The sequence below is a fragment of the Pinus tabuliformis genome, chromosome 9 (assembly GCF_031772625.1).
Source record: "Pinus tabuliformis cultivar Carrire ecotype Pingquan chromosome 9, CPIR1, whole genome shotgun sequence".
NCBI lineage: Eukaryota > Viridiplantae > Streptophyta > Pinopsida > Pinales > Pinaceae > Pinus > Pinus tabuliformis.
Genome location: NC_142307.1, coordinates 1,401,897,538 through 1,402,185,895, shown reverse-complemented (window position 1 = coordinate 1,402,185,895; position 288,358 = coordinate 1,401,897,538). Strand labels below are relative to the sequence as shown.

At 38.1% G+C, this 288,358-nt stretch overlaps 5 protein-coding genes, 1 long non-coding RNA gene and 4 pseudogenes across 6 annotated transcripts; 8 read left to right on the top strand and 2 right to left on the bottom strand.

The window, feature by feature from the left end:
* Positions 1 to 8,874: 8,874 nt before the first annotated feature.
* Positions 8,875 to 9,597, bottom strand: LOC149153796 (uncharacterized). The gene has a single exon (XM_089443927.1). The coding sequence runs from the start codon at positions 9,595 to 9,597 to the stop codon at positions 8,875 to 8,877; it is 723 nt and encodes a 240-aa protein (XP_089300053.1).
* A 77,953-nt stretch (positions 9,598 to 87,550) lies between these two features.
* Positions 87,551 to 173,594, bottom strand: LOC149153795 (NADP-dependent malic enzyme 2-like). The gene is made up of 6 exons (XM_089443926.1): positions 173,325 to 173,594; positions 173,151 to 173,222; positions 172,594 to 172,677; positions 170,994 to 171,065; positions 120,817 to 120,867; positions 87,551 to 87,634 (listed from the first exon to the last, which is right to left on the bottom strand). Exons 1-6 carry the CDS (start codon positions 173,532 to 173,534, stop codon positions 87,551 to 87,553), a joined length of 573 nt encoding a protein of 190 aa, XP_089300052.1. The 5' UTR covers positions 173,535 to 173,594.
* A 24,561-nt stretch (positions 173,595 to 198,155) lies between these two features.
* On the top strand, positions 198,156 to 199,845 carry LOC149153794 (putative pentatricopeptide repeat-containing protein At3g13770, mitochondrial). The gene is made up of 3 exons (XM_089443925.1): positions 198,156 to 198,299; positions 198,408 to 198,527; positions 199,048 to 199,845. The coding sequence occupies exons 1-3, from the start codon at positions 198,156 to 198,158 to the stop codon at positions 199,843 to 199,845; spliced, it is 1,062 nt and encodes a 353-aa protein (XP_089300051.1).
* Positions 199,846 to 199,849: 4 nt separating this feature from the next.
* Positions 199,850 to 200,329, top strand: LOC149153793 (pentatricopeptide repeat-containing protein At4g02750 pseudogene; annotated as a pseudogene).
* Positions 200,330 to 201,213: 884 nt separating this feature from the next.
* On the top strand, positions 201,214 to 201,756 carry LOC149153792 (protein trichome birefringence-like 5 pseudogene; annotated as a pseudogene).
* A 24,158-nt stretch (positions 201,757 to 225,914) lies between these two features.
* Positions 225,915 to 226,509, top strand: LOC149153791 (putative nucleoredoxin 1 pseudogene; annotated as a pseudogene).
* Positions 226,510 to 227,233: 724 nt separating this feature from the next.
* Positions 227,234 to 234,122, top strand: LOC149153790 (NADP-dependent malic enzyme 2-like). Its single transcript, XM_089443923.1, has 6 exons — positions 227,234 to 227,331; positions 227,608 to 227,703; positions 227,806 to 227,877; positions 228,351 to 228,434; positions 229,962 to 230,033; positions 234,003 to 234,122. Exons 1-6 carry the CDS (start codon positions 227,269 to 227,271, stop codon positions 234,120 to 234,122), a joined length of 507 nt encoding a protein of 168 aa, XP_089300049.1. The 5' UTR covers positions 227,234 to 227,268.
* A 29,185-nt stretch (positions 234,123 to 263,307) lies between these two features.
* LOC149153789 (uncharacterized) lies at positions 263,308 to 264,032 on the top strand (annotated as a pseudogene).
* A 12,189-nt stretch (positions 264,033 to 276,221) lies between these two features.
* On the top strand, positions 276,222 to 276,559 carry LOC149153788 (uncharacterized). Its single transcript, XR_016263631.1, has 2 exons — positions 276,222 to 276,294; positions 276,469 to 276,559. It is a non-coding gene; the product is annotated as an uncharacterized LOC149153788 (long non-coding RNA).
* Positions 276,560 to 277,845: 1,286 nt separating this feature from the next.
* LOC149153787 (oligopeptide transporter 4-like) lies at positions 277,846 to 280,332 on the top strand. Its single transcript, XM_089443922.1, has 6 exons — positions 277,846 to 277,864; positions 277,954 to 278,100; positions 278,657 to 278,747; positions 278,981 to 279,547; positions 279,650 to 279,905; positions 280,114 to 280,332. The coding sequence occupies exons 1-6, from the start codon at positions 277,846 to 277,848 to the stop codon at positions 280,258 to 280,260; spliced, it is 1,227 nt and encodes a 408-aa protein (XP_089300048.1). The 3' UTR covers positions 280,261 to 280,332.
* Positions 280,333 to 288,358: the final 8,026 nt, after the last annotated feature.

The following is a 288,358-nucleotide window of genomic DNA, read 5'->3' as shown; positions in this document are numbered from 1 at the left end:
CTGGATTATTTTTTGTTTTTTCTGAAGTTTACAGGGAACTGCACTTTCTGTTTACAGACAGTGCGGACCTCTCCGCACTTTTCCTTTAGTACACAGAGCAGTACTGCATTTAGTTCTTCTGGAAGCCTGTGGACCCTGTCAAAATTTTTGAAAAACTTAAAATTTTTTCTTCCAATTAAGTTTAGGTTTTATTTATGGCTTTTAGTGTCTACCTAGATCTGCATGTGTTCTGTCAAAAATCTCTTGCAAGTAAGTTCCATTGGTATTTTTGTTTTAGATGATTTTCTAGAAGTTTTGCATGCCTGGATTGGTTTTCACTTGGTCTTTGTAGTGACTCAGAGATTAGAAGCCTAAGAAACCTTAGATTACCCTGGTCTTTTTTGTCTTCTTGATGAGTCTGACTGGTTTGTGAAATCTGCCCTTGGTGAGAAATAGATTTCGTTTTCTCTTTGCAAAGCTTTGAACGAACTTGCTTATAAGTTTTGAATTTCATTTTTATAAAAGAAAACACATTTGGATGTTTTTTGATTGATTTGTTTTTCTGAATGAATTAATCCTTATTTTACTAAATAGCTAAGTAAAACATCCTCAAAAATATTTGAAGCTTTTATACATTAGGTTTTTCAAGTTTTTAGATCTCAAAATTAGTTTTTTAGTTTTGAGTGTTTTCTAGAAATTGTAGAATCTCTTTTGAAAGAAAATTGTTTTTGTAGTTTTTGAGTGTTGAAAAAGAAAAGGAATTTTTTGTGAGCTTTAATTAGTAGTCTCATTTTGAGTTTATTGAAAAAGACAAAAGATTTTCTTTTATTTCTATGTTGAAAGAAGGATTTGTTTCTTAAAAGAATTGCATTCTCAACTCTTTCTTTTAGCTAGAAATTCATTGAAGGAAAAACGGATTGTTTATCATCTTAGGTGCATTTTTTAGTGTTTTTGGAGTCGAGTCTTCACACCATCAAAGTTTCATTTCCATACCTATTGACTTAAGAAACAACCCATAAAAATAATGCTTAATTAAAATTGATCTAGCAATCTTTTTATTTCTAGGGCTCTTATCACCAATATAGCTTAGGCTAGTATCTTGGAGTAGGGAGTAATTAACTCTCCAAGATAGTTAAAACAAACAAGTAGCTATATCTTGCGGTAGGAAATAAATCCATTTGTAATTGATATAATCTGGGAAGCTCCTCTTAAAGGAGTCAATCATGAGATCATGTCCGAACCTTTGAGACAATCAAGTCTGTCTCATTGGGAAAGATAGAAGATTTGCGCGTATTAAAAATGGTAAACCTCGGATTAACCATTGTCGAGGAGCCTGGGGTCACTTGTTGGTAAACCTCGGATTGATCATGTCGAGGAGCCTTCAAGGGGATTGAGCTTTGTTACTCTGCCCTTGCACGTAGATCGGATCGTAGATTGTTGCCCCAGTTGTATTTGTTACTGTTGGTAACCTTAGTGACCATAATCTTAAGATTCTTTCCTAAGGTGACGGTGAAGGATGGGTCTCACTGTACCTGGAGCAGACGTCGACTAGACTCACTTGGACTTTTTGGGGGGTTCTCTTCACTCGAGATGGTTATGTGAAGAAACTTGTGCCAGTCTGTTTCATTAAGCAGTTTGTTGGGGTAACTGTTCCAATCGCCCTTTCTGTATTAAACTCTACGACGTTGGATTTCATCACCAACTAGTGTTTTAGTACGGGAAGTTACTGTTTGTGTGTGGTTTGAGCTCTTAGATTTTTTAGGCGTGTGATTCACTTGTTTGTCTCTTTAGAGACTTTAGGTGCTTCTATTGAAATTTTCTTTGTTTGTGTGTGATTATTTTCATCCTACACCTAGAGATTATTATCCTTGATCAATCATGTCAAGAAAGTCATCCATGTTTTCCCAATCACCGAAAACATTTTTATATGGCGGTTCTACTGTTCCTTTGGGATACCAGTCACTTTCTGGTACTTTTTCAGGAGCAACTCCTCGACCGACTGAACATCAGTTATCACCTGGTAATAATGGAACTAAAATTTTGAACGTAGAACAGATTTTTATGATGTCTAGTAGTATTCCAAACCCTCAACCTCAAGGTAGTCAGTTACCACCTAGGGGGCAAGGTAGTCAGTTACCGCCTGGGGGGCAAGGTAGTCAGTTACCGCCTAGGGGGCAACCTCAAGGTAGTCAGTTATTGCCTGGGGGGCAACCCCAAGGTAGTCAGTTTCCACTTGGAGGGCTACCTCAAGGTTTTCAACCTTCAGGACAGTACATACCCCAAGGTCAACCCCATATTCCTCAGGATGCTTATCAACCCCAGAATCAGTATGTGCCTCAGGGTTATCAACCTCAAGGTCAGTACCCAACTCAAGGTTTCCAACTGCCTTCTGGTCAGTCATTTTTACAAGGAGCTGGAAATGTAACTCCTAATTATCAACCTTGCGTTCAACTTGGTTATGGTCCTCCATATGTACAACCTTTTATGGGTCCCAGAATGAATATGGTGTGGGATCCATCTCAAACTCAACAGACTTTGCAACCTAATGTGCAGTTACCTTATCAAGCTGGACAACCTTTGGTTTCTGGTCCAATCCAACAACCTATCCAACCTACGGTTCAAACCTCTGCACCTGGTTTAGTTCAGTCGCCTGGGCCTAGCTCACCTCAGACTCCGCCTCGAACTACTACTGCATTTTCTGTTCAATCTACCACACCTATTTCTGGAGTATCTGTAGCTCTGATTTCTACTATCCCTACATCAGTGTCAACTCCTCAAGTCTCTGTGCCCCAGTCAGGACCTACAGTTCAGACTTCGGTCCAGATGCCTGCAGGACAAGCTGGTCCAAGTACAATTGCCACGAGTCAACCGTACCAGGGACAGTATCAATCCGGTCCTACTATACAAAATCTAGTTTATCAGTATCAACCGTACCCTAGCTATACTTATCAACAACCTCAACAACCCCAGTTTGGTCCGGTTAATCCTGGTTTCCCGAGAGGTTATAACATTCCTAATGCAAATCCGATTCCAGGTTATCCTGGATATCCTCCTCCTGGAGCTGGTCTCATTACACAAGGTTTTCGTGAACCTAACCATCAGTTACCATTTATTGCAACTTTGGATTTACCTGATTTTTTGCACCTTACGTACGATCAAATTTATTATCTTCCGTACTGGCTGCCAATGCCTAATAAGTTGCCTAGTGATATCCCGAAATTCGAGGGTAATCTAGGAGAGGATCCGTCAAATCATGTGATGAATTATCACCTCTGGTGTGCATCTAATTCCATTATTGATGATTCAATTCGATTGCGTCTTTTTCAAAGAACTCTTATTGGTCTTGCCGCCAAATGGTACATTGACTTACCACGAGGCTCTTTTTATAATTTCAGTTAGTTAGCCACTTCTTTCTTAACTCATTTTCAATTGCCTGTCAAATACGACAATGGCACGGAATTGTTAACTTCACTAAAACAATCTACTTCCACATATATTTATGATCATATTCATGAATGGCGACGTAGAAGGCATTTAGTGAAAGTTTTTATTCCGGATCAAATTTTAGTAGAATGGTTCGTTAAATCATTGTTACCTAAAATCATTGAGGATGTAGCTAAGGCAGGAGTTGTCACTGAAGAGCAAGTCATTGCTCAGGCTCAGTACCTTGACCTCGTTTATACGCAGTCAGGTACTTTACATGAAAAAATCCCTAATCTTCTGAAAACTACAGCTCCTTCAGGGTCTCATGCCACTGATGGTATCATTGGTTCAGTTAGTACTAAGAGCAAGAAGAAATCTTCAAATAATTCTTCTCCTACAATAACTTTACCTGATTCCCTAAAAGGAGATTCTTCCACTGAAGTTTCGGCCGACGTCCATGTCATAGATTCATCTACGACCGAATTTGGTAGTAAAGAGAAGGGCAAGAATAAAAACAATCAAAATTCAAAAGACAAAACAAATAAAAATGAATCTATTGACGAAAAACGAAAACCTCGCTATCCTTGTTTCATCTGCGACGAGGATCATTTTACTAAAGAATGCCCCTATCGAGCAGAGTTTTCAAAATTTGTTAAAGATTCTCAAATACCTGCTGTCTTGAAGGATCCTTCTCCTACTCAAGATAGTAAAGCAGTTGCTTCTTCCTCGAATACCTTGGAAGAACCCATTATGATGATGTCTCATGTCAAGATTGCGACATGATCGCAAGATTATGGTAGTAAAAATCTTGTTGATGGTAAAGAAGCGGAATCTTCTAATTCAAACCCATCAACTACACCTCCACTTGGGTTTGCTCCACTACAGATTGAGAAACCCAAGCCAGACTTAGTAACCAAACCACCTAATAAAGGTATATTTCGGAAATCAGCTTTCAATCCATATGCGAAAGCTGCTCAGAATTATAACATTGTTGAAGACTTAGATGTTGCCCCTTCAGCAATGTCGGCTTTGGATGTGCTGCAGTCATGTCCAGCACAACGTAAATTAATATTGTCGGCTATAGGAGCTGTTGATCTTCATGATTCGAACCTAATAATCTTCGATTTAGAGAATAGTACACCCTGCCTACCTCATCAAATGGCTTTCCAGATTCCAGTGTTAGTCAAAAACAAACCTTGCTTTCGGACTGTAATTGATGAGGGAGCTTCTACGTGTATTATGTCGATCCAGTGTTGGAGATCTCTTGGTTCTCCTACACTCAATCAGTCTCTGACAATTCTAAAGGCTTTTGATGGCCGAGGGTTCCATCCTTTTGGTATTTTAGAAGATTTACCTATAGGGGTAGAAGGAAAAACTGTAAATCTAGATGTGGAAGTGGTTGATGCCCCTCTAGATTACAACCTTCTTCTGGGTCGCAGTTGGTCTTATGCTATGACTGTTATTGTTTCATCGGTCTTTCGGCTTGTTAAGTTTCCTCATAACGGAAAGATCGTTACGATAGACCAACTGAGTTATTTCTCATCTGACCCAGCCTCTACTGATAGTGTTCAGCATGTTGGTAAAACAACTATCCCTTACAAGGATGTTGGGGTAGGTTTGATTAAAGATTATAGTTTACTAGGAACTTTTTCCGTCCCTCCTCCTAATGTATCACCTTCTATTCAATCTATTCATATGATTTCATCAAACACTATTGCTTTTGATGATCCTTGGATCGTACCTTCCGATTCTGAGGTGGATTCATTTGATGGCACGATGCCTTTGAATCCCTTTGAAATTGCATATCAGGTGGTACAGTCATTTTCTGATTCCTGACCTATCGCGAGGATAGTTTGTTCCTGTCTCAACCTCGTTAAAAAATGAAACCAGGAGTCATGAGCATAGTTCCCGGTCTTGTGTCAAGCTCATTAAAAAATGAAACTAGAAGTCTCGAGCATAATTCCTGGTCTTGTGTCAAGCTCGTTTAAAAAATGAAACAAGGAGTCATGAGCATAGTTCCTTGTCTTGTGTCAAGCTCCTTGAAAAATGAAACAAGGGTTTTGAGGATAGTTGTTTTCCTATGTCAACCTCATTAAAAAATGAAACAACTCCCTTTCTAACTCGAGTCTCTCCAAGATCTCGAAAGTGAACCTTCATTCCATCCACCTCGTTGAATGCAATGAAGCTTGGGGGGCATGTACCTCGTTTTGTGTCATTATGCTGGGGGCATGCGAACTTATAACAAGCATAGTTTTTCATTTCAATCTTGCGTAAACATGAAATCGAATTCAAGCGGAGTTCTCTATGGTTCAAGCTTGTGTAAAAATTAACCTATACCCGATTTACATCACGTGATTGTCGTTTTTATCTGCTAAATTCTGTTAGATGAGCCTTGGTTGTTTTCATTCCATCGCCCCCATCTCTTTGGCTGATCACATGCTTTCACTTGGTTTGTTTACCCTTCCTGAGGGACCGCATCTATGAGTGGTTTTATTAGCCAGCCTCTTAACCATTACATGTTTTGAGCGGTTCCTCCATTTTCGGAACTAGTTGCTACCCTTTATACCACTCGTTCCTCTAGGACAAGTCCTCTTCAAGCTCTTTTCTGACTCATAAAATATGAAAAGATTGCTGAGTTTTTCCTTTTTAAACTCGTTAAAATGGAATTAAAAGGACGGTCCACTTACAGCTCTTTTCTAACCGTATAAACATGAAAAGATTGTCGGGATTTTGTCATTTCAAGTTCGATATTGGTTATAAAACGACGTGTCGTTGATCGCTTTTTTACTTTTTCGGATCAGGGCCACTAATTATGAAAAGTACTCCTTGATTGTAATGGTCAAGCAGTTCTCTCAAGTATTATTTTATACTTTTTTGGGCTTGGGAGACACAAATTTACGAAAAAGGACATCCATGGAGTTTTCTTAAGTTTTTCTTCTGACTCCCTAAAATTGAAAAACACCGAGTTTTTCCTATACTGGACTCGTTAAAATTAAACAATAAAGGACCTGTTCAATTTTAAACAGGAACGAACCACTCCTTCTTAGGGTTCAAATTTTAAACTAAGTTGGACTCATCTGAAGGATGAGCTTATAACCAAGCAAATGTTATCCTCCTCAAGCTTGTCAAAAATAAAGAGGTACTTGCCAGAAATGGTGGGGGAAAAGAGAGAAAAATGAACCTGTTTGTTATACTTTGTGTTTTAGAAAAGCATATAACCACTCTTGAACACGACACCTTTTTTTCACCTGGGTTGGGAAATCCTTTGCGTAACAGTTAATCAAACCATATTTAAAGTCTTCAACTAGTTTCTAGGTATTAGCTTTGGGTCAATTGTCACCAAACCATCTGCAGTGTCGTTATGTGTTCAAGAGGTTAGTTCAAATAAACCATTCATCTGCAAAATATCTGTCATTCATCTTGACCATCCCTGAGTTAGTCCTTGCCAAATATATTTCTTCAAACTTGATCTATGATTTCGAGTCGTGGGCTTGCTTACAACAGATTGCTTTCTATCGACTTCAGCTCATTATCTAGAAAGATGATCTAGAAATCATCAGTACCTTGGAATTTGCATGCCCTAATGGCAGTTTTCTCGCCTTCGACGACAGGTTGCATCATTGAGCTTCGATCAAAGGATTCTATGACAGGTTCGACATCAGCTCATCTATTCACATTTCATGGATTGTACTGAGTACTTTGAGAGCCATTGACATTACTAGTGGTTTCTCTCACACTTGTTAACAGTTCACATCATTGACTGGTAATCAAGTGGTTTCTACCATGTTCGACTTCGACACATTCATTCACATGGATAGAATTGTACTATTTCGGGAAGTAGAAATCAAGACCCTGGATCTCGTTTCCACCATCCAGGCTGCGAGGAATTTTGTTATTCATTATACAGTGGACTATTCATAAATGGATGGCTGCGCCCATACTGTGTCTACATATGTCTATGCTTGTGATGTATTACAAAATCATTCTTGTATCAAAGCAGTTTAGTTAGTTTTCTAATCAGTTTTGATTTGAGCATGGGAATGCCTACCTCAGCAATGATATGTTCACATATATATATTTTGTATTGAATGTTTTTTCAGGTTCCGACTGGGGTGTCCGCAGGTTGATCCTTGAAATGATAAAGTACTTCACTCTTCATACATGAGAGACTTCAATTTTCATCTATTACAGACTTCGCACTTTAGGGGGAAATCTGTTGCACTAAAAATTGTCACCTTAACATTCTACAATTTGTGTGAGTCTATCACTACTCATACTTTCCTCCTTTGCAAGTCTTAAGCCTCAGTTCTTCATGTCAAGCCTTGAAAATAAGAGAAAGCCCTTAAAAGTCTCTAAAACTCTAGTTCCACACTTTCTCTTAGCATTACCTGCGGTCCTGCACCTTAAGGCCATGTCTCCTGTGTACCTAACCGCTATGTCTCTGTGTAATGGGTGCGGACCACTGCAAAAGTCAAAAAGGCACAAGTACATTATTAAAAACTCACTTTGAGTCATTTCTGGAAGCTTCTGGAAGGAATCTTGAGGTGGCAAGTTCGCTCCTTTAAGGTTCATGCATCCCATACCTTAAGGAGCTAACCCCTTGATGTGAGGAGCTTATCCCTTTGAAGGAGGACTCTATCCCTTCATAGGTGGACCTGTAACCTCCTTCCTTTGCACTATAAAATGAAGCATTGGGCTACTTACAGGGGGGGTTGAAAGCTGAAGATTTTTGAGGTGAAATGTTGTTGGAACTTAGTCTTCCTAATTGAGCTTTTGTGAGGAAAGATTACATACCTTTTTGATCTCATTTGGAAGAGTGTGAGGCTTGTCAAAGTAGAGGAGATTCCTATTTCGAACCCTGGGAGGAGCTTGTACAACATCAAGGTACCAAAGGTTGTAAATTTCTTCTATATTCAAAGTTAATACAATCAAGTTTATTTTTCTCAATAAGCTATGTTTTATGGTTTATTTCATGGATTCCTTAATCACCATGATGAATATGATTTATTATATTAGCTATGTAGGTGTTATTTGATGTGTGCTTGTTTGTGATTTTAGGTTCTCAAAGGGAAACTCTTTCAGACGGTTGAAGGATGGCTGCTACAAACTAGGGTTGGACTTAAGGTAGGGTCTAAAACACCTCTTTAGTTTTTATTAATGAATCTCAATATGTTTAGAGAAAGGTAGATTTGCTTGTCTTGTTTTTTGGTATATATCTTTTGATACTAGGGAGATCAGCCTTGTCTGCAAGAACGATTTATCCGGCCAAGAGGGGGGTTCGACAAGGAGGGTGGTGTATTTGAGAAAATAGGGGAGGGTTGAATTAAAGGCTGGTCAAGGAGGGGGGCTTGGTATAAATGCAAAGTTACAATGTGTAGATGAGGATAAACACAGAGATGCATAAATAGAAATAGAATTGACAATGGAGCAAAGGTGAGGATTACCCAAAGAGAGCGCAACAGGAGCAACAGCCTAATCCCTGGTGAGGGGAGGTGAGGGAGGCTTCTCGCGAGCCTTTGCTGTTGTCAAGGGAACAGAGATAGTAGGAGTGAATTGATCATGAGAGCATGGAGCATTCACCTGTGCCTCTATCTGATCCTCAAGAATAGTAGAGTTCTTAACTAAGGGACAGTCCTCATATAAATGCCCTACCTTGTGATAGCGCCGGCACCTAAAGGGTACCCCTTCATAATCCAGTATTTGAATATGAGTGAAGTGTTTCCAGTATAGGGTTATCTGCTCCTCCAACCCTTCCCTAGTATCCAAGTGAACCAGGATTCGAGCCAGAGACATGTTGCCAGAGGTAATGTAGGATTTTTCATGATCAAGGTAGGTACCCAACGCATTACCAATATGCTTGAAGATGTCATCAAACCAGAAATGTAGTGGTAGACCGGGGAGTCTCACCCAAAGAGGTTTGGCCCCCAATTTCTCCTGCTCTAGATCAAACATAGGTCTCCATCTGTTGAGTAGGATAGTGGTGAGTTCAATATGCCAATACTTAGAGAGAACCCACGATGTGTCATCAGCACGATGGAAATGAAGAACGAACCAACCTTGCGTAACAGATGGAAGCTCAGAAATAGTTTTCCCCCAAATATCAATGATCCATTCTCGAAGTCTCGCTGTCGCATAGGTACGGCCACGGACCCGCCCTACCAGAACTTGGTCCACAGTATCAACTACTTGCCCCATATAAATTCCTTCCCCAAAGCAGACTGAAACGTCCTTGTTCTTTGCCTTTACACTCTTATCTTTCTTCACTTACTTCAGCTTCTTGGTGGCTCAAGGGCCCGAGGAGGGTTCAAGAGGAAGTTCCTGCTCATCGACCCACTGATCTGTATCTCCTTCCACCGAGAAGTTCGACATTCTTTCAAAAAACCCAGATGTGGGTGGATCGAATACCAAGTGGTTATTCGTTCAATCAGTGGATGGCCTAAAGAATATTACCAGGGGTAGGGTTACCAACACATAGGAAGAGGGCAGAGGAGGTCACTAGTAGAGGGAGAGAGGGAATAGCCCAATGGGTAAAAAGGAGAGGAAGATTAAATACAAGTAGCTAGAAAATGTAGGGATGTTGGGAAGGGAGGAGGGATATCTGAATCCAGCTAGGGGAGGGAGACATTAGGCAGGGGATCCATCGAACACAAGGAGTTAGGGTCTGTATGAATCAGCATGGTAACTGCCAAAGAGTAACCGTCAAGGGTTGCAAGGGGCATAGACAACGACTCTTCCAAAATCGGTGGAGGTGTGGTCGTCCAGATGGGGACCGAGGCAAACAAGTCTTCTATATAATCCACCAAATCTATTTCCATTACGCCGTCTTTGCCGAAAAACCATGAAAAGTTATCAGAAACTGCATTACCTTCCGGGTCAGAGAATAAACAGAGAGAAGCGATTAACCCCAAAGTGTCCACGGGAAGGGCACCAGTGTAGTCGGTATGCAAGGTATGTAGGGAGAAATCCTAACCCTTCTCGATGTAGGTTCGAGTTGCATGCAACACCTGTATATATATATGTTTTATTTTGACTAAGATGTTATAAAAAGAGACAAATAAAAATATTATAACAAGTTATAAAGGCAACAACACATAGACACTATAAATTATTTTGAAACATTTGTAAAAAAGAAGCTCCTAATAATAAATTTATTATTATTTGGCCCAAAAGTGCCTCACAATGGAGTCACCACGCCCCTAGATAAGTTATATTAGGTGAAAATACTGTGAGGAAAAATAAGGGTTACTAAAACATCAACCTTGTAAACTGCTAATGAAAAACATGTTAATGATGATATCAAATTGACTCTACGGCCAAGCCAGCTTTAACTTAGTTGCCCTAACTATTCCACCCTTAAACTTGACTTGGTAAGATTAACTTGATCCTAATATCTTTGTGCTACCCTAACTATTCCACCCTTAAACTTGACTTGGTAAGATTAACTTGATCCTAATATCTTTGTGCTACCCTAACTATTCCACCCTTAAACTTGACTTGGTAATATTAACTTGATCCTAATATCTTTGTTGAAGTTCACATAAAAAGTTTCCATACATTGGAATACATGGTATGTAATTGTTGTATCCTCCAGTGTTTTAGAGCACATTTTCTAGCATGTCCTTCATTAACCATCTCACATTTTGAGATCTTACATTTCCCCCTCAAGCTAACATAGGAGTACACCTACCACCCTCATAAGTATTCAAGTGTTCCATTCCATAACTTGAATATACATAACTCCATGTCCCAGAGAAATACAAGATGTATATTTCACTACTAACCCAAGTTACACCCTTTTATTCAAGTGGTTCATTCGACAAGTTGATTCTCTATTTTCTCTATGTGCTACCACCTTATAACATGTATGTCTGAATAATAGGTTTGATGACAACCTTGGGGAATACATCCTTTTTAACACTAAGATTTACAACCTGGAACAAATGCTCTATGGTATTCGTGCACTATGGCTCTGCATAATGACTTGGATCCTTCAAGAGACCTCCACATCATTAACTCCATTTACATTCTCTGTTGCAAGTAAATAAGTAAGCATTCTCTAACTATATATCCACCTAAACCTTAAAAACATATGAAATAGAAAAAAATAAAATAAAATTATATAATGAAATATGACATCTAGACTTTACACCCAACATTATACCAATGTAAAATCTTTCTTAATGAATATTATTAATTCCATTCTTCCCATGTGTTTTATGAGAATCCACGGAAATATTTCTTTCTTCCCATGTGTTTTATGAGAATCCTCGGAAAGATTTCTTATGACACTTAGGGTGATTAGAAGGGATAAGATTGTTTCCACGTGTCAAATCAGGTGGGTGATTAAGGAGATATGATTTCCTTGTGTTGTCTATTTGTCTCTCAATGTGAACACAAGACAGAGGGAAATTAAAGTTGATGGAATTGATAAGTAAAGGAATAATAGGGATGAGTCTCAAATATTTCTTGGTTTAAGATCATTATGAGCTAGTTAATATCTGGAGTTGGCTTTTTCATTCATTCACTAGGTAATGAGCAAGATGGAATCTATGTTTTGGAGACCACTAATAGATGATTATAAAAATTATTTTTAAAATATATATAGAAATAAAATATGTAGATATATCTCATTCATAATAATTTTTAATGTAATTGTGTGTATAAAATTTTAAATAAAATTTTTCAAATAATAAAGTTAAATAATTATAAACAAATTAGTAAGTCATCCCCATAGGGTGATTAGGATGGATAATATCGGTCCCATGTGTTAGATAAAGTAGGTGATTAGGGGGATATGATTTCTATGTATGGTGTCTATGTGCCCCTCTATCTGACCACACAAGATAGAAGGAAATTAAGGGTTATGGAATTGATAGGTAGGGGAATAATAGGGATGAGTCTAAAATTGTTCATGCTCAAAAATCATTCTGTATTAGTTAATTTTTGGATTTGACTCCTTTATTCATTCACTACGGGATAAGCAATATGGAATCTATATTTAGATAAACTATTTTAAAAATTATATTTTTAATTCTTTAATATTTAAAATAATAAATTAAATTAATCTATATATTTTAATATTTGTTATATATATATGATACAATATATTTCTGATCAATTTAACGATTCAAATCATTAAATACCTTATTAATTACATTTATTTTATAACTTTTTAAATATTTAAACATTTATATTTTCATTTTCATTTTCTTTAATCTTTCAAAATATTTCTCACATCTATAAATATATATATATATATATATCTTATAAATTTAAAATTTTAAGATTCTAAAAAATTGAAGTCTCTAATAGACATCGAACCTAAACTGAGCCTCACACAATCCCCCCGATTGATATTTTCCATGGGAATTATGTTGAAGCACAAAACTTGAGATTTGAGGTTTGGTTTAGATTATCAATGGAACGAATGGGAAGGATGCTGAGCCATAAAACTTAAGATTTGAGATGTGGCTTAGATTGTCAATGGGAAGGATGTTGAGCCGTAAAATTTCAGATTTGAGATTTGGTTTCCATTTTTTTATTTTTCCAAACAATGGTGTATATCAATTTGTTTAGTTTTTATAAACTGAGCCTCAGCCTCACAGAATAGATGGCTAAACTACTCCTCAGACAATCCTCCCAACTGAGATTGCCAATGGGAATGATGTTGAAGGCCGACACTCGTCAATTGACAGTGACTCTCCAAATTCTTGTTAGACAATCATCTGGCAATCATCTTATCCTGCAGGAAGACTCTCCCACATCGCCAACTCATGTTCTTGTTGATGGTGACCATCAGTCAACGACACTGTTTCTTGAATTGGAGTCGATCATGACTGTTTCACTATAATCCCATTAAATTAGGAGTGATTTTCTTCAAGATTTTCGTCTGATCGAGCATTGGCATGTTCCTCTAGGAAATTATCTCCATAGTATGGTTGAAAACACTGATTCAAACATATTCCCTTTTTTCTTACAAAAACCCTAGAGCATATGGCCTGATCGGTACAGAAATCAAAGAAGCCATTGGAAAACTTGTCCCACCATTGCCTCATTAAACTTTTGATGGTTAGTGGATTACAAATGGAAGGGAGAACTTGGGATGAACTAGTTGGAAGGCCATTGCATGCTGATGTTGCTACCCCGCAAGAGTATGCCGTAGCAGCTGCAAATCCACCCCATGACACCCCATATGCTACTTTACCCCATGACCTCCTAGCTAAAACTCTACCCCATGACCTCCCAGCTAAAACTCTACCCCCTGACCTCCAAGTTGTAGAAATTCCAACAAAACCTTTCCATATGGAAAATGAGCCGCCTAGTGTTCAAACTATGAGGGTTTCTAAGTATTCTAATGTTAATTCCCCACATAAAGGAGATGAACAAGATGATGATGAAGTATAAATGTTGGGGATTAAACTTAACACAAAAGATTGAGATAATACAAGAAGCACCTAACATTGGTGCCAAAATCCAAGAAGAACAAGACAAAGTGAGGTTGTCTTGCTACACCTCTTGAAACCCTCCCCGTTGTCAAGAAAGAAACAATGGAAAAGGTTTACCTTGATGGTACACAAGACCATCTAATGATGTATTGATGAAAGAGGGAGTCATGGAGCAAGGATGCATGCAGCAAGGATTCATGGAAAAAGGATTCAACCACCTTGTTGACAATAGAAGAACAAGTTCAGAAGGTTCTCTTTGTTCTTTCTAACGATGATTACATACAAGGAGTAGTTGAATGCTACAAATCATAGGGTCTTGCCTCAATTTAAATTTTGTATGGGGATGATGAGCAGGACCAAGAAACTACCAAGCAACTAGAATTGACAAAGAAGCACGTTAAAATAGTAAGTAGCCCTTCGTATCTTCCTTTGTATATTTCGTTGTTAAGGAAGAATATGGTTCTCCAAATGAAAAATAGACAACTTCAAAACAATGTTAAAACCTTAACATATGAGCTCAGATAAAAAAAATGTTTTGAACATTAAATTGCTTGGTTCAATTTGCAGACTCCCTACCCATTTGTGTCATAGATATACCTTCTCGAGGGGTCTAAGAAAATATACCCCTCAGAAAAAACAGATCGATGAAATTGTTGTGAAAACAGAGGATTGAGAACCAAAGATGAAATATGACGAAATGCACAACTGTGTAAACAGAGGAACAAGATCCAAAGATGAAAGTGACAAAATACATGGCTATGCAAATGAAGGATCAAGAACTCGAAATGAAATTGAATAAATGCGCAAATGTGAAAAAAGAGGAACATGTTTTCTTAAAATTTCGTTGAATTTCCGTTGCAATTTTTTTTTACATTTCCATCGCTTTTCTTCCAATTTAGATATCAAATTCATGATTAGACACCAATGTATGCAGGCATAATGCAAGTATCGAATAGCCCCGTTAAAGCTATCTTACATAACATACAAAATAATCGATGTATTGAAAGAAAGTGTAAATGCATGGAGTTATTTACTAACCTTAATTAACAATTGGGACAAATTTCCCAAATCACCAAACATAGCCTCATCACCTATCAAACATGCATGAACATATTCATTAAAACAATAATATATTAAATACATGTAATGTATTAATAAATATTAAAATCAAATTGAAAACAAATATATCACAACAAGCCTAGAAAACCATGCATTGTTGGAGTGAGGGTGACCTTGCTTGTTCATTTTTTTAAACTCAAATGGTTCATATTCATTTGTAGTGATATTCAAGTCAATTTCCAATCTTTCATTTTGTTTTCTTGTTTTTATTCTCTTTTTGGGACAAAGGAAACTCTTCTTCCTCTTCAAAGATGACTCAAAAGCACCCAAGCCACACATGAATTCATAATCCATAATATGAAGATTGTGGGCGCCACCCAACATTTTGTTAACCAAAACAATGAATTGTTCAGTCTTGGTCAAAGTAGCAGGAGGACTATTTCTAAGCAAGTATATGTATCCAAATAACTCCTCTTTGGCCAACTCAAGTCCTTCAGGATTTAAATTAACATTGTGACTATCCATGGAAAACGTGTTTGCATCTTCGCCAAGATCTAATATTTCCTCTGTATTTATCTAATGATGGTTATTGTATGAATCAGTTGTGCTTTGATGATTTAGTAATTGGTTTGAAGCCATTGGATGGGAACACAACCAACCAACCTTTATGGCATGCTTGCAAATGTTGCCACGGATAGACCACGGGAAATCACAAGTTATGAAATATGTGTGATAACAAATGACAATATATTTATTATTAGGTTTAGATTGACTCCTCACCCAAAAATCATGAGACATTTGTTCATGAGGGCTACAATCACTATCTAGAATTTCTTTTTCTTTTTCCAATGATGATTCAAATGTTTTCTCTTTCCTGTAATTATTAAAAAATCCTTCCTTTTTTAGGATTTCCTTAAACCGATAACAGGGTTCAACATTTTTTAGAAGAACATATATCAACCAATCTATCCTATGAATACATTTCTTACTTCTATCAGATAGAAAGTTTTTTTTTTAGGTAACACTGACATGACTCCACAACATTATTTGTCTCCTGATTTGCGTGGTGGAAATCCCGATAGCCTTTCACCCACATCCCTAATTGAATAAAATTTGTGTTAATGAAGATATTTCATCCATACGAAAACCAAAAAGATAAACGTAAAAAAGAGTATTTCAACTTACAAATCTTGTCACTAGAAACCCAATTCTTAGGCAAATAGTGTAGAAATTTCTCCTCATTAGCAAATTTTTTGAAGAAATCCTTAATTGCATTTCTTACTTCAGCACTGGAGCAATAATTCACAATCAAACCAAAATCACTAAAAATATCTTTTGATATTTCTAGACTACTAGCCAATTGATTCACATTTTTTGTCCATGCTTGATGTACGTGTCAAAAACACAAGATAGCATTGCACCTTGTGATTCTCCTGCCTCATTCAATTCATTTCAAGTGCGTTCTTTTTAGAATAAATACATGTTGTAATGTAAAATAAGAAGATTGAATTTACCCTAAAGCACTTATTTCAGCCAATGCATCATCAACCATGAAGGCAATAACTTTCCAATTATGACCAACTTGGTGACATCTATGCATCAAGTGCTCCAACCATAGTGAAATTTCTTGTGATGTATTACGTGATTCCACAACCCATGCAACTGGGACCCCACGTTTTTGCTCATCAAACACCACGAGTGTGTATAAATGATACTATCGCATTCAAAAAACATATGAAGTAAACTTCGGCTCATTAATCATTATCAATCATTACAAATAAAATTATTGTACTAGATCAATCATTCTTAATACACTCACCCCATATTTATTTGTGTTGAATGTTGAATCCATGGCTATTAAACTATTATTCGATTGCTTCACCATGATCTCCAACATCCACTTCATCTGAATTCCAACTATAAAAGGGATCTCTCCACCATTGGGATTTTGATAAAAGAAAAAATCATCTTGGTGTTTTTTATACCAAAGGTTCACACTCATTTCATCCTTCTTATGCAACTGATACTCTGATTTCATTAGATGATTATAGATGTTAACAAAATCTTTCTTACACAAAAATAAATCCCTATCTCAAGTTGTGGCATCCATGTCAACATATTTTTTAACATGCATTTTGCAAACCAGGTTAATCGACACTTCCAATATTAAACAACTCTCTACATAGGAAACCATGTCGCTTGATAACTTTGGTTGATGCAGGGAGCTAACATCACTCGAAGTGTCATATTGGCCATGATAAGGCCATCCTTGGATATCTTCATGCTCATACATGTTATATGTTATTATTATTATCTCGACGATTTGAACCATAACTTTTACAATGAAATAGCATTGGCAACCCTTCTTTCTCACAAATGAGCATTTTCGCATCATTTCATTTTGTCCTCTTCTATCCTCGAGGCCAGATGAACAAACATAGCCGCATAGATTTTTTTAAAGAATCAATACATATGAAAAATGATCGATCACTATTAATACCAACATCTAAACAATTCATCTCTAAAAAACTTACACTTCATATCATAAGGAAGTAGTAGACCTTGAGCCTCGATGTTTATTTTGTACCAGGGTGAAAGAACATGGAGCATATGGGTTCATTTCCTCTCCTCTAATAAAACCTCCAATTCTATTTGACGGGATTTTTGAAATCTGATCAATCTCCATGTGTTTTCCATGTACTTCAGACCAATCTAAATCCTTTCTAGAAAAGGTGATCTTTTCTTTAGGGTCTTGCACCGGAAGGGAAGTGATTGTTTCACATTTGAATTGCTTTACCATTTTGTGACCGAACGAGTTTTTGCAATGGCAACCCAGAGAGATGTTGCAATGGTGATCCAATGAGTTGCCACAATGGTGACCTAGCGAGTTGCTACAAATTTGAACCAGAGAGTTGTCACAATGGTCAACCAGTGATCGTAGCAACGGTAAACCAACAATCTATGAGAACGGTTAACCAGTGAGTTGATGCACTAGTCAACCACCGAGTCACTGCAACAGAAAGCCAGCGAGTTTTCACAGCATGAAAAATTTGGTTTCTGCTATAGTGAACCAATGGATTTTTCACAATCCATTTTGGTGCTCTCCTTACCCTTGACAAGCAACAACCAGTTGTGCGCTCTCCTATTTCTGGTAGGGAACTGGTCAAAGAGTACAGTATTGTCTGCATAAATTAAAAAAAGCAACCCACAATGACATTTCATTTATATAATAGTCTGCATAAATAATAGTATAAGCAAAGAGATATATAATAAGATTTATTTGTAGAATCTAAATTAGTAATATGGAGGATGAAGGTAAATAGTTGATATTAATAATAAGGTGAATAAGGTAAATAGTTGATATTAATGACAATCTTACAATGAATAGTGGGAATTGACATGTAGAAAAACATCATTATGCTTATAACCAGAGCTAGAATCACCCTAGGTAGGATAGGCAAATATGTTGACTACAGGTTAACTATATGTTTATGACCCTACTTCCATGTTAAGTCTGCTAAAGAAATTTAAATATAAAACTGAATTTCCTATTTTGAATGGATTTTAAATTTACAATCTGAGTGACGACAAACTTCACTGCTCTGGTTATAGGCATGTGCAAACGAAAGACAACAAACCCATCGATTAATGAAAACACAACTTTGAATCTGAACGATTCCGTTTGAGGGTCCATGGGTTTCAAAATTATTAGGGGGCAAATGGAATTCAGAAATTAGAATCTGCGAAAGGGAGACTCGCTAGACGATTACTAAATCCCCGATTAATTTGTTTCACCATTTCGCTGCATGAGTTAGGGAAGTCGTCATGTCGAGGAGCTGGCACCCTATGGTGGCAAATGAAACTGTGGGTGTTATGGTGATGGAAATGGTGACGAGGACGGAAACGTCGACGAAGAAAATTTTGTTTAACTGCCAAGAAAATTTTGTTTGGTTCACAAGGCCCACTCCTATTAATGTCACAAAGGAGCTCGCCAAAGCCAAGCGAGTGTGAAACACAAAGGGTGTTTCGTCGACCCATTAACCTACTTTGTCCCAATCATGAGGCAACCTTTATGTGAAGTCAGCAGATGAGATACACGAGGAAAGAATGGAGTCAATGATATGTTTTGCACGCCACTTCCATGATAAGTAATGCATTCAACCCTCTTGAGGAAACAACCGGTGTTTAAAGTCAAGCATTCAACCCTCTTTAATCATTCAAATAACATTCATTCATTGATTTATTATTAGATATAGTCGTAGTCTAATGAGGTCAAAATTTTTCTTGGGAAACAATGGAAATTTCGGTTAGATTTTAAGAAAAGTTGGGTTGAATTTTTGGATATCGAGGTTATCACTTTCAAGCTTTAGGATTTTGGGCGCTCTAGGGGTTCTTCATGGTGCTGAAATTTTTATTACTGAATTCCCATGAGAATTTCACTAGCTGACCAAAATTGTGACCTCGTTAGATAACGCCCTAAACTAAATATATGTGAAGTCTAATGAGGCTTCAAATTTATCCAAATATCAATAGAATTCCAACACGATTTTGATAAAATACTGCAGAATGTTTTAGAAATTCAGATTGCATTGTAGCTGTCAAGTTTCAAAATTTTAAGTGCCCAAATTTTTTTGATAGTATTGAATCCATTTCCACCATAAAAAACAAGATACACTCCTACTGTGACATAACGATATTTCTGCGAACTTTTGCCTTCCGGGCAACTTTTCCGCCCACGGATAGACCACGCCCTCAATATATATCGTTTACTTTTAAAAACACACAAACAACGTTAACATACTATGACCAGTAATGCCCCATTCATTAAGTAACGTTGTGTGAAGTCAGCCGACGAGATGCGTGTGGAAAGAATGGAGGTAAGCACTCAAACAATGGCATGAAGGTATGCACTCAAACAATGGTGCGTGCAACTAATGTCAAGCATTCATCCTTCTTTGTTACCAGATGCAGTTCCCTTTCTCGCCCCACGATAAATGCCCCAGATTCAGGCCCTTCTGTCTCAATCAACCTAGATGCAGGCCCCTCTTCCCCCTGGCATTTTCATATTTTGTTACAAATAATTTCGTTTCTTTGAATTGCCCAAGCAAACTGCGTTCTCGTCATGTTTTGAATATGGATGGTCATCGCTTTGAATATCGGTCCACCGGCCAAGAATCAGCAAAAATCATCCGACCTACGCGCCTTGGGCATTTTTACCCTCCGCGCCATCTGTACATTCACTTCCATACATTTAATGCCCTATGGCAGGCTGGTTATCTCTTGCCCACTTCCATACCTCAATTCTGGAACTTTGAGCGATAATGGTGAAGATTGTGGAGTGTCAACGCTCCAGCTCACTTTGAGTATTTACAAGATCACTTTTTATATTAAATCAACATCAATTCATCATTATCTCATATATAGATTTTAGAATTTTGGATGGGTGAAAAATTGGGAAACTTGAAAAAAAACACGAAAATTCAGACAAATTTGAAAGTTTAAAGAGTTTTGTAGATGTACGAAATATTTTTAATGCAGACTAATGATTTTGAAGTTTAAATTTGTGGATATATATATTAAAAAAAAAATATCAAGAAAAGATTGATATTGATGGTATGTTTATCAAAAAATTATTCTCGGATTTCTAACCATATATCATTTCAGCATTAAGATTTTTTACATTTTTGGTGTTATATATTAGATTGACTTATGGTGTTATATATTAGACATACGGAATGTGGAGTTGTTTCCACGATATTTTGAGAAAGCTCAAAAGTTGATGAATTTTCTCTATCCATTGTCTCTTTCTTATTGTGATCAGATTTTTGGGTACAATTTTTCTCACTAATTTTGGTATTGTTATCATTGAATTTTTATCATTAATCTTTATTGTCAGGGACCCCTCTGTCGAGGGGTGAGATGATGCCACTTGGTGCTGCACCAGATCCAGAGATGTTGTGTTGTCAGGGGGTGACTTCTGTTGTTGATCGTCGCTCTTTTTATGATCAACAACATTCATGGGGTCGTAAGCAGCTTTTGGGTCCATCCATCTTCGACCATATTTCTTTTACTCTTTGGTACAAAATGTCCCTATTGCCAACGGAAACAAACTCTGAAGGTGCCCAGATTGTTGGCACGTTCTATAATTGAAAGCAGTGTTTTCGTAATCCAATGGTTGGTGAAATTCTTTAGCCTCACACATGAAAATAATTTTATTTGGCAGACCTTCACTAAGATCACTAAGAAATTCAAACAAAAGTGATGATACCTTGAGCCAATCTCTTGTTGTCCATGTTGAAGAAGCGACCTATTAAGTCTTCGATATCTTCTAGGATTTTTGACCGAATCCAATGAAGAGGTAAGTTTCGTATCCTTACTCAAACTGGAGTGGCCAGAGATCTCATAGTATTTGGGTTAAATTCTATAAGCCATGGTTGAACTGAAAGGCCAGCTCAGCCCCAAAACCAGGGTCTGTGGTCAAAATCCTTCTAGTGACCTTCCATATCCTTGAAGACAACGATGAAGAAACCTTTTGAACAAAAAAGCAAATCCACATTATGGGACCAGTTTTGGTGAACCCAATCTCGAATGGTCGATGACGAGGGACAAAACCGAGTAAAGAGATATATAATTGCCTTGCATTTGTAATTTTCTACCCTTATCCTTGAAAGAATAACATTCATTGAGAGATTTGGAGTGACCTCAGATTACTCCACCTCAGAAGCTAAACCTGAGAGTGATTTTGAAGTTTCAGAGTTGGAACGAGGGTTAGTGGCATCCCAGAAGGATTTGGGCTTCAAATCTAAGGCTTCCCCCTGCGCTTGGCACCTCCATTTAGACATACAACAAGGGAGATGGAGGCATCTCTCTTGATGCAATAATCTCTGAGGAAGTTCACCATTTTGAGTTGCCTCCCTTCAAAAAGGAGCCTCATCGCCCCCTCAAGAATTCATGTGCACTTCTAGATGCTAGAAGCAAGAAAAAATACCGAACCCTCTTCAACCATTATGCAAAGGGATTCCCTGGACAAAGATATGACAAAATTTGGGACAATTTGGAAACCAAGTTTCCTAAACCTCTACGTATTGACATTAGACATTGATTGTCCTCCGCAGGGAAAAGAGTATCCTCCTTAGATGAAAGGATTTGTCAAACATTTTATAAGAAACCACATAACCTAAGATAACTTCCCGATCAAGAATATGGAATATATTCCACCCCTCCTTCGAGATCATGCCTAGTAGAAATGTTTTTTTTTCCATATTGCGATTTATTTCTTACATCATTCGCTGAAAAAATATTCATGCACCTATCATTATCTTGCATCCACTGTGCAAAATCATGCAAGGAGTTCCATTTCTTAAAGACCTGTGTGGTGTTCCATAACTGAAACGACTAGGCGACTGCATAATTTAGAAAGGTTACGAGTCCTCAATTAATCTCTTGACAAGCGGCAACACAATTCCATAAGTTCTTAATGCTTAATACTCTAAGTCAGTGCGCAGTCTACATTTTCTAGAACCCTAAGTAGAGGTCGTCCTTATTTCGGATATGGAAAATTTTTTTTTAAAAATGTTGTAATGAATGTATTGTAGTTAATTAGATATAATTTGAATAATTGGGTTAATTAGATTTGTTATTATTTGAATGTAATATGTTTATTAGATATATAATTATAAATTATTTTATTATTTTTAATATTATGTTTTTAACTTTTATAGTTTAGTTTGATTTATGAAGATGTGAATTCTAAATTTCTGGTTTACATAACATAATAGCTGACGATTCCCAACTGATATCATGGGTTATATTTTTTTGGTTACCTTAATTCATAGAGAATTTGAATCAAATTTACATAATAATCTAAAACAATGATAATAATTAAATTATCTCAATAAATATTTTTAATACTAAATAATTTTAAAATATTTTTTTTATTATAAAACGTTATTATTTTTTCTTTATAGGTATATTTTCTTTATTCTAAACATTTTATCCCCTTATCCCGGTAACAAAGGATTTATGTATTTATTAAGATTCATTTTCTCTCTAAAATTTATGGACTTTTTTTCTCTCATATATAATTTCATTTAAAAAAATAGCTCAGTTAACTTAATCACTTGATGTTATATTTTTTTTATTTAATTCTCATGAAATTAAATATATTAAAATGATTCTAGATTAGATGGATGAAGGTTGTAATGTTTTAAGAATTTAGAAATAATGTACACTCTCTAAGATTTAAATTCATTATCACAATTAATTATATTAATAGATTTAATTAAAAATAGCAATAATAATTCATAATTGTTTTGTGTAAAAGTAGATGACATGTTATGTAACAAATTTTATATTAAAATAATGATTTCTAAAAGATTAAAGAATATAGGTCAGTGTGAGAAAGAAAATATATAGAGAGAAAGAGCACTCAGAGCGCATAGAATAGATGGTGACATGGTGTTACGTAAAGGTATTCCTTGGTGAAAAGGTCATCAGTTCAAAATTCCATGGACAAAACCTAGTCATGCTAAGGGTTGGTGTGGCCCGGGTTGGGTACGATCCTTAGGTGATTTTGACAACCTAGATATCCCTAGGTCATAGCTAAGTTCCTAGCTTTCACTTGGTTCAAAGCATTAACATTGTTTCGGCTTCTCCCAAAACATAATATCTATGTACACACAATTAACTAAGATGAGGATGTAACATTTTTTAAATTTGTTTATTCATTATACATATATATATATATATATATATATATTTCGTCTATGGAGTATGGGGTACAAAAAAAAGCCCCGTAGGGTGTGCTGATATTATGCATAATTACATGTCAAAATATAATATAGACAGTATAGTGTTCAGTGTGAATATGTGCAAGTGTGGATCAAGATATATAAAGTAAAATAGGCCCTAACGGCCCCTATCCTGATGTCAATATATGGTCGGCGATACTATTGATAGTGTTCCATATCATGGTACTCCTCAATCAACCATGTACCCCGAGGCCAGACCACAGCCTCCTTGGAAAGCTGGTTGGAAATCTGGTTGTGCTCCCTGTAGATATGATGACATACAATGGTGTCAAATTGGGCCCTTAAGCAAAGTGCATCATCCAATATATGTCTTAGAGTATATGCATGACAATTAGATATATTGTTGAACCAATTTATAATGATCTTGGATTCACCATAAACTTGTAGATGCCTACACAATTTTTCTAAAGCAAATTGCAGGAGATGTTTGAGGGTGATCAATTTAGCAAAGTTATTAGTCCCATTACCCAACCCCATCTGTATTCTGAAGAAGTGGGTCTCAGATAAGTGTAGTAAGGCACCCCCGAACAACCCATAATTTGTGCAGACCCATCAAAATAGGCACAGGGGATACTCTTATCAATGAATTCAGTGGTGATGGTGTGCTGGTGGGCAGGTCTATCCTAATCAGGAATAAAGGAGAAAATGGACAAGACACAAGCAGATGCATGGTGCCATAGGGCTAATGTATTGCTAAAAATGAGATTGCTCCGAGCTAGCCAATGGCCCAACAGACTAATAATGGGAGATTCCTAGCTTTAAGTGGCCTATCCAATGACCACCATGATTGCCAAGCCTCAAGAATGGTACTACCTTGCCAGCTGATGGGTAATGGGAGAGAGGTGTGAATCAGGGCCCACAAATCCTTAGTAATAGAGCAGTGCAGAAAGAGATGCTCAATAGATTCAGAGGCTTCTCGACAAAAACAACACGATGTAGGTCCATAAAAGGATCGCTTCATAAGGCTATCCCCAGTGGGTGCTTTATGATGATGGACTGTTCACATGAAAATTCTTATGCGAGAGGGCACTTTAAACTTCCATAATATATTCCACCACCGGTCAATTATTAGTGGCATGTGTGTAGAGAAAACAATAGGATATCCATCCTTGGGAGTGTATAGCCCATGCTTCCCCTGTACCCATATCAATTCATCGTCCCTCTCAATGATCTTGACGTGTGATTCAGTAAGGGAATTTGTATATCTAAGCCAGTCTTGATGCCATATGTTAGGAATGCCAAGTTGATTAGATGTTTTTGAAGCTTGAGAAAATAAATTTCTATTCCCAGGGTCTGCAATGTGATCATGATTGTGTTGCCAGCATTTGATAAAAAGATGATCAAATCAAGTGGAAGTTTATAGGCATTACCACTGCCATTCCAGGGGTCCAATCCCACCCACACTGAGGAGCTCGACCTAATTCTCTAGGTCAATCTATCAGGAATATACGAAATAGAGTTGAGTACCACTTTCCAAATCGTGGATATGTCTGTCCTATTCCAAGAGGGGATCCATATCCAATCTAGCGTTCGAAGGGGCCAAATGTATTTATGAAATACAACCTCAGTCCACGGGCTATGTGCAGAGAGGACCTACCAGCCCATTTTGGACGCCAGAGTAGTGGAAAGAAAAGAAAGATTTTTTAATCCCCAACCGCCCCATTTCTTCAGGAGGGCTATCATCTCCCATCGAACCCATGCATAGATACAACCATCATGCCTTTCCTTCCATAAAAATCTACAACACAACCATTTAATTCTCACAAGGATGCCCTTTGGGATCTAGGCCATGCATCTCCAGTAAACTAGAGTGCCTCCAAAACAGATTTAATAAGTACCAGTATTTCAGCCTTTGAGAGGTATTTGTGATGCCAAATATTGTGTACGCTTTCAATCTTTGCAACCAACCAGGTCCAATCTGTGATCCTGTAATGGAGGGGCTTAAGCCTGAAACCAAGGTACTTAAAACCATCATCCAAGGTTTGGAGAGTAAAGGGAAACCTATGGAGAGCATATTGAATCTCATTGGGTGAACATCCAGAAGTTGTGATGGTGGACTTTCAAGCATTGCACTCCATTCTAGTTGTTGTGCTAAAAATAAGCATAACAGAGTGTAAATATGTCAAATCCCCAATACCTCCATTAAGAAAAATTAGGACGTCATATACAAATAATAAATGAGTTAAGATGCAATTATTGGTAACCTTGATGCCCTGTAGTCGTCTTAATTTGCGCTCTTCAGAGATGAGGTGACTAAGGCCTTCCATAATAAGAAAAATAATAAAGGGGAAAGAGGATAGTTGTGTCGGAGTCCCCTTTCGGCATGAAAAAAGGGGGATGTTGATGCATTGATGAGTACGCTAAAGTACAACTTTGTGATGGAGCACATGATCCAATTGATAAGCTCCATAGGAAATCCCAAATGTGTTAATAGAATCCACAGATAAAGGCAACTAGTACAGTCAAATGCCTTTGAAAGAACAATCTTGAGGATCATACCTTTTAGTTTCTTTGTTTTGATGGAGTGAAGTAATTCTTGGGCCGTGCCAATAGCATCATGAATCTGGCAATTATTGAGAAAGGCAAATTGTGCAAGTGAAATGTGAGCAGAGAGAATGGGTCTAAGCCAATTGGAAATGATCTTGGTAGTGATTTTATAGATGTAGTTGTAGAGGGAAATAGGTCGAAAATTATTGGTGGATCTAGGATTATCAGACTTCGGTACGAGAGCAATGAAAGTGGAGTTGAAAGCCTCATATATGCGCCCAGAGGTACGACATTCCTTAATCAAATGAAGTATATCCTCCCCCAATGAGTCAAAGAAAGCAAGATATAACTCAATCAACCAGTCGTCTAGATCAGGACTTTTGTCCTTAAACCACTTAAGAGTCTTCGCCAACTCCCCCATCAAGACTGGCTTAAGAGGATCCTCAAAATACTCCTATTCCATACAGTGAGGAAATAAGCCTGCCACTCCTATAATTTTTGCCAGTGATGCTTCGTGAGGAGCTCTATAAAGATTCCTTAAGTGAAATGAGCCAAGAGAGGCCAATTGATGAAAGGTGTGAACTCTTTGTCCTTGATCATTAGTCATATGCCAAATGGTGTTAATTGTGTGATGCCCATTGGAAAATTTTTGATAGAATTTAGTGTTATTATCACCCTCTTTCAACTAAATCGCCATGTTCTGAAGTCTCCAAGATTCCTCTCTATCCCTCAAAATTTTCTCTCGATCAGTTTCTAAGGTGATGAGATGAGACTTTGAATCATCAGTCTGGTACCCCTAGCCATATTCATCCTCAAGGCTAGCTATCTCAGTCTCAATAGAAAGCAGGGCATTATCATCCTGTGGTTGTTTGTTATGCGCCCATCTCATAGATATTCGCTAGATATTTGTAAGATTGTTAGAGAACCACAGGGGCTTCACTTTGGGAGCAATACCATAGCACGTGGGTTCATATTGGGGGATATTTATTGAGGAAAAAATGACATAATATATTGGGGGATATATAGGGGAAGAGGGTTTTTATATTAGTAGATATAAAAATGGAGTCCAACGTTAATGAAAAAATATAAAGGGGTATAAAAAATGTTAATGAAAAAATGGATACCTACAATATCTAGTGAGAGTAGGGGTTTTTAAATTGTGAAGGTGTATTGGGTTTGTATTGGTAGGGGGTTAAATAATGTGTTTTTTAGAGGTATTTTCCAATATGTAGTCAAATTAAGGGTATTCTTTAATATGCCATGAACGCATGTGATATGTCAGAGGTTCACTGAGTGAAGCCCCTGTGTAGAGAACCCCTCTGAGATAGATCAGCCCAAGACGAGAGGATGTGCCTTCCAATAGTTGGAGACAAGATGAAGATAGTCAGGATCCTTTAGCCATGTAGTATTGAATTCGAAAGGTGCTTTTTATTTTCTTTCAAGTCCACTGATCTCAAGATAAATGGGTGAGTGATCTGAAAATCCCCCCACGCCAACCCACTATCTGTAGTTGTGGATGTTTCCAATAAGTCTCTCCTTAATGAGGAAAAAATCCAATCTATGAGCCAACATTGCCTCCCTAGTCCTTCAGTTCCTCCAAGTAGGCTGAAGTCGAGCCATGGGTATGTCAACGAACGTGTGTTGCTCAAGGAGTGATTCAAAAGAATTAGATAGGGCATCGATCTAAGCATTTTTTCCCCATGATTGAGTGTGTCCAATGGAGAAATTAAGATCGCCACCCAAGATTATATTATCAACTTGTACAGTGCATGATTTGAGGAGGTGTTCCCAAAAGGTATCCCTATTATGGCAGGGGCCATAGACATTAATCAGTCGGATCTCTAAACCCAGGTCAGAAGAGAATATATCTGCCCCTATGTATCCATAACCTCCCCAAAAATTTGATAGTTTAACCAATTTAGGGTTATATCCAAAAGCAATACCTCCTGATCTCCCTTGCACATCAAAAGCATGAAAAATCCATCTAAGTACTAGAGGTTCCAAGGTAGGTATAATCGGATCAATAAGCCCAAGAGTTTCCTATAGAAAAAGAACATCCACGTGCTAGGTTTCCATGAGTATTCTAAACGCTAATTTTTTAGCGGGACTAGCTAACCCTCGGCAGTTAAGGGAAATCCACTTCATGAGGGGGAGGACTCAAGGGTATTATGCTCTCTGAGAACCCGATCAATAGCTAATTATCGACTTGCTACAACACCTATACTAGCTTGATGAATAGCTCTAGATATGGAAGATGGGTGTCCCTGAGATGGCTAAGGGGGAAGATGGGGAGAAATGATACCGATTCCATAGGAGTCCTTAACCGAAGGTCGATTCAAGGATCGAAGGTTTTAGTAATGGGAGGGGTTGGAGGAATCCAAAGTCTCTGAAAGAGAAGTGGGCAGGGGGGGTTCGACAAGGAGGGTGGTGTATTTGAGAAAATAGGGGAGGCTTGAATTAAAGGCTGGTCAAATGGGGGGGGTTGGTATAAATGCAAAGTTACAATGTGTAGATGAGGATAAACACAGAGATGCATAAATAGAAATAGAATTGACAATGGAGCAAAGGTGAGGATTACCCAAAGAGAGCGCAATAGCAGCAACAGCCTAAGCCCTTGTGAGGGGAGGTGAGGGAGGCTTCTCGCGAGCCTTTGCTATTGTCAAGGGAACAGAGCTAGTAGGAGTGAATTGATCGTGAGAGCATGGAGCATTCACCTGTGCCTCTGTTTGATCCTCAAGAGCAGTAGAGTGCTTAACTAAGGGACAATGACTATATAAATGCCCTACCTTGTGATAGCACCAGCACCTAAAGGGCACCCCTTCATAATCCAGTATTTTAACATGTGTGAAGTGTTTCTAGTATAGGGTTATCTTCTCCTCCAACCCTTCCCTAGTATTCAAGTGAACCAGGATTCGAGCTAGAGACATGTTGCCAAAGCTAATGCAAGATTTTTCATGATCAAGGTAAGTACCCAACACATTACCAATACACTTGAAGATGTCATCAGACTAGAAATGTAGAGATAGACTGAGGAGTCTCACCCAAAGAGGTTTGGCCCCTAATTTCTCCTGCTTTAGATCAAACATAGGTCTCCATCTGTTGAGTAGGACAATGGTGAGTTCAATATGCCAATACTTTGAGAGAACCCACGATGTGTCATTAGCACGATGGAAACGAAGAACGAACTAGCCTTGCATAACATATGGAAGCTCAGAAATAGTTTTCCCCCAAATATCAATGATCCATTATCAAATTCTGGCTGTCGCATAGGTGTGGCCATGGACCCGCGCTACCAAAACTTGGTCTGCAGTATCGACTACTTCCCCCATCTAAATTCCTTCTCCAAAGCAGACTGAAACATCCTTGTTCTTTGCCTTTACACTCTTATATTTCTTCACTTACTTCGGCTTCTTGGCGGCTCAAGGGCCCGAGGAGGGTTCAAGAGGAAGTTCCTGCTCATCCGTCCACTGATCTGTATCTCCTTCCATCGAGAAGTTCAACGTTCTTTCAAAAAACCCAGATGTGGGTGGATTGATACCAAGTGGCTATTCGTTTGATCAGTGGATGGCCCAGAGAATATTACCAGGGGTAGGGTTACCAACACATAGGAAGAGGGCAGAGGGGGGTCACAAGTAGAGGGAGAGAGAGAATAGCCCGACGGGTAAAAAGGAGAGGCAGATTAAATACAAGTAGCTAGAAAATGTAGGGATGTTGGAGAGGGAGGAGGGATATCTGAATACGGCCAAGGGAGGGAGACATCAGGCAGGGGATCCATCGAACAAAAGGAGCTAGGGTCTGTATGAATCAGCATGGTAACTACCAAAGAGTAACAGTCAAGGGTGGGCATAGACAACGACTCTTCCAAAATCGGTGGAGGTGTGGTCATCCAGATGGGGGCTGAGGCAAAAAGGTCTTCTCTATAATCCACCAAATCTATTAATCTCTTGACTAGCGGCAACCCAATTCCATAAGTTGTTAATGTTTAATACCCTAAGTCAGTGCGCGGTCTACATTTTCTAGAACCCTAAGTAGAGGTCGTCATTATTTCTGATATGGGAAAAAAATATTTAAAAATTTTGTAATGAATGTATTGTAGTTAATTAGATATAATTTGAATAATTGGGTTAGTTAGATTTGTTATTATTTCAATGTACTATGTTTATTAGATATATAATTATAAATTATTTTATTATTTTTAATATTATGTTTTTAGCTTTTATGGTTTAGTTTGATTTATGAAGATGTGAATTCTAAATTTCCGGTTTACATAATAGCCGACGATTCCCAACTGATATCATGGGTTACATTTTTTTGGTTACCTTAATTGATAGAGAATTTGAATCAAATTTACATAATAATTTAAAACAATGCTAATAATTAAATTATCTCAATAAATATTTTTAATACTAAATAATTTTAAAATAATTTTTTTTTTATTATTATAAAAAGTTATTATTATTTTTTTATAAGTTTATTTTCTTAATTCTAAACACTTTATCCCCTTATCCCCGTAACAAAGGACTTATTTATTTATTAAGATTCATTTTCTCTCTAAAATTTATGGACTTTTTTACTGTCATATATAATTTCATTTAAAAAATAGCTAAGTTAACTTAATCACTTGATGTTATACTTTTTTTATTTAATTCTCATGAAATTAAATATATTAAAATGATTGTAGATTAGATTGATGAAGGTTGTAATGTTTTAAGAATTTAGAAATAATGTACACTCTCTGAAATTTAAATTCATTATCACAATTAATTATATTAATAAATTTAATTAAAAATAGCAATAATAATTCATTATTGTTTTTTTAAAAGTATATGACATGTTATGTAATAAATTTTACATTAAAATAATGATTTCTAAAAGATTAAAGAGTATAGGTCAGTGTGAGAAAGAAAATATATAGACAGAAAGAGCACTCAGAGCGCATAGAATAGATGGTGACATGGTGTTCTGTAAAGGTATTCCTTGGTGAAAAGGTCATTAGTTTGAAACTCCATGGACAAAACCTAGTCATGCTAAGGGTTGGTGTGGCCCGGGTTGGGTACAACCCTTAGGTGATTTTGACAACCTAGATATCCCTAGGTCATAGCTAAGTTCCTAGCTTTCACTTGGTTCAAAGCATTAACATTATTTCGGCTTCTCCCAAATCATAATATCTGTGTACACACAATTAACTAAGATGAGGATGTAACATTTTTTGAATTTGCTTATTCATTATAATTATAATTATCTATATATATATATATATATATATATATATATATTTCCCCTATGGAGTACGGGGTACAAAAAGAAGCCCAGTAGGGAGTGCTGATATTATGCATAATTACATGTCCAAATATAATATAGACAGTATAGTGTTCAGTGTGAATATGTGCAAGTGTAGATCAAGATATATCAAGTAAAATAGGCCCTAACGGACCCTATCCTGATGTCAATATATAGTCAACGATAGTATCGATAGTGTTCCATATCATGGTACTCCTCAATCAACCATGTACCCCAAGGCCAGACCGCAGCCTCCTTGGAAAGCTGGTCGGAAATCTGGTTGTGCTCCCTATAGATATGATGACATACAATGGTGTCAAATTGGGCCCTTAAACAAAGTGCATCATCCAATATATGTCTCAGAGTATATGCATGACAATTAGATATATTGTTGAACCAATTTATAATGATCTTGGAGTCACCATAAACTTGTAGATGCCTACACTGTTTTTCTAAAGCAAATTGCAGGAGATGTTTGAGGGTGATCAATTTAGCAAAGTTATTAGTCCCATTACCCAACCCCATCTGTATTTTGAAGAAGTGGGTCTCAGATAAGTGTAGTAAGGCACCCCCCCCACAACCCATAGCTTGTGCAGACCCATCAAAATAGGCCCAGGGGATACTCTTGTCAATGACTTCAGTGGTGATGGTGCGCTGGGGGGCAGGTCTATCCTCATCAGGAATAAAGGAGTAAATGGACAAGACACGAGCAGATGCATGGTGCCAGAGGGGTAATGTATTGCTAAAAATGAGCTTGTTCCGAGCTAGCCAATGGCCCAACAGACTAATAATGGGAGATTCCTAGCTTTAAGTGGCCTAACCAATGACCACCATGATTGCCAAGCCTCAAGAATGGTACTACCTTGCCAGCTGATGGGTAATGGGAAAGAAATGTGAATCAGGGCCCACAAATGCTTAGTAATAGGGCAGTGGAGAAAGAGATGCTCAATAGATTCAGAGGCTTCTCGACAAAAACAACATGATCTGGGTCCATAAAAGGATCGCTTCATAAGGTTATCCCCAGTGGGTGCTTTATGAAGAAGGATTGTCCACATGAAAATTCTTGTGCAAGAGGGTGCTTTCAACTTCCATAGTATATTCCACCACTGTTCAATTATTAGTGGCATGTGTGTAGAGAAAATAATAGGATATCCATCCTTGGGAGTGTATAGCCCATGCTTTCCCTGTATCCATATCAGTTCATCGTCCCCGTCAATGATCTTTACGTGTGATTCAGTAAGGGAATTTTTATATCTAAGCCAGTCTTGATGCCATATGTCAGGAATGCCAAGTTGATTAGATGTTTTCGAAGACTGAGAAAATAAATTTGTATTCCTAGGGTCTGCATTGTGATCATGATTTGTGATGCCAGAATTTGATAAAAAGATGATCAAATCAAGTGGAAGTTTATAGGCATTACCACTACCAGTCCAAGGGTCCAATCCCACCCACACTGAGGAGCTCGACCTAATTCTCTAGGTCAATCCGTCATGAATATACCAAAAAGAGTTGAGTACCACTTTCCAAATTGTGGATATGCCTGTCCTATTCCAAGAGGGGATCCATATCCAATCTAGCATTTGAAGGGGCCAAATGTATTTATGAAATACAACCTCAGTCCACGGGCTATGTGCAGAGAGGACCTGCCAGCCCATTTTGGATGCCAGAGCAGTGGAAAGAAGACCAAGATTTTTTAATCCCCAACCGCCCCATTTCTTCAGGAGGGCTATCAGCTCCCATCGAACCCATGCATAGATATAACCATCATGTCTTCCCTTCCATAAAAATCTGCAACACAACCATTGAATTCTCACAAGGATGCCCTTTGGGATCTAGGCCATGCATCTCCAATGAACTGGAGTGCCTCCAAAATAGATTTAATAAGTACCAGTATTCTGGCCTTTGAGAGGTATCTGTGATGCCAAATATTGTGTACGCTTTCAATCTTTGTAACCAACCAGGTCCAATGTGCTATCCTGTAATGGAGGGGCTTAAGCCTGAAACCAAGGTACTTAAAATCGTCATCCAAGGTTTGGAGAGTAAAAGGAAACCTATGGAGAGCATATTGAATCTCATTGGGTGAACATCTAGAAGTTGTGATGGTGTACATTCAAGCATTGCACTCCATTCCAGTTGTTGTGCTAAAAATAAGCATAACAGAGTGTAAATATGTCAAATCCCCAATACCTCCATTAAGAAAAATTAGGACGTCATATACAAATAATAAATGAGTTAAGATGCAATTATTGGTAACCTTGATGCCCTGTAGTTGTCTTAATCTATGCTCTTTAGAGATGAGGCAACTAAGGCCTTCCATAATAAGAAAAAATAATAAAGGGGAAAGAGGATAGCTGTGTCGAAGTCCCCTTTCGGCATGAAAAAATGGGGATGTTGATCCATTGATGAGTATGCTAAAGTACAACTTTGCGATGGAGCACATGATCCAATTAATAAGCTCCAGAGGAAATCCCAAATGTGTTAATAGAATCCACAGATAAAGCCATCTAGTAAGGTCAAATGCCTTTGAAAGAACAATCTTCAGGATCATACCTTTTAGTTTCTTTATTTTGATGGAGTGAAGTAATTCTTGGGCCGTGCCAATAGCATCATGAATCTGGAAATTAATGAGAAGGGCGAATTGTTCAAGTGAAACGTGAGCAGAGAGAATGGGTTTGAGTCATTTGGCAATGATCTTGGTAGTGATTTTATAGATGCAGTTGCAGAGGGAAATAGGTCGAAAATCATTAAAGGATCCAGGATTGTCAGACTTCGGTACGAGAGCAATGAAAGTGGAGTTGAAAGCCTCATATATGCGCCCAGAGGTATGACATTCCTCAATTAAATGAAGTATATCCTCCCCCAACAAGTCAAAGAAAGCAAGATAGAACACAATCAACCAGTCATATAGACCAGGACTTTTGTCCTTCTTAAACCACTTAAGAGTCTTCTCCAGCTCCCCCATCAAGACTGGCTTAAGAAGATCTTCAACATCCTCCTATTCCATATAGTGAGGAAATAAGCCTGCCACTCTTATAATTTCTGCCAGTGATGCTTCGCGAGGAGCTCTATAAAGATTCCTTAAGTTAAATGAGCCAAGAGAGGCCAATTGATGAAAGGTGTGAACTCTCTGTCCTTGTTCATTAGTCATCTACCAAAAGGTGTTCATTGTGTGATGCCCATTGGAAAATTTCTGATAGAATTTAGTGTTATTATCACCCTCTTTGAACCAAATCGCCATGTTCTGAAGTCTCCAAGATTCCTCTCTATCCCTCAAAATTTTCTCCCGGTCAGTTTCTAAGGTGATGAGATGTGACTTTGAATCATCAGTCTGGTACTCCTGACCATATTCATCCTGAAGGCTAGCTATCTCAGTCTCAATAGAAAGCAGGGCATTATCATCCTCTAGTTGCTTGTTATGCACCCATCTCATAGATATTCGCTAGATATTTGTAAGATTGTTAGAGAACCACAGGGACTTCACTTTGGGAGAAATACCATAGCATGTGGGTTCATATTGGGGGATATTTATTGAGGAAAAAATGACATATTATATTGGGCGATATATAGGGGGGAGAGGGTTTTTATATTAGTAGGTATAAAAAATGGAGTCCAACGTTAATGAAAAAATATAAAGGGGTATAAAAAATGTTAATGAAAAAATGGATACCTACAATATCTAGTGAGAGTAGGGGTTTTTAAACTGTGAATGTGTATTGGGTTTGTATTGTTAGGGGGTTAAAAAATGTGATTTTTAGAGGTATTTTCCAATATGTATTCAAATTAAGGGTATTGTTTAATATGCCATGAATGCACGTGATATTTCAGAGGTTCATTGAGTGAAGCGCCTTTGTAGAGAACCCCTCCGAGATAGATCCGTCCAAGATGGGAGGATGAGCCTTCCAATAGTTGGAGACAAGACGAAGATAGTTAGGATCCTTTAGCCAAGTAGCATTGAATTTGAAAGATGCTTTTGATTTTTGTTCAAGTCCACTGATCTCAAGATAAATGGGTGAGTGATTTGAAAATCCCCCCACACCAACCCATTGTCTGTGGTGTTGGATTTTTCCGATCAGTCTCTCCTTAATGAGGAAACAATCCAATCTGCGAGCCAACATTGCCTCCCTAGTCCTTCAGTTCCTCCAAGTAGGTTGAAATCGAGCCATGGGTATGTCAATGAACCTGTGTTGCTCAAGGAGTGATTCAAAATAATTAGATAGGGGATCGATCTGAGCATTTTTCCCCATGATTGAGTGTGTTCAATGGAGAAATTAAGATCGCCACCCAATATTATATTATCAACTTGTACAGGGCATGATTTGAGGAGGTGTTCCTAAAAGGTATCCCTATTATGGCAGGGGCCATAGACATTAATCAGCCAGATCTCTAAACCCAGCTTAGAAGAGAATATATCTGCCCCTATGTATCCATAACCTCCCCAAAAATTTGATAGTTTAACCAATTTAGGGTTATATCCAAAAGCAATACCTCCTGATCTCCCTCGCACATCAAGAGCATGAAAAATCCATCCAGGTACTAGAGGTTCCAAGGTAGGTATAATCTAATCAATAAGCCCAAGGGTCTCCTATAGAAAAAGAACATCCATGTGCTTAGTTTCCATGAGTATTCTAAACGCTAATTTTTTAGCGGGACTAGCTAACCCTCGGCAGTTAAGGGAAATCCATTTCATGAGGGGGAGGACTCAAGGGTATTATGCTATCTAAGAACCCGATCAATTGCTAGTTGTCAACCTGCTACAACATCTATACTAGCTTGATGAATAGCTCTAGATATGGAATATGGGTGTCCCTGAGATGGCTAAGGGGGAAGATGGGGAGAAATGATACCGATTCCATAGGAGTCCTTAACCGAAGGTCAATTCAAGGATTGAAGGTTTTAGGAATGGGAGGGGTTGGAGGAATTCGAAGTCTCTGAAAGAGAAGCGGACAGGGGGGGGGGTCTGACGAGGAGGGTGGTGTATTTGAGAAAATAGGGGAGGGTTGAATTAAAGGCTGGTTAAGGAGGGGGGTTTGGTATAAATGAAAAGTTACAATGTGTAGGTGAGGATAAACACAGAGATGCATAAATAGAAATAGAATTGACAATGGAGCAAATGTGAGGATTACCCAAAGAGAGCGCAACAGCAACAGCAACCTAAGCCCTAGTGAGGGGAGGCAAGGGAGGCTTCTCGCGATCCTTTGCTGTTGTCAAGGGAACAGAGCTAGTAGGAGTGAATTGATCGTGAGAGCATGGAGCATTCACCTGTGCCTCTGTCTGATCCTCAAGAGGAGTAGAGTGCTTAACTAAGGGACAGTCCTTAAATAAATGCCCTACCTTGTGATATCGCCGTCACCTAAAGGGAACCCCTTCATAATCTAGTATTTGAACATGTGTGAAGTGTTTCCAGTATATGGTTATCTTCTCCTCCAACCCTTCCCTATTATTCAAGTGAACCAGGATTCGAGCCAGAGACATATTGCAAGAGCTAATGCAGGATTTGTCATGATCAAGGTAAGTACCCAACGCATTACCAATATACTTGAAGATGTCATCAAACCAGAAATGTAATGGTAGACCAGGGATTCTCACCTAAAAAGGTTTGGCCCCCAATTTCTCTTGAGTAGGACAGTGGTGAGTTCAATATGCCAATACTTTGAGAGAACCCACGATGTGTCGTCAGCATGATGGAAACGAAGAACAAACTAGCCTTTCGTAACAGATGGAAGCTCAGAAATATTTTTCCCCCAAATATCAATGATCCATTTTCGAAGTCTGGCTGTTGCATAGGTATGGCCACGGACCCGCCCTACCAGAACTTGGTCCGCAGTATCGACTACTTCCCCCTTCTAGATTCCTTCCCCAAAGGAGACTGAAACATCCTTGTTCTTTGCCTTTACACACTTATCTTTCTTCACTTACTTCGGCTTCTTAGCAGCTCAAGGGCCCGAGGAGGGTTCAAGAGGAATTTCCTGCTCATCCGGCCACTGATCTGTATCTCCTTCCACAGAGAAGTTTGGCGTTCTTTCAAAAAACCTAGATGTGGATGGATTGGATGCCAAGTGGCTATTCGTTTGATTAGTGGATGGCCCAGAGAATATTACCAGGGGTAGGGTTACCAACACATAGGAAGATGGTAGAGGGGGGTCACTAGTAGAGGGAGAGAGGGAATAGCCCGATCGGTAAAAAGGAGAGGCTGATTAAATACAAGTAGCTAGAAAATGTAGGGATGTTGGAGAGGGAGGAGGGATATCTGAATCTGGCCAGGGGAGGGATACATCAGGTAGGGGATCCATCAAACACAAGGAGCTAGGGTCTGTATGAATCAACATGGTAACTGCGAAAGAGTAACCTTCATGGGTGGGCGTAGAGAATGACTCTTCCAAAATCGGTGGAGGTGTGGTTGTCCAGATGGGGATCAAGGCAAACAGTTCTTCCGTATAATCCACCAAATCTATCTCCATTATGCCGTCTTTGCCAACAAACCATGAAAAGTCATCAGAAACTGCGTTACCTTCCAAGTCGAAGAATAAACAGAGAGAAGTGATTAACCCCAAAGTGTCCATTGGAAGGGCACCGGTGTAGTCGGTATGCAAGGTATGCAGGGAGAAATCCTAACCCTTCTCGATGTAGGTTCGAGTCGCATGCAACACCTATATATATCTATATATCTATATATATATATATATATATATATATATGTATGTATGTATGTATGTATGTATGTATGTATGTATGTATGTATGTATGTATGTATGTATGTATGTATGTATGTTTTATTTTGACTAAGATGTTATAAAAAGAGACAAATAAAAATATTATAACAAGTTATAAAGGAAACAACACATAGACACTATAAATTATTTTGAAACATTTGTAAAAAAGAAGCTCCTAATAATAAATTTATTATTCTTTGGCCCAAAAGTGTCTCAAAATGGAGTCACCGGGCCCCTAAATAAGTTATATTAGGTGAAAATACTGTGAGGAAAAATAAGGGTTACTAAAACATCAACCTTGTAAACTGCTAATGAAAAAACATGTTAATGATGATATCAAATTGACTCTATGGCTGGAAGCCAGCTTTAACTTAGTTACCCTAACTATTCCACCCTTAAACTTGACTTGGTAAGATTAACTTGATCCTAATATCTTTGTCCTACCCTAACTATTCCACCCTTAAACTTGACTTGGTAGGATTAACTTGATCCTAATATCTTTGTGCTACCCTAACTATTCCACCCTTAAACTTGACTTGGTAATATTAACTTGATCCTAATATCTTTGTTTCAGTTCACATAAAAAGTTTCCATCCATTGGAATACATGGTATGTAATTGTTGTATCCTCCAGTGTTTTAGAGCACATTTTCTAGCACATCCTTCATTAACCATCTCACATTTTGAGATCTCACATTCCCCCCTCAAGCTAACATAGGAGTACACCTACCACCCTCATAAGTATTCAAGTGGTCCATTCTATAACTTGAACATGCATAACTCCATGTCCCAGAGCACTACAACATGTATATTTCACTACTAACTCAAGTTACACCCTTTTGATTCCCCATTTTCTCTATGTGCTACCACTTTACAACATGTATATTTGAATAATAGGTTTGAAGACAACCTTCGGGAATACATCCTTTTTAACACTAAGATTTACAACCTGGAACAAATGCTCTATGGTGTTCGTGCACTATGGCTCTCCATAATGACCTAGATCCTTCAAGAGGCCTCCACATCGTTGACTCCATTTAGATTCTCTGTTGCAAGTAAATAAGTAAGCACTCTCTAATTATATATCCACCTAAACCTTAAAAACATATAAAATGGAAAAAAATAAAATAAAATTATATAATGAAATATGACATCTAGACTTTACACCCAACATTATACCAATGCAAAGTCAATTTCTTAATGAATATTATCTATTTCATTCTTCCCATGTGTTTTATGAGAATCCTTGGAAAGATTCCTTTCTTCCCATGTGTTTTATGAGAATCCTCGGAAAGATTTCTTATAACACTTAGGGTGATTAGAAGGGATAAGATTGCTCCCACGTGTCAGATCAAGTGGGTGATTAAGGAGATATAATTTCCTTGTGTTGTCTATCTGTCTCTCAATGTGAACATAAGACAGAGGGAAATTAAAGTTGATGGAATTGATAAGTAAAGGAATAATAGGGATGAGTCTCAAATATTTCTTGTTTTAAGATCATTATGAGCTAGTTAATATCAGGAGTTGGCTTTTTCATTCATTCACTAGGTAATGAGCAAGATGGAATCTATGTTTTGGAGACCTATAAAAATGTTTTTTAAAATATATATAAAAATAAAATATGTAGATATATCTCATTCATAATAATTTTTAATGTAATTGTGTGTATAAAATTTTAAATAATATTTTTAAAATAATAAAAGTTAAATAATTATAAACAAATTAGTAATTCATCCCCATAGGGTGATTAGGAGGGATAATATCGGTCCCGTGTGTTAGATAAAGTAGGTGATTAGGGGGATATGATTTCTATGTATGGTGTCTATGTGCCTCTCTATTTTTTTTTTTTAATCTAGGATAATCAGTAACTGGTGAGAGTTATCCTGAATAGGCCCAGGATCAAATCCAACTGGCTGCCACTATAAACCTAGGCTAGGTGCAACAGCCTGCAAGCCGCACACAACAACAATTAACTTATGCCTCAACAAGAGCCGAGACGTCCACTCTGGGGTCGCCTACTCTTCTAGCCTATGGTGTCTATGTGCCTCTCTATTTGACCACACAAGATAGAAGGAAATTAAGGGTTATGGAATTGATAGGTAGGGGAATAATAGGGATGAGTCTAAAATCGTTCATACTCAAAAATCATTCTGTATTAGTTAATTTTTGGATTTGACTTTTTTATTCATTCACTGCGGAATGAGTAATATGGAATCTATATTTAGATAAACTATTTTAAAAATTATATTTTTAATTCTTTAATATTTAAAATAATAAATTAAATTAATATATATATTTTAATATTTGTTATTTATATATATATATATATATATATATATATATATATATATATATATATATATATATATAGATAGATAGATATATGATACAATATATTTCTGATCAATTTAACGATTCAAATCATTAAATACCTTATTAATTGCATTTTTTTAATAACTTTTTAAATATTTAAACATTTATATTTTCATTTTCATTTTCTTTAATCTTTCAAAATATTTCTCACATCTATAAATTTATATATATATCTTATAAATTTAAAAATTTAAGATTCTAAAAAATTAAACTCCCTAGTAGACATCAAACCTAAACTGAGCCTCACACAATCCTCCCGACTGATATTGTCCATGGCAATTATGTTGAGGCACAAAACTTGAGATTTGAGGTTTGGTTTAGATTATCAATGGAACGAATGGGAAGGATGCTGAGCCATAAAACTTAAGATTTGAGATGTGGTTTAGATTTTCAATGGGAAGGATGTTGAGCGGTAAAATTTCAGATTTGAGATTTGGTTTCCATTTTTTCATTTTCCGAACAATGGTGTATATCAATTTGTTTAGTTTTTATAAACTGAGCCTCAACCTCACAGAATAGATGGCTAAACTGCTCCTCAGACAATCCTCCCAACTGAGATTGCTAATGGGAATGATGTTGAAGGCCGACACTCATCAGTTGACAGTGACTCTCCAAATTCTTGTTAGAGAATCATCTGGCAATCATCTTTTCCCACAGGAAGACTCCACCACATCGCCAACTCATGTTCTTGCTGATGGTGATCATCAGTCAATGGCACTGTTTCTTGAATTGGAGCCGATCGTGACTCTTTCGCTATAATCCCATTAAATTAGGAGCGCTTTTCTCCAAGATTTTTGTCTAATCGAGCATTCACATGTTCCTGTAGGAAATTATCTCCATAGTATGGTTGAAAACACTGATTCAAACATATGCCCTTTTTTCTTGCAAAAACCCTAGAGCATATGGCCTGATCGGTACAAAAATCAAAGAAACCATTAGAAAACTTGTCCCAACATTGCCTCATTAAACTTTTCATGGTCAGTGGATTGCAAATGGAAGGGAGAGTTTGGGATGAACTAGTTGGAAGGCCATTGCTTGCTGATGTTGCTACCCCGCAAGAGTATGCCGTAGCAGCTGAAAATCCACCCCATGACACCCCATATGTTACTTTGCCCCATGACCTCCCAGCTAAAACTCTGCCCCATGACCTCCCAGTTGAAACTCTACCCCCTAACCTCCAAGTTCTAGAAATTCCAATAGAACCTTTCCATATGGAAAATGAGCTGCCCAGTGTTCAAACTATGAGGGTTTCTAAGGATTCTAATGTTAATTCCCCACATAAAAGAGACGAACAAGAGGATGATGAATTATAAATATTGGTGATTCAACCTAACACAAAAGATTGAGATAATACAAGAAGCACCTGACAATGGTGCCAAAATCCAAGAAGAACAGGACAAAGCGAGGTTGTGTTGCTAAACCTCCTGAAACCCTCCCTGTTGTCACAAAAGAAACAGTGGAATAGGTTTACCCTGATGGTACACAAGACCATCCAGTGATGTATTGATGAAAGAGGGAGTCATGGAGTAAGGATGCATGCAACAAGGATTCAACCACGTTGCTGACAATAGAAGAACAAGTTCAAAAGGTTCTCTCTGTTCTTTCTAACGATGCTTACATACAAGGAGTAGTTGAATGCTACAGATCATAGGGTCTTGCCTCAATTTAAATTTTGTATGGGGATGATGAGGAGGACCAAGAAACTAACAAGCAACTAGAATTGACAAAGAAGCACGTTAAAACAGTAAGTACCCCTTCATATCTTCCTCTGTATATTTCGTTGTTAAGGAAGAATATGGTTCTCCAAATGAAAAATAGACAACTTCAAAAAAATGTTAAAACCTTAACATATGAGCTCAGATAAAAAAAATGTTTTGAAACATTAAATTGCTTGGCTCAATTTGTAGACTCCCTACCCATTTGTGTCATACACATACCTTCTCGAGGGGTCCAAGAAAATATACCCTTAGAAAAAACAGATCGATGAAATTGTTGTGAAAACAATCGAGAACCAGAGATGAAATTTGACGAAATGCACAACTGTGTAAACAGAGGAACAAGATCCAAAGATGAAAGTGACAAAATACATGGCTATTCAAATGAAGGATCAAGAACTCGAAATGAAATTGAATAAATGCACAAATGTGAAAAAAGAGGAACATGAACCAAAGATGAGACTAACCAAACACACTGTTGTGCAAACAAAGGATTAGGAACTAGAGATCAAACAAACCAAAGACACTACTATGCAAATAGAGGATGAGGAACCAAAGGATAAATTATCCCTATGTATACACACATATAAGGGAAAACTAATACGTTTCCATTTTCATGAAAACTTAATTTGTGAACCTTGCAAGACATGGGAAGAATATATAAACAAAGTTGAAGGAAAACATAAAAAAATAGTGGTTGAGTTGCAAAGGAAGGCAACCATGATGGAGTCTGAGAAGAAACAACTCGGACAATTAATGGATGGTGTACTTAGTTGTAGGGCTCCTTCAAAAAATTACAGCTTGTACTTGGGGGAAATATTTCTGATGTTTAAAAAGAATCTTTTTATCATCAATAAGCCTTTCTGAGTTGAATACATAAATGGTTTCCCAGAAGCATATTGGGCCTATATGAATCTAGATAAAGACTTGCTCTGTGAATTGTACCTACACAATTTTTTGTTTCCCGTTAACACAAGCTGGAATCCCAACCCTTATATAGGGGATGTCCAATTGAGAGCCTTCGTATCTTATTTGAGAAATTAGGTTAGTTGAGTGGAAGCTCTTATCATTTTTATAAAAAAAATTCCGAGAGCATTCAGTGGGTTAGAGGAGAATATCAAAATCCTACAGAGGTGATATAAAAACAACAAATGTTGGCCAGTTTTTCAGAGGAAGGAAAGTATATCGCCAGGAATAGGAAGAAAACCATTACATATTGCACAGACCAGATTGAAATATTAGAGACTGCCGCACAAGAAGGATGTAAAACAAGGTGGGATGCCTCAGGAAAGCAAACACGAAATGAAGATCCATTTAACTACATAAACTTAAAGATAGCCTTAACAAGGTTTTACTAAATATATTTATTGCATGCAAGATTGTGGGAAAAAATGGATTGGTCTTATATTTTGCTATCCAATTATCTAGCTACCAACAAGGATATATAAAAGGTCCAATAACCTTAAAGAAAAAAAGATGGAATGTTGGTATGAAATTTTGGAAACAACATGGTATATTCATCTTGGTGAATCAAGACATAGTTATTATGATATCAAAAATCTTCATGATCATCCCCCTTCATCCTCGGATTCAGAGTGGCCACTGTGTCCTTGCTAACATTCACTCCCTCACAATTGCTGACACACTAGCTCACCATTGCTGACACTCATTACCACTGGTGCGGAAACTCATAATCAGAAAATGAATAATATTTATGTTGTAATATATATTAATCTCGAATAATATATCAGAGTTAGCATTGAAAAATTATCAAAAACTGGTACAATTGTGTTTTACATGTTTTGTTACAATTTCATTGCATTTCTGTTGCAAATTTTTTTACATTTCCATTGCTTTTCTTCCAATTTAGATATCAAATTCATGATTAGACACCAATGTATGCAGGCATAAGGCAAGTATGGAAGAACCTCGCTAAATCTGTCTTACATAACATATTAAATAATCGATGTATTGAAAGACAATGTAAATGCTTGGAGTTATTTAATAACCTTAATTAACAATTGGGATAAATTTCCCAAATCACCAAACATAGCCTCACCACCTATCAAGCATGCATGAACATATTCATTAAATGATCCAAAATGGATCCTAATACCCTCTAAGTCTTTATATACTTAAACACTATCGCAAAGGAAAAACCTTCACAAATGGCGAAAAACACTATTGCACAGGAAAAACATGGAGAAATGGCAAAAACAGAGTTAATCGGAGGCTTAAGCAACATTGCACAGGGGCTGTCGGATTTGGCCGATCAACGGTCCAGATCTAATCGGCATATCACAATCAGATGTGGCAAGCGGAGTCAATCGGAGGCGGCGTTATGGAAATCGCGATAGCGATTAGTGCGATTAAACGAGGGCTGTTGATCAAGCGCGCAGATCAACAGCCTAGATCTACTCGCAATATCGCATCACTAATGCACACATAGAAGGACTTAACCTGCAGTTTGAAGGATTGGCGATATGCCACTGCGATATATCGCATCACAGCTATGTAAGGGGTGATGCCAAAGGCTAGCGACCATGTGATACACCGATGCACCGATAGCCGATAAGGCTGATCGGTGCAATTGGTGATCGGGGGTAAAGAAGGATATGTGACATGCAATATAGCCAGACTGGATGGGGTTTATAAATGCAAATACATATATTTTGAGTTCCTATATGCAGCTACTTGTCGGGTTTTCCTGTGTATTTGGGGTTTTTAGTTATAAACTTAAATACAAAGGAAACCGTGACTTGCGACTTGCGATAGCAATCTAAAAGTGGACCCGATGGAGTTTTAGGGCAGATTCAATAATATTTGAAGTCCGATAAGAGGTGTTTTGGCGGATTTTTCACCATTTTCTGTGTATTTCTCTGTGTAAACAGAGAAATGACTTTTTGAGGATTTCAACGTGCCAGTGGTCCTTTTCGTTTAAAAAGAGGTGGCCACCATACCTGAAGACATTTCACCATGATTGTTTAACACTCATAAGGGATTTGAATGGACAGAGGCCAGGGGCTAGAGAGCCCGAAAGGGAAAACGAATAGACAAGCGTCAATAGGCTTAAAAGCCACTCAGTGTCAAAGACAGGGCAGGTAGTGTTGAGATAGAGAGAAAACAGAAGACAGAGAAGGAGAGGGAGAGTTTGTGTACTCAGAAAGACTTGAGGGATTCAAGTAAAACCCTGTTGTTTATTCCTATTGTGTTGAGATTCGATTTGATCTCACACTTGTAAAAACTTTGCTCTTGAAGACATAATAGAGAGGTCACCACTGAAGGCTGGAACAGGAGACGTAGCCCAAGAGTTTTGGGTGAACTCCTTGATTATTTGTTGTGTTGATGTGTGTGTGTCTATTATGTTTCTCTAACTGCTCATTGTCTATATTGTTCACAATCTTTTCGATTTGTTGCACTAAGTAATATAGGCATTCCTACACATGAGTCTGTAATACCTTAATATTAATCTAAGATCTCATTTTCAGATTATGTGGTTTCGGAGCTTTTGGTTTTGGTTTTGTTAAGGTTAGACAAGCTTGCAATGGATTTTTGAATCCTAACTAGGTTAAAGCTCAAACTAGGAGAAGGAGAACTTTTTGAGGCTAATCCAGAGATTGGAGGAGTCTATCCTCGGAGGACAATGGCAGAAGAAACTCCATTGGAATTAGAATCTCAGTTCATGGAGAATTTTATAGCCATGCGAGCCATGGTGGAAGAGATGTATCGGGAATTTAAGAAGGGTCGAGGTGAAAGCACTTCAACACCCAAACAAGACAAAGGAGCAGAGGAACCTTCTCTAGTTGCCCCTCCAAAGGGCAAAGGGAAAGGGGAAATGCCTCCTCCATCATCTCCTCCACCATCACCTTCATCATCCTCATCTCCTAGCCCTAATAATAAAAATAAGAAAACTTCTTTGATTAAATTAGATGTAAAATTTGATTTCCCAATTTATGATGGAGAACTAAATGCAGAAAAGCTAGATAACTAGATAAGACAGATTGATGTATATTGCAGGGTGCAAAACATTGATTTAGAAAGGAGAAAGATTCAGCTGGCTAGCCTTCGACTTGGAGGAACTGCACTAGTGTGGTGGGAAGGCAAGACACAAGCTGATCTAAAAAGACATGGTAAAATCCTTTCTACCTGGAATGAATTTGTTTCTGCCATCAAAAAACAATTCTATCCTCTAGCTTATATGCAACAAGCAATGATGAGTTGGAAAACTCTTCGCCAATTAAAGGGTCAAAGTGTACAAAGTTATACCCAGGAATTTAGAAAAAGAGCTTTAACTCTAGGCATATCTCTAAACTCACCTGAAACGTTGTTGAAGTATATACGTGGTCTACATAGCTATTTGAAGCACACCATTCTCATGTTTAATCCCACTAGCCTAGATGATGTATTAGTTCAGGCTACACATCTAGAAGCTAGAGGAAAGAATGTGAACCCAGAGGTTGGGGGATCATCTAAACACTCTACAAGCAAGAACAAGGAAAAGAAGAAGTTGAAATGGAAGGAGAGGAAGAAAATTGATGTACAAAAGGACAAACCTTCATGCACTCATTGCAAGAAGGATGGACATGATGATGCACACTGCTGGTCTTTGCATTTGGAGCTGAAACCTAAGAAGTTCTTTGATAAGAAGAAGAAGACTGCTATTGCTATTCAAAAATACTTGGGGTCAGACTCAGGTGATGAAACAACAATCACAACCACATGTATAAAAGGTAAAAATTCTGAAGCATCCATATGTAATACTACACAATCTATTGATAATGATGATAATGAGAGGAAAAGACATGAGATTTTTCATATTAGAGTCATTTCCAAGCACCAAAAGATTGATACTTTATTTGATAGTGGATCACAAGTAAACTTGATTTATGAAACAATTGTAAAGAAGTTGGGATTACTAACAACACCTCACAAGAAGCCATATCCATTAGGTTGGGTATGTGATAAAGCAAAGATACAAGTAACAAGACAATGTAAACTTAGGTTTGCTACTGGGTCAACATTTGTAGATGAGGTTGAGTTAGATATAGTTCGCTTGGATATATGTGGTATTGTTTTGGGAAGTCCTTACTTGTATCATAGGAAAGCCATTTTCCATAGAGCTGAAAATAAGTATCAACTCACTAAAGATGGAATAGAATATATTGTAAGAGCGCATAAACTCAAAAATACCTATTCTCTCATAAACTCAGGGCAGATGAAAAGAATTGTGAATTCGTGTAAGCAATTTTTACTAATGGTTGTAAAGGAAAAGAACCATGATAAAACCAATGTATTTGAAGGCTGTGATGCCAAACAGAAAGTTGATTTAGTTAAATTTGTTTCAGAATATGATATCCTATTTCAAGAACCTAAAGATCTGCCACCCAAAAGGGAAATAGTACATGATATTCATTTGCAGCAAGATGCTTCATTACCTAACATCCGAATGTACAGGTTATCCGCTTTAGAGAATGCAGAGATAAAGAAGCAGGTACAAGAGCTACTCAATAAAAGGTTCATAAGACCAAGCACATCACCATGTGGATATCCAATTGTACTGGTGAGAAAGAAAGATGGTTCGTGGAGAATGTGCATTGATTATAGAGCATTGAATAAAATAACGATCAAGAATCATTATCCTCTTCCCCATATTGATGATCTATTGGATCAGTTAAAAGAAGTAGTTTACTTTTCCAAGTTAGAATTGCATAGTGGCTATCATCAGGTCAGAGTTGCAGAACAAGATGCATGGAAGACTACTTTCAAGACAAAGCAAGGGCTATATGAATGGTTGGTTATTCCTTTTGGCTTAACTAATGCTCCTGCCACTTTCATGAGAGTTATGAATGATGTACTCAGACCTTTTATTGATGATTTTGTAATTGTATATTTAGATAACATTCTTGTTTATAGTAAGACATGGGAAGACCATGTAAATCATGTAAAGCGGACTTTATATGTTTTGAAAAGAGAAAATCTCTATTTAAAACTGTCAAAATGTGAATTTGGCAAAACATCTTTAAATTATTTGGGTCATATTGTAGGGGCTGGTGAATTGAAGATAAATCCCTCTAAGGTTGAAGTCATTATGAACTGGCCTAAACCCAAATCTGCTACAGAGGTTAGGAGTTTCCTAGGAGCAGCACAATATTGGAGAAATTTTATTGCTAACTTTTCTTTGACTGCAGCTCCATTACATGCTTTAACAAGATTGAAAAAGGTGTTTCAGTGGGGAGGCAAACAGCAGAAAGCCTTTGACACCTTAAAAGAAAAAAATAGTACAACACCAGTACTAGCACTGCCAGATCTTCAATGTCCATTTGAGATTGAAATAGATGCCAGTGACTATGCCATGGGAGCAGTGTTGATGCAACACGGTAAACCCATATGCTATCATTATGAGACATTTAATTCTGCAGTAGTTAATTATCCCACATATGATAAAGAATTGTATGCATTAGTACAGAGTGTGAAAATGTGGAAACATTACCTAATGGGCAAAGAAACAATCATACATACCAATCATCAACCACTTCAATATTTGCACTCATAAACTAAATTGCTGCAATCAAGACATTACAGGTGGATGGGTTTCCTACAACAATTTCATCTTGTCATCAGATATAAGAAGGGCATACAGAATAAGGTTACAAACATGCTATCAAGACCAATCATAAATGCATCTACTATACTTAAGCATAACTCAGTAATGCATGAAAGTTACATTGAACAATATGCTCAAGATGTAGATTTTAAAGATGTATATGCAACTTTAAGTCATGGCAAGCAAGTAGAAGAATTGGATTATTATGTTAAGGACCAACTCTTATATCATTTGGGAAAGTTATGCATTCCACAAACTGAAAGAGTTAACATAATCCGAGAAGCACATACTTCTCTCATATCAGGTCATTTTGGTGTAAGTAAAATAGTTGCACAGTTGCAAAGGTTTTGTTATTGGCCAAGAATGCATGAAACAATTTCTAGATATATTAAAGGGTGTACTATGTGTGCTAAAAGCAAGCCCAGTAATAGAAAAATAGGCTTGTACACTCCACTTCTAGTTCCTTCTCGTCCTTGGGAAAGTGTTTCCATGGACTTTGTTGGGGGATTGCCAAAATCTAGAAAAGGTCATGATTATTTGTATGTTGTTGTGGATAGGTTCAACAAAATGTGTATTTTGATACCTTGTAACAAGTAGGTTACAGCTGAACAAACAGCAAAGTTGTTCTTTCAACATGTATGGGTTCATTTTGGGTTACCCACTTCTATTATATCTGATCAAGATTCCCGATTTGTTGGGAAGTTTTGGTCAAGTCTATGGGAGTTGATGGACACCAGATTGAAGAAGAGCACAACATTTCATCCACAAACAGATGGTCAAATAGAGGTGGTCAACATGACAGTGATCCAGTTGCTCAGAGGCTATTGTAGCAAGCATCCCAAGCTTTGGGATGAGCATTTGTGTTATGTGAAACATGCTTACAACCGTGCCAAGCACTCTTCTATTCAGAGATCTCACTTTAAGACTTGTTTTGGTTTTATACCAAAGTCTCCTTTGGATTTTGTCTTTAGTAAAGACATAGCAGTTGATGGACACAGTGATGTGGACAAAGCAACCAAGTTCATTGAACAGATCTAAGAAATTCACCAAGTAGTGCAGGAAAAACTGGAAAGAATCCAGGCCAAGTACAAGGCAATGCAAGCATCAAATTGAGCATAGTTTCCAAGTTGGTGATCAAGTCTGGTTGTACATAAACAAAGATAGAATGCAAGGTGAAGGTAAGAAGCTAAAAACAATAAGGTATGGGCCTTTCAAGATACTTGAGAAAATTGGTGAAAACGCTTTTCGCCTTGATTTGCTAGCTTATATGCATATCTATTCAGTCGTTAATGCAGAAAACTTAAGACTATATGAACCTTCATTGATTGAAGATCCCAAAGAGCAAAGTTAGTTGCCTTCTATTGATGATCTGTTCACTGAATATCTCAATGAGTCGCAGGAAGACACAGTTCTGGACAGGAATCAGACTCAAAGGTTAAAAACCAAGCAGTGCACGATGGATAGAAATTGGGCAAGTGAGGAAGTTGTATCCTCACTTGATCGATGCCTAAAAACCAACTTTTGGTGGTCCAAAAGCTTTTCAATGGGAAGGCGTGATCCAAAATGGATCCTAAAACCCTGTAAGTCTTTGTATACTTAAACACTATTGCAAAGGAAAAACCTTCACAAATGGCGGAAAACACTATCGTACGGGGAAAACATGGAGAAATGGCAAAAATAGAGTTAATCAGAGGCTTAAGCAACATTGCACAGGAGCCGTCGAATCCGGCCGATCAACGGGCCAGATCTAATCAGCATATCACAATCGGAGGTGGCAAGCGGAGTCAATCAGAGGCTGTCTTATGGAAATCGCTATAGCGATCAGCGCCATTAAACAAGGGCCGTTTATTAAGTGCACAGATCAATGGTCTAGATCTACTCGAAATATCACATCGCTAATGCACACATAGAAGGACTTAACCCGCAGTTTGAAGGATTGGCAATATGCGGCTGTGATATATCACATCGCAGCTATGTAAGGGGTGATGCCAAAGGCTAGCGACCATGCGATATGCCAATGCGTCGATAGCCGATAAGGCCGATCGGCGCAATCGGAGATCGGGGGTCAAGAAGGATATGTGACATGTGATATAGCTCGACCCAATGGGGTTTATAAATGCAAATACATATATTTTGAGTTCCGATATGTAGCCATTTGTCGGGTTTTCCTGTGTATTTGGGGTTTTTCATTATAAACCCAAATACAAAGGAAACCGTGACTTCCGACTTGCGATAGCAATCTAAAAGTGGACCCGATGGAGTTTTAGGGTGGATTCGATAATATTTGAAGTCCGATAAGAGGCGTTTTGGCAGAATTTTCAGCGTTTTCTATGTATTTCTCTATGTAAATAGAGAAATGACTTTTTGAGGATTTCAACACACCAGTGGTCCTTTTCGTTTAAAACCAGGTGGCCACCATACCTGAAGGCGTTTCACCATGATTGTTTAACGCTTAGAGGGGATTTGAACGGACAGAGGCCGGGAGCCAGGGAGCCCGAAAGGGAAAACGAACAGACAAGCGCCGATAGGCTTAAAAGCCACTCAGTGTTAGAGACAAGGCAAGTAGTGTTGAGACAAAGAGAAAACAAAAGATAGAGAAGGAGAGGGAGAGTTTGTGTACTCAGAAAGACTTGAGGGATTCAAGTAAAACCCTGTTGTTTATTCCTGTTGTGTTAAGACTCGAATTGAGCTCACACTTGTAAAAACTCTGCTCTTGAAGACATAATAGAGAGGTCACCACTGAAAGCTGGACCAGGAGACGTAGCCTAAGAGTTTTGGGTGAACTCCTTGATTATTTTTTGTGTTGACGTGTGTGTGTCTATTATGTTTCTCTAACTGTTCATTGTTTATATTATTCGTAATCTTTTAAATCCGTTGCACTAAGTAATATAGGCATTCTTGCACATGAGTCTGTAATACCTTAATATTAATCTAAGATCTCATTTTCAGATCATTAAAACAATAATATATTAAATACATGTAATGTATTAATAAATATTAAAAACAAATTGGAAACAAATATATCACAACAAACCTAGAAAACCATGCATTGTTGGAGTGAGGGCGACCTTGCTTATTTAGTTGTTTAAACTCAAATGGTTCATATTCATTTGCAGTGATATTCAAGTCAATTTCCAATATTTCAATTTGTTTTCTTGTTTTTCTTCTCTTTTTGGGACAAAGGAAACTCTTCTTCCTCTTCAAAGATGAATCAAAAGCACCCAAGCCACACATGAATTCATAATCCATAATATGAAGATTGTTGGCGCCAGCCAACATTTTTTAAACCAAAGCAATCAATTGTTCAGTCCTGGTCAAAGTAGCAGGAGGACTATTTCTAAGCAAGTCTATGTATCCCAATAACTCTTCTTTGGCCAACTCAAGTCCTTCAGGATTTACGTTAACATTGTGACTATACATGGAAAATGTGTTTGCATCTTCGCTAAGATCTAATATTTCCTCTATATTTATCTAATGATGGTCATTATATGAATCAGTTGTGCTTTGATGATTTAGTAATTGGTTTGAAGCCATTGGATGGGAACAAAACCAACCAACCTTTATGGCATGCTTGCAAATTTTGCCACGGATAGACCACAGGAAATCACAAGTTATGAAATATGTGTGATAACAAATGGCAATATATTTATTATTAGGTTTAGATTGACTCCTCACCTAAAAAGCATAAGACATTTGTTCATGAGGGTTGGAATCACTATCTAGAATTGCTTTTTCTTTTTCCAATGATGATTCAAATGTTTTCTCTTTCCTATAATTATTCAAAAATCCTTCCTTTTTTAGGATTTCCTTAAACCAATAACAAGGTTCAACATTTTTTAGAAGAACATATATCAACCAATTCATCCTATGAACACATTTCTTACTTCTATCAGATAGAAAGTTTTTTTTTTAGGTAACACTGACATGACTCCACAACATTATTTGTCTCCTGATTTGCATTGGGGAAATCCCGATAGCCTTTTACCCACATCCCTAATTGAATAAAATTTGTGTTAATAAAGATATTTCATCCATACGAAAACCAAAAAGATAAATGTAAAAAAGATATTTTCAACTTACAAATCTTGTTACCAACAACCCAATTCTTAGGGAAATAGTCTAGGAATTTCTCCTCATTAGCAAATTTGTTGAAGAAAGCCTTAATTGCATTTCTCACTTCAACACTGGAGCAATAATTCATAATAATGTTGGGTTGTGTTATATTCTTTCCACGACTAGCCCACGTAGTTAACCGGGGGGTTAGAGGGGACCGGATCCCCCCCTTCATTGCGCTGATTGCATAGCGGGGGGTTTACAGGGGGTTTGAGGGGTGTAGGTAACCCCACTCTATGGGGGTCACAGGGGGCTAGTTTTGGAACCTATGTTAGGTTGGGTGGACCCACCTATGGTTTTGTGCATGGTTTTCGCACATGCTTTTGGACGCGATGGTTTTCGCTCCATGGTTTTGGACGCGATGGTTTTTCAGTCCATGTTATTGGATGCTTCAGCATGCATGAATATGTATTATAACATTGAAAGGAACATAATGAAAAATCAAGCTGGTAGTCTCAATTTTGGGATCTAGGGGAAAATCTTTGTGTATATGTGTTTTATGTGTTATGCTCTCGCATTGTTTATTTTATGTGTTTTAGAATTCGTATGCAGGTAATTTCTGTACAGGGTTAAAACCTACAAATAAAACTGAAATCACTAAAAATATCTTTTGATATTCCTAGACTACTAGCCAATCGATTCACATTTTTTATCCATGCTCGACGTAGGTGCCAAACACACAAGATAACATTGCACCTTGTGATTCTCCTGCCTCATTCAATTCATTTCAGGTGTGTTCTTTTTAGAATAAATATATGTTGTAATGTAAAATAAGAAGATTGAAGTTAACCTAAAGCACTTATTTCAGCCAATGCATCATCAACCATGAAGGCAATAACTTTCCAATTATGACCAACTTGGTGACATCTATGCATCAAGTGCTCCAACCATAGTGAAATGTCTTGTGATGTATTACGTGATTCCACAACCCATGCAACTGGGACCCCACATTTTTTCTCATCAAATACTGTGCATAAATGATACTATCGCATTCAAAAAACATATAAAGTAAATTTCAGCTCATTAATCATTATCAATCATTACAAATAAAATTATTGTACTAGATCAATCATTCTTAATACACTTACCCCATATTTTTTGTGTTGAATGTTGAATCCATGGCTATTAAGATATTATTCGATAGCTTCACCATGGTCTCCAACATCCACTTCATCTGAATTCCAACTATAAAAGGGATCTCTCCACCATTGGGATTTTGATAAAAGAAAAAATCATCTTGGTGTTTTTTATACCAAAGGTTCACACTCATTTCATCCTTCTTATGCAACTGATACTTTCCTTTCATTAGATGATTATAGATGTTAACAAAATCTTTCCTACACAAAAATAAATCCCTATCTTGAGCTGTGGCATCCATGTCAACATATTTTTTAACATGCATTTTGCAAACCAGGTCAATTGACACTTTCAAGATTAAACAACTCTCTACATAGGAAACCATGTCCCTTGATAACTTTGGTTGATGCAGGGACCTAACATCACTCGAAGTGTCATATTGGCCATGATAATGCCATCCTTGGCTATCTTCATGCTCATACATGTTATATGTTATTATTATTATCTCGATGATTTGAACCATAAATTTTACAATGAAATAGCATTGGCAACCCTTCTTTTTCACAAATGAGGATTTTCACATCATTTCATTTTGTCCTCTTCTATCCTTGAGGCCATCTGAACAAACATAGTTGCATAAATATTTTTAAAGAATCAATACATATGAAAAATGATCAAGCACTATTAATACCAATATCTAAACAATGCATCTCTAAAAAACTTACACTTCATATCATAAGGAAGCAGTAGGCCTTGAGCCTCGTCATTTATTTTGTACCAGGGTGAGAGAACATGGAGCATATGGGTTCATTTCCTCTCCTCTAATAAAGCCTCCAATTCTATTTGAAGTGATCTTTTCAATTTGATCAATCTCCATGTGTTTTCCATATACTTCAGACCAATCTAAATCCTTTCTAGAAAATATGATCTTTTCCTTAGGGTCTTGCACTGGAAGGGAAATGATTCTTTCACATTTGAATTGCTTTACCATTTTGTGACCGAATGAGTTTCTGCAATGGTAACCTAGAGAGGTGTTACAATGGTGATCCAACGAGTTGCCACAATGGTGACCCAGCAAGTTGCTACAAAGTTGAACCAGTGAGTTGCCACAATGGTCAACCAGTGATCGCAGCAACGGTAAACAAACGATCTATTAGAACGGTTAACCAACAAGTTGATGCACAAGTCAACCACCGAGTCACTGCAACAAAAAGCTAGCGAGTTTCTGCACCGGTGAAAAAGTTTGTTGCTGCTACAGTGAACCAATGGATTTTTCACAATATATTTTGGTGCTCTCCTAACACTTGACAAGCAACAACCAGTTGTGTGCTCTCCTATTTCTAGTAGGGAACTGGTCAAAGAGTACAGTATTGTCTGCATAAATTAAAAAAAGCAACCCAGAACGACATTTCCTTTATATAATAGTCTGCATAAATAATAGTATAAGCACAGAGATATATACTAAGATTTATTTGCAGAATCTAAATTAGTCATATGGAGGATGAAGGTACATAGTTGATATTAATAATAAGCTGAATAAGGTAAATAGTTGATATTAATGACATTCTTACAATGAATAGTGGGAATTGACATGTCAAAAACATCATTATGCTTATAACGAGAGCTAGAATTTGCCTGGGTAGGATAGGAAAATATGTTAACTACAGGTTAACTATAGGTTTATGACCCTGCTTCCATGTTAATTCTGCTAAAGAAATTTAAATATAAAACTGAATTTCCTATTTTGAATGGATTTTAAACTTACAATGTGAGCAACGACAAACTTCACTGCTCTGGTTATAGGCGTGTGCAAACGGAAGACAACAAACCCAGTGATCGGTGCAATCCGATTAATGAAAACACAACTTTGAATCTGAACGAATCCGTTTGAGGGTATATGGGTTTCAAAATGATTAGGGGGGCGAATGGAATTCAGAAATTAGAATCCGTGAGACTTGCCAAACGATTACAAAATCCCCCATTAATTTGTTTCACCATTTCGTTGCATGAGTTAGGCAAGTCGTCATGTTGAGGAGCTGGCACCCTATGGTGGCAAATGAAACTGTGGGTGTTATGGTGACAGAAATGGTGACGACGACGGAGACGTCGACGAAGAAAATTTTGTTTGACTGTGGAGAAGAGTTTGTTTGGTTCACAGGGCCCACTCCTATTGACGTCACGAAGCAGGTCACCAAAGACGAGCGAGCATGAAACACAAAGGATGTTTTGTTGACCCGTTAACCTACTTCGTCCCCAATCATGAGGCAACCTTTATGTGAAGTCAACAGATGACATACACGAGGAAAGAATGGAGTCAATGATATATTTTGCACGCCACTTCCATGATAAGTAATGCTTTCAACCCTCTTGAGTCCAGCATTCAACCCTCTTAACGAAACAACATGTGTTTAAAGTCAAGCGTTCAACCCTCTTTAGTCATTCATATAACATTCATTCATTGATTTATTATTAAATATAGCTGTAGTCTAATGAGGCCACAATTTTTCTTGGGAAACAATGGAAATTTCGATTAGATTTTAAGAAAAGTTGGGTTCAAGTTTTGGAAATCCACGTTACCACTTTCAAGCTTTAGGATTTTGGCTGCTCTAGGGTTCCTTCAGGATTTTGGGTGCTCGAGGGGTTCTTCAAGATTTTGGGTGCTCCAGGGGTTCTTCATGGTGGTGAAATTTTTATTACTAATTTCCGACGAGAATTTCACTAGTTGACCAAAATTGTGACCTCGTTAGATAACGCCCTAAACTAAATATATGTGAAGTCTAACGAGGCTCCAAATTTATCCAAATATCAATAGAATTTATGGCTGAGATCATACACAACTGCGGAGCATGCCACCCTCGCTTATGATACCACAGGGTATTGTCTTGGAGAACCCAGCGGCATATTGAACTTCTTCGATTCTGCTCCCTTCATGCCCTTTGCGTCTTCTTTGTCTCCTCACCAGATTCAGCTTGCTGCCACCAGATATGTCCCCTCTGATCACAATGAGAATGACATTAATAATAAGACCGAAGGAAGGCTCTGCATTGTGGTCATGATCGGCTTCGGTTCAAGAAGGGGTATGTTGATCAGCGATCAGCATCAACAAGAATATGAGTTGGCGTTGCGGGAAAGTCTGCCTGCGGGATCAGATGATTGCCTCGCCCAGAATTTGGGCCTTAAACCTCATTCCCATTTGCAGTCCCAGTTGGGAGGAGCAACACCATGAACAACATCAGGAGGAGAAGAATAAGTTCGTTCACCTAACAGACTTCTGGAGCATTGAGCGATAAAGGTGAATATTGTGGAGTGTCAACGCTCCAGCTCACTTGGAGTATTCACAAGCTCACTTTTTATATTAAATCATTATCTCATCTATAGATTTTAGAATTTTGGATGGGTGAAAAATTGGAAAACGTGAAAAAAAGCAAAAATTAGGACAAATTTGAAAGTTTAAAGAGTTTTGTAGATGTACGAAATATTTTTAATGCAGACTAAAGATTTTGAAGTTTAAATTTGTGGATATATATAGATATATATATATCTATCTATATATATATAATTATTAAAAAAAATTGATATTGATAGTATGTTTATCAAAAAATTAATCTTGGAGTTCTAACCATATATCATGTATCATTTCAGCACTAAGATTTTTTACATTTTTGGTGTTATATATTAGATTGACTTATGGGGTTATATATTAGACATATTGAATGTGGAGCTGTTTTCATGATATTTTGAGAAAGCTCAAAAGTTGATGAATTTTCTTTATCTATTATCTCTTTCTTATTGTGATCAGATTTTTGGTTACGATTTTTCTCACTAATTTGGTATTGTTATCATTGAATTTTTATCATTAATCTTTATTGTCAAGGACCCCTCTGCAAAGGGGTGAGATGATACCACTGGGTGCTACACCAGATCCAGAGATGTTGTATTGTTTAGGGGTGACTTTTGTTGTTGATCATCGCTCTTCTTATGATCTGCAACATTCTTGGGGTCGTAAGCAACTTTTGGGTCCATCCATCCTCGACCATATTTCTTTTACTCTTTGGTGAAAAATGTCCCTATTGCTAAAGGAAACAAACTCTGAAGGTGCCCAGATTGTTGACAGGTTCTACAGTTGAAAGCGGTGTTTTTGTAATCCAATGACTGGTGAAATTCTTTACCCTCACACATGAAAATAATTTTATCTGGTAGACCTTCACTAAGATCCACTTCTAAGTAAATTCAGACAAAAGTGATGATCCCTTGAGCCAATCTATCGTTGTCCATCTTGATGAAGTGACCTATTGAGTCTCTGATATCTGCTAGGATCTTTGACTGAATCCAATGAAGAGGTAAGTTTGGGAGCCTTACCCAAACTGGAGTGGCCAAAGATTTCATAGTATTTGGGTTAAATTCTATAAACCATGGTTGAAATAAAAGGCCAGCTCAACCACAAAACCAGGGTCCGTGGTCAAAAACCTTCTAGTGATCTTCCATATCCTTGAAGACAACCACGAAAAAACCTTTCGAACAAAAAAACAAATCCACATTTTGGGACCAGTTTTGGTGAACCCAATCCCGAAGGGTCGATGACGAGGGACAAAACCCATTAAAGAGATATATACTTGCCCTACATTTGTAATTTTCTACCCTTATCCTTGAGAGAATAACATTCATTGAGAGATTTGGAGTGTCCTCAGATTACTCCACCTCAGAAGCTAAACCTGAGAGTGATTTTGAAGTTTCAGAGTTGGAACGAGGGTTAATGGCATCGTAGAAGGATTTGGGCTTCAAATCTAAGGCTTCCCCCCTGCGCTTGTCACCGCCATTTAGACATATAACAAGGGAGATGGAGGCATCTCTCTGGATGCGATAATCTCTGAGGAAGTTCACCATTTTGAGTTACGTCCCTTCAAAAAGGAGCCTCATCGCCCCCACAAGAATTCATGTGCACTTCTAGATGCTAGAAGCAAGAAAAAATACCGAACCTCTTCAACCATTATGCAAAGGGATTCTCCGAACAAAGATCTGACAAAATTTAGGACAATTTGGAAACCAAGTTTCCAAAACCTCTACCTGTTAACATTAGACCTTGATCGTCCTCCACAGAGAAAAGAGTATCCTCCATTAGATGAAAAGATTTGTCAACATTTTGCAAGAAACCACATCACCCAAGATAACTTCCCAATCAAGAATATGGAATATCTTCAAAGGATTCCACATATTCCACCCCTCCTTGCGGATCAGGCCAAGTAGAAATGTTTTTTTTTTCCATGTTGCGATTTATTTCTTACATCATTTGCTGGAAAAATATCCATGCACCTATCATTATCTTGCATCCACTGTGCAAAATCATGCAAGGAGTTCCATTTCTTAAGGACCTGCGTGGTGTTCCATAACTGAAATGACTAGGCGACTACATAATTTAGAAAGGGTGGCAGTGCTCAATTAATCTCTTGGCCAATGGCAACACAATTCCATAAGTTGTTAATGCTTAATACAGGCAATGCGCGGTCTACATTTTCTAGAACCCTAAGTAGAGGTGTTTCTGATATGGAAAAAAAAAATATTTAAAAATGTTGTAATGAATGTATTGTAGTTAATTAGATATAATTTGAATAATTGGGTTAATTAAGATTTGTTATTATTTGAATGTAATATGTTAATCAGATATATCATTATAAATTATTTAATTATTTTCAATATTATGTTTTTAGCTTTTATAGTTTAGTTTGATTTATGAAGATGTGAATTCTAAATGTCTGGTTTACATAACAGCTGACGATTCCCAACTGATATCATGGGTTATATTTTTTTTTGTTACCTTAATTCATAGACCATTTGAATCAAATTTACATAATAATTTAAAACAATGGTAATAATTAAATTATCTCAATAAATATTCTTAATACTAAATAATTTTAAAATATATCTATATATATATATATATATATAATCATAAAACGTTATTAGTTTTTATTTGTAAGTATTTTTTCTTTATTCTAAACACTTTATCCCCGTAACAAAGGATTTACGTATTTATTAAGATTCATTTTCTCTCTAAAATTTATGGACTTTTTTTCTCTCATATATAATTTCATTTAAAAAAATAGCTTAGTTAACCTAATCACTTGATGTTATATTGTTTTCATTTAATTCTCATGAAATCAAATATATTAAAATGATTCTAGATTGACGAAGGTTGATGAAGGTTGTAATGTTTTAAGAATTTAGAAATAATGTACACTCTTTAAAATTTAAATTCATTCATTACAATTAATTATATTAATAATTTTAATTAAAAATAGCAATAATAATTCATAATTGTTTTGTGTAGAATTATATGACATGTTATATAACAAATTTTACATTAAAATAATGATTTCTAAAAGATTAAAGAATATAGGTTAGTGTGAAAAAGAAAATATATAGAGAGAGAAAGAGCACTCAGAGCGCATAGAATAGATGGTGACATGGTGTTCTATAACGGTATTCCTTGGTGAAAAGGTCATCGGTTCGAAACTCCATGGACAAAAGCTAGTCATGCTAATGGTTGGTGTGGCTAGTGTTGGGTACTATCCTTAGGTGATTTTAACAACCTAGATATCCCTAGGACATAGGTAAGTTCCTAGCTTTCACTTGGTTCAAATCATTAACATTGTTTTGGCTCCTCCCAAATCATAATATTTGTGTACACAAAATTAAATAAGATGAGGACGTAACATTTTTTAAATTTGTTTATATATATATATATATATATATATATATATATATATATATATATATATATATATATATATATATATATATATATCTATATATCTATATATCCCCTGTGGAGTACGAGGTACAAAAAAAAAACCCCGTAGGGAGTGCTGATAGTAAGTGCATAATTACATGTCAAAATATAATATAGACAATATAGTGTTCAGTGAGAATATGTACAAGTGTAGATCAAGATATATCAAGTAAAACAGGCCCTAACGGCCCCTATGCTATGATGTCAATATATGGTTGATGATAGTATTAATAGTGTTCCATATCATGCTACTCCTGAATCAACCATGTACCCCGAGGCCAGACCGCAGCCTCCTTGGAAAGCTGGTTGAAAATCTGGTTGTGCTCCCTGTAGATATGATGACATACAATGGTGTCAAATTGGGCCCTTAAACAAAGTGCATCATCCAATATATGTCTCATAGTATATGCATGACAATTAGATATATTTTTGAACCAATTTATAATGATCTTGGAGTCACCATAAACTTGTAGATGCCTACACTGTTTTTCTAAAGAAAATTGCAGGAGACGTTTGAAGGTGATCAATTCAGTAAAGTTATTAGTCCCATTACCCAACCCCATCTGTATTCTGAAGAAGTGGGTCTCGGATAAGTGTAGTAAGGCACCCCCCCCCCCACCACAACCCATAGTTTGTGCAGACCCATCAAAATAGACCCAGGGGATACTCTTATGAATGAATTCAGTGGTGATGGTGCGCTGGGGGGTAGGTCTATCCTAATCAGGAATAAAGGAGAAAATGGACAAGACACGAGCAGATTCATGGTGCCATAGGGCTAATGTATTGCTAAAAATGAGCTTGTTCCAAGTTAGCCAATGGCCCAACATACTAATAATGGGAGATTCCTAGCTTTAAGTGGCCTAAACAATGACCACCATGATTGCCAAGCCTCAAGAATGGTACTACCTTGCCAGCTGATGGGTAATGGGAGAGATGTGTGAATCAGGGCCAGAAAATCCTTAGTAATGGGGTAGGAGAAAGATATACTCAATAGATTCAGAGGCTTCTCGACAAAAACAACACGATGTGGGTCCATAAAAGGATCGCTTCATATGGTTATCCCTAGTGGGTGCTTTTTGACGAAGGACTATCCACATGAAAAGTCTTGTTCGAGAGGGTGATTTCAACTTCCATAGCATATTCCACCACCGGGCAATTATTAGTGGCATGTGTGCAGAGAAAATAATAGGATATCGATCCTTTGGAGTGTATAGCCCATGCTTCTCTTGTACCCATATCAATTCATCATCACCGTCAATGATCTTGACGTGTGATTCAGTAAGGGAATTTGTATATCTGAACCAGTCTTGATGCCATATGTTAGGAATTCCAAGTTGATTAGTTGTTTTCGAAGCGTGAGAAAATAAATTTGTATTCCTAGCATTCGATAAAAAGATGATCAAATCAGGTGGAAGTTTACAGGCATTACCAATGCTAGTCCAAGGGTCTAATCCCACCCACACTGAGGAGCTCGACCTGATTCTCTAGGTCAATCTGTCATGAATATATGAAATAGAGTTGAGTACCACTTTCCAAATCGTGGATATGCCTGTCCTATTCCAAGAGGGGAGTTGTATCCAATCTAACATTCAAAGGGGCCAAATGTATTTATGAAATACAACCTCAGTCCACAGGCTATGTGCAGAGAGGATTTGCCAGCCCATTTTGGACACCAGAGCAGTGGAAAGAAAACCAAGATTTTTTAATCCCCAACTGCCCCATTTCTTTAGGAGGGCTATCTGCTCCAATCGAACCCATGCATAGATATAACCATCATGCGTTCCCTTCCATAAAAATCTGCAACACAACAGTTTAATTCTCACAAGGATGCCCTTTGGGATCTAGACCATGCAACTCCAATAAACTAGAGTGCCTCCAAAACAGATTTAATAAGTACCAGTATTCCAGCCTTGGAGAGGTATTTGTGATGCCAAATATTGTGTACGCTTTCAATCTTTGCAACCAACCAGGTCCAATCTGCGATCCTATAATGGAGGGGCTTAAGCCTAAAACCAAGGTACTTAAAACTATCATCCAAGGTTTGGAGAGTAAAGGGAAACCTATGGAGAGCATATTGGATCTCATTGGGTGAACATCCAGAAGTTATGATGGTGGAATTTCAAGCATTGCACTCCATTCCAGTTGTTGTGCTAAAAATAAGCATAACAGAGTGTAAACATGTCAAATCCCCAATACCTCCATTAAGAAAAATTAGGATGTCATCTACAAATAATAAATGAGTTAAGATGCAATTATTGGTAACCTTGATGCCCTGTAGTCGTCTTAATTTGCACTCTTAAGAGATGAGGCGACTAAGGCCTTCCATAATAAGAAAAAATAATAAAGGGGAAAGAGGATAGCCATGTCGGAGTCCCCTTTCGACATGAAAAAAGGGGGATGCTGATCCATTGATGAGTACGCTAAAGTAGAACTTTGTGATGCAACACATGATCTAATTGATAAGCTCCAGAGGAAATCCCAAATGTGTTAATAGAATCCATAGATAAAGCCAACTAGTACGGTCAGATGCCTTTGAAAGAACAATCTTGAGGATCATACCTTTCAGTTTCTTTGTTTTGATGGAGTGAAGTAATTCTTGGGCCGTGCTAATAGCATCATGAATCTGGAGATTATTGAGAAAGGAAAATTTTTCAAGTGAAATGTGAGCAGAGAGAATGGGTCTGAGCTGATTGGCAATGATCTTGGCAATGATTTTATAGATGCAACTACAAAGGGAAATAGGTCGAAAATCATTGAAGTATCCAGGATTGTCAAACTTTGGTATGAGAGCAATGAAAGTGGAGTTGAAGGCCTCATATATGTGCCTAGAGGTATGACATTCCTCAATGATGTGAAGTAAATCCTCCCCCAACAAGTCAAAGAAAACAAGATAGAACTCAATCGACTAGTCATCTAGACCAGGATTTTTGTCCTTCTTAAACCACTTAAGAGTGTTCTCTATCTCCCCCATCGAGACTAGCTTAAGAAGATCCTCAACATCCTCCTATTCCACATTGTGAGGAAATAAGCGTGCCACTCTTATAATTTCCACTAGTGATGCTTCACGAGGAGCTCTATAAAGATTCCTTAAGTGAAATGAGCCAAGAGAGGCCAATTGATAAAAGGTGTGAACTCTCTATCCTTGTTCATTAGTCATATACCAAATGGTGTTTATTGCGCAATGCCCATTGGAAAATTTGTGATAGAATTTAGTGTTATTATCACCCTCTTTCAACCAAATCGCCATGCTCTGAAGTCTCCAAGATTCCTCTCCATCCCTCAAAATTCTGGCCCGATCAGTTTCTAAAGTGATGAGATGTGACTTTGAATCATCAGTCTGGTACCCATGACTATATTCATCCTCAAGGCTAGCTATCTCAGTCTCAATAGAAAGCAGGGCATTATCATCTTGTAGTCACTTGTTATGCACCCATCTCATAGATATTTGCTTGATATTTGGAAGATTTTTAGATAACCCCTCCGAGATAGATCGACCCAAGATGAGGGGATGCGCCTTCCAATAGTTGGAGACAAGATGAAGATACTAAGGATCCTTTAGCCAAGTAGCATTGAATTTGAAAGGTGCTTTTGATTTTTTTTCAAGTCCATTGATCTCAAGATAAATGGGTGAGTGATCTGAAAATCCCCCCCACGCCAACCCACTGTCTGTAGTTGTGGATGTTTCTGATCAGTCTCTCCTTAATGAGGAAATGATCCAATTTGCGAGCCAACATTGCCTCCCTAGTCCTTTAGTTCCTCCAAGTAGGATGAAGTTGAGCCATGGGTATGTCAATGAACCTGCGCTGCTCAAGGAGTGATGCAAAAGAATCAGATAGGGGATCGATCTGAGAATTTTGTCCCCATGATTGAGATCACCACCCAAGATTATATTATCAACTTGTAGAGGGCATGATTTGAGGAGGTGTTCCTAGAAGGTATCCCTATTATGGTAGGGTCCATAGACATTAATCAATCGGATCTCTAAACCCAGGTCAGAAGAGAATATAACTGCCCCTATGTATCCATAACCTCTCCAAATATTTGATAGTTTAACCAATTTAGGGTTATATCCAAAAGCAATACCCCCTAATCTCCCTCGCACATCAAGAGCATGAAAACTCCATCCAGGTACAAGAGGTTCCAAGGTAGGTACAATCTAATCAATAAGCCCAAGGGTCTCCTGTAGAAAAAGAACATCCATGTGCTCGTGTTTATGAGATTTTCAGGTGCTATTTAATCGTTTGATTGTTAGTGAATGCAAGTTTCGAAGAGAAGGAGGAGCTCATCCGGATCGACGAGGCTGGACTACTACAACAGCGTTGGGTTACAGGTAGGATCTAAACACTTGATTTCTTATATTGTAAATGCATATTTAGAGAAGGATTGCTCTTAATTGTCTTGTTTTTCACTAGAAAGTCTTAGGCTTCTAGGGAGGTTGGCTTTGTCCGCAAAGTTGACTCTGTCATACTATCCTCCTTGGCAAGTCTCATGCCTCTGCTCTTCATGTCAAACTCCAAGAAAGAGAGAAAAGTCATTTAAAGTCAATTATCTCTGGTACACAGTTTCTCTTAGCCTTACCTGCGTGTACGCAACCCAAGTTCACAATACCTGCATACTTGTACGCTTTGTATGTAAAGGGGTGGGTGCGTACCCCTGTAAAGGTCAAAAGGCGCGAGTTTCATCTTAAAAAAGTTACTTGTGGTCAAATCTAGAGAATTCTAGAAGATGGTTTGACGTGTATTGAGCGCCTCCAGATGGTTCATGCACCCAAAGAAAGAGGAACTTATCCCATGAAGAGGGGAGCTATCCCATTGAAAGAGGGGCTTATCCCATTCATGGTGGAACTAATTAACTTCCTCTAAAGCACTATAAATACAGGCATTGGGCCAGAGGGAGGGGAGGTTGAAAGCTGAATATTCCTAAGGGTAGATGCTGCTGGAATTAGGACTTCCTTGTAGAAGCTTGTGAGGAGAGATTCCCATCCTTTCTTGTTTCATTTGGAAGTGGGTGAGCTGATCAGAGTAAAGGAGAACTCTTGTTGGACCCTGGGAGGGACCTGCACAACACCAAGGCTCAGGTTGTAATGGTTTCTTTTGTTTCCTATTAATACAAATAAGTCCATTCTTCTCAACAATTTGTTATTTATGAGTTGTTTCATATACTCCTTGGTCTATATGTTAAAGAGGAGTTTCCCATCCTTTCTTGTTTCATATTGCTACAATCAAACGATTAAATAGCACCTGAAAATCTCATAAAATAAAACATATTTAACATATAGACCAAGGAGTATATGAAACAACTCATAAATAACAAATTGTTGAGAAGAATGGACTTATTTGTATTAATAGGAAACAAAAGAAACCATTACAACCTGAGCCTTGGTGTTGTGCAGGTCCCTCCCAGGGTCCAACAAGATTTCTCCTTTACTCTGATCAGCTCACCCACTTCCAAATGAAACAAGAAAGGATGGGAATCTCTCCTCACAAGCTTCTACAAGGAAGTCCTAATTCCAGCAGCATCTACCCTTAGGAATATTCAGCTTTCAACCTCCCCTCCCTCTGGCCCAATGCCTGTATTTATAGTGCTTTAGAGGAAGTTAATTAGTTCCACCATGAATGGGATAAGCCCCTGTTTCAATGGGATAGCTCCCCTCTTCATGGGATAAGTTCCTCTTTCTTTGGGTGCATGAACCATCTGGAGGCGCTCAATACACGTCAAACCATCTTCTAGAATGCTCTAGATTTGACCACAAGTAACTTTTTTAAGATGAAACTCGCGCCTTTTGACCTTTACAGGGGTACGCACCCACCCCTTTACATACAGAGCGTACAAGTACGCAAGTATTGTGAACTTGGGTTGCGTACACGCAGGTAAGGCTAAGAGAAACTGCGTACCAGAGATAATTGACTTTAAATGACTTTTCTCTCTTTCTTGGAGTTTGACATGAAGAGCAGAGGCATGAGACTTGCCAAGGAGGATAGTATGACAGTAGATGGAGCCATACTAACTGCAAATAGTCATGGTGACATTTTTTAGTGTAACAGCTCGATTTCCATGAGTATTATAAATGCTAATTTTTAGCGGGACTAGCTAATGCTTGGAAGTTAAGGGAAATCTGCTTCATGAGGGGGAGCACTCAAGGGTATTATGATCTCTAAGAACTCGATCAATTGCTAGTTGTTGACCTGCTACAACATCTATACCAGCTTGATGAATAGCTCTAGAGATTGAAGATGGGCATCCCTGAGATGGTTTAAGGGGAAGATGGCGAGAAATGATACCGATTCCATAGGAGTCTTGAACTGATGGTCGATTCAAGGATCAAAGGTTTTAGGAATGGGAGGGGTTGGAGGAATCTGAAGTCTTTGAAAGAGAAGCAGACAGGGGGGGATCTGACAAGGAGGGGGGTGTATCTGAGAAAATAGAGGAGGGTTGAATTAAAGGTTGATCAAGTAGGGGGGGTTTGTATAAATGCAAAGTTACAATGTGTAGATGAGGATAAACACAGAGATGCATAAATAGAAATAGAATTGACAATAAAGAAAAGGTGAGGATTACCCAAAGAGAGCGCAGTAGTAGCAGCAGCCTGAGCCCTCGTGAGGGGAGGTGAGGGAGGCGAGATCGGAGTAGTGCCATGCTTATTCTCGCAAGCCTTTGCTATTGTCAAGGGAACAGAGCTAGTAGGAGTGAATTGATCATGAGAGCCTGGAGCATTCACCTGTGCCTCTGTCTGATCCTCGAGAGGAGTAGAGTTCTTAACTAAGGGACAATATTTATATAAATGCCCTACCTTGTGATAGCGCCCGCACCTAAAGGGCACCCCTTCATAATCCAGTATTTGAATATGTGTGCAGTGTTTCTAGTATCGGGTTATCTTCTCCTCCAACCCTTCTCTAGTATTTAAGTGAACTAGGATTCGAGCCAGAGACATATTGCCAGAGCTAATGTAGGATTTGTCATGATCAAGGTAAGTACCCAATGCATTACCAATACACTTGAAGATGTCATCAGACCAGAAATGTAATGGTAGACCGGGGAGTCTCACCCAAAGAGGTCTGGCCCCCAATTTCTCTCGTTCTAGATCAAACATAGGTCTCCATCTCTTGAGTAGGATAGTGTTGAGTTCAATATGCCAATACTTTGAGAGAACCTACGATGTGTAGTCAGCACGATGGAAACAAAGAACGAACCAGCCTTGCGCAAGGGTAGTAACAAACGAAAGCTCAAAAATAATTTTCCCCCAAATATCAATGATCCATTGTTGAAGTCTGGTTGTCGAATAGGTATGGCCACAGACCTGCCCTACTAGAACATGGTCTGCAGTATCGACTACTTCCCCCATCTAAATTACTTCCCCAAAGCAGAGTGAAACGTCTTTGTTCTTTTCCTTTACACACTTGGATTTCTTCACTTACGTCGGTTTCTTGGCAGCTCAAGGGCTCGAGGAGGGTTCAGGAGGAATTTCCTGCTCATCTGCCCACTGATCTGTATCTCCTTCCACTAAGAAGTTCAACATTCCTTCAAAAAACCCAGATGTGGGTGGACCGGATACCAAGTGACTATTCGTTCAATCAGTGGATGGCCTGGAGAATATTACTAGGGGTAGGGTTACCAGCACATAGGAAGAGGGGAGAGGGAGGTCACTAGTAAAGGGAGAGAGGGAATAGCCTGACGGGTAAAAAGGAAAGGCAGATTCAATACAAGTAGCTAGAAAATGTAGGGATGTTGGAGAGGGAGGAGGGATATCTGAATCTGACCAGGGGAGGGAGACATCAGGCAGGGGATCCATCGAACACAAGGAGCTAGGGTCTGTATGAATCAGCATGGTAACTGCCAAAGAGTAACCGTCAAGGGGGGCGTAGACAATGAATCTTCCAAAATCGGTGGAGGTGTGGTCATCCAGATGGGGACTGAGGCAAACAGGTCTTCCGTATAATCCACCAAATCCATCTCCATTCTGCCATCTTGCCGACAAACCATGAAAAGTTAGCAGGAACCGCGCCAGCTTCTAGGTCGGAGAATAAAGAGAGAGAAGCGATTAAGCCCAAAGTGTCCACGGGAAGGGCGCTGGTGTAGTCAGTATGCAGGGAGAAATCCTAACCCTTCTAGATGTAGGTTCAAGTCGCATGCACCACCTATATATCTCTATATCTATCTATCTATCTATCTATATATATATATATATATATATATATATATATATATATATGTTTGATTTTTACTAAGATGTTACAAAAAGAGACAAATAAAAATGTTATAACAAGTTATAAAGGCAACAACACATAGACCCTATAAATTATTTTGAAACATTTGTAAAAAATAAGCTCCTAATAATAAATTTATTATTCTTTGGCCCAAAAGTGTCTCACAATGGAGTCACCATGCCCCTAAATAAGTTATATTAGGTGAAAATATTGTGAGGAAAAATAAGGGTTACTAAAACATCAACCTTGTAAACTCCTAATGAAAAACATGTTAATGATGATATCAAATTAACTCTATGGCCAAGCTAACTTTAACTTAGTTACCCTAGCTATTCCACCCTTAAACTTGACTTGGTAAGATTAACTTGATGCTAATATCTTTGTGCTACCCTAATTATTCCACCCTTAAACTTGACTTGGTAAGATTAACTTGATCCTAATATCTTTGTTGAAGTTCACATAAAAAGTTTCTATCCATTGGAATACATGGTATGTAATTGTTGTATCCTCAAGTGTTTTAGAGCACATTTTCTAGCACATCCTTCGTCAACCATCTCACATTTTGAGATCTCACATTCCCCCCTCAAGCTAGCATAGGAGTACACCTACAACCCTCATAAGTATTCAAGTGGTCCATTCCATAACTTGAACGTACATAACTCCATGTCCCATAGCACTACAACATGTATATTTCACTACTAACTCAAGTTACACCCTTTTATTCAAGTAGTTCATTCGACAAGTTGATTCTCCATTTTCTCTATGTGCTACCACTTTACAACATGTATGTTTGAGTAATAGGTTTGACGACAACCTTGGGGAATAAATCCTCTTTACCACTGAGATTTACAACCTGGAACAAATGCTCTATGGTATTCGTTCCTTAGGGCTCTCCATAATGACCTAGATCCTTCAAGAGGCCTCCACATCATTGACTCTATTTACATTCTCTGTTGCGAGTAAATAAGTAAGCATTGTCTAACTATATCTCCACCTAAACCTTAAAAACATATGAAATAGAAAAAAATAAAATAAAATTATATAATGAAATATGACATCTAGACTTTACACCCAACATTATACCAATGCAAAATCAATTTCTTAATGAATATTATTTATTCAATAATTCCCATTTGTTTTATGAGAATCCTAGGAAAGATTTCTTATGACACTTAGCGTGATTAGAAGGGATAAGATCGCTCCCACGTGTCGGGTGATTAAGGAGATATGATTTACTTGTGCTGTCTATCTGCCTCTCCATGTGAACACAAGACAGAGGGAAATTAAGGTTGATGGAATTGATAAATAAAAGAATAATAAGGATGTCTCAAATATTTCTTGGTTTAAGATCATTATGAGCTAGTTAATACCTGGAGTTGGCTTTTTCATTCATTCACTAGGTAATGAGCAAGATGGAATCAATGTTTTGGAGACCACTAATAGATGATTTTTAATGTAATTGTGTGTATAAAATTTTAAATAATATTTTTAAAATAATAAAAGTTAAATAATTATAAACAAATTAGTAATTCATTCCCATAGCGTGATTAGGAGGGATAATATCGGTCCCATGTGTCAGATAAAGTAGGTGATTAGGGGGATATGATTTCTTTGTATGTTGTCTATGTGCCTCTCCATCTGACCACGCAAGATAGAAGGAAATTAAGGGTTATGGAATTGATAGGTAGGGGAATAATAGGGATGAGTCTAAAATCGTTCATGCTCAAAAATCATTCTGTATTAGTTAATTTTTGGATTTGACTTTTTTATTCATTCACTGCGGAATAAGCAATATGGAATCTATATTTAGATAAATTATTTTAAAAATTATATTTTTAATTTTTTAATATTTAAAATAATAAATTAAATTAATTTATATATTTTAATATTTATTATATATATGATACAATATATTTCTCATCAATTTAACGATTCAAATCATTAAAGATCTTATTAATTATAATTTTTTTATAACTTTTTAAATATTTAAACATTTATATTTTCATTTTCTTTAATATATATATATATATATATATATATATATATATATATATATATATATATATATTTAAATTTAAGATTCTATAAAATTAAACTCCCTAATACACATCGAACCTAAACTGAGCATCACACAATCCTCTCCACTGATATTGTCCATGGGAATGATGTTGAGGCACAAAACATGAGATTTGAGGTTTGCTTTAGACTGTCAATGGAACGAATGGGAAGGATGCAAAGCATGGAGATAATGGAGTGTGCTTTTCTTCTCGTTTTTTTCCGGAGGGTCACTTTTGAAAAAAGGACACGCCTTATAACAAAAGACGAATATGCGATCTGGAGACAGTGCGGCGTGCATCTGGGTCGATTGAGACAGACGGGCCTGCATCGGAGTCGATTGTCATGGGGCGAAGAAGTGGCCTACATCGGGTTTGAGTGTCGATCGTCATTTTCAGTGTAGTTTTCAAGAATATTTTGAAATTTGAGAAATAGAATGGAGTAAAACAATCTAGTTGTCAAGTTAGATAAATTTTAGTCTTAGCATGATTTGGATTGGAGTGAGGATATTTGAGAATCCATTCGATTTATTATCAAAATATTGCTATAAAGAACCTTACTTTCCAATGAGAGTGCCAAGAAACTAGTGTTCGCCTTGCCTTGATATAATGCCAACTCACAAGAAAGGGAGTTGAGACTCTCACTATATACGGCACATTACATGTGCTCCTATGACTTCATCAATCATGGCAGGGAGTCACAACAAGGTTAAACACCATTTGAGTATTGTAGGTGTCATAGAGAGGTATAGGAGAACTCATCAAGGTAATCCTATTAGATTGGAAAAGACGGAGGAAAAAATGCACAGTATGAGGGTAATGACTAGCAAGTGTAGATGCTTAGAGATTCTACCTAATAATTATTTTGACTAACTAGTCCTTTTATCTTTTTATCTCAGATGTATGTCCAAATATGACACAACCAACCAATACTCTAAATTTATGTTAGTTATACGGTTTCCCTTTAAATATACATCTAAAAAAAATAAAAATCTCATCTATACAATCTTCATTTTATATAATTTCATATAATATAAAATACATAACTTCAATACATAAAATAAAATATCATCAAAATAAAAATCTATATACCTTTACATATATCCTTATTCATAACATACAAAAAAAAATCTTGATCTTTATTCAGAACATACAAAAATCATATATATATGATTTTTAAAATATATCATTTTTTGAAAAAATAAATAGCAAAACTATAAATAGTTATGTGCCCAACTATAAGTAAGATCAACTATTTCATTGTTTTATATAATTATTTCAATAAATTTTATTTTTAAATCCCTAAAATATTAATACATTAATACAAACACTAAATTTTATATAAAAATTAGTTTTTTAATATTATAGAAAATTTAATTCAATTTTTATAAATATGATGAAAATTAATAATTATAATTTTTTAATATGTATTTATAGTAAAAAAAATTTCAATTTTTTAATAAATGTAAAGTTTTTGGAAAAATTGGAATTTTTTTTATATAATTTTGAGAATTAAATATAAAAGTTTAAGTGAATTGAATTTAACTTGAGTGGTTAGACGAAATAATTGTTCTAGTTCTTAAGGAAGTCCAAGCCTTATGGAAAATAGTAACTATGTTGTGCCTTTAAGTAACAAACACAAGTTCAAGTCTTGTAAGTTGATATGTTTATGTTTTGGAATAGAGTACCTATGTTGTGCTCTAGCCTAGGCTATCCTCGTACGAAAAAAGTGGGTGTATACTATGGGATAACCTAGTACTAGCAACCTCTCTCTTACTTTCGAGATGAGAGGCCTTTGAGCTAAAACGAAGGCTAACATAGCACCAACCAAGTGAGTCTATATTGTGGGCTAGCCTAGTACTAGCATTTTGGGAAATCTATATTCAAGTTTCAAAATTTTGTGTCCTAATGGTTCTTAATGGTGTTAAATCTATTTCTATCATCAAAAACAAGATTCAAGCACTCCTATTATCCACTAATATATATATATATATATATATATATATATATATATAGATATTGCAGGTAGTTCTGCCATCCGAACAATTTTGTCGCCCCGGTGGGCCTTCAATATAAGGGAGGGAGGCTAGTAGTTGCGTGGCCTCCCTATGTGGCCAAATTTGGACAGTTGGCAGTCTAAGGTGGCGGTACGACACATGTCCATCGGCTGCAGCCACGTGTTCCCCACCCAAACGTGGACCCCACTTGTGTTTTGGCGCGAAAGTTGTATTGTTATCCGACGATTAGGGTTAGTCTGTTTAGGGTTAGTTCATTTCTGTCTAGGGTCGATTACTGCACGTTTTTCTCCGCTGGTAGTTGCTTGCGCACGTCGTAGCTCCTCTTTTAGCTCTGCTGGTAGTTGTCTGCACGCGTCGTTGTAGTTGTGAGGTGAGGGAGGGTTTATCGGTTTTCATGGTTGGTTCTTCGGCTAATGCGTTATGTTGTTCAACTGGTGGGGTGTGGCCACAGTAAAGGGTTTCGGCCCTTGGGTGCTTTCGGTTTGCTGCAGGGTTGTATGTCGTCAAATGTTGCATGGTTTCAAACGAACGTTTCTTCAACTTTTCTCGCTCGCTCGGCTTTGTTTGACCTGAACTCGTCACTTAACACCATGGTTGGCTCGCTGCAAGCTTGGTGTCAGCGTTAGCATTCCTTGGTAGGATCCTTCATCCTGCCAGCCATACCTGCAATTTTGTTTGTCAACACATCTCTTTGCTTGGTATTTAGACCATTCGTCTTCTTTGTGTTAATCTCTAGCTTTTTGTGCCTTCTGTGGAGTATCTGTGGCTTTTGTGGCTTAATTGGGAATTTTTATGGCTTAGTTTGAAAAAGAATTGCATTCCAGTCTGTACCTATGGCTTATGTGGCTTAGTTTGAAAGAAATTTTCCGTATGTGGAGTAGTTGGGGCTTCTATGGCTTATTTGGGAATTTTTGTGGCTTAGTTTGAAAAAGCATTGTGTTCTATGGAGTATTTGTGGCTTCTGGGAGTTAATTGGGAATTATTTTGGCTTAGTTGTGGAATATCGGTGGGTTCTGTGGCTTAATTGAAAATTTTTGTGGCTTAGTTTGAAAAAATATTACCTTCCAACAACGTATCTGTGGCTTCTGTGGCTTAATTGGGAATTTATGTGGCTTAGTTTGAAATAAATTTTCCTTATGTGGAGTAGCTGTGGCTTATCTGGCTTATTTTGGAATTTATGTGGCTTAGTTTGAAAAAAAAATTTCCTTCTGTGGAGCATTTGTAGCTTATGTGGCTTAATTGGGAATTTTTGTGGCTTAGTTTGAAAAAAAATTGCCTCTGTGAAGTATCTATGGCTTTTGTGGCTTAATTGGCAAATTTCTGTGACTTAGTTTGAAAAAAATTGTCGTCCAACCTGTATCTATGGCTTATGTGGCTTAGTAGGGAATTTATGTGGTTTAGTTTGAAGCAAATTTACCTTCTTTAGAGTAGTTCTGGCTTCTGTGGCTTATTTGGCAATTTATGTGGCTTAGTTTGAAAAAAAATTGCCTTCTACGGTGTATTTGTGGCTTATGTGGCTTAATTGGGAATTTTTGTGGTTGAAAAAAAATTGCCTTTGTGGAGTATCTGTGGCTTGATTGGGAATTTATGTGGCTTAGTTTGAAAAAAATTGCCTTTGGTGGAGTAGTTGTGGCTTGTGGCTTATTTGGGAATTTATGTGGCTTAGTTTGAAAAACATTTGCCTTCGGTGGAGTATCTGTGTCTTATGTGGCTTAACTGAGAATTTTTGTGGCTTAGTTTAAAAAAAAAATTGCTTTTTGTGGAGTATCTTTGGCTTAATTGGGAATTTATGTGGCTTAATTTGAAACAAAATTTCCTTCTGTTGAGTATTTGTGGCTTCTATGGCTTAATTGGGAATCTTTGTGGCCTAATTTGAAAAAATATTGGCTTTTGTGGAGTATATATGGCGTTTGTGGCTTAATTGGGAATTTTTGTGGCTTAGTTTGAAAAAAATATCCTTTTGTGGAGTATTTGTGGCTTCTGTGGCTTAATGGGAATTTATTTGGTGTAGTTTGAAATTGTTTCTCCTTCTGTGGAGCATTTGTGGCTTAATTGGGAATTTTTGTGGCTTTGTTTGAAAACAAAATTCCTTCTATGGAGTATATGTTGCTTTTGTGGCTTAATTGGGAATTTATGTGGCTTAGTTTAAAAAAAAAAAAATGTTCTATGGAGTATCTATGGCTTCTGTGGCTTAATTGGCAATTTTTGTGGCTTAGTTTGAAAAAAAAAATGCCTTCGAGTATTTAAAGCTATCTCAATTTCTCATAAAGGATTGGATATGAAGTACTTTGTTAAACCACATTGAATTTTTACATCTTATTTCATATATTCATGTTGACCTAGATATTGCCCCTAGGATCATTGAGATAAGAATTCTAGAGACAAATGAGATCTCAGAATTGACTTGGAGTACTTGAAGCCATCTCATGTTCTCATAAAGTATTGGATATGAAGTCCTTTGTTAAACTACATTCCATTTTTACAGTTTATTCAATATATTCATGTTCAGTTAGATATTGCCCCTAGGATCATTAAGATTAGAATTCAAGTGACAAAAGAGATCTTGGAATTGATTTGGAGTACTTAAAGCCATCTCAAGTTTTGAGAAATGATTGGATATGAAGTCCTTTGTTAAATCACATTGAATTTTTACATTTGATTCAATATATTCATGTTAAGTTGGATAGTTCAGAGGTTTGATTTACATCACATTTTATCTATGATATGATACATTGACATAAGGATCACAACATTTTGGGTGTTATGTGTTGCCTTCGATTAGAGTGTTGCCTTCGATTAGTATTAGTTTTATATGGAAGTTATTTTGGAGACTAAGGCTAGAGGAATGAGTTCAGGTACTTTTGTCCACTTGTAAGACGTTCATAACTATACTGAAAGATGCAACATATGGTGATCTGTTTATCTTGAACAAAGTTTTTATCTTTTGCATGTTTTCTATTTTTATGAATGGTTATGCTTCATATAAGATCGTTGTTTTATACTTGAATTTTTATTTGCCATGTTTCCCTTAGGATAATGGAGATTAGAATTTGATCGATAAAAGAGATCTCTGAATTGATTTCGGTACATTAGGAAATCTCAACGTTTGTAAAAAAGATTCGATTTTAGTTCTTTTGTTAAGCCACTTTGAATATTTACAGTTTTTTTAGTATTTTCATGTTAAGTTTATGTTTCAAAAATTTGATATCATATCACATTTAATGTATGATATGATATATTGGCACAAATATCAAGGTATCTTAGGACTCATATGCTGCTTCTAATTAGTCTTAATTCATAAGAAGAATGACTTTGTGCACTTTATTAACTCTTCAAACATTCTCAAATATACCCTAAATTTGATATGGCGATTTCTAATCTCTTGAACAAAGTTTTGATTTCAGATTATTTTGGGTTTCAATGAATTTCATAGTTATCCAAATACACATTGGAACTTACATTGCAATAGACCAAAAAGGGATGGTAACTTCATCCACATTGCAATTTAGTTACAAACAAAAACGTTCATGACATCCATATACCTGATGGCCTCCATTTTTTTAATTGCCCAAACTTGTTGAAGTGTCTGCCTAAGACAAGTTTCTACCATATGCTTGAGTCCAGTTTACTCCTTGTAACCATGGAGGGATTGAATAGCTGAATTGTCCACTTGTGCTACTAACCCCAACACTAACTGGAGGTGGCCTATAATACATAGGATTTACCCCTGCACTGGTAGGTGTATAGGGGGTGGGTATAACCCCTGGCTAATAGTGGGGGACTTGGATGTTAATCAGGTCTTGGTACGATGGTGTATGATCTACAATGTGGTCCAAAGTGTTGGACATCATCCTGTTTGCCTCCAACTGTCTTGCGACATACTCTTCCCTATTTGTGACCCCTTCCTTTTCAAGCACTTATTGAGCCTTTCTTTCCTCCCTCTCTTATCTTTCCAACTATTTTTGATGTTCCTTCTCTTCCCTTGTTTTTTGTCTTTCAAGCCTTTCCTTTGCCTAAGTTGTTGCTGTTGCAACCCTTGAATCTCTCTTTTCCTTGGCCAACTCCTTCTTTCTCTATTTAGATTCCTGAATTTCAGTTTTTCTATGCTCAGACTTGAACATTAGGTTCATATATTCTTCAGAGGTGAGTAATTGTGAACTCCTCTCTAGTCGAAGATAGTCTGTTGTTGAATGCGTGGATGAGGCCTTCACTCTCTCTACTGTTATCTTTAGGAACCTATCAAGTATTGTTTGGTTCATTGTCACATGCTCCTGATGGCTTGACACTTGCCTTTCAACCTCGGGGAACTTGATTGAACCCCATTGTTGTCCTCATTTGGTACTTCATTTTGAATAGACTCTTCTTCTAGTGATCCATTGTCCACAAAATAATGAACAATTTCAGTGATCAACTTTTCAGGTTGAGAAGGCATTTCCATGCTTTCATCATTGGCGGATGGCAGATTATGTTTGTTGTTATTCATCATGGCCTCCGCCAACCATGATGGTGGGGTTACTTGGGTTGGCATGCTCAATTGGTCATTGTTGATTCTTGTTACATTCTCACTTGAAACGACATTTTCATTCTCATTTTCATGATCAAATGCCTCATTTGGAATATCACATGAAAAATTAATAGGTGCTTCATTGGGTGTGGCATCCTCCATGTTATTGACAATTGGTTCATGATTGGATTCTGTCTCACATACATGTTCATAATCATAGAGGTTCCCTTGAGAAAGGGATATCATACCTTTAGCAACAATAGCTTCTTCCTGCCAATCCACATCTTCTTGGCCATTGAACTAGTCATGTAAGTCCTCTACTTCCTGGCCTTCCACAACAAATGCTTGGCTACAACTAGTATCACTAATAAGAGCATCAACATTCAACGACCAAATTTTAGTCCTCCTAAATCCAGTCTTGATATTAGAAGGTGTTAGAGCCCTTTTAAATGCTTTACTTGCAAGCTTAGCTAGCTCAAATCTTTTTACTTCTACCCCTGGATTATTTGTCATCCATGAAGCTCGCTCTACCCTAAAATAGTTCTTGAAAGGCCCAAACACACTGACTGATGAGACTCATCAATAGGTAAATTATAAGGACCTTAATGCCACTGTCCAACTTATTAAAATCAACTTTTCTCACATTTATTTACATATTTTATTATAGTTTTCTTAGTGAGAAGGGTAAAGGTGAGATGTTATGTCATGTGGCCTCATGTGCATTAATTGCGGGATTTGGAGCAGGTTTTGGCTAATTTAAGTGAAGGAAATCGAAGTAGAAAAGAAAAGGGGATTTTAGGACATTGGATCAACCTCCTTAACTACTCAATCACTTGAATATTCCTCCACAAGATCTCATCAGCTCAGAGTTACAAGAAGTCAAGCCCACCGAGGTAATTGGCAACCAAGCCAGTGATAGTTGAAGACAAGTTAATCTCGAGTTTGGGGGACAAGCCTCCCTAATTTTAGGGAAGCTTTTGGTATCTTTAGTTGTATAAATAAGAAGGCCTAGGGCCTCATTGGGACAAATTTTTATTATATCCAAGAGGCAATTTTGAGCATAAGAAATTGTGACTATTATTCTCATGTTATTTTTGAAATTTTGGTGATAATGGAAAGGGTTTCTTTGATCCATCACTGAGTTGACTCATAGGGCTTAAGCTCTTGGGTTACATCCAAACCCTAACAGCAGAGATTCCTCTTCTTTTTGTATAGGTATGCTTAGATTACATTCATAGTTAGCTGCTGAAGTTATTTATGTTTTATCCCATTCGCAAGTACTTGAATGATTGTTTATTTTTTCTCCCATTAGTTAAAAAGGTAGATCAATGGTACAATAGTGAAAGTGAATACTTCGCAAAAGCTTTTGATAGTGGCTTCTTCCTCATCTCCCTCATGGGATCATGGTTTGAGGGCCCCACTCTCATAGCCCCAAAAACAGATTTGTCTCTTTAGATAATTGCATGGCTAGGGTTCTTGATTAAGTATATTATTGTTTATAATTCCTTAGAGGCACCTGCAATTGTCATTTTGGTTTTGAAGTTGTTGTAGTTTAAAGATCATTGCATTTCACAGATTTTGCGATTAGCCATCGATAATTCTATTTTTCCTAAATTCAACTCATCTTTTCCATATGTAAATGAAGTTATACATATATGAAGGAAAGAATGTGTGTTGTTGCAGGAGTTTCTATTCTGCAAGGAGAACTCATTTAAACAGCCTCATCTAAGTTATCTTCACCCATACTACCCAAGCTTACCAACCCCTAATCCGAATTTCCGGTTTGTAGCAAAGTGGCCATCTTCATTAAGCAAAGCCAACCATATTGAAGAGTTGGGTTGAGCCTTGGGTAGTATACACCTCCTCTAGGCATTATCCCACCATCGGACACCTTTCTCGCACTTTATTCCACTTATCTTACCCTCTTATAGCTTTTAGCCTGTTTCTTGTAGTAAACGAGCACATCCTATAATAAAAACCATGACATCTTGTTGTACTACAAGAAACCATGTAACAACCTGTTTTAAGCTATAATTAAGTAGAAATGATCATTTGAGCTTAGGTTAGGCCTCCACTTGCATTCCACACCCTCAACACCATTCTGAACCTGTTTCCCCATGCCTTTCTTCCCCGCAAAAGATCAGATTGGTTCACTTAGCATTTACATTTATAAAATTGAAAATAAAAAAAGACTCTTGTTTGCAATTTCTAGTTAGTACATGCATACATCAGTCAAAATAGATTGACGTTAATTTCCATGCTTACTTAGTCTAACTAACTAGATGTTAGAATGCACAGTTAAATTAGGTATCTTTTGCAAGTAATGTGTAAATACTCGGCTAGACAATTTCATGTCACTTCATGGAACTTTCCCATTTAGCGTTTTCATTTGGTAAGATAGGTAGAATTTCCTTTCTGCATTACAGATAGTTTTCCATTTGTTGTTAGTAGTCAAATTACTTCTAGTCAATAGAAGACTGGTTTGAAAAACCCTATTGGTCTATCCCCCCAGTTGAAAAGTGACAAGAATAGACCATTGCATCTATTGTGTATACAACACTGCCACCTCCAAGTTTGTATGAACCCCAAGTTGATGAAGTAAAGTTGGTAGCCCTAGGAGTTGCAGCATCCTTGCTGCAATACCAGAGCTCTTCAATTTTTAGCACTGTTGCTGGGGAGGTGTCTAAGTAGATGTGATTTCTTCATCCTTTCCATTTAACATTCAGTAAATAGATGCAATCCTTGCTTTCCTTTTTGTTTTTCATTCAACAGATAGTTGCAATCTTTGCTTTCTTTCCATTTTGCAAGTAGTTCTGAAAAACCCTAAAAAAAGAAAAAACAAATTCGTTTCATGCCTCGTAGGAGTAGAGACAACTTAAGAAATTTTTTGCCAAATACCCCCACTGCATATAACAGAAAGATGACCCATTAGGCGAACAACCAGAGATGTATGAGCTAGAGGATCCATGAGGCGAACAACCAGAGATATATGAGCTAGATGACTCGTTAGGCAAACAACCAGAGATATATGAGCTAGAGGACCCATTAGGCGAATAACCAGAGATATTTGAAGAGCCTATTGGGGAAGAAGAAGAATAAACCATTCCACCAATCTACACCATGGTTGAAAATAGAAATGGGATTGAAAACATAAATGGAGCTGAAAATAGAACTGACGGTGCTTTTCCCATTAGAGAAACTAATGGAGATGCTAGGATGAAAAACATAAGACCCTCTTCCCTTCCTCACTTCCATGGCTTTACCTCAGAGGACCCAGATACCTTTTTGTTTAAGTTTGTTGTCATATGCAAAACTTATGATTATACCTCTAACGAACAGAAGTTGAAATTGTTCCCATCTACCCTCAAAGGTGCAACCTTGCACTGGTTCATGGGTTTACTTGGGGACATCATCACTACCTGAGCTCAAATGAAACAACCCTTCAACAATAAGTACAGGGATTATTGCAGGTCCAAAGATACCAAAGAGGAAATATTTAGAATGACCTTGGGACATGATGATTCTTTGGAAGATTATGAGGAAAGGTTCCAACTCAGCTACAAAAGGTCCAGATGCACCCTCGATCCTAAATCACTCAAGCTAGTCCTTCTTAGAGGGATCAGGGAAGATCTCCTAGAAACCCTAAACATGATGTCAAGAGGGGACATCTACCAATTATCCTATGATGATATCAAGACAGTTTTCAAAAATCATTCTAGAGTAGCTAGATTGAAGGGTAGGGATAATCAAGATTTGGCGAGTTCATCCTCCTCCAACACATCCACCAAAAGTGAAATCGGGAACATGTTGGAGGACTTCAAGAGTGAAATGTTGCATACCCTTTCTCTGCAAATGGACACCATGCAGATCAAGAGGAAGCAGGAGGAAGCAGAAAGAGCCTTAGTTGTCTTTTTCCCTAGATGCACTAGAAGGTACCCTAGAAATGAATGTCCATTGAATCTTATAGAGATATGCTCAGTCTGTGAGGAGAACCACTCCACAGACAAGTGCCCTTCTCTGCGTGGATTGAAAGTTGTGTATCAAGCAACGGAAGGTGTGACTGAATAACTTTTCTATATCAACCAAAGAAGGCCTCAAGGACCTCGACCATAGCAACAAGGCATGCAAGGGTCGTCCTATTCATATTACAACCCTAACCATAATGCATCGATTCCCCTTTGGTGTCCTCTTGCTCATCCTTCATGGTCCACACCTTCTCCTTGGTATTTTGCACCTCAATACCATTCCCAACATGCCAATCAATCATTTCAATCATATGCTCTCCCACAACATCAGTGGAATACACCATCCCAGGGGTGGAGGCCCCCATACAACCAATCCCCATCCTTACTGGATCCACCTCCATCTCAACCAAAGATCCTTCAACCTACTCCACCTAAACAACGTCAAATGCTTGCTCAACCAAATCTAAACCCGAACAACAAATAGGCACAATAGGTCTATAGTGGGGAAACATCTTACCCTACTTATCGATGCAACCATATGGCTGCCACACCCTAACACCTTACCGGGACTATTCCATCCTTATAAACCTTTAAAGCTTCATATGCATATCAGAAGCGTAATTAGGTGCCTTTCCTTTAAAATGGGACCACTTAAGCTATCAGGGCCATTACACTATCGGGAGTATTTAAATATGTGTTTCGCCTTTAAAACCCCACTTTTACCATCCTTTACCTCGATATTATGCCCTTTCCTTTTGGAGCCGAAATGCCTTCGGAAATGCTTAAAACAATGCTTTTTGCCTTTTAAAACCAAGTATATGTGATATTACCGAAGATCGGGATCTAACCTTTCGAACGGTCCAGATTTAGTCGCCTTATCGGTAATCAGCAGTCATAAGGTATTTTATATCAGCACTTCCCTTTGGCAGAATCCCGATGTGGTTATAGCGAATCACTATCGACGATCGCTATTGTTCCCGCATAAATATTTACCACTCCACTCAAAAGTGCCAATGCGATGTGTTGGCAATCGCATGTCGCAAGGGGTTGGGGACAGGCCTTTGACATATGTCGCTCCAATTGTGCAATGGGATATGTATTATTACATGGACCTGACAAGTCTCAAAACACCTGTGTATAATATTTCAAATCTGCTTTCTGAATCCGCTAAGTGTTTCTGCACGATTTCCAAGTGTAATTGGGATTTCTACTTATGGGACCAAATGACACCAATTTTTCCTTTATCTCTGTGTTTTCTACTATAATGTATGGAAACAGAACATTATTCGATTTACTCCTGCATACAAATAAAACACATGCAAGCATAATACGATTTTTGCATGTTTGATAAGGAAATTACACAGACAACATCATTTATTCACAATTTAATAGGATTACAGAGTCTCAGCCTTGGCCTATTTTTCATATGCTATCCACACACATATCTGCTCTCGCTCTACTCAGCCATCTCCTAATTCTTTCTTCTCTGGCCCGATTCTACAAATCAATGGCCTCTCTTCCTAATCTGCCCATAGGCTTACAATTCCCTTGTGAATCCTCTCTCCCTCTGTCTCTCTATCTCGAACCCCGCTTTCAGAAAACAAAGGAAATTACATATATGTCATATCTAACAGTTTCCTTCCACAAATGGAGGAGTTCACTATATTTTAAGAAATCAAATCCTACTCTAACTAATCAATATAGCTAATTGGCTTGATCTCCATGCAGGGAGGATCATTTGCCATTTATTCCCAATTATGTTCAGAATTAGGCAACAAATTAACCACTTACATAATTTGAAATTAATACAATTTAAACAACCAAGTCTTCCTCCAAACTTTCATTAGCCACAACATGTGACCACACCATCACATTTCTGGCTAGGCCTAGATGCTCCTGCATCAGACTCCCAAGGTTAAAATAATCATGATCTCCTAATCATGTGCTTATGATTTGTGTCCTCCTAGATCCCATACTTTGTTTAATAGTTTGTCCTTGGTTACCGCTATTGTTTGTTGTTTTCCAGGTCTCCATACTTTACGTTGCACTGCCCCATTAGCTATTCTCTCATTTTCTGCTGCTACCTTTTCCATATATCTTACTGCTTTTTGCTCATCATCACAATTTATGTCAAATTTCCACACTTTAATTTGCAGGCTACCACTTCCTTCACCTGTATCATTCTTTCCAGCCAATATTCCTTCCTTATTTTGTCCTCTATTTAGTTTATTGGAAGGTTGTGTTATGAGTTCCCACAACTCATCAATTTCTTTGTCCACTTCTCTTCTTAGATGATGAATACTATCCTCCTATAACTGGATGTGTTCTTGCATAAGAACATCATAATCCCTGTGCCAATATTTTTCCATATCCATTTCTAAAATGTACAAATTCCTTCTCTATTGATCCCCTGCAACAATTTCAGTTCCTTCTTCTGGTTTCTCATTCATGGCTTCACCACATTTTACTTCAACTTCCTGTATCCCTGCAATTCCACAATTTTTCTAAAAAATAAGAATTCTTCCTGCTTGCTTAAGTGCTAGGAATACCTCTTCTTCTAGTAACTTAATTTCTGCACCCTTAATGATTATGGCATTATGTTTTCCTACTCCTGAAATTTCATCTTCAGCCTCTTCTTCATCAATAACTCCATGTAGCACAATAGTAATCATGTTACTCTCATCTCTTGAACTTATCTCCAGTTCAACAATTCCATACTATAAATTCAACATCATTCCATCTTCCTGAGACATTCTGATCTCATCCTTACTTACTCTGATATGATCTTCAGAATCAATTTCTTGTTTCAAATTGACTTCACATTTCCTTGTTCCTTCATACAAATATTCACCAGAATCAATCAATTCATCAAACACAAATGCTTTACCCTGTTTCCTCATTATGCCAACATTTCTGACATCTTCTTTCCCATATTTGTCTTCCATGACAACTTCTTCATTATCATTCAGTTCTGGTTGTACAGTCTGATAACTTATTCTTTGGTTTTCTTGCCTCTTCTTCAAAATACTAGACTCATGCCATAAATTTGTTATCACATTTGGAATTTCTCCCAAGCACTCTGCATGATCTTCACTAACTTCATTGTCTGCAACATCTATCTTTAGTCCTTCTTTACTTTGCCTTTCTTCAAGGTCAATAATCTTCAATAACTATTTAATACCTACCAAGTCTTCTATATCAATCTTTAGTAGTTGTTCTCCTTTGGCTTGAGTCTTCAATAGTTGTCTAATATCTGCATAATTCACTACAACTATGTTTAACAACTGCCCTTTCCTCTGCATCACAAGATTATGTGAATTTCCCTCTTCTAAATTCTGAAAAATCATATCTTTGCTTTTTCTTTCCCTTATGACAACCCTAAATAATTGCCTTACTTCAGTGTATCCTACATTCACACACAAAATATTAGTTTCAAAACTATGAGACACCAAGGTCTTCATAAGATTCTTCATTTGGTTTGCAATAGCTTCTTCAGCGTCCTAAGAAAACTCTTTGTTCTATGTTCATATGAATGGATCTCTTCCTTTCCAAACACTCCTTTGATATCAATAATTCCTTTGCCATCCTCCTTTCGACTTATCCTTTGAATGCCATCTGACTGGACATCTTCCTTCACTTGACTGTAACTTTTCTCCTTATTCTACATATGACTATGAGTATTCATCTCTTCACCTGTTAATATGATAGTTTCCAACAACTGCTTATCTTCCCTCAAGTTTACATAACCTGCAAACACACAACAACTTTCAGTTTTCAAAATACAATACCTTTCATCTTCTTTTGATGATTCAAGCACCATTCTTCCATCATAGATATTTTGGATTTCAGCAGATCCTCTTTGTTGTGACTCCATTCCTTTGAGTCTCTCTTCTCTAACAAATCAATATGAATTTGTTAAAGTTCCCTAAACTCGCTTATTAGCTTGTCATTCCACCTTTGTTGTAATAGCTTCCACTTGAATCTTTTTTTCATTCTCCATCTATATCTTCAGTCTTCACTTGTCTTCCTTTGTACTGCCAAACTAATCTCTGGTTCTTCATTCTATTGCGAGTTGCTATACTTCTACAATCTAATGCCTTCCTCAAATTCATTCTCATGTTGTTGATCATCTCTTTTAAATTGCTGGTTTCTTCCATATTTATCCTACTGAATTAATACTTTTGTCTCCTTCATGTCTCTAAGGACATAACTTCCTTGTTGTTCCTGATCTTTCATCTCACCTTCAAATAACCTCTGCTCAATTTCTCTGATTTCAACATCATATTTATTAATGTTGTCTTCCATACCTGAAATCACATCATTAACTGAAGAATCTAAACATTTACTTAAGTCTAGAAATGTTAAAGACATTTCATCCCTATCATGCATGGTAACCGCAATCTCTTCTTTATCAGGTTCTGAAAGCTTCATTTCTTCTTCAGGTTCCTTCAGCAATCTCTCCAAGAATTCTAATTCCATATGAAATCTCTCCAGTAGTTCATCACAACTTCCATTCTCAGCTTCATTCTTTTTCTGGCAATTCTCCTGAGTTATCCTGTTTTCTGCACTATCATATTTCAAAGTTCTTTCATCAATTCCATTAGACAAATTCATTTTCTTACCTTCTTGGAATACCACTATGGCATTTTCAGTAGATTTCTAGTCCATATCAACTTCATCTGACTGTTTTACACCAAACAGAAATTCATCTATGAACTATTTCTCCTGCAATAAATCAGCACCTTCTTCTTCTAAAAGGCATTCTCCATCATACTTCACTTCAAGAGCTTCAATCCTGTTTGTGACAGTTTCACCAGACTGTCCATCATTCACTGCATATCTTGCAAATATACACAAACTATGAGAATAAAAATCACAAGGCTTCATTGCCTCATCTGCTTCCCTTGTTATCATATCTCCTAATTGTTCTGAACTATGCCAATAGTCCATGAGATCTTCAGTTGATCTCCCATTATCCTCTTCACCCAACATTTCACCTTGTTCTGGTCTACAAATGGAAACTTCCATTTCTGCCTCTGCTTCTCTGAGGTTTTTCATCAACCACTTTACCTGTTCTTGTTGCAACATTCACTGCAACTTATGCCACTTCACTGGCTTCCTCTTCAAGAGCCAACTGTTGGGTTGTGTTATATTCTTTCCATGACTAACCTACATAGTGAACCGGGGGGTTAGAGGGGGGGCGAAGCACCCCCTTTGTTGCACCGATTGCGTAGCGGGGGGGGGGGGGGGGTCACAGGGGGTTTGAGGGGTGTAGGTAACCCCACTCTATGGGGTTCGGGGCAGCACCTCGGAAAATTTTTGTTTTGGAACCTATGTTAGGTTGGGAGGACCCACCTATGGTTTTGTGCATGATTTTTGCACATGTTTTTGGACGTGATGGTTTTCGGTCCATGGTATTGGATGCTTCGACATGTATAAATATGTATTATAACATTGAAAGGAACATAATGAAAAATCAAGCTGGTAGTCCCGGTTTTGGGATCCAGGGGAAAATCTCTGTGTATATGTGTTTTATGTGTTATGCTTTCGCATTGTTTATTTTATGCATTTTAGAATTTGTATGCAGGTAATTTTTGTACAGGGTTAAAAACTACACCAACCTTGTCTTTGGTTCTCCTCTAGTAGCATTACTAACACATCGAGTTCTTCTCTTATCTCAGCTATTTCCTTGTTAATCTCTGCTTGACTCATCCATTCCCTATGGATTGTTTGAGCACCCTTCTCCTCCATCTTGTATCCTTCTTCTGAATCTTCCATATGAATTTCTATAGCCATCTTCTCTTCTATGTGAGCTCTATACCTGCAACCAATCAACTTCCTTCCAAGTTGAGCTTCTCACCAAGCTTCTCCTATGCCTAGTTTCCAAGTCCTCTTTCCTTAGAACTTGCACTGAGCAATCTTGCTCTCTCTCTCTCTGGTTGCTTCACTCACTTCTCTTAAGGACTCCTCTGTCCCTATCTACTCCAAGCCTCAGCTGGAGTTCTTCTACAGTCTTACTACTGTAGTCCTATACCCAACATTGTCATTCATTAAACTACTGCAACTTTCATACCTTTGTAATCATAATCTTCATAAGCAAAACATCCTTCTCGCAGGAAATTTTTCTTCCCTTTTCCTACTCCTATACCAAAAATGATGCAACCATATGACTGCCACACCCTAACACCTTACCGGGACTATTCCATCCTTATAATCCTTTAAAGCTTCATGCCCACATATGCATGTTGGAAGCGTAATTAGATGCTTTTCCTTTACTTAGCTATCGGGGCCATTACACTATCAGGAGTATTTAAATAGGTGTTTAGCCTTTAAAACCCTGCTTTTACCATCCTTTACCTCGATATTATGTCTTTTCTTTTTGGAGCCGAAATGCCTTCGGAAATGCTTAAAACAATGCTTTTTGCCTTTTAAAACCAAATATATGTGATATTACCGAAGATCGGGGTTTGGCCGATCGGATGGTCTAGATTTAGTCGCCTTATCGGCAATCGGCAGTCACAAGGTCTTTTATATCGGTGCTTCCCTTTGGCAGAGTCCCAATGTGATTATCGCTAATCACTATCAGTGATTGCTATCATTCCCGCATAAAGCTTTACCACTCCACTCAAAAGTGTCGATGCGATGTGTCGGCAATCACATGTCGCAAGGGTTTGGGGACAGGCCTTTAACATATGCCACTCCAATTGTGCGATGCGATATGTATTATTACATGGACCCGACAAGTCTTAAAATGCCTGTGTATAATATTTCAAATCCACTTTCCGGATCCGCTAAGTGTTTCTGCGCGATTTCCTAGTGTAATTGGGATTTCCACTTACGGGACCAAATGACACCAATTTTGCCTTTATCTCTGTGTTTTCTACTGTAAAGTATGGAAACAGAACATTATTCGATTCACTCCCGCATACAAATAAAACACATGCAAGCATAATATGATTTCTGCAAGTTTTATAAGGAAATTACACAGAGAACAACATTTATTCACAATTTAATAGGACTACAAAGTCTTGGCCTTAGCCTGATTACAACAAAGAAAGACCTCTATTTCATATGCTATCCACACACAAATTTTCTCTCGCTCTACTTAGCCCTCTCCTGATTCTTTTCTCTCTCGCTTGATTCTACAAATTAGTGGCCTCTCTTCCTAATCTGCTTGTAGGCTTACAATTCCCTTGTGAATCCTCTCTCCCTCTGTCTCTTTGTCTCGAATCCCCCTTTCAGAAAACAAAGGAAATTACATATATGTCATATATAACAGTTTCCTTCCATAAATGAAGGAATTCACTATATTTTAAGAAATCAAATCCTACTCTAACTAATCAATATAGCTAATTGGCTTGATCTCCACGTAGGGAGGATCATTTGCCATTTATTCCCAATTCTATTCAGAATTAGGCAACAAATTAACCACTTACATAATTTGAAATTAATACAATTTAAACAACCAAGTCTTCCTCCAAACTTTCATTAGCCACAACATGTGACCACACCATCACATTGCTCGCTAGGCCTAGGTGCTCCTGCATCACTTATGATCTGGAAATTCAAGAAATCAACCTCAATTCTGAAAGAGTGCTTCCAGATAATAAACCTCCATCTCCACCTGAGGATATTGAAGAGGAAAAGGAGGAGATTGTTCCTCAAGCCAATCCACCTCCTTTTCCTAAGAGGTTAATCCATCCTATCTAGCACACCTGAGAAGAGACTGAACTTTTGGGTGAGTTGAAAAACTTGTGTGTTAAAATCCCACTCCTCTAAGATATCAAGGATGTCCCCATCTATAACAAGTAAATCAAGGAGAAATGCTTCAAACATCCTGGGAGGTGAAAGAAAGACACCCCTACCATTAATTTCATTGGACAACTATCTGACTTAATGTTGGGGAAAGTCATTTTCCCGAAGTATCTAGATCGTAGAAGTCCTATGGTAGATGTGAACATCGATGGTATCACTGTCCCCCATACCTTGATTTATCTTAGGGCTGCCATAAATGTGATGGCTAAGGAGACTATGCTTAAACTAAATCTCTGAGGATCATTAAGGAAGACCACAACAATCTTACAACTTGCAGACAGATCCACAGGTGCTCCGAGGGATTTGTTAAGGATGTGGTGGTCTCCGTTGATTCCTGGTAATACCCTGTTGAATTCTTATTTCTCCAACCTAAGACCAAGTTTAATGGCTATCCTCTCATCCTTGGAAGGCCATGGTTAGCCACTACCAATGCTTACATAAGTTGCAGGGATGGGAATATGACCATTAAAAATGGGCATTTGTCCAAACAATTGGTCTTGTACCCTCCTTCTCAACCATCTCTAGAGAATGACTTACCTTTATGGTTAGAAAAGGAGGAGGAAGATGACGTCTACTCTTCCCCAACCTATACCCTAGATGCTACTATAGGAGGGGGGCAACCTGATGAAGACAACTTGATTGAGATAATCCTCCAAGATTAGGCCCCCAACACCATGTATCTTGAGGATTTAGTAAAGAAAGTTGAAGATAACCCTTGGACTGATTTGTGCCTAGCTGACTCAAGTCCTACTCATGTCAAGATGATAGAATTTGGTCCAGAAAGAACATCGAAAATCAACCCCTCTATCTCTTTTCATCAGGAAAAGGATTTATGTGACATGCTAAGAGAGCATCTAGATGCATTTTCCTAGAGTTATAAGGAAATTAAGGGAGTGAACCCTTCAGTGTGTACTCAACACATTTACATCAAGGAAGGCTGCAAGCTAGTGTGCCAACCTTAGAGGAGAATCAAAGATATAGTTAACAAAGAATGGTAGAAGTTGTTTGATGCATGGTTCATTTACCGCATATCAGATAGTGAGTGGGTGTCTCCTTTGGTTCTGGTCCCAAATAAGAATGGGAAATGGAGGATCTGTGTGGACTATAGAGAGCTAAACAAAACCACAAAAAGGAACATTTCCCTCTACCTTTCATTGACCAAGTCTTAGATGGTATTGCAAGAAAGAATTTCTTCTCTTTCCTGGATGGATTCAGTAGTTACAATAAGATCCAGATCAGCCAACAGGACCAAGATAAAACCACCTTCACTTGTCCTTGGGGTACCTTTGCTTATAGCATCCTTTCGTTTGGATTATGCAATGCCCTTGCCACTTTTCAGAGGGCAGTCCTGAGCATCTTTGTAGAGTTGGTCCATGACTCTGTAGAAATTTATATGGATGATTTCACCCCCTATGGGTTTGATTTCCTAGAGGATCACTCTAACTTGGGGAAAGTATTAGAAAAATGCATTGAAATGAACTTATCCCTTAGTCCTGAGAAGTGTGATTTTTTTATGAATGTAGGGATTCTTCTAGGTCACTCAATAGCCCAGGAAGGACTACAAGTGGACCTAAATAAAATTTCTATCATAAAGAGGGTCCCTACTCCTCAGAAGTATATGGATGTCAAATGTTTCTTGGGCTTATCTGGATACTATAGGAGATTCATAAAGGATTTCAACAAAGTAGCCTCACCTTTGTTTGGACTATTGGCCAAGGACTCCAAATTTTTATGGTCAGAAAGCTGCCAAGAGGCCCTAGAAACCCTAAAGGATAGGTTGACTATGACACCTATACTCTGAGGCCCAAATTGGGATCTTCCTTTCGACTTCCATGTTGATGCCTCTGAAAAATCTATAGGAGTAGCTCTAGGTCATTTAGATGACAAGTTACATTATGTCATTTACTTCATCAACAAAAATCTGTCCAAGGTTGAATTGAACTATATTGTGACTGAAAAAGAGCTGCTAGTTATTGTCTATTCCTTGAATAAATTTAGACATTACATCATTGGTTACCAGACCTTTGTACATACTAACCATGCTGCTATTAAATATTTGATGAACAAGCCTGATGTGAATGCCAGAATTATTAGATGATTTCTTTTGTTAGAACAAATTGATCTAACTATCATTGATAAGCCTGGTAGAGAAAATATAGTTGCAGATTTTTTGTGTAGACTTGCTTTGCCTGCATGTGAGGAAGGAATGGGTGATGGTCAGCTTCCATATGAGAATTTATTCACTATTTCATTTCTCTCTCCATGGTTTGTTGACATAGCCAACTACTTAGTGGTTGCACAGTTCCCTCCAAATCTGTCCTCCAAGGAAAAGAGTAGAATTATAAGAAAAAGAGCACCATTCACTTGGATTGGGGGAAATATCTTCAAGCTATGCCCAGATCAAATTTTGAGGATTTGTGTTAGGGAGGAGGAATTTTTTGACATCCTTCTGGCTTGTCATAACAGGCCTTGTGGAGGTCACTTTACAGCTGAGAGGACAACCTTCAAGGTACTACAAGATGGCTACTACTGGCCCACTCTCCACTAAGATGAAAGTAGATATACCAGTCGATGTGACCAGTGCCAAAGAATGGGGAAACCTACTCCCAGGGATGAAATGTCTTTGCAACCTCAGGTGACTCTTGAGCCATTTGACAAGTGGGGCATGGATTTAATTGGGGCTATTGATCCACCATCGGGTCAAGAAGTACATAATTGTGTGCACTGATTACTTGACAAAGTGGGATGAAACCAAGGTTGTCAAGGTAGAAACATAAGAGAAACTGGCTGACTTCTTAAGGGAGAATGTGTTTTACAACTTTGGGTACCCTAGAGAGCTAGTCATTGATTAGGGCGCTCAATTCACCTCAAACCTGATTGAGAATTTGTTGAATGAATGTAAGATCAAGCACAAGAAGTCAACTTCTTACCATCCTAAGGCCATTGGACAAGTAGATGTTACCAACAGAGCGTTGGAAAGCATTATCACAAAGGTTGTGAGCAACAATAGGAAATATTGGGTTGAACAACTAGTGGAGGCCACTTGGGCCTATAATACAACTTGGAAGACAACCACTGGCTTCACCCCTTATGATTTGGTCTATGGGAAGAAGGCTCTTCTCTCCATTGAGTTTGAGTACAACACTTTGAGAATGGAAACACAATTGGATTTGGATGTTACAAGGGCACAACAAGAGATGCTACTCCAACTCAATGGGTTAGATGAATTCAGGATGCAGGCCGTCCTACACACATAGGTGACTCAGGTACAAATAAAGGTTTGGCATGACAAAAAAATCAAAGACAAAGTTTTTCAAGAGGATGATTGGGCTTTGCTATATGACTCTAGTTTCAATGATTGCAAAGGAAAATTGATGACCAGATGGATGGGCCCATATGTGATAGAAAAATGCCATGACAATGGGGCTGTTCAAATCAGAACCATTGATGAAGAAGGTATCCCCTTGCTTGTTAATGGATACATGTTGAAAGCCTACAAAAGACCTCTGTTAAAGGAAGTGTTTATCAGTACTATCAGTAAGTAAGTGAATTTGATTGGAAATATCTCAACTTCCAACTCACCAAATTTTTGAAGACTGTTTTTTTTGGAAGAAAAAAAATAGAAAAAGAACCAATAAGGGACCTAGGTGAAAACCTCCATGAAGCACCTGAGGCCAACTTTTGGGTTGAAAACTTCCTTGAGGCAGGTGAAGAGTGAAAAAAGGAAAATAAAAGATTGGCAGTTGAAAACCTCCCTTGAGGTGCATAGGGCAGGTAAACAAGTTGAAAACCTCCTTTGAGGTGACCTATGTGTTGAAAAGTGTGCAACAAGAAATGCTTGCTGAGAATGCAACAAGATGATGGAGCTTAGCGGAAAGGAGTCGCCTTCACTAAGTGGGCCCGCAGGCAAATTATGGCGCAAAGTATATTTTTGGATCACAGCAGGAGTGATCACAGTGGGAGTGATCACAGTAGGAGTGATCACAGCAGGAGTGATTAGAGTCTATTTTTAGACTGCTAGTCAAAAATAGAAAAGTCAAATATTATTGTCTCATAATAATATTTGGACTATAAACTTTATCTTATCCTCTTGGAGCACTTCAATTTGAGCTACAGATCTGGCACATGCAGCTGACAGAAGGAAATACGCTTTTCTTATGTTTTAGTTGAGTTGTTGCATGCATGACATCAGTTAGAACTCATGTGGTTGAGTTCTGTGGAGTTGGATGAGCAGTTAATGGAGTTGTGTTCAGTTTGACTTAGTTGAACTAGTTGTATTTAGTCTAACTGATCAATAGACTAAGTGATGAGTTGTGTGAATTAGTTATTAATAATTCACTAATTATTAACTCATAATGCAACTGAAGAATACATCAGTTAACTCAATGCATGTACAGTTCAGTGGAGACAGGTGTTAGAGGTTGAGATTGCAATCAGTTGTGAATGAGATTGTGCACATGCATGGGATTGAGTTATGCCAATGATCTCTGCGTAGTGTGGGCCAATACCAAGTGAAATATAGCTTGTGCTCACGTGATTTACAGTGTGGGTGATTTTCACAAGGTAAATAGGAGTTTCGATCAGCCATTCTCATTCATTCTCTTGCAGGATTGTGCAGTGGAGGTACGCAAAGCAGCGGAGGAGATTTGGAGATCAGATCTGAGCTGTGTTGTGTGTAACAGGTGGAGGTAGTGTTGGATACTTGTGAGGAGTATTGTACTATGTATTGTTACATGTTCTCAATCAATATAATATACAGATAGTTTGGGTTTTTAGCGAGATGCTTTCCCCGGGAAAATACTGTGTTGATATGTGATTGATGCTTCTATGTGCGCATGTTATTGTTTCTGCTTCTGTAAATTGATGATCAACGTAGAGGAGGTTATGTATTATGCATGTATTCCACAATAGTGTATAATCGGGATAATCTCTGTGAATAAGTGTTTATTATTTAAAATTTCTACATGGTATCGGAGCAAGCTGATTTGTAGAAGAAGTTCTACATGATATCAGTGCTGTATTGATCATCAGATCTATTATTCAGAAAGTGTTTACATTTTATTTCTTCAGGCAGAGTCTGTAATTGGGCCAGGTAGCTTTTGGATTCATCCTTCTTTTGGAAGGTGATATATCCGGTGAATGCCCATACAGTCGATCTCTGTACAAGAAATACTTTGTTCTCACGAATTTTAGATCAGAAACGGTTGAGTTAATGGCACTCAAGGATAAACTCAGAAACATTAAGTGTGAGAATGGAGACAGTATGCCCCAGTATCTCACAAAGTTCACCCAGTGCCGGGATGAGCTGGGAAGTGTGGGGGTAACTGTTGAGGATGAGGATATGGCGAGTCTGGCACTCCTTGGCCTTCCTAAGAGTTGGCATAGCTACCAGGATTCGGTGGATGGAAGGGAGAAATTGCCAGGATGGGAGAGACTTTGGTCGGATCTTGTGCAAGAGGAGATTAGACGGTGCACCAAAGACAGTTCTTCATCTATGCATGATGAGGAGAACTGTGCCTTAGCGAGTAAGGAAAAGAAGGGGAAGGGGAAGGTTTCTCTTTCCGAATCCAGTTCTTCCAATGATGGGAAGAAGGTTGACAAGTCGAAGGTGAGATGCTTTCGTTGTCATGAGTTGGGCCATTATGCTACTAATTGCCCAAAGAAGAAGTCCAAGAAGGGATCCGGGTAAGGATCTGAAGGTGAGGCAGCCTCACTTGCTTCACAGTTTGAGTTGGACTTCACACTCTTCGCATGTATGGTTTCATCGATGGTGGGAAGTGGTTGGTTTCTTGACAGTGGAGCTTCTTTCCACATGACCGGTGACAAAAGTTTGTTCAGTACTTTGGAGGAGAAAGATCTCTAGATACTCATAGGGATGGGTAACAATGAGAAGTATAGTGTCTCAGGTGTAGGCATGGTTATTTTTCCGAGGGAGCATGGAGCTCACCTTACCTTGACTGATGGCAAGTATGTACCAAGACTGAAGAGAAACTTGGTGTCGATCACGATGCTGGAAGACAGAGGCTGTGATGTAGTCTTCAGTAAGGGAAAGGTTTTCCTTAGACACATCATCACTAGACAACTGAAGCAGATTGATTCACGGGTCAAGAACCTGTATGCTCTTGAGGTTCAAGATGCATGCAAAGCCTTGAGCAGCGAGGCAACTGATGGAGACTTGGTGGTTGAGAGGAAGCGTATATTACCTCTTAACATGCAGAGCCAGAAGAAGTCTCAGACGATTGTGGAGGAGCCATGATTGGTGCAGCAACTTCGGGAGGTTGTGGAGCAGCCACAATAAGGAAAGCTGAGAGGAGATCGAGTAGAGACATCTACTCATGTAGAGACCTCCAGTGGGGGGAAACTTCGAGCCAGGTGGGCTGAAGGATCACATGCGGCCATACTTCCAGGTAGGAGGTGGGGTGATGTGGATTGATCGTCCCAAGGAGGAGGGGTAGGATCCTTGAGGTACCTAACCTCTTGGATGAGACCTTGCTACAAGAGCCCCGATGTGGAGTAGTAGGAACTGATTGATTGGGTAGAGACAAATGCGGATGGAGCGGCAGAGAGAGCAACAGTGCAGGGAATCCCACGACAGTGCATAGCATGCACGCTGCAGCAATGCGAGAGGCACAAGTGTTTTGCACAGTGCTAGGTGGCACAGAGAGGTGTGAAATGGTGCGAGATGCATGGAGATGTTGCAGTAGCACAGATGTCAGAGAGGGAGCACTTGTCAGCAACAGGTAGAGCTTCAGCATCAGAGTATGTTCCTAGCCCAACAGAGTGGTCAGTTGGGAGTGTTTTTGTTCCAAGTGTTGTTGGAGCAAAGTGGACCGGGCAAATGTGTTGCATGCAGAACATTCTAGAGTTACAGGATCGGGTTTGAGAGGAAGCCTTTCTTGTTGAGAGGGAGTGTTGAAAAGTGTGCAACAAGAAATGCTTGTTAAGAATGCAACAAGATGATGGAGCTTAGTGGAAAGGAGTCACCTTCACTAAGTGGGCCTGCAGGCAAATTATGGCGCAAAGTCTATTTTTGGATCACAACAGGAGTGATCACAGCGGGAGTGATCACAACGGGAGTGATCACAGCCGGAGTGATCACAGCAGGAGTGATCAGAGTCTATTTTTAGACTGCTATTCAAAAATAGAAAAGTCAAATATTATTGTCTCATAATAATATTTGGACTATAAACTTTATCTTATCCTCTTAGAGCACTTCAGTTTGAGCTACAGATGTGGCACATGCAGCTGACAGAAGGAAATACACTTTTCTTATGTGTTAGTTGAGTTGTTGCATGCATGACATCAGTTAGAACTCGTGTGGTTGAGTTCTGTGGAGTTGGATGAGTAGTTAATGGAGTTGTGTTCAGTTTGACTTAGTTGAACTAGTTGTATTTAGTCTAACTGATCAATAGACTAAGTGATGAGTTGTGTGAATTAGTTATTAATTAATTCACTAATTATTAACTCATAATGCAACTGAAGAATACATCAGTTAACTCAGTGCATATACAGTTCAATGGAGACAGGTGTTAGAGGTTGAGATTGCTATCAGTTGTGCATGAGATTGTGCACATGCATGGGATTGAGTTATGCCAATGATCTTTGCGTAGTGTGGGCCAATACCAAGTGAAATATAGCTTGTGCTCACGTGATTTACAGTGTGGGTGATTTTCACAAGGTAAATAAGAGTTTGAATCAGCCATTCTCATTCATTCTCTTGTAGGATTGTGCAGTGGAGGCAGGCAAAGCAGCAGAGGAGATTTGGAGATTAGATCTGAGCTGTATTGTGTGTAACAGGTGGAGGTAGTGCTGGATACTTGTGAGGAGTATTGTACTATGTATTGTTACATGTTCTCAATCAATATAATATACAGATAGTTGGGGTTTTTAGCGAGATGCTTTCCCTGGGAAAATACTGTGTTGATATGTGTGATTGATGCTTCTATGTGCGCATGTTATTGTTTCTGCTTCTGTAAATTGAAGATCAACATAGAGGATGTTATGCATTATGCATGTATTTTGCAATAGTGTATAATCGGGATAATCTCTGTGAATAAGTGTTTATTATTCAAAATTTCTACACTATGTGTGTTAACAAAAAGGAAAAAAAAAATTCTATAGCAGGGACCTCAAACTTGCCCTCTAATAAAATTCTGTGATTTTTGTAGTTTTCAAGGCAACAAAGGACACCAAGTTTAGAGGGAAGCAAGCCAAGAAACACCCCATTCTTCCTTCATTCACTTCATATCTCCCATGCCTACCATGTCTCCATCATCCATCCTCATTTCCAAGCATCAAAAACCAGTTTGCAGGCAATTTTCTGACTTCTACAGGATTTCCTGTAGTACTACAAGATGTCCCGAAACTCTACAGGAAATGGAATTCCGATTGATAAATGATGATGCAAGCCTGTTATGGGTTGAAACAGGGGACCATTCACCTCACTAGATTTCACCTAATAAAATGCATGACCATGCCACCCTCTGTGTCCATCAAAAACCACTCAAAAAGGAATATATATATATATATATATAATTCTAAGGGCCATACCATCATTGGCCTCACTCACCTACCACTCCATCTCCCCCATTTCCACCCCTTCCACTCCTACCTCACCACCTATTCCTCCTCCAAGTGAAAAAAAAAACAAAAGAATTATGAAAGAGGCAGCTACAGGATTTCCTATAGTACTACAGGAAACCCTGTAGTAGCCTATGTAATGATAGTAGAAAATATCCATGCCTCCTCCTTTAGCATCCATGTAGAAAAAGAGTTTCAGCACCCCTGTAGGCACTATGGCACCTATCCAGATCTCAACAGCAGTAGAAGAGGCCAAGCACCTACACACCACAACAAAGAAGACAAATATATCAGCTAGGTGAAATCAACAAAACAAGAACCAAGGAAAAACATGTACCTAAGTAAGAAGAAGTACAACAGATCCATCCTCCAACATGGATCAACCAAGTGAAGGAAGGCATAGGTATGGCACCTCACCCACACTCTTTCCTAAGTACGAATATGATAAAAGTGTAGGAATATGAAAGAGTTGATTTTATAAGCTAAAGGTGGCCAGTTAACTTGGTCATCCCCAGCTTGAAAAAAAAATTAAACTCCTAGTTAGTAGGCCACGTGGCAAGGTCACATCAAAGCAAATGAGTCGAAAAGGTGGTCGAGTTAAGTTGTACAGGAGTGGGTGATGATTACGAGGGAAGGTTGCATGATAACTAATGATGGGCCAATGGTCAAAAAGGGGAAATCATGTACACTTCCAACCAACACATCACCCCAAGGAATCAACTATAAATAGAAAAAATTACTAACTTTCATGCACACATCGTTCATTTCGAGATCAAGAGAACTGAGACCACTTGGAAGAGCCATCGAAGAAGAAAACCAGTTTCGTCCATCCTATAGGGAACACCTATAGGAAATGCAGAGAACTACAAGAAATAGTGGGAATTGTCAAAAAGCTTTGCAAGGGGGTGCCTAGGGCCCAGCTACTCATAAATTCTCCTAATGCAGGGCATCACAGTGAAAGCTAGGTGACCCATATCCTCTGTTTTTTGACTTGATAGCTAGGAAAGTGAAGAAAAAAACAAAATCTACATTTTTCTCTAGTAATTACAGTTTGGGCCTGTGGGTAGACAAAATTGTGTGGAGGAATTGTGTGTGGATAAATAGAGAATTATAGTCATCGTCCTAAACTCGAAACCCTTTTTCACCTTGGAAATATCTAGATCTAGGCCACCAAACTCCCTACAATCAACCTACCATAGAGGAGAAAATGACAGGAGGTTTCAACGAAAGGGAGCCCACAGGGGCATCCACAATACACCTCCATCCCATCGTGGTAGAGATATTTAGAAGGAATCAATGGTTGGGATTCTTCGAGCTACTTAGCGGATATTATGATGATTTATCTCGAGAATTTTCCATGTCACTCACCCCTCAGGCTAGAATCCGTGCTACTTCTTTGGTAAGAGGATTGTGAATAACAATTACTCCTGAAATCGTTAGCAGAATCACTACACTTCCTCTGGGAATGCAATGGAGAAAGGAGGATAAAGTTAGCAACACTTTTTCTAAGAAGAATTTTTTCTTGAGAGATGAAGAGCCAATTGAGGACAAAAATGGGATTAGAAGGGAGAGCCTTCCCTATCCTTGGGATGAAGTAAGCTATCACATTCTCAAATATATTTCTTGTGAAGGAAGGCTCAGTATAATCTATGGTTACCAATTTAGACTCCTCCATGAGCTGAGATTTGGAGAGGAGTTACCCCTTAACAAAAGACTTAGTGTACCCTACTTCTTGTTGCAATCAATAATAGACATGAGCCTAAAGGTACAGGAAGGAAAACATCAGCAGCTGGCACATCATGGACTCATCAAGCTCATACTAGAAGATGCCTTGAGCCAGTTAAGAGTCCCTATTCTATGGTCCACATTTAGGGACATGGACAGGGAGGCTGTAATTGAAGCAATTGAATATGAGAGGGACCCAACCTCTAGTGGTGAGGAGGAAGAAGAAGAAATTGAGGAAGAAGAAGAGGAACCTGAAGAAGAAGAGGAAGAACTTGAAGAAGAAGAGGAAGAACTAGAGGAAGAAGAGGAGGCAGAGACAAATAAAACAGAAGAAGAAGAAGAAGAAGGAAAAGAGAACAGTGGGGAGGAATCATAGAGGGATAAGGTAAGCCCTGAAAAACATACCAACGAAGGGGAGGAATCTACAAGAGTATCTCCTGAACCCACAAAGAGGGAGGCAGCTGTTGCCTTGACTGACCGAAGCACATCCATAAAGTCAATGGGAAAAAGGCAGAGGCAAACTCCCCTATATTTCAAAACAAGGAGGAGCAGTTGGATCAAACAGGGGAGACCAAAAACACCCAACAAGGATCCTATCATTATTGAGGACTCACCAAAAGAACAAGAAAAACAAGTCTCCACGGAAATGAAAGGTGAAGAGGGTACATCAAAACAGGCTTCCCCAAAGTCGCCAATCACCTATGTTAGGAGGTCTGTCACTAGGTCAACATCAAAAAAGAAAATAAAAGAACCTTAGACCCCATTTCAGAAAAGAAAAAGCATCCTATAGGAAACATAGACAATTCTATAGGAATGTATGTTAGCACTACAAGAAACACGGAAAAAGAAGCAGGAAGGACAGTAAGGACAAAGGAAATGCAAGGAAGTAACAACAAAAGTATAAGATGAGGAAAATGCTCCAAAGACATCAAAGGGATAATCCCAAAAGCTGCAGAAACCTATCCCATAGCCCAATCTGAGCTCTTATTGTAGATTCATTGAGGGAGGGAGAGTAATACCACATAAATTTTCCATCCCTATCTTATTTGAGCTTGAGAAGGAGGGAGGAAGGACACATTGCTAGATGCAAATTTCTAAATCAAAGAATGTAGAGGATGTGGGCCATATGGAAGAGAAGCTACTGGAGATGGGAAGAGAGTTGAGTAGGATAAGAGACAGGGAACGAATTATGAAATCTCAACTAGAGGCTGAAAACACATGGCTGAGGAGGCAGGTATAGGAAAAAGAGAGCCAATTGGCCATTATGGCAAGCCTCTCTATGGAGGCACTCCAGTGCAAGATTCCACCAAAGTCATATGCCTTGTACCTCAAAGATCAATGGCTACAATTTCAAATAAAGACACTAGCACAATGGGGGACTATGCCTTTCCAAGACTATAGGCAGTTCATTGAGCTATGTGACCAAAGCACCCTAGAGGATAAGGCCAAGATATCTGAATTCTACTTACACAACTTGGCCTTAACAAACTTGAATGTGTGGGACCCCAATGCAAATATGGGGACTTACAACTAATGGCCCTTGTATCATGGATGAATCATAAGGAGGCCATGGCTAAGGAAGTAAAGATGGTGTTGGAAAGAGAAGAAAAAGAGCCCCTTTACATCCGAGGAGAACAAATAAATTCTATGGTTGTCATTAGCACCCACAACATCATCGTCAATGATCCCAACTTGCACCAAGATACCTAGATACACAAGAGAAAACAATCACTCATTTTGAAGGCACCTTGAGATTTCTAGGGGATGAAAGCCAGCAAGCATGCCAAAGGAGATGGGGCACCCTACCATACAACCTAAGGATCAAGGAGTATCATTCCCATGAAAGAATGAGAGATGCACTAGAAAGGACCCCATTGTATAAGAAGGCACTACAGAGACTCAAAATCAACTGGATTGGTTTGAAACTCAGTCCACCATTTCTATTGGGTATGTTAGAAGGAAGAAAGGAGGAAGAGGAAAGAAAGCAGTGGGAGGAAATAGAGAAGCATGCAGGATTTTATCCACAAGAGGAGACTACATCAACAAAAGCTTAGGATGTCAGAGAGGCCACAAGAGCAATGAAAGACATGGACATAGATTAAGTTGCTCAGAGGATGAGCAACACTTTCAATAGGGGGGTGATGATGAGGCTCATCAATAGGTAAATTATATGGACCTTAATGTCACTCTCCAGCTTATTAAAATCAACATTTCTCAAATTTCTTTACATATTTTATTATATTTTATCATATTTTTATTAGTGAGAAGGGCAAAGGTGAGATGTTATGTCATGTGGCTTAATGTGCATTAATTGCAGTATTTCAAGAACTTTTAGGCTAATTTAAGTGAATGAAATCGAAGTAGACGAGAAAGAGGGATTTTAGGAGATTGGATCTCCCTCCTTAACTCCTCAATCACTCTAAGATTCCTCCACCAGAACTCATCATCTCGGAGTTACAAGCAGTCAAGCCCACTGAGGTCATTGGTAGCCAAGCCAATTATAATTGAAGACAAGTTAATCTCAATTTTGGGATCCAAGCCTCCCTAATTTTAAGGATGTTGTTGGTAGCTTCAGTTGTATAAATAAGAAGGCCTAGGGCCTCATTGGCATTCGACATTTTATTATAGCTAAGAGGCAATTTGAGAATAAGACATTGTGACTATTATTCTCATGTTATTTTTGACATTTTGGTGATAATGAAAAGGGTTTCTTTGATCCAGCACTGAGTTGAATAAGAGGGATGAATCTCTTGGGTTAGGGCCCAACCCTAGTAGCAGAAGTTCCTCTTCTTTTTATATACGTATGCTTAGATTACATTCAAAGTTAGCTTCTAAAGTTATTTCTGTTTTATCCCATTTGCAGGTACTTGAATGATTATTTAGTTTTTCTCCCATGTAGAAATTCTCACTGTAGATTAAATTGATTATGCAATGTACTAAAGCAAAATACTTAATCTACTTCTACAATCAAACTTGCGGAAGCTTAATCGATTTTGAGCAAGATCAAATAGAAAGCATATAACAGAGAAGAATATTCAATCACACATGAAACACAGGAGAATACTCTGGGGAAAGCCTTCGCTAAAAACCCCGCTATCTGTATTATCATACAAGTGGAAATATCTCAGAATTACACAAAGCTTTATCTCTCAAGCTATCCAGCTCTCAGTACAATCTCCCACTCTTGCTCATAGAAAGAATAGACAACACATATGCCTTCCTTCAGTCCTCCAAGCCTCCTATTTCCTTGCACAGCTTCTCCTCGATCCTCCAGCTATAACTTGTGTAATTCTCACCTCGCACACTACACTAACCTCTGTAGTAATTGCGTAATCCTGAAGGAATGAATTCCTTCTGCATGGATGAGATTCCTTTATGGGAAAATTCCTCCAACTGATAGTACATTGTCCCCTCCTTTAATCTCAACTGGGTCTTTCTCTGAACTGACATGCATGAGTTATTTATGAGACAATATTCAGTTATCTGGAGAACACTAGTTGCATGCATTAACTGACTGAACTCAGAATTACTTCCATAAACTATTTGGGACTAATTTAACTGGACTTAGCTCAGTTAACTGAGCTAACTAATTACAACTCAAATACAACTCATCCTTATCTCCTTAAGTAAGGGATAACTTCCTCAATCAAAGGGATAATTGTTGCATGTCTTCACAAAGACTTCATGTTTGATTTTCTCCAACTAATTAGCTCAAGGTGAATTAATTAATTATTTTCAAATAGCTGCTAAGACTAAATTCAAATTTTAATTCTCAATTTTAATTCAGGGACTAATTAAAATTGGAATATATCCTAAAATACTATTTATAGCAATGCTATTTTTAGCATTTCTATTTTATCATTTCTTGTTATTTTCAACATTGGTACCTGAAATGCTATCTATAGCAATGCTATTTATAGCATTTCTTGTTGCTATTTTCAACACTCCCTCTCAACAAGAAAGGCATTCAACTCAAACCCGATCCTCAACCTTTGGAATGTTCTGCATGCAACACTTCTCACTAGTGTTGTTGCTCCAGCAACTCAGAAACAAAAAAATATCCAACCTGAATCAGAATGATGCCTTTATCATCAAAGTCTCTAACTGCTATTGCCTCTATCGACTGAAAACTATGCACCTCTGTGCCCCTCAGTATCTGACTATTCTAGCCTCTGTCACTTTGATCTTTGACTGCATCAATCACACTGATTCCTCCTACTACATCCGTGCTATTGCTGGTCCTGTCTCCCAGCACTGCATTCGCACTGCACCTCCTCTCATCATGTTGCATCGTGCTGCCCACTGTTGCACTACAACTCAGTGACTGAGAAGTAAGTAACTGATCTCCCAATTGACCTCCCTGTTGGGCTAGAAACACCCTTTGATGCTGAAGCTTCCTCTACCGCTCCATCCGCATGTGTCTCCACCCAATTATCTAGTCCTGCTACTCCTCGTCGAGGCTCCCGTAGCAAGGTCTAATCAAAGAGGTTGGGTACCTCAATGATCCTGCCCCTATTTCTGCCTTCTTGGGAATATCGCTTCACTTCACCCCACCTCACACCTGGAGGTATGGCTGCATGTGATCCCTCTGCCCAGTTGGCTCAAAATTTCCCCCTACTAGAGGTCTCTGCATGAGTGGATGCCTCCACTCAGTCTCCTCTTGGCTTCTCCAGTTGTGGCTGCTCCACAACCTCCTGAAGCTACTTCACCAATTGTGGCTCCTCCACAATTGTCTGAGACTTCTTCTGGTGCTGCATGTTGAGAGGTAATGTACTCTCCCTCTCAACCACCAAGTCTCCAACATTTTCCTTGCTCCTCAAGGCTTTGCATGCATCTTGAACCTCAAGAGCATACAGGTTGTTGACTTGTGAACTGATCTGCTTCACCTGTCTTGTGGTGATGTGTCTAAGGAAAACCTTTCCCTTACTAAAGACAACATCGTAGCCTTTAGCTTCCAACATCACGATCAATACCAAGTTCTTTTTCTGTCCTGACACATACTTCACATTTGTGAAGGTGATGCGAGCTCCATGCTCCCTCTGAAAAGCAACCGTTCCCACTCCTGAAACACCGTACTTTTCATCATTAACCATCTCTATGCGCATTTGGAGGTATTTCTCCTCCAAGGTACTAAAAAAACTCTTATTGCTGGTCATGTGGAATGAGGCTCCACTGTTAAGAAACCAACCACAACCCATCATCGATGAAACCATGCATGTGATGAGGGTAAAGTCCATTTTGAACTGAGAGGCTAATGCCTCACCTTCCGATCCTCTTGAGGATCCCTTCTTGGACTTCTTCAATGGGAAATTAGTTGCATAATGGCCCACCTCATGACAATTAAAGAATATCACTTTAGATTTGTCAATATTCTTCCCTCCATGAGAAGAACTCGATTTGGGATGAGAATCCTTCTCCTTCCATTTCCTTGCCTTACTCGCTAAGGAAAAATTTTCTTCATCCTCCTTAGATGAAGAACCATCTCTAGTGCTCCTCCTGATCTCCTCTTGCATCAGATCCAACCATAGTCATTCCCAATCTGGAAGTTTGTCTCTTCCATTCACTGAGTCTTGGTAGCTATGCCAGCTCTTAGGAAGACCGAGGAGAGCAAGACTCATCATATCATCATCGACTATCATGATTCCTACACTTCCAAGCTCATCTCTGTAGGTGGTGAGCTTGTTCAGATATGTAGACATCTTGTCTCCCTTTTCACAGTTGATTTTCCGAAGCTTGTCCTTCAGCGCCAGCTTCCTCTGGTCATTGTTGTTCTGATATAGATCATTCAATGTCTTCCACATTGAAAACAGAGTCTCCTTCCCACGGAGACTCGAGACAATATGGTCTCGAACTCCCTCCAGAAGAATCCTCCTCGCTTTTGCCACACATTTCTTCCATTTCGGCAATTCTTGGGCATTAGCTGCTGCGAGCTTGGGGACTTCTTGATCAATGAAGTCCTTCAAACCATTGTCCTCTAATACCGCTTCCATGCGATCCTTCCATGCTATGTAATTCGAGCTGCCATCCAGGGCATACTCGAGTCTCAAGCCATTGAACGCCATTGGTGAACTTTGAGATGTGATAAGAAATCGATTTTGTACCTACAATCAAGAACTTCAAACTTCAAACTTCTCCCTTCTTTGTATATTTTTCTCCGCTTTGATCACCTTTGCTCCGAAACCATGTAGAAATTTCACCGTAGATTAAATTGATTATGTAATGTACTAAAGCAAAATACTTAATCTACTTCTATAATCAAACTTGCGGAAGCTTAATCGATTTTGAGCAAGATCAAACAGAACACATATAACAAAGTAGAAGAAACAATCACACATGAAACACAGAAGAATACTCTGGAGAAAGCCTCAGCTAAAAGACCCTGCTATCTGTATTATCATACAAGTGGAAATATCTCAGGATTACACAAAGCTTTAGCTCACAAGCTATCCAGGTCTCAGTATAATCCCTCATTGCTGCTCATAGACAGAACAGACAACACATATGCCTTCCTTCAGTCCTCCAAGCCTCCTATTTCCTTGTGCAGTTTCTCTTGGGTCCTCCAGCTGTAACCTGTGTAATTCTCACCTCACACACTACGTTGACCTCTGTAGTAACTATGCAATCCTGAAGGAATGAATTCCTTCTGCATGGATGAGTTTCCTTTATTGGAAAATTCCTCCAACTAATAGTACATTGTCCCTTCCTTTAATCTCAACTGGGTCTTTCTCTAAACTAACATGCATGAGTTATTGATGAGAGAATATTCAGTTATCTGGAGTACACTAATTGCATGCATGCATGCATTAACTGACTGAACTCACAATTAGTTCCACAAAATATTTGGAACTAATTTAACTAGACTTAACTCAATTAACTGAGCTAACTAATTACAACTCAACTACAACTCATCCTTATCTCCTTAATTAAGCGATAACTTCCTCAATCAAAGGGATAATTGTTGCATGTCTTCACAAAGACTTCATGTTTGATTTTCTCCAACTAATTAACTCAATATGAATTAATTAATTATTTTTCAAACAACTGCTAAGACTAAATTCGAATTTTAATTCTCAAATTTAATTCTGGGACTAATTAAAATTGGAATATATCCTGAAATTCTATTTTTAGCATTTCTATTTTGTCATTTCCTGTTGCTATTTTCAACACTAGTACCTGAAATGCTATCTATAGCAATGATATTTATAGCATTTCTATTTTTAGCATTTCTTGTTGCTATTTTCAACATCCCACTAGTTGAAAAGGTAGATTAGTCATATAATAGTGAAAGTGAATACTTCAGAAAAACTTGTGATGGTGGCCTCTTCCTCAGCTCCCTCATGGGATCATGGTTTGAGGGCCCCACTCTCACAGCCCCAAAAACATATTTGTCTCTTTAGATCATTGCATGGATAGGGTTCTTGATTGAGTATATTACTGTTTATAATTCCTTAGAGGCACCTACAATTGTCATTTTGGTTTTTGAAGTTGTTGTAGTTTAGAGAGCATTGTATTTCATAGATTTCACCATTAGCCATCAATAATTCTATTTTTCCTAAATTCAACTCATCTTTTCCATATGTAAATGAAGTTATGCATAAAAGAAGGAAGGAATGCATGTTGTTATAGGAGTTTTTGATATGCATGGAGAACTCATTTCACCAGCCTCATCCAAGTTGTCTTCACCCATACTACCCAAGTCTACCAACCCCTAATCCAAATTTTTGTTTTGTAGCAAAGTGGACATCTCCCTTGAGAAAATCCAACCATCTTAAAGAGTTGGGCTGAGCCTTGGGTAGTATACACCTCCTCTATGCCTTATCCCACCATCAAATACCTTTCCCACACTTTATTCCACCTCTTCTACCATCCTATAGCTTTCAGCCTATTTCTTGTAGTAAACCAAGACATCCTATAGTAAAAACCAAGACATCCTGTAGTACTAAAGGAAACCACGTAGCAGCTTGTTTTAAGCCCGAATTAAGAAGAAATGATCATATGATCTTAGGTTAGGCTTCCACTTGGCTTCCATACCCTCAGCACCATTTTGGACCTGTTTCCCCATACCTTTCTCCCCTGCAAAAGATTAGATTGGTTCACTTAGGAGTTACATTTATAAAATTGAAAATAAAAAAAGACCCTTTCTACAATTTCTAGTTAGTACATGCATACAACAGTCCAAGTATTTTGAGGTTAATTTCCATGCTTACTTAGTCTAACTAACTAGATGTTAGACTGTTTCATGTCACTTCATGGCTCTTTCCTATTCAACATTTTCATTTCCTAAGATATGTAGCATTTCCTTTTTGCATTACAGATAGTTTTCCATTTGTTGTTAGTAGTCAGAATCATTCTAGTCAATAGAATATTGGTTTGAAAAACCCTAGTGGTTTATCGCCCCAGTTGAAAAGTGACATGAGTATACCATTGCATCTACTGTGTATACAACACTGTCACCTCCAAGTTTTTACGAACCCCGGATTGATGAAGTAAAGTCGATAGCCCTAGGAGTTGCAGCATCCTTGCTGCAATACTGTAGCTCATCATTGACATAAAGGGGTTGCAAAATGTGAGTAGTATGAGCTAGTAGTGTTAGTAGGTCAATGCCCAAATGGTTTGCCTCCTCGATTGTATGCACAACCATGTGGCTTCCATGGCCATCTAAGATTAATAGGCGTCTATTTTCTGGTGAGACACCACCTAACATAGATGCATTGAAGTGAAAAAGCCAATTCAAGAAGAGTTCCTTTGTCATCCATGCATGGGGATGTGTAGCCATGCATGCACCTGGTTCACAATTATGTATATAGTTTTTAAGTTGTGTTTTTCCTTTGAATAAATAAAAACCTGGGATTGAAGAACCAGTTGCATTGACACAACAAAGTATAGTGATCCACTCCCTGCTCCTAGGAAATTTTTTTGGCACATTTCTGCTCCCTCTCTTGGCAATTACCCGCATGCCACAATTCCTTCCATCCTATAAGCCTATTTCGTCATAGTTCTAGATATGGTTTGGGGCATAAGAGTGTTTCTCATATGCATGGGAAAGTGTGTCATAGAACTTAGACACAATTGCATGGCATAAATTTAAAGCCTTGTCTCTGTCAAGGCCCTCCGTTGTTCATAAGACAAGGTATGGATGACCTTTCTTAAAACAAATCCACCAAGATTTGCCAGGAAACCCATCTTTGAAGGGGTTTGGCCTCTCATAACATATTTTATCTATTGTCCATTTGAGTTGTATCAACTCTAACCCATGTCCCATTTGGGCCATCTCCTTACACTGCACAACCATCTCGGCCTCTTCATGTTCAGTTATAACAGTAAAATGACCTCTACGCTTTGTATTAGTTAACCCATTAATCCAATAATGTATCCTTGAGGATGAAATTCCATGCTTTTTTGTCGATGCACATACTAAATATCCCTTGAACTCTACGTCATTAATTACACCTAGCATGTCTTCCTTTGTCCACCCTCTTATGGTAGTGATCCTCTTAGTTGAGCTTACACCTTGTATTGTGGTTGATTGTGGCTCTGTGGTAGATGGTTGGGCAGTAGGATCTGCCACCACATGGGCATTCTCAACATTATTGCATGGAGCATTGGCAACAATGACATCATCGACCGTTTCGTCTCTTGATGAAGTACATCACATTTGGGAACCCTTGGTCCCTCGCCTCCTCCTGTTCCTTATACGACCTGCAATTGAAACTGCTGGCATGGTTGCAACAACATGCATATTGTTACAATTTATCTCTGTTAGTGGAAGTTGTTTTAGCAAAAGAAACTCAACCTTATTTGAATAATAAATTTAAATATGAAAATATTAATCAATAATTGCAACCTACATAATAGAAACTTAGTCTTATTTATTTCCTGAAATTTAAATATGAATAGGTTAATCAATACTTGCAACCTACATATATTTGAATAAGAAATTTATGTGTTTGCATCGACTTGAATCTCCATCCACAGGTTGCAGTGTTTGACCATATCTTAAAACACTCCAGTTCTCTACATTGTCAGCTACAACTGCTTCCAATTCTGCCATTCTTAGAGGCATGACAGTTATTGCATACAAGCTGCCAAATTGTTGTGATTAAGGAATGATCAGGCCTATGTGTTTTGACTCAAATGCTTTGTTATTTTTGTCTTTGTTGTCTTTGTTTGGCATGATTAATTTTTTTGTCTCTGTTGACTCAGATGCTATGGTTTTTTCTCTGCAATTTCACACACAGAAGCCTAATGTTTGTCAAAATTGGAGATAAGGATTTGTTTAAATTTGTGCTTCACAAGAATCTTGGTAGGTTTTTTTTAGTATCTATAGGCCTATATTATACTTCATTGTCCTATTGATAAGAAAAAAGGAAATAGATAACATGTGTGACGAGGTCATTATTTCCTTTCTTAAAAGTTAAACGTGGAGATTTAACTTGTCCATTTCCATGGTGTCTGCCAATAATGTTTGTCAATTTAAGTATCATTATCTATTTCTTCCATTGTGTTGTTTTAGGTTTAGTATAACTATTGATTGTGATACTTATATTAAAACTTCTTTGCATAACGCATCAAATTTCTAGTCCATCACATTCTACTGTAGAAATTCTCACTGTAGATCACCTGATAATGCAATATACTAAAGCAAAATACTTGATCTACTTCTACAAACAAACTTGTAAAAGCTTAATCGATTTTGAGTAAGATCAAATAGAACACATATAACAGATGAAGAAGAAATCAATCACACATGAACACAAAAGAATACTCTGGGGAAAGCCTCAGCTAAAAAGCCCGCTATTTGTATTATCATACAAGTGGAAATATCTCAATATTACACAAAGCTTTAGCTCACAAGTTATCCAGCTCTTAGTACAATCCCTCACTGTTGCTCATAGACAGAATAGACAACACATATGTCTTCCTTTAGTCCTCCAAGCATCCTATTTCCTTGCGCAGTTTCTCTTGGGTCCTCAAGCTGCCACCTATGTGTAATTACCTCACACACTGCTCACTAACCTCTGAAATAACTGCCCAATCCTCAAGGAAAGAATTCATTCTGCATGCAAGAGATATCCTCATGGGAATATTCCTGCAACTGATAATACACTGTCCCATCCTTTGATCTCAACTGGGTCTCTGTCTGAATTGACATGCATGAGTTATTTATGAGAGAATATTCAATTATCTAAAGTAAACTAGTTGCATGCATGCATGCATTGACTAACTGAACTCACAATTAGTTCCACAAACTGTTGGAACTAATCTAACTAGACATAACTCAGTTAACTAAGCTAACTAATTACAACTCAAAGTACAACTCATCCTGATCTCCTTAATTAAGGGATAACTTCCTCGATCAAAGGGATAACTGTTGCATGTCTTCACAAAAACTTCATGTTTGATTTTCTCCAACTAATTAACTCAAGATGAATTAATTAATTATTTTACAAACAACTTCTGAGCTCAAATTCTAATTTTAATTCACAATTTTAACTTAGGGACTAATTAAAATTGGAATGTATCTTGAAATGCTATCTATAGGAATGTTATTTTTAGCATTTCTTGTTGCTATTTTCAACATCTACTTTTACATTATGGATTGATGTTGACTACCTTTGTCCTCCACCACTTGAGGAACAAAGGTCTTGTTCAACAAATATAACTCAATAAGTTTAAAACTCTTGGTGTCTTTGGTTCTTAAATAACTAGTGTCGAGGGCTGATGAGCCCCAGAAATGGGTAAATATATGGGCTCATCTTACCTCTTAATTCAACTTAATCCACCATTCTCATTAGTTTATTGCATTTTTTTTTTATCATATTTATGCTAATAGAGTGAATTGGGTTAGTCATTATGCCAAAAAGTCTAATGTGTGCTTTATGCACATTTTTGGTCAAATTTGAGACAAAATCAAAGGTTTAATGAGCATTTGGCAGCCAAATTCGTGGAAAAACAAGAGAGAGGATTTGTAGGAGGGTGTCCCCTTCATTTATGAGCCCTTACCTCGAATTCTCCATCAAAAACTTAGAGCACGAAGCCAAGAGGCAGCCAAGCAAGTCAAGTAGGACTATTGTTATCTTCAGTTTCAGGAAGCCGAGTTCCTTGATTTTAGGAAGACTATTGGAGGTCCCCATTTGTATAAATAAGAAGGCTTAGGGCCTCAATTTTGTTAGTAATATTTTAGTTAGATTTTAGCCATTTTATAGTCTATTTTCTCACTTTAGTGTAGCCTTGTAATCAGCTCATTTTCGAGCTTCTTCTTGTAGACAGTTTTGTGATGTAACTATTATTTTTGATCAATGAAGATGAATTCAGCTTTGAACCAGTTCTGATATTTCCTAGGGAGCTGTAGCTCTTGGGGTTGGGCCCAAGCCAAGTGCCCAATACCTCCTTTGTGTAATTTTATGTGTTTTTACTGCATTCATAGAATAATTTCTGTTATAGAGGTTAAATCTTGCTTTGTTACTTAGGTTTTTTTTGATGATTAAGATATTTGTTCGTGCTTCAAGTTGATTTGATAGTTTGGTAACAGAAAAGATCCAAAAAAAGGCTACCAAGCAGTCCTTGATCTCCTTTCTCCCTCCTTGGGGCCATGAATTGAGACCAAGGCACACTTGCTGCCACAAAAACACTGTTTTTTGCCTTTCAATGCAATTGATAGTGTTAGATTTTGAGTTGGAAAAGTTGATATCAGTTGTGTTTTCATGCTTAGATCTATTCTTACTTAGTTTCCATAAGCTTTCTTGTGTGATTTCCTGTCTATAAACTTCTGTTCATCATGTTTCTGGTGGCTAGGTCAGAATTAGGTCAAAATAGATAAATCTATGCTTTTTAGTCTTTGCTTGGATCAGTTTTGGAAAGTAATGTGCAGAACACCTGTAAGACACTCCAGCCTATCCTTCCTCCATCATACAACCTACTCCAGTCCCTCGCTCAAGATTTCTTTCCCTCATTCACCACACTTTCCCAACTTGCCCTAATTTCTACATTTTTGTGCAACATTTCTTTCTTCATCCTTGAAAAAATCCAACCATCCTTATCACTCATGAGCTTCATATACCAGGTCCTAGATCCCTTAACATCCCTAACCACCCTTCATTTCCACTTTCCCACCATTTTTCCTCCATCAACCCTCTAAAAACCATTTTCGGCCTGTTCTTGTAGAATTTCCTGTAAATCCCCTGCAGCCTCCTGTAGAAGTTCACGCGAGCAATTTTTTGAGATCTGAGCACAGTGGAAATCTCCAAAAGGGTGATAGGGACCCCTTAGGTCCTCTCCACACCTTCCCAACCTCCCTCAAATGCCCACTCCATTTCCTTTCGCCAATAAACCGCTGCACAGTCAACAATAGTTAAAACACATGCATAATAATTATGCATAAAATTGCTCAAAAATACAAAAAGATGATTTTTCCATATTTACCTTTAGAAGTAGCTTAAACACATGCATTTTACCTTTTCAATAGTAAATGGCGTCCATTCCAGTAGCTTACATCTCTTTTCTTGCACAAGTAGGGTTAATCGGTAAAACTAGGGTTTGCTAGGCTTTGCATTTCCTTTCAGCTTTCATCTTATTTCTGCAAGTAGACTAGCCTCTTTTGAGTTAGCTTTCATCCATCACAGTTAAAAGCTTCTTCTAGGAACTCATAGAAGTTGGCTTAAGCTCCTAGCGAACTTGTGCCAACTGATCAAGTGACAGCCTGCAGTAAGAGCTAGTACTTGTGCATATAGCACCATCGCTTCCAAGTTTGTTACGAACTACCGGGTTGATAAAAGTAAAGTAGGGAGTCCCAGGAGTTGCAACATCATTGCTGCAATACTAGAGCTCACCATCTTTTTCTCGTCGTTGCCGGGGAAGCATTAGAGTACTTTGTGATTACTGTTTTTCTTCTATTTTCTACTGCAAACTTCTGCTAAAGTAGTTTATTTCAGCAAGAGTAGAGTAGTTGTTTCATTTCAATTCTGCAATTTCAATTCTGCAAAAGTAGATTAGACCATTTCCTTCTTTCATTTCAATTTCGCAATTTCATTTCAGCAAGCGTAGATTAGACATTTCCTACTTTCATTTCAATTCCGCAATTTCATTTTAGCAAGCGTAGATTAGCTATTTCCTACTTTCATTTCAATTCTGCAATTTCATTTCAGCAAAATAGATTAGTCATTTCCTGCTTTCATTTCAATTTTGCAATTTCATTTCAGCAAAATAGATTAGTCATTTCCTGCTTTCATTTCAATTCTGCATTTTCATTTCAGCAAGATAGATTTTAGTTAGTTGCAATTTGTTGTTCAATCAATTTCAGTTTTGCAGGTACAAGCAAAGAAAAAAACAAAAATCAACCAAAAAGATTTCCTTTCATGCCTTGTAGGAGTAGAGATAATTCAGAAAAATGTTTGCACAACACCCCCACTGCTTCACATAGCCAACCTTCTCTCTTCTTCGATGGCTGTGATTAAGAAGAACCCTTAGGTGGACAGCAAGACATATTTGAAGAACCTATAGGGGAGAAGAAGAAGAAAACATTCCTCTGGAGCAAATGGCTGAAAACAAAAATGTTGGGAGCAGTACCTTTTCTTCCAACTCATCCATTGAAGGTGAAATTGGAAACATGTGGGAAGATTTCAAGAGCGAGATGAGACAGACTATTGCCATGCAAATGGATACCTTGTGGATCCAAAGGAAGCAAGAGGAAGCCGAGAGGGCTTTGGCCATCTTTTGTCCCAGGTGCACTAGAAAGCATCCTAGGAACGAATGTCCATTGCACTCTGTAGAAGTGTGTTTTTTCTATGAAGAAGACCATCCTACAAAGCAGTGCCCTTCCTTTCTCGGAATTAAAGCTTCATATCAGAGGGCCAAAGGAGCCACTGAACCACTCTATTTTATGAACCAAAGGAGGCCACATGGACCCAGACCTTACCAACAGGGAATGCAAGGGACATCCCAGACTTATTACAACCATAATCAAGGCACTTCCATGCCTTCTTGGGGTCCCTCTGCTCATCCTTCTTGGTCCACACCTCCTCCTTGGTCCTTCACATCTCCATATTATGCCCAACCAGCTGCTCATCCATTTCACTCCTATGCTCAGCCACAGCCTCAGTGGAATGCACCTCATCAAGAGTGGAGGCCCTAGTACAACTCTCCTCCCGCTACTTTGCCTCCACCACCTACTCAACCACAACCATTGCCTCCTGCTCGACCAAGGCAACCCCAAATACCTACTCAGCAGAACCTGAATCCAAACAATAGGCAGGCTCAACAAGTATATAGTGGGGAACCACCTGCCCATCCACATCCATCTCAAATATACACTCCCACTCAACTTCCCGTACAACCATTTCCAAACCCGAACATTGGAGCAGCTCAACCTAATTACAATGCTGAGGCACAAAATGTCCAAACAACTCCTCTTGAGCTCAATGATATTCACCATAGCTCAGGAAGAGTATTGCAAAACAGAGATTATATTGATATCATTGAAGGACCTCATCCAACAGACGAAGATGCAAAAGAGAAGATCAAAGAACCATGGGTTGCACTTGATAAAGAGAAGACAACATAATCAGAGATTGAGAGAGCTCCCTCATGGTTACCATTAAATCCTCCATGTATTCATGAGAAGAATCAGCAAAAAGAGGAAGATATGAAGGTCATGGTAGAAGAAGACATGAAGAATGATCCAGATTAGCAGAAAGGCCAAGGACATCACAGTTATATTGAGATATAGTTCCAGATAGTCACTAAGGTATAGCATCACTCTCTTCCTCAACTATGCTTGATCCCTTCAAAGTCAAATCATTTGGTCTCTGAAATCCAAATACCTACCAAAGCATGCATTTCAAGCCTCCACATCATTTTGTCTCTCATCTCGATGTGCACATGGCTCCATTGGAAGTATTCTTATACTTGAAAATGATTTTTCTTTTCAAGTAGGGTAGGGTAGAGAAAAAAAAAAAAAAAGAGAAAAAAAATGAAAAATAAGAAAAAAAAAATCTAAGGTGAAAACCTCCTTGGAGGCACCTGAGATTGGCTCATTGATTGAAAACCTCCATGAGGCGGTCAATGGGTTAGAAAAAAGAGAAAAGAAAAAGGGAATAAGATCCCTAGGTAAAAACCTCCCTTGGAGGTGCCTAGGGCAGGCAATTAGGGTGAAAACCTCCTTGAGGCACCCTAGTTGTTTTCAAAAAAAAAAGGAAAAAAGAAAAATGAAAAATGAATTTCCAGTTGTATTGCAGGTCTGCAAAAGAACTTCATGAAGCAGTAGTAGGTGCCAAGAAAGCTCTGAAACCAATAACAACACCTATCCTACCTTCCCTCACCCTTCTCCATCATTTTTGACATCCTTTCCACCTCACTGTGCTTCTTTTCTGAAAACTGTGTTTTCTACAAGAGGATCCTGTAGAAATTACAGAGAGCTAGAAATGGACTTCAAAAGCAGTTTGAGGAACAGGGAAGCTTCATAAAGGGTTTATAAATCCCCCTGCAATCTTCAAACCTCTCTCCCATCAATTCCAAGTCTGCATTACAGCCCAAGCTCATTTTTTCTTACTGTGCAAAAACTGTAGAATGCTCTGATACAAAAATACATAGAGCAGAAATTTATTTTTTCCCTAACTTGAAAACCGTGCATCCATTTAAAAAACTGTTTCATGGGGAGTTGTATAGTGATGATGGCAACGTGCCCAAGCAATTTCAGCCAATTCTAGTGTATGGTTTCCAAGAAATCAACCTACATCACCTTCAGCAATTTTTTTATTTTCTCCATATCCGTCCATCCATTTAAAAACCGGTTTCATGGGGAGATGCATATGGGTGATAGTAACCTGCCCAAGCAATTTCAGCTAATTCCAGTGCACGGTTTCCAAGAAATTGACCTCTGTCACCTTCAACCATTTTTAGTTTTCCTCGAAATTCGTGCATCCATTGACCACATATTTTCTATGGGAGGTGCATAATGATGATAGAAATATGCTCAAAAAATTTAAGGTCAATCCAGTCTATCGTTTGGGAGCTATGGACAAAACAAGTCGCTGTCCTACACAAATCTAGCATCAGTAGCATGAGGGTGCAAATCTGAAGATGGAAGCAGACTTTTGCAGCTTAGATCCAGCCAGAGGATACCTGCACAAGAAAAATAGCCACACATTAGACAGCAAAAAGCATATAGCAGAAGGGATACAGGCATGCAGCAATTGAATATGAGCATGCAACAGCAAAAGAACCAAGCAGCACACACATTTCGACTTACAGGTAAGTGTCTAAACCAGTTCCTCTATTTGCATCTGTATGATTCGAAACTTCATAAATGAATGAAATGGTTGGATTAAGCTAGAAAGGTGGCCAGTTAACTAGACACCCTCAGCTGGTTCGATTGCACTCATCCGGAGATCACCCAGCACACGTGTATAGTCAACTCACGGGAAATTTAAAAAATAGGTAGTGGTAGATGTTTTGAACTCCAGCGCAACTAATGTCAAGTGATTAACAGGTAGAAAACATGAAGTTTCATAATAGCACTGCAGTGGGGACCAACGGTCTGCATGGGGCCAACGTAAACTTGGCTAGCTCACCCTCCATCACCGGAAGTCTCCATAAACAGCCGTAAGAACTCATCTTTGAAACACTCTCACCACCTTTGTTTCCATTTTATCATCATTCCCACAGCTGCAGCAAGCTCTATACTACCTCCATAGCAGTGAACCAGTCTTTCTTTGCCATTTTTTTAAAACCCTCCCGCCTATTGGGCTCTACAGGAGCATTGTTTCATTCTATAGGAGCCAGGGGATTTCTACAGGAAGGTTTCTATAGGAAAGGCAGAGAACAGCTCTGCAAAAAGAAAACCTGGGATTTTCGTCAAAATTCAAGCTCAAAATGAGGTAGGCTCGGGAAAACCTCTCTGCATATGACTTGTTTGAGTAAGGTGGTGAATTAAACATGGCATTAGATTGAAAAAAGAGAGTGAGTCTGCCTGCATATTGAAAAAAGAGAGTGAAAGTCTGCCTGCATATTTCCCTGAGTCTACACAATTTCTGTTTTCTTCTCTGCATCCGAAATCTCCTCATCCTTTTTCAAATTCTACTGTAAGGAAGATGCATGCAACAGTAGAGGCCAGCCTGTGTGTGTGAAAAAATGAATTTGCATATCTATCCACTTGCTGAAAAGAACTTGTGTCCTTATCCTCTGTTCTGTAAAAAAAAAATAAATATATTTTCAAAAATAGAAAGTCAAATTTAGGATAACAGCAGCTTAAAATAGGGGAATTATTGCAATTTGATGTTATAAGGAGAAGCACACAGGAAATTCCTTCTTGGTTTAAGAAAAAACCAAATTCAGCTATTCTCTATTTCAATGTTGCCTGTTTTTCTCACCTGAGCATTTTTTTCTGGTTAAAACACAAAAAGAAGGACTCAACACCATGCCAGGAGGATTCATGAGAAAATAACCTTTAAACTCTATCAAATTTCATCAACACCCTAAGGTGGTGGCCCTCTTCACCAAGGCAAACTGGATATCCTTCTTTGACAGAATTCAGGGATATGATGAGGAGATGACTGCAGAGTTTTTGATGTCCCTAAGACCACATTCAAAGACACATGCCACAGTTAATTTTAGGGGTTTGACCCTAGAGCTTACACTTGATTTCATCAGTAGAATCACCGGTCTTCCACTGGGGCTCCCTTGGAGCAAGGAGGAGAAATCATTGGGACAAGTTGCTAAGAAGACATTTTTTCAGCCTGAGGAGCATCCTGTAAAAGATAAAAATGGGGTCAGAAGTACAAGCTTGCCTCCTCTCTGGAGTGAAGTCAGTTACCAAATACTGAAGTATATCACATGTAAAGGGAGGTTGAGCATAATTTATGGTTATCATTTCAGGTTGTTGCATGAATTGAGGTATGGGATGGACTTGCCTCCAGCTAGAAAACTGAGCCTCCCATATTTTCTCCTTCAGTCTTTAATTGAATGTGGTACAAAGCTAAATGCAGGAGTCCCAGATCAGTTGGCCCACCATGGGCTCATCAAATTGTTGGTGGAAGATGCCTTACACACCTATACTATCCCCATATCTTGGGAAATTTTCAGAAATATGTCCAGGGATGATGACATCAAAACTTTGACTGAGGACATTAGCCCATCCAACAGTGATGAGGAGGGGCAAACTGAAGAAATTGAGAAGAACAATGATGAGGGAGCACAAGACATTCAAGCAGAGGGCAAAAGAGAGGAAGAACAAGAGGAAAAAGAAGAATTTGACAAGACTACTGAGCCTAAGGCAGAAAAGGAGACAACCTCAAAAACAAAGAAGAGAAAAAGGCAGGCCTCCATGTATTTCAAGGCCAAGAAAAGCACAAGAATTCAAACAAGCAGAATAGGAGGAGCAGTGGAAGGACATGGACAAGAAGGCAGAATTTTATGGCACACATGAGTAGACCACATCAAAAGCTTGGGATGATAGGAATGCCACCAGGGCCATCAAAGATGAAGAGATAGATTAGTTGCTCAGAGGATGAGCAACACCTTCAGTAGGGGGGTGATGATGAGCCCCAGAAATGGGTAATTATATGGACTCATCTTACCTCTTAATTCAACTTAATCCACCATTCTCATTATTTTATTGCATGTTTTTGATCATATTTATGCTAATAGAGTGAATTGGGTTAGTCATTATGCCAAAAAGTCTAATGTGTGATTTATGTAGATTTTTGGTCAAATTTGAGACAAAATCAAAGGTTTAATGAGCATTTAGTAGCCAAATTCGTGGAAAAACAAGGGAGAGAATTTGTAGGAGGGTGTTTGCTTCATTTATGAGCCCTTACGTCAAATTCTCCATCAAAAACTCGGAGCACAAAGCCAAAAGGCAACCAAGCATGTCAAGTAGGACTGTTGTTATCTTCAATTTCAGGAAGTCGAGTTCCTTCATTTTAGGAGGACTGTTGGAGGCCCCCATTTGTATAAATAAGAAGGCTTAGGGCCTCAATTTTGTGAGTCAAATTTTAGTTAGATTTTAGCCATTTGATAGTCTATTTTCACACTTTAGTGCAGCCTTGTAATCAGCTCATTTTCGAGCTTCTTCTTGTAGACAGTTTTGTGATGTAACTATTATTTTTTGATCAATGAAGATGAATCCAGCTTTGAACCAGTTCTGATCTTTCCTAGGGGGCTGTAGCTCTTGGGGTTGGGCCCAACCCAAGTGCCTAGTACCTCCTTTGTGTACTTTTATGTGTTTTTACTACATTCATAGAATAATTTCTGTTATAGAGGTTAAATCTTGCTTTGTTACTTAGGTTGTTTTTGATGATTAAGATAGTTGTTCGTGCTTCAGGTTGATTTGATAGTTTGGTAACAAAAAAGATCCACAAAAAGGCTACCAAGCAGTCCTTGATCTCCTTTCTCCCTCCTTGGCACAATGAATTGAGACCAAGGCACACTTGCTGCCACAAAAACATTGTTTTTTGCCTTCCAATGCAATTGCTAGTGTTAGATTTTGAGTTGGAAAAGTTGATATCAATTGTGTTTTCATGCTTAGATCTATTCTTACTTAGTTTCCATAGCTTTCTTGCATGATTTCCTATCCATAATCTTCTGTTCATCATGTTTCTGATGACTACATCAGAATTAGGTCAAAATAGATAAATCTCTATTTTTTTGTCTTTGCTTGGATCAGTTTTGGAAAGTAATGTGCAGAACACCTGTAAGACACTCCAGCCTATCCTTCCTCCATCATACAACCTGCTCTAGTCCCCCGCTCAAGATTTCTTTCCCTCATTCGCCACACTTTCCCAACTTGCCCTAATTTCTACATTTTTGTGCAACATTGCTTTCTTCATCCTTGAACAAATCCAACCATCCTCATCACTCCTGAGCTTCATCTACTAGGTCCTAGATCCCTTAACATCCCTAACCACCCTTCATTTCCACTTTCCCACCATTTTTCCTCCATCAACCCTCTAAAAACCACTTTCGGCCTGTTCCTGTAGAATTTCCTGTAGATCCCCTGCAGCCTCCTGTAGAAGTTCACGCGAGCAATTTTTCGAGATCTAAGCATAGTGGAAATCTTCAGAAGGGTTCTAGGGACCCCTTAGGTCCTCTCCACACCTTCTCAACCTCCTGCAAACGCCCATTCCATTTCCTTTCGCCAATAAACCGCTGCACAATCAACAATAGTTAAAACACATGCATAATAATTCTGCATAAAATTGCTCAAAAATACAAAAATATGATTTTTCCATATTTACCTTTAGAAGTAGATTAAACACATACATTTTACCTTTTCAATAGTCAATGGTATCCATTCGAGTAGCTTACATCTCTTTTCTTGCACAGGTAGGGTTAATCGGTAAAACTAGGGTTTGCATTTCCTTTCAGCTTTCATCTCCTTTCTGCAAGTAGACTAGCCTCTTTTGAGTTAGATTTCATCCATCACAGTTAAAAGCTTCTTCTAAGAACTCATAGAAGTTGGCTTAAGCTCCTAGTGAACTTGTACCAGCTGATCAAGTGACAGCCTGCAGTAAGAGCTAGTACTTGTGCATATAACACCGTCGCTTCCAAGTTTGTTACAAACTATCGGGTTAATAAAAGTAAAGTAGGGAGTCCCAGGAGTTGCAACATCATTGCTGCAATACTGGAGCTCACCAAGGGCCCATTCGTTAAAGTTTACCTTTAGATATTCCTTGGAGAGTTACTCTATTTTTCACTTGACAACCTTCTCAATGCTAGCCACCTCATATTTTATTGCCATATAGAATCTATAGTGGAAGTTGACAAACATTCTCATAGCATTTTTCTAGTGATGTGTTGTGGCCCTTATAGGGAAGGGTATAATTTGATAGAGGATGAAGTGCCTATGTTGAGCCCACATTTGTTGCATAAAGAGAATGAACATACATCTTTAGTGACGGTGTAGGTTTTAAAAAGAATGAACCACAAATTTCCCATAATGGCACATGATCTCATCATCCTACTCAAATCATTTCTTAAACTATCACTTGGATGAGATAGCTTTGCATTGAAATCTCTTGTTCCCCTTCCTTAACATTGTTTCATTATGCTAACATGCACAAGATTATAGACTTAGCTCCTATAGGCCCTTCAAGGATTTGGCATTCATCAGAATAGCCCTACTTTTACAAGGTCTTCCTTCATAGGAGGACTTGTATGAGAATTACAACAAAATTTTTTTTTCTCTTCCAAAATGTTGTTGGGTTTTAAGAAGAAACCTGATCTTCAAATTGTTTCTTCAGTTCTTGTACCTTTTCCTTGATTTATTTTCTCTACAACTGCTCTTCAATCTTCAAATTAGCCTTGATATGCTTGAGCTCCTGGATTTTTTGCTGCTTTCTTTTTATAGTTTCTGCTACTTGGACTATTATGGACAATTGTGGAGTGGATAAAAATGGAAGGATGATCTTAGGTTTGGTTTTGGTCTTGCAGATTCCAGGGATGGATGGGATTGTGATAAAATACCCTACTTTCCCATATTCTATTCTCATAGATCCATGGGGTTCTACTACTACAAGGAATGGCATTCCTAAATGCAGCCCACTGGGATATCTGCAAGTAGAAATTTCATATCTAGATAGTAGTGATCAAAGCATAGAGTTGCTTTAGGTACCTCATAATCCATCTGCATTAACTTATTCCCTATCCCAATAGAAAAATGATTTGTATGAACCTCGTAAATACTGGGGATGATCTCTTTGTTTACAATGTTCAGGTTAGAGCCCAAATCTATCAAATCTTTCAATTTAAAACTTTGGCCCTTCATCTTAATTTTCATGAGGACGTGATACTTTTGATATTGTATGGCGAGTATCCTCATTGCATTAAGTCCTTACATATGTTTAGTATCAAATATATTAATGTTTGGATTTCCCTTTTCATCAAATTATTCCAATGGAGGTTGCATTTGTCCAAGTTGTTTGATTTGTTCTTTTAATTCATTTATCTCTTGTCTGGCCCAAAGATCTATTTGATTCTTTTGTTCTATCCTGTTGATTTTCACTCTGAGTACTACAACTTCTTTCTTTAGAATATTTATTTCTTTGCCTAAATCATTCATTGTAAGGGGTTGTGTTCTCTCATTTTTGTTATGTCTTATGAATGATTTGGTATTTCTTTCAAAGCTTGCATCAACAAAATTAGGCTTTCTACCTGTGGGGCTAGGAATTTCTGAGAACTTACAAGATTTCGCCATTGTTTTAAGGAAGGAATACAAAAGAGTTGTCTTCATATCTCCTTCAAGCAAAGGTTTTATTTGAGACATCATTTGTGCATCTCCATCTCCTCTTCCTTGAGCCTTTCTGAGATTCTTCTTCACTGCTACAATTAATGATTTCAATATTGCAGTTACAAACATCGGGATATTTACAAGAACAATGATTAGTAATCAACAAGGCTTCTTGTTGAATCATTTAGATATATCTTCGGAATCTATTTCAAAGTTTGAAGTTTCTGTACTTGAAGAACAACATCCTTCATCTAGAACATGGACTTCTTCTGTTTTAATATGAAAAGGATGATGCAGACATTGATTTGTATTGTGTCTGTCTGAGCCACACCTATTGTAGTGAGCAGAGAAGATCTGTTGTGAACTTTCTACCTTTTCATTGATCATTTCAAGTCTTTCTTGTGATGCTTTTCCTTTAACTCTGTTGGAGGCTTCTCCTTATGGGCATCTATTTCTTAGGTGGCCTAATTTCCCACACAACCAACAAGTAAGACTTTGTCTAGAATTACTTTGTAGATTACATTTCATGGAGCAATGAGAAAAAGCCGCGAGGTCCTTGAATTTGTGTTTTTTGGGAACTAAAGTGCAGAAGGTAACATCAAGAGCTTTCATGATGATTTTCAATCTCCTTGATTCATACATTCCTTGCTAGATATCATATTCGATTGTTGAATAGTAGGCCTGCAAGGCTATGCCAAAAGATTGTTCATTATGTAGACTGTGACATTCATTAAGGATTCAAATCTCTTCTATTGCCTATACCTAACGCTAAATCCATGCCTAGGTGACTGTTATGAAGTAAAATGGTCTCCTAAGGCTACATTCTTGATTTTTTAAAAATTCATCAACGTTTAGTTATATTGTATACATGAGTGAAAGATGGAGGTTATGTAGGTTTGTCAGGACCATAAATTCTATACTAATGAAAAGGCTGATCGATGTTTAACTTCAACATATTATCAACTACTTATTGAGTTGTGTTGAATGACAAGGTCGTTCTCTCAAAGATCAAGTGGGATTACCTTATGATCGATGCACATATCTAATGGAGAATAATAGAGCTTCATCCTATGCTACTCTCTATGGATTAAGTACCAAATAAGTGTTAGATTACTGGAAAGTGGCATAGATTTTACTACCTCTTCCACTTCTTTGGTAGATATCCCTTTTCAGCGAGCTTCATTTTTCTCTTAGGTAACAAAAGACAGAATGTGATGGGTTTTTTTTGTATAACATTTGAATGACACAGAAGCTAAATATCACATGCAGAAGCTAAATTGCATGTTGGGCATGATGAATTTGTTTTCTGTTGACTCAGATGCTATGGTTTTTTTCTGCAATTTCACACACAGATGCTAAATTGCACACACAATTTTTTCATATGGTAAATTAATTGAAGATTTGAAAGATTAAAAATAATAGAAAGAAATAAAGGGATAAAAATGAAGTTTATATTGTAAATTAATGGAAGATTTAAAAAAACAGAAAGAAAATACTTGAATTATTCCAACCTAATTACAATCTGCACAATATCTGATTGAGTGAATCCAGCTGCAGATGAGTAGAATGAAAGTTTATGAAGCAATTGTGAGGTGGTTTTATATATTTCTGTTGTTGAATTTGATTGGAAGGGAGGAATGATGTGGATTGATTTTTTCGAAATTCAAATGTGTGTTGTGGATTGATTTGGATGTCGTCCAATGGCTGATAAACTCTTATGGTTGATGCTTGTGCTTTCCTTTGTGTTTTCTTGTGTTTAATTCCTGATCTTGTGTGTTGGTGTCATTTATTGTTTCGAGCGGGGTGCATTGATGAACATATATGAAGTTATGGTTGACACATACATTCTCTATTCTTGTGCAGATAGCGATGAACTTTGGGCATAACTACTCCAGTGTATAGTTAATGGGATTGGCTTGATGTGATATGTGTTATGTTGGATAGTATGGGAAGCCAGTGGTTGATTGTTAATTTTGTCTTGTTTCCTAAAACAAATGTGGAGGTACTTGTGACAGTTTGTCTTGTCAAATTGTCATAGTAAAGGCTAGTGTTGGAGAGTGGTAAGTCCAATCAATATATGGGCCCATTTTAGACATATTTAAATAACTTATATAACTTAATATTATCTATTTATATTTTAAGTATGAATGTTTTTTGTGCTCATATAAACCGATTTTAAACATATTTAAACAAGGAGCCACTATGGTGGCGCTAGTCCCTGCCGGTTGAGATTTAACTTGTGTTTAATTTGCATTATCATCAGAGCGGGTTTGCATTACTAGTATGTTTTAGGCATGTTTACTTGTATTAAGGTTTAGTGAATTGAATAGCGAATTGTTGTATGGACTTTTTGACTTTATGCAAAGAGTAAAATATAATGAACTTTGCGTTTGTTAAATAAGAATTGTGATAAATGTAAGATTAGTTTTAGATGTAATATTTCAATGTCTCATGATTTAGAAAATGTGTAGATTAATAATTAAAATGTAATAAAATTTAAGATTGAATCATGGAAACTTTGACGGGAAAAAACTATAAAAGGTAATAATAATGCATTATAATGTATGAAGAATTAAAGAGTGTTAAAGTAAGTTATGTATTTTAATGGTGCATAAAAGATAGAATTTTGTTATATTTTTACATTTGAATATTATGGAAATATTCATAAAATGATAATCAGCAAATAAACATTATTATAAATATAAATTTGATAATTAAATCCGTGGTGGAGAGTGTTCAATATTTAGATAAACGATTGTCGGAAGTCAAAGAAGAACTTAAGCATTTAAAAATTATGGAGTCTTGGACCCATGATTGAAAGATTAGATATCTAGTAACATGTTTGGACATAAGCGATACCATTCAGGTTAATGTCAATGATTGGCGAATTATTTCATGGTCAAAAGAACAAAAGATATATTTATTTTAAAATATTGTTTATCATAACTTTAGTGTGAATTTTAAATTTCTCCAATTACAAATTAGCAAAGAAAATAAACCCTGTATCTAATTTCTAATTAGTAATTTGTTGCATTTAATTAATAATTTGTTGTGATGCAAAAGGACATGACTTTTGGTCTTTTTTATAGCTTTGGGTTAGTAAATATTGGATCTAAGCACAATAGCAAAGCAATTTTGATAAGTTTATTTTATAAATTAAAAACTAAAACAAAGAAATTAAATTTAAAAAAACATTCAAACTCTACGAGTTGAAATGTAAATTGATCATGATCTGCAAGAAAATATTCATTATCTTTTGGTGTTGTGAAAGGACTTACATCACAGATAAATAGATGCCATTAAACATAGTTGTTTTTCTATTTTGTGATTATCTTAATAAGGGGGTATAGTTTAATATAATTCATTTATTTGGCATAGCATAGGCATAGGAGGTATGATGACATATAGAATGACGAAAATTGAGATAATTGAAAATAATAAAAAAATGGAGATTGACTATAGCACTTCAAATTACTCTATTTTTTAGTTAGAAATAATGTTTTGGCAGCTTGATTTTATAAAAGTTATTATGTTATTAAACTTTATATGTGGTGACAAGAAAGGCTTGCCTTGGGATAAGCTAATTATTGCAGGTTAACACAACTAGGAGAAATGATGTTACATGTTATAAATTATGAAAGTCATATTCAATTAATAGTGTTTTAAAAAATAGATAAGAGTTCATTTCAATGTGGGAATCTTTTTATTCAAGGAATTTTATTTCTTTGTGATTGGAAGTGTAATCTTTGCATTATGAATACTGAATAATAAAAATATTATAGGAAATTTATAGTTAGTTAAAACTATAAATAGTTTAATAGTTATAATTAAATATGAATGGATAAGCAATATTTAATATTATATGGCTAATTTAAATAATAAAATGTATTATTTGTTTAAACATTAAAGATTAAAGATAGAGTGTCATATTATAATTAAATAAAAACAAATAATAAGAATATTTTTATTTTTTAAAAGTTATTATGTTATTAAACTTTATACTTGGTAACAAGAAACTAATACAACTGGAAGGAATGATATTACATGTTATGAATTATGAAAGTCATATTCAATTAATACTGTTTTAAATAAGAAATAGATAACAGTTCATTTCAATGTGCGAATCTTTTTATTCAAGGAATTTTATTTCTTTGTAATTGGAAATGTAGTCTTTCCATCATGAATACTGAATAATAAAAATATTATAGGAAATTTATACTTAGTTAAAACTATAAATAATTTAATAGTTATAATTAAATATAAATGAATAAGCAGTATTTAATATTATATGGGTAATTTAAATCATAAAATGCATTATTTATTTAAACAATGCAAGATAGAGTGTGATATTACAATTAAATAAAAATAAATAATAATAATATTTTTATATTAGATCAGAGATATTGAAATTTAATTAAACATTAGCATAATGAATCAAGAGCCATAGAGACAAAATAAAAAGTGCCAATGCAATTCTTATTAACTAATAATTAATGCATTAAACATTGGCATAATGAAAAAAAATTGGACCAGAGATATTGAAATTTAATTAAACATTAGCATAATGATTCAAGAGCCATAGAGACAAAATAAAAACTGCCAATGCAATTTTTATTAAGTAATAGTTAATGCATTAAACATTAGCATAATGAATCAAGAGCCATAGAGACAAAATAAAAACTGCCAATGCCAATTTTTATTATTAACTAATAATTAATGCAACATTCCACTAGATGAATGTTCACATACAAGATGATCATTTAAGAACATAGGATTTGTGCTGTAACATTTTGCCTTCTGTCAATACAATGTCATTTTGTCAGCAATGACAACAGTTCATTCCAAGTCTGCATGTTTCAAAAATTTCAGTTGAAGGGGATCCCATGGAATTTGCAGAAATTTATGCTTTTTTATACTAGCTTAACTGCTGAATTTTAACAAGATCATTTGCAGACTTTCCTAGAATGGCTGCAACTGTGCGTTGAGATGTTACAACTTCAACTGTAGTTTTTGTGATAAGCTGACCAGCTGCTGTCACACTGCCAAAGGTGATATACAATGTCAAGGACATTAGCACAGAAATACTGATCAGCAAAAGCACTATGATAGTAGCAATTGACAAAATTTTGCAAATGTTATGTACCTTTCAAATCTGGCAAAAGTCTGTTGACAAAGAATTGGGCTTCAAACTCAGAGAAATTGCCAATACTGTTTATATTGCGATTTGACTGAATTTTGAAACAAAGCATATAGTTAGTTAGTACTGCAGGGGTTCATGTTTGTAGACAGATTTATGGTTGTCACACTGCCAAAGGTGATATACAATGTCAAGGACATTAGCACAGAAATACTGATCAACAAAAGCACTATGATAGTGGCAATTGACAAAATTTTCCAAATGTTATGTACCTTTCAAATCTGGCAGAAGTCTGTTGACAAAGAATTGGGTTGTCAAACTCAACTTCAACTGTAGTTTTTGTGATAAGCTGACCAGCTGCTGTCACACTGCCAAAGGTGATATACAATGTCAAGGACATTAGCACAGAAATAGTGATCAGTAGCAATTGACAAAATTTTGCAAATGTTATGTACCTTTCAAATCTGGCAGAAGTCTGTTGACAAAGAATTGGGTCTTCAAACTCAGAGAAATTGCCAATAGTGTTTATATTGCGATTTGACTGAATTTTGAAACAAAGCATATAGTTAGTTAGTACTGCAGGGGTTCATGTTTGCAGACAGATTTATGGTTGTCACACTGCCAAACGTGATATACAATGTCAAGGATATTAGCACAGAAATACTGATAAGCAAAAGCACTATGATAGTAGCAATTGACAAAATTTTGCAAATGTTATGTACCTTTCAAATCTGGCAGAAGTCTGTTGACAAAGAATTGGGTCCTGAAACTCAGAAAAATTGCCAATACTGTTTATATTGCGATTTGACTGAATTTTGAAACAAAGCATATAGTTAGTACTCCAGGGGTTCGTGTTTGCAAGCAGATTTATTGTTAATTATCTTAAATAGAAATTTAATTGAATCAAGGAATCTGATTTTGTTGTAAGAAATCAAAATCAAAAAGTAGCAATAGAGGGACAGTAGACGAATTGTTGACAAATGTTGGAAAATGTCAGAGGGAGATCAAGAACTGCATACAAAATTGGTGCAGTTGTTTGCTGTGGATTGCCTGAAATTTCAATCAGTGATTCAGATTTTCCTGGTCTAACTTCAAGAAGATTAACTTTGGCATCAGAAATCTGACCATACAAAGAAAACATGATCAGTAAATAAAGTGTGTTCATAGCAACGCATCAACAATTGAGCTTATTATTCGATCATGCAAGAGTCCATGGTTATTTGAGCATTATAAGTTAATGGCATTCTGGTTGAATACTGAGGGTTTGTCTTAGCTGTGATTGGCATGCGCTATGGTGGTCTGATTGGCGGCCAGCTGTTCCTGCTCGAGATGCTGGAAAGTTCGGCTTGGGTTTTACTGTCTTCGTGGCCTTTGGGTTGGTATTGTTACTTGCTTGTCTAGCTTTGCAGTCTGTGTGATTTTTCGTCTGTGGTGGAGTCCCTGGTTGCTCGGATATTGTTACTTGCTTGTTTAGCTCTGCAGTCTGTGCGATTTTTCGTCTGTGGTGGTCTTGTGGGTGGACAACTGTCCCTGGTCGAGATCCTGAAAAGTTACTCGACTTGGGTTTATTGTCTCTTCGTTTCCCTCAAGAGTCCATGGCTATTTGAGCATTATAAGTTAATGGCGTTCTGGTTAAATACTGAGGGTTTCTCTTATCTGCATCGCTTTTATGAGCGATATAAGCTAAGTCGAACCAAGGTTTTGAAGGTTGGAAAGGTTGGTTTTGGGAGTGGAAAGGTTTTGGGGTGTTATTGGGGGCTCGCATCGTTGGAGGTGAAGGGCAGGTGGTCCGGTGACTCCCAAGCCGTTATGTAACGTTGGTATGAATCGGACTGTGTTCGCGCCCTTTGGGTTATTATTGGTACTTGGTTGTTTAGGTCTGCAATCTCTGCGATTTTTCATTTGTATTTGTTGTATTCTCTGCGCTAAAAACACAATGTGGTTTCTGCTGGCCGTGATGCTGTGGACTTGTCTTAGCTACATGGGTTTTATGGAAATTTCTGTAAATGTCGGTTTCGACCGCCATTTGGAACGAGGCAACTTGAGTCAAGCTATGGAGTGTATTCAAGGTTTTTCGGTTATGGATCTATGGGTATTCGACTTTGATATTACTCCTAGAACGAAAGGTTGCTTTGTTGACTAAAGTTGTATAAGACTAAAACACATGCCTAAGATGGCTTGTTGCAGCTTTGCAATGTTGACGAGATCTGTTTTGATTTGCAAAAACAGTTTATTAGAAAGTGAGTATTGTACATACCTCAACCAATTGATCAGTTTCGAAAGCACACCGAGGAAGTTGTTCTCTTTATAATATTCTAATATTGGCAGCTGTTGTGTGCCTCGTATCAGAAGTCGGTACGGCATCCCTGCCAATTAGACAACACAATTTCAAAATAAGATCAACTTGCTGAAACGTACTTTATCATATGCAATCCTATTACTGGTTAGGAACTGTATCTGCGATCAAACTTCAGATTCACACCAACTAGCTAAACATGAGAATGCAGAAGGAGAGATCAAAAGTGTGAGGCTACAAAGCCATAAACTTTTGGCACAAAGCCTGTAGCATGTGCTTTTCAATGAGGTCTAATAGAAACATTGGCTGAAAATATTGCAGAATGCTGAGGATGTAGGCAATTAAATGCAAAGAACCGACTAGAAATTTTAGGCACGCGTTTGATAAAAAGTTTTAAGTCCCCTTGCCGAAGTACTCCAAAGTAGCTTCTGCATAGACAACACTGTGTGTGAAGTGCACTTCAAATGATATAAAAAATGAAATGGGTTGAGGTAAACTTACTGCTTGGACATTCTTTATCATGGTTATTTTAAAACGCCAAATAAACCTTATTCTCTGCCCTGTAAACCTTAATTCGACTTAGGAAAAATGCCAAATATTTCCAAATATCGCCGCGGTCAACCCAAAGTCAGTGATCTATCGATCGCTTATAGTCCCCGGCAGGGACTAGTAACTATGTGTCATCATCTTTGTTTTTTAATTCTTGAGTCAAATGAATGCAATTAAACTAAAACAGAATGCACACAGAATCCAGAGTAACACGTAGCAAAGTTTTAGAGACATATATCTAAAAGCAAGTGAAACAGAAAATAAACGTACTTTCACGTTGAACTGTGAGCGGCTCTGTTTTAGAAGATAAAGAATTGCAAAAAAGTCATTTCTATCTATATCTGAATCCAACAGAATTTGATGCGGTGCTCCATGCAATGGAAAAATTTGACAACTTAGGTAAGCCAACAGAAATATTTGGGAAAGAATAAACACATGTAACATCGTCATGATGCTCTGTGACGAGTTGCATTTTGTATCATCAAGTGCACTTGCTCATGCAAATAAACTAGTCGAGTCAAAACAGTAGTCAAATTATGCAAGACTGAAATAACATGGAAGTGTAATCTAAAACATCTGAACTCAATTTTGCATCTAATAATATGTTGAGCCATAAATAAAACAAAGATGTTTGGATAAGGTATTTGCAAAAAAACCTGAAATAGTTGCAAACAGAAAGAAGCATCAAATAGTTGCAGATTGCACTTGCCTTATGTGAGCAGGGAAGAACACAATTTCAATATAAGATCAAGCTGCTTAAAGGTGTTTTATCGTATCCAATGCTATTGCTGGTTACAGAGTTGTATTTGCGATCAAACTTCAGATTCATGCTAACTTGAGCCTCCTTCTACCCTGATTGAAGCTGTTTTTCTTCTGATGCATCACCAAGTAAAACAGAACGTCAACAATGTAGCAGAAGATTCAAACTGATATAAAAGTGGTTTCCAACATTAATGCAATTGATATATCTAGCCATTTAGCTAACCAACGTATGCAAAAGGTATCACCCCATAAACCTCGTTCAGACTCCTTTATATTTGTAGATGCAGAATAATGCATTTTATGAAGATATGTATCAATATCATTAACACAATGTAACTTGTATAGGAACTAAGGTGCTAGTTCATATTGATATGACTGTATTGCTTCAACGTCATTGTTCTTTAAGCAAAAAAGAAAGTGGTCTATTAACGCATTTCGCAATTTATTTGAAGTATAACGAAAATGTAGAAGCATTTCGAACGAGTCAAATAGACAATCTCCTACAGTATATGAAAATGCATTTAGTCTAAAAAGACCATTTCTTTTTAATACAATATCAATGTTGTCAGGCAAAATGCATTGCAATCTGAATTTGTAATTGTCAACATCTATTATTTCTTCCATTATGTGCAATTGCTTACCAGGGTTGGCTTTTGCAATTGTCTTGTACAGCTTTGCAAAAAAATATTGATGAAGCTAGCAAAAACTGAACATGACTGACATCGATAGCCCACCAAACCCCCCTGAAGCTTCTCAACACCAAAGTGTTTCCCAAAGAAAGATGTCCCTTTTTCAACAAAACTACCAATGCAAACATTTGCAGTTTCGTTGAAAAAGGGAGATCGTTCTTTGAGAAAGACTTTGGCGTTGAGAAGCTTCACGGAGGTTTGGTGGCGTGATCTGACATATATACATTTAAATATAGATATGTAAAAAGAGGAGATATATATAGTAAACATTAATATTTTAAATAGCAAATAGCATATTTGTATAGTTTCCATACATACCTTTTCAAAGCAAGCGGTTGGGTTGCCTTTCCTAATTGAGTTATGTGGTCTATTTCTTCAGTTGTTTGTTTTCCTTTTCCAGGATTTATGCTATGTTATAGAATAGGAACATATATTTATTTCAATTTCAAAGAGCATATACAAGTAAAGAGTTAACAAGGAACATTAAAACCATAGAACCATACATATGTAAAGATAGAATGGCTATATACTAAACATTAACATTCTAAATACAAATTGGCATATTTGTATAGTTGTTATAGACATACCTTGTTGAACATTATCATTCTAAATACAAATCAGCATATTTGTATAGTTGTCATAGACATACCTTTGCAAAACAAGTGGTTGGCTTGCCCTTTCTAATTGCGTTATGGATTCTATTTCTTCAATTGTTTCGTTTCGTCTCTGAAGGTTTAGACTATGTTATAGAATACTAACATATATCTAGTGCAAACTAGAAGAAGAAACTGAACAAGAACATTAAAACCATAGAACCATACATATGTAAAAATAAAAATAGAATGCATATATAGTAGACATTAATATTCTAAATACAAATTACCATTTTTGTGTAGTTCTCATAGACATAGCTTTGCAAAACAAGTGATTTGTTTGCGCTTTCTAATTGGCTTATGCATTCTATTTCTTGAATTGTTTCATTTCCTTTTTCAAGTTTTATGCTATGTTATAGAATAGCAAGACATATTTAGTACAAGTCAAAAGAACATATGAAAGTAAAACTTGAACAAGAAGACAAGATGCATGATCCATGGAAAAGGAAAGGCAGAAAGAATATACTGTGTTTGTTTATGTTGCATGTTGTTGTTCTTTTTTCTTGGTTGTTCTGTTCAATTGAAAAGGGTTTTACTAGTAGAATCTGCATGCATAAATAGATGGGGTCATATCTACAAATTTATGATAGGATAGTTCTGTTCATTAATTGAAAAGGCTGTGCCTGGCATAAGTTGCATTGATCAATACAGAACACCATATATGCAAATGTAAAATAGAATGCATAGTATGTATGCAGTTATCACTTCATTTACGACAAAAAGATATTGTAGTATGCTTTAGTAAAATAGATATGATAAAAGCAATGAGATATTGCAAAAATGTCAAAATTTGGAATTTTGTAAACTGTTTCATGTGTATATCATAGGTCAAGGACAAGAGATATTATATCATGGTCAGACCAATATGCATCCAATACGAAAATTTTATAGTTTATATTGCCTAGATTTGCCCAAACATGGTCAATCAATGATTTGTACATGCTATTAGTTTTGTCAACTAGGAAATGAAGATTGTAGTTTTGCATGTAGGTTTCTAGCTTCTTTGTTTTTTGATTGCAATGCACCATATCAATATTCAAGTCCCCTAGTATAACTATGATATTGTTTAGATCTAACTGGTAAAAGGACTTTGCAATGACGTTGAGGATATTGTTTAGGTTTGCATGTGGCAATGCATATATATTGAGTATTGCAATTTCTAATGTGTCAACTTTTATTTTTGCAAACAATGCTTCTACAAAGCAGTCTTCAAAATGGGTATGTTCAAGGAGAACGATATTTTCCTTTATCAATATCATTACTTTATGCTTAATGCAACTTGAGATGCAATTGAAATTTTTGAAGTCTTCATTTAAGTCGAACTAAGGTATACGGGGCAGAAAGGGTTGGGGGTCTTATTACGCGCTTTGCATGGTTCGAGGCGAATGGCACGTGGCGCATGTGAGGGGCACGTGGTTGCATGCGGTCTGGTGGTCTGATCGGCGGCCAGGTGTCCATCCTCGAGATGCTGGAATGTTCAGCTTGTGTTTTACTGTCTTCGCAGCATTTGGGTTGGTATTGTTACTTGCTTATTTAGCTATGCAGTCTATGCGATGTTTGGTCTGCGGTAGAGTTCCTGTGGTAAATGTCTGCGTGAAGCTATGATTCTTAGTTGTATTGTTTAGAGGTTAAGTTCGGCTAGTGCATTATAAGTTAACGGCATTTGGATATGGTTATATTATATGGATCTAAACAAAATTCAAGGATCAAGGAACCCAAACAAGGCATTGAGAACCAGATACGAGCAATGCATAAGCATAATTCCATAATGCTTCTCAACAGGAACCATCATTATGGGACACTGCAGGTATGATCCATATAAATGATGAACATGTAATATATTCAAAGGGCAGGTTTGGCAAACACAACAACAATCTGCCTAAGCAAATTGTCCCAAGACTATTTCCAATTGTCGCATGTGAAAGAAGATGCCCAAAAATTACAGATCTTTGATGATTCACAAATTGTGGTGAATTCGATGAATGCAACAAATTGATTGGATAGTTATAAACTTCAACCTATATTTCAGGAGATTCGACTTCGTTAAACAGAGTATTTGACACATTATGTTTGAACATGTTTATAAAGACAGGAACATGGAAACTGATGGACTGTCAAAAGCAAGATTACACAAAGACAGGAACATGGAAACTGATGGACTGTCAAAAGCAAGATTACACTTGGTAGCATGAACTTGGCTGATTCAACAGAGTGGAAGGACAGCTAATGGAATGTTTTTTAAATGCCAATATCTATGTATAATTTTTTATGCCACTGTTTATGAACATATCTAGGACCTGATTCTTCATGAGACAAAACTGGTTTCAAATCTCTGATGTATGTCAGAATGACCATGACAGGGTTGTTATCAGATAAAACTCGTTTCAAAGCTTCGATATATGTTAGAATGACTATGATATGGCTGTCATATTGACATTTTTGGAAACTGTTTATGAAACAAGATATGTTCCCAGCAATACTTTTATCACTTCGTATGCTTAAGCATATCTGTGAAATACAGGAACATATATAATAAATGTAATTTTGTTTTCATAATAAAATATTTTTTTCTGTCTGAGCAGAATAAGGTAGTTGAACATCATATCAGAACCAATCTGGTTATAACTAGCTAACATGACATTTTAATCTAAGGTTTAAATAGACAAAATGTCTTGATTCATCATTATACGGAGCTAGTTGCATGCATTACTCAACTTCTACTTGTTGGGATCATATCAAATAATATTGTTGTTATGATTATAACAATCGATAATATTAATATTAATATTAATGCAAACACAAAATAAACAATGACAATTTCATATTTGAATTCCAATATAATTGAATGACATAAAAGATCTAAATGACTGAATACAGCTTAAATATCTATGTTTTTTAAAACAATCACAGAGTAATTCGACTATAAATCTAGAGTAACTGAACCATAAACCTACACAATGCAAAAATTAAAAGCCTAACAAATTCACAAAAAGCAATTAATACAAAAATTGACAAAAAGCAATTAGTCGAATAATGGCGTACCTGGAACAAAGCCGACTATTCAAATTACTTCTCGTCTAGACCATATTCATGCACAACAGAGCCTGTACCAAGAACCACAACTTCACCTAGGCCATCTCGGCCCAAATCACAAGGAAGTCACATGGTGCTCGACACTGACATTTACGGGAATTTCCATAAAACCCATGCAGGTAACAGAAACCCTCAGCATGACAGAAAAGCTTATAATTTTCGCAAACGAAACATTTCATCCAATATATAAGCGACAACAAACGAACAACATCTAGTACCAATATAGCAAACCTTGAATTCAACACTTGTTAACAAACCAAATGAACTTAACATTAACTAAATGAACTTAACAAAGTTGTTAACAAAGCAACTTTGCGTTCTAGGAGTAATATCAGAGTCGAATATTCATACATGCATAACAGAATTACAAACCTGAACAAACATTAAGGACCAAAGTAAACATATACATAAATTATATGAGCGAAAAACGTTGAATACACGCCTAAGATAGGAAACCGTGCAGTTACAAAACAAACTGCAATCTTCAATATTTTAACATTTCAAACAGTTCAAAATCCCCAATTTATTTAGATGTTCATGTGCAAAAACAGTTCAAACTACAAAACATTGCGACTCAATCTGTACCAAGAACCATAGCTTCGCCCAGGTCCACTCGGTTCAAATGATAACGAAGCGACATCGTGGCTGAAACCCACATTTACAGAATTTTCCATAAAACCTATGCAGCTAACAGAAACCCACAGTATCACGGCAGCCAGCAACCGCATCGGTCAACCCAAAGTCAGCGATCTATCAATCGCATATAGTCCCCAGCAGGGATGACGGAGTAACTGGACTATAAACCTAGAGTAACTGGACCATAAACCTACACAACACAAAAATTAAAACACTAACAAATTGACAAAAAGCAAGCAATACAAAAATTGACAAAATGCAATTAGTAGAATAACACCGTACCTGCAACGAAGTCGAGCGTTCGAATTCCTTCTTGTCTAGAGCATATGCATGCACAACGCAGCCTATGCCACTACCATGAGAAAATGTGCAAATGACGTAATTGGTTAACGAAGTCTGCACACAAAACCCTCAGTATTCAACCAGAATGCCATTAACTTATAATGCTCAAATAACCATGGACTGTTCCATGCAGGTAACAGAAACTCTCAGTATTTAACCAGAATGCCATTAACCTATAATGCTCAAATAACCATGGACTGTTCCATGCAGCTAACAGAAACTCTCAGTATTTAACCAGAATGCCATTAACTTATAATGCAGTAGCCGAACTTAACGTCTAAACAATACAACCAAGAATCACAGCTTCACGCAGACATTTAGCCAAATTTCCATAAAACCGATGCAACTAAGACAAACCCTCAGTATTCAACCAGAATGCCATTAACTTATAATGCTGAAATAACCATGCACTCTTGCATCCAAGTAACAGAAACCCTCAGTATTTAACCAGAATGCCATTAACTTATAATGCAATAGCTGAACTTACCAAAGTGACAGCACACAGTCGAGCGATAGAAGCTGCATCTGGAACAACACAACCGCAACCAAACGTTTGCGACAGGGTTAACCGAACAGCCAGGAACCGCATTGTGTTTTGACCGCAGACAATACAACAAATACAAAGGAAAAATCGCAGAGACAGTAGAGCTAAACAACCAAGCAACAATAATAATCCAAATGCCATTAACTTATAATGCAGTAGCCGAACTTAACCTGTAAACAATACAACTAAGAATCACAGCTTGACGCAGACATTTACCGAAATTTCCATAAAACCCATGCAGCTAAGACAAGCCCTCAGTATTCAACCAGAATGCCATTAACTTATAATGCTCAAATAACCGCATTGTGTTTACAGCGCAGACAATACAACAAATACAAAACAAAATTCGCACAGACCGCAGAGCTAAAGAACCAAGTAACAATAACAACCCAAAGCCGCGAACAGGGTAAAAGCCAAATAACCATGAACTGTTGCATGCACGTAACAGAAATTCTCAGTATTTAACCAGATTGCCATAAAGTAGCAGAACTTACGAAAGGCACACCCAGCAGGCAGGAACCCCAGCGCAGACGAAAAATCGCACAGACTGCAGAGCTAAACAACCAACGAACAATACCCGAGCACGCAGGAACTCGAGCGCAGACGAAAAATCGCACAGACTACAAAGCTAAACAAGCAACTAACAATACCAATCCAAAGGCCGCGAAGACAGTAAAACCCAAAGGCCGCGAACACGCTAAAACCCAAGCCGAACTTTCCAACATGTCGACGAGCAACCGCTGGCCGTCGACAAGACCACCATAGTGCATGCCGACCACAGCTAAGACAAACCCTCACTATTCAACCAGAATGCCATTAACTTATAATGCTCAAATAACCATGGACACTTGCATGCACGTAAGACAAAACTGCAGTATTCAACCAGAAGACAAACCCTCAGTATTCACAATAATAATCCAAATGCCATTAATTTATAATGCAGTAGCCGAACTTAACCTCTAAACAATACAACTAAGAATCATAGCTTCACGCAGACATTTACCGCAGGAACTCTACCGTAGACCAAACATCGCACAGACTGCAGAGCTAAAGAAGCAAGTAACAATACCAACCCGAATGCTGCGAAGAGAGTAAAACACAAGCCGAACATTCCAGCATCTCGAGGACGGACACCTGGCCGCCGATCAGACCACCAGACCGCATGCAACCACGTGCCCCTCGCGCGCCATGTGCCATTCGCCTCGAACCATGCGAAGCGCGTAATAAGACCCCCAACCCTTTCCGCCCCGTAGACCTTAGTTCGACTTAGGAAATATGCCAAATGTTTCCAAAAATCACGTCCGTCAACCCATGGACAAACCCTCAGTATTGAACCAGAATGCCATTAACTTAAAATGCTCAAATAACCATGGACACTTGCATGCACGTAAGAAAAAACCCCAGTGTTCAACCAGAAGACAAACCCTGAGTATTCACAATAATAATCCAAATGCCATTAACTTATAATGCAGTAGCCGACCTTAACCTCTAAACAATACAACTAACAATCATAGCTTCACGCAGACATTTACCCAAATTTGCATAAAACACATGCAACTAAGACAAAACCTCAGTATTCAACCACAATTCCATTAACTTATAATGCTCAAACAACCATGGACTCTTGCATGCAGCTAACACAACAGCCAGGAACCGCATTGTGTTTTCACCGCAGACAATAGAACAAATAGAAAGGAAAAATCGCACAGACCACGCAGCTAAACAACCAAGTAATCATAATAACCCAAAGGCCGCGAACAGCGTAAACCCAAATAGCAATGAACTCTTGCATGTAGGTAACAGAAACCCTGAATATTTAACTAGAATGGCATACAGTAGCCGAACTTACCAAAGTCACATCGAGCAGACAGGAACCCCGCCGCAGACCACAAATCGCATAGACTGCAGAGCTAAACAAGCAACTAACAATACCCGAGCAGGGAGGAACTTCACCGCAGACGAAAAATCGCACAGACTGCAGAGCTAAACAAGCAAGTAACAATACCAACCCAAACGCCACGAAGACAGTAAAACCCAAAGGCCGCGAAGACAGTGAACTTTCCAGCATGTCGAGTAGGAACAGCTGGCTACTGATCAGACCACCATACCGCATGCCCACGACAGCCAAGACAAACCCTCAGTATTCAACCACAATGCCATTAACTTATAACCTTGAACTAACCATGGACTCTTGCATGCATGTAAGAGAAACCCTCAGTATCTAACCAGAAGACAAACCCTGAGTATTCAACCAGAATGCCATCGACTTTTGCATGCAGGCCACACAGTAGCCGAACTCACCAAACCCACACCGAGCAGGCAGGAACTCGACCAGAGACGAAAAATCGCACAGACTGCAAGCAACAATACCCGGGCAGGCAGCACCTCCACCGCAGACCAAACATTGCACACAACAATACCAACCCAAATGCCGCGAAGACAGTAAAACACAAAGCCGACGTTCCAACATCTCGAGGACGGACACCTGGCCGCCGATCACACCACCAGACCGCATGCAACCACGTGCCCCTCACGCGCGCCACGTGCCATTCGCCTCGAACCATGCGAAGCGCGTAATAAGACCCCCAACCACTGCTCCCCCGCAAACCTTAATCCGACTTAGGAAAACCATGAAATATTTCCAAATATCATCGCGGTCAACCCAAAGTCAGCGATCTATCGATCGTTTATAGTCCCCGGCAGGGACTAATAACTTGTATAACTTAATATTATCTATTTATATTTTAAGTATGAAAATTTTTTTCTCATGTTTTAATGGCTGTGGGACCGGTACTATACCAACCCCGGTTCTTTGCACAAAAATAGAAATCTCTCTGCTTAAAAAAAAAACACCTACAGCATTAACAGACTATGACGAGGAATGCCCCAGTCATGAAGCAACCTTTGTGTTAAGTCAGCGAATGAGATGCACGTGGAAAGAACGGAGTAATGAATTCACTCAAAGAATGGCGCGTGCAAATGAAGTCAAGCATTCATCCCTCTTGAGTCTCTGTTACCAGATGCGGGCCCCTTTCTCGCTCCATGAAAAACGGCCCAGATTCAGGCCTTTCTGTCTCAATCGACCCAGATGCAGGCCCCTTTCTCGCTCCATGAAAAACGACCCACATTTAGGCCCTTCTGTCTCAATCGACCTAGATGCAGGCCCCTCGGTCCCCGCTTGACATTTTCATATTTTGTCACGAAGCATTTCCTTTCTTTCAATTGCCCAAGCACTGCATTCTCGTCATGTCTCCCTTTGAATATCGCTTCGCCGGCCAAGAATCAGCAAAAATCATCCGACCTACGCGCTTTGAGTTTTTTTACCGTCCGCGCCATCTGTACATTCACTTCCATACCTCCCCGCTGAACTATTTGTATTTGAACTCAAGACGAGTGACTCGCTGGAGGCTGGAGCTATCACCAGTATCCAGCATTACTTACAAAACCGCGATATCCATATTTTTGAATCCGTGTTTTCTACCATACCATGCAGAGAATCCCCCACAGGAACATGCGCATGCCCTAGCAGACGAAGATCTCGGAGAAATAGTACCAACTTAAGGTAATCCGAAAGCGAAAATCGGAGACCTGGGTACATTCGAAATTGGGACGCCCAGATTGAGAGAGAAGTTATGGCTGAGATCATACACAACTGCGGAACAGGCCACCCATGCCTATGATGCCACAGGGTATTGCCTTAGGAGGACCCAACGCCATATTCAACTTCCCCGATTATTGGGAGGAGCAGCACCATGAACAGCACTGCGTCTTCTTTGTTGGGAGGAGCAGCACCATGAACAGCAGGAGGAGCAGACTTCTGGAAGTTTGAGCGATAATGGTGAATATTGTGTGTGGAATGTCAACGTTCCAGCTTGGCCTTCAAGCAGCCACTGTTTAGGCTTCAGCGTGGGACACTTTGTGAGTAACTACGGTAGTTGTTTTTAGTGTTGTTTTTTAAGGTTTTTGGTTGGATTTTTCTGGTTTAATATTTTTTTAAATTGGGTATTAATTCATTGAAATCATAAGATTGATGGATAAATCTTGCATAATAGAAGTATCTTAAAAAATTTTCATTGTACTGAATCTATATATACAATCAAAAAACTAATTTAAATAATACAAATCAATATTTCACCTCAAATTTTTCCACCTAATTCTTGCTCACACTATAGACAACTCCCACTTTTTATTTTAATTCAACATCAATTCATCCTTATCTTGTATATAGATTTTAGATTTCTGGAGGGGTGAAAATTTGGGAAACTCGAAAAAGAAGTGAAAATTCAAAATTTTTTTGAAGTTTAAATTTGTGTATGTATGAAGTATTTCTAGTAGAGTCTTAAACTTTTAAATATCTAAAAGGATTTTTAAAATGTTGTAATGATTATTTGCAGTTAATTAGACATAATTTGAAGGGTTGGATTAATTAGATTTTTTATTATTTGAATGTAATACGTGTATCAAATATATAAATATAAATTAATTTATTATTTTTAATATTATATTTTTTTTATATATAAATATAAATTAATTTATTATTTTTAATATATTTTTTTTATTGTTTAGTTTGATTTTTGAGGATGTGAATTTTGAATTTTTGGTTTACATAATATTTTAAAATATGTATACATAAACATATTTGTGATTTCTAACTAATATTTGTGACTTCTAATTAATATTATGGATTATATTTTTTTAATTTCATTTATAGAGAATTTGAATGTTAAATTTTATAGTTTACCATATTTCAATAAATATTTTTAATAGTAAATAATTTTAAAATATTTTTTATTTTATTTTTATTATATAAAATGTTATTGTTTTTTCTTTATCAGTATTTTCTCTTTATCCTAAGCACTTTATCTTTCTAATAAAAGATTTATTAAGATTCATTTTCTCATTAAAATTTATGGAAATTTTCTCTCTTTTATATAATTTTTTTTTTACAGAATAGTTTAGTTAACTTGATCACTTAGTGTTATATTTTGTTTAAGTTAATTTTTATAAAATTAAATATATTAAATTAATTTCTGATTGATGAATGTTTTTATAATTTAGAAATATTTTGTTTTGTAAGTTTAGCAAGACTACATCTTTATTATGTCCAATATATCACTTGATGAATTGAACCAATGACTTCTCAAGGAGTGCCTTAATAGAGTACCTAGTCACCATTTAATTTTGTAAGTTTCACTTGGTTAAGGTTTCTCCCAAATCATTATATGTTTACACACAATTTAATAAGATGAGGATGTAACATTTTTTTTGTAAGCTTGGTAGGACTACATCTTTGTGGTGTCCAACTTCTCACCCTATTGGGGGATATTACAAAATTTGAACCCAAGACTTTTGGGTCAATGGGACTTCATTTTCACGGCCATTGCCCATTGAGCTACCCAAGCGGACAAGGATGTAATGATTTTTTAACTTCTTTATTAATTTGATAATTTTAAAAATCAAATAATTATGAAATTATATATATAAAATCAATAAATACTTGTTTGATTGTAACTAAGATGTTATTAAAAAAGAGAAATCAAAATATTATAACAAATTATAAAGGCAATAACACATAGATACTATAAATTATTCTGTTAACCATTGCAGAAAATAAGCTCTTAACAATAAATTTATTATTCTTTGCCCCAAAAGTGTCTCACAATGGAGTCTTCATACCCTTAAATACTCTTAATAATAAATGGATTATTCTTTGCCCCAAAAGTGTCTCACAATGGAGTCTCCATGCCCTTTAATAGGTCATATTAGGTGAAAATACCATGAGAAAAACCATGGGTTACTGAAACATCAACCTTGTAAACTGCTAGTGAAAAACATGTTAATGATGATATCAAATTGAGTCTATGACCAAGCTTGCCCTAACAATTCCACCCTTAAAGTTGACTTGGTAAGACTAGCTTGGTTGTATCCTCTAGTTTTTTAGAGCACCTTTTTTGGCACATCCTTCATCAACCATCTCACACCCCGCCTCAAGATAGCATAATAGTACATGTGCCACTGTCATACCTATTTGAATGGTATACCTATTCAAGAGGTCCATTCCAGAACTTGATCATGCATAACTCCATGTGCCATAGCACTATAACATGTATAATTCACTACCAACTCAAGTTACACTCTTATATTCAAGTAGTGAGTCCACAAACTAATTATTACAACATATATGTTTGAATAATAAACCTCACAACAACCTTGGGAAATACATTATTTTTATGACTAAGCTTTACAACCTCAAAAAAATACTCTATAATATTCATGTATTATAGCACTTCATAATGACTTAGATCCTTCAAAGAGACTTAAGTCTCAACCTCATTTAATACATTTACATTCTCTAAATAAAAAAAACATGGTCTAAATATATTTCCACCTAAACCTGAAAAACATATGAAATTACACCACAAAAAAAAAAAAGAGAATGAAAGAAAAATAAATTGTAATATAATAAAATATCACATCTTATGAGTAAACTTTACACCCAGCATTATGCCAATGCAAAATCCATTTCTTAATATAGTTTATTAATTACATTGTTCCCTCGTGTTTTATGAGAATCCCCGAATCTGCTACCAAGTCTGTTTGAAGCTAATAAGCACCTACCAAGAAGGATTTCTGTGTCTTATTAATGTAAGGGAAAAATAAAATAATATGTCGATATCTCTTATTTATAATTTTTATTGTAATTGTGTATAAAACAATTAAATAATATTATAAAAGTAATAAAAATTAAATACTTATAAATAAATTATTTATTCATGCACATAGGGTGATTCCGAGGGATAAAATCGCTCCAGTGTCAGATAAGGTATGCGATTAGGGGATACGCTTTTTGTGTGTTGTGTCCAGCTACCTCTCCATCTGTAAATTAAGGTAGGGGAATAATAGGATGACCCTAAAATCTTTTCTGGTGTAAGATCATTATGAGCTATTTAATTTTTAGATATTTTTTTTCATTAGGGAATATGGGAATAGATATATCAAAATTTATAATATTTGATATAAAAAAAATAAAAATTATATTTTCTAATCATTTAATATTAAAAATAATAAATAAAAAAATATTATATTTATATAATTTTTTTAATATATAAATAAATATAATACTTCCAAATAATATTGTTTCTTATTTCTTACCCATATGAGATCTGGTTAATCCAATCATTCAAATCATATGAGACATAATAAATTAAAAAAAATTATATTTATATATAATTTTTTTTAATATATAGATAAATTTAATACTTCCAAATAATAGTGTTTCTTATTTCTTACCCATATGAGATCTGGCTAATCCAATCATTCAAATCCTATCATGTCTCATCGATTACAATATTTTCATTGTAGTATTTTTTTAACTTTTTAAATATGTAAGCATTAATATTTAATTTTTTTTTTTTTTAATCTTTTAAAATATTTTTCACATTTATCTAAATTTATATGTTTCAAAATTTAAGATTTGAGGCTTGATTTTTTTTTTTTTTTTTTTTTAATTTTCTATACTTTATGGATATATCCTAATTAGTTTTTGTAAATTTTAGTCGAGGTTAAGTTCAAATTTCATGGAAAGGATTGAAGATGGAATCCATCTTGAAAGAATTAAATTTCATAATAAGCGTCTAACCTAAAATCCAACTAAGATTGTCAATAAAAATGATGTGGAGAGGTAGAATTTAAAATATGAGGTTTGGTTTAGATTGTCAATGAGAAAACTGAGATTGTCAATAGAAATGATGTGGAGGGTAGAACTTAAAATATGAAGTTTGGTTTAGATTGTTAATAAAAAAAATGTTCACCTTGAAATTTCAGATTTGAAATTTGGTTTCATTTCTTTTAACTTTTTAGAAAAATATGAATATATATCTGTTAATTTGTGTGAGGTTTAGTCCCTGTAAAATCAAAGATTCAAACTTTAAAATAAAACCAGAGAATATTTTGAAATTTGCCCAATATAATTGAGTAAAACCATTGATTTCTATTTTCACCCTCCAAACATATCGTTGACTCCAATCTTTCGTCATGCATATCATCGCCTGACTTCACACAAATGTTTCTTCAAGTTTGACGTCATTCCTTATTACGAAAATAGCCTATCTATTCTCTTAAGGCTGTTGGTGTTTTTTAATACATATTTAGTCATAAAGCCATTGACGAATTATATATTTTTAAAGGTTACCTAATTAATTAATTAATTAATGATACATATTTTCGCAAATTAATTAATGTATGTTATATATTTTCGAAAAAGTTATGTTAGGTTTGAATTGAATTTTAACGTGGGAATCAGAATCTCAATATAATACAATTGCATTACAATTTGTTGACACCTAATCCTTGTGATTGGGTGAATATATATAAATAGATAAATATGAAATATGAACAGTCATTGGAGATGAATTGAACAGTCTCTCCCTCATGTATATAATGAAGACCTACCTGATGGAATAATACACGAATCATTTTTGCCTTATGGAGTTACTGCCTGGCCTGACATGGTATCAGAGCTAGCTTCTTTTTTTAGCTTTTATGCCCTTTGTAACTCCCTATTCTGCTCCTCTGTTCCTCTGCTCTCCATTCAAAATAGCCTTCCATACAAAGCGTTGTCTCTCCATTCAAAAGCACTGCCTGTTCATAAATGTTGGTAGCCTGCTCCATGCAGTCACCTGAACGATGCAGCCACAGTCATCACAACACTGCTCCATGCAGGTTATCAGGGTCCTCTGCTGAATATTTCGAAACCAATTTTAGTTCCATTGCTGAGACGGTTTCGATTTCTCTGTCATTTTTCTCTGTCACGGCATCTTCCACCTTTTTCCCATTGATGTCTGATGAACCTTCTCCTGTAAACTTTGGAAACTTTGTGTTAATTCTTTGAAAGAAAATTTCTAAAATGTATGAAGTCGATTGTTGCCATGAGTAATGAGTTGAAGTTGCCATAACAATAGTGCACAGTCGTGGGGGTGAAGATCATTTTATTTTATTGAATGAATGCTGGTCAAAACTCCTCCTTTGGTTCGTATGTGTTGAAGAGAGCAGCGTATGATGGAATGCTTCTTCTTTGAAATGGAATGGTTTGTTCAAATCACTGTGTGAATCCTGCATTAATGTTATGCTGGGAAATTTTAAATGATATGCTACATGAATCCTTGAAAGCCATATGATAGCTGCAATCCTTTTATACATGGTCGTCGTGTGCTAGTGTTCCTTTCTTTCTTGAAGGTCGTTCTGTGAGTGAAGTGGGTATGTTGTATGGTATTCGATATATATTGCAGCCAAACATATTCGATATATATTGTGCGTTGAATATTTTTAAAAGGGTCCATATGGTAGCTGCAATCTTCCACCTTTTTCTGTTTCCTTTTCATGTAAAACAATTCAAGAACGTTGCAGAAAAATGATGAGGATGAAATTTGAAAATTTTCTGAGAATGCATAGCTGATCTATGTTTTATATTTTCATGAAAGACAAAGACTGTACATGGAGAAAATGCCCTTTTGAAATGTAAAAAAAAAAAATTTACCACCAGAAGTACAATTTTACTGTATATTGGCAGAAGTATTTTTTCTATCAGAAGAAGTTTTTTTTACAGAATGCATTCAATCATATCCATGGTGGGAATAGTTCTCACTGGCAAGGAGAACTATCCTGAATGGTCCTGGATGATAAAACACACCCTCATTTTCAATGAGTTGTGGAAAGGAGTGTGTGTTGGAGACAGAGACAATGAACCAATACAGCCTACCTCAGACAAAGAACTCGTCATTTGGGAAAACAAGAACAACAAAGCTTATGCATTAATCGCAACATCTGTAAATGAAGAGGTGAGTCGCCATATTTCATCATATTCAACTGCCTTTGAAGCCTTACAAAAGCTGAAAGAACTCTATGACTCACATTCTGCACTTGAAGTTGTTCAACTCATGATTAAACTCTTCACTCTTGAACTGCAAAATAATGTTCCTCTTGCTCTTGCATATGAAGTAAAGTCTATAATGCATGATATCAAATCCACTAAGGTTGAATTGGATATTTCTGTTATTGCTTTTCTCAAGGCACTTTATCCTACTTACTCCAATTATCTTGAGTCATTGCAAGCAAATGGAAATCTCAAAGATATAACCTTTGACTCTCTTGTGAAAAAGTTTGTTGAAAGAGAGAAAGCTATTGGAAAGAAGACAGCCCCTGAATCTTCTAAAGAGGTTGTGTGCCTTGCTCATAAAGAAAAGCATCCTACTCAAGGTTCTACAAGAGGAAGAGATGGTTGAAGTGGAAGAGGTAGATATTTCAGAGGCAGGGGAGCAGGCATTCTCAAGGAGAAAAGGCAGATTTGCACTGCATGCACTGCAAAAGAAATGGATCACATGATGCCTCTACATGCAAGCTACCATGGGACAAAATTGAGCAGAAAAGAAACCAACAGAAAGGTAAAACTAATGATACAGACAAAGGTAAAGCACCTGAATCCACTCACTATGTTGTGGCACAATGTAACATTGGAGTAAATGAAGATTTATTTAATGCTTCACTTGCTTCTTGGAAAAATGATTGGTTGCTTGATTCAGGAGCAACCTGCCACATGACTCATAGAAAATATTTTTTTGAAGATTTCACTGATAATGTTGATGGAGCAGTATACTTTGCAGACCAATCAAAAATCAAGCCATCAGGGCTTAGCACAATCAGGCTTAAACTGCCTGGTCTTCCAAACTTTCTTCTGCATCATGTTCTATATCTCCCACATCTCAAGAGAAACTTGTTGTCCTTGGTCCACATCCGCCAGCAAGGTCACTCCATTCATATGTTTGATGGAAAGCTTGAGGTAAGAAAAGCATCTGACCACTCACTTGTCATGAGGGGAATAGAAGAAGAAAGGATTCTCAAGCTGCAAGGAACCTCTGCTCATACACAACATTTCTCATACAATTCTCATCATGAAGAAGGTACACTTCCATCAAGTTTATTATGGCATGCTAGATTTGGACATTTGAACTATGACAGTCTCCGCTTATTGAAGAAAAATGGTGTTGCTGGTTTGCCTACAATTCCTAGGAAACTTAAGCAATGTGATGCTTGCATTCTAGGAAAGCATAGCAAACAGTCTTTTCATGATTCACATTCAAGAGCACATAGAAAACTTGAACTCATTCATTCAGATTTATGTGGTCCAATGCCTGTTCCTTCTGCAAATGGAAATAAATATATAATGACATTTATTGATGACTACACCAGAAAGTGTTGGGTTTATTTATTGAAGAACAAATCTGATGCTTTTCAAACATTCAAGAATTTTCATAAATGGATTGAAAATGATGCACAATCTCATATTGGGTCTATTCGCACTGATAATGGAAAAGAATACACATCAAATGAATTTGAAAAATATCTCCGCCAACATGGGATCAAACATCAAACAACTGTTCCTTATAATCCCCAACAGAATGGTGTAGCTGAAAGAATGAATAGGACAATCTTAAATATGGTACGATCCATGCTCTTCTTCAAAAATGTAAAGATAATGTTTTGGATTGATGATGTTCTATGTGCTGCATATATAAAGAATAGATGTCCATCTAATGCTATAAGAAACAAGACTCCATATGAAATGTGGTATGGACATGTTCCTTTGGTAAAGCATCTCAGGGTCTTTGGTTCCACCTGTTATGCCTTGATACCAAAGGTACATAGAAACAAACTTGGTGCTAGAAGTTGTAAGTGTATCTTTCTAGGGTATTCAAACACCTCCAAAGCATATCGCCTCTATGATGAAGTAAATAAGAAGTTTGTTGTATCTAGAGATGTAATTTTCCTTGAATCATCCAAAACTAACAATGTTGTTGAGCGGCAACTTGATCGCTTGGATAGATTCGCAAAAGCAAAATCATTTCAAGAATTTGATAATCAGATTCCACATCTTAAAGGGGGGATTCCTATACTAGATCAACATGTGGAATCTTCTTCTGAAGAACACTCTCTCCTGCATGAAACTCCAACAACGGATGATGCTTTAATTGATGTGATTGATAGAATTGGGAGACTCAATCTTGATTCAGTCCCAACTCAATCAACGAAGTAGCCTGGACCATCTGAGAAAGGTCCCCCAAAGTGGCTGACAAAAACACTTGAAAGTGTTCATCCTGATGAGGTTGGAAAGACAGGAACTAGAAATTCAAACTGGCAAAATGGAGGTGATGTGGATGACTCTAATTCACCTGTTGATATGGATGTTTCTTATGATTGTGAATTGAAATTGTCTACAGATTTTGAACCAACTTCCTTCAAAGAAGCTGCTTCTCATGATGAATGGAAAGAAGCAATGCAAAAGGAGTATGATGCCCTCATAAAGAACGACACTTGGAAGCTGGTTGATCCTCCATTAGGAACCAAACCAATTGGATACAAGTGGATCTACAAGAACAAGTATAAAGCCGATGGCTCACTTGACAAGCACAAAGCTAGGCTTGTGGCAAAAGGTTTTACACAGAAGGAAGGGGTCGATTATGGGGAGACTTTTGCCCCCATAGCAAAATGGGCTACCATTTGGACACTCTTTTCCCTAGCAGCTCAGAACGGTTGGAAAGTCCATCAAATGGATGTAAAAACTGCTTTCTTAAATAGAGATCTAAAAGAGAATGTTTTTATGTCCCAGCCTAAAGGATTTGTTGTGAAAGGACATGAACATAAGCTATGCAAACTGGCGAAGTCCTTGTATGGCCTCAAACAAGCACCGCGAGCCTGGTATGAAAAACTAATTGAGCATCTTCTGAAACTCAATTTCAAACATTATGATCTTGATGATGCAACTTTATTTGTCAAGAAAGTTGGCAAAAAAGTTGTATATCTTGTGGTATATGTAGATGATCTTTTGATGACAGGGAACAATGAAAGCTACATTACATCCATAAAGAAGGAATTGGGGAAAAGTTTTGAAATCATTGATTTGGGCTATGTTCATTACTATCTTGGCGTTGAAGTAACCCAACATCCAAAGTCCATATTTCTTTCTCAAAAGAAATACATTGGAGATCTGTTGAATAGGTTTGGCATGACAGAGTGCAATCCTCTTATCCTCTTACTACTCCAATGGAACAAAACTTAAAGCTCACATCTATTGAAGGAAAATAATTTGAGGATGCAACAAAGTATAGACAGCTTGTAGGAAGTCTCAACTACCTAACTACTACCAGATTAGACATTTTGTTTGCTATTGGAATCCTCTCCAAGTTTATGCAAAAGCCTTATGAGGGACATTGGTCTACTGGCAAAAGAGTTCTAAGGTACTTGAAGGGAACTCAAGACTTTGGAATCAAGTATACACAGGTGGACGACTTCAACATGATTGGATACTCTGATTCAGACTTCGATGGAGACAAAGAAACTAGGGTATCTACTTCAGGATATGCTATGAGTCTTGGATCAGGAGCTGTCTCCTAGAGATCACGCAAACAATCAGTTCCAGTAGATTCCACAATAGAAGCAGAATACATGGCAGCAACTGAAGCAACAAAAGAAATTGTGTGGCTCAGGAAAATTCTTGAAGATTTGCAGGTAAAACAAGTACAATCAACTCCACTCATGATTGACAATACCTCTACAATAAAGTTGGCCAAGAACCCAAAGTTCCATGATCGAACAAAGCACATCAATACTAAATATCATTTGATTCGACATCATGTTGAGGCCAAAACATTCCATCTCCATCATTGTTCCACAAATGAGCAAATTGCAGACATCTTCACCAAAGCGCTTGGAAGAGAAAAGCTTGAACGATTCAGAATGATGCTTGGACTCACCAACATCCCTCCAGATTAAGGGGGGGAATGTTGACACCTAATCCTTGTGATTGGGTGAATATATGTAAATAAATAAATAAGAAATATGAACAGTCATCGAGAGATGAACTAAACAGTCTCTCCCTCATGTATATAATGAAGACCTACTTGATGGAATAATACACGAATCATTTTTGCCTTATGGAGTTACTGCCTGGCCTGACACAATTAATTAATTATAATTTTAAAGTTAATTTAACTTTTACTATTTTTAAATTTAATTTAATTGTTTATATTTCATGTTGTATTATATTAATATTAATTGTTTTATATTTTGATAAAAATTTTAAAATTTTTATTTTTATTTTTATTTTTATGAATATATTTAAATTTAAAAATAATGCTGTTAAAATATGGGTATTAAAGAAGGGTTTTTTAAATATTATTAGTAAACAATTTTATAAGTTTGTTATTAAATGAGATTGTTAAAATATGGGTATTAAAGAAGGGTTTTTTAAATATTATTAGTAAACAATTTCATAAGTTTGTTATTAAATGAGATTGCATATTATTATGTGGATAAGATCTTTTCAAAGTATTTTACTTTGGAATCTTGAATAAGTAATACTCAAAAATTTTGGTAAAACTCAAAACTTTTTTTCACTCTCTTGTGAATAGAGAATTCAACAAACTAGTTGATTTGGATTGGAGTGAGAACATTTTAGAATCCATTCGAACTCACTATTAAGATCTTGTTATGACCCGCATTATCTCCCAAGGAGGGTGCCAAGAAGCTCGTGTTCCCTTTGCCTTGATATGATACCAAATCACACAAAAGGTGTCACGCCCCCAATTCTTTTTTCCTTAAATTGGTCGGGTGCGGCACCGCCTAAGTTACCAACTCTTTCCATAGTTAGATTAACCTTACGAACTACGTCTTCAACAATTCATAATAACCATGAATTAACATTATTAATGTGCGGAATCCATTAATAATACATGAATAGCAATAATAACCCAACAATATGCAAGAGGAAATCTTCTTTTATTATATATGAAGAAATATTACAATGACCGGGAGTGGCGCTCCACCGGCGTTCATAAACGAGGTTGGGCGCCTGCCCGTGCAAGAGCACACGGCGGTCACACCACAACACTCACCCAAAATACAATACAATAACACACAAGTTTATGTCAAACGGGCGGGCGCGCCCGTGCACAACCCGCGCCCGTGTACAACCGAACTCGTTCACCAAGACTTGGCGGGCGGGCGCCCTAGCGCACCCTCCACCCGCGCCTCAACCGCGCTGCACGACGTGCCTTGCCTTGCCCGACTCGGCGGGCACATCCACACAACTTGCTGCGGCTCTAAGTGCGCCTTCGCACTACCTCTTATGCGAGGAGATGATGCGAAGTGCGATGGTTGAAATGAGCGTTTCCACCAAGTGTATATACGCCTCCAACCGTGGGCGACCTCCAACCGGCCGACCCTCCAACGCCATCGTTCAACATGAGCCGACGCCCTCAACCGATGGTGCGACACCCCTATGTCAAGTCGGCTCGCCCAGCGTTCGTATATGCCCAGCTTGCCTATAAGTAGGGCGCCAATCTGTCCGCGCGCTATATCATAACCGCGCCTCATCGTTGGTGCCCGTCGCATTTCTGCCTTAGTTGTTTTTCGCGGAGGTAGGCGCGCGCGCCCGGTCGCCCAATGACCGCAGGTCGTCACATCCTCCCCCACTGGAAATCATTGTTGCCCTCGACAATCCTGACTGCCTCAGTATCTTCTGTTCATACTTCACAATCTTCTTCTTCCATCTCCAAAGTGAGTCCTCCAATTCCCAGCTTTCCTCCTCCGGTGCATTCTTCCATCTGACAAGATACTCCTGTTTCATGTGGCAACCTATCCTTGTAGTTTGATAGCTCAAAATCTTCTCCAACTCTAGTCCTGGCTTGTCCACAATCCCGGCTGGTCCTCTCGGCGGTTCAGCTCTCTCTGGATGGTCAAAATCAAGTCTGCATCTCTTCAACTGATTCACATGAAAAACTGGATGCTTCATGTGCATATGGTGCGGAAGCTCTAGCTCGTAAGAAACTTCCCCCACTCTCTTCTTCACTCGGAATGGTCCCTCATACTTCTGCGTCAGTTTGCTCGCAGTCCCCTTGGCTGGCTGAAACTGCTCCCTAGTAATCCTGAGAAATACCATATCTCCCACACTGAAGTGCGCATCCTGTCTCCCTCGATCAGTATATTTCTTCATTCTCCTTGTAGCTTCGTGCAAGCGCAACCGTGCTAACTCCAAGGTCTCCTCCCAAGCCTTCATGAACTTCTTCGCATGAGGACTCCTCAAAAAACCTCCTGTCACTACGGTATGCAGTGCAACTGGCATCTGCCCATTCACCAACTCAAATGGACTATACCCCGTCGCAGAACTCTTCTGAATATTGTAGCTAAACTGAGCAATATCCAAGAGTTTAGGCCAATTCTTCTGATCAGCCATCACATAATGTCGCAAGTAGTCCTCCAGCAATGCGTTGATTCTCTCGGTCTGCCCATCTGTCTGCGGATGGTAACTCGAACTCGTCAACAACTCTGTCCCGAGTAACTTGAACAATGTGGTCCAAAATCTGCCTGTAAAACGCGGATCTCTATCCGACATGATGCTTAATGGCATCCCCCAATACTTCACTATGTTCTTAAAGAACAACTCCACAGTCCGCTCGGCTCCACAAGGCATCTTTGTAGGAACAAAGACAGCATACTTGGAAAAATGATCAACCACGACCATGATCCCATTATACCCCTGAACCTGTGGCAACTGAGTGATGAAGTCCATTGAGACACTCATCCATGGTCTCTCAGGAATCGGTAAAGGCTGCAACAGTCCTCCTTGCCTCTGAGTATCTGATTTGTCCTGCTGACAAATGATGCACGTATGTACATACTCCTCCACATCCTCCCGAATCTTCTCCCAAAAGAATCCTCTCTCCAACAATGCCAAATAACGACGCATCCCTGGGTGGCCAGCCCATGGCGAGTCGTGGCACTCCTTCAAAAGGTGCCTCCTGAGCCCAGATGACTTTGGAACATAGAGTCAGTTTCCAAAGAACAAGAACCCGTCTCGTAGAAAGAACTTTCATGTCTTCCCCTCCTTTATCTGCTTCACTATATTCTGCGCCAAAGTATCGGTTTCAACACTTTCCTTGATCTTATTCTATATCTCTTCTGACATCTGAACTCGACTCCTACTCCTAGCTGCCCGATCTTCTCCCTCCAATGTTGCAAGTTGTCCCTTCCTGCTAAGGGCATCTGCTACCGCATTGTGCCTTCCCGGTCTATACTCGATAGTCATGTTGAATTCTGCCAAGAAGTCCTACCAACGAGCTTGCTTCGTAGAAAGCTTCGGTTGTGATGCAAAATAACTTGCTGCAACGTTGTCAGTCTTGACAACAAATGGCTTCCCAATCAGGTAATGCCTCCACACATGAAGACAATGAATGATTGTAGTCATCTCCTTCTCATGGACCGAATACCTCCGTTCTCTATCCTGCAACTTCTGACTCTCGTATGCCACTGGATGCCCATCCTGCATAAGAACCCCTCCTATGGAAAAATCCAAAGCATCAGTGTGCACCTCAAACGGTCTCTCGAAGTCAGGCAACTTCAATATTGGTGCTGTAACCATCCTCTTCTTCAAATCATCAAATGCCTCTTGACATTTGCTCGTCCAACTCCACCTCTTGTCTTTCTTCAATAAGTCTGTCAGTGTTGATGTTACCTTGGAGTACCCCTCTACAAACTTCCGTTGGTAGTTGGTCATGCCCAAGAACACCCTCATCTCATGGACATTCTTCGGTTCAACCCAGTCCTCGATCGCCTTCACTCTGCTCGGCTCCATCCGTATGTACCCTTGACCAACAATATGTCCAAGGAACGGAATCTCGGTCTGAGCAAACACACACTTAGACTTCTTCAAGAACAACTGATTTGCCCTCAGTGCCTCGAACACCATCGCCAAGTGCTTCTTATGATCCTCCATGTTGTCACTGAACACCACTATATCGTCCAAGTATACTACTACGAACGAATCCAAGTATGGTCGTAGGACATCATTCATCAAAGTGAAAAACGTAGCAGGAGCATTACACAACCCGAATGGCATAACAAGGAACTCAAAGCTACCATACCTTGTTACTATCACGGTCTTCTTCTCATCTCCTTCAGCTATCCGCACCTGATAATACCCATGCCTCAAGTCCAGCTTGGAAAACACTCGGGCTTTCGCAAGCTTATCAAAGCAATCAGCAGCCAATGGCAAAGGATACCTGTTCCTTGCCGTTTGCTTGTTCAGTGCACGGTAATCACAGCACATCCATAGCTCATTCGAATCTTTCTTCCGCTAGAATAAAACCGGAGCTCCATAAGGGGACCTTGAAGGTCTGATGAAACCTGCGTCAGCTAAATCCTTTAGCTGTCGTTTCAATTCTTCCAACTCAGGTCCTAACAACCGATAAGGTGCTTTAGCCGGGGGTTGCTTTTCTGGCTCAAGCTCAATGCTATGGTCCACTGCACGCCTTGGTGGAAGCTTCTTTGGTAGCTCATCAGGCATCAAATCTGCATATTTGGCCAGTACCTCAGAAATCTCGGCTGGAACAAGCGTCCCAACTCCATCACCTTCGACATCCTTGAACATCACCGCATATGTCTCCATATATGATTCCTTCATAGCCTTCTCCAAACTTAGTGCCGAAACATGCTGCACCTTGACTTCCCTCCTTTGCCTATGAGTGGGCAAAGTCCAAGTTTGTGTCTGTCCAATCAGCACCACCTCATCACAGAAGGGGACAACAATTGCCTTGTTTCCCTTCAAGAAATCCTGTCCGAGTATCATATCAAAGTCATTCATCTCCATCACTGTGAAGTCCAACTGACCCTTCCAGTCTTTTATCTGTACAGGTACTTCGTGTACCAAGCCCACCACTTTAGCTCTAGAGTTCACTGCCTTGACTTCCGCATTTGATGGGAAGATCATCAGTCCAACCTCTTTTGCCAACCATGTCATCATGAAGTTATGAGTGGCCCCCATGTCCACCAGAGCTTGAATGATCTTGCCATGAACCATCAAGTCCACGAAACCCAGACTGTTCATCCATGATTTCTCCATAACTTTTCCCTGCATACATGTCTATTCTCTGCGTTCATCATCAAGCAACGACTTCACTCCCTGTGAACCTGCTCTGATACCACCTGTCACGAAGTACAGGTGTGTATCCTCTTCATCATACACCCGCTTCACTCATCGTGAACCTGCTCTGATACCACCTATCACGCCCCCAATTCTTTTTTCCTTAAATTGGCCGGGTGCGGCACCGCCTAAGTTACCAACTCTTTCCATAGTTAGATTAACTTTACGAACTACGCCTTCAACAATTCATAATAACCATGAATTAACATTATTAATGTGCGGAATCCATTAATAATACATGAACAACAATAATAACCCAACAATATGCAAGAGGAAATCTTCTTTTATTATATATGAAGAAATATTACAATGACCAGGAGCGGCGCTCCACCGGCGTTCATAACCGAGGTTGGGCGCCTGCCCGTGCAAGAGCGCACGGCGGTCACACCGCAACACTCACCCAAAATACAATACAATAACACACAAGTTTATGTCAAGCGGGCGGGCGCGCCCATGCACAACCCGCGCCCGTGCACAACCCGTGCTCGTGTACAACCGAACTCGTTCACCAAGACTTGGCGGGCGCTAATGCACCCTCCACCTAGTCCTCAACCGCGCTGCACGACGTGCCTTGCCTTGCCCGACTTGGCGGGCGCATCCACACAACTTGCTGCGGCTCTAAGTGCGCCTTCGCTCTACCTCTTATGCGAGGAGATGATGCGAAGTGCGATGGTTGAAATGAGCGTTTCCACCAAGTGTATATACGCCTCCAACCATGGGCGACCTCCAACCGGCCGACCCTCCAATGCCATCGTTCAACATGAGCCGACGCCCTCAACCGATGGTGCGACACCCCTATGTCAAGTCGGCTCGCCCACCGTTCGTATACGCCCAGCTCGCCTATAAGTAGGGCGCCAATCTGTCCGCGCGCTATATCATAACCGCGCCTCATCGTTGGTGCCCGTCGCATTTCTGCCTTAGTTGTTTTTCGCGGAGGTAGGCGCGCGCGCCCGGTCGCCCAATGACCGCAGGTCGTCACAAAAGGGGTTTGAGGCTCCCACTATCCTTGGGGCATTGCATGTGCTCACCTGACATCATATTCTTACTCCTCATATGAGAGTAGTTACCAAGTAGCATGTATGCCTGAGGATTTTTCTCAATAATTGTTATGAGTCACTAGATTTTTGTTTGCAACACTAGTAGTCTTTCTTGTCTCTCCATGTTTATGTATGTGACAGAACCAACCCATTTTTATAAGTTTCTATCTAAAAAATGTTCTAGTTAGACAAGATCCTAGCAAGCTCAAGATTCTAAATTTGTGTTACTAATATGGTTTGCCTTTGAGATAACTGGAATTTTTAACTATGCAATCTTCATTTGACATAATGTAAAATATCTAACTTCAATATTACCAAAATAAAAATCTATATATCTTTATATATCCTTAAACATAACATAAATAGATCTTCTATTTATATTTATATTTGATTTTGAAAATATAAAGTATTTTTAAGAAAATAAATAATAAAACTATAAACATTTATCTGCCTAACTCTATGTAAGATCAACTATTTCTAATAATTATTTCAATAATAAATATATTTTTATTTGTTATACATAATTATTTCAATAATAAACGTAATTTTATTTTTAAATTCATAAAACATTAATATAAACACTAAATTTTAGAGAAAAAATAATTGTTTTTAATGATAGAACATTTTTTACTAGAATATTTTGGAAAATCTAATTGCATTTTATTAAATTTTTATACGTTTGATGGAAATTAATAATTATAATTTTTTCTATATTTATTTGTATATCATTAAAATACGTATTTTTTTTTCTATTTTAAAATAAATTTAAATTCTTTCAATTTCATGGAAAATTGGAATTTTTTTTCTATAATTTTGAAAATTAAATGTAATTTCTATTTTAAAATAAATTTAAATTCTTTCAATTTCACGGAAAATTGGAATTTTTTTTCTATAATTTTGAAATTTAAATGTAAAAGTTTAAATCAATTGAGTTTAATTTGAGTGTTTGGACAAAATCACTATTATCGTCCCTATCCAAGTTCAATTCTTATGGAATATAATAAATATATTGTGCTTTTAAGTGAGTGACATAAGAATTCTTGTAAGTTGACATGTTTATGCTTTGGAATAAAGTAACTAAGATGTGCTCTAGCCTAGGTTAACCTAGTGTAAGAAAAGTGGGTCTATACAATGAGCTAGCCTAGTATTAGAAAACTCTCTCTTGATTTCATGTTGTATTCTGCAAGAGGTCCTCAATACCTTAAATTTTAAACAATTTTAAATGTTGATTGAGGTTAATCTTAGTTAGTTGAGGTGAATGATTATCATTGTACCCACCATAGTTGTAATCCTCATTACTGACATGTTGAGCTTTGATTCCTTTATGAATATTATTGCAATAACTTAGAGTTTGAGAAAAACACTCTTAAGTGAGTAAAATTATGGGCTAGCCTAGTACTAGCAACCTCACCCTTCCTTTCATATCTAGGAAAATTTAAATTTTACCATTTTTCAAGAAAGTTTTTATTCTTTACTCTATGGCATGTTTTAATTACTTATATATATATATATATATATATATATATATATATATATATATATATATATATATATATAGTTATATAAATTAAATGGTTAGTAAATATCTATAGGCATCCCTTTATGATAAATATCAACACACTTACTTTACTAAAATAAAAATAAAAAAAATCATAAAATTAACTAAATATATAATAATAATTATTATTATTATTAAAATGATTAATATGTAAGTTAAATATAGATATACATTTTAAAAAACATGTAACAATATTTTTAATCATAAAGATTTATCTTTTACTATAATTTTTTTTAATCCGTATTAAGTTTTGTTACAATATCATACGTTAATATTATGGCTTATCAATAGGACAAGACCAAAAAACAATAATTTTCTAGTTATATGATACTTGTTTGTATAGATTTACTTTTTATTAATCAATTTATTTGAAAAGAAAAAAACCTAATTATTTTAAGGATAAATCTAAATTTTTAATTTATTAATATATTAAAAATATTTGTATTGAGATAAATATTACTATTCACTTAATAATTATTAATAATTAAATTAAAATTTTGAAAATCATATTCTAAAATAATTTTATATATATAAAATAAAAATAAAAAAATCAAGGTAATAAAAACCCAAATAAATAACGTTAAATTCAAAATACATACTAAAAATCCAATGAGTAATGTTAGATTCAAAAGACCATAATAAAAGCACGGAATCTAAATCTAAAAGGCTTTTGATTGTTTGTTTTCACTGTTCCAACTACGACAATGTTTAATCGCCTTTTCAAAACTATGTATGTCATAAAAATGCAAATGACTAGCTTTAAAGTCAAAGCATCATAATCAAAGTTCCAGAATCCAAAACGTATTTTTACTGTTCTTTTTATGGTCACAATTCATATATGATTAAGTAGAATGAAAAAAAAATCATTTCATGTGTATTATTTTTAGTATATAATTATACTTTTAAATATATCGTCAAAAACATATAAAAATAAGTTTTTAGTTATAAATTTACAAAATCTTTCAATAATTTTTTGAGTTTATATTTATCTAGATATTTATATTTATCTAGGGTTGGTGTTACGTCACCATCATTATTGGGAATCTCTGGTTGGCTCTCCATCTAAGCAGGGTTGGTGTTACGTCACCATCATTATTGGGAATCTCTGGTTGGCTAATTTCTTGGCCATCATTGCAATTTTCCTATCCATATTGTTAACTTGTTATTGCAAAGCATCAATTCACGATATAATTTTTTCATGAGTTTCTTTTCCTTAAATCAAAATTTTACCTATTATGGTTTTTATATGTCTATAAGGATCAATGGTCAACATATATTGAAACTGGCAAGAATGGGCATGTCGTATACCAGACACCAAGTGCATTACATCCTTCGCTATCTCAACCACTGAGAGAAACCAATGCTCAACCATCGTTTCCTCTTTTGACTTATCAATTTCTTCATGGGAAGACTATGAACTATGTTCCCCATAGCTATTAGCCAAGGCATTCACATTGGCTTGTGCCTGGGTATAACGTGGAAATCCCATCTTCTATGACCTCAACTAGAATGGTATTAAATACAACGAGGCATGGTTGGATATTAGAGGAGACTATAGAAGTGGTTAAAGGTGCTAGTTAATTGGGCCAATTAAAATAAATCTTCGATTAGGGATGATGGCAAGCTGAGAGTGAATAAAAAGAGTGGAGGCCATTGAAACTATAGAGAGAAAAGGAGATTTAAGAGGGTGGAAGTGTTAAAGTATGGTACTTTTTCTAGGTAATTCTAGTCCACTAGAGTTTAATCAATCAATTTTCTAGTTGAGTAGGATGACTCATAATGAGCTTCAACAAATATACTTAGGAGAAATCGACTAGGGATTACAAGTGGATGGCCATGTAAATAGGCTAGTTGTAAAATCAGAAGAGCAATTTTATCAATTGAATTCTATTGGTAGTCAAGCAACCAACGGAAGTCAATAGTCAAGTGGAGATATCAAAAGGATCACATTCAAGCATAAGATCACAGTGAACTTAGATTGATGGTTGAAAATAAATTGACTACATTCATGAAATGGTTATGAATCTTGAGATTCTAAGGTTCTTAGAAATGTTCAGCCACCTGTAGTGATTTGAGATTCTTCTAATTAGGATTTTCTTATGTTGATAAATAGAGCATGATGCATGGATCATGACATATTATGAGATGATGATTGACGAACCATAGAAATTGGGTGATATATGAATGCATTAGTCTTAGGTATGGACTAAGGCTGTCATTTATTGTAGACTAATTGTAATATTTAGAGAATAATAAAAAAGCATTGAAGCTCAATGGAAAATTTGGTTTTCCTAATTAAGGATTTCTAGGGTAAAATATTTGTGAGCTATGTGATTTTTTATGTTTTCCTATTATTTATCTTACGATCTTTAAGTTCTCTCATGATATTTAAAGGTCTATATTAATTGAGGTTTTAGTCTCATTTATATATCTAGTCAACTCTATATTTGAATTTTTATATTTGGAGTGCAAATAAGGTTCCTTAAGCCTAATACCTGGTGTCAAAGATCATTTCAACTATAGAGGAACATATCAACTATCAAACATTTAGGATCTTTAACTTGAATTTGCTCAAGAATTTCATTCTTGATTAGATAAAAGACAATCCTATTCAAGTCAAAGTATTAAGACATAACTTTTATCAGATAAAGATGGACAACAATAGACAAATTGAGATTGAGAAGTTTAACTATTATATTTCTTAGCTTGGAAGCCTAAAACGGAGGATGTCCTCATAGATCTAGAATAATGGATCATTATGCATACTAGAACACCTCCAACTTGAATGTCGATGGAGGATTGAGAGAAGCTTGAAAGAAAAGTGAGGAGTACAATTTTATTTTGCCTTGCAGACTCAGTGTTTTGAATTTCTTAGGGGAGTACATTGGCAAGAAACTATGGGAGAAGTTGGGAAACATATACCAATTGAAATTATTGGTTAGTAATTTGTTTCTTTAGAAGAAACACTACCTTCTAAGAATGAGTGAAGGTTATTTTGTCACATAAAACCTTCATACATGTAGCAATGTGACCAATCAATTATTGAGTGTGGATATCTCTGCTATAGAAGAAGAAAAATGTATCAATCTATTGTGTTATTTTCTAGACTCATGGGGTAGTCTAGTCATGGCTGTCGGGAGTAATACCACAACACTAGCTCTTGTCTATGTGGGGGAATATCTATTATAAGAGGAAATGAGGAAAAGATGCATGGAAGGATGGAATAAATATGCTACATTAGTGAGAGGTCGAAAAATGCAAAGAGGTAAAAGTAAATTATCCAAATGAACATATATATAAAAAGGAATATCTAAGTCTCCACTAAGTTGACATGAAGATCCTAGAAATATTGTAAAGTAACACATTATAAAAGTGACTACAAGTCAAATATTTTTGAACAAAGAAAAGGGTTTGATGAACATTTGATTGAAGGAAGAACTTATTTAGATGAAGGAACATATGCGTATTTATCTTTGGCAAGTACACAATTAGATCCTAAAACATTGTCGATCAATTCGGGAGAATCCTATCATATGACATCTCATAGAGAGTGGTTTTGCAAGTGTGAATAATATGATGGAAGGGATATCTACCTTGGGGATGTTTTAACAACTAGGATATTTGGCTTATTTCATGTTTTACTAGTGCTATAGGATAGTCAAAGTAGAACATTATCGGGGGTACTACACATCTAGGTTTGCATACTATACTCAAGAAAGATTCATACAAATGGTTCGTAGTGCGATGGTATTAATGAGAGGCATTCAGATTGAGACATTTTATAATATTTCATGCCTAAAAAGTTGAGTGGATGTAATATTGAAATAATCTCTTAAACCAATGATTCAACCTCTTGTCTAGTCGACAAAGCCATGTTGTGGCATCAAAGAATATGACACATTAGACGGAAAGGAATTTGAGATATGCAAAGAAAAGTTATGGTCAATGGTTTTCTTGGTAACTCTTTGGAATTCATTTTTTGTGAACACTATGTTTATGGAAAATAAATCATGTTCAATTCACATTTGATGCTACAAGGGAAGAATGAATTTGGGAGAAAATTTGTAGTGAAGTATTTGGGTCAATACCAATGTAGTGACTAGGTGACTCCATATATTATGTATCCTTGATTTGTGATTTCTCCAAGATGGCATGGTTATATTTCTCCAAGATGTACTCTATTGGGTCCTTCCTCATGTCCTCCATCACATTCTCTAGTTCCTCCATTACTATTTTTTCCAATCCAAATGCCTAATGTGACAACATTTTCCCACATCCAAAGCATCTCTAGAAACTCTATATGGGTGGATGACATGTGTGGAAGACAAGGCCCTCAAATAATTCTTCTTATTCCTCCCTCCTACAACTTGCTCACCACTCCTTGCCATTTTTCCTTGGTGAATAGAGAGCATGCCGGTAAACATGAACTAATAACACACTCCTCTTACTACAATGGAGAAAACATAGAGGGGCCCATAAACTAAATGCATTCCCATTTGTCGAAGATTGGGCCTACTTTGTATACATGTCAATTTAATCCCTAGGCCTTGTCAAGCATCTATGCCACTCTGAGAGAGCCTCAAGGCTAGTAATCCCTAAGATGTAAAAGTGGATACATCAAGTAGAGGTAGACAATAACATAAAGTCCAAAAAAGTAATAGAATATAGGGAAAAAGAGTACTCTCACTAGTCGAAGCCCCCATGCAAAGATGTAGATACTTCCATATCCTTTAAATATTAAGAGCCCTTTAGATTATCCATACCCCTCATCCATTCATAAATTTTCCCTCTTAAACCATCTGTCCTTTGCCTTGTGAACCTAAACTCAATAACACTCATTACCTATCATGTGAAAGAGCCAAATCCAAAGACTGCCTACATCATAATGGTGTTAAACCAAGGAGGATCATACAGCCCTCCTCATCATTCCCCTACCAATAAAATCCATGACCTTAATTTCCCTATGTCCTAGAAATAATATAGATATGTGTTCACTTGGAGAGTTGGCACACAAACAAAGGGTAGTGGTTATGTCCCTAAATCACCTTATCCAACATAATATAGTTATGTGTTCACATGGAGAGTTGGCACACAAACAAAGAGTAGTGGTTATGTCCCTGAATCACCTTATCAACACACTAAAGTGGACATGTTCTCCCTAATCACCCTATCCAACACATCTGATCAATATTGGCTCTCCTAATCACTCTATCCAAATGAATTACTAATTTATTTATTATTATTAAATATAACTATTTTTTTAAATTTTAATTTAATTTTATATTATGTATATATATGAGACTCTCCTAATTGGCGCTTTATTAGCATCGAGTTGGTGTGATAGTATATTCGGGGATTTTCATAGAACAAGAGGGGTGAATCTGATCATCTTTATCGAGAAATTCACATGGCAACGTTAAATAATGTTTGGTATTACACCGTAAATATAATGGCATATTTCATTATAGCATTAATTTTCTTGTCATTCCATATATTTCTTTCTTAGGATAGCCGTTGTGCCCAGAGAATTTAACATATATCTCTCTAAGAAAGATGGAACTAGGGATTAGTGCCCAAATCGAAAAGGTGATTTAATTAAAACTTTAAATCGTGACTTTTGTTTTCAGATTCTTATAGCTGTTTTAGGCAACCAGTCATGTGAATGCCCGCAACAAAAAACCAATGCACAGAAAAATGTAACGTCCATCTTAATCTTTCTCATCTCTGAAATAAATTAACAAGAGAAGCTGCGAGGCAGCGAGTCCCTGCATCAAGTTGGACTTTAGGTCACGTACGTCTGCTAGAGTTGGTGTTGTTGGCGCTGTGGAGTTGGTGTTGTTGGCACTGTGACTATGTCTGATGAAGTCTGGTAAGCAGGGACTAATTTGAAAACGTAGTATCCTCTGCTTTTCGTGATGCGATAGCCATGAGTCTCAAACATCCTGCTCTTATTAGATAGACCTTGCCGAAGAATGCAAAGCATGGACTCAAACTGGTTGCTATTCATCGAGTCCCCCACTAGCATGACTCGCTTGTCTCTCAGTGTCTCCAAGAAGATTGTTGCATTGAATCTGGAACATCAATGGGCGGTAGATTAAATATGCTGCTGTTATAGAAGATAGTAAGGCAAAACATATGCCACAACTGTCTGAGACATTGTTACCATACAATTGAGTCATACTTGCTGAGGCATGTGACTCATGGATACTCGACAGTATTGCATTAAGGATTTGCAATATAATAATTTCGTTGCAGGAGCTACCAACACTGACAGTACACCTGTGGTACAGTGGTAGTAACAACACTCGCTTGTCTCTCAGTCTCTCCAAGAAGCTTGTTGCATTGAATCTGGAACATCAATGGGCGGTAGATTAAATATGCTGCTGTTATAGAAGACAGTAAGGCAAAACATATGCCACAACTGTCTGAGACATTGTTACCATACAATTGAGTCGTACTTTCCGAGGCATGTGACTCATGGATACTCGACAGTATTGCATTAAGGATTTGAAATATAATAATTTCGTTGCAGGAGCTACCAGCACTGACAGTACACCTGTGGTACAGTGGTAGTAACAACACTCGCTTGTCTCTCAGTCTCTCCAAGAAGCTTGTTGCATTGAATCTGGAACATCAATGGGCGGTAGATTAAATATGCTGCTGTTATAGAAGACAGTAAGGCAAAACATATGCCACAACTGTCTGAGACATTGTTACCATACAATTGAGTCGTACTTGCCGAGGCATGTGACTCATGGATACTCGACAGTATTGCATTAAGGATTTGCAATATAATAATTTCGTTGCAGGAGCTACCAGCACTGACAGTACACCTGTGGTACAGTGGTAGTAACAACACATATGCGAGCTACCAGCACTGGCAGTACAAGGAGTAGCCTTAAGGGCATAGCCAAGTAGGTCCTATTTGATGTGGCATCAATGATACACTGATTCTTTAGATTCAAAGAGCGTTGTTATTTCTAATCAGGGCAGTCTACAGTGCCTCTCCTTTGTGAGCTTGATATGCTAGTTTCGTAATCATCGACATCCCAGCAGAGACGATAAAAGCATAAAAATGAGAGTTTCAGCACCATGGCAGATCCAAATGCATAGCATCAAGTTAAAATAAACATTTCTTATGACAGATTGTAACATGTGAAGAGTACAAGACAAGCACGACATTATGCCTATAAAGCAGACTGGTACTTTTTTCAGAAAGTTTTCATATATATAGAAAAAATGAAACTAGAATACTGGCATCAATGATACACTGATTCTTTAGATTCAAGGAGCGCTGTTATTTCTAATCAGGGCAGTCTGCAGTGCCTCTCCTTTGTCAGCTTGATATGCTTGTTTTGTAATCATCGACATCCCAGCAGAGACGATAAAAGCATAAAAATGAGAGTTTCAGCACCATGGCAGATCCAAATGCATAGCATCAAGTTAAAATAAGCATTTCTTATGACAGACTGTAACATGTGAAGAATACAAGACAAGCGCGACATTATGCCTATGAAGCAGACTAAAACTGGAATACTGGTTAGATTCTTTAGATTCAAGGAACGCTGTTATTTGCAATCAGGGCAGTTTGCAGTGCTTCTCCTTTGTCAGCGCGATATGCTAGTTTTGTAATCATCGGCATGCCAGCAAAGACGATAAAAGCATAAAAATGAGAGTTTCAGCGCCATGGCAGATCCAAATGCATATTTGAAGCATCTTTCGTAGACCTGTAATAGACAAGGAAGTGGGGAATTAAGACAACGCGTAAAGTAATGCAAAAATAGGCGTGAGATTCAGAATTTTGACTATACAACTCAAACATACTCCATAATCATATGCTCCTCGTTCAAGATGCTATTGTTTTCTTGGTTTCTTTTTTCTTCGTGTTTCTACTTTTACGATGTCGATAATCAGAAGAGTCATGAGAACAAGTGCTAAGAGAAACAATGTTGCAAGTTGAGTAAGTTGGCTTATGCTAATGGATTGCATGTAATGTGAAGCAGAGAGATGTATGTCAATATCTAGGTGCAGAAGGTGGTTTTCTTTTGTAAGCGAGAAATTAGGCATTGCTTTTGCCAATTTATAAAAGAGTTGAATGTGTTTGCAAGCTGGTTTTAAGTGTGAATGGAACTGGGTTTTTGAGAATATTTTACTATACAACCAAATAAGGAAAGCCATGCAAGATCACAAGACTTGAATGCGGGGTAAATTGCTGACACGTGCAGAAGTAAGTACGTATACGGATTGATTTGGAATGGAGCTGAAATACTTGAAGATCAGATTGGAGGGGATATAATCCAACATTGAAGATCAGATCGGAGGGGATATAATCCAATATGAGGAGCATTTATTGGAGGAGGCCAGTATTTAATGATCGCTATAAAACGGGAAACTTACGTTAAGTGAGCAATCGATTGGCATATGGAATGATGTATGTGACGACAAAAGTAAATGGGAAATTAGGTGATGTATCTGACATCAGGGGCAGATCTCAAATGAAATCTTAGTGTTAGATTGCGTCCAAGATATTCTAATAAACAATTTGCAATTAAGCGATCTATCTGACATCGGAAGCAGATGGCATATGAGATGATGTATGTGATGGCAGAAGTAAATGCGGAATTAGGTGATGGATCTGACATCAGGGGCAGATTTCAAATGAAATCTTGGTGGTAAATTGGGTCCAAGCTATTCTAATAAACAATTGGCTAGACAGGACAAGTAATGAGTGTATGAAAGAACAGGACAAGTAATGAGTGTATGAAAGACATGTTAAGCCAACAGGTGTAACTAAAGCCCTTTCTTATAAAGCACACTACGTAATACTAGATATATTCTATTTTATTGTGCCTCCATGTATAAGACTCTAATGCAGATGACTGAACCATGTATTTTTGCAACTTCTCTCTGAGCAGTGGCAAGCTAAGAGACAGATTGATATGTGCTTCACATAAGCGTCAGTAAGGCTTGTATACAGAAGGTCACCTTTGTAGCTAATCATAGCTGTCCCATGTATTTTTGCAACTGCTCTTTGAGCAGTGGCAAGCTAAGAGACAGATTGATATGTGGTTCACATAAGCGTCAGTAAGAGCACTAACATGTGCTATCACATTGGCTTGTGCTTCAGAATCTAATTTTGGCCATTGTGCCCACAAGAAGAGCATTTTAACCAGCCAAATTTGTTGAAGATAGCATATCTACCTGAGGGTGAACACTACAGAAAGGCTGGGGCTAAAGCACTTGCTTCATTGTAATTCACGAAGCTGGCTGAAGCACTTGCTTCATTGTAATGCTACGATGATAAAACGTCTTTATATCGTAGAACGTATTGTAATTTATATTTATGAATTGATAAACATGTTGCCCATTACATTGGCTTTGTATCGGGCAGTCTTGCATTAATCTTCCCTGTATTTAAGTATTGCTATCCAAATTAAAGATTTCCTACACAAGATATTCTTGGATAAGAAACATGGAACTTGAATTTGATTGAAAATTGAATATGATTGTTGTAATGTTGTCGTGACACATATATAAAAGACCATGTCACAATACAAAATAATCAATTGTCTTTCACGAAAGAATGAGTGAGATAGGAAGATCTAGCAATGGAGCTAATGATATGAAAGGCTCCTAAGTCTGATGGCCGATGGCAAGGGAGACGAAGTGGGCACTGCCTCGTTTTCGAAGTCCCTTGGAGCCAATGATGGGTTTGACTGTGTTGTACATTCCATTTTTTGCCACAGTCAGAAGTTAGAATAAAATCTACGCTGATTAGAGTCAAAAATTGTACCAAAATCACATACCCATCTAGAGCAGGGAAGATTTACACACTCAAGACATTATTGACTGTATGGGCATACATACATGTGTATGTTTGTGTGCATGAATGTGTGTCTACATAGTCCAATCTCCAAAAGATAAATGATCTTAAAAATCAGCAACGTTTGGAAAAATAGGTAAAAAAATCCAGTACATTTTACAACAAGAAAAATAAAATCAGAAACACAAGACCTAAATTAATTATACTCACATGCTGTTTCTGCAGCAAGAACAACAGGGTCTTCATTTGCAGGTGATTGCTTAACCGTCTTAGTTTTGGATCCAACACAGCCCATAACAAAATGTGTTGCATAATCCAACAGTGCAACTACCACAAACTTTCCTCCGAGTTCAGAATCTCTCAATCACTGCGCATGACAAAACTTTATTTACATTATGTAATGTACTTTTAACCAGTTCTTCCAATAGTCCTCCAAAGCTATGCAACTAAATTTCTACAGAAAACGTATCATGTAGGAGTCATTTTATAACAGATGCTATTTGGGAGTTCCTAGGCTTGCTGCAGACCTGGTGGCTTCATACAGAGAGGGATTTCCGAGCTGGAGTTTGTGCCATTCAAGAAGCTCTGAAGATGAATATCACCATATAGGTTCGGGCCTCTATAGCTGACGTGAGGTAGAACAGTGATGAAAAGGAAGGGAATTGTGGCTCCTATGTCAGCAGATCCTGAGCAAAGAAGGAGCTAAAGGATAGTTCCAGATCTATAGTAATTTCTGTAGCAACTTTGGTTACAAACTTCTGGTTAGGGCTTCTGGATTGATTTCAGTTCTGTAGAATTCATTTTCCGAACAAGCTTACACTCTTGAATTTTGGTTAATCTATACATACATTGTTCTGTCAAGCTCAGGTTTTGAAGATTGGATTGCATGAATTACTGTATATTGAATTGGATTATTCATTCTGCTCACTACAGTGTCACAATTATTGACACAGTGTACCAGAAAATACATAGAGAAAAAGAACTACAACAATATGTGAGCTGTTTGTATCAAGAAGACAAGAATTAATTGGCCAATGCTTTCATGGCATACCTTTATGTTCAGTACTGCTGTCTCCTGATGCAAATTGTGTTGAGCTGTTTTTATCAAAAACACACGAATTAATTGGCCAAAGCTTTCGTGGCCCATCAAAGTTCAGGAAATCCATGACTAAGGAGGCAGAGCAAAAGAACTAGAACAATATGTAACATATTTTTGAGCTACAATGCGGACCTCAAGGTGTTGCGTCAACTCATTGCTAAGAAAGTGCCACTCCTGAGATGACATTAAAGTATTGAGTATACACAGTTCATTATCTCAGGGTGTTGGTATACTATACAAGTTGCACATTAGTATAGATTCAATTTCATGAGAAGTTTAGGATACATGACTAAAACAGTTACACATAAATTGTATAAACATGAAGATGTCATTGCAGCGTTGATATGACATTAAAGTATTGAATATACACCGTTCATTACCTCAAGGTGTTGGTATACTATACAAGTTGCACATTAGTATAGATTCAATATCATGAGAAGTTTAGGATACATGACTAAAACAGTTACACATAAATTGCATGGTTTCAATAACTAGCAAGAATTTTCCAGCTCCCAGAAATATCTTATCAAAGTCCCAACAAAATGCTAAAGGTAACTACCATACAAAGTAAATATGTTCATGCAAAAATGATATGAAAATCAATTCCTAAAGTATTTGTTCATTTATAATCTTCTTGCATGGTTTCAATAACTATCATGAGCTTTCCAGCTCCTAGGCATATCTTATCAAAGTACCAAGAAAATGCTAAGGTAGCTAGCATAGAAACTAAATATGTTCATGCAAAATGATATGAAAATCAATTATCTTGACAAAAGAAACAAGTGTTTAGCAACTAACCTGGATAAGAACTTTCTCTCCATAATTTTGTTTCATTGCACACATGAACTCATGAAGGAAGTCATAATATTCCTACAAAGCATAAAAACATATCATCATCCACAATTCATCATTTAAGAGATTTTCATTGTTGGTCACATGGTGATGAATACAATTTTACTGTAATTAATAAGTAAAACATTTTAGTGTTGGTGAATTTAATTATTTAATTATACTTATTAGGCATTGCTATTTGACACAAGATTCTCAGTATAATTAGTTTTGGGAATTCTACACCAACCTTATATGTTCAAATTATAAGCACCAGTTAACTTGATGCATCTATTTACCTCCTTATATGGGAGGTCTGCACCAATCTGATAAGGTCAAACCAAGCACAGATTGAGAGTAAATTGATGCAATTTCTTACAAAATTGTTATATTTGTTATCGGTTATCAAGTTTTTATTATAGAACAGAGGAGAAGGGATGGAGCTCTAGTAACGAAAGTGGGCTCATACCAGCAAAATGAGCAAGAAGGCCATAATACTTGCTTTTAATGGCAATAAGTACTGGAAGAGGAGTGGCCGCTGAAGATACTAACAACATTATTGCTAAACTGTTGAACGAAGTTAATTCAAGAGAAAGATGGAATTTGGAAAATGTTACCAAGCTGGAGAATAACCTCCAAGTATTGAATATTGACTTTAGCGGAGTGAAGGGTTTGTTAATTCAGATTAGCAACCTATTCCAATCTCGATAGAGGAGGCTCCCCAAGCAGGTGGAAACAAGTTTACAAAGGATAGAAGACATCTTGAATTTGATTGATGTCACCAACCGATATCAAGAGCAAGGGTGGTGTCTCCATTGCCACAACCCCCTTTCCTCGAGAAATCGAGTTTGAAAAACCAGATTTGATGCCCTTTTGCAAGAGCTTCAATTTTCCATTTCTAAATCCTCCAATAGTTAGTAGATTACGTTGCAGTCTCAGCACTTTCTTCAAGCTCTGCCCAACTTTGATGAGAGGGCCTTTCAATCTACCCGTGAGTAGATGTATATTTGGCCGAAGGAAAATCCTTGCAAAGGTCGCAAAATTGGCGTATATGGTAGATCGTGAGTGAGAAATAAGTCCCTCCTAAAAATTAGCTACAATAACTACAAGAAAGACGTCAATGGTTTCTTTGATGTCTTCATTTTGGTTACAGAGTATCTGGGAGCTTTGAGATTGAACGGACCTCTATTTTTTTCTTGAAGTAGTTCACTCAAAGCCTGAGTACAGTGCTTTGATAAAAAATGATGTTCTTTTTATGGTAAGAGAGCAAGGCTGCAACATATTAGGGATCATTCTAGTAGTGTTTTGATATTATTTGAATTTCTTCTTGATGCTTGCGCACTTGTGCCTAATGCTCTGCTCTGCTACAGTTTGCATCCTTATGCTTACCATCATTGCACTCACCCTTGTTGTTCACCATTTGCATCATCAGTTTATTATGGCTCTGAACTCTTACAGATCTTCTAGCCTTGCCCTTCATGTTGCATTTGCATTAGTTTATTATGGATCTGAACTCTTACAGAGCTTCTAGCTCTGCCGTTCATGTTGCAGTCAGTCATTGTAGGCAAACCTGAATGTCATCATTGAACACAAGATGGGTTTTCTGATATTTTGCCAGCAACTCAAAGGCATTGTGATTGGCAAAGTCTTCAAACTGTCATGAGGACGTAAAATGTCATTTAATCAATCAATTGTGCATGTTTTTCTTTATAGAGGTTTGCTTGGTCTATTGCAAATAGAGTGCAAAAACAAACAGGTTTATTAAATTGAAAATCCTAAAATATTTGTTCATTTATAATCTTCTTGCATGGTTTCAATAACTAGCAAGAATTTTCCAGCTCCCAGACATATCTTATCAAAGTCCCAACAAAATGCTAAAGGTAACTACCATACAAAGTAAATATGTTCATGCAAAAATGATATGAAAATCAATTCCTAAAGTATTTGTTCATTTATAATCTTCTTGCATGGTTTCAATAACTATCATGAGCTTTCCAGCTCCCAGGCATATCTTATCAAAGTACCAACAAAATGCTAAGGTAGCTAGCATACAAAGTAAATATGTTCATGCAAAATGATATGAAAATCAATTATCTTGACAAAAGAAACAAGTGTTTAGCAACTAACCTGGATAAGAACTTTCTCTCCATAATTTTGTTTCACTGCACACATGAACTCATGAAGGAAGTCATAATATTCCTACAAAGCATAAAAACATATCATCAGCCACAAGATATTTTGTCCCTGAGAACTGAAGAAAATAAAGGAAGCATTTACTAGTTCATTCAAATAGAAGGAAACCTGGCCAGTAGTGCGCTTTTGTCGGAGACCAATATAAAATTCATCATTTAAGAGATTTTCATTGTTGGTCCCAACATCAATTGTTATTGGAAGACACTGTCCACATACCAGTAGAGTAGTTAAGAGAATAAAAATACAAAATAATTGACTGACTACAAGGCGAGACATGCAATAGTGGGTTAAAAATCCTTTTCTGTCAGTTACATGCATTCATCATGGAATAGAAATGAAGGGGCTCTAAAATGTACTATGTACAAGGTGCTTAGCAGACTAAGCTATACAACAGACAACGAACAGCAGGAGATGGCCGTAGGTTGCTTCTCTTTCGTATTATCTGATTGTCTTCTGCTTGGCATATATATGGATGGGAGAAATTACACAAACTTACAGTGTGCAATCTGCGCTGTCCAATCTGATGATGCTCGAACTTCTGGGATATCGTTGGCACAGGGGGAAGTTCTTTTCACCTGAACTGACTGAATTCAAGGCTTCATCTAGGTTGATTGAGAAAGTTCAGCAGGTTAGAAAGTATCCGTTCCATGGTGGTTTTCTTCAACTAGTGCCCCTTCTCTTGCGCGCCGTGCTTGGCTTGAAGAAGCTTAACAAGAGCTTGACGAGGGCTTGCAGAAAGAATGGCTGCTATGGGAACTCCGGCCTTTCACGACCAAGAAGTCTGAGTCACCGCTCCTTCTTTATGAAAACGGGATTCCTATTCCGTAGTTGCGCCCTACTCTGCAAAGACGTCAGCTCGTACTCGAGCCCATACGAGGTATGCTTGTCTTACTCAAGCGAGTCACTTATTCGTATTCTTTCTCTCATCCCAGTTGCCAGAGCGGTCTTCCATCCTTCATCTAATAACCTTATTCTTATATCGTATGAGGGTAACTTCTTGCAGCTAGCAAGGACTCTTATGAGCGAATGCAGAAGGAGGAATAAGGCATACTACTATCAGACTGAAAGCTAAGCACTTATAGTTGTCAGTAGTCCCTGCACATAGTTCTGTCTAGCCCATTTAGCTTCCGAGAATATAGCCTATTTCGTAGTGGAAAATGCTTGTTATATGCAATTCACCTTTTGACAAGATGCACATAAGTAACTGACATAGCCATACAGCCAGACACAGCCAGTCATAGCCTTACAGAGCTAGTGCAGCCATACATAAGAACCAGACATAGCTGCCAGACATAGCCAGTCATAGCCAGTGATAGCTGACATACAGAAAGCAAGTGACATAGCGGCCTTACATAAGCAACAGTTATAGCCTTACAGTAATATAGAAACAGTCATAGCCGTAGAGCTTATTGATCGACACATTGACCGCCCATGGACTGTAAAGCTCTGGCAATGTTATTTGTTGCCTTTCCCTTAGTTTCTTCAGTGAGGAAAGCTTATCACTCCTCTCATACAAAAATTCACTGGTCCGGATCTGGTCCAACTAAGGATACCAGCATCCAAATCTACAGGTGGGCGAAACAGTAAATTCGCGGATTTACAGAATTGGGTGGCATGGAATTGTAGATTTCCGTCTGTTGGCCTCGTCCTCTGTGAGCGTAGACAAGCTTGTTGTGAAAGTCTCGGGGTACTTGAATTCTCGCAAGTTTTTCTCTCCAGAAGTGCAATTGCAGGTCTGCAACTTTATTTATGCCAGTGGTGACTCTAGAAAAACACTGCGAACCAGAAAGAAGCGCTATAAATATTTCTTATATTATTTCTATTTCGACGAAAGAAAACTTGACATAAATATAATCAACTCAAGCAAACTGTTATACATGCATGATGATTTATGTTTAGAAGTGGCAATATAGCAGCAAATTGCGTACCAGGAATCGTCCTCTCAAAGGAATCACCGAGGTAGTATGAAGTTGGACACTCAGTGGTTTTGTTGTAGAAATAGTGGAGTTGCAGGTTTTGTCCCCCACTTGAGTTAGGAAAAGACTAAATACGACCTCAAAATCCTGTTGTAAAGTTATAACAGAAATACAACACTTCCAAGTAAATTCTTTCATAACAAACCATAAAAAGGCATGAAGAATGAAACAGTAAGTCTCCATGCTCTAGTGCCAATTCCGAAAATGTGTAAACACAAATGGCGCCGATTTATAAGGTCTTTTATGTCCATTGTTTAAAAAGAAAAAGTATTGTGCCCACGTGGACCAAGAACTGAGCACGCAATGCATTACCAGCTCAATGCCAACACGATTACACGCAATGCATTACCATCTCAATGCCAACACGATTACATTGCATGCAAGCCATGCGTTCCACCCTTCCCTGAGAACATGTCGCATGTCAATTTGCATGCGGTTTCCTTGGAGGACCGCATCCGAGCTTCCTGCTTCAGGCTTTGGGGTGGGTGTAAACCTGGTTCTATTCTTCATGAGAGTGCTTCATCAGAGCAATGCATAAAGGCAGGCTTCGTTTGCTGTACGACTTTTGATTTCCGCCTCCCCGAAAGACGCTTTAACCATTCATTCCATCTTCATAGTGTCGGTGGACGGAGGTTGGACGGTTTGGAGAACGATGGGGATTTGAACAGGCGGACGTCAACTGCGTCTTTTTTTTTGTCAACAGAGGTATTTATTGTTCAGAACATAATTGAGCTTTACAAATTTAACAAATTGAGACTGCTCTGCAGCTGTGAATTCATCGTATTAATTCAGGAACATGAAAAAACCGATTCGGATTAAGTCGAAGAATTGCCTCGGACCTTACTTTAATGTCTGCTACAACTATAGATGCAATTGACTAGAGATCCGAGTATTATTAATGTATTTTAGGTAAGTTATCATAGTTTTGATTAAACATTTCTGATATGGACAAATTTAATTAAAGAAGCCAAAGCTTGGCTCTTGATTTTCTGAAATTTGGGCTTGAGATTCAGGCTATTTCAGCGAAAACACCCTTGGATTAATCTAAGCCAACTGAATATTCAATTATTGTAAATGCCAAGAAAGGGAAGCTAGAGCAAGCTTAAGCACAGAAGGAGCTGTCTTGGTCCTGTTAGTACAAACGAGAGTGATGTGAAAGCTTCATTAACAGAGGTAAATTTCCTATCATAGTACTATACCCATTTATTTCTGGTTGACGCTGTTTTCTTAAAACAAAAACCAGCAGTTACCTTCATGTCTATTTTTTAGTTTTTGTTTTCATTGGAAGAAATCAAATCTAGCTAACCTATAGAGTAAAAAATGAATGAAAATTTGCAAAAACAATTTGTAAATTTATGGAAATTGTTGGAATTTGCTGAAAATTGAATGAAAATAGCTGAAAATTTGCAATTGAATCATAAGAAACAACTGTTGCATAAACAAAATCACTTGAATCACCCATTCCTTCCCTTTTGTGTTGTTTCTCCCTATCCATTGTAGATAAATCATTCTAATTAGCTCTCTATGCATCAAAATTTGCAGAGGCAGAGGTCGGACAAAATTTGCAGAGGCAGAGGTCGGACAAAATTTGCAGAGGCAGAGCAGGTCGGACAGGTTAATTTGCAGAGGCAGAGGTCGGACAAAATTTGCAGAGGCAGAGGTCGGACAAAATTTGCAGAGGCAGAGGAGGTCGGACAGATTGTTGTTGTTGTTGCTGCTCATCGACAGCAGGAGACGGCGATATCTGGTCGTCTGCAGCAATCAGGGCACAAGGTGAAATTGTTCTGTATAGGTAGTTCTTTCAATTCAGATATATAAACAACAAGCGAAATAGTATATAGGAAAAATGATGTAAAATTTGGTTACAATAACGTTAATCATGGATCATTTCTAGAGCTACTTAGGTTCCGATAGAGACTTACGAGGCCGAGGCTCTCTTAGTGTTTCCGGTTCTCTATTCCCAACAATCCCACCCAGCCATACCAGCCGTACGGTGTCGTTTGTTGGACGTGTCATCAGCGACTGAAGAGTAACATCGATGTGGTGGCGGCATGTGCCGCCGGGTGTACCGTGCGAATTCTGTAGACATAAGTTATAGTGTATCATTGTCATTACCAAAAGAAGGGAGATAATAACAGAATGAAGGATGAACAGGTAATGGTTTTATCTAGATAAATTAAATATTTCTAATTATAGAAACAGTACTACCCTGCTGCCACTTTTCCATTAACATAAGTAATTTGAAAATTTTCTTTTAACATCATGACAACTATCAAATTACAAACCTTGTTGTGCAGGGAAAAATCGTCGAAAGAAAAAAAAACTACAAGAGGAGGAAGAATGGGATTAGGAAAGAAATTGCTGGGCGAAAATAGCAGGTACAATTCTTTTTCCAAAAATTCATCTAACAAAATAATAAACTGTACTTGTGAAATTATGTTACTGGTCAATGATTTGCTTTGGGCAACCAGAGACATTATATGATAGTTATATTGCACCCATTTTCCTTTGTTTTCCTCTGAAAACAAAAACAATTCCCTGCAGTGGCTAGAAAGAAAAGTATTCAGTTTCATTGAAAAATCAAAAGCAGTCTTACAGATCCCAGAGGTAAGTCAAGGTAGCCAGTTCTTCTGGAATTTCTCCCGTTATGTTTGGCTAAATTTGCTTCATGTATATGATATTTTTGGCTAGATTCACTTCTTGTACCATATTATTCTGTTTATAGAAAAGACCATATTATTCCTGGCTAGATAAGACTAGAGGCATAGGAGCAAAAAACATAGTTTCGATTATCAACTACAAATACAATAGCCATAAACCAAAAGGATCTAGATTTTCTTGACACCAAGCTTTGCATGGTTTTGGATCTAGATTTCCTTGACACGAGGCTTTGCATGGGAGAATTAGGTGGCAATGCAGGTGTAGTAGGTGGCAATTCATAATGGAAGCTTTAGATATCTTAAATTTTTAGGCGAGGTCATTTTGACACTAATCTTAACTTGAAAGTTAGCATTAGTTCTTATTCATATGTATAATACTTTCAGACTTTGAATAAAAATAAAATAATGCTCGACTTTTATTTCATACTTTAGATAAAAATAAAATTGGATATTTACATGTGTCTCGAAACACATGAAGGTGCCGCCTTGCGCATCCTCAGCTGGCTTGCGAGGAGCCTGACCAACTTAATGAACCACCACAACATATATAAGATATTGGGTTATTTAATTAACTCTAAGAAACTGTTATTCAAGCCGTGGTTTATTTGGTAGACACAAAATTTATAAGATTTACTGTACCAAAGACAAAAAACAAAATAATATTGATTGAGAAATAATTAACCCTAATAAAATTGTTATGCAAGCCGAGGTTATTTGGTGTTTTTTGTCTTTCGGAGAGTGAATCCTATAAATAAGGAAATATAATCTTTATTTTATCCGCTGAGAAAAAATAAAAAATAGAAAACTAGGAAAGAAACCTACATGCAGTTGGGTTTCTTGATCTCTACCTGCAGTTGGGCTGAACCAGGTTTCCTGGGCCGTCGTGGTATAGCTATAATCACTGATGTCAAGGGAGCAGCAGCAGAAATCCAGAATAGCTTGGGATTCCTCTTGCTCTGCCATACAACAAAAAATAATGAAAAACTGGATCATTTCAGCACTTGCATGTTGCGTGATTCAAATTCAAAGTTTAACAATGTTATTAACAAACGTTAGAAGAAAATTACACTTACAATATAGTGTGCAGTGAGCAGCAATGCTAAGAAAAATAGTCCCATCACAACTGTCTGCCATGCCCACTGTACATAGAAGGATAAAATTTGTTGGGCAGAGTCATTAAAATGTATGTAAACTCAAGGCAAATTTACTAGCCAAGTAAACTAAACTAAACCAGCCTCGTTTTTACGTTCCAAAACAGAATGCAAAACAGAAATCATGCCATCTTGGTAGTGAAGTGTTGAATTCCCAGAAGGCCTTTTAATTGCTGCAGGGAAACTATAACAGCTGCACCTGCCATTGAGCAGATAGAGCGCGTTCTGCAACAGCTCTAGTATTCGACAGTGAAGGCGATAATGGCAATGCTTACAGATTGGGTTGCTTATAGCGAAGGCCATAATGACAATGGTTACAACGAAGGCGATAATGGCAATGCAATGGACAACTCATTAGTCTTGCTGAAGCCGATACCTGGGCATAGTGATGACGGAATTAAAGCGAATTTGACATGTTACATTAACCATGCATGCAGCCAATGGTTTATGTGCATGGTGTTATGCTCTGGAAAAACATGCGGCCAATGAATTGTCAGCACAGGTGTTATGAGCTGTGTCATGCCAAAACCTAAATTGAGATGGTTTTAGTAATGACTGGCCCAAGCAAAGCATGAACCGAAGGAAAAAAAGGTCTAATCAAACGACCCCACGAGAAGCATAATGTTTCATTAACAAAATACCATCGAATCGTGCACCATCTCATGTTTGGCCTTGTCATATGTATTATTTAATCTACAATCGTAATGATTACTTTCTTGAATTATTATTTATCCACATGACAGGAAATTAAAACGAAGGGAGTGCGGTTACGTATTTCAAATTACTTTTTCGATCACTTCCAATCACAACGAGTGTTACACCGGGACTTCACACACGCCTTCCTTACTTTCTAATCATAATGAATACTTTAACTATTCTTTACTCGTATCTACTTTAACATACGTGGGCCTTTACTAGGTAAATATAGTAAATACCATTTTTATAGTGATTATGAAACACCGATTTCGTTGTGATTATTGAGTAATTTTATATCCGTGGAACCCCATTTTGTCATAGGGAAGGACAACGGGCCCGTCATTGTTTGACTATACAGTGACGATTAGATTACTAGAATCTAGAAAGACCGTATTCGGTTTATTTCTGTCGTTGTCTGTGGAAAAAATTCCAACCTATATACTAAATCAATCAATAAAACAAATCACAGACCATATACGCGTACCTAGAATTAGCATAGTTGATTATGGATTTGCATTGCCTTCAAACCTGAGAAAATATCATACATGTTATCGTTTCATAATTCTAAGCCGTTTGACTGTTGCAATCCGTGGAGGGCTAAAATAACATATTCTTATTGGCCGTCTCATTCATGGGTTACATAATTCAACTCACTTTTTCCAGGAAAAGCAGTAGTGGTTCAGTGAAAATAAACCGTGCCAGCACATCGCACGGCAACAAGGGAAGCTGCGAGGCAGCGAGTCCCTGCATGAAGTTAACATTTAAGGTCTAGGGCTAAAGATCTACTAGTTGGCGGAGTTTTCACTGATTCCACAATGTCCAGTGAACCAACAATCTGGTTTAGTATCAAAAAGTGCCAGGTGATTCGCTAGTATCTAAATTAATAGGAATGTATGTTTAAGCCAATATGGTGGTATTTGATAAAAAGCAATCAGCAGAGTCATTCAGATCAAACAGTAGTAAAAAAAATGTTTCAAGTGGAATCCTCGTATGGAATCCTGTATTTCCCTTGAAGGAGACAGAAGAAGATTCGTGAGCCTAGCCATTTCATGGTTAAGCAAGAGGTAACTCATGATTTGATAAGCAGATGTAGAAGCATCTTGAGACGCCTTGGGAATCTCCATGGCTCGGATTGATTTCGCTGCTCCTCTAGGCTATGTGTGTAACAAATCGGATGAAGAATATTGCCTCTGTTGGTTCCGTTCAAAACCTGTTTTTCAAAATGCCAAATCAGGACTAATTTTCCAAGGAATAATGTAATGTCCCGAATTTAGCAAAGGAGACTCGAGTGGACTACAAGCATTACCTCCCACACTTCTAATATCTTCGATTGACAAAAAGCATTGGTGGAATACGAATAGCTACCATTGCAAGTCTCCTTTACTGCCTGCAGCAACAAGTATGGAGAAGTTCTATATTCAACACCTGCTGAAATGCCAACTGATTTAAATTCCTGGATAGTGTTATGACCTTCTAAGCTTAAGCCTGAAACTCTTTTACTAATGATTTGAATTTGCCATGATAAAAAGACGAGAAGAAAATTAACTAGCTAGGACAAGGTTAAAGTGGATACCGATTGCGCATGAATTGCTTTTCTGACATAGGGATTATTTGCCCAAATGTCCGAAAGAGAATATTTGTCCTGTTTTGCAGTATGAACCATTCTGTTAGTAGAATGTGTTAGAAAAGATCAAGTATAACAACTGAAATTATGAAAAAAGTAGAATGTATTAGAAAAGATCAATTATAACAACTGCAATTATGAAAAAAGGGGAAACTATGTGAGCTAGTCCCTGCCTTGATTGGAAGGGGGCTTGAGCATTGAATAAGCCATACGCATATCTGCCTTGATTGGAAGGGGGCTTGAGCATTGAATAAGCCATACGCATATAAGCATAGACAGTAGCATAGCCAAGGGCAGCTTCAAGATTAGGTGGTGGTGAATAACTAAAAGCATAGCTAGCTGGAGCAAAGCAAGCATCAAAGTAACAAAGTAGTGGACTCAGTGAAACCAACAGTAGCAGATCCAGATGCATAAGCAAGACCAGGAGAAGTAGTAGCAAAATAAGCATAGGTAGATTGGGTTGATCAGTAGTTTAGACGATTGATCTAGTTGTTTACCCATAAGCAAGGACAGGTGCAAATCTAGTTCCAGGACCAATTTCCGAGAGAGCTCTATAGCCTGTTTTAGAACCTCCAGTAGCAGAGTAAGATATCTATACGAGGTAGTCAATCAATCATGTGCTCTTTATGGGATCAAGATTAGTGAGTTTAACAAAATGGGCAGACCTATGCTTTCAAGAATCTGGTATAGAAATATGCTATCGCATGAAAAGCAAATGGAGGATCGAGCTCACATAATTTCAAGAACCCGCTGCTTTAAAGAATCTGAGGCTATTCGGTATCGATAAAAACCTTCGTTTGAGCTGTCGACGTGCAGAACTCCTCAGCTTCACCCTCGTAACAATCCAGTAAATAGAGAAGTCCTATATGGCAGTGATAGTAACCAATACTAGGTTCTTCGGTACCAATACAATGTTCCAAATCATTATGCAATTGGCTCAATACAAAAACGTTGGCTCAATAAAGAATTCATTACGTTGCATTTAGTCGTTCTTTATCGTATAGAATTTTTATGGAGAGCGTAGAACAAATTTTATGGCATAACGTTTTTTAAAGGAGAGCTATCTCTGTGCTTACATATTAGAACATTGTTGGTACGTATTAGAACAATATGCAATATGGTTGACAAGTGCTGCAATCAATATGTTATATGGAACAATGTGAAACTAACACTATGGAACGACATCAAGAATGAGGACGATAGTCAATGCAAGAATGTTTCATAACCCAATAATGTTGCTTTGGAACAAATATGTCGAGAATGCATAACGCAAGAAGGAAAGAAAGTTGCATAACGCATATATCGATTTACTGATATGGAACACATATATCAATTTGCTGCCTTGGAATGCATATATCAATTTACTGTTAATGTATGGAAAACATTTATCAATTTACTAATACTATATGGAATGCTGCTTTGTCAGTATTGGATATAGTTTATATGGCACAACATACATCAAAATCGCTGAAGAAAGACTTCAATTCAAAATTGTTAACACCAACGTGGAGTCATCATTTTTTTAGCTCTGGTTGCTACGAATGCCAAATTCCTCGATAAAGTTAACCTAAAGGTAGATTTCTGTCTTTCTCGCAGTACTAAACAGTGGAATGGAGACTTCACTATAGGAATAAGGGACTAGAGCTCCTAAAGTTCCTCCGTGCCCCCGCCTTCCTATCTTCCGATCCCAAATTCCTTGCTTAGAAATATGCGTTACACTTAAAAGGTTATAATTATTTTTTATGTTTTAAAGTGGTATCAAATGTATTTGATTAATTAAGTTAAGTAATGTTTAAAAATGAAAATAAAAAACAAATTAATAAGATAATCCAAAAACTTGTGGTCGGAGTGAAAAGCTATTTTATTCAAAGATTTCAATGAATTATTTCAAATAAAGACATAGGCGCTTGGGGATGACAAAATGTCATAAGTTGGCAATCTGCCGCAGTGTGTGCGCATGCATTTTGACAGATGTCATTCATAAGGTTAAGAATTATATTTTCTATAGCGCATTTTGACAGACGTCCATTATATTTTCTATCTATAATTTCTAGTGGGTTTCGCACCGACCAAGCTTTTTGGACGAGCTCCAGATTTTTTTCTATGGTAGACTGAGACCAGGTCTTAGGATTCAATGAGACCAGATATTAGGTAACGAAAACAAGTTCTTTGAAGAAAATAGTGCGCATGTGTTTTTCATTTAATGGTTCAGTATCAAGTTTATGACTTTTGTTTAGATATCCTAAGCATACTCTGCCGTTGTATTCTAAGCTATCATCTCTCAAAGCATACTCGGGGTCTCCTGCACCAGTATAAACCTTCTATGGCAGACTGAGACCAGGTCTTAGGATTCAATGAGACCAGATCTTAGGTAACGAAAACGAGTTCTTTGAAGTAAGTAGTGCGCATGTGTTTCTCATTTAATGGTTCAGTATCAAGTTTATGACTTTTGTTTCAGCAGCACATAAGATATCCTAAGCATACTCTGCCGTTGTATTCTAATCTATCATCTCTCAAAGCATACTCGGGGTCTCCTGCACCAGTAAACCAATCAATCCAGGAGGGCGATCTTAGAAGTAGACAGTTTATTAGCAAAGCTCAGCAATGTCATTATTAGAAAGGTATATTCTCTTCGAATAAGACCCATTCGGATCATCCATCAGGCTGGCATTCAAGATTTCAGGGTTCAAGACCCATTCGGATCATAGAATTCGAGTGCGGCTTGTCTTAGCACCAGGATATTCCAAATTTATACTTACAGATTCTCTTTAATGTAATGCCAGTGCCGATGGCATGCTTTTTGGAGCCCTTGGAAAGTGCTCGTTGTGTGAAGGTGGATTGGAATATTCTGGTGGTCAGTACAAATGTCTAGGCTAGCAAAGGCACTAGCAATGGCAAAGCAAGCGTCCCAGCTGAGAACACCAGCAACAGTATTTCAATGGCCTTTCCTCTGTGAAGTAAAGGCAAGTTCCCCAAAATTTCTTGAGATGAAGAATAGGAAAATGTCCGGTTGGAAATTGCGTTGTTCTTGTTCACAAGTTATGGAAAGGTCTGATGAAATATTACCCTCTGAGCTTTAAAATGTTCTTGTAGTCCTCTGTGTATATTCTATGTTCTGTTGGTATAATAGAAATTCTTGAAATTAATGCAATAATTGTGGAAACCTGTACAGTAGTATTAAAATTGCATGTTTGAGGACTCGATGAAGAAGGAGGCTCTCCGATTCCATGCAGTATGCAGATAAGAAAACTTAATTTATTAATCCTCATAATTTTTTTTAAAGTCCAATAGAAACCATGCATGCATAGAGAAATGAATGAGGTAAACTACTGAATCCTTATTATTACCAGTAGCAACATTATATGCCACTGTAATATTCGTTATTAATAACAACATGCCAATGACCAGAGCTGAATGGTTGAGCCTTTGTGTTTCCGCCATTTTTTTTTAACTGTTTAACTTCCAGTCCCAAAGTTAATGGAATGACGAATATAGTGTGGACGCTCTGTATTTATAGCAGACTTGAGATAATACAAAATGTTGATATCTCCCTTTTTTCTTCAGTTAGACCAATTCTATTAACTGCAGAACTAAAAATATCCAGTAAAATGCAGAAGAGTAAATGTAGATTTCAGAATTTTTGGATTCCTGGACGTTTTCAATCTGAAGACTTTAGCTAATAGCTAATATTAACTTTAAAAAAATAATAGGAAATCTGTGTGCAGTGAGAATTAGCAATAAGCACCGAGTACATAGCATTAAATGTTCTGTCGAGGTAGTTAGTTTCCTAGTTTGAGTTTCAGTTTGAAAACATTTTGAATTTTACTTTGATTTTTCATGTATGCAGGAAACATGCTTTCTTCCCTTCCATTTTCAAGAAGAAGTTAGCATCATCAATAAAGCAGAATAGAAGTTTGATGTCATACAAAAATAGTGAAACAGTGAGAGGCAGTTCACTACATCAAAGAGGCAGTTCATTACCTAATTTGAGTTCCAGTTTGACTTTTCAAGTTTGAGTTTTCATGTATGCAAGCAGTACAGGTTTAAAAAACTATTTATCTCACCTTGTTCATTGTATCTCACCGCAGAAACATAGCTATTGCAGAGAGAATTCATCAGTGATCACGTTGACATACAGACATTGTTCCTCTGTGACCTAGTAGGATTCTCTAAGATCCGCAAGGCATTGTTGAGCATTCTCTTTTTTATCTAGTGACAAGACACCATGGTTGAGAATTCACTGTTTAGTTTCAAGTCTAGGACACATAGTTGGAAGACTCATATATTTGCATAAAATACAGAGTAGTGATCTGTTATCCAGTGATCATAGAATACTTGATTCGACATTGATTTGCCCTGCCCTTCTCAGAAGCAGCTTTAGGAGCTTGCCTTCGTCTTTGTGTGCCATTGCCATGTATAGCTTCGATCTCAGCACCTTTGTGTTCATTACAAAGGAAGGGTGGTCTATAGCTTATGCAATATATATGTAGTATTTGACGTATAGGTGAACACTGAATGTGGAACCATAATAGACAATGATTAACAGGTGAGGCTAGGTTTATGTTACCCTATTACCATTGACCTGTTGCTAGTAGTGATTTACGTATGAGAGTTGTGATCGAATACAGGAAACCCAGGAATATGCAACAACAACAATGGTCTAAGCAATGGGAATAGCACTAATCTAATGCCTATCTGACTAATCAAGTATGGATATCACATTACTCACCACTCTTTATCCCGAATCAATAGAGATCATAGGTAAGACGTATGGGTATAGAAGTTGTGTTTGAATCAACCAAGCTCGTGTATGTGCCTTATTTGCATGATATCACAACCTCTAAGCTCATATTGATGAGTAACAAGCCAATGTGTTTCATAGCTCAATGGGTACAGGTATGTCTAACACTCACTATGCTTATCTCCATAATGGAGCTGAATACCAACCTTATAAAGCTCTAAGCTAATATGGAAACATAGAATGTATCTATACAGCAGCATATAGGATATAGACCTTTAATGCGTACCCGAAAAAGTGCACAACATGCATGTGTGCATCCTATGTTGTACAAAGGCCTAGGGTTACACAGACAGTAGGCAAAATAAGACGTTGTTGCAACCTGAAACATGTATGTTTTAATGGCCAGAGGTCTGTTTCACAACTTTTTAAACGTTGCCTTAGGTTCTATAAATGAAATGGGAATAGCTTCTTTCAATGGAATGAGAAGTGACTCAGTCAATTAGGCCTTTAATGCATACCTGACAAATTGTACAGAAGCTCGTGTGCATCGTACATTAAGCAGAGGATAGGGTTGAATCCATGTGGAGAGACAGTTGCAACTTCAGCTCATGTTTATTGGCAAGCAATATTTCAATAGTTCCAAGTCTATTGAGCCATAAATAAATTGGAGCAATACTTCCAAGTCTATTGAACCTATATTAAAGAAATTAAAGCAATATATGGGCACTGTTGAATCGAAACAGTATCCAACCATAAACATATAACATATATTATCCCGCGTATTAATAGCTGAATAACCTGGTAAATAAGCCTGGTCATGTTTATTCACTCAGCTAAATGGCATTGAAGGGAGGTGGTATATTGGAAAGAAATTTAAATTCAAATCTTGCAATGGGTGTATCACCTGCAGCAATATTAAATGTTGGATAGCTATAAGCATAGATACATAGATATGAGTAATTAAGGTTTTTAATTAGTTATGGTAAGATAGAGGACCATACTTTAACAGGTCACCTGAATTCATCAAAAATCTTTGTTGGCGGAGTTTTCACTGATTCCACAATGTCCAGTGAACCAACAATCTGGTTTAGTATCAAAAAGTGCCAGGTGATTCGCTAGTATCTAAATTAATAGGAATGTATGTTTAAGCCAATATGGTGGTATTTGATAAAAAGCAGTCAGCATAGTCATTCAGATCAAACAGTAGTAAAAAAAAATGTTTCAAGTGGATATTAAGTCAATTCAACTGATACAAGAGTCCAAAATATTAGTAGCCTGCTTCATTTTCATTGAGTTGCCAATAGTTACAACAACATTTTCCAGTTGCAGGATCAGATCAATCTCTATTTTTACCTAGAACAAAATGAACTATAGAGAGATGACTGATCCCTGATCAATGCATTGACATCTAATGAGTCCAAAGAGCAAGGAGATCCACCTCCTAGATAGGAGGTCCACTTGAGAGTTCTGTTCCTTGAAGATGTGGCAGAAAGAAATCGAATTGAATCATTCTTTATAGCTTGGATTTGCAAGAGCCAGTGGGATAGTGAGGGGACAGTTTCACTGCAAAGAAAAACAAGAGAGTTTTGTGTAAGATTCAAATTCACATGTTATTAAAATAATTGAAAATTTGCAGTTCCTTACTGAAATTATTCACTCAATTTTCAATTAAGAGGAAAGTGTAGTAATACAAAGAGAATTAATTGCTTTACATGCTGCTTCTCAAGGCCGGAATGACCTTTTGTGCTTTTCAGGCATGCAGATATAAATTAGAACATCAAATTATGTACAACACAAAGGCAATCTATGTATTGATCAGCTAATAAGGAAAATTAATGCACTAACAGAAGTGAAGAGCGAACAGAACATACACAAAATCTAGACGCATATACAGAGGAACCCACAAGTCCATACCCAGACCGATGTAGAGATATCTGAACGTATTTCTATTTCCAGAACACAATATTTTGCGATATTTTAAAGAAAGTTCAGACACTGGTTTCAATTTCCAGTTAACAAGAATCGGAGTGTTGAGAACAACCTTATGCATAAATGGACAATAGAAACACAAAAAAGAATAAATGCTCCTTGCTTACCTGCTAAGAAGCATCGCTTGGCTCATGTTCTAGATCCTGTAATTTTTTTCTCCTTTTCCAAAAAAACCTTGTCTTCCTAAAAAAAAAGAGGCTTTACTCTTCCCCAATCCATTTTTCAGAGGCAGAAACACGCCCACCAACACTCAGTTGCATAAAAGACTTTTGTTCTCTAATATTGTTTGCCGAGGAGAAGAAACCAGCATGGCATCCACCAAGTAGGAACAAAGAATGTGGAAGATGAACTGGACAGTCGAACAGAACATACACAAAATCTAGACGCATATACAGAGGAACCCACTCAGCATACCCAGACCGACGTAGAGAGATCTGAACGTATTTCTATTTCCAGAACACAATATTCTGCATTCTCACCAGTATATGAAAATGGCATGACAAACTCCTGCCGTTAAACAATAAGGAGCTTTCTTTCTTTTCATTCCAGCAGAAAATAAATGCCCAAAGGAAGAATAACTACAGGTATAACAGTAGATTGAAGATGGTAATCCGAACCATCAAAACATTCATCAGAGTTGTTTATTTTCAGCCCAACAGAAACTAAAACACCCAGAAGAAGAGTTCTTATGTTCAAATAATAATAAAGACAGATATAACAATACCATGAAGATGGTATTCCAAGCTTCCACCAGATATGAACTCGTAGACCAGAGAAAGTCACATCCTACAGAGGATAAAATGTGTCAATCTGTACGGACAATGACATCCGAACTATCCAACAGAAAGCTGCTGTGTACATGGAAATCTCGTAAACTGTATGTAACGTCGGCAATGTCTTCAAGATATTTTTCATACGTCAGTCCTGTTAAGGATGGACAAAGTTCGAGTAGCAAACTGTCCTTTAGGATGCACTTGTATTGAACATTTGCCTCTGTTTGGATAATGCAATTCAATTGCAAACTGCGTCGATATGTGGTTAGCTGTTTGCATGTGGAACAATTAAGTTGGTCCATGATAACTGTTCCAAATGTATCGGCGGGCAGAGAGAAATTGTTACAGATTATAACAAAGGGTTCTGCATGTATGTTTGCTATAGTCATCATCCCTTTAACCTGGTCCATGTTTCAGTACAAGCCTAGCGTTAGATATTGTAATAAAAATGCTAAGAGGATGTTAAATGAACGAGCGTAATTTAGGAGAACAGGAAATAAAGATTTATAATATATATTTTGTGGAGTATGAAAGAACCTTTGTTGTTGAGGCAGGTAGTTTTCTCAGGTCTGCAAGTACCCTGTGTGAAGTGACGGTTGTAATGAATGTGGATCTGCAAGTGCGTAATGACCCACGTTCTTTGCCTCGGGCAAGATTTCGAAACAGCATCATTGGTGCTTCTTGTTTCGAAATTTGTTGTTGGATGGATTTGAAAATTGGTTGAAATGTACTAAAAAGATGCACCTGCGTTGCAAAATGTACTAGTGTTAAATGTAATTGCTTTTAAGTAAATGGTTACTTAAAATGTATAGATGATTTAAATGTTAAAAAGAATAAATGGTTGAATTTGTATATACCGTGGCTTTGTCTTTTTGAGCTGGGCCGTCCTTGATAGTTAGGACATATTGACCAGCTATTTCTTTTGCCGCTGTTACAAGGCCGGCTACTGTGCCGATTGCAAACGCAGTTGTTGTGCTGGTGAGCTGGTTAATAGTCGTCGTGGGAACAAATCTGTATTCCGTACAGATAGGTGAAATTGCTTCCAAGATGCTCTTCCCATGCAAAACAAGTATGCACGGACAGTCTCCATGGTCGTAAACTGTCTTGGGAGAGACCTTGAAATCTGTAATACAGATTGCCTGGCCCACTACAAGTTTCGCTTCAGTAGCAGCAATCAGGCTATGTGGCACATTTAGCGTGATTGTCATATTCCCTCTGCTGTCCACTATGTCAGCAAGTAACAATTCAATTCCGTGGACTTCGTCGACCAGTGTTTTGTATATTACTAGAATTTGGCCGTGAAAAGTTGTTCCCATTTTCAGCCCTTTCAACTCCTGTATTGTGATTGTTCTGCATAGTTGATGCTTAGCTACTATCTCAGATGTACTTTCCTGTTTCTGCCTGTAGAACAATATTAAAGAATCTGAATTAACATTATGTTTGTACTACAAAACTTGATGTACTTTCCTGTTTCTGCCTGTAGAACAATATTGAAGAATCTGAATTAACATTATGTTTGTACTACAAAACTTGTAAGAATAGATTTGAAGGTTTTTTAGTTACTTTTTAGCAGTTTCTGAGACGTCACAAGTCTCTGAGAGGGAGCATGTCTCTGGAGCAGGTACTTCTTCGTGCTGTCTTTTCATATTAATTATCTGTTTATTAGTCTCTGATCTGAAAGGCAGCAAGGCTCTGGAGGAGTTACTTCTTCGTGGTGTGTTTTCTTGTTAGTTATCTGTACAACACGAGTACAAGCTATTAGGTCTACAAGCAAAACGTGTTCCATGTAATAATAAATATGTACTCTATTAGGTCTACAAGCAAAATGTGTTCCATGTAATAATAAATCTGTGCATAACGTTATTCTATGTGTCGTTACATACCTAGATCAGTTAACGCAGAGTGTTGCAAGGGAGCTACAAGAAATAGACTTTTAGTATGGCCATTGGAGATTGATATTGCTCGGATAACACAACATTTGTTTGAACAGAGTGTTGCAAGTGAGCTACAAGAAATAGACTTTTAGTATGGCCATTGGAGATTGATATTGCTCAGATAACACAGCATTTGTTTGAACAGGGAAATATGAAGTTTAGCAAATTGTAGAGAAACTTGTGTATCAATGCTACTTTGATTTTGCTATACGCTAAAATTGATTTGTTCCAAGGGTCGTTAGAGCTATAGTAGCGCATAGAATATGCTGTGATCAGACCAATAAGCCCATGTTACATTTATTTCACACTGTTCCATAGGCAAAGTTGTCCAGATATGGTCTATTACTGTGTTTCGGTGCGGAGATAGTTTGCTTGTTATTTCATGTAAGTTTTCCATTTCCATAAATTGTACAAAGAGTTTGCTATGGGTTGTTTCTTGTTGTATGTCAATGTTGAAATCACCAACAACTAAAAAAACACAGTCAGTATATGTAGTTTGTGATTTTTCTTCCTGAATTATTTGCATTATCATGGATACTTGTTCAAATGGTGCTGCATAAATGTTCATTAAACAAATTGGTCGTTGGAAGTACATGTCAATTAGGGTAAGTTCTGTTTTGTTCTTGCAAAATGTCTTTGTTTCTCTAATAGGTATTTTTTTGTTTATGCAAGTAAGAACTCCATGTGTAGAATGTGCAGCCGCAAAATTGAATGATAAGAATTCTTTGACTACTGGTGGAGTGTACAAATGAGTTTCTTGAAAACATAGAATCATGTTGTCCATTAAGTCATTGTGATGAATCACGTCACTAAGATGTGCACGTAGACTACGTGTGTTCAGGCTTGCAATCGATAAAACATCCTTGTTAACAGATTTCTTCTTTGCGAATTCTAGTTTCCATGCACCAATTGTTTCTAGCCGTGCCATCTCATTGATTATTTTGTTTTTGACATGGAAGTTTTGTTGTGTCAATTTGTTAATAAAGTATAGTGAGTCAATAGTTCGAACACGTGATAATGCAGTGTAGACTAGACCATGTTTTGTTACACCAGTTGGGTCAAATGTAAGTTGATCCAATGTCAACCCTTGTGTTCGGTGTATTGTCCGCGCACAGGCTAATTGGATTGGAAATTGTTTTCGAATTGTAATTTGTAATTTGTTACCAGACATTGCTAGCGATTTTGCAATTCGAAAGATTGGTGTCCAATTTGGCAATATATTTATGTCGTATAGTTGTTTGAAGTTGCTTCTTTGTTGTTTCCCAATTTCTGGGTCTGAAAATTCTATCCAGACAATGTTAGGCCTGTTGTCATTAGATGAATAGGATTTGAAAATCCCTTCAGCACCATTAACTAATCCATCGTTTGTATTGTAATTTCCTGCATATAGTTCAACTAACATGTTCTGTTTAACTGTAATTGTTGATGGCAGTGCGACTGTTTTATCAAAAGAAAAATAACTCGACCCAGGAAGCTCGTAGTTGTCAATTGCAACGAGCATTATTTGTTCCCCCTTTGTTAGGGAAAGCATTTTCACATTGTGAATATGGACATCTTTGTTGCGATAGAAAATGTGTGGGAAAACTGGGCTTGAAGGTGGGATCCTATAGCAGTTATTGTTTACATAAGCAATATCTTCATCTGTTTGCATGTTTAATCTCATCCTATTTAGTACATCAATGAACAATGGGTCTTTTTGGCGCATGGCTGTGTGCAGTTGATAACATTTTATTTTCTCTGGCCATAAGTCATATGGAATTGTGTTTTTGTTGATTTTTGGGTTTTCAAAGATCAGGGAGTCTCTGACTGGGTTTGCCTGGTAAAGATCACCAGAGAATATCGTGTCAACATTACCAAATTATGAAGTTGGTGTGTGTAAGATTTGTCGCAGGCGCTTATCAATTTGATATAGTGTTGTTGCACCAACGAGCGATGCCTCATCTATGAGGAGTACACACAATTGTTGGAAATGATTTGATAATGTGTCCAATTTTTCATTGTTTAGTGAGGGGCAATCTGCTTTGTTAAAGGGAAAATAGAATGCAGAATGCAATGTCACACCACCAGCATTGAAGGCAGCTTTGCCCGTGTATGCAGCGATTATTCCTATTAGTTGTGATGGGTTATAAGGCAATGCCACATTGTGTATGTGTACTAAGGATTGGAAGATTGCCTTGGCTGTGTGTGTCTTGCCTGTTCCTGTACCTCCTGTTAATAACAGGTAGATTAGCTCATCTGGTCTGTACAATTTCCTTGTTATAACATCAGTAACTATGCTTGCTTGTTCTGTGTTTAATTGTCGCATTAATTCATAGTACTCTACGTCTTCAAGTATATGTGGTTGTTTCACGATTTCATATGGCCTTGTAGATGGTAGAGCAAACTTCTTGCTATCTTGCAAATGTCCCAAGTCATTTTGGAAGTCGTAGTTTTCATATTTGTCATCTATCGATTTGTTAAATGTTATAGTTTCTGTTTCATTTGATTTCAAACTATCTATGTCAAATATTTCTCCAGTTTCTATTTCTACTGTGTGCATTGCGTCATCTATGTCACCCCATGTAGTTGTTGTAGCAAATTTGAACTTCTGTTCATTTTGCTTGACTATTTCTTCGACCGCAACATATGCAGCTTGCCAACTTGTGTGATGTTGCTTAATTGCAGTTTCACTTCCTCCATAAGGATAGTATAACATTAATTGCTCTCTACAGTGATTTTCAATGTCCTTGTATTTGTTATATCTAACAGATCGAATGACACATGGTCTACTTGATTTTATGTGTTCTTGTCCTTTCTTTGTATAGCTAGATGCAAATTCTGCTAAGCATACATGTTCAATAGCGGTAGGTCGGAGAGCATAGTAGTCAGTAATTGATGGGCACATTATGTCTTCTGAGTCATCTGCTTCCTTCTGCAGGTCTTTTTGTCTTTTAAGAACAAATGCACGATCATCGACAGGAGATGTGTTAATAAATACACATTTCCATGAACTAGAGTTTAGTGGGAGCGATAACACAATATGCACTGCTTGTTGTGCAGACATTTGTTGCAAGTTGACCAAAGCTTTCCCTAAAGAACTAATGGTATCTAGGATATCAGATTTTGTTTTCACATGATTGTCGCGTATGTTTTTAAATGTTCTTGTGAGTGTTTTATCTTCTTTTGTCATATAAGAACTGCAATACATTGCAGCTGCATATGAATCAAGTACAAATTGGGAATCAGTGTTTGCAATCCAAATTCCTGGAATATGTTTTGCGAAGTTGTTTGTCCAGGTGTCAACTGGGTTCCTTTGCAATAAGAGTGTTGTTCGATTTAGTGTACATTGGATAGCATGTATGTATTCATTGTGTACTAGTCCAAGGTTGGCTAAAAAGCTATCAAATGTATCATTCTCACTGTATCTTGTGTTGTTTATTGCTTCGAAGATTAGCTTTGCATGTGCTTTTGTTTTATCACTATCGAATTCAAGAGGCTCAAGTATTTTTGTTACTTTCATTGGTGGTATTGGGAAATTAAATCTGCAATTAGAATTTGCACGCTTCCTACAACTTTTTGTGTGACAATGGTGTTGTAGAACTCTAAGTTCACTTGCAAGTAATAGTGAATTAGTTGACAAGTAATTGTCAACGAATTCTTCGACTTCAATATTTGTATTATGACCGTAGATTGGTGCAGATTTTATCCATAGTAAGCCATGTTCATGTTCACTGCCCCAGTTTTGGAATTCAGTCACATAGAAGTGGTCAGTGAGCTCTCCATAATACTTGTGATCATGAGATATCAATTGGTGTAATCCATCCCTCCTAGATCTATAGTAACGTACACAAGTAACAGGGTCGTTTCTTATTAATGAGCTAGCTTCATTTTCATCAAGTTCACCTGTATTTGGTCTTCTAGTGTTTTGTTTTATGTGTCTCAATCCATGCATTAAAGGATCCCAAAGATGCTCCGCACTGCTAAAGGAAACAAAGAAAGTGGGCGGCCCTAGTTGTCGTATCATTGCATAGAGTTTGTTCCGTATTTGCTGGTGGTAGTCAGGTGAGGTACGAATTGTTTTTAGGTCCATGTACCCAATGTCAGAATTTAAAATACGATCTAGGTTTGGTTTTGACTTAACATCTTTTGCAACTAGTTTTCTACCTTTCAACTGCCCTTTTTTAATTCTAATCCACATTGTATTCAACACCTGATTTATGATAATGCGAATTGCTTTATAGAACAGGTTTGTAGTATGATAAGCAAAATCGTGGCTTTTATGCAGCACTTCCCAGTGGCAAATCTTTTGATATGTAAAGTTTTTGGAGATGTCAGCTGGGCGTTTGTTGCCATAGAAAAGCGATGGGAAACTCATTTCTTCTGAGTACTTATCTTTGAAGATTCCTAATGGCATGTATCCAGCAGCAGGTGCAATGTTAATTTGTTTATTTACAAGGTCATGGACGGTGTGTGCATCAATGAATCCATGGACCAATGTTTTTGTCGTTGGTTCATCGTTGTCTTGGTTATCGTGTTCGCTATCTTCAGCGTCACTTGAACTTTCATATGCCTCTTGGTTTTGTAGGAATGCCTCTTTCCAATTGTCATTTATGGTAGCGTTCTCGAGCTTATAAAGCATCCTTTTGCATAATTGTTTTAATGCTTTCATCACTTTGTGAACTCGAACTCGACCAAATGCATAAGCACTTTTAAATCTTAAACTCTTTTTGAGAACAACGACAACCGTGTCAGTGTCTTTTATAGTTCGAGGCAATGCAGATTGGATTCTGGAAATGTTAGTGGGGACATTGATGACTCCTCCAGTTAAGCCCAGTTGCGACTTCTTATGTCGATGGCCCATTTCTTTTATTTGCAAGAAGGGCAATCTTAATGCGACTAGTCTTTCTTCTAGTTCAGTGAGTTCTGTTAGTGTTCTAGTGCCATTGTTTCTTCTTATCTGTTCAGGAACTGCATATTTAGCAATTGTTTCATGTTCAATTGCTTTTTTGCAATGTTTACAAATGTAGCAATTTTCAACACGAGATTTAACATTCTCGAAACTAGTTGATAGTTTCCTAATCTTATTTTGTTTTGCTTGACATTCTCATTTCACAAAGCAGATGTCTCTTTTGAAAAAAGTTGTTTCACATGATGAACAATTGAAAATAGGTGTGTCACTTACTTGTCTTTGATATATTTGATCAAACTCTGATAATTCTGGTAATTTGTTCATTAATCTTGATTGAATCGATAGGTCGGATTTTCCTGATTTCTTTGATTGTGCTGAACGATCCTTTGATGTTGTTGCAAATCGATTGTAGTCCATGTTTTCTATGACTATTTCTTGTTTCATTGTTGCTGTGTTGAATGCAAGTCTTATTCTCTGCGTTTTCGATTTTGTCCGGATAATGCCTTTAAGCAAATGCAAAGATAAGCTTTTTGTCTCTTTGCCTAATGAACAAGGGATTACAATTCCTATTTGTGCGTTGTTTCTAATATGGTTTTTCAAGTTTCTAAGTGATCGAAATCTCAGTGTCTCAAATTTTACTTGGTTCGTTGATTGCGCTGATAGATCCGTTGATCTTCTTGCAGATGGGCTGTAGTCCATGTTTTCTATGACTATTTCTTGTTTCATTATTGTTGTGTTGAAGGCAAGTCTTATTTTCTATGTTTTCAAATTTTTTCGAATGATGCCTTTAAGCAAACGCAAAGATAGCCTTTTTGATTGTTTGTCTAATTGACAAGAAGTTACAATTTCTGTTTGTCTGTTGCTTCTAATATGTTCTTTCAAGTTTCTAAGTGATCGGAACCTCCGTGTGTCACTAGCATCTTTTGTGTGCGGTGTGTCACAAATATCTTCTGTGTTGTTTAGAATTACTTGTTGTTCCATTGTACTTCTGTTATATTGAATGCCTATGTTTTGCCTTTTCGGATTTTTCTAAGCAATGTCCTTAAGCACATGCTTGTTTAAGTGACAAGGTGGTTTTAATTTAGCTTCAATTGATTGACATTTTGTCTCAGGTTGTGGTTCAATATTGTTCTTTGAGGTATCGGCTTGTTGGTTGAAGGTACAACTAATTGTAGGCTGCCTATGAACCAAAGGCTCGAAGTTCCCATTCAAAGGATCATCGTCATGGAATAGTATGTCACGAGTATTTGTTGTAATACCTGAATTGAAGTGCAAATACAGTCTCATCTTTGTTTTGGACCAAACCCTAATTGGAATTTTCAACCAGTTTGACAGCCAATAGATGCAGAAAATATCTCCCCATAGACCTCTAGATGCTGGGGGTATATTGTTTGAGGCAGATTTAGCCATTTTGTCTAAATAGATTTCACGGTTGCTAATGTTATGCATTTCTTTAAGTGAGGCTTCATGCAGTGCATGTTCATAAGACCAAATTGCCTCACTATCTTGTTTTTTGAGACAGTTTCTAAAATATTCTATTGTTCCTTTCCTTAGTTCCACTGATGTGTATCAGAAATCTAGCAAAAGTTCTAAACTATCGAATAAACAGTCTCCAATTAGATATGAGAAATTTTCCACACGAAATAAGTGATGCTTCTGCAATACCATTTGCAACTTGTGTTTATCAGACATAGGTGTGTCACAAACATCTTCTATGTTGTCTAGAACTACTTGTTGTTCCATTGTACTTCTGTTATATTGAATGCCTATGTTTTGCCTTTTCCGATTTTTCTGAGCAATGTCCTTAAGCACATGCTTGTTTAAGTGACAAGGTGGGTGTAATTTAGCTTCGATTGATTGACATTTTGTCTCAGGTTGTGGTTCAATATTGTTCTTTGAGGTATCAACTTGTTGTTGAAAGGTACAACCAATTGTAGGCTGCCTATGAACCAAAGGCTCGAAGTGCCCATTCAAAGGGTCCTCGTCATGGAACAGTATGTCACGAGTATTTGTTGTAATACCTGAATTGAAGTGCAAATACACTCGCATCTTTGTTTTGGACCAAACCCTAATTGGAATTTTCAACCAGTTTGACAGCCAATGGATGCAGAAAATATCTCCCCATAGACCTCTAGATGCTAGGGGTATATTGTTTGAGGCAGATCTAGCCATTTTGTCTAAATAGACTTCACGGTTGCTAATGTTATGCATTTCTTTAAGTGAGGCTTCATGCAGTTCATGTTCATAAGACAAAATTGCCTCACTATCTTGTTTTTTGAGACAGTCTCTAAAATATTCTATTGTTCCTTTCCTTAGCTCCACTGATGCGTATCGGAAATCTAGCAAAAGTTCTAAACTATCGAATAAACAGTCTCCAATTAGATATGAGAAATTGTCCACACGAAATAAGTGATGCTTTTGCAATACTAATTGCAACTTGTGTTTATTAGACATAGAAGACATGATGATGACTAAGTGTTCGATGCAATAATATGTTTACTGATGCAATGCAGTTACAACCAGAGAATCATAATAACAAGTTGAACAATGAAAATGATTATAGAACACGAAGTGATTGTGTGCACCTTTGGGACTGCAAATGTCTGCTAAGCTGCGGAGACTGCTTATGTCAGGTAGCATCCACTGCACAGGTTTGATACTGAAGTTTAATTGCACAGGTTTGATACTGAAGTTCAAAATATGACTGCCAAGATAAAGAAGAACGTAAATCCATTGATGCAATGCAATTACAACCACAGAATCATAATAGCAAGTTGAACAATGAAAATGAATATAGAACACGAAGTGATTGTGTGCACCTTTGGGATGAAGTTCAAAATATGACTGCCAAGATAAAAAAAGAACCTGCAGTCCCTGTTGTACGTTAGGATCAGTCACTGTAAATCCATTGATCAATCTATATCAACCCAATGTCCTTGTTTTTGCTAATTATGCAAGTAAATGCAATGTCACATAACTTGGAAAGGAAAATCAAACAAACTAAAAGCAATGTAATGTCAGTAGTACCATCAAATTTGACACTGGTTGGAAGCTTTTGATGCAATGGAGCAAGCCACACCAAATTGTTACAGGTATATTGTTTCTCTTTCTTATGCTGGCATTTAAGACAAAAGAAAATGACTTATTTCGCTAAGCTACTGCATCAGCAAAGTAATCCCTCTGCAAGCACAACTGACAATAATGGCTTTAAATTACAACCCAAGACATTGAAATTTTTTTAGCAAAGAACCGGGAGGTGGCCATGATGAAAGTGGCATTCAGGAATATGATAACACACTGCTTGAAGAACTGCCAATGAATGAAACTTTGAATGTTTTGTCTACTGGTAATCAAAGAGGGAGTTGGACAGATTCCTATAACTATTGTTGCCTATTGCAGGACTGCATTTATGAGAAAAAGGTTGCAGAGGGAAAGGGATTGCATGCTTGCATGAGCCAAGATGCATTTGAACCAGACGTTTTTCTAAGCAGAAAACTTATCATTTTTTATGCGAAGTCTGGCAATCTGGAGGATGCACGCCAAGTGTTTGACAAAATGCCCAAACGAAATTCCGTCTCATGGAATGTTCTGCTTACAGAATACTCTCGTCGTGGCATGGATGAGCAGGTTATAAGTCCTTTTGGGCAAATGGGAGAGACAAACATGACACCGGATGAGTTTTATCTTGGAAGTGTTCTCAAGGTGTGTGCTAGCTTAGTAGCACTAGAACTTGGGAAGCAAGTCCATGCCTATGCTATCAAAAGTGGGTTTGGGTTTAATGTTGTTCTCATGACTGCTCTTGTTGACATGTATGCAAAATGCAAATGTATCAAGGATGCACGTCGAGTAGTTGATGAAATGTCTCTTAGAGATTTAGTGTCCTGGACTGCCATTATTGCAGGTTATGTGGAGCAAGGGAATTGTAAGGAAGCCATGGAACTCTTTTGTAGAATGCCTTGGTTTGGCATCAAGCCCAACAAGGTCACATTTCGTACTGCCTTAAAGGCATGTGATGGCGTAGGGGACATAGAGCAAGGCAAGCAGATCCATGCCCATATGGTTTTAAATGGGTTTAAGTTGCATTTAGTTTTAGGGAATGGCCTCACTGACATGTATTCTAAGTGTGGAAGCCTCGACAATGCGCTCCTTGTATACAAGATAATGAGCGAGAGGGATGTGGTTTCTCCAACTCTTTGAATAAATGAAGCAATTGCGCTTGAAGCCTGACGATGTCACCTTCTTGGCTGTTCTGACTGCTTGCAGCCATTCAGGTCTACTGAATGAAGGTTGGCATTATTTCAATACCATGACTCGAGATCAGTGTATCCCACCAAGAACAGGGCATTACACCTGTATGGTTGATCTCCTTGGCCGTGCTGGTTGTTTGGATGAGGCATATGATTTTATAAAAAAAATTCCATTTAAACCTAATGTTACTGTTTGGGGAGCCTTACTTGGTGCCTGCCAAGCCCATGACAATATGGAGATAGGAAAAGTTGCAGCAGAACACTGCATTTGGATTGAGGTAAAGAGCAGGGTACACGTTTTCCCTGTAGGAGATAGATCACACCCACAAATACAAGAGATCTATGCGATGTTGCAAAAGTTAGCTGGGCAGATGAAAGAAGCTGGGTATTTGCCTCAAACAAACTTTATATTAAATGATATAGAAGAACACTAGAATTACATACAATGTTACACCATTGGTAAGATGCTTGCCATGGGGGATGTGAATATCACCATACAACCTTAGACAATGGTCAAGAGCTGTAATGCTTGCAGTGACATAATCAGAAACTGTTATGCAATTATTTTGGTCATTCCAGTTTTAGACATCATTCACAGGTTGATCTGTGTTCTAGGTTTTGATCCATGCACCGTTTTCTATTAGCATTCCCTCGAGTCATTGATTCTAATAGACAAAATGCTGGCACTTTTGGAGAGTGCATTTAGCAATTGTTTGCTGTCTCCAATTGTCGGGCGAGATATTGGCATTTCATTTGATTTTATCATTTCAATGGTAAGTGCAAATTCTTTTGGAATTCATTTGTGAAATTTGGAACTATATATCATAGTTTATGTTGACTTGGTGGAAGGGATTCAGGAGTTGATATGATTCTATTGCTTCCGCGATGCTGTATTTGGCATTTACAAGCCTCTTGTGACCAATATGGTCAGAACCGGAACTGGAACTGGCTAATGGCCTCACTGACATGTATTCTAAGTGTGGAAGCCTCGACAATGCGCTCCTTGTATACAAGATAATGAGCGAAACGGATGTGGTTTCTCCAACTCTTTGAAGAAACGAAGCAATCGGGCTTGAAGCCTCACGATGTAACCTTCTTGCCTGTTCTGACTACTTGCAGCCATTCAGGTCTAGTGAATGAAGGAGGGCATTGGTGGGCACATGGAAAGACATCAAAGGGGTGAGGCACTTTAATGAATATTGCTCTGTAACATTTTTTTCGTTGCAAAGAAATTTTCATTCATTAAAACCTGGATTATATATCAGAATCTTAGGTCAAACTTTTAATTCAAGGTTTCATTTGGCGGTAAATTTTTGGAATGGGATTAAACTATAATAGGAAAGACTACTTTCAAGAAGGAGATGAAGTGCATGAAAAATTAGATGTGCTCACAGCTTTCAGGCGGGCAATGACAACATGGGGGAAATGCATTGATGAAAATGTGAATCCTGTAAGAACCTGTGCTTTCTATCGTGGCTACTCAGCTGCCCATTTCAGGTGAGTGCTAGATTCCAATCTTGCTTTATGTTTTCCATTACGTTCCTTATATTGTTGCCTAAATAAATGAATAAACTTCAGAAAAGATATTTTAAGACGGCTATCTTAAATACAGGGGGAGGTGAATGGAACTCTGGTCCAGCAAATGCATACTCCTGTTACTATTTTAAATGTTACAAGATTGACAAATTTCCGTAAGGATGGGCACCCTTCTGTTTATGGCAAGAATTTTACAGAATTAGACCAAAAGAAATCACGGAGATATCAGGATTGCAGCCATTGGTGTCTTCCAGGGGTCCCAGATGCATGGAATGAGTTGGTCTTTGCTTCCTTGGTCATGGAAGAGAAGTGGAAGCACAGATAGTGAACTGCTGAGAAAAACGTGCATTTAGAACAAGTTTGTAGATTTTGGTTCCCCAAGTAAGGATCAAGGAGAGAGAGCAAATGAAGGGAAAATGCTGGGCACCACATTGCTGTTTGCAGCTGAAGATGGTGTAGTTTAGTGGTTGGTCACGCTTGTTTCTTAAGTGAAAATCTCATGACACCAATGCTATAAGGAGGGTACATGTTATGCCTACTACATTATCAAAAGTCAGCGTTTGACATTTGCAGTAAATGACAACAATGTCTCAAAAGAGATTACATGTTATGTTTCCCTGAAGCAGATTGCTATTCAGCTCACGACCACTGTTGAAAGATCAAAAACTTTCCACATCTGTCAGCCTCAGGACAAGTTTTGGTATTTATATGTTGAAGTGGGACTATATAGCAGATATTTCATATGGCTAATTTGAAGAGCTTGTAAGCTTCACCTGTTAATCATTGTCATATCAGTAAGCTTAGATTGCTATTATGGTTCCACATTCAGTGTTGACGGGTATTATATTCACCTAGACTGAAACTGGTATGCCGTCTAAGATTTTGTGGTGCACAGCAAAATTTTTGCTTTCTTATACTATATCCTCATCATCGTAGTGTAGAGACAGCTGATTTATGACTAGGATGCCTAAACAGGCAGTGACTTGAAATATGTTTGATTTTTTTACATCATATGGTATCAAAATGGCTAACAATAACCTAATCATCTCTTCGTCTTGTCTTTAGTATCTAGTCCTATTTGCCTAGTCAATCCAGAAGTTTGATATAAAATGAGCGGTGGAAACACTTTCATACTTTCATATACAGAAGGATGTTTTGTATAATGTTCAAGAAAGCCTATAGGACACATAACATTTAGGCGCTAAGCCTTACCAACTCAAAATCAATTTGTTGAAGATCCATTTCACAATACTGTCGAGTATCCATGAGTCACATGCCTCGGCGAGTACGACTCAATTGTATGGTAACAATGTCTTAGACAGTTGTGGCATATGTTTTGCCTTACTGTCTTCTATAACAGCAGCATATTTAATCTACCGCCCATTGATGTTCCAGATTCAATGCAACAAGCTTCTTGGAGAGACTGAGAGACAAGCGAGTCATGCTAGTGGGGGACTCGAAGAATAGGAACCAGTTTGAGTCCATGCTTTGCATTCTTCGGCAAGGTCTATCTAATAAGAGCAGGATGTTTGAGACTCATGGCTATCGCATCACGAAAGGCACAAGATGCGATAGCCATGAGTCTCAAACAATTGTCCCTGCTTACCAGACTTCATCAGACATAATCACAGCGCCAACAGCGCCAACGCCAGCAGACGTACCTGACCAAAAGTCCAACTTGATGCAGGGACTTGCTGCATCAAATATAAGAGATCTATGCCATGTTGCAAAAGTTAGTTGGGTAGATGACAGAAGCTGGGTATTTGCCTCAAACAAACTTTATATTAAATGATATAGAAGGACACTAGAATTACATACAATGTTACACCATTGGTAAGATGCTTGCCATGGGGGATGTGAATATCACCATACAACCTTAGACAATGGTCAAGAGCTGTAATGCTTGCAGTGACATAATCAGAAACTGTTATGCAATTATTTTGGTCATTCCAGTTTTAGACATCATTCACATGTTGATCTGTGTTCTAGGTTTTGATCCATGCACCGTTTTTTATTAGCATTCCCTCGAGTCATTGATTCTAATAGACAAAATGCTGGCACTTTTGGAGAGTGCATTTAGCAATTGTTTGCTGTCTCCAATTGTCGGGCGAGATATTGGCATTTCATTTGATTTTATCATTTCAATGGTAAGTGCAAATTCTTTTGGAATTCATTTGTGAAATTTGGAACTATATATCATAGTTTATGTTGACTTGGTGGAATGGATTCAGGAGTTGATATGATTCTATTGCTTCCGCGATGCTGTATTTGGCATTTACAAGCCTCTTGTGACCAATATGGTCAGAACCGGAACTGGAACTGGCTAATGGCCTCACTGACATGTATTCTAAGTGTGGAAGCCTCGACAATGCGCTCGTATACAAGATAATGAGCGAAACGGACGTGGTTTCTCCAACTCTTTGAAGAAAAGAAGCAATCGGGCTTGAAGCCTCACGATGTAACCTTCTTGCCTGTTCTGACTGCTTACAGCCATTCAGGTCTAGTGAATGAAGGTTGGCATTATTTCAATACCATGACTCGAGATCAGTGTATCCCACCAAGAACAGGGCATTACGCCTGTATGGTTGATCTCCTTGGCTGTGCTGGTTGTTTGGATGAGGCATATGATTTTATAAAAAAAATGCCATTTAAACCTAATGTTACTGTTTGGGGAGCCTTACTTGGTGCCTGCCAAAGTTGAGGAAAGCAATGAAAGACAGAGGTATAAAGAAGGAACCTGGATGCAGCTAGATTGAGGTAAAGAGCAGGGTACACGTTTTGCCTGTAGGAGATAGATCACACCCACAAATACAAGAGATCTATGCCATGTTGCAAAAGTTAGCTGGGCAGATGAAAGAAGCTGGGTATTTGCCTCAAACAAACTTTATATTATATGATATAGAAGAACACTAGAATTACATACAATGTTACACCATTGGTAAGATGCTTGCCATTGGGGATGTGAATATCACCATACAACCTTAGATAATGGTCAAGAGTTGTAATGCTTGTAGTGACATAATCAGAAACTGTTATGCAATTATTTTGGTCATTCCAGTTTTAGACATCATTCACAGGTTGATCTGTGTTCTAGGTTTTGATCCATGCACCGTTTTCTATTAGCATTCCCTCGAGTCATTGATTCTAATAGACAAAATGCTGGCACTTTGGGAGATTGCATTTAGCAATTGTTAGGGCGCACCAGTATGACCCTGGTTCTGAGGCAGCGTTTTGAACCCAGAGATGTGAGTTTAGAACCTAAAAGAAAATAATTGTTTATTCTAAGGGTAAGTGACAAAACCTTAAAGGATCTAGGGTTTTGTCTAAGAAACGCCTAGAGAAAGGTATAAATAGAGGCCAAAAGGAGAGGCCTAGACACACACTAGAGAAGGACTTCTTGTGTGGAGTACAAGAGCCCTAGAGAGCTGAGTTCTGCTCATGGAGAGCCACAGGCCTTGAAGGATGACTACAGATAGGAAAGTCTGTTCTAGAAGGAGCTGAGTCTAGATATGTCCATCAAGAAGGCTAATGTTCGAAGCTGAAGCAAACCACAGCTGAAGGAGAGTAGGCCGAGGCCTATTTCATGGCATTTGAGGGCTGGTTTAGAGTCTGCCTCATCACAAACTTAAATCAGAGTTTGTTGAAGACACGAGAAGGCCAACTCTATTGCCAATGGAGGTTCCCATACATGAAAATATTATCATTTAAGATACAAACTTGCGTTGCGGCTATTTCTGTGGATGAATATAAAACCTGTGCACGGATGTCTGGGAAATGGCTGATCCTATTATTTGCTGCGTTGATTTTTGACTGCTCTGCTAATTTTATAGTAGAAGCATGGGAGGCAAAAGGCCTTTCTCTCCTATTTTATTGCATATTTTCAGTTACGCAGGTAGGAGGGCGCACCAGTATGACCCTGGTTCTGAGGGAAATTCCAAATCAGAAATGTATCATGTCTCTGTGACTATAGACATAAATAAGCTTTAGTATTCGAACCCATGAATTTTGAATATGAGGATGCTGACTAATCTCTAACGAGAAAATGGCTAACCCTGGTAAAGATAGACGGGTTGCTGCAGCATTGTTGCAGTGGTTGATTTCACAAGAACTCGTCCAAGAAACCAATGCACAAGGTACTCTGTTCACACACACACACTTAAATGTAAATTCAAACCTTTAGACACTAAATTTGTAAAGTTTGCACATGTATATAGCATCAAACTGGCGTTTTGAACCCAGAGATGCGAGTTTAGAACCTAAAAGAAAATAATTGTTTATTCTAAGGGTAAGTGACAAAACCTTAAAGGATCTAGGGTTTTGTCTAAGAAACCCCTAGAGAAAGGTATAGATAGAGCCCAAAAGGAGAGGCCTAGACACACACTAGAGAAGGACTTCTTGTGTGGAGTACAAGAGCCCTAGAGAGCTAAGTTCTGCTCATGGAGAGCCACAGGCCTTGAAGGATGACTACAGATAGGGAAGTCTGTTCTAGAAGGAGCTGAGTCTAGATATGTCCATCAAGAAGGCTAATGTTCGAAGCTGAAGCAAACCATAGCTGAAGGAGAGTAGTCTGAGGCCTATTTCATGGCATTTGAGGGTTGGTTTAGAGTCTGCCTCATCACAAACTTAAATCAGAGTTTGTTGAAGACACGAGAGGGCCAACTCTATTGCCAATGGAGGTTCCCATACATGAAAATATTATCATTTAAGATACAAACTTGCGTTGCTGCTATTTCTGTGGATGAATATAAAACCTGTGCATGGATGTCTGGGAAATGGCTGATCCTATTATTTGCTCCGTTGATTTTTGACTGCTCTGCTAATTTTATAGTAGAAGCATGGGAGGCAGCAAACTATGTAAAGGAGTGCCCTAGCCTCACATAAAAGCATGAAAAACATTCCATAATGGATTGTTAAGGAAGCTAATGCTTAAAATTAAATTCAAAGAAGAAAAGGATAAAACCTAAATCTTCCTGTGGCATGCTAGCGTATTCTATGATCACTCGATAACAGATCACTACTCTGTATTTTATGCAAATATATGAGTCTAGATATCAGCAACAATCTATTATTATAAAAATGCATACATTACATGAAGGATAATACAAAAGAGGTAATTTGAATACAAATACAATGTAGCAGAGCGAAAACATAAACAGTACCTGAAATAAACCAGTGTAGTCGACCCGAAGCGAAATAACAAGCCGACGCGAAGTAACCATGAAATCATCTATAAGCTTATTATATAACAACAAAATTACCTTACACGTAGCGGACCCTACATGCATAATGTCAGCTGGAATGAAATGTGTACACAAGACAGGTACAAATGGCCTAAATTACCTTAACCCCCATCAAATCAGCTTAGGTGATGGCGCAACAGATGTTGAGGATATCGCCTGAATCACCTTAACCCCCATCAAATCAGCTTAGGTGATGGCCCAACAGATGGTGAGGATATGGCCTGAATTACCTTAACCCCCGTCAAATCAGCTTAGCTGATGGCCCAACAGATGTTGAGGATATCGCCTGAATTACCTTAACCCCCATCAAATCATATCCACTGCTGGGAAGGCCTTGGAGGATCCTTCACCTTCCACAAGAAAAATGAAAATGCCTTCCGAATTTCTTATAACACCGAGCTCTAAGCCCTTTTGGTCATTCCGGAAAAATAGGAAAAGCTCATCTAATGACTATTAGCATCACAGAAGGGAGGCCAGACTTTTCCAACTATGGCCTTATTGCTAAGAAGATAATGCAAAAAATGGGCTATGACTTGGAAAATCCTGTCGGACTAGGGAAGGGGATTAAGGGAAAGGGGCTTGACGAAGGCACAAAAGCAGGCATTAGAAGAAGGGGAGGCTATCAGCTTTCCGACGTACGGCCTGGGGTACATCCCTGATTATGGAACAACAGACAGGTCGGAATCTGAAGCTTATGAGTCGTACACTACAGAAGGCTGAGACTCTGAATTTGAACTTGATAATTAAGTTGCTCTCGCAGTAAACTTCGCAGCAGTCCTAATTTACTAATAGAGCTCCGACAGTGATGAATCAGGCGAGGAAGATGAAGAAAAACTCCAAGCCTTAACACGTGCAGCGTCAGAAAGAGAGGAGCCCCCTATTACGTAAAGCTCCTCCCACCGAAGACGAAGTCAAGCAGATCAATTTGGGCACGGACGATGAACTACGCCCGATATTCATCAATGCCCACCTTGCTCCTGAAGAAGTAATGTAGTATACCCAACTCCTCCAAGAGTTCCGATGAAGCATTGCCATTTTCAGAGGAAAGGCCTTCTATCCGTCCGCTCTAAGTCTTCCTTCTCAACCCGGCCTTTAAGGATGAGCGGCCAGCACGCATAATCGAATGCTTCACTCGAAGGGCTATGCCATATAAAGAGGCTTCCAGCCACCTTGTCCACCTTCACGCCTAGGAATTCCATAAGGACCAGCTCACGACCGTCATTCCGCATTTGGTAGTTGGTCTGCCATTGAGGCTAAGCCCTATTTGAGACTAAGGCAGGCTTCTTTTGACTGCATTTTTTCCTGCTTGCGCCCTTTCCAACTAGTTATATCTTTCTTTAATGCCTATAAACTGGGACCAAGCCAAGTAAGTCCATAGATCGTCTGTTAATCCTTCTTTGAATCCCAGTTGTATTAGTATCCAAATCATAAGCCATCTACTGATCTAGCTTAGTAAACTAAGCGATGCTAACAAGCCGGATATAAAGAAGTGGAAACTAAAAGTAGCCACCCAGCTCTCAGTCCTGGCTGCTCCCGCCCTCTCACAGAGCCGTAGTTGCAGGTCGAACAACACATTTCGCAGGTGCTCTACGGGTATAGATCCAGATCTAGTTGCAGTCGAGGATCCTGTGTATAGAGAAGACCCATTCGAATTCAGAGCGAGGGCTTCGACAGGCGAGTTTGAGATTAAATTTGAGTCCCTGTGTTTGGTTTTCCCATGTAGGGTTGTTAACAGAACGTGCGACGAAGGCCCCAAAATTTTTCTCCATATTTTCATCGTGCAGTCATCCGACCCAGTGAAGATCAACCCGCCCGCCCGACAACAATGGCGTTTACAACGTCATCATGAGCCTGAATCGTTTCGACGCACTTGAGGTCCGAGACTCGCCATACCTTCACAGTCGTATCTGAGGAGCCTGAATACAAGAAACCATTGGTGTAAGCCAGATAGTATATCGCGCCGACATGCTTCGAGGACTTAGGGTTTGTCGACTTAGGGTTTTCAGTACCGCCTGACCAACATCCAAAAACATCGCGCTTCGGCTTCATCCAACGATGTATGTAATCCAGCAGCGTGAAGATTGTGGCTATTCACTTGTGGCCATCCCCAGAACTCGAACCAAAGCGGCGTCACACGTGGATTTCGTGGTCTGCGTGGGCGCTGAAAAGCTTGTCCTCTGTAACTACTATTGCTCTCACCATTCCGCAGGGCCGAGGAAACAACACCTAGTACCTCGGAACCACTTTATACTAACAGCTGTTGAACCATGGCATGCACCAGCTGCCAACATGCACAACCTTGTAACAGGGAGCACCAAACCTTACCAAACCTTAGCATACCCTTGCAGATAATACAAATCGAATTAATGTTAACATTAAAACGAGACCGTTGACGGTTAGCGATAATGCACCAGGCATAAAACCAATTTAAGCTATGCTCGAGCCTCTTCCGCCTCGGGAAGAGGCCAAATAAGATCGCAAAGTCTCAGGTGGAAATGGAACTTAGGTTATTTGGGCACATCGGCGCACAGGGCATTTGCAAACCTTAGCATAATCACCGAATAACCCCGGGTAGCGACTAAGAACTAATGCTATATCCGTCGCGAACGATTACTATAGTCCCTGCCGAATGCCAGATGGCATTGACGACTCGTCGCTAGCTGCCTTTACCACATCATATCTGCATGTTGACCACTTGGCGGAACACCGATCAGAGGCATGTGAATCAAACACAATCGAATCAAACACAACTTTGATCCAGGACCAGGTATGCATACCTGAACTTTGAAGCAGCAGCGAGCCTGGGAGTTTTAGTTGAACAGGAGCAGAGCCTCGTCCATTCTCCATTCTCCTACCTGCGATACCAGTAAGTCCATTGAGGTTCAGATGGAACTACCCATTCAGCGAATTTTCTTTTCTAGGTATAGGAAAATTATATACAAATCATTACCCATTCAGCTAATTTTTAAACAATTTTTCCTTTTGATGGTGCAGTAGGGTTTTCAGCAGAATTCTACCGTAAGTAAAACAGATGTTCCCTCCTGGAAATGCAAGAAGCAAGACTGAACATTCTTATTGTCTGACCTCTGCCTCTGCAAATTAACCTGTCCGACCTGCTCTGCCTCTGCAAATTTTGTCCGACCTCTGCCTCTGCAAATTTTGATGCATAGAGAGCTAATTAGAATGAGTTATCTGCAATGGATAGGGAGAAAGAACGCAAAAGGGAAGGAATGGGTGATTCAAGTGATTTTGTTTATGCAACAGTTGTTTCTTATGATTTAATCGGAAATTTTCAGCGATTTTCATTCAATTTTCAGCAAATTCCAACAATTTCCATAAATTTACAAATTGTTTTTGCAAATTTTCATTCATTTTTTACTCTATAGGTTAGCTAGATTTGATTGCTTCCAATGAAAACAAAAACTAAAAAATAGACATGAAGGTAACTGCTGGTTTTTGTTTTAAGAAAACAGCGTTAGCCAGAAATAAATGGGTGTAGTACTATGATAGGAAATTTACCTCTGTTAATGAAGCTTTCACATCACTCTCATTTGTACTAACAGGACCAAGACAGCTCCTTCTGTGCTTAAGCTTGCTCTAGCTTCCCTTTCTTGGCATTTACAATAATTGAATATTCAGTTGGCTTAGATTAATCCAAGGGTGTTTTCGCTGAAATAGCCTAAATCTCAAGCCCAAATTTCAGAAAATCAAGAGCCAAGCTTTGGCTTCTTTAATTAAATTTGTCCATATCAGAAATGTTTAATCAAAACTATGATAACTTACCTAAAATACATTAATAACACTCGGATCTCTAGTCAATTGCATCTATAGTTGTAGCAGACATTAAAATAAGGTCCGAGGCAATTCTTCGACTTAATCCGAATCGGTTTTTTCATGTTCCTGAATTAATACGATGAATTCACAGCTGCAGAGCAGTCTCAATTTGTTAAATTTGTAAAGCTCAATTATGTTCTGAACAATAAATACCTCTGTTGACAAATAAAAAGACGCAGTTGACGTCCGCCTGTTCAAATCCCCATCATTCTCCAAACCGTCCAACCTCCGTCCACCGACACTATGAAGATGGAATGAATGGTTAAAGCGTCTTTCGGGGAGGCGGAAATCAAAAGTCGTACAACAAACGAAGCCTGCCTTTATGAATTGCTCTGATGAAGCACTCTCGTGAAGAATAGAACCAGGTTTACACCCACCCCAAAGCCTGAAGCAGGAAGCTCGGACGCGGGCCTCCAAGGAAACCGCATGCAAATTGACATGCGACATGTTCTCAGGGAAGGGTGCAATGCGTGGCTTGCATGCAATGTAATCGTGTTGGCATTGAGCTGGTAATGCATTGCATGTAATCGTGTTGGCATTGAGCTGGTAATGCATTGCGTGCTCAGTTCTTGGTCCACGTGGGCACAATACTTTTTCTTTTTAAACAATGGACATAAAAGACCTTATACCATGCTCATGCGATATTTCGAGATTAAACCGTAAGATGCACCCCATATTTTATTGTGCTGTCTGGAATGAATTTTAATTTAGATGGAAGCTTTATAATGTGATCTGTCCATCCAGCCAGGACAAGATCTTCATTTAACATCGTAGAACTATATGGTAGACTGTGCACGACAAAAAAGATCCCACGACATAGTCAAATGTAGACATTTTGTACGTAAGAAGAAGTATTTTGGGCTGGTTTTTTTTTTAATTATCCATTTATTGTAAGGATTTGAAAGACTAGCATAAAGTAAAGAATGAGGATGTTTAGTACATTCAAAACATATTTGATAGGGTTACTCTTCATTTAACTTGGATGTTAAAAAAATTTAGTAGGCTGAGGCACTGTACATAACACCGAAAACATGTATGATTGCAAACGTTATTAAATTCGATGTATCTTCTTATCACGTGTTACGCAATAAGAAGTATATAGCCGCTATCATCGGCACTTTTTAAACTCTTCCCATAATGCTAAAGTAACTGGTAGGACCAGCAGATGCCTTACGTGGATAAATCGGCGCCATTTGTGTTTACACATTTTCGGAATTGGCACTAGAGCGTGGAGACTTACTGTTTCATTCTTCATGCCTTTTTATGGTTTGTTATGAAAGAATTTACTTGGAAGTGTTGTATTTCTGCTATAACTTTACAACGGGATTTTGAGGTCGTATTTAGTCTTTTCCTAACTCAAGTGGGGGACAAAACCTGCAACTCCACTATTTCTACAACAAAACCATCGAGTGTCCAACTTCATACTACCTCGGTGATTCCTTTGAGAGGACGATTCCTGGTACGCAATTTGCTGCTATATTGCCACTTCTAAACATAAATCATCATGCATGTATAACAATTTGCTTGAGTTGATTATATTTATGTCAAGTTTTCTTTCGTCGAAATAGAAATAATATAAGAAATATTTATAGCGTTTCTTTCTGGTTCGCAGTGTTTTTCTAGAGTCACCGCTGGCATAAATGAAGTTGCAGACCTGCAATTGCACTTCTGGAGAGAAAAACTTGCGAGAATTCAAGTACCCAGAGACTTTCACAGCAAGCTTGTCTACGCTCACAGAGGACGAGGCCAACAGACGGAAATCTGCAATTCCATGCCACCCAATTCTGTAAATCCGCGAATTTACTGTTTCGCCCACCTGTAGATTTGGATGCTGGTATCCTTAGTTGGACCAGATCCGGACCAGTGAATTTTTGTATGAGACGAGTGATAAGCTTTCCTCACTGAAGAAACTAAGGGAAAGGCGACAAATAACATTTCCAGAGCTTTACAGTCCATGGGCGGTCAATGTGTCGATCAATAAGCTCTACGGCTATGACTGTTTCTGTATTACTGTAAGGCTATGACTGTTGCTTATGTAAGGCCGCTATGTCAGTTGCTTTCTGTATGTCCGCTATCACTGGCTATGACTGGCTATGTCTGGCAGCTATGTTTGGTGCTTATGTATGGCTGCACTGGCTCTGTAAGGCTATGACTGGCTGTGTCTGGCTGTATGGCTATGTCTTGCTTATGTAAGGCCGCTATGTCACTTGCTTTCTGTATGTCCGCTATCACTGGCTATGACTGGCTATGTCTGGCAGCTATGTCTGGTGCTTATGTATGGCTGCACTGGCTCTGTAAGGCTATGACTGGCTGTGTCTGGCTGTATGGCTATGTCAGTTACTTATGTGCATCTTGTATGGCTCAGGCGTATGACCCTCAAAAGGTGAATTGCATATAACAAGCATTTTCCACTACGAAATAGGCTATATTCTCGGAACCTAAATGGGCTAGACAGAACTATGTGCAGGGACTGGCTGCGAATATAGTAATCGTTCGCGACGAACATAGCATTAGTTGACCTGCTTTTAGTCCCCGGTCATCAACAATTAACCAAAGTTTTATTCCCGATCCTGATTTTTCATCTTATTTGGCCTCTTTCCAAAAAACCGAAGCTAGACGGCAAAAACCAAAGCTGATCTGAGGCGAAAAGAATAGGTTATATTTTTGTTTGTCCGATATTTTCAAATTGTCAGTCCCTGCAACCTAAACTAATGTTAGCATTACTGGACAGCATTAAATGTTATCTCATACATTGTTTAAACCATATAACTTCGCTATTTAACTATGATAAAATAACATTATAATAAAATATACCAAGCAGGTCTAAGCATAAACGCTGGTATTTGCATGTTGACGACTCGTCGCTAGCTGCCTTTACCACATCATATCTGCATGTTGACCACTTGGCGGAACACCGATCAGAGGCATGTGAATCAAACACAACTTTGATCCAGGACCAGGTATGCATACCTGAACTTTGAAGCAGCAGCGAGCCTGGGAGTTTTAGTTGAACAGGAGCAGAGCCTCGTCCATTCTCCATTCTCCTACCTGCGATACCAGTAAGTCCATTGAGGTTCAGATGGAACTACCCATTCAGCGAATTTTCTTTTCTACGTATAGGAAAATTATATACAAATCATTACCCATTCAGCTAATTTTTAAACAATTTTTCCTTTTGATGGTGCAGTAGGGTTTTCGGCAGAATTCTACTGTAAGTAAAACAGATGTTCCCTCCTGGCAATGCAAGAAGCAAGACTGAACATTCTTATTGTCTGACCTCTGCCTCTGCAAATTAACCTGTCCGACCTGCTCTGCCTCTGCAAATTTTGTCTGACCTCTGCCTCTGCAAATTTTGTCCGACCTTTGCCTCTGCAAAATTTGATGCATAGAGAGCTAATTAGAATGAGTTATCTGCAATGGATAGGGAGAAACAATGCAAAAGGGAAGGAATGGGTGATTCAAGTGATTTTGTTTATGCAACAGTTGTTTCTTATGATTCAATTGCAAATTTTCAGCTATTTTCATTCAATTTTCAGCAAATTCCAACAATTTCCATAAATTTACAAATTATTTTTGAAAATTTTCATTCATTTTTTACTCTATAGGTTAGCTAGATTTGATTGCTTCCAATGAAAACAAAAACTAAAAAATAGACATGAAGGTAACTGCTGGTTTTTGTTTTAAGAAAACAGCGTCAGCCAGAAATAAATGGGTATAGTACTATGATAGGAAATTTACCTCTGTTAATGAAGCTTTCACATCACTCTCGTTTGTACTAACAGGACCAAGACAGCTCCTTCTGTGCTTAAGCTTGCTCTAGCTTCCCTTTCTTGGCATTTACAATAATTGAATATTCAGTTGGCTTAGATTAATCCAAGGGTGTTTTCGCTGAAATAGCCTGAATCTCAAGCCCAAATTTCAGAAAATCAAGAGCCAAGCTTTGGCTTCTTTAATTAAACTTGTCCATATCAGAAATGTTTAATCAAAACTATGATAACTTACCTAAAATACATTAATAACACTCGGATCTCTAGTCAATTGCATCTATAGTTGTAGCAGACATTAAAGTAAGGTCCGAGGCAATTCTTCGACTTAATCCGAATCGGTTTTTTCATGTTCCTGAATTAATACGATGAATTCACAGCTGCAGAGCAGTCTCAATTTGTTAAATTTGTAAAGCTCAATTATGTTCTGAACAATAAATACCTCTGTTGACAAATAAAAAGACGCAGTTGACGTCCGCCTGTTCAAATCCCCATCGTTCTCCAAACCGTCCAACCTCCGTCCACCAACACTATGAAGATGGAATAAATGGTTAAAGCGTCTTTCGAGGAGGCGGAAATCAAAAGTCGTATAGCAAACGAAGCCTGCCTTTATGCATTGCTCTGATGAAGCACTCTCGTGAAGAATAGAACCAGGTTTACACCCACCCCAAAGCCTGAAGCAGGAAGCTCGGACGCGGGCCTCCAAGGAAACCGCATGCAAATTGACATGCGACATGTTCTCAGGGAAGGGTGGAACGCGTGGCTTGCATGCAATGTAATCGTGTTGGCATTGAGCTGGTAATGCATTGCGTGTAATCGTGTTGGCATTGAGCTGGTAATGCATTGTGTGCTCAGTTCTTGGTCCACGTGGGCACAATACTTTTTCTTTTTAAACAATGGACATAAAAGACCTTATACCATGCTCATCCGATATTTCGAGATTAAACCGTAAGATGCACCCCATATTTTATTGTGCTGTTTGGAATGAATTTTAATTTAGATGGAAGCTTTATAATGTGATCTGTCCATCCAGCCAGGACAAGATCTTCATTTAACATCGTAGAACTATATGGTAGACTGTGCACGATAAAAAAGATCCCACGACATAGTCAAATGTAGACATTTTGTACATAAGAAGAAGTATTTTGGGCTGGTTTTTTTTTTAATTATCCATTTATTGTAAGGATTTGAAAGACTAGCATAAAGTAAAGAATGAGGATGTTTAGTACATTCAAAACATATTTGATAGGGTTTTTAACGTTAAAAAAATTGTATATTTCGCCTAAGGTACATACGTCTTGAAGAAACTCTTCATTTAACTTGGATGTTAAAAAAATTTAGTAGCCTGAGGCACTGTACATAACACCGAAAACATGTATCATTGCAAACGTTATTAAATTCGATGTATCTTCTTATCACGTGTTACGCAATAAGAAGTATATAGCCGCTATCATCGGCACTTTTAAAACTCTTCCCATAATGCTAAAGTAACTGGTAGGACCAGCAGATGCCTTACGTGGATAAATCGGCGCCATTTGTGTTTACACATTTTCAGAATTGGCACTAGAGCATGGAGACTTACTGTTTCATTCTTCATGCCTTTTTATGGTTTGTTATGAAAGAATTTACTTGGAAGTGTTGTATTTCTGTTATAACTTTACAACGGGATTTTGAGGTCGTATTTAGTCTTTTCCTAACTCAAGTGGGGGACAAAACCTGCAACTCCACTATTTCTACAACAAAACCACTGAGTGTCCAACTTCATACTACCTCGGTGATTCCTTTGAGAGGACGATTCCTGGTACACAATTTGCTGCTATATTGCCACTTCTAAACATAAATCATCATGCATGTGTAACAGTTTGCTTGAGTTGATTATATTTATGTCAAGTTTTCTTTCGTCGAAATAGAAATAATATAAGAAATATTTATAGCGCTTCTTTCTGGTTCGCAGTGTTTTTCTAGTGTCACCGCTGGCATAAATAAAGTTGCAAACCTGCAATTGCACTTCTGGAGAGAAAAACTTGCGAGAATTCAAGTACCCCGAGACTTTCACAGCAAGCTTGTCTACGCTCACAGAGGACGAGGCCAACAGACGGAAATCTGCAATTCCATGCCACCCAATTCTGTAAATCCGCGAATTTACTGTTTCGCCCACCTGTAGATTTGGATGCTGGTATCCTTAGTTGGACCAGATCCGGACCAGTGAATTTTTGTATGAGACGAGTGATAAGCTTTCCTCACTGAAGAAACTAAGGGAAAGGTGACAAATAACATTGCCAGAGCTTTACAGTCCATGGGCGGTCAATGTGTCGATCAATAAGCTCTACGGCTATGACTGTTTCTGTATTACTGTAAGGCTATAACTGTTGCTTATGTAAGGCCACTATGTCACTTGCTTTCTGTATGTCTGCTATCACTGGCTATGACTGGCTATGTCTGGCAGCTATGTCTGGTGCTTATGTATGGCTGCACTGGCTCTATAAGGCTATGACTGGCTGTGTCTGGCTGTATGGCTATGTCTTGCTTATGTAAGGCCGCTATGTCACTTGCTTTCTGTATGTCCGCTATCACTGGCTATGACTGGCTATGTCTGGCAGCTATGTCTGGTGCTTATGTATGGCTGCACTGGCTCTGTAAGGCTATGACTGGCTGTGTCTGGCTGTATGGCTATGTCAGTTACTTATGTGCATCTTGTATGGCTCAGGCGTATGACCCTCAAAAGGTGAATTGCATATAACAAGCATTTTCCACTACGAAATAGGCTATATTCTCGGAAGCTAAATGGGCTAGACAGAACTATGTGCAGGGACTAGCTGCTTCGCAGCCCTCCTAGCACATATTCCATGACCTTAGAACAAAACCACCTAGGCAGCGAGTCCCTTGTCCCTGCCATCTGGCAATCGGCAGGGACTATAGTAATCGAATAGCTTCGACTTAGCATTAGTTTGCAGGTTTATTAGTGTGTTATTTGGTGATTAGTATAAGGTTCGCAAATGTGTTGTGCGGTGATCTGCCCAGATACCCAAAGTTTTATTCCGCCCTGAAGCTTTGCGATCTTATTTGGCCTCTTCCCGAGGCGGAAGAGGCCCGAGCATAGGCTAAATTGTTATTTAGGCCCAGTTCATTATGGCTGACCGTAAACGGTCTATGTTAATGTTAACATTAATTCGTTAATTCATATTATCTGCAAACTACGGTTGGCGATATCACTTAGCTAGGCTGGTTTTTGCATGTTGACCACTCGTCGCTAGCTGCCTTTACCACTCGTCACCAGCTGTCTTTACCACCAAAGGTTATGGTAAAGCTTATATCACAGCATGCCCTGGGTTATCTTATGTAAATAGCTCGTTCGTTGCATCTTCTTCTTGCATATGCTCTCTGGAGAGGAAATTCTCATGCTTCTTGCATCTGCTTCCCATGTTTCTTGCATTTACTTCCCAGAGAGGAAATTCTGCTGCGGATTCCCATCTGCGTACCTCTTCCATGGAGCTCCACCATGCTCGTTCATCCAGCGAAGCAGTGGGTACGGAGCGATCCCGAGTTTCATCTCCGAGTTCCGCTGCATCGATGTGGCCCTTATATCCCTCTGGAATCCACACCCCCCGTCACTGCATCAGGCCTCCACCACCTGGCCTGATCCTTCTGCTTTCTCTCATTTTCATTCTCACTTATGTGGCCCTTATATCCCTCTGGAATCCACACCCCCGTCACTGCATCAGGCCTCCACCACCTGGCCTGATCCTTCTGCTTTCTCTCATTTTCATTCTCACTTGTTTTAGACATCTTCTGTATGGATGCTTTTGTATCAGATGACAAGCTGCACATGAATCAGCAGTAAATTTATGAATCAACAGTAAATTTATATCTTTATTTTGATGCTAGATTTTAGAAATATATAATCTCACACTTGCTTTTCTTATCTTTATTGCGGAATCTAAAAATATTTGACCTATAACAAATTTAGATTGCAGAATTTTTTGTAATCTCACTCTTGTTTCTCTTATCTTCATTTCAGAATCTAGAAATATTTAACCTATAACAAATCTAGATTGCAGATTCTAGAAAAATGCTTTTTTCATTGCAAAATATGCAGTATTAGTAAATAATAGACTATGGTTTTTTATGAATTTGCAATTTAGTCTGAAACATTTGCAATACAGAATGAGAATTCAACTAATTTAACAATTTTACTGGAATTTGCAATTAATTGTGGAAAATGGCTAGAAATTAATGACCCGCTCAGGCTCCCTAGCAAAGACAGGCCATGTATCTTCTCCTGGCAGGTCTTGAAAGGTCTGCTTTGCTTCCTCATTGATGCCTTGCTCCCTCCTACCTTTCAGTCAGAGCAGGCTGGGAATCTCAGCAAGCAAGCAGGTTTCCAAGCCAAGTTTGTATAACCTTGCAGTTTCACCTTTGTACAATATTCAAATGCAGACACATGGTGGAGTGTCATCCTTCGGATATCACATTGACCAGGGCCATTCCTTGCGTGTTCTTTGAGAGCCTATCAAACCATGATCAAAAGGAACAGATCTCCTTTCATGCTAATCTATGCTAATCTCGACATTGCCGGAAGAAAGAGCCTGTGAACTATCAAAGATTATGCTGTAATGCATGCACGGTGGCGGGTCTTCAGAATGGTGGCCACGGTCTTTTTGTTCCATTAGTCGAACTATCCAAGATTATGCAAAACAGGTGTAACACATGCAGGGAGGGTCTTCGGAATGATGGCCACGGTCCTTTTGTTCCATTAGGACACCGGTATTTTTTAATTATAATTTTAAAAGAATCTTATAATATTTTATTAATATATCTCCCATTATTCAACTCAATTCATTCTTTTTTCGAACGAGTCATATGAAGGTCGAAGTATAAGCCCTGTGTAAAGGAGCACCAATCCCGAATAGCAGCAAAAAAATCCTCTCTAATGAGACTCCAACAGTCCCTGCCAGTGAAAGCATCTGGGCCCGGAGCACTGTCTGGCTTAAGATCCTGCATCGCTTTCATCATAGTCTGAAGGAATAGAAGAAAGCATAGCATGATGATCCGTGGAAATAACTGAGGGGATTCATTCCACCAAAGGGCTTCTTTCTTGGGAGGCTGTCCATTTCGTGACTAAGACGAGAGAGATTGTGACTCGCAGCCAATCGGAAATCGGCTAAACAATTCTTTTTTTTGATTACTGAGGGCAAGCTGCTTTCGGTATTACCTTTACTCAGCTCGCTCAGGGCAAGATCCTTCGCTAGCGAGGCAGCTGGGATCAAGGCTTTGTGGCGATACCATTTTGACCTCAACTCTGCGCTATCCTTATTACTATCTATGAGGTTCCCCCTAGTTGTTTTTTATTGGGAACCACAACCACTCGCTAAAAGAGACAGACACAACAGGCAGGGTTCTATAACTGTATGCAAGTTTAATGCACATATAATATCGTGAACCATTGAAGTACATTTAACACCCAACTTAACTCCCAACATATATCATCAATTCAAACAACACACTTTATGGAGATTTGACAAAGCATAAAGAGTCAATGATACCTCAAGTATTCAATAATAATGACCAATGCACATACTTCACACAACAAACAACAACCAATTCAACGCAGCAATGACCAACTTGCAGGAGCTACGCACCAATGAAGGTATCATTCCACAAATTCAATGTAGGTATGACCACACAGATGAACCAACTAACTCATTTCTTTAACACACAGCTTTGACGCATTAAATAGATACTAGCGTTCAATAAGAACCGTCGAACGGAAACCTCAACCAACTATATTCAACACAGTGCACATGTAAAATTCAGAAATCCCAACGAACAAAGACCACAATACTTGAATGGACGCAACGCATGGACTCAACGCTCCATTCCTAGGAATTAATAAATGCATTCAGTTTTAATTCAACGTTCCAAATTTTATATTCCATAACCAACGCACATAATAATAGCGTATGCACATATACATGAACCGACAACATATATGAATCAATACACCAACGCATCTATGATTTTGAACTTGCATATAAATACACAGCGTACAATCTAAACCATCCTATCTTACATACCATTCCCATGTTGCATTCCCGTTGTTCAACGCATAGAAAATCACCACATAGAGAATAATACAACTCACTGCTTCAAACTTACAAGCTTCTCATGGGGTCTTTACGGGTCCTCGAGTCTTAGTAGGTTACGTAGAAATGTGCGCACAATATGATATTAGCACTCTCACTGCTTTAAGGAGGTTCAACGTAGATAACTCATGACTTCTCCACAATGCATTCACTAGTATAGCATCGAGAATCATCCAGCACACTGATTACATGACAGCACCTCCGGGTCACAACCCCTTGCCAGGCTATAGGACTCACTATGTGAACTAAGCAAACTATGCCGACTCAACTAAGCAAAATTGAGGCCAATGCCACTACGAAATAGGCTATATTCTCGGAAGCTAAATGGGCTAGATAAAAAACTATGCGAACTATGTGCAGGGACTAGCTGCGATGCAGCCTCCCTTAGTCCCTGCACGAGCACCAACAACAATCCCATCAGAGAAAGGCAGCTATGGATGGGAAAGTGAAGCTTCATCTTAACAAGGGAAGCTGCGAGGTAGCGAGTCCCTGCATGAAGTTAACATTTAAGGTCTAGGGCTAAAGATCTACTAGATCCCTAGAGGTCCCTTGAATCTGGGCCTTTGCTGTGTTGCTAGCCTGTGAAGCTTCACTGCTAGCCTCGCTGCCTTGCAGTTCCCTTAGTTGATTAGCACGTTGCAGCTATGTGTAGGGACCAGTTTAGCTGAAGTTTTGGTATTTATATGTTGAAGTGGGACTATATAGCAGATATTTCATATGGCTAATTTGAAGAGCTTGTAAGCTTCACCTGTTAATCATTGTCATATCAGTAAGCTTAGATTGCTATTATGGTTCCACATTCAGTGTGGAAGGGTATTATATTCACCTAGACTGAAACTGGTATGCCGTCTAAAATTTTGTGGTGCACAACAATTTTTTTTCTTTCTTATACTATATCCTCATCATCGTAGTGTAGAGACAGCTGATTTATGACTAGGATGCCTAAACAGGCCGTGACTTGAAATATGTTTGATTTTTTTACATGATATGGTATCAAAATGGCTAACAATAGCCTAATCGTCTCTTCGTCTTGTCCTTAGTATCTAGTCCTATTTGCCTAGTCAATCCAGAAGTTTGATATAAAATGAGCGGTGGAAACACTTTCATACTTTCATATACAAAAGGATGTTTTGAAGGTTGGCATTATTTCAATACCATGACTCGAGATCAGTGTATCCCACCAAGAACAGGGCATTACGCCTGTATGGTTGATCTCCTTGGCCGTGCTGGTTGTTTGGATGAGGCATATGATTTTATAAAAAAAATGCCATTTAAACCTAATGTTACTGTTTGGGGAGCCTTACTTGGTGCCTGCCAAAGTTGAGGAAAGCAATGAAAGACGGAGGTATAAAGAAGGAACTTGGATGCAGTTGGATTGAGGTAAAGAGTAGGGTACACGTTTTGCCTGTAGGAGATAGATCACACCCACAAATACAAGAGATCTATGCCATGTTGCAAAAGTTAGCTGGGCAGATGAAAGAAGCTGGGTATTTGCCTCAAACAAACTTTATATTAAATGATATAGAAGAACACTAGAATTACATACAATGTTACACCATTGGTAAGATGCTTGCCATTGGGGATGTGAATATCACCATACAACCTTAGACAATGGTCAAGAGCTGTAATGCTTGCAGTGACATAATCAGAAACTGTTATGCAATTATTTTGGTCATTCCAGTTTTAGACATCATTCACAGGTTGATCTGTGTTCTAGGTTTTGATCCATGCATCATTTTCTATTAGCATTCCCTCGAGTCATTGATTCTAATAGACAAAATGCTGGCACTTTGGGAGATTGCATTTAGCAATTGTTAGGGCGCACCAGTATGACCCTGGTTCTGAGGCCACGTTTTGAACCCAGAGATGTGAGTTTAGAACCTAAAAGAAAATAATTGTTTATTCTAAGGGTAAGTGACAAAACCTTAAAGGATCTAGGGTTTTGTCTAAGAAACGCCTAGAGAAAGGTATAAATAGAGGCCAAAAGGAGAGGCCTAGACACACACTAGAGAAGGACTTCTTGTGTGGAGTACAAGAGCCCTAGAGAGCTGATTTCTGCTCATGGAGAGCCACATGCCTTGAAGGATGACTACAGATAGGAAAGTCTGTTCTAGAAGGAGCTGAGTCTAGATATGTCCATCAAGAAGGCTAATGTTCGAAGCTGAAGCAAACCACAGCTGAAGGAGAGTAGGTCGAGGCCTATTTCGTGGCATTTGAGGGCTGGTTTAGAGTCTGCCTCATCACATACTTAAATCAGAGTTTGTTCAAGACACGAGAAGGCCAACTCTATTGCCAATGGAGGTTCCCATACATGAAAATATTATCATTTAAGATACAAACTTGCGTTGCTGCTATTTCTGTGGATGAATATAAAACCTCTGCACAGATGTCTGGGAAATGGCTGATCCTGTTATTTGCTTCGTTGATTTTTGACTGCTCTGCTAATTTTATAGTAGAAGCATGGGAGGCAAAAGGCCTTTCTCTCCTTTTTTATTGCATATTTTCAGTTACTCAGGTAGGAGGGCGCACTAGTATGACCCTGGTTCTGAGGGAAATTCCAAATCAGAATCTGATTTGGCTGTTTTCATTAACACTGGTTGTGACAAGAAGAATTCCCTCTTGCTAACAAAATGTATCATGTCTCTGTGACTATAGACAGAAATAAGCTTTAGTATTCGAACCCATGAATTTTCAATATGAGGATGTTGACTAATCTCTAACGAGAAAATGGCTAACCCTGGTAAAGATAGACGGGTTGCTGCAACATTGTTACAGTGGTTGATTTCACAAGAACTCGTCCAAGAAACCAACGCACAAGGTACTCTGTTCACACACACACACTTAAATGTAAATTCAAACCTTTAGACACTAAATTTGCAAAGTTTGCACATGTATATAGCATCAAAGTGGCGTTTTGAACCCAGAGATGTGAGTTTAGAACCTAAAAGAAAATAATTGTTTATTCTAAGGGTAAGTGACAAAACCTTAAAGGATCTAGGGTTTTGTCTAAGAAACCCCTAGACAAATGTATAAATAGAGGCCAAAAGGAGAGGCCTAGACACACACTAGAGAAGGACTTCTTGTGTGGAGTACAAGAGCCCTAGAGAGCTGAGTTCTGCTCATGGAGAGCCACAGGCCTTGAAGGATGACTACAGATAGGGTATTCTGTTCTAGAAGGAGTTGAGTCTAGATATGTCCATCAAGAAGGCTAATGTTGGAAGCTGAAGCAAACCACAGCTGAAGGAGAGTAGGCCGAGGCCTATTTCATGGCATTTGAGGGCTGGTTTAGAGTCTGCCTCATCACAGACTTAAATCAGAGTTTGTTGAAGACACGAGAAGGCCAACTCTATTGCCAATGGAGGTTCCCATACATGAAAATATTATCATTTAAGATACAAACTTGCGTTGCTGCTATTTCTGTGGATGAATATAAAACCTGTGCACGGATGTCTAGGAAATGGTTGATCCTGTTATTTGCTCCGTTGATTTTTGACTGCTCTGCTAATTTTATAGTAGAAGCATGGGAGGCAGCAAACTATGTAAAGGAGTGCCCTAGCCTCACATAAAAGCAGCAAAAACATTCCATAATGGATTGTTAAGCAAGATAATGCTTAAAATTAAATTCAAAGAAGAAAAGGATAAAACCTCAACTAGATATTATAGAATGACCAGAAATTCAAGAACTAAATCTTCCTGTGGCATGCTAGCGTCTTCTATGATCACTGGATAACAGATCACTACTCTGTATTTTATGCAAATATATGAGTCTAGATATCAGCAACAATCTATTATTATAAAAATGCATACATTACATGAAGGATAATACAAAAGAGGTAATTTGAATACAAATACAATGTAGTAGAGCGAAAACATAAACAGTACCTGAAATAAACCAGTCTAGTGGACCTGAAGCGAAATAACAAGCCGACGCGAAGTAACCACGAAATGAATGTTCCTGCTAAAACAGGCAGGAAATTACTAGTACAATGCACAGGCAATTGATGCAAATATGCAAAAGGGGTTTCCTTGTGAATATCTTCAGGAGTGCGAGCAGGAATTGGAGCATCTATCCCACGCAATTCTTCAGTCAGAGTTGCCCTCTGATAACCCTAGAAATTCTGTTTCAGCTATTGAGATGTTAGCAGCTCTGAGTTCCTTCCAACAGTCCGGGTCTGTCTGGCCTTAACCTTCCTTGTTTGTGGAAACTAAAATTTCATGTTCAGGGGTCGAACCCACCCAATAACTAGAAAAGAATATAAATAAAAAGTGAATAGAGAATACCCCTCAACCCACTGATGACTAAATGGGAAGGAAATCACGAACATCTCGCCAATGAATTCTTTGTTTGGACTTGAACAGAGCCGAGGGCAATATTCCAGCGACAACAATACGGCATTGACAATGTATTATGCATTGGCTCCTGTCGATGAGATTCCTTGTGAAGATCTTCAGGTGTGCGAGCAGGAATTGGAGCATCTATCCCACGCAATTCTTCAGTCAGAGTCGCCCTCTGATAACCCTAGAAATTCTGTTTCAGCTATTGAGAGCTCGCGAATGTCTACCTGCTCTGTGGCCACTGAGGACTCAATTGTGGTATTGTTCATCTGTATCTTACCCACTGACGACTAAATGGGAAGGAAATCACGAACATCTCGCCAATGAATTCTCTGTTTGGACTTGAAGAGAGCCGAGGGCAATATTCCAGCGACAACAATACGGCATTGACAATGTATTATGCTTTGGCTCCCATCGATGAGATTCCTTGTGAAGATCTTCAGGAGCGTGAGCAGGAATTGGAGCATCTATCCCACGCAATTCTTCAGTCAGAGTCGCCCTCTGATAACCCTAGAAATTCTGTTTCAGCTATTGAGAGCTCGCGAATGTCTACGTGCTCTGTGGCCACTGAGGACTCAATTGTGGTATTGTTCATCTGTATCTTAATACGACGTGATCCATTGGACCCAGTATGCCCATTACGATCCATCTTTCTACTTGCTGGATTGTTGGAGTTTAGGTGTATGTAAACAACCACTATTGTGCGAAAGGATGAAAAAAATAGGGCTTAATGTGTTCTGCTCATCTGGGAGTGTTGGCAGCTGGATGAGACAAACCTAGAAGGCCATGAAATTGAAACTGGTGCATGTGCAGTGGACAGTTGGATTATCCTTCTGCCTCCTATATTGACATATGACCATGATACAATGTTAAGTGGCATGGTTTAGTCCCTCCATGCTATCCCACGGAGAAGGAGGTGAGCCATGTGGCCCTGCTATCCCACTGAGAAGGAGGTGAGCAGGGCCCACATGGACGTGTTTTAATTTTTAGTTTTCCAAGAGCTTCGTTTCCTTTTAATGTTAAATTACATCACTAATATACCCTCTTTGGTCATTTCAGGTTATACTTCTTTTACTCGTGTACAACTACCTGGTCAGAGTTAGCTATCGCTGCTTGCATTGGAAGAAAGTTGGCTCGGAACTGAGAGAGAGATTGTGTTAGCTTGCTATGGCTGTGCAAAAGGAAACAACCAATGACAGTTTGAGCTCTTTGCTTTGCAACGGGGAACGTGATTTCCTGATCAGAAATAATGGAGACAAGGTACGATTGCTATACTTATAGTCTCTGTTATCATTTATTTTGCTGCAACATTGCATTTTTGTATTGAATCCAATGTAATCTACAGGTGAAAGTTGGAGAACTGGAAGGGAAACAAGTGGATCTGTACTTTTCTGCCCATTGGTGTCCTCCATGCAAGGCTTTCACCCCCGTTTTGTCTGAAATCTATAAAAAGTTATTGGAGACGGGGGACTTTGAGATTCTCTTCGTTTCTGTGGATTTTGATGAGAAGTCATTCGAGGAATACCACCACACCATGCCATGGTTTTCCCTACCATTCTCAGATGGTAATACAAGGAAGAAGCTTAATGAGGCCTTCCAGGTTGATGGCATTCTGTGCCTTGTTTTTCTGGACAGAGAGGGCAGAGTTATAACGACTGAAGGTGTGGAGATCATTGAAGAATATGGGGTTGAGGGATATCCATTCACCGTGGAGAGATTTGATGAGCTGAGGGCGAAAGAGGAAGCCTTAAGGGCTGCATAGACTGTAGAGTCTCTTCTGGTGTCTGATGAACGAGATTTTGTCCTTGCCCATGGAGGAAGAAAGGTGGGTGTTTTCCCTTTTTGGCTTGTGTTTTTCTCTGCCAGCAAGTCTGGATTTGGGTTCTTTATGAGAATGTAGGTATGATTCATGAAAGCATGTATTGAATTGGGCTATTGAACTTGAAAATCTAGAAATAAATTATGTATTCATTAAGTCTATTGAATACATGTAGTGAATTGGGCGATTGAGTTTCATTGGCTCCTGTAAGGATTTAGGAAAAATAGATGCACAGATTTTATTTCATGATGGCCTTATTGTCAATTTGGTGTTTTCCAGTAGGTTCCAGTAGCAGAACTTGTGGGGAAAACTGTGTGTTTGTATTCTACATCTCTCAGGGTAGAATTTGGGTTGTTTTCACGGTGGATTCTTGTTATTAACTATTAAACCACAAGTAGACATGGACTCTAGTAAAAACTCGGTACTCTTGTGGGTGATGCTAATATCTATGAAGGGATACAGGTAAAAGGAAACTTAATAACTAGAAACTGGAACCTGTGTGCATTTAGTTCATGTCATTTTAACTTAGTGTGTATTCTTAGTTTGTATCTTTCCACATTTTCTGCCTGTCTGATGTTTCTATTATAACTTATCTTTACTCAATAAATGCCTGTTATTTTAACTAGGGTGTTCGCATTTCCTTGTATCTTTGCCCCTTGTTTGTATTATCCATTTGACACATGTTTTCATTACTGACAGGGTATGGGCATACCTGTAGGGAAATTATCTCTATACACTGCACTTGGTGGAGTTCGTCCTTCATCGGTATGCAGCACAATAACCTATAGTTTATTGTTTAAACATATGCTAATTTCAGCAAAGTTACGGCAAAACTGGTAAATTGATTCTTTCTGTTGTATAGCTTAGTCTGCTAAGCACCTTGTACATAGTACATTTTAGAGCCCCTTCATTTCTATTCCATGATGAATGCATGTAACTGACAGAAAAGGATTTTTAACCCACTATTGCATGTCTCGCCTTGTAGTCAGTCAATTATTTTGTATTTTTATTCTCTTAACTACTCTACTGGTATGTGGACAGTGTCTTCCAATAACAATTGATGTTGGGACCAACAATGAAAATCTCTTAAATGATGAATTTTATATTGGTCTCCGACAAAAGCGCACTACTGGCCAGGTTTCCTTCTATTTGAATGAACTAGTAAATGATTCCTTTATTTTCTTCAGTTCTCAGGGACAAAATATCTTGTGGCTGATGATATGTTTTTATGCTTTGTAGGAATATTATGACTTCCTTCATGAGTTCATGTGTGCAGTGAAACAAAATTATGGAGAGAAAGTTCTTATCCAGGTTAGTTACTAAACACTTGTTTCTTTTGTCAAGATAATTGATTTTCATATCATTTTGCATGAACATATTTACTTTGTATGCTAGCTACCTTAGCATTTTGTTGGTACTTTGATAAGATATGCCTGGGAGCTGGAAAGCTCATGATAGTTATTGAAACCATGCAAGAAGATTATAAATGAACAAATACTTTAGGAATTCATTTTCATATCATTTTTGCATGAACATATTTACTTTGTATGGTAGTTACCTTTAGCATTTTGTTGGGACTTTGATAAGATATGTCTGGGAGCTGGAAAATTCTTGCTAGTTATTGAAACCATGCAAGAAGATTATAAATGAACAAATATTTTAGGATTTTCAATTTAATAAACCTGTTTGTTTTTGCACTCTATTTGCAATAGACCAAGCAAACCTCTATAAAGAAAAACATGCACAATTGATTGATTAAATGACATTTTACGTCCTCATGACAGTTTGAAGACTTTGCCAATCACAATGCCTTTGAGTTGCTGGCAAAATATCGGAAAACCCATCTCGTGTTCAATGATGACATTCAGGTTTGCCCACAATGACTGACTGCAACATGAACGGCAGAGCTAGAAGCTCTGTAAGAGTTCAGATCCATAATAAACTAATGCAAATGCAACATGAAGGGCAAGGCTAGAAGATCTGTAAGAGTTCAGAGCCATAATAAACTGATGATGCAAATGGTGAACAACAAGGGTGAGTGCAATTATGGTAAGCATAAGGATGCAAACTGCAACAGAGCAGAGCATTAGGCACAAGTGCGCAAGCATCAAGAAGAAATTCAAATAATATCAAAACACTACTAGAATGATCCCTAATATGTTGCAGCCTTGCTCTCTTACCATAAAAAGCACATCATTTTTTATCAAAGCAATGTGCTCAGGCTTTGAGTGAACTACTTCAAGAAAAAAATAGAGGTCCGTTCAATCTCAAAGCTCCCAGATACTCTGTAACCAAAATGAAGACATCAAAGAAACCATTGACGTCTTTCTTGTAGTTATTGTAGCTCATTTTTAGGAGGGACTTCTTTCTCACTCACGATCTACCATATACGCCAATTTTGCGACCTTTGCAAGGATTTTCCTTCGGCCAAATATACATCTACTCACGGGCAGATTGAAAGGCCCTCTCATCAAAGTTGGGCAGAGCTTGAAGAAAGTGCTGAGACTGCAACGTAATCTACTAACTATTGGAGGATTTAGAAATGGAAAATTGAAGCTCTTGCAAAAGCGCATCAAATCTGGTTTTTCAAACTCAATTTCTCGAGGAAAGGGGGTTGTGGCAATGGAGACACCACCCTTTCTCTTGCTATCGGTTGGTGACATCAATCAAATTCAAGATGTCTTCTATCCTTTGTAAACTTGTTTCCACCTGCTTGGGGAGCCTCCTCTGTCGAGATTGGAATAGGTTGCTAATTTGAATTAACAAACCCTTCACTCCCCTAAAGTCAATATTCAATACTTGAAGGTTATTCTCTAGCTTGGTAACATTTTCCAAATTCCATCTTTCTCTTGAATTAACTTCGTTCAACAGTTTAGCAATAATGTTGTTAGTATCTTCAGCGGCTACTCCTCTTCTAGTACATATTGCCATTAAAAGAAAGTATTATGGCCTTCTTGCTCATTTTGCTAGTATGAGCCCACTTTCGTTACCAGAGCTCATCCCTTCTCCTTTGTTCTATAATAAAAACTTGATAACCATTAACAAATATAAAAATTTTGTAAGAAATTGCATCAAGTTACTCTCAATCTGTGCTTGGTTTGACCTTATCAGATTGGTGCAGACCTCCCATATAAGGAGGTAAATAGATGCATCAAGTTAACTGGTGCTTATAATTTTAACATATAAGGTTGGTGTAGAATTCCCAAAACTAATTATACTGAGAATCTTGTGTCAAATAGCAATGCCTAATAAGTATAATTAAATAATTAAATTCACCAACACTAAAATGTTTTACTTATTAATTACAGTAAAATTGTATTCATCACCATGTGACCAACAATGAAAATCTCTTAAATGATGAATTGTGGTTGATGATATGTTTTTATGCTTTGTAGGAATATTATGACTTCCTTCATGAGTTCATGTGTGCAGTGAAACAAAATTATGGAGAGAAAGTTCTTATCCAGGTTAGTTGCTAAACACTTGTTTCTTTTGTCAAGATAATTGATTTTCATATCATTTTGCATGAACATATTTACTTTCTATGCTAGCTACCTTAGCATTTTCTTGGTACTTTGATAAGATATGCCTAGGAGCTAGAAAGCTCATGATAGTTATTGAAACCATGCAAGAAGATTATAAATGAACAAATACTTTAGGAATTGATTTTCATATCATTTTTGCATGAACATATTTACTTTGTATGGTAGTTACCTTTAGCATTTTGTTGGGACTTTGATAAGATATGTCTGGGAGCTGGAAAATTCTTGCTCGTTATTGAAACCATGCAATTTATGTGTAACTGTTTTAGTCATGTATCCTAAACTTCTCATGATATTGAATCTATACTAATGTGCAACTTGTATAGTATACCAACACCTTGAGGTAATGAACGGTGTATATTCAATACTTTAATGTCATATCAACGCTGCAATGACATCTTCATGTTTATACAATTTATGTGTAACTGTTTTAGTCATGTATCCTAAACTTCTCATGACATTGAATCTATACTAATGTGCAACTTGTATAGTATACCAACACCTTGAGGTAATGAACTGTGTATATTCAATACTTTAATGTCATCTCAGGAGTGGCACTTTCTCAGCAATGAGTTGACGCAACACCTTGAGGTCCGCATTGTAGCTCAAAAATATGTTACATATTGTTCTAGTTCTTTTGCTCTGCCTCCTTAGTCATGGATTTCCTGAACTTTGATGGGCCACGAAAGCTTTGGCCAATTAATTCGTGTGTTTTTGATACAAACAGCTCAACACAAGTTGCATCAGGAGACAACAGTACTGAACATAAAGGTATGCCATGAAAGCATTGGCCAATTAATTCTTGTCTTCTTGATACAAACAACTCACATATTGTTGTAGTTCTTTTGCTCTATGTATTTTCTGGTACACTGTGTCAATAATTGTAACATTGTAGTGAGCAGAATGAATAATCCAATTCAATATACAGTAATTCATGCAATCCAATCTTCAAAACTTGAGCTTGACAGAACAATGTATGTATAGATTAACCAAAATTCAAGAGTGTAAGCTTGTTCGGAAAATGAATTCTACAGAACTGAAATCAATCCAGAAGCCCTAACCAGAAGTTTGTAACCAAAGTTGCTATGGAAATTACTATAGATCTGGAACTATCCTTTAGCTCCTTCTTTGCTCAGGATCTGCTGACATAGGAGCCACAATTCCCTTCCTTTTCATCACTGTTCTGCCTCACGTCAGCTACAGAGGCCCGAACCTATATGTTGATATTCATGTTCAGAGCTTCTTGAATGGCACAAACTCCAGCTCGGAAATCCCTCTCTGTATGAAGCCACCAGGTCTGCAGCAAGCCCAGGAACTCCCAAATAGCATCTGTTATAAAATGACTCCTACATGATACGTTTTCTGTAGAAATTTAGTTGCATAGCTTTGGAGGACTATTGGAAGAACTGGTTAAAAGTACATTACATAATGTAAATAAAGTTTTGTCACGCGCAGTGATTGAGAGATTCTGAACTCGGAGGAAAGTTTGTGGCAGTTGCACTGTTGGATTATGCAACACATTTTGTTATGGGCTGTGTTGGATCCAAGACTAAGACGGTTAAGCAATCACCTGCAAATGAAGACGACCCTGTTGTTCTTGCTGCAGAAACAGCATGTGAGTATAATTATTTTAGGTCTTGTGTTTCTGATTTTATTTTTCTTGTTGTAAAATGTACTGGATTTTTTTTACCTATTTTTCCAAACGTTGCTGATTTTTAAGATCATTTATCTTTTGGAGATTGGACTATGTAGACACACATTCATGCACACAAACATACACATGTATGTATGCCCATACAGTCAATAATGTCTTGAGTGTGTAAATCTTCCCTGCTCTAGATGGGTATGTGATTTTGGTACAATTTTTTACTCTAATCAGCGTAGATTTTATTCTAACTTCTGACTGTGGCAAAAAATGGAATGTACAACACAGTCGAACCCATCATTGGCTCCAAGGGACTTCAAAAACAAGGCAGTGCCCACTTTGTCTCCCTTGCCATTGGCCATCAGACTTAGGAGCCTTTCATATCATTAGCTCCATTGCTAGATCTTCCTATCTCACTCATTCTTTCGTGAAAGACAATTGATTATTTTGTATTGTGACATGGTCTTTTATATATGTGTCACGACAGCATTACAACAATCATATTCAATTTTCAATCAAATTCAAGTTCCAAGTTTCTTATCCAAGAATATCTTGTGTAGGAAATCTTTAATTTGGATAGCAATACTTAAATACAGGGAAGATGAATGCAAGACTGCCCGATACAATGCCAATGTAATGGGAAACATGTTTATCAATTCATAAATATAAATTACAATACATTCTACGATATAAAGACATTTTATCATCGTAGCATTACAATGAAGCAAGTGCTTCAGCCAGCTTCGTGCATTACAATGAAGCAAGTGCTTTAGCCCCAGCCTTTCTGTAGTGTTCACCCTTAGGTAGATATGCTATCTTCAACAAATTTGGCTGGTTAAAATGCTCTTCTTGTGGGCACAATGGCCAAAATTAGATTCTGAAGCACAAGCCAATGTGATAGCACATGTTAGTGCTCTTACTGACGCTTATGTGAACCACATATCAATCTGTCTCTTAGCTTGCCACTGCTCAAAGAGCAGTTGAAAAAATACATGGGACAACTATGATTAGCTGCAAAGGTGGCCTTCTGTATACAAGCCTTACTGACGCTTATGTGAAGCACATATCAATCTATCTCTTAGCTTGCCACTGCTTAGAGAGCAGTTGCAAAAATACATGGTTCAGTCATCTGCATTAGAGTCTTATACATGGAGGCACAATAAAATAGAATATATCTAGTATTACGTAGTGTGCTTTATAAGAAAGGGCTTTAGTTACACCTGTTGGCTTAACATGTCTTTCATACACTCATTACTTGTCCTGTCTAGCCAATTGTTTATTAGAATAGCTTGGACCCAATTTACCACCAAGATTTCATTTGAAATCTGCCCCTGATGTCAAATCCATCACCTAATTCCGCATTTACTTCTGCCGTCACATACATCATCTCATATGCCATCTGCTTCCGATGTCAGATAGATCGCTTAATTGCAAATTGTTTATTAGAATATCTTGGACACAATCTAACACTAAGATTTCATTTGAGATCTGCCCCTGATGTCAGATACATCACCTAATTTCCCATTTACTTTTGCCGTCACATACATCATTCCATATGCCAATCGATTTCTCACTTAACGTAAGTTTCCCGTTTTATAGCGATCATTAAATACTGGCCTCCTCCAATAAATGCTCCTCATATTGGATTATATCCCCTCCGATCTGATCTTCAATATTGGATTATATCCCCTCCAATCTGATCTTCAAGTATTTCAGTTCCATTCCAAATCAATCCGTATACGTACTTACTTCTGCACGTGTCAGCAATTTGCCCCGCATTCAAGTCTTGTGATCTTGCATGGCTTTCCTTATTTGGTTGTACAGTAAAATATTCTCAAAAACCCAGTTCCATTCACACTTGAAACCAGCTTGCAAACACATTCAACTCTTTTATAAATTGGCAAAAGCAATGCCTAATTTCTCGCTTACAAAAGAAAACCACCTTCTGCACCTAGATATTGACATACATCTCTCTGCTTCACATTACATGGAATCCATTAGCATAAGCCAACTTACTCAACTGGCAACATTGTTTCTCTTAGCACTTGTTCTCATGACTCTTCTAATTATCGACATCGTAAAAGTAGAAACACGAAGAAAAAAGAAACCAAGAAAACAATAGCATCTTGAACGAGGAGCATATGATTATGGAGTATGTTTGAGTTGTATAGTCAAAATTCTGAATCTCACGCCTATTTTTGCATTACTTTACGTGTTGTCTTAATTCCCCGCTTCCTTGTCTGTTACAGGTCTACGACAGATGCTTCAAATATGCATTTGGATCTGCCATGGCGCTGAAACTCTCATTTTTATGCTTTTATCGTCTCTGCTGGCATGCCGATGATTACAAAACTAGCATATCGAGCTGACAAAGGAGAAGCACTGCAAACTGCCCTGATTGCAAATAACAGCGTTCCTTGAATCTAAAGAATCTAACCAGTATTCTAGTTTTAGTCTGCTTCATAGGCATAATGTCGTGCTTGTCTTGTATTCTTCACATGTTACAGTCTGTCATAAGAAATGCTTATTTTAACTTGATGCTATGCATTTGGATCTGCCATGTTGCTGAAACTCTCATTTTTATGCTTTTATCGTCTCTGCTGGGATGCCGATGATTACAAAACAAGCATATCAAGCTGACAAAGGAGAGGCACTGCAGACTGCCCTGATTAGAGATAACATCGCTCCTTGAATCTAAAGAATCAGTGTATCATTGATGCCAGTATTCTAGTTTCGTTTTTTCTATATATATGAAAACTTTCTGAAAAAAGTATCAGTCTGCTTTATAGGCATAATCTGCTTCATAGGCATAATGTTGTGCTTGTCTTGTACTCTTCACATGTTACAATCTGTCATAAGAAATGATTATTTTAACTTGATGCTATGCATTTGGATCTGCCATGGTGCTGAAACTCTCATTTTTATGCTTTTATCGTCTCTGCTGGGATGCCGATGATTACGAAACTAGCATATCAAGCTCACAAAGGAGAGGCACTGCAGACTGCCCTGATTAGAAATAACATCGCTCTTTGAATCTAAAGAATCAGTGTATCATTGATGCCACATCAAATAGGACCTACTTGGCTATGCCCTTAAGGCTACTCCTTGTACTGCCAGTGCTGGTAGCTCGCATATGTGTTGTTACTACCACTGTACCACAGGTGTACTGTCAGTGCTGGTAGCTCCTGCAACGAAATTATTATATTGCAAATCCTTAATGCAATATTGTCGAGTATCCATGAGTCACATGCCTCGGCAAGTACGACTCAATTGTATGGTAACAATGTCTCAGACAGTTGTGGCATATGTTTTTCCTTACTGTCTTCTATAACAGCAGCATATTTAATCTACCGCCCATTGATGTTCCAGATTCAATGCAACAAGATTCTTGGAGAGACTGAGAGACAAGCGAGTGTTGTTACTACCACTGTACCACAGGTGTACTGTCAGTGCTGGTAGCTCCTGCAACGAAATTATTATATTGCAAATCCTTAATGCAATACTGTCGAGTATCCATGAGTCACATGCCTCGGCAAGTTCCACTCAATTGTATGGTAACAATGTCTTATACAGTTGTGGCATATGTTTTGCCTTACTGTCTTCTATAACAGCAGCATATTTAATCTACCGCCCATTGATGTTCCAGATTCAATGCAACAAGCTTCTTGGAGAGACTGAGAGACAAGCGAGTGTTGTTACTACCACTGTACCACAGGTGTACTGTCAGTGCTGGTAGCTCCTGCAACGAAATTATTATATTGCAAATCCTTAATGCAATACTGTCGAGTATCCATGAGTCACATGCCTCGACAAGTACGACTCAATTGTATGGTAACAATGTCTCAGACAGTTGTGGCATATGTTTTGCCTTACTGTCTTCTATAACAGCAACATATTTAATCTACCACCCATTGATGTTCCAGATTCCATGCAACAAGCTTCTTGGAGAGACTGAGAGACAAGCGAGTCATGCTAGTGGGGGACTCGATGAATAGCAACCGGTTTGAGTCCATGCTTTGCATTCTTCGGCAAGGTCTATCTAATAAGAGCAGGATGTTTGAGACTCATGGCTATCGCATCACGAAAAGCAGAGGATACTACGTTTTCAAATTAGTCCCTGCTTACCAGACTTCATTAGACATAGTCACAGCGCCAACAACACCAACTCCACAGCGCCAACAGCACCAACTCCAGCAGACGTACGTGACCTAAAGTCCAACTTGATGCAGGGACTCGCTGCCTCGCAGCTTCTCTTTCGTATTATATAAGTGAAGCTAGGCATTATGCTGCATGGCTCGAGGTGCTATATACCATTCTAGCCTGCCTATTGCAGCGGTGGACATCAAAGAAACGCCCAAGGAGTATGTGTTCTACGCCGAAGTTCCGGGCCTTACCAAGTCCGACATTCAAGTAAGTGGCGAAAATTAAATCCAGTGAACAGGATGATTCAGGGCATTTCGCTGGCCTCGCTTCGTTCAGGAGCCAAATTAACTGAGACCAGAGCTGAATTAAGAGATGCTGGTCTAGACTATTCATAAAGCTATTCGAGCGTTAGCGATACTCTTTAACCAAGGAGAGGTACTTTAGTTGGTTATGGCTCCTCGTCAAGCAGGGTTGGGCTGGCTCCTCATCACGCTAGTGTTGGGCTTGCTCCTCGTAAGGCTGGTGAAGCGCTTGAAATCCGACTATCTGTTGATGCAAGCTAAATTAATGCTTTGTTCAAGTAACAGATCTGGTTGCCCTGGTCCCATAGCCCGCTACTTCCCTTTGTACGTCTCCAGATTCACCACCATCACTTACAGCATATCCAGGCGCAGATAGAGATCACAGATTGACCCTTTATCGATCCCTGCACATAGTTCGCATAGTAGGGATCAAGTTTGAGTTCAGGGACACTCCATCGTAGTTGATGGTAGACTCGCTGCTATATACCATTCTAGCCTGCCTTTTGCACATCTTTCACCCTCACTAAACAATGAAAAATTGGACACATTATCAAAGCATTTCCAACAATTGTGTGTACTCCTCATAGATGAGGCATCGCTCGTTGGTGCAACAACACTATATCAAATTGATAAGCGCCTGCGACAAATCTTACACACACCAACTTCATACTTTGGTAATGTTGACACGATATTCTCCGGCGATCTTTACCAGGCAAACCCAGTCAGAGACTCCCTGATCTTTGAAAACCCAAAAACCAACAAAAACACAATTCCATATGACTTCTGGCCAGAGAAAATAAAATGTTATCAACTGCACACAGCCATGGGCCAAAAGGACCCATTGTTCATTGATGTACTAAATAGGATGAGATTAAACATGCAAACAGATGAAGATATTGCTTATGTAAACAATAACTGCTATAGGATCCCACCTTCAAGCCCAATTTTCCCACACATTTTCTATCGCAACAAAGATGTCCATATTCACAATGTGAAAATGCTTTCCCTAACAAAGGGGGAACAAATAATGCTCGTTGCAATTGACAACTACGAGCTTCCTGGGTCGATTTATTTTGCTTTTGATAAAACAATCGCACTGCCATCAACAATTACAGTTAAACAGAACATGTTAGTTGAACTATATGCAGGAAATTACAATACAAACGGTGGATTAGTTAATGGTGCTGAAGGGATTTTCAAATCCTATTCATCTAATGACAACAGGCCTGACATTGTCTGGATAGAATTTTCAGACCCAGAAATTGGGAAACAACAAAGAAGCAACTTCAAACAACTATACGACATAAATATATTGCCAAATTGGACACCAATCTTTCGAATTGCAAAATCGCTAGCAATGTCTCGTAACAAATTACAAATTACAATTCGAAAACAATTTCCAATCCAATTAGCCTGTGCGCGGACAATACACCGAACACAAGGGTTGACATTGGATCAACTTGCATTTGACCCAACTGGTGTCACAAAACATGGTCTAGTATACACTGCATTATCACGTGTTCGAACTATTGACTCACTATGCTTGATTAACAAATTGACACAACAAAACTTCCATGTCAAAAACAAAATAATCAATGAGATGGCACGGCTAGAAACAATTGGTGCATGGAAACTAGAATTCGCAAAGAAGAAATCTGTTAACAAGGATGTTTTATCGATTGCAAGCCTGAACACACGTAGTCTACGTGCACATCTTAGTGACGTGATTCATCACAAAGACTTAATGGACAACATGATTCTATGTTTTCAAGAAACTCATTTGTACACTCCACCAGTAGTCAAAGAATTCTTATCATTCAATTTTGCGGCTGCACATTCTACACATGGAGTTCTTACTTGCATAAACAAAAAAATACCTATTAGAGCAACAAAGACATTTTGCAAGAACAAAACAGAGCTTACCCTAATTGACATGTACTTCCAACGACCAATTTGTTTAATGAACATTTATGCAGCACCATTTGAACAAGTATCCACGATAATGCAAATAATTCAGGAAGCAAAATCGCAAACTACATATACTGACTGTGTTTTTTTAGTTGTTGGTGATTTCAACATTGACATACAACAAGAAACAGCCCGTAGCAAACTCTTTGTACAATTTATGGAAATGGAAAACTTACATGAAATAACAAGCAAACTATCTCCGCACCGAAACACAGTAATAGACCATATCTGAACAACTTTGCCTATGAAACAGTGTGAAATAAATGTAACATGGGCTTATTGGTCTGATCACAGCATATTCTATGCGCTACTACAGCTCTAACGACCCTTGGAACAAATCAATTTTAGCGTATAGCAAAATCAAAGTAGCATTGATACACAAGTTTCTCTACAATTTGCTAAACTTCATATTCAAGCAAACTTCATATTTCCCTGTTCAAACAAATGCTGTGTTATTCGAGCAATATCAATCTCCAATGGCCATACTAAAAGTCTATTTCTTGTAGCTCGCTTGCAACACTCTGTTCAAACAAATGTTGTGTTATCCGAGCAATATCAATCTCCAATGGCCATACTAAAAGTCTATTTCTTGTAGCTCCCTTGCAACACTCTACGTTAACTGATCTAGGTATGTAACGACACATAGAATAACGTTATGCACAGATTTATTATTACATGGAACACATTTTTCTTGTAGACCTAATAGAGTACATATTTATTATTACATGGAACACGTTTTGCTTGTAGACCTAATAGCTTGTACTCTTGTTGTACAGATAACTAATAAGAAAACACAGCACAAAGAAGTAACTCCTCCAGAGCCTTGCTGCCTTTCAGATCAGAGACTGATAAACAGATAATTAATATGAAAAGACAGCACGAAGAAGTACCTGCTCCAGAGACATGCTCCCTCTCAGAGACTTGTGACGTCTCAGAAACTGCTAAAAAGTAACTAAAAAACCTTGAAATCTATTCTTACAAGTTTTGTAGTACAAACATAATGTTAATTCAGATTCTTCAATATTGTTCTACAGGCAGAAACATGAAAGTACATCAAGTTTTGCAGTACAAACATAATGTTAATTCAGATTCTTTAATATTGTTCTACAGGCAGAAACAGGAAAGTACATCTGAGATAGCAGCTAAGCATCAACTATGCAGAACAATCACAATACAGGAGTTGAAAGGGCTGAAAATGGGAACAACTTTTCACGGCTAGATTCTAGTAATATACAAAACACTGGTCGACGAAGTCCACGGAATTGAATTGTTACGTGCTGACCTAGTGGACAGCAGAGGGAATATGACAATTACGCTAAATGTGCCACACAGCCTGATTGCTGCTACTGAAGCGAAACTTGTAGTGGGCCAGGCAATCTGTATTACAGGTTTCAAGGTCTCTCCCAAGACAGTTTATGACCATGGAGACTGTCCGTGCATACTTGTTTTGCATGGGAAGAGCATCTTGGAAGCAATTTCACCTATCTGTACGGAATACAGATTTGTTCCTACGACGACTATTAACCAGCTCACCAGCACAACAGCTGCGTTTGCAATCGGCACAGTAGTCGGCCTTGTAACAGCGGCGAAAGAAATAGCTGGTCAATATGTCCTAACTATCAAGGACGGCCCAGGTCAAAAAGACAAAGCCACGGTATATACAAATTCAACCATTTATTCTTTTTAACATTTAAATCATCTATACATTTTAAGTAACCATTTACTTAAAAGCAATTACATTTAACACTAGTACATTTTGCAACGCAGGTGCATCTTTTTAGTACATTTCAACCAATTTTCAAATCCATCCAGCAACAAATTTCGAAACAAGAAGCACCAATGATGCTGTTTCGAAATCTTGCCCGAGGCAAAGAACGTGGGTCATTACGCACTTGTAGATCCACATTCATTACAGTCGTCACTTCACACAGGGTACTTGCAGACCTGAGAAAACTACCTGCCTCAACAACAAAGGTTCTTTCATATTCCACAAAATATATGTTATAAATCTTTATTTCCTGTTCTCCTAAATTACGCTCGTTCATTTAACATCCTCTTAGCATTTTTATTACAATATCTAACGCTAGGCTTGTACTGAAACATGGACCAGGTTAAAGGGATGCTGACTATAGCAAACATACATGCAGAACCCTTTGTTATAATCTGTAACAATTGCTCTCTGCTCACCGATACATTTGGAACAGTTATCATGGACCAACTTAATTGTTCCACATGCAAACAGCTAACCACATATCGACGCAGTTTTCAATTGAATTGCATTATCCAAACAGAGGCAAATGTTCAATACAAGTGCATCCTAAAGGACAGTTTACTGCTCGAACTTTGTCCATCCTTAACAGGACTGACATATGAAAAATATCTCGAAGACGTTGCCGACGTTACATACAGTTTACGAGATTTCCATGTACACAACAGCTTTCTGTTGGATAGTTCGGATGTCATTGTCCGTATAGATTGACACATTTTATCCTCTGTAGGATGTGACTTTTATGAGAGTATAAACATAATGAACTACTTGAAAGTAGTAAAAAATAAAGTATTTTTATTAAGATATGATATGAAATTAAAAAACAACACGAAAAAAAATGTTTAATGCTTTTTTGTTCTTCTTAGGACTTTGATTTTGTTGCACTTCAAAAGGATTTGTTCTTGATATGCAAAAATGACACCAATTGCTTATCTTTTTGCTATGTAACTATTCACAAGATTATTCATAACTAAGCTTATTATAAGTAGTTTTAAAAGTTTCTTTAATTAGGTAAAAAACAAAAAGAAAGTCAAAATATGATTCACCAAGTTTAGAAAGTATAACAAGTATCATCAAGCTTTTTCTTACTATAATATGCAAGAAAATGTATCAAAATCTTAATCTCTAAGATGAAATTTTCAATTTAACCAAAATTAACAGGATGCAAAGCAATAAGCTTATTCTCAAGCTAATGAACTTGTTTACCAAACAATCACTTAACTTTGTTTAAGTTCGTGAGAATTTTCGATCCCTTGAATATGAAACTTAATATCTTAAAAGATGGACATGGCAAAAAGAATGCAAGCTTCATCATTTTTCCTATCCCACTTAACTTTCTTAAGGGGATTTAACGAAACACATCTTTTCCCAAAGTAATGATGTAGGGAAGCTGCGAGGCAGTGAGTCCCTGCATGAAGTTAACATTTAAGGTCTAGGGCTAAAGATCTACTAGTTCTGCCAATCCTGTATAGTGAGTCCCTCCAAAGCCTAAGTAAAGGTACAGGGCTCTCAGCCAGCCAGGAAGACAAAACAAGTAAAGCCTGGACCAAGTTAAATACAGATTACAAAATTCAAAAGTAGCTTAAGCCTGAAACTCTTTTACTAATGATTTGAATTGGCCATGATAAAAAGACGAGAAGAAAATTAACTAGCTAGGACAAGGTTAAAGTGGATACCGATTGCGCATGAATTGCTTTTCTGACATAGGGATTATTTGCCCAAATGTCTGAAAGAGAATATTTGTCCTGTTTTGCAATATGAACCATTCTGTTAGTAGAATGTGTTAGAAAAGATCAAGTATAACAACTGCAATTATGAAAAAAGTAGAATGTATTAGAAAAGATCAATTATAACAACTGCAATTATGAAAAAAGGGGAAACTATGCGAGCTAGTCCCTGCCTTGATTGGAAGGGGGCTTGAGCATTGAATAAGCCATACGCATATAAGCATAGACAGTAGCATAGCCAAGGGCAGCTTCAAGATTAGGTGGTGGTGAATAACTAAAAGCATAGCTAGCTGGAGCAAAGCAAGCATCAAAGTAACGAAGTAGTGGACTCAGTGAAACCAACAGTAGCAGATCCAGATGCATAAGCAAGACCAGGAGAAGTAGTAGCAAAATAAGCATAGGTAGATTGGGTTGATCAGTAGTTTAGACGGTTGATCTAGTTGTTTACCCATAATCAAGGACAGGTGCAAATCTAGTTCCAGGACCAATTTCCGAGAGAGCTCTATAGCTTGTTTCAGAACCTCCAGTAGCAGAGTAAGATATCTATACGAGGTAGTCAATCAATCATGTGCTCTTTATGGGATCAAGATTAGTGAGTTTAACAAAATGGGCAAACCTGTGCTTTCAAGAATCTGGTATAGAAATATGCTATCGCATGAAAAGCAAATGGAGGATCGAGCTCACATAATGTCAAGAACCCGCTGCTTTAAAGAATCTGGGGCTATTCGGTATCGATAAAAACCTTCGTTTGAGCTGTCGACGTGCAGAACTCCTCAGCTTCACCCTCGTAACAATCCAGTAAATAGAGAAGTCCTATATGGCGGTGATAGTAACCAATACTAGGTTCTTCGGTACCAATACAATGTTCCAAATCATTATGCAATTGGCTCAATACAAAAACGTTGGCTCAATAAAGCATTCATTACGTTGCATTTAGTCGTTCTTTATCGTATAGCATTTTTATGGAGAGCGTAGAACAAATTTTATGGCATAACGTTTTTTAAAGGAGAGCTATCTCTGTGCTTACATATTAGAACATTGTTGGTACATATTAGAACAATATGCAATATGGTTGACAAGTGCTGCAATCAATATGTTATATGGAACAATGTGAAACTAACACTATGGAACGACATCAAAAATGAGGACGATAGTCAATGCAAGAATGTTTCATAACCCAATAATGTTGCTTTGGAACAAATATGTCGAGAATGCATAACACAAGAAGGAAAGAAAGTTGCATAACGCATATATCGATTTACTGATATGGAACACATATATCAATTTGCTACCTTGGAATGCATATATCAATTTACTGTTAATGTATGGAAAACATTTATCAATTTACTAATACTATATGGAATGCTCCTTTGTCAGTATTGGATATAGTTTATATGGCACAACATACAACAAAATCGCTGAAGAAAGACTTCAATTCAAAATTGTTAGCACCAACGTGGAGTCACCATTTTTTTAGCTCTGGTTGCTGCGAATGCCAAATTCCTCGATAAAGTTAACCTAAAGGTAGATTTCTGTCTTTCTCGCAGTACTAAACAGTGGAATGGAGGCTTCACTACAGGAATAAGGGACTAGAGCTCCTAAAGTTCCTCCGTGCCCCCGCCTTCCTATCTTCCGATCCCAAGTTCCTCGCTTAGAAATATGCGTTACACTTAAAAGGTTATAATTATTTTTTACGTTTTAAAGTGGTATCAAATGTATTTGATTAATTAAGTTAAGTAATGTTTAAAAATGAAAATAAAAAACAAATTAATAAGATAATCCAAAAACTTGTGGTCGGAGTGAAAGCTATTTTATTCAAAGATTTCAATGAATTATTTCAAATAAAGACATAGGCGCTTGGGGATGACAAAATGTCATAAGTTGGCAATCTGCCGCAGTGTGCGCGCATGCATTTTGACAGATGTCATTCATAAGGTTAAGAATTATATTTTCTATAGCGCATTTTGACAGACGTCCATTATATTTTCTATCTATAATTTCTAGTGGGTTTCGCACCGACCAAGCTTTTTAGACGAGCTCCAGATTTTTTTCTATGGCAGACTGAGACCAGGTCTTAGGATTCAATGAGACCAGATATTAGGTAACGAAAACAAGTTCTTTGAAGAAAATAGTGCACATGTGTTTCTCATTTAATGGTTCAGTATCAAGTTTATGACTTTTGTTTAGATATCCTAAGCATACTCTGCCGTTGTATTCTAAGCTATCATCTCTCAAAGCATACTCGGGGTCTCCTGCACCAGTATAAACCTTCTATGGCAGACTGAGACCAGGTCTTAGGATTCAATGAGAGCCTGTTGTCGCACCCAGCCATCCATTTATTGAACAACTAGCAAAGCGCTCTGTCCCGCTGTTTATGTGTCTCACCTAGCATCTCCTGCCTCGTAGCTCTCTTATCTGCGCCTAAGCAAAGGCACCAGCAATGGCAAAGCAAGCGTCCCAGCTGAGAACACCAGCAACAGTATTTCAATGGCCTTTCCTCTGTGAAGTAAAGGCAAGTTCCCCAAAATTTCTTGAGATGAAGAATAGGAAAATGTCTGGTTGGAAATTGCGTTGTTCTTGTTCACAAGTTATGGAAAGGTCTGATGAAATATTACCCTCTGAGCTTTAAAATGTTCTTGTAGTCCTCTGTGTATATTCTATGTTCTGTTGGTATAATAGAAATTCTTGAAATTAATGCAATAATTGTGGAAACCTGTACAGTAGTATTAAAATTGCATGTTTGAGGACTCGATGAAGAAGGCGGCTCTTCGATTCCATGCAGTATGCAGATAAGAAAACTTAATTTATTAATCCTCATAATTTTTTTTAAAGTCCAATAGAAACCATGCATGCATAGAGAAATGAATGAGGTAAACTACTGAATCCTTATTATTACCAGTAGCAACATGCCAATGACCAGAGCCGAATGGTTGAGCCTTTATGTTTCCGCCATTTTTTTTTAACTGTTTAACTTCCAGTCCCAAAGTTAATGGAATGATGAATATAGTGTGGACGCTCTGTATTTATAGCAGACTTGAGATAATACAAAATGTTGATATATCCCTTTTTTCTTCAGTTAGACCAATTATATTAACTGCAGAACTAAAAATATCCAGTAAAATGCAGAAGAGTAAATGTAGATTTCAGAATTTTTGGATTCCTGGACGTTTTCAATCTAAAGACTTTAGCTAATAGCTAATATTAACTTTAAAACAAGTAATAGGAAATCTTTGTGCAGTGAGAATTAGCAATAAGCACCGAGTACATAGCATTAAATATTCTGTCGAGGTAGTTAGTTTCCCAGTTTGAGTTTCAGTTTGAAAACAGTTTGAATTTTACTTTGATTTTTCATGTATGCAGGCAACATGCTTTCTTCCCTTCCATTTTCAAGAAGAAGTTAGCATCATCAATAAAGCAGAATAGAAGTTCGATGTCATACAAAAATAGTGAAACAGTGAGAGGCAGTTCACTACATCAAAGAGGCAGTTCATTACCTAATTTGAGTTCCAGTTTGACTTTTCAAGTTTGAGTTTTCATGTATGCAAGCAGTACAGGTTTAAAAAACTATTTATCTCACCTTGTTCATTGTATCTCACCGCAGAAACATAGCTGTTGCAGAGAGCATTAGAGGTTCTGGGAATGGTCTGCCTTGGAGCAATCCAAAACCAGCGAAGAGGCTTTCCTGACCAAATGGAACAGGGACTATGATAACAGCTAAGATAGCACCAGTGGAAGCATATGTAATTAGTCCCTGCCATCTGGCAACCGGCAGGGACTATAGTAATCGTTAGTCTTCGACTTAGCATTAGTTTACAGTTTTTTTAGTGTGTTATACGGTGCTTAGTATAAAGTTCAGAAATGCGTTATGCGGTGTTCTCCCCAGATAGCCAAAGTCTGATTCCCCGCTGAAGAATTCCCATCTTATTTGGCCTCTTCCTGAGGCGAAAGAGGCCCGAACATAGGTTAAATTGCTATTTAGGCCCAGTTCATTATGGCTGACCGTCAACGGTCTTGTGTTAATGCGAGCATTAATTTGCTAATTCGTATTATCTGCAAACAGGTATATGCTAAGGTTGCAGGGTATGCTACGGTTTGACCTTAACAGGTGTTGTGCAGGTGTTCGTGCCTGGCACTAGCTGACTGCAACTCAGTGTCTGTCGCATGATCCTCATCAACAGGTGCATCGTATGTAACATAGCATCAATGCGAAGTAGGAACTAAGGTTCTGTAGGGTAAGCCCCGTCCCGGGGGACTATGGGTAATATATCCTATCAGGCAGGAAGGGAGAAGGCAAGCAGCAAGATAGGTTTGATCGAAGGCATTCAGTCAGGGGGGAAAGGTCGAAGCGTGTCTTCCGGGTGATGGACATCAATCTTATTTTAGACCTGAACACGCTACACCCGCTCAGCAGAGTCCGGCCCTCGGCTTCTTGTGGGTGGCATGGGGGTATAGATAGGCTACGACTGGTAGGGATCCCCAATATCAACGCCTCTGACCAATGTGCATATGGAGCAGCAAAACCCCCACAGGGAAGGCAATGGCAGTCTTGTTCTGATACTCACAAGCTGCATACACTGTTTTGATGGATGAATACAGATTTGCTGATTTAACAAGTACAGAGCTCATTTTGTTCATACAGCGTGAACCTGGGTGGGCGGCGGCCCAGGGCATACCGATGCGTACGCAGGGAAGGAAAGAGGAGAAGGTAGAGCCTGACGCTAGGGTTTCTTGGCCTTCGTAGGTGGCACTCCAGGCTTTATGCTCCAGGATGACATACACAGAAATCCAGATTCAGAGCTATGGATGTTTACCTGAAGTTCGGAGAGCTTTGCAACAAGCTCTTATAGCAGGACGGATGGAAGAAACAGTTCGGGAGCAACACTGAGACAGAGGGTTCCGAGCAGGCCTTTGCGGCCAATTTCAAAGGCAAAGGAAAAGGGGCCAAGAAGAAAGGGCAGCACAGCGGGGAGGATGGCTCCCAGGGACAGAAGACCATTTGTCATTATTGTGGCAACACAGGCCATATGAAGAAGCACTGCAGAAAACAGTTCGCTGACCAGAAAACCAACCACGGAGGGCCTTAGTAGAAGGTTCATGTCATAGAGCACACAGAGGAGGAGTCAGTCTTGTAAACAACCACTATTCTGCGAAAAGATGAAAAAAACAGGGCTTAATGTGTTCTGCTCATCTGGGAGTGTTGGCAGCTGGATGAGACAAACCTAGAAGGCCATGAAATTGAAAAACTGGTGCATGTGCAATGGACAGTTGGATTATCCTTCTGCCTCCTGTATTGACATATGACCATGATACAATGTTAAGTGGCATGGTTTAGTGCCTCCATGCTATCCCACGGAGAAGGAGGTGAGCCATGTGGCCCTGTTATCCCACTGAGAAGGAGGTGAGCAGGGCCCACATGGACGTGTTTTAATTTTTAGTTTTCCAAGAGCTTCGTTCCCTTTTAATGTTAAATTACATCACTAATATACCCTCTTTGGTCATTTCAGGTTATACTTCTTTTACTCGTGTACAACTACCTGATCTGAGCCGAGAGGGAATCATACTGTAAAAATATATGGTGAGCCATTCTCCTTCCTTTTCTTTTAAGGCACAAAAAGTGACTTTAATCAGCCGACCATACCTAACCACCTTTGCTTAAGAATATATACACAGTAAAAGACGGTAATCAATCTATCAGGAAGTAACGAATTTTCCTCATGTCCATGAAAACCAGTCCAGTCAAGTCAGTCTCAAGCATAAAAATCTGCGGAGCAAGGGAATTCCTTCAATTTTGCTTCCAGCTCGTCAATGGCGATCAAGGAGGGTTTGAAAAATTTCCCGGCAGTAGAATTTGATTGCTGCGTTGTGACGGGAGGACGAGGATTTGTGGCTTGTCATCTTGTTCGGAAACTTCTGGAATCCGGTCGATGGATCGTAAGAATTGCCGATTTTGCTCGTACAATAACTTTGGATGAAAACGAAGAGCAGAGTTCGATTCTTGCCGAGGCTCTCAAGTCTGGACGGGCTATATACTATGGCGTCGATGTCAAAAACAAGTCGGAGCTGGTTGAAGGTTAGGCATATACTTCCAGTTATTAAATCTTAATTACCGGTATTGATTTTTTCCGCGCTGGATCATAGCTTGCTTTTTCTTCGGGTTCTTCGGGCCGGTTTTGGCTTTCAATGCCTCTGCTGTGCAATTTGCTGTAAAAGTTCAATGGATTTTGTGGCAATTACCTGTCGTTTTTCCGTTTCTGCGATTTTTTTCTTGTTTGAACGTTTCTTCATTGGAAAGAGATTAAAAGTGATAGATATTGTGGATATTTTCATTTCAATTTTCTTTGCTGCAGTTTTCTATTTACAATTGCATTTAGTTTTGTGGATTTTGTGCGGATGGTAGGGTATTGTGTTTCCATGGATTATTTCATGGTTTAATTTTGATCATGAGATGAAGCATGTTGCTGGAATACAAAAACGTTGGCTCAATAAAGCATTCATTATGTTGCATTTAGTCGTTCTTTATCGTATAGCATTTTTATGGAGAGCGTAGAACAAATTTTATGGCATAACGTTTTTTAAAGGAGAGCTATCTCTGTGCTTACATATTAGAACATTGTTGGTACGTATTAGAACAATATGCAATATGGTTGACAAGTGCTGCAATCAATATGTTATATGGAACAATGTGAAACTAACACTATGGAACGACATCAAGAATGAGGACGATAGTCAATGCAAGAATGTTTCATAACCCAATAATGTTGCTTTGGAACAAATATGTCGAGAATGCATAACGCAAGAAGGAAAGAAAGTTGCATAACGCATATATCGATTTACTGATATGGAACACATATATCAATTTGCTGCCTTGGAATGCATATATCAATTTACTCTTAATGTATGGAAAACATTTATCAATTTACTAATACTATATGGAATGCTGCTTTGTCATTATTGGATATAGTTTATATGGCACAACATACAACAAAATCGCTGAAGAAAGACTTCAATTCAAAATTGTTAGCACCAACGTGGAGTCATCATTTTTTTAGCTCTGGTTGCTGCGAATGCCAAATTCCTCGATAAAGTTAACCTAAAGGTAGATTTCTGTCTTTCTCGCAGTACTAAACAGTGGAATGGAGACTTCACTACAGGAATAAGGGACTAGAGCTCCTAAAGTTCCTCCGTGCCCCCGCCTTCCTATCTTCCGATCCCAAATTCCTCGCTTAGAAATATGCGTTACACTTAAAAGGTTATAATTATTTTTTACGTTTTAAAGTGGTATCAAATGTATTTGATTAATTAAGTTAAGTAATGTTTAAAAATGAAAATAAAAAACAAATTAATAAGATAATCCAAAAACTTGTGGTCAGAGTGAAAAGCTATTTTATTCAGAGATTTCAATGAATTATTTCAAATAAAGACATAGGCGCTTGGGGATGACAAAATGTCATAAGTTGGCAATCTGCCGCAGTGTGTGCGCATGCATTTTGACAGATGTCATTCATAAGGTTAAGAATTATATTTCTATAGCGCATTTTGACAGACGTCCATTATATTTTCTATCTATAATTTCTAGTGGGTTTCGCACCGACCAAGCTTTTTGGACGAGCTCCAGATTTTTTTCTATGGCAAACTGAGACCAGGTCTTAGGATTCAATGAGACCAGATATTAGGTAACGAAAACAAGTTCTTTGAAGAAAATAGTGCGCATGTGTTTCTCATTTAATGGTTCAGTATCAAGTTTATGACTTTTGTTTAGATATCCTAAGCATACTCTGCCGTTGTATTCTAAGCTATCATCTCTCAAAGCATACTCGGGGTCTCCTGCACCAGTATAAACCTTCTATGGTAGACTGAGACCAGGTCTTAGGATTCAATGAGAGCCTGCTGTCGCACCCAGCCATCCATTTATTGAACAACTAGCAAAGCGCTCTGTCCTGCTGTTTATGTGTCTCACCTAGCATCTCCTGCCTCGTAGCTCTCTTATCTGCGCCTAAGCAAAGGCACCAGCAATGGCAAAGCAAGCGTCCCAGCTAAGAACACCAGCAACAGTATTTCAATGGCCTTTCCTCTGCGAAGTAAAGGCAAGTTCCCCAAAATTTCTTGAGATGAAGAATAGGAAAATGTCCGGTTGGAAATTGCGTTGTTCTTGTTCACAAGTTATGGAAAGGTCTGATGAAATATTACCCTCTGAGCTTTAAAATGTTCTTGTAGTCCTCTGTGTATATTCTATGTTCTGTTGGTATAATAGAAATTCTTGAAATTAATGCAATAATTGTGGAAACCTGTACAGTAGTATTAAAATTGCATGTTTGAGGACACGATGAAGAAGGTGGCTCTGCGATTCCATGCAGTATGCAGATAAGAAAACTTAATTTATTAATCCTCATAATTTTTTTTAAAGTCCAATAGAAACCATGCATGCATAGAGAAATGAATGAGGTAAACTACTGAATCCTTATTATTACCAGTAGCAACATGCCAATGACCAGAGCCGAATGGTTGAGCCTTTGTGTTTCGCCCTTTTTTTTTAACTGTTTAACTTCCAGTCCCAAAGTTAATGGAATGACGAATATAGTGTGGACGCTCTGTATTTATAGCAGACTTGAGATAATACAAAATGTTGATATTTCCCTTTTTTCTTCAGTTAGACCAATTCTATTAACTGCAGAACTAAAAATATCCAGTAAAATGCAGAAGAGTAAATGTAGATTTCAGAATTTTTGGATTCCTGGACATTTTCAATCTGAAGACTTTAGCTAATAGCTAATATTAACTTTAAAAAAAGTAATAGGAAATCTGTGTGCAGTGAGAATTAGCAATAAGCACCGAGTACATAGCATTAAATATTCTGTCGAGGTAGTTAGTTTCCTAGTTTGAGTTTCAGTTTGAAAACAGTTTGAATTTTACTTTGATTTTTCATGTATGCAGGCAACATGCTTTCTTCCCTTCCATTTTCAAGAAGAAGTTAGCATCATTAATAAAGCAGAATAGAAGTTTGATGTCATACAAAAATAGTGAAACAGCGAGAGGCAGTTCACTACATCAAAGAGGCAGTTCATTACCTAATTTGAGTTCCAGTTTGACTTTTCAAGTTTGAGTTTTCATGTATGCAACAGTACAGGTTTAAAAAACTATTTATCTCACCTTGTTCATTGTATCTCACCGCAGAAACATAGCTGTTGCAGAGAGCATTAGAGGTTCTGGGAACGGTCTGCCTTGGAGCAATCCAAAACCAGCAAAGAGGCTTTCCTAACCAAATGGAACAGGGAGTATGATAACAACTAAGATAGCACCAGTGGAAGCATATGTAATTAGTCCCTGCCATCTGGAAATCGGCAGGGACTATAGTAATCGTTAGTCTTTGACTTAGCATTAGTTTACAGTTTTTTTAGTGTGTTATACCGTGCTTAGTATAAAGTTCGGAAATGCACTGTGCGGTGTTCTCCCCAAATAGCCAAAGTCTGATTCCCCGCTGAAGCTTTCCCATCTTATTTGGCCTCTTCCCGAGGCAGAAGAGGCCCGAACATAGGTTAAATTGCTATTTAGGACCAGTTCATTATGGCTGACCGTCAACGGTCTCGTGTTAATGCTAGCATTAATTCGCTAATTCGTATTATCTGCAAACAGGTATATGCTAAGGTTGCAGGGTATGCTACGGTTTGATCTTAACAGGTGTTGTGCAGGTGTCCGTGCCTGGCACTAGCTGACTGCAACTCAGTGTCTGTCGCATGATCCTCATCAACAGGTGCATCGTATGTAACATAGCATCAATGCGAAGTAGGAACTAAGGTTCTGTAGGGTAAGCCCCGTCCCGGGGGACTATGGGTAATATATCCTATCAGGCAGGAAGGGAGAAGGCAAGCAGCAAGATAGGTTTGATCGAAGGCATTCAGTCAGGGGGAAAAGGTTGAAGCGTGTCTTCTGGGTGATGGACATCAATCTTATTTTAGACCTGAACACGCTACACCCGCTCAGCAGAGTCCGGCCCTCAGCTTCTTGTGGGTGGCATGGGGGTATAGATAGGCTACGGCTGGTAGGGATCCCCAATATCAACGCCTCTGACCAATGTGCATATGGAGCAGCAAAACCCCCACAGGGAAGGCAATGGCAGGCCTGTTCTGATACTCACAAGCTGCATACACTGTTTTGATGGATGAATACAGATTTGCCGATTTAACAAGTACAGAGCTCATTTTGTTCATACAGCGTGAACCTGGGTGGGCGGCGGCCCAGGGCATACCGATGCGTATGCAGGGAAGGAAAGAGGAGAAGGTAGAGCCTGACGCTAGGGTTTCTTGGCCTTCGTAGGCGGCACTCCAGGCTTTATGCTCCAGGATGACATACACAGAAATCCAGATTCAGAGCTATGGATGTTTACTTGATGTTTGGAGAGCTTTGCAACAAGCTCTTACAGCAGGATGGATGGAAGAAACAGTTCGGGAGCAGCACTGAGACAGAGGGTTCCGAGCAGGCCTTTGCGGCCAATTTCAAAGGCAAAGGAAAAGGGGCCAAGAAGAAAGGGCAGCACAGCGGGGAGGATGGTTCCCACGGACAGAAGACCATTTGTCATTATTGTGGCAACACAGGCCATATGAAGAAGCACTACAGAAAACAGTTCGCTGACCAGAAAACCAACCAGGGAGGGCCTTAGCAGAAGGCTCATGTCATAGAGCACACAGAGGAGGAGTCAGTCTTGTAAACAACCACTATTCTGCGAAAAGATGAAAAAAACAGGGCTTAATGTGTTCTGCTCATCTGGGAGTGTTGGCAACTGGATGAGACAAACCTAGAAGGCCATGAAATTGAAAAAATGGTGCATGTGCAGTGGACAGTTGGATTATCCTTCTGCCTCCTGTATTGACATATGACCATGATACAATGTTAAGTGGCATGGTTTAGTGCCTCCATGCTATCCCACGGAGAAGGAGGTGGGCCATGTGGCCCTGCTATCCCACTGAGAAGGAGGTGAGAAGGGCCCACATGGACGTGTTTTAATTTTTAGTTTTCCAAGAGCTTCGTTCCCTTTTAATGTTAAATTACATCACTAATATACCCTCTTTGGTCATTTCAGGTTATACTTCTTTTACTTGTGTACAACTACCTGGTCTGAGCCGAGAGGGAATCATACTGTAAAAATATATGGTGAGCCATTCTCCTTCCTTTTCTTTTAAGGCACAAAAAGTGACTTTAATCAGCCGACCATACCTAACCACCTTTGCTTAAGAATATATACACAGTAAAAGATGGTAATTAATCTATCAGGAAGTAACGAATTGTCCTCATGTCCATGAAAACCAGTCCAGTCAAGTCAGTCTCAAGCATAAAATTCTGCAGAGCAAGGGAATTCCTTCAATTTCGCTTCCAGCTCGTCAATGGCGATCGAGGAGGGTTTGAAAAATTTCCCGGCAGTAGAATTTGATTGCTGCGTTGTGACGGGAGGACGAGGATTTGTGGCTCGTCATCTTGTTCGGAAACTTCTGGAATCCGGTCGATGGATCGTAAGAATTGCCGATTTTGCTCGTACAATGACTTTGGATGAAAACGAAGAGCAGAGTTCAATTCTTGCTGAGGCTCTCAAGTCTAAACGGGCTGTATACTATGGCGTTGATGTCAGAAACAAGTCGGAGCTGGTTGAAGGTTAGGCATATACTTCCAGTTATTAAATCTTAATTACCGGTATTGATTTTTTCCGCGCTGGATCATAGCTTGCTTTTTCTTCGGGTTCTTCGGGCCGGTTTTGGCTTTCAATGCCTCTGCTGCGCAATTTGCTGTAAAAGTTCAATGGATTTTGTGGCAATTACCTGTCGTTTTGCCGTTTCTGCGATTTTTTTCTTGTTTGAATGTTTCTTCATTGGAAAGAGATTAAAAGTGATAGATATTGTGGATATTTTCATTTCAATTTTCTTTGCTGCAGTTTTCTATTTACAATTGCATTTAGTTTTGTGGATTTTGTGCGGATGGTAGGGTATTGTGTTTCCATGGATTATTTCATGGTTTAATTTTGATCATGAGATGAAGCATGTTGCTGGAATACAAAAACGTTGGCTCAATAAAGCATTCATTACATTACATTTAGTCGTTCTTTATCGTATAGCATTTTTATGGAGAGCGTAGAACAAATTTTATGGCATAACATTTTTTAAAGGAGAGCTATCTCTGTGCTTACATATTAGAACATTGTTGGTACGTATTAGAACAATATGCAATATGGTTGACAAGTGCTGCAATCAATATGTTATATGGAACAATGTGAAACTAACACTATGGAACGACATCAAGAATGAGGACGATAGTCAATGCAAGAATGTTTCATAACCCAATAATGTTGCTTTGGAACAAATATGTCGAGAATGCATAACGCAAGAAGGAAAGAAAGTTGCATAACGCATATATCGATTTACTGATATGGAACACATATATCAATTTGCTGCCTTGGAATGCATATATCAATTTACTGTTAATCTATGGAAAACATTTATCAATTTACTAATACTATATGGAATGCTGCTTTGTCAGTATTGTATATAGTTTATATGGCACAACATACAACAAAATTGCTGAAGAAAGACTTCAATTCAAAATTGTTAGCACCAACGTGGAGTCATCATTTTTTTAGCTCTGGTTGCTGCGAATGCCAAATTCCTCGATAAAGTTAACCTAAAGGTAGATTTCTGTCTTTCTCGCAGTACTAAATAGCGGAATGGAGACTTCACTATAGGAATAAGGGACTAGAGCTCCTAAAGTTCCTCCGTGCCCCCGCCTTCCTATCTTCCGATCCTAAATTCCTCGCTTAGAAATATGCGTTACACTTAAAAGGTTATAATTATTTTTTACGTTTTAAAGTGGTATCAAATGTATTTGATTAATTAAGTTAAGTAATGTTTAAAAATGAAAATAAAAAACAAATTAATAAGATAATACAAAAACTTGTGGTCGGACTGAAAAGCTATTTTATTCAAAGATTTCAATGAATTATTTCAAATAAAGACATAGGTGCTTGGGGATGACAAAATGTCATAAGTTGGCAATCTGCCGCAGTGTGTGCGCATGCATTTTGATAGATGTCATTCATAAGGTTAAGAATTATATTTTCTATAGCACATTTTGACAGACGTCCATTATATTTTCTATCTATAATTTCTAGTGGGTTTCGCAACGACCAAGCTTTTTGGACGAGCTCCAGATTTTTTTCTATGGCAGACTGAGACTAGGTCTTAGGATTCAATGAGACCAAATATTAGGTAACGAAAACAAGTTCTTTGAAGAAAATAGTGCGCATGTGTTTCTCATTTAATGGTTCAGTATCAAGTTTATGACTTTTGTTTAGATATCCTAAGCATACTCTGCCGTTGTATTCTAAGCTATCATCTCTCAAAGCATACTCGGGGTCTCCTGCACCAGTATAAACCTTCTATGGCAGACTGAGACCAGGTCTTAGGATTCAATGAGAGCCTGTTGTCGCACCCAGCCATCCATTTATTGAACAACTAGAAAAGCGCTCTGTCCCGCTGTTTATGTGTCTCACCAAGCATCTCCTGCCTTGTAGCTCTCTTATCTGCGCCTAAGCAAAGGCACCAGCAATGGCAAAGCAAGCGTCGCAGCTGAGAACACCAGCAACAGTATTTCAATGGCCTTTCCTCTGTGAAGTAAAGGCAAGTTCCCCAAAATTTCTTGAGATGAAGAATAGGAAAATGTCCGGTTGGAAATTGCGTTGTTCTTGTTCACAAGTTATGGAAAGGTCTGATGAAATATTACCCTCTGAGCTTTAAAATGTTCTTGTAGTCCTCTGTGTATATTCTATGTTCTGTTGGTATAATAGAAATTCTTGAAATTAATGCAATAATTGTGGAAACCTGTACAGTAGTATTAAAATTGCATGTTTGAGGACTCGATGAAGAAGGCGGCTCTGCGATTCCATGCAGTATGCAGATAAGAAAACTTAATTTATTAATCCTCATAATTTTTTTTAAAGTCCAATAGAAACCATGCATGCATAGAGAAATGAATGAGGTAAACTACTGAATCCTTATTATTACCAGTAGCAACATGCCAATGACCAGAGCCAAATGGTTGAGCCTTTGTGTTTCCGCCATTTTTTTTTAACTGTTTAACTTCCAGTCCCAAAGTTAATGGAATGACGAATATAGTGTGGATGCTCTATATTTATAGCAGACTTGAGATAATACAAAATGTTGATATTTCCCTTTTTTCTTCAGTTAGACCAATTCTATTAACTGCAGAACTAAAAATATCCAGTAAAATGCAGAAGAGTAAATGTAGATTTCAGAATTTTTGGATTCCTGGACGTTTTCAATCTGAAGACTTTAGCTAGTAGCTAATATTAACTTTAAAAAAAGTAATAGGAAATTGTGTGCAGTGAGAATTAGCAATAAGAACCGAGTACATAGCATTAAATATTTTGTCGAGGTAGTTAGTTTCCTAGTTTGAGTTTCAGTTTGAAAACAGTTTGAATTTTACTTTGATTTTTCATGTATGCAGGCAACATGCTATCTCTTCCCTTCCATTTTCAAGAAGAAGTTAGCATCATCAATAAAGCAGAATAGAAGTTCGATGTCATACAAAAATAGTGAAACAGTGAGAGGCAGTTCACTACATCAAAGAGGCAGTTCATTACCTAATTTGAGTTCCAGTTTGACTTTTCAAGTTTGAGTTTTCATGTATGCAAGCAGTACAGGTTTAAAAAACTATTTATCTCACCTTGTTCATTGTATCTCACCGCAGAAACATAGCTGTTGCAGAGAGCATTAGAGGTTCTGGGAACGGTCTGCCTTGGAGCAATCCAAAACCAGTAGCGAAGAGGCTTTCCTGACCAAATGGAACAGGGAGTATGATAACAGCTAAGATAGCACCAGTGGAAGCATATGTAATTTGGCTTAATGCAACAGCTGCAGTGCATGCAGCCTGCATGCTGAACACGTGCCGCCTGCGAATATGCCAAACAAAACTAAACAGTTCCTGCAAATATGCCAAACCTTTTCTGCAGTTGCACATAATCCATCCAACCTCCATCCAAACTAATGTTAAGTAATCTTAACATTAATATATGAAATCATATGAAATCGCTCTGACGGTCACGAGTAATAAACCCGGCAAATGAAGATAACCTATGCTCCGGCCTCTCCCGCCTCGGGAAGAGGCCAAATAAGATCGCAAAGTCTCAGGTGGAAATGGAACTTAGGTTATCTGGGCACATCGGCGCACAGGGCATTTGCAAACCTTAGCATAATCACCGAATAACCCCCGGCAGCGACTAAGAACTAATGCTATATCGCACCCGAACGATTACTATAGTCCCTGCCGAATGCCAGATGGCAGGGACTAAGGGCGCATTCCTCAGCGCTTCATTCAGGAAAGATTTTGACCTTCCGCTAAAGGAATATTACAACCTTAATTTGTCTCAAGTCAGACAGAACAACTGCCATACATTTTATTCAATACAAACATTAAGTTACATCTATTTGTAATCTAATCTTGTCCGAGCCTCTGTCTTTCACATGTTTTATGTGCATAAGTCCATCAAGACAACAATCCAAGATGAATGTGCAAACAGTAAGGTCAATAAAAATTTGAAAATCACATGTTCATTCAAATGCAACATATGATTATAACATGAAAAAAATTCATCAAAAAGTTATTCATCGGCTACAGGTTACTTGAATACTAATCATTTTACCACTGGGATAGAAACATTTAACCAGAACTTTGGACTATCATAATGATGCATACAGGCCTAAAATCATCCTCCTCCAATGGTTTGCACAACTTTCTAATTCTAATCCGAACCTGAGATTTCAGTTCATATTAGAAAGTTCAATCATAACTATTTTTAATGCATGCCAACACACAGAAGAGTGACCATGGAAACCCTTTTCATCTTAAAATTCTGAATCCTGACTTGAACACTTCATTAAGAATATTACATATCGCCAATTCTGCATATTCTCTACCCTATAGTAGATGGTGCCAAGGCTGTTAATTCAACAGTTTTGCGGCAAATTGTACCTACGAAGGAAAGCTTGGATTTCTTTTACATTTTTTTTCTTCCCATGTTGTTGGAACGATATTAAATCCTTCAAAACTGGCAGCCTATATAAAGACAGGTCACACTGAAGTGTTTTGATAACCTATATAAAGACTGGTCACACTGAAGTTGGCAAGCAAGATGATCCCTTCTCATAGGGCACACAGTAGCCAGAAATCATGCACACAATTTAAAAAGTCCGAACCAACCTAAAAAAGGCCATGTAATTGATGAGTGGTATAGTTCTATAAAAATAGTGGTAACCCTGGTGTTATTCTCTGAACTGAATCTTGGTATCTCTAAGCAAAAGCTGCAAGCACACCATATTTCTGCATCTTAAACAGAGTTATATGGTCCATCTAAATCAAAACCAGGAATCTATTTGACTAGGTGTGTGCGAATGACTGGTTGAGCCATAGAGTGAACCAACGGAAACACATAAAACACTTTCCACTAACCAAAACTAACCCGAGAATATACCCTATTTCGTAGTTTCCAGGTAGCATTGGCCTCAGTTTAGCTTATTGATCCAGTGGTTAGCTTTGTTAGTTGAGTGGGCATAGTTTGCTTAGTTCCTTATAGCCTAGCAAGCTTCCGAGAATTTCGTTCATCAGTAAGTAAGCCATTCATGTTAGCTAATTCATTCATTCTTTCGTATTATATAAGTGAAAATGCAAAATTAGCTTTCTGAGTTGTAATAGTTTCCTCTTTATTGGACTAGTGAATTTGATAATAGCTTAGAGCTGTGGTTTTATTGTCCCTCTATGCTCTTCTTTCTAGTTAAATAGCTGTAGTTTATTGGACAATTCTCTATCTTCTATCTCTACGTCTTTCAGGTAATGGGTATTGAACGGACAACCGTTAGCGATCAGTCAACCATGAGCGCGATTAACTGGTGACACTCTGCCCGGAAATGACCCAGAACTCAGGCCGCAGATCCGGCCTGGCAGAAAGATTTCTCGCTAAGCCCTAAGGAGAGTAAGCAAATTAAATGCTAAGATTTCATTCTGCCTGGTTTGTGTGCGCTAGCGATAAATAGACAGACTTCAATAGAAAAACAGTCACAGTTTAAATGGTCTTTCCAGGGGCGCCTTGATTTGCTTTGGTTGACTTCGATCTGCTATCACCTTGCTTCGGGCAGGGAACAGAGCATAGATGCAGGAATGTCCACGTCCGCTTAAGCTAGGTAGAGAGCTTTGCTTCACTTTGTTATTCTCTTTCCATTATTGTGATAATTTTAAGGATTTGACCATGTTTTGTTGGGAAATAGCTCAATCTTATCGCTACCACTGGTAAAAGAGTTCGGCTTCGACCTCGCCCTTTTATTTGACCTCGCCCAATCTTAGTGGAGATTTCCTTTAAAGTGTGGCAATTTTATTTGACCTCGCCCAATCTTACAAGAGCTTACAGTTGACAATAGCTTAGTGGAGCTTTCCTTTAAACTCACTACGGTGTTTACACATATAAAAGTAAAAAAATAGTTTTTATACCATAATTTCTAGACAAGTATATATCAGTGACATAGCATTTGATACCTAAATATGTGCGTTCACATATTTCCCACTTGTCCATAATGCGATAAGCATGGCATGTATGTCAAATTCTGATAAGTGTGGCATGTATGTTAAATTCGAGAAATTTCTACGTGTTGTTTCGCCATGGAGTATGGAGTATTAACGTGAGGGTTTGTTTTTCTACTTATTGTCTTAGTAACATGTGGCTTGCATGCTCGCTTCCATCTCACAAGCTTTATTGTAACAGCCCAAAACATGTGTCTTCAGTCACGATTAGGGATCTCCATGAAGATGACCTCGTGATCCAGATTTCTTTCAAATGTCACCAAATGAGAAATGAGAATGAAATCGCATTGGAAACTCAGGTCGTAGATCCGGCCTGGAAATTGAACAAGCGTTGAGAAATTTAGTCGAATGCTGAGTTATGGACTCTGATTTCGGCGTGGAACGGCAGACTTTTGACGCTGTTCCTGATTCTAAGTCATTGGCTAGCCTTCACTCTTCGTTAAGTTGTTCATTAAACACAATGGAACTTTGAAGCAGCAGCGAGCCTGGGAGTTTTAGTTGAACAGGAGCAGAGCCTCATCCATTCTCCATTCTCCTACCTGCGATACCAGTAAGTCCATTGAGGTTCAGATGGAACTACCCATTCAGCGAATTTTCTTTTCTAGGTATAGGAAAATTATATACAAATCATTACCCATTCAGCTAATTTTTAAACAATTTTTCCTTTTGATGGTGCAGTAGGGTTTTCGGCAGAATTCTACCGTAAGTAAAACAGATGTTCCCTCCTGGCAATGCAAGAAGCAAGACTGAACATTCTTAAAATCAACATTCTTGGGCTCTCTCTGATTTGTGCCTCTGCAAAATCTGTGCCTCTGCAAAATCTGGAACATGAGCAAGAACATCCGCTTCTGCACAGTGGAGCATGAGCAGCAACAACAACAACAATCTGTCCGACCTCCTCTGCCTCTGCAAATTTTGTCCGACCTCTGCCTCTGCAAATTTTGTCCGACCTCTGCCTCTGCAAATTAACCTGTCCGACCTGCTCTGCCTCTGCAAATTTTGTCCGACCTCTGCCTCTGCAAATTTTGATGCATAGAGAGCTAATTAGAATGAGTTATCTGCAATGGATAGGGAGAAACAACGCAAAAGGGAAGGAATGGGTGATTCAAGTGATTTTGTTTATGCAACAGTTGTTTCTTATGATTCAATCGCAAATTTTCAGCTATTTTCATTCAATTTTCAGCAAATTCCAACAATTTCCATAAATTTACAAATTGTTTTTGCAAATTTTCATTCATTTTTTACTCTATAGGTTAGCTAGATTTGATTGCTTCCAATGAAAACAAAAACTAAAAAATAGACATGAAGGTAACTGCTGGTTTTTGTTTTAAGAAAACAGCGTCAGCCAGAAATAAATGGGTATAGTACTATGATAGGAAATTTACCTCTGTTAATGAAGCTTTCACATCACTCTCGTTTGTACTAACAGGACCAAGACAGCTCCTTCTGTGCTTAAGCTTGCTCTAGCTTCCCTTTCTTGGAATTTACAATAATTGAATATTCAGTTGGCTTAGATTAATCCAAGGGTGTTTTCGCTGAAATAGCCTGAATCTCAAGCCCAAATTTCAGAAAATCAAGAGCCAAGCTTTGGCTTCTTTAATTAAATTTGTCCATATCAGAAATGTTTAATCAAAACTATGATAACTTACCTAAAATACATTAATAACACTCGGAACTCTAGTCAATTGCATCTATAGTTGTAGCAAGACAGCTCCTTCTGTGCTTAAGCTTGCCCTAGCTTCCCTTTCTTGGAATTTACAATAATTGAATATTCAGTTGCCTTAGATTAATCCAAGGGTGTTTTCGCTGAAATAGCCTGAATCTCAAGCCCAAATTTCAGAAAATCAAGAGCCAAGCTTTGGCTTCTTTAATTAAATTTGTCCATATCAGAAATGTTTAATCAAAACTATGATAACTTACCTAAAATACATTAATAACACTCGGATCTCTAGTCAATTGCATCTATAGTTGTAGCAGACATTAAAGTAAGGTCCGAGGCAATTCTTCGACTTAATCCGAATAAGTTTTTTCATGTTCCTGAATTAATACGATGAATTCACAGCTACAGAGTAGTCTCAATTTGTTAAATTTGTAAAGCTCAATTATGTTCTGAACAATAAATACCTCTGTTGACAAATAAAAAGACGCAGTTGACGTCCGCCTATTCAAATCCCCATCGTTCTCCAAACCGTCCAACCTCCGTCCACCGACACTATGAAGATGGAATGAATGGTTAAAGCGTCTTTCGGGGAGGCAGAAATCAAAAGTCGTACAACAAACGAAGCCTGCCTTTATGCATTGCTCTGATGAAGCACTCTCGTGAAGAATAGAACCAGGTTTACACCCACCCCAAAGCCTGAAGCAGGAAGCTCGGACGTGGGCCTCCAAGGAAACCGCATGCAAATTGACATGCGACATGTTCTCAGGGAAGGGTGGAACGCGTGGCTTGCATGCAATGTAATCGTGTTGGCATTGAGCTGGTAATGCATTGCGTGTAATTGTGTTGGCATTGAGTTGGTAATGCATTGCGTGTTCAGTTCTTGGTCCACGTGGGCACAATACTTTTTCTTTTTAAACAATGGACATAAAAGACCTTATACCATGCTCATGCGATATTTCGAGATTAAACTGTAAGATGCACCCCATATTTTATTGTGCCGTCTGGAATGAATTTTAATTTAGATGGAAGCTTTATAATGTGATCTGTCCATCCAGCCAGGACAAGATCTTCATTTAACATCGTAGAACTATATGGTAGACTGTGCACGGACAACCGTTAGCGATCAGTCAACCATGAGCACGATTAACTAGTGACACTCTGCCCGGAAATGACCCAGAACTCAGGCCGCAGATCCGGCCTGGAAGAAATATTTCTCGCTAAGCCCGAAGGAGAGCAAGCAAATTAAACGCTAAGATTTCATTCTGCCTGGTTTGTGTGCGCTAGCGATAAATAGACAGACTTCAATAGAAAAACAGTCGCAGTTTAAATGGTCTTTCCAGGGGCGCCTTGATTTGTTTTGGTTGGCTTCGATCCGCTATCACCTTGCTTCGGGCAGGGAACAGAGCATAGATGCAGGAATGTCCGCATCCGCTTAAGCTGGGTAGAGAGCTTTGCTTCACTTTGTTATTCTCTTTCCATTATTGTGATAATTTTAAGGATTTGACCATGTTTTGTTGGGAAATAGCTCAATCTTATCGCTACCACTGGTAAAGGAGTTCGGCTTCGACCTCGCCCTTTTATTTGACCTCGCCCAATCTTAGTGGAGCTTTCCTTTAAACTCACTGCGGTGTTTACACATATAAAAGTAAAAAAACAGTTTTTATACCATAATTTCTAGACAAGTATATATCAGTGACATAGCATTTGATACCTAAATATGTGCGTTCACATATTGCCCACTTGTCCATAATGCGATAAGCATGGCATGTATGTCAAATTCCGATAAGTGTGGCAATTTTATTTGACCTTGCCCAATCTTACAAGAGCTTACAATTGACAATAGCTTAGTGGAGCTTTCCTTTAAACTCACTACGGTGTTTACACATATAAAAGTAAAAAAATAGTTTTTATACGATAATTTCTAGACAAGTATATATCAGTGACATAGCATTTGATACCTAAATATGTGCGTTCACATATTGCCCACTTGTCCATAATGCGATAAGCATGGCATGTATGTCAAATTCCGATAAGTGTGGCATGTATGTTAAATTCGAGAAATTTCTATGTGTTGTTTCGCCATGGAGTATGGAGTATTAACGTGAGGGTTTGTTTTTCTACTTATTGTCTTAGTAACATGTGGCTTGCATGCTCGCTTCCATCTCACAAGCTTTATTGTAACAGCCCAAAACATGTGTCTTCAGTCACGATTACGGATCTCCATGAAGATGACCTCGTGATCCAGATTTCTTTCAAATGTCACCAAATGAGAAATGAGAATGAAATCGCATTGGAAACTCAGGCCGCAGATCCGGCCTGGAAATTGAACAAGCATTGAGAAATTTAGTCGAATGCTGAGTTATGGACTCTGATTTCGGCGTGGAATGGCAGACTTTTGACGCTGTTCCTGATTCTAAGTCGTTGGCTAGCCTTCACTCTTCGTTAAGTTGTTCATTAAACACAATGGACACCATTTTTCTCAGAAATACGCTGGAGAATTTGGAGAAATTGCTACCCAGAATGCCTTTGGAGGAGCTACCGAGAGTATTATTAGTAATGTGGATGGAGCTTTCTACGTCGATCCGTCATTTTCAGCTAAATATTTACGGAAGTCAGGTTTTTCACCCGTAATGGCTAAAGAAAGCTCCAATGCCGACGGTTCTGGAGGCATCGGAGTGCACAATGTTCCGATTTTCGCAAATTCTGTTCAATTTCATACGGCAGGCGTTAAAAATGGCGTGAATGCAACGGGATGGAGAAATTTGGACGCTTCGCATCTCGGCTCCGAGGTTTCCAAATTTAACATTGGAAGTGTACCGAGTGCCTTGGTGCAATTTCCTTCGGACCCAGGCTTTGTGGAGCAGGCGCCGAAATTTTCTTCTTTCAACAACATGGATCGCAATTCTTCGGAAAATGTCGGTTGCGGGGCTTCGAACCTGCGACCTGTTGTCGGAGCAGTCCAACAAGTAGGGGAAACCATGAGCGTTTTTTCTGAACCGAACAAACGCGTAGATGATTGCATCGGGAAGAAAAGAAGAGCTAAATCTTTGACTTCAATAGACAATGGCAAGGTTCGAGCTCTATAATCGCATATTTCTTTTACATTTTCTCAAAGTTCTGTATCCTTGTATGTTCTGACTGAATTGACAAGGTGAAAGGTACTATCCTAGACTGGTTGTTTCAATGATTTTATAGAATGTAGTGTTTGTACTTTTCAATATACTGTTCCAGCAAAACAGCTTAAACCCCATAACATAGTCTTCAATACTTGACGTCTGAACTATCGAACTTTGCTTTCATACCGTTGGTCTGAAAATATTTCTGTTTTCCTTCCATTTCCTAGTGATTATCTGAAAATGTTGTTTCAGATAAGTGTCCATTCTTTCCCATTCATTTCCCAATGGTTATATGAAAGTATTGATCCGAACAAGTGTCCAGAATTTTCCTTTATGTAACTTTTCGTGTTTCCAGATAAGTGCTGCAAACTGTCATCAAAATTTCAGATTACACATAATAAGCGTTCGGCATGCATAATTACTCTTATTTTTGGAAATTAATTGACATAACCAGCAACATGAATGATACATCCGCTCTGTGAGATTGAAATTGAAATATGTCTTAATTTTTACCGGCAACAGAAATAGGCTAAATTGACGAGTGATTACAATCAACAATTGTAGCCAAGCAAGAGAAACAGATTCTGAAAGCATCTATAAAGTGAAACGAAAAATGAATACAAAGGCATAGAAAAAAGTAGTATAGTGAATAGAAAGGCGCAGGAAAAAGATAAAGCCTTGCAGTAACTGAAATATGGAGAAAAAAATAGGAAAAAGAAAACAAGTGAACTGTTCATACTATCAAAACAAATATGAGATGTTTCATAACGTACATTCATATGCACAGTAAGTTAATATTATCTCCGGTATTTGTGCAGGATGTAGCTGAGGAAAGTTCAGAAGCCCAAATTGCTTGATCCGGAAGCCGCTACTGCCGCATCACGCCCCAGGAAGGAACGACCACTGATTTAGGATTAGTAATGGGATGAGAAGGATCCTATTCATATTGGACCTGCTGCAATAACACCGGTGCACCATGCAGTAATAGGTGGCAACAGGGGAAAACGGGTGGCAACAGCAACAAGCACGGTGGCACCTGCATGCACAACTATGCTCAAACTAAAATGCGAACATGCAAATAAACGCTTAAACTTCAAACTACAAACTAATGCTAGCATTAATATCGACTGTTTCACAGCGATTAATAATGAACCCGGTAAAATAGAACATAACCTATGGTCCAGCCTCTTCCGCCTCGGGAAGAGGCCAAATAAGATGGCAAACAAAGATGCATTTAAGAACTTTGGTTACTCCAGCGATGGCAAACAACATTGTATTTAAAAACTTTGGTTACCCCCACGATACTCCATTCAAATTAGTAAGATAGCACCTCAGACTAATGCTATAGCATCACAGATCGATTACTATAGTCCCTGACCATTGCCAGATGTGATTTCTAGACTACATCATCTTTTGGCATTGTTTAATATGCCACAGAGTTAAGAGCAGCCAGATTTAATTATAATGGCATTCAGAATCGTGAATTCTCTATTGCTTCTGGTGTTTTTAGGATCTGCATTTAGGATCTACATTGGCACAAAACACCAGCAGGCTGGATTCTACCATAAGCCGGAATTTCGTGCTCGGGAATAGGCCGAGTGACTGCCGTATTGTTTCGCTGGCCGAGTGGACGATGGGTCTGGGGATCGAGTCCCTTGCTCAGCAATTTTCTTTTGATGTGTGTTCCAGTAGTTCTTTATCTCGTTGTCCGTCCGTCCAAGCAATCTCCCTGCAATTAAAGACCACGTGCATAGTTTCACAAACTGATTAGAAATCACTTCGATCAGTAACTGAGACTTCAAAAGTGAGATTTTCATGACAGAACTAGCTTTAAAAGGAAATCCATTGCAGTGACAGCGGAGATAAAATGACATACTTGTTGCCAACGAAGGAGTGGAGTTCGATGATGAGCTCGTCTTCTTCTTCTGTGAAGCTTCGACGCTTCAGATCAGGACGCAGTCTTCAGACTATAAATCTCTATGGTTGCTGTAAGATCCCTTTCTGAGATTTAAAATGTTCTTGTAGTTTTCTGTGTATATTCTATGTTCTATTGGTATAATAGAAATTCTTCAAATTAATCCAATAATTGTGGAAACCTGTACAGTAGTATTAAAATTGCATGTTTTATTATGAGTAATTGTACCAGTGAAAGTTAGAGAGGTATAATGAGTTTGGAAATGGGAAAATTTGAAATCAAAAGCGAGAGATAAAATGAGCATTTGAGAGTTGTTCAGGCGGGTTAGGACTTACCACATGCTATTCAGGCAGGCCGCAACGATTCACTTGAAGCAACTGGCACAGTACTTAGCAGGGGAGCCTGATTGCTGCCGATGTGACCAAAGAAGAAGACTCTAAGAGATTCATAGACGAGACTATAAATCTCTATGGTTGTTGTAAGATCCCTTTCTGAGCTTTAAAATGTTCTTATAGTTCTCTGTGTATATTCTATGTTCTGTTGGTATAATAGAAATTCTTCAAATTAATGCAATAATTGTGGAAACCTGTACAGTAGTATTAAAATTGCATGTTTTATTATGAGTAATTGTACCAGTGAGAGTTAGAGAGGTATAATGAGTTTGGAAATGGGAAAATTTGGAATCAAAAGCGAGCTTTATCATGAGATCAAATGAGCATTTGAGAGTTGTTCAGGCGGGTTAGGACTTACCACATGCTATTCAGGCAGGCCGCAACGATTCACTTGAAGCAACTGGCACAGTACTTAGCAGGGGAGCCTGTGTCGCTTCCGCAAGAAGCATTGCAGGTCATGGATGTGGTGCTTCGTCCCTCAGCAACATCTTATGCTTATGAATTTGTTACTGAAACTACTGCTCAATCTGGATCTGCGTCTCGTTCTTCACCACCTGAAACCACTGGTTATGCATATCGATCTGGATATGCTTTTAGGTATGGTTATACAACATCTGTTTTGTCTACCCTCAGCAACAACATCTGTTCTGTAGACACCACAGCAGCAGCATGCAGAGTCATGCAGAGTGACACATTGCAACAGTGATATCAACCGGTTCAGCCTCCTGATAGCTCAAATGCAATAAGAGCTAGCATTTTATATTGCCAGATTAATGCCAGATTAATGTTAGCATTAATCAACAGTTCTGAAAAATGAATGAGAAAGACCTGGACAAATACAACATAAGATATGATTTCAGCGCCTCTGCCTCGGGAAGAGGCCAAATAAGACCATAAGAGCTAGCATTTTATATTGCCAGATTAATGCCAGATTAATGTTAGCATTAATCAACATTTCTGAAAAATGAATGAGAAAGACCCAGACAAATACAACATAAGATATGATTTTAGCGCCTCAGCGAATTTTATTTTCTAGGTATAGGAAAATTATATACAAATCATTACCCATTCAGCCTAATTTCTATATTTTTCACTTTTGATATGAAATCCAGTTCTCTATTTTCAGGTGAAATTACTCAGTTCAAGGCGGAAAAGGCGGAAAACCCTCAAAAGTGGTCGTTGCAATATCCTGTAAGTTCCAGAAATTTTTTAAATAAGTTCGAATTCATTTTTATTCTCTAAACTTACAGACAGAATTCTACATTACATTATCTTGCCAATATTAGAACATTGTACACTATGATAGAAGAACTTATCCAAAATTTATCCTTTTTATGCATTCTCTCTTATCCTTTTTATGCATTTTCTCTTTTTGGCCTTTAATGTTAAAATATATACTGTAATTTTGACATATTTTCTCTTAATGTCTTTTTGAACATATAAATAACTGCAGGTCTGGGTTGGGGCAATGTGCAATAACAGAGTTGTTCTAATCCTGTGGAATAGAGGCGGTTCACAAGCAGCTATAACTGCCAGTTGGGGAGACATTGGCCTTCCGTCCAATGCCATGGTTCAAGCTAGATATTTGTGGGTTGTATGGCTATTTTTTCTTCCTCTTTATTATATTTCTCATTACATTATTTTCATCAAAACCATTACCGGTAGCAGATTTCACTTTCACATTTAGGAAAATTATGGAATGATTATGACACCTTATCTCTTTTTAGCATTGCGGCATTCATACCTTCCATGAAATTTACAAGGCAATCTCACATCAGCTGTTGATTCACATTTTTCAGGTAACCAAACAGCCATCAAAATGCTTCACTATTTTCAAATGCTAGAATATTAATCCAAAGCCACTCGCTATTTCGCCTGTCCAAGAGTTGAGTTGAACATGTTCTGATCTTGATGTTCAAGGAAGAAAACAATGCAGTAACGGCATAATGCATTCAAGTAATGAACAAATATATCAAGTTACAGAATAATGCATTCAAGTAATGATGTTATATCTGAGAAATATGAGCAGTCTCGTGGAAACAACACAGGAAAGCGGACAATTCTACAGATGAGGACTAGCTAATAGATAAAGGATAGAAAACAAGGCACAGAAAGAATTCATACCGCTTAGACCAAGACTAAGATTCAGAATGGAAGCTACAAACTCGACCGAGACCAAGATTCGGAATGGAAGCTACGAACTCTATGATTTTTGCATGGAGAATCTTCGATCTTTGAGTTTTGGTCAATTCAGGTTCTCAGGAAAGCTAACCAGTGATGACCGCCACGTTCTCAGGAAAGCTAACCAGTGGTGACCTCCACCTTCGATTAGCTTTAATAGGAAAAATGGCAGGTTATCGTCTACGACCTTTAACAGGAAAAATAACAACAGACATACATCTCGATTCGTTATGGACAAGTGGTACGAGCATAAATCCATGTGGCATACTTGTGAAAGTATGCAGGCATGGATACCATCTGTCGAAAATATCTAATATCATTGTGTTAAATGTGTCACTTTGATTTATATTTATTAATAACAATTTTTTATTTTTATTTTTAAATTAAATACTTTACTGAGTTTACGATGGCTAGCTTTGGAGTTATGTCTTTCAAGGTATTGGGTTAATCATAATGGTTAAACCATGCTTGACAATCCAAATCCTGAAGGGCGCATTCCTCAGCGCTTCATTCAGGAAAGATTTTGACCTTCCGCTAAAGGAATATTACAACCTTAATTTGTCTCAAGTCAGACAGAACAACTACCATACATTTTATTCAATACAAACATTAAGTTACATCTATTTGCAATCTAATCTTGTCTGAGCCTCTGTCTTTCACATGTTTTATGTGCATAAGTCCATCAAGACAACAATCCAAGATGAATGTGCAAACAGTAAGGTCAATAAAAATTTGAAAATCACATGTTCATTCAAATGCAACATATGATTATAACATGAAAAAAATTCATCAAAAAGTTATTCATCGGCTACAGGTTACTTGAATACTAATCATTTTACCACTGGGATAGAAACATGTAACCAGAACTTTGGACTATCATAATGATGCATACAGGCCTAAAATCATCCTCCTCCAATGGTTTGCACAGCTTTCTAATTCTAATCCGAACCTGAGATTTCAGTTCATATTATAAAGTTCAATCATAACTATTTTTAATGCATGCCAACACATAGAAGAGTGACCATGGAAACCCTTTTCCTCTTAAAATTCTGAATCCTGACTTCAACACTTCATTAAGAATATTACATATCGCCAATTCTGCATATTCTCTACCCTATAGTAGATGGTGCCAAGGCTGTTAATTCAACAGTTTTGCGGCAAATTGTACCTACGAAGGAAAGCTTGGATTTCTTTTACATTTTTTTTCTTCCCATGTTGTTGGAACGGTATTAAATCCTTCAAAACTGGCAGCCTATATAAAGACAGGTCACACTATAAACTTGAAAAAAAAATTATTTAGTATGATGCACAACATTAATTCTTGAAACAGAAAGCACTATTAGCTTAGGTTAGTTAATCAGCTTTCATAATATTGTAGATCCCTAATTTCATAGCGACACTATCTCAGCTTTATTGAGCATGCAAAGTCAGCCATGGATTCTCAGAAGAAACCTGACATCAAAGTTGGGGCGAAAACAAGTCATTTAATAAGAATTCGGTAAAGATTTTAGCGGAAATTAGTGAATTACTGTAATGTTTGCAAGATTCTGTTTACTATTGAATTTTTTTAAAAAATTAAAATGAAAGTTCCGAATGGAATAAATACTCTGACCTTAATGTTGCCGTATTCCAAGAAACTGAATAAAATTTTGCTGTCGTATTACACAGAACCTGTTGAATTTGGAGGGTCGCGACTAGCAACTCTGCCATTTCCTCATATGGTAGAGGCCATGGGTAGAAGCAGGAGGTAACTTCTCTATTTTTTTTCATGATTCATTTTCCTTTCTTCATGAATCATTCCTCTTGTATGGCAAGTTTCCAGTGCTGCTAGTCCTCTAATAAGATTTGGAATAACATTACACCTGGTTACATGCAGAACATAGGAGATGGCACATGCAAAACATAGGAGATGGCACTTGGAACATAGGAGATGGCACCTGGGCACCTGGAAGTTGTGGCAGGCAGGCGTATAGGGGTATAGGGGTATAGGCGGTGATATACCATGGAAATCCAACCATGGAAATCCAAAATATCGGAGCTAGCATTTAGTGCTATGGACTAATGCCAGCATTAGATTAGTATTTTTACCAGTTTGAAAATATGAAGCGAGCACAAAATATATAACATATGCTTTAGCTTCGGATTAGGTTCGGATTACCTTAGGTCCTCGAGAAGAGGCCAAATAACATGATTTATCAATATGTCTTTACAAAACTTGGTATATAGTTGATGACCGGGGACTAAAAGCAGGTCAACTAATGCTATATCCGTCGCGAACGATTACTATAGTCCAGGCAGCCCCTGCTAAGTACTGTCCCAGTTGCTTCAAGTGAATCGTTGTGGCCTACCTGAATAGCATGTCGTAAGTCCTAACCCGCCTGAACAACTCTCAAATGCTCATTTGATCTCTCGCTTTTGATTCCAAATTTTCCCATTTCCAAACTCATTATACCTCTCTAACTCTCACTGGTACAATTACTCATAATAAAACATGCAATTTTAATACTACTGTACAGGTTTCCACAATTATTGCATTAATTTGAAGAGTTTCTATTATACCAACAGAACATAGAATATACACAGAAAACTACAAGAACATTTTAAAGCTTAGAAAGGGATCTTACAGCAACCATAGAGATTTTTAGTCTGAAGACTACGTCTCGATCTGAAGCGTCGAAGCTTCACAGAAGAAGAAGACGAGCTCATCATCAAACTCCACTCCTTCGTTGGCAACAAGTATGTCATTTTATCTCCGCTGTTGCTGCAATGGATTTCCTTTTAAAGCTGGATCTGTCATGAAAATCTCACTTTTGAAGTCTCAGTTACTGATCGAAGTGATTTCTAATCAGTCTGTGAAACTGTGCAGGTGGTCTTTAATTGCAGGGAGATTGCCTAGACGGATGGACAACGAGATAAAGAACTACTGGAACACACATCACACATCAAAAGAAAATTGCTGAGCAAGGGACTCGATCCCCAGACCCATCATCCACTCGGCCAGCGAAACAATACAGCCGTCACTTGGCCTGTTCCCGAGCACGAAATTCCGGCTTATGGTAGAATCCAGCCTGCAAGTGTTTTGCGCCAATGCAGATCCTAAATGCAGATCCTAAAAACACCAGAAGCAACACAGAATTCACGATTCTGAATGCCATTATAATTAAATCTTGCTGCTCTTAACTCTGTGGCATATTAAACAATGCCAAAAGATGATGTAGTCTAGAAAGCGCATGAAAACATTCATTTACATATTAACAACAGACATAAACTTAAAATCATATCAGAGGAAAGCTTCCAGCCTATGCATGATGTACAGGCTCCAACTATTGTGTAAATGAACAAGGATTATCGGTGACAAACAATTATCAAATTACCATATATGCATTAACTGCAGTGTTTTGCTGAGCCAAAATTTCAGAAAGATTCTTCTTTTGAAGCTTCCGAAGTCCTGTAAGCCTCTAGTTTTCATGCTTTATAGCGTTTGCATTCGCTGGTTTTTGTTGGGCTTGCAAACCCAAAGATAAAATATAGACGAATCCTGCAAAATTGGTACCCCAGACACATCAATTGACTACTCCATAGGCGTTTTCCCTCGGTGAATCATGCAAAATCGTATACCAGATGCGAGTTTCGTGCGTAGCCTGGCCTGGCCTGGAATTGCTTGAGCTTGAATTCAATGACTTTGACCATTCTGCAACCGAAATCATCGTCACGCTAGGAAAGAAAGGCCAAGTTCCTGAAGGAAGGTAACGTTGGTACGGTGTGGTGACTAATGGATAACTCAAGGACACGTGAAACACATGCAATCTCCACGTTAGAACACTCGTTGCGCCCAGACGCTCAATTTTAACATATGCCCTGTAACCAAAACTAAATAAATAGCTCTTGTTGGATTTATGGCTTTTTTAGAGAGAAGTAATTAATGAGATAAATCCGTTAAAATAAAATTTTATTATCTGCACTTTTAGAGAAGTAATTAATAGCACACTTCTTTTAATTTAAAATTTTGTATATAATGAATAATAAGTATGAAAATATCGTATTAATTAATTTATTGATATTTAATTGTATACCAATAGTTTTAATAGTTAGGTCAATTAGTAGAGTTTTGTTGTTATAAGTATTTTACTAGTGGTCTATTTTCCTATTTTTGCGTCCAAATTACAAATTGTTGCTGACACGGCACCCCTCGTCGACTTAACGCCAAAACTTGTTACATCCAGTGGCCCACGGTGGAACTGATAACATGGAAATTATTAATTAAATTAACTTGCTAGCCCGCCGGCACTGACAACATAGAATTTAGTTTTTTAAAGTACGACATAGAATTTACTAAATTAAAGCAAACCCTGCATATGAAGGATGACTTTGCAGAATCCCAAATTTCACAAATCGATAATCTGATACATAAACATCCCATGATAGAATCTGCACAGACAGAAGTTGAGGAAACACGATCCCTACTTCCAGAAACTGTGATTATTCATCACGCAGGGGAAATCAATGTACCATGGTCTCCATTGCAGCAGGAAAGCAGCACTTCGACGTCAACGCAGGCATTTTCTGGATCATGTCCTCCTTCGGAATCATTACACATTCAGAGTTCAGCTAATTTGGTTCCTGAGTTTACTACGAAAGGTGAGACTTCTGATGCTCCCGTTTTTGAATCAACATCTTTATTGGTAAATGATGAGACTGCAAATAATTATTTGGTGAAGTTTTCAAACAAACCAGATATAGCTACCTTAGGTTTATCAACTTCTCCAAGTATGCTGCTGCAGTCTTCTATGGATGATTTAATTTCTCCAACTGCATTTGGAGACATTCCAAATGAGGGTACAGCTGGGGAAATTGTTCACCTTCCATCTGTTTCATCTAAAGGGTCTCAATTGCATGAAATGTTTCAGACACATGAATCTTTCAATGCTACTGGACCTTTTCCTGCGTCAATTGTGGATGGTGGTGACCCCACTCTTCCTGTCAAAGACATCATTAATAATTATAGCAAATCTTTCTGGTCCAGCCTTTCGTGCTGAATCGGTGCAATGTTCAGAAAATTTATCTGTGGCTCGGTGCAGGAAATATGGAGTTGCTTCCCCAAGATATATTTCCAGTAGAAAACAACAGAGTTGATTATCCTTACAGAGTCTTTTCATTGGATGCTGGAAGTGATTCTTTAACTGGTTGGCCAGCAGGAGGACTGAAGTCAGTATTGAAGCTCTTTCTGCTAATAACCTTTCCTGTTTTACCTGTACTTCGGGCGAACTCCGACCCCCCGCAACACAGGTTTACTATGCTTAAAAACGCATCTCAGAAGGTTTCTTTGGATCGACCGGACCCGGCAACCCTACACCCAACCCTTTTTTCTTTTAGTCTTTATACCCACTCCGTGCCTTTTCCAACTCGTTATATGCTGCTTTGGTGGCACCCGTGTCTTTTCCAACTCGTGACATAGGAAAGTACTTGAAAAACTAAAAATGAGCGTGGTTTGAGGTTCATCCTTTCCAGCCACTTAACGTTGCTATTAAACGTCTTGATACCTTGAACGCGTGGTTTGACGTTCATCCTTTCCAGCCGCTTAACGTTGCTATTAAACGTCTTGATACCATGAACGCGTGGTTTGAGGTTGATCATTTTCAGCCGCTTAACATTACTATTAAACGTCTTGATACTTTAGGTTCACTTTTTCCACGTAGAAAAGCGGACATACCTCAAGGGTCCTTAGATTCTCTCCCACCGAAAAATATTTGATACTTAGCTTTTCCAGGCAACGTCGCTTTCGGCGATGGAGGACAGCGATTAGATTTTGATTGGACGGCCAGGTTCTAACTCGAGATTTCAGCGGAGCGGGTTACATGCAATGAACAAATCCACCGTGGAGTTACAATAAAAAGATTCAAACTGAGAAAGAAAGGAGTGGAAATGAGAAAGAAGGTTTTTGATGAAACGCATTCAAAACCCTAGAAGCCGCAAACGCAAGAACCAATCGCTGAGGAATGCATTTGAGCCTTTTGTTCTCTGTGATGCTAAAGTCGCGGTTATCGTCTTTTCTGAAACCAACGCGTTTCACGAATTTGCAAGCCACAACGAGTAAGTGGTTCATCCCTTTCGATCACTTTCACTCATCGAGTAAGTCAGTATTTGCTTTCGATGAAATAGTTGTTATCAGACAATTCCACCCCGCAAAGCAAATTAAAATGGTTAGGAACTAAACAAGCCACTAGCTTTGAAAGTGGACATAACATTTTCAGAGGGTGCACCTATTCAACATGCAAGCCCATGCAAGCCGTCGTGCCAATCGACTCGTCGCGTTTAGGAGAGGAACATTAGAGCGGCATACCAGAAATAGCATGCATGCAAGACACGTATATCATGCATGTTAGCCCCACCGTGTCTTTTCCAACTCGGTATATGCTGCTTTGGTGGCACCCTTGTCTAGCACCCGTGTTTGGCACCTGTGTCTTTTCCAACTCGGTATATGCTGCTTTGGTGGCACCCGTGTCTTTTCCAACTCGGTATATGCTGCTTTGGTGGCAGGGACTTGCTGTCTTAGCAGCCTCCCTTCCCTTGACTTCATATTTGCCTTAAATGTTAACTTCATGCAGGGACTCGCTGCTTCACATAGTTCGCATAGTGGGGTGCTTGAGGTAGAGGTCGGACAAAATTTGTAGAGGCAGAGGTCGGACAAAATTTGCAGAGGCAGAGCAGGTCGGACAGGTTAATTTTCAGAGGTAGAGGTCGGACAAAATTTGCAGAGGTAGAGGTCGGACAAAATTTGCAGAGGCAGAGGAGGTCGAACAGATTGTTGTTGTTGTTGCTGCTCATGCTCCACTGTGCAGAAGCAGATGTTCTTGCTCATGTTCCAGATTTTGCAGAGGCACAAATCAGAGAGTGCCCAGATAACCTAAGTTCCATTTCCACCTGAGACTTTTCGATCTTATTTGGCCTCTTCCCGAGGCGGAAGAGGCTCGAGCATAGCTTAAATTGGTTTTACGCCTGGTGCATTATCGCTAACCGTCAATGGTCTGGTTTTAATGTTAAAATTAATTTGATTCATATTATCTGTAGGGGTATGCTAAGGTTTGGTAAGGTTTGGTTCCCTGTTACAAGGTTGTGCATGTTGGCAGCTGGTGCATGCCAGGATGCACCATGGTTCAACAGCTGTTAGTATAAGGTGGTTCCGAGGTACTAGGTGTTGTTTCCTCGGCCCTGCGGAATGGTGAGAGCAATAGTAGTTACAGAGGACAAGCTTTTCAGCGCCCACGCAGACCACGAAATCCGCCTATGAGGCCGCTCTGGTTCGAGTTCTGGGGATGGCCACAAGTGAATAGCCACAATACTCACACTGTTGGATTACATACATCGCTGGATGAAGCCGAAGCACGACGTTTTTGGATGTTGGTCAGGCGGTACTGAAAACCCTAAGTCGACAAACCCTAAGTCCCCGAAGCATGTCGGTGCGATATGCTGTCTGGCTTACACCAATGGTTTCTTGTATTCAGGCTCCTCAGATATGACTGTGAAGGTATGGCGAGTCTCGGACCTCAAGTGCGTCGAAACGATTCAGGCTCATGATTGGCAGGCAGGTGTTCTGCTGTCCGTGCTCTTCGTGCATGGCAGGTGTTCTGTTGTCCGTGCTCTTCGTGCATGGCGGAGTGCCAGGAGGCGCCTTCAATTGAATTTGCTTTGTCGATGTCTGCACGCTGCTGTAACTGCCTGTAATCCATTCTATTTTTTCCATTGGGTAAGTCTATTATACACCGCTTTGCATTCTTGTTCGTAGGGTTGCACGCTGCTGTAACTGCCTCTAAGTCTATTATACACTGCTTTGCATTCTTGTTCGTAGGGTTTAACATTCTTTGGTTGCAGGGTGTAAGCTTCTGTAGAAGCTTTAATGGCAGCTATGGCAGCTAGGTAGATTGAGATTTGAGCGATGAAGAGTTACCTGGATCATGCTCTGGCCATGAGCCCTCTGTTGCACTTCCCGGAAGAGCTGGAGCGGATCAAAATTCCGTCCGAGTGGTTATATGACCATCACCATGAGGAGAACAAGGGCGTGGAACCTGCAGCGGTGGACATCAAAGAAACGCCCAAGGAGTATGTGTTCTACGCCGACGTTCCGGGCCTTACCAAGTCCGACATTCAGGTAAGTGGCGAAAATTAAATCCAGTGAACAGGATGATTCAGGGCATTTCGCTGGCCTCGCTTCGTTCAGGAGCCGAATTAACTGAGACCGGAGCCGAATTAAGAGATGCTGGTCTAGACTATTCATAAAGCTATTCGAGCGTTAGCGATACTCTTTAACCAAGGAGAGGTACTTTAGCTGGTTATGGCTCCTCGTCAAGCAGGGTTGGGCTGGCTCCTCATCACGCTAGTGTTGGGCTTGCTCCTCGTAAGGCTGGTGAAGCGCTTGAAATCCGACTATCTGTTGATGCGAGCTAAATTAATGCTTTGTTCAAGTAACAGATCTGGTTGCCCTAGTCCCATAGCCCGCTACTTCCCTTTGTACGGCTCCAGATTCACCACCATCACTTACAGCATATCCAGGCGCAGATAGAGATCACAGATTGACCCTTTATCGATTGATTCGGGATATGGGAGAGATCACATCCAGCGTTCTAACTGCAGTTCTTGCCTCTTGAGGTACGTTCATCTCAGTTTTCAAACTGTTTATAAATAGCTATCAAATGTCAATACAATCGATTTATCGCAGCACAGACCTAAGCTTATAACTCCCTCCTGCAGCGCAGGGTTTACTGGGCTGGTGAGACGTGGTCAGACATGAGACACGGTCAGGGCTACTCCCAGTCCATCCTTTGTGAAAAGCTGTGTGTTTGGCAGCTGAGTTTCTGTGAAGGCACTTGTTCTTTCGTTACACCTCTGGTGGTGAAGCAGTAGGACACGCGTAGCACATGCAAATTCTATATATTACTGTTAACCATCATTTTATTTGTATGTAACCATTGTCGACATAACATAGAAATCATCCTACACAAAACGCTATGTGGGACCTACCATGAGCGCCATGTCTCTCATCAGTCCATTTATCAAAACTTTGCCCTCCTTAACCTCCGCTTGGTTCATTCCTACTTTTGCCCTCCTTAACCTCGGCTTGGTTCATTCCGACATTTGGCAGTGGATTCCATGTCTCTGCAACTTATTCATATATTGTAGACCTGCCAGGTAATTTACTCTGTAATAATGTAGAAAATATTTTTAGTTTCTTATTTATTAGTTTCTGGACGGTTTGAACTCAAGGCACTGAATGTCGGGCCTACCAACCTTGATGAGCAGAATGGCCAGTGCTGGGGAGGGTAGCTCATAGCTGCGTTTACAGAGGCAGTCTGAGGTTTGGGAAACTGATTGCTGTGAAAAAGGCTGGAGTGTGATGATAACGAATCAGACAAGGCATTCTGCAGAGAGCTTCACATTGCTGGCAGTTTGAAGAATCGTCATGTGGTTCCTTTGTTAGGTTACTGCATTGATCGCCTAGGCCTTTCTCTGGTCTACGAGTTCATACCTGGTGGAAGCTTGGAATACCATCTTCATGGTATTGTTATATCTGTCTTTATTATTATTTGAACATAAGAACTCTTCTTTTGGGCATTTTAGTTTCTGTTGGGCTGAAAATAAACAACTCTGATGAGTGTTTTGATGGTTCGGATTACCATCTTCATGGTACTGTTATACCTGTAGTTATTCTTCTTTTGGGCATTTATTTTCTGTTGGAATGAAAAGAAAGAAGGCTGGGCTGAACCCAAAATTTCAATAGATGTTGCAACATCTCCTGAGTTGGCACAATAGGCTTGTGGATGACCTTTTCCAGTTGTGGCTCTAAGGGATTGTTCTTCGGAGTGGTTCTTTCTATTAACCTTTTCACATAATCATTAATTTGTTGAATTGGCAACTGTCTTCAATAGTCTTCACTCTTTCGTGTCTTTTTGGCTGTGTATTCTTTTCACCTCTAGTTGTCGCTGTGCATTGAACACACATCTATGGAATTTAAAGAATTTAGATCTCTAGATTGGCTCTGAGCTACATGGTATGGTTGCATCTTCCAGCATTCTTTTTGCAAGATGAGGATATGGATGGGCTGGACTGATGAGGATATGGATGGGCTGGACTGCTCCGTAAGTATGTTGTAGAACCTGCACACATGTGGTGGCCAAGCACACTGGTCCAGGTGACCCTGTTCCGGTATAATAAAAATGTCAATATTTCTTGGGAATGTTTTAAGTAAATCATAGTGGTGTTAATGGATCTACTACTTGATAAGTGGTTAAATTTAATAATTTTTCGTTGTGAAATTCAGAAAAATAGTTCTTACGAAATTCTGAAAACAAATTTAGCCAGTCCACTTATTGAGTTACTTTTCATTTAATTATACTGTGAGAATTGGTAATGGAGAAGGTTCTGTGTTTGACATGCAGGGTACTGCATGAGAAAGACCATGGAAAGGGGATGTCTCGTAACACCTTCTTCTTCATTGCCATGACCTGCAGCTTTTGCTACTATGTATTCCCTGGTTATCTATTCTCAACCCTGACCAGTGTATCGTGGGTGTGCTGGATTTGGCCTCACTCTGTCACAGCACAGCAGATTGGCTCCGGCATGAATGGCCTCGGACTAGGTGCCTTTGGTTTCGATTGGAGCACCATCGCAGCCTTCTTGTTCAGTCCTCTTATTTCTCCATTCTTTGCCATTATGAATGTCATGGTTGGTTATGTCTTCGTAGTATACTTTGCAGTCCCTCTTGCTTATTGGGGCACTAACATGTACAATGCAAAGGCTTTTCCTATTTTCAGCTCCGATTTGTTCACAGCCCAAGGTCAAAACTATAATATTTCACAGATTGTGAACAATAAATTTGAGCTGGATCTCGCTGCTTACAATCAGAATGGTCAAATACATATGAGCTTGTTTTTTGCTCTGACTTATGGGTTTGGATTTGCAACCATTGCTTCTACAATTACCCATGTCGCTCTATTCTATGGGAAGTAAGTTCTGATTTTTGTATTGACTTGACTTCCATTACTGCTTTCTTGCAAGATCATCAATTATGGATGTTAGTTTAAATGACATGCGTTGTTATGGTGCAGGGAAATATGGCAGCGTGCTGTAGCAGCATCCAAAAACAATCGGCCTGATATCCATACTAAATTGATGCGCAAATACCCTGACATCCCACAATGGTGGTTCTACACTCTCTTGTTTGGGACTCTTGCTGTTGCCTTTGCACTCTGCGAGGTTTACAAGAAAGAGGTACAATTACCATGGTGGGGGTTACTTTTTGCCTGTGCTCTCGCTTCATTTTTCACTCTTCCCATAAGTATCATCACCGCTACTACTAATCAGGTAAGCACATTGATTTTATTGATTATTTTGTAGAAGGAATTATATATATATATATATATATATATATATATATATATATATATATATATATATATATATATATATATATATATATATATATATATATATATATATATATATATATATATATATATATTCATTCATATGTTCTGGTTATACTTCATCTTCTTATTTTGTTTTGGCACAGACACTAGGCCTGAACATTATCACCGAATACCTAATGGGATATATCCTTCCTGGGAAGCCTATTGCCAATGTTTGCTTCAAGGTCTATGGTTATATGAGCATGAGCCAGGCAGTTTCTTTCTTGTCAGACTTCAAGCTCGGCCATTAAGATAACTGGAAGAAAAGTTAGATTTTTATTTATCAGATAACTGGAAGAAAAGTTTAATTTTTTTGAGGAGCTGATTCTTCCTGTGTCAAAAGAACTGGTGTTAGGTTTTGGCTTTTTTTGAGGAGTTTATTCTTTTTGTGTCAAAAGAACTGATGTTAGGTCTTAGCACTGTAGTTTATACTGGTCTAAACTACAGGTTTAAACAAGTATAAACTACAGTGCTAAAACCTATACTTGTTTAGGTTTTAGTTCTTGAGCAATTTGGTGAACTGATAAAAGCATTGTTTTTGCTTAGCTTCAAATCTCTCTCTGTGAATTATGAAACTTCCCAGACATATTATAGATACATATTACAATTCTTAGTTTAGTACCAGGTATTCAAATTTTTGAGAAAATCAGAATGAATTTGCTATATTTAAATTATTTGCAGAATGTTTTTAGCATGATACGGCGGTGCACATTTGTTTTGTTCTGTTTATTGATATTGTGTGTGCAATGCAGTTTATTGGCACAGTAGTGGCTGGAACAGTCAACCTGGGAGTTGCATGGTGGATGTTGGGATCGGTGAAAAATATATGCCAAACAGATCTTTTGTCTGCAAGTAGCCCATGGACATGTCCCAATGATCATGTGTTCTTCGATGCATCAGTTATATGGGGTTTGGTCAGTGCAAACTCCGCCAACAAAGATTTCTGATGAATTCAGGCGACCTGTTAAAGTATGGTCCTCTATCTTACCATAACTAATTAACAACCTTAATTACTCATATCTATGTATCTATGCTTACAGCTATCCAACATTCAATATTGTTGCAGGTGATACACCCATTGCAAGATTTGAATTTAAATTGCTTTCCAATATACCACCTCCCTTCAATGTCGTTTAGCTGAGTGAATAAACATGACCAGGCTTATTTACCAGGTTATTCAGCTATTAATACGCGGGATAATATATGTTATATGTTTATGGTTGGATACTGTTTCGATTCAACGGTGCCCATATATTGCTTTAATTTCTTTAATATAGGTTCAATAGACTTGGAAGTATTGCTCTAATTTATTTATGGCTCAATAGAATTGGAACGATTGAAATATTGCTTGCCAATAAACATGAGCTGAAGTTGCAACTGTCTCTCCACATGGATTCAACCCTATCCTCTGCTTAACGTACGATGCACACGAGCTTCTGTACAATTTGTCAGGTATGCATTAAAGGCCTAATTGACTCAGTCACTTCTCATTCCATTGAAAGAAGCTATTCCCATTTCATTTATAGAAGCTAAGGCAACGTTTAAAAAGTTGTGAAACAGACCTCTGGCCATTAAAACATACATGTTTCAGGTTGCAACAACGTCTTATTTTGCCTACTGTCTGTGTAACCCTAGGCCTTTGTACAACATAGGATGCACACATGCATGTTGTGCACTTTTTCGGGTACGCATTAAAGGTCTATATCCTATATGCTGCTGTATAGATACATTCTATGTTTCCATATTAGCTTAGAGCTTTATAAGGTTGGTATTCAGCTCCATTATGGAGATAAGCATAGTGAGTGTTAGACATACCTATACCCATTGAGCTATGAAACACATTGGCTTGTTACTCATCAATATGAGCTTAGAGGTTGTGATATCATGCAAATAAGGCACATACACGAGCTTGGTTGATTCAAACACAACTTCTATACCCATACATCTTACCTATGATCTCTATTGATTCGGGATAAAGAGTGGTGAGTAATGTGATATCCATACTTGATTAGTCAGATAAGCATTAGATTAGTGCTATTCCCATTGCTTAGACCATTGTTGTTGTTGCATATTCCTGGGTTTCCTGTATTCGATCACAACTCTCATACGTAAATCACTACTAGCAACAGGTCATTGTCTATTATGGTTCCACATTCAGTGTTCACCTATACGTCAAATACTACATATATATTGCATAAGCTATAGACCACCCTTCCTTTGTAATGAACACAAAGGTGCTGAGATCGAAGCTATACATGGCAATGGCACACAAAGACGAAGGCAAGCTCCTAAAGCTGCTTCTGAGAAGGGCAGGGAAAATCAATGTCGAATCAAGTATTCTATGATCACTAGATAACAGATCACTACTCTGTATTTTATGCAAATATATGAGTCTTCCAACTATGTGTCCTAGACTTGAAACTAAACAGTGAATTCTCAACCATGGTGTCTTGTCACTAGATAAAAAAGAGAATGCTCAACAATGCCTTGCGGATCTTAGAGAATCCTACTAGGTCGCAGAGGAACAATGTCTGTATGTCAACGTGATCACTGATGAATGGATAAACATTGTGCAGTCTATAAGAGATATACACCGAAACCAATAGCAAGGTCCCTTGAGAAATGAAGATCAAAACAGAGAGACTTCCTGACAGACTTTCTATGGTGAGAGTCAACATTCAAGTACGACTCAATTGTATGATAACAATGTCTCAGACAGTTGTGGCATATGTTTTGCCTTACTGTCTTCTATAACAGCAGCATATTTAATCTACCGCAACAGGCTCAAAGGGGCTATCTTCAAGAAATTTGGCTGGTTAAGATGCTCTTCTTGTGGGCACACTGGCCACAGCCACCTAATTTCGCATTTACTACTGCCACCACATCCATCATTCCATATGCCATTTGCTCCCCATGTCAGATCGATCACCTCATTGCACCGATCGCTCACTTAACGTAAGGTTTTCGTTTTATGCCCATCATTAAATACTGGCCTGCTACAATCTGATCTTCAAGTATTTCAGCTCCATTCCAAATCAATCCGAATATGTACTTATTTCTGCACCTAGATATTGACATAGATCTCCTGTCTAGCCAATTGTTTATTAGAATAGCTTGGACCCAATCTACCACCAAGATTGCCCGATGTCAGATACATCACCTAATTTCGCATTTACTTCTGCCGCCACATACATCATTCCATATGCCATTTGCTCCCCATGTCATATCGATCACTTAATTGCACCGATTGCTCACTTAACGTAAGCTTTTCGTTTTATGCCGACCATTAAATACTGCCCTGCTCCATCCGAGCTTCAAGTATTTTATCTCCATTCACACTTAAAACCAGCTTACAAACACGTTGAACTTCTTTATAAATTGGCCTCTTCTGCACCTGGATATTCACATACATCTCCCCGCTTCACATAACATGGAATCCATTAGCATAAGCCAACTTACTCAACTCGCAGCATTGTTTCTCTTAGCACTTGTTCTCATGGCTCTTCTGATTATTGACATCGTAAAAGTCGAAAGACAAAGAAAAAAGAAACCAAAAAAACAATAACATCTCTTTTGCATTATTTTACGCATTGTCTTATTTCCCCGCTTCCTTCTCTGTTACAGGTGTACGACGGATGCTTCAAATATGCATTTGGGTCTGCCATGGTGGTGCAACTCGCATTTTTTATGCTTCTATCGTCTCTGCTCGGATGCCGGACTAATGTCCTAATTGTTAGCATTCGTGCTTGTCTTGTATTCTTCACATGTTACAGTCTGTCATAAGAAATGCTTATTTTCAAGGTCAAATGTAAGCTTCACGGCGGTTTTCATGTTACTCGTGTCTTGAATTGATGATGATTCTCTGCAAGTTAGTTATTCAATAATGTTCAGATCTTTGGTATATAGTGCTCATGTGACTATTTCTATTGCAGTTGTGTGATTTTGGGCTAGCAACATAAACTGGTGTATCTTGAATTGATGATGATTCTCTGCAAGTTAGTTATTCAATAATGTTCAGATCTTTGGTATATAGTGCTCATGTGACTATTTCTATTGCAGTTGTGTGATTTTGGGCTAGCAACATAAACTGGTGCATTGTTTTGAAATAACTGGTGCATATTATATTATTCGACAGCCCTCGATTTATGTATTACTGAAACTTGCTCATGTGACTATTTCTATTGCAGTTGTGTGATTTTGGGCTAGCAACATAAACTGGTGCATTGTTTTGAAATAACTGGTGCATTTTATATTATTCGACAGCCCTCGATTTATGTATTACTAAAACTGGTGCAAGCCCAAAACTTCAATAGATGTTGCAACAATCATTGCCTGTTGTCTGAGTTTCAGAAGAAGTTGACGCAGTCTCTACTTACACGTCTTATCAAAACACCGATCAGCCTTGACATTTATTGAAGAAGAAGAAATATTTCTATATGTTTTCTGAAAAGTACCCTTGTTACACTTGCATCTGTTCCTTGAGCCCAGTAGTGTAAATGCATCAAGCTTTGCAAAAAAGCTTATTGGAACCCAGTTCAACACAAATTGCATCAGGAGACAGCAGTACTGAACATAAAGGTATGCCCTTGATACAAACAGCTCAACACAGGTTGCATCAGGACACAGCAGTACTGAACATAAAGGGGAGTGCAAACGCTGTGATCAAGGTTGAGAATAGCAGCATGCTTCTTCCTAACTGTCAGTTTACCGATCAATTGCAGATGCATACGCCAACTTTTGAATTTTGTAATCTGTATTTAACTTGGTCCAGGCTTTACTTGTTTTGTCTTCCTGGCTGGCTGAGAGCCCTGTACCTTTACTTAGGCTTCGGAGGGACTCACTATACAGGATTGGCAGAACTAGTAGATCTTTAGCCCTAGACCTTAAATGTTAACTTCATGCAGGGACTCGCTGCCTCGCAGCTTCCACTATCAGACTGAAAGCTAAGCACTTATAGTTGTCAGTAGTCCCTGCACATAGTTCTGTCTAGCCCATTTAGCTTCCGAGAATATAGCCTATTTCGTAGTGGAAAATGCTTCGTATATGCAATTCACCTTTTGAGGGTCATACCCCTGAGCCATACAAGATGCACATAAGTAACTGACATAGCCATACAGCCAGACACAGCCAGTCATAGCCTTACAGAGCCAGTGCAGCCATACATAAGCACCAAACATAGCTGCCAGACATAGCCAGTCATAGCCAGTGATAGCGGACATACAGAAAGCAAGTGACATAGCGACCTTACATAAGCAACAGTCATAGCCTTACAGTAATACAGAAACAGTCATAGTCGTAGAGCCTATTGATTGACACATTGACCGCCCATGGACTGTAAAGCTCTGGCAATGTTATTTGTCGCCTTTCCCTTAGTTTCTTTAGTGAGGAAAGCTTATCACTCGTCTCATAAAAAAATTCACTGGTCCGGATCTGGTCCAACTAAGGATACCAGCATCCAAATCTACAGGTGGGCGAAACAGTAAATTCGCGGATTTATAGAATTGGGTGGCATGGAATTGCAGATTTCCGTCTGTTGGCCTCATCCTCTGTGAGCGTAGACAAGCTTGCTGTGAATGTCTCGGGGTACTTGAATTCTCGCAATTTTTTCTCTCCAGAAGTGCAATTGCAGGTCTGCAACTTTATTTATGCCAGCGGTGACTCTAGAAAAACACTGCGAACCAAAAAGAAGCGCTATAAATATTTCTTATATTATTTCTATTTCGACAAAAGAAAACTTGACATAAATATAATCAACTCAAGCAAACTGTTATACATGCATGATGATTTATGTTTAGAAGTGGCAATATAGCAGCAAATTGCGTACCAGGAATCGTCCTCTCCAAGGAATCACCGAGGTAGTATGAAGTTGGACACTCAGTGGTTTTGTTGTAGAAATAGTGGAGTTGCAGGTTTTGTCCCCCACTTGAGTTAGGAAAAGACTAAATACGACCTCAAAATCCCGTTGTAAAGTTATAACAGAAATACAACACTTCCAAGTAAATTCTTTCATAACAAACCATAAAAAGGCATGAAGAATGAAACAGTAAGTCTCCATGCTCTAGTGCCAATTCCGAAAATGTGTAAACACAAATGGCGTCGATTTATCCACGTAAGGCATCTGCTAGTCCTACCAGTTACTTTAGCATTATGGGTTGAGTTTAAAAAGTGTCGATGATAGCGGCTATATACTTCTTATTGCGTAACACGTGATAAGAAGATACATCGAATTTAATAACGTTTGCAATGATACATGTTTTCGGTGTTATGTACAGTGCCTCAGCCTACTAAATTTTTTTAACATCCAAGTTAAATGAAGAGTTTCTTCAAGACGTATGTACCTTAGGCGAAATAGGCATGAAGAATGAAACAGTAAGTCTCCATGCTCTAGTGCCAATTCCGAAAATGTGTAAACACAAATGGCGCCGATTTATCCACGTAAGGCATCTGCTGGTCCTACCAGTTACTTTAGCATTATGGGAAGAGTTTAAAAAGTGCCGATGATAGCGGCTATATACTTCTTATTGCGTAACATGTGATAAGAAGATACATCGAGTTTAATAACGTTTGCAATGATACATGTTTTCGGTGTTATGTACAGTGCCTCAGCCTACTAATTTTTTTTAACATCCAAGTTAAATGAAGAGTTTCTTCAAGACGTATGTACCTTAGGCGAAATATACAATTTTTTTAACGTTAACAACCCTATCAAATATGTTTTGAATGTACTAAACATCCTCATTCTTTACTTTATGCTACTCTTTCAAATCCTTACAATAAATGGATAATTAAAAAAAAAAACCAGCCCAAAATACTTCTTCTTACGTACAAAATGTCTACATTTGACTATGTCGTGGGATCTTTTTTGTCGTGCACAGTCTACCATATAGTTCTACGATGTTAAATGAAGATCTTGTCCTGGCTGGATGGACAGATCACATTATAAAGCTTCCATCTAAATTAAAATTCATTCCAGACGGCACAATAAAATATGGGGTGCATCTTACGGTTTAATTTCGAAATATCGCATGAGCATGGTATAAGGTCTTTTATGTCCATTGTTTAAAAAGAAAAAGTATTGTGCCCACGTGGACCAAGAACTGAGCACGCAATGCATTACCAGCTCAATGCCAACACGATTACATTGCATGCAAGCCACGCGTTCCACCCTTCCCTGAGAACATGTCGCATGTCAATTTGCATGCGGTTTCCTTGGAGGCCCGCGTCCGAGCTTCCTGCTTCAGGCTTTGGGGTGGGTGTAAACCTGGTTCTATTCTTCACGAGAGTGCTTCATCAGAGCAATGCATAAAGGCAGGCTTCGTTTGCTGTACGACTTTTGATTTCTGCCTCCCCGAAAGACGCTTTAACCATTCATTCCATCTTCATAGTGTCGGTGGATGGAGGTTGGACGGTTTGGAGAACGATGGGGATTTGAACAGGCGGACGTTAACTGCGTCTTTTTGTTTGTCAACAGAGGTATTTATTGTTCAGAACATAATTGAGCTTTACAAATTTAACAAATTGAGACTGCTCTGCAGCTGTGAATTCATCGTATTAATTCAGGAACATGAAAAAACTGATTCGGATTAATTCGAAGAATTGCCTCGGACCTTACTTTAATGTCTGCTACAACTATAGATGCAATTGACTAGAGATCCGAGTGTTATTAATGTATTTTAGGTAAGTTATCATAGTTTTGATTAAACATTTCTGATATGGACAAATTTAATTAAAGAAGCCAAAGCTTGGCTCTTGATTTTCTGAAATTTGGGCTTGAGATTCAGGCTATTTCAGCGAAAACACTCTTGGATTAATCTAAGCCAACTAAATATTCAATTATTGTAAATGCCAAGAAAGGGAAGCTAGAGCAAGCTTAAGCACAGAAGGAGTTGTCTTGCTACAACTATAGATGCAATTGACTAGAGATCCGAGTGTTATTAATGTATTTTAGGTAAGTTATCATAGTTTTGATTAAACATTTCTGATATGGACAAATTTAATTAAAGAAGCCAAAGCTTGGCTCTTGATTTTCTGAAATTTCGGCTTGAGATTCAGGCTATTTCAGCGAAAACACCCTTGGATTAATCTAAGCCAACTGAATATTCAATTATTGTAAATGCCAAGAAAGGGAAGCTAGAGCAAGCTTAAGCACAGAAGGAGCTGCCTTGGTCCTATTAGTACAAACGAGAGTGATGTGAAAGCTTCATTAACAGAGGTAAATTTCCTATCATAGTACTATACTCATTTATTTCTGGCTGACGCTGTTTTCTTAAAACAAAAACCAGCAGTTACCTTCATGTCTATTTTTTAGTTTTTGTCTTCATTGGAAGCAATCAAATCTAGCTAACCTAT

What these genes read in the sequence shown, in the direction of transcription:
- LOC149153796 (XM_089443927.1), bottom strand. Translation starts at nt 9,597, where the DNA reads ATGGGGCAAGTAGTTGATACTGTGGACCAAGTTCTGGTAGGGCGGGTC.
- LOC149153795 (XM_089443926.1), bottom strand. Translation starts at nt 173,534, where the DNA reads ATGCATGTAACTGACAGAAAAGGATTTTTAACCCACTATTGCATGTCT. An exon ending in GAGAGAAAGTTCTTATCCAG is followed by an intron (nt 172,678 to 173,150) that starts GTTAGTTGCTAA and finishes TCCTCATGACAG; the next exon opens with TTTGAAGACTTTGCCAATCA. An exon ending in TGTTCAATGATGACATTCAG is followed by an intron (nt 171,066 to 172,593) that starts GTTTGCCTACAA and finishes TATGCTTTGTAG; the next exon opens with GAATATTATGACTTCCTTCA.
- LOC149153794 (XM_089443925.1), top strand. Translation starts at nt 198,156, where the DNA reads ATGCAGTTACAACCAGAGAATCATAATAACAAGTTGAACAATGAAAAT. An exon ending in AGGTAGCATCCACTGCACAG is followed by an intron (nt 198,300 to 198,407) that starts GTTTGATACTGA and finishes TTACAACCACAG; the next exon opens with AATCATAATAGCAAGTTGAA. An exon ending in AAGAACCTGCAGTCCCTGTT is followed by an intron (nt 198,528 to 199,047) that starts GTACGTTAGGAT and finishes TGCCTATTGCAG; the next exon opens with GACTGCATTTATGAGAAAAA.
- LOC149153790 (XM_089443923.1), top strand. Translation starts at nt 227,269, where the DNA reads ATGGGCATACCTGTAGGGAAATTATCTCTATACACTGCACTTGGTGGA. An exon ending in GAGAGAAAGTTCTTATCCAG is followed by an intron (nt 227,878 to 228,350) that starts GTTAGTTACTAA and finishes TCCTCATGACAG; the next exon opens with TTTGAAGACTTTGCCAATCA. An exon ending in GAGAGAAAGTTCTTATCCAG is followed by an intron (nt 230,034 to 234,002) that starts GTTAGTTGCTAA and finishes TGTCTGTTACAG; the next exon opens with GTCTACGACAGATGCTTCAA.
- LOC149153787 (XM_089443922.1), top strand. An exon ending in GTCCAGGTGACCCTGTTCCG is followed by an intron (nt 278,748 to 278,980) that starts GTATAATAAAAA and finishes TTTGACATGCAG; the next exon opens with GGTACTGCATGAGAAAGACC. An exon ending in GTCGCTCTATTCTATGGGAA is followed by an intron (nt 279,548 to 279,649) that starts GTAAGTTCTGAT and finishes GTTATGGTGCAG; the next exon opens with GGAAATATGGCAGCGTGCTG.